At 51.9% G+C, this 253,138-nt stretch overlaps 7 protein-coding genes, 1 long non-coding RNA gene, 1 other non-coding gene and 1 pseudogene across 17 annotated transcripts; 4 read left to right on the top strand and 6 right to left on the bottom strand.

The window, feature by feature from the left end:
• Positions 1 to 17,907: 17,907 nt before the first annotated feature.
• On the bottom strand, positions 17,908 to 39,946 carry LOC113245727 (histo-blood group ABO system transferase 2-like; annotated as a pseudogene).
• PIGG (phosphatidylinositol glycan anchor biosynthesis class G) lies at positions 39,849 to 81,838 on the top strand. Of its 3 annotated transcripts, none has more exons than XM_026485963.4 (13): positions 39,849 to 40,160; positions 41,004 to 41,209; positions 47,255 to 47,464; positions 48,698 to 48,886; positions 49,770 to 49,911; positions 58,790 to 59,002; positions 62,723 to 62,940; positions 63,278 to 63,559; positions 64,961 to 65,418; positions 68,282 to 68,473; positions 71,945 to 72,086; positions 75,943 to 76,106; positions 80,410 to 81,838. In XM_026485963.4, the coding sequence occupies exons 1-13, from the start codon at positions 40,007 to 40,009 to the stop codon at positions 80,621 to 80,623; spliced, it is 2,784 nt and encodes a 927-aa protein (XP_026341748.2). In that variant the 5' UTR covers positions 39,849 to 40,006; the 3' UTR covers positions 80,624 to 81,838. The 3 variants fall into 3 exon arrangements, with proteins under 3 accessions (XP_026341748.2, XP_026341747.2, XP_026341749.1); XM_026485962.4 differs by having other exon boundaries at positions 39,851 to 40,160; positions 71,777 to 72,086; XM_026485964.4 differs by lacking the exons at positions 64,961 to 65,418; positions 68,282 to 68,473; positions 71,945 to 72,086; positions 75,943 to 76,106; positions 80,410 to 81,838 and adding an exon at positions 63,642 to 64,933 and having other exon boundaries at positions 39,851 to 40,160.
• A 15,806-nt stretch (positions 81,839 to 97,644) lies between these two features.
• Positions 97,645 to 98,775, bottom strand: TMEM271 (transmembrane protein 271). The gene has a single exon (XM_048211808.1). The coding sequence runs from the start codon at positions 98,773 to 98,775 to the stop codon at positions 97,645 to 97,647; it is 1,131 nt and encodes a 376-aa protein (XP_048067765.1).
• A 17,525-nt stretch (positions 98,776 to 116,300) lies between these two features.
• Positions 116,301 to 148,421, top strand: PDE6B (phosphodiesterase 6B). 2 transcript variants are annotated; one of them, XM_026485997.4, is made up of 22 exons: positions 116,301 to 116,768; positions 121,032 to 121,184; positions 121,476 to 121,565; positions 133,059 to 133,199; positions 133,291 to 133,365; positions 137,082 to 137,146; positions 137,974 to 138,040; positions 138,226 to 138,273; positions 139,019 to 139,168; positions 139,439 to 139,582; positions 140,024 to 140,089; positions 140,472 to 140,618; positions 142,114 to 142,221; positions 142,502 to 142,611; positions 142,866 to 142,953; positions 143,240 to 143,340; positions 143,566 to 143,673; positions 144,200 to 144,263; positions 144,600 to 144,674; positions 145,828 to 145,911; positions 147,116 to 147,272; positions 148,314 to 148,421. In XM_026485997.4, the coding sequence occupies exons 1-22, from the start codon at positions 116,301 to 116,303 to the stop codon at positions 148,373 to 148,375; spliced, it is 2,571 nt and encodes an 856-aa protein (XP_026341782.3). In that variant the 3' UTR covers positions 148,376 to 148,421. The 2 variants fall into 2 exon arrangements, with proteins under 2 accessions (XP_026341782.3, XP_026341783.3); XM_026485998.4 differs by having other exon boundaries at positions 148,317 to 148,421.
• Positions 148,422 to 150,020: 1,599 nt separating this feature from the next.
• On the bottom strand, positions 150,021 to 153,438 carry ATP5ME (ATP synthase membrane subunit e). Its single transcript, XM_026486007.3, has 4 exons — positions 151,484 to 153,438; positions 151,187 to 151,241; positions 150,526 to 150,624; positions 150,021 to 150,096 (listed from the first exon to the last, which is right to left on the bottom strand). Exons 1-4 carry the CDS (start codon positions 151,733 to 151,735, stop codon positions 150,071 to 150,073), a joined length of 432 nt encoding a protein of 143 aa, XP_026341792.2. The 5' UTR covers positions 151,736 to 153,438; the 3' UTR covers positions 150,021 to 150,070.
• Positions 151,831 to 158,281, top strand: MYL5 (myosin light chain 5). The gene is made up of 7 exons (XM_044379392.2): positions 151,831 to 151,908; positions 155,509 to 155,616; positions 155,804 to 155,879; positions 156,625 to 156,729; positions 157,186 to 157,264; positions 157,866 to 157,914; positions 158,180 to 158,281. The coding sequence occupies exons 1-7, from the start codon at positions 151,870 to 151,872 to the stop codon at positions 158,279 to 158,281; spliced, it is 558 nt and encodes a 185-aa protein (XP_044235327.1). The 5' UTR covers positions 151,831 to 151,869.
• On the bottom strand, positions 158,094 to 167,646 carry SLC49A3 (solute carrier family 49 member 3). 4 transcript variants are annotated; one of them, XM_026485999.4, is made up of 11 exons: positions 167,484 to 167,632; positions 167,169 to 167,271; positions 164,051 to 164,209; positions 163,653 to 163,866; positions 163,399 to 163,492; positions 161,847 to 161,984; positions 161,581 to 161,697; positions 160,717 to 160,869; positions 160,308 to 160,465; positions 159,968 to 160,077; positions 158,094 to 159,422 (listed from the first exon to the last, which is right to left on the bottom strand). In XM_026485999.4, exons 1-11 carry the CDS (start codon positions 167,616 to 167,618, stop codon positions 159,250 to 159,252), a joined length of 1,554 nt encoding a protein of 517 aa, XP_026341784.3. In that variant the 5' UTR covers positions 167,619 to 167,632; the 3' UTR covers positions 158,094 to 159,249. The 4 variants fall into 4 exon arrangements, with proteins under 4 accessions (XP_026341784.3, XP_026341786.2, XP_044235324.2 ...); XM_026486001.4 differs by lacking the exon at positions 167,169 to 167,271 and having other exon boundaries at positions 163,416 to 163,492; positions 167,484 to 167,646; XM_044379389.3 differs by having other exon boundaries at positions 158,094 to 160,077.
• Positions 167,647 to 168,130: 484 nt separating this feature from the next.
• Positions 168,131 to 172,957, bottom strand: LOC125280965 (uncharacterized). The gene is made up of 5 exons (XR_007187866.2): positions 172,763 to 172,957; positions 172,430 to 172,620; positions 172,094 to 172,243; positions 170,188 to 170,379; positions 168,131 to 169,230 (listed from the first exon to the last, which is right to left on the bottom strand). It is a non-coding gene; the product is annotated as an uncharacterized LOC125280965 (long non-coding RNA).
• Positions 172,958 to 178,853: 5,896 nt separating this feature from the next.
• On the top strand, positions 178,854 to 232,698 carry PCGF3 (polycomb group ring finger 3). Of its 3 annotated transcripts, none has more exons than XM_026485865.4 (12): positions 178,854 to 179,049; positions 195,368 to 195,408; positions 195,742 to 195,894; positions 196,522 to 196,623; positions 200,209 to 200,326; positions 201,623 to 201,719; positions 205,094 to 205,149; positions 214,021 to 214,131; positions 215,062 to 215,150; positions 221,822 to 221,959; positions 228,322 to 228,402; positions 228,818 to 232,698. In XM_026485865.4, the coding sequence occupies exons 4-12, from the start codon at positions 196,558 to 196,560 to the stop codon at positions 228,863 to 228,865; spliced, it is 804 nt and encodes a 267-aa protein (XP_026341650.1). In that variant the 5' UTR covers positions 178,854 to 179,049; positions 195,368 to 195,408; positions 195,742 to 195,894; positions 196,522 to 196,557; the 3' UTR covers positions 228,866 to 232,698. The 3 variants fall into 3 exon arrangements, with proteins under 3 accessions (XP_026341650.1, XP_026341651.1, XP_026341652.1); XM_026485866.4 differs by having other exon boundaries at positions 196,525 to 196,623; XM_026485867.4 differs by lacking the exon at positions 196,522 to 196,623.
• Positions 197,272 to 197,376, bottom strand: LOC113245767 (U6 spliceosomal RNA). Its single transcript, XR_003312798.1, has one exon. It is a non-coding gene; the product is annotated as a U6 spliceosomal RNA (small nuclear RNA).
• Positions 232,699 to 253,138: the final 20,440 nt, after the last annotated feature.

Raw genomic sequence — 253,138 nt, forward strand, 5'->3', positions numbered from 1 at the left:
CTCCTGTTTCATATTTCCATAGCACTTATCAAATGTCTCCAGTCCATCTCGGCAAGCTAGAAACTGAGGTAAACACTGTTCACTTAACCACCGACTCCCCCCAATGTCGTGCTCCAAATCCCCAGGGGAAAACGTGCCCCAGGCTCTTGCACAGCCAGGATGCCTGGGACACGGCGGTCCACCTCCTGCACCCTGAACACCATCATGAAAGGGAGCCATACGAGGAATCCACCTGCACAGGAAACCTGAAACCAGACATCTTCCTCAATGACAGGTGAGCACACATGCTTCCTCCCCTTGCCTGAGGTGCTCATCTGAGAAAGCTGAGCAGAGACACATCCCAGGGCCCAAATCTCCCTCTGGCCAAGGTCCTGGGAAACAGACATCTCTCCTCCCTGCACCAACCACCTGGGATTGGTGTCCAGAATCCTTCTGTGCTCAGGCAGAGTGGTGCTCCTGTCCCTCTTTCCTGTGACGTCCTCACAAACCGGTGTTCAGGAAGGAGCCTGCAGCAGCGTCAGCAGGCTGCCCAGCTCAGCCTCAGTCCCGCACGTCAGCCCCACGCGGAACTGGACCTTCACGGAGACTGGTGGCCTGTGTGGCCTCAGAACCTAACGGCAGGAGCAGAGATTTCAGGTCCAAAGGAACACTGACCTCTTCCACACAGCACAGCAACGTGGAGAGAGGATTTCTCAGGGGTGTGGCTCTGGAAGAAGTGCTTCTGCTGGCTGAACTCAGACACCAGGCAGAGGACATCTGCTGTGTGTCCTCCGAGAAAGCGGGTGACACACTGAGCAAGAATCCATAATGCTGCCTGGGGGCTGCTTCCCACTGAGCACCCTGCTGAGCCGAGGGCTTGAGAACCAATCGGGAACCAACTGTCTTATCACATATGCAGCCTGAATGCTGCCGGGGCAGGAGGTGGGGGTGGGGGGAAGAGACACCAGTACCGATGCTTGTAGCAAGCTGGCCTGCCCATCAAGAGCGACAGTCCAAGACCATGACTTCACAACCTCCCAGCTATCTGATCCGACTACCCTGCCAGGCTCGCACCCACTCAGTGAATCCTAAGACCCAGAGACTTCTTTGCACTCCAGCTCAATCCTTCTCACAGAGAAGCAATCTCCAGCCTCAGAAAAGTGCTCATCATTAGCTCTGGAATTCCCTGGGTTGTGTCTACACTGGCCCACACAGGGGTCCCGTGCAGACCACTCCGCAAATGCCCTAGGGTTGCAAGCCACTTTCAAGCTGCCCTTAGAAAGGCAGAAACTGGCCCGATTAGGCAGACCAGCCAAGTGACTCGATGTGCTGCAAACTCGGACAACATCCTCCCTGAACACCAAGGCTTCCGAGTCCAAGCTCCAACCTTCGTTCACTGGGCACTGAGCACCATGTCAGCATGAACACTGCTCTTCGATTCACTGGCCTCCCAGTCCTTCCAATCAGAAACCCAGCTCCAGACACCACTCTATTTTCCCTTCAGAGAGAGACGTCAACTGATAGAATAAAACACTCCCTGTGCACAGCACACTTCTATCCACATCGAATTCCTTGGTCTTTCTCATTCAGGCAGCCCTACAAGACCCACACCAATGAGAGATACCTCAAGTTCAATCATTACGTATATATTTGACCTTGTGTTGTTCCTTTTGCTATGTGTATCTCAAAGTCAATGTCTATAGTGCTTTCTTAAAACATCAATAATAATAATGACACAGTCACCTAAGGGTCAGGATCTCCACAGCCAGAAAACATGACTCTGGTCCAGATAAGGATGAAGACACAACCTCAGCCCATGAATCAAACCCCACACCCTCAGGAATCCCGACACACCTCATGGGTGAAGAGTTCCTTTGATACATGGAGTTGTCTGCGTCCAAAGGATACAGGCAACCCCCAGCATTCATTCTGTTTTCTTCATCAATTCTCCAGCTCAAGTCAAATGTGACTCACCAGGTCAAGCTTCCAGAGCCCAGGAGGAGCCTCCAGGGGAGCAGCAGCTCCCCCCCCCGGAAAGCTAACAGGGGGGGCTCGATTTCCTTTGGGAGCACAATGTGCCACTCCCCGAGCTCCTAAAGAACCCACACTCCTTCTCCATTTCTCCCTCTCACAAAGGCCACCAAACCCTGTGACAGCTCTGAGGCTGTTTTACTTTAACAAATAATTTCTCATATCGGAATGTGGCTCGCAGAAGAGAAAAACATGAACACCCACAAAGGATTCTCTTAATATTTCAGAAGACTGTTTTTCCATTGTTTAATTAAAACAGGAAATAAAAGGTACAGATAGCCCCTTCCACTAGCAGGTCCGGTTCACTTCAGTGATTGAAAGTAGAGCAGGAAATAAAAGAGTAACAGATGTTCTGAGGACCCATCACGTCCGTCACCACAGGCTTGAAACTTCTCACGCATGCAAGGAAAGAAGCACCACCAAACATCTCGGCCTGGCAACTCTGACAGTCTGAACTGGAGTGACAGGGACAGACGATGAGGCTGTGTGTGTTGGGTGAGGCTGGTGGCCCAGAAGAAGGGGCTCGGCCAGCTCTCCACCTGTGCCTCACCTGTCCTCAGACAGGAACTTGCACACAGCCCTCACCTGTCACAACTCTCACACAGGAGACCCACAGCCACCCCTGGAGCCCACCCTGCCCACACCCTGCTGCAGAATGCACTCAGCTCTCTTCTGGGACCCCTGTCAGCTTTACCCAGACCCGGAACTCCCCCGTCTCCTGCAAAGCTCCAGGATTCCCCCTCTTCTTCCAAAATCACACTGGCTCAAGGCTTTCACGAGAAAGCTACAAAGCTAACTAATGAAAGGTTCACACCTACTTTCCCCTTCTGTTGCCTTTCTCTCCACCTTCCTTCCTACCTGTGCAAACTGGTACATATCAGTGGAGCATGAACATGCTCTGAGATCTGGATCTTTCATCGCAGCTTTCCGAGGACTCCTTATGTGATAAGAAACGAGCGTATCCTACAACAGGGTGTTTTACAACTATCATCTACAGAATAGTACAGCCCAAATCACTACATTTTTACGTCACTCTTCATGAAGCAGAACACTGTCTTTTTCTTTTCGTCTTCCACTTAAATTCCAGTTAGTTCACATGCCATGGAATATTCGCTTCAGGGGTAGGATTTAGTGATTCCTCACCTGCATACAGAACCCGGTGCTCATCACAAGTGCCCTCCTTAATACCCCTCACCCATTTAACTCTTCCCCCCACGCCCCTGTCCTGCAGCAACACTCAGTTTGTTCTCCAAGGTTGAGTCTGTTTCCTTGTTTGCCTCTTTCATCACCCCTCAACTCTGTTCATCTGTTTTCTTTCTGAAATTCCACAAGAGTGAGAGCATAGGATATTTGTCTTTCCTCACTGATTTTGCTTAGCTTAATATACTCTAGATCCATCCACATCCTTGCAAATGGTAAGATTTCATTCTTTCTGAAGCTGGGTCATATTCCATTATATGTATGTATCCCACATCTGCTTTATCCATTCATCAGTGCACTGATTCTTGGATTTTCTTTGGCTACTGTGGACATTGCAGCTAAAAACATCATGGTGCATGTACCCCCTTGGAATCTGCATTTTTGTATCCTTTGGGTAAATACCTAGGAGAGCAATTGCTGGATCATATGGTTGTTCAGTTTTTAACTTTTTGAGGAACCCCCACACTGTTTTCCAGAGTGGCCGCACCACTTTGCATTCCCCACCAACAGGATGGGAGGGTTCCCTTTTAAGCAGAACATTATCTGCCAGCAATTTCATAAGAAGAAACAAAAACTCTGTGAGATACACCCAGAGTCAGGCAAGCAGTTGCAGAATTCACCCCAAGGCTCCTGACGCCAAGCCCCTTGAAGCCACCAGCATGCCTCTATCCAAAGAATTCCCAGACTCTCCTTCTGACTCCACCACTGAAGAAACTACAGAGAGAATATGGCACCTCAAAATATCGAGATAATACATTTAGTAAAACTAGAAAGTCAAGCTCAAATTTTACACAGTAAAAGTCTGCTTTGAATAATTTTGAATTTTCCCTCCACCCCAATTTTAACTCTTCTGATGAAAACACTAACCAATGATGAAACATCACCTTTGACAAATGACATCATCCAAGTCTGTATCTGACGACAAAAAGCCACCTAACTCTAGATGCTGGCCACGCATCTATATCCTAGGCCCAAGTGAATAACACTGTTAGATGAAGGAACAAATCAGACATTACAAACACAGAGTGAATCTCACCTTCCCTTTCTAATAAAAGAGGATTTCCTAAGAAACAGATGTTCAAAATACATTCTTAAGCAATAAATGGACAAGAAAATATGATCCCCTGCAAAGTTCAACATGTAGGGAAACTAAGTAACTCTTGCACCAAATCCAGAATGCTGACAGCTACTTACGTTTTAATTCGTGGCTCAGCTAGAGAAAGGAGAAAATCCCAGGAGGTTTTGGGATAAAGAGAGGTTTTACCTCCAATCCTGACATGGATATGACATCATGCCAAACGTATCTGCTGCTTTCTCCGAACGCTGGCGTCCTGTGACAAGCTGCCTCAGATGCTGACGTTCAAAGCCTCGGGTCTCATGGAGCCAGAGCAGAGAAGTGCTATCAGCTGGGGAGAAGAAGGCACCTCCGACCTATAGCCTGCACACCTGCTTCGGGTTCTGGGCGAAGGGGTAACACATACTTGTTTTTTACTAGTAATTACCTTCATTCTAAATAGACCAATGACCTTGCCTTTTCTGGAAAGCGGAATTACTCTTCCAAACCCTCAACTCATCTGTTCCAAATACAACCAGAGTGGGGTCTGCTTTACGCCCGCCTCCAGGCCCCCACCTGGAGGACCTTCCAACAGGATTCTAATAGCCAATTACCACCAACCTGGGGGGCACACAGGGCGTAATGCTGAAGTTGGGGGACTGCTCTGGGGCTTGTTACCACCACACCTGTGCCTGGGGGAATAGGGAACACCCTGCTGAACTCGGGGTACTGCTCAAGGTCCATCACCTGCACTGTGTCAGGGAACCGGAGGACACCCCACTGAAGATGGGGACTGTGTGCGATCCTTGCCCACACTCTTCCCGGGGAACACGGGAAACCCTGAAATTCTGCAACCCATCCCACAAAAGCTCGGGTGAGCGGGCGCCCTGGAGTTCATGGGTCTGGGGAATACGGCCAGTTGACGGACATCAGGCAGAGGAGACTTTAAAGGGAAAAAGAAAACTCACCTGAGTCCCCACGATGAACCCTCTCCACGTGCCCTTTCAGAACCCCGCCTCCCACCCGGGGCGCACCCTACCCCCCGACCCCCACCCCGGCGCACAGCGCTCACTCACCAGCCTGAACTGCGCGGGGCAACTCTCGCCCAGTGCCCCTTCTTCTGCCCCAGGTCTGCAACCCGCTGCAACTCCAGGACCGCCCACAGAGACGTAGCTCCACCCCCACGCAGTGATTGGTCGGGGAAGGTGGTGCCCGAGACCCTTGGATGCCGGGCAACCCGCCCTCCCGCCCAGCAACCCTGCGAGTGCAGGGGGTCCAGGAGGCACCTCCTCGCCCCAACACCTGGCGCAGGCGTGGGTGGGGTCATGGGCCGGGCCCCACACATACACCTGGCCCCTTCTGGGGACCCCTCCAGCTGCAGACCACCCTCAGAGCCCTGCCCCTTCCCTTTCTGCACCAGCCCTCCCTGCTGGGGTGTGCCTGGTTCCTGGCAAGGTCAGCTGCTCTCAGACCCTCCAAGGCTTGGGCTTTAGGAAATGCAATGATTTCATGCATTTCCAAAGCAACTTTAAGACCCAAAAAGTAGTGCTCAGAGCTTCACCTTCTGGTCTCACCCATGGAGTGATAGTGCTTCTCAGACCTTCAAAGCATCCTTCTAGGATGAGCCCATTTGTGCTCAAATCTATATACACATGCTTGGTTCTGCAGGAAAGTGCCCAGGATGGAGAACAGCTGCCCTTCTGTGCTGCTGGAGTTGTGAACCAGGAACATTTATTTTTCACTTAAATAGAAAACACTGTTATTGTCAACACTACATGAACGAACTTTTAAAAACAGTTTAGAGAGAAAGGAAGAGAGTTTTATTCAAACCCGAGTCAGGACAGCTGCCTGGGAGACACAATCTTCACAAAGAAGGGAGTGCTCCGGGGAAGGAACGTTTGGGGCAGAATTATTTATTTGTTCTGTTTTCTGTTATGTACACAGTTACACAGCACGATGAGGAAGAAGATTCCAGAAAGTGACACTTTTTCTTATGTTTTCAGTATGTACATATCAGTATGACTTTAATCTTACAGGAGCCAAAGAGGTTCTTTATTTTTTCTTCATGTTGGCATTTTTGGTTATTGTTTTCTTCTCGAAGCAGATGTACAACATGTGCTTGGGGCAGAAATAGGGCCCATGCTTTGAGGTTTTGCCCAGTCATTTTGAGGCGGGTAAAATGTTAAAGGATAGCTTCCCTGGGAGCCCAGGATCAGGGCCCACAGATGATATAAGATAAAAATTCCTTTTATCATTATAATTACTCCTAAATGGAGGAATTTGAGACAAAAGCACCTTTCACAAGAGTACCAAGAAATCAAAATGATGCCCACAGAAGGCTACCTGCTCCATGGTCAGCACAGGTAACAGAAGTGTTCACAGTCTCTGGACTCCTGCCCTTCTCCTGCCCAAATTGCTGAAGCACACAGACCACTTAAAATCAGAATTTTAGGGGCACCTGGGTGGCTCAGTCATTAACTGTCTGACTTCGGCTCAGAGCGTGATCCCGGCACTCTGGGATCAAGCCCCACATCAGGCTCCTATGCTGGGAGGCTGCTTCTTCCTCTCCCACTCCCCCTGCTTGTGGTCCCTCTCTCACTGGCTGTCTCTCTCTCTGTAAATAAATAAAATCTTTTTTAAAAAATCAGAATTTTAGAACTGCTAGACATCTTAGAGATGTCTGGCACCATTCCCTGGGACTACGGAATAAAACAGAGTAGCTCATTGTCACAACATTAACTGAAACATGAAGTGCCCCCTGGAAGCAGTAAGTTCTTTCTCTGCAAATTTTGACTAATGTAAGTCATAGTCATACCATATAAACACTACGATGGCTGGGAAGTAATTGTAGGTAAGGGAATATTTTAGCCATGTTTATAAGCATTGTCTCACTTTGTAGAAGAGGCTGAGCTGAGTGTTTTTAAATACTATTTCAGACCTGTCTTACAGCACACTCTGAACATACCAGAGCCTGAATCAACTAAAAAAGATAGTTCATTTCAGTAACTTTAATACCAGAAAAATGTTATACTGTCTCTATTTCTAGGGATCTTTGAGAACCTTACCGGATGTCCTCCACTGAGATAATTATCTTAATGATCATGATGGGCAGAGGTGAAAAGGCCAGCTGAATCCGTTCCAGTTGTCCACACAACAAGAAAATCTTGATACTTGATAGGTTTCCAAATCGAGAAGACCAGAGATAAGAGGGAAATAGTACGCTGTATGGAATAACAAGGAATCTGGAGTCAATTTGGGGATCCCACTTAGGTTTCTGACACTAAAATCCTCTGTGACTCGTATCGTCTCTGAGCCCCTGTCTAACCATCCAGAAAATGGGCCTAATAATATCTACATCCTAGTTGAGAAGTTTAAGAGGGAGAACACTACAAAGAGCCAGTATGATGTCTCTCAAGAACAGGTGCCCAGGAAGCCATAATTGCTATTGGGTCTATTTCTTTTCCAGAAGAAAGAACACATGTTGAATCCATATTTCTAACAGATGACTCACCAGATGATTTTCAAACCTTAAGGAAGGTCAAGAAGCTACTCTGTGTCATATTTCTCTGAGAAATCATGTTTTTGCAGTGGTGAGGACAATACAATAGCACCATCATCACTAGGAGTGGGGCGTTTCCCATGTTGTTCCACAACATTCCCATGTTGTCCCCCTTAGCTCAGGGCCACCAGAAAGGGCAGCTGGGGGCGGAGGCACAGGCCAAGGCTGCTAAGTGTGGCTGGGGCAGGCAGAGCTCTGAAGCTGAACTCCCGTCTAGATTAGGATAGTGAGGGCTCTTCACAGATAGAGGGCCATTGTCTGTGAGCCCTGATATGGAAAGGTGGAGAATTTCCATTGCGATTCCCTCTCTGACCCTTAGGATATGCAGCAAAGTTACATTTAATTTTTTAAACATTGAGGGACTTCCTGGTTTTCTTTTCATTATGACTGTGGCTCAATTCCCCTGTGGTCTAAGAATAGAATCTAGTTAATTTCAGGCTCTTAAAATTTGTAGACTTGATTTGTGACCCAGCATACCATCTATTTGGGTAATATTCTGTGACCACTAGAAAAGAATGTATTCTGCACTTATTATGTAATGTTCCATATATGTCAATTAGGTGACATTTGTTACCAATGTTTTGTCTGCTTTTTCTATCAGATACTGAGAAAGGTATATCAAAATCCTCAAACAATGCTGCTCTATTCAACATTGCATTGGAGAATCTACCCAGAGTTATAAGGCAAGAGAAACAAAAGGTATAAGAATTGAGGGGATAATTGTCACTATACACAGATAATATGATGGTGTACACAGAAAATCCAAAATAGTCTATAAATACACTATAGAATTAAAAATGGAATTTAGAAATTTGAGATGGACCATAGCTTAATGTTAGACCATTTCTGGAAGATGTGTAGAAAATGTTGATCTTGGGGTGGGACACAGACTGCACTAACCTTTTGAAAAGATTCAGTGGGACTTCATAAAAATGTGACGTTTCTCCTTATCTCATGACCATTAAGAAAATGAAAAAGCAAGCCATAGCCTGGGAAGTAAAGATTTGCAACACACACACTGACAAAGACTTGTCAATAAAGAATTCCTATGCATCAACCATAAAAGACAGTCTATTTAAAAATGAATACTTCAAATGTTGGAGAAGATGTAGAGAAAAGGGACCCTCTTACACTGTCGGTGGGAATGCAAGCTGGTACACCCACTCTTAAAAACAGTATGGATGCCCCTCAAGACGTTTACAATAGAGCTATCCCATGACCCAACAATTGCACTACTAGGTATTCATCTCTAAGATACAAATGTACTGATCCAAAGGGGCACCTGCACCCCAATGTCCACAATAGCCAAACTGTGGAAGGAGCTGAGATGTCCTTCAACAGATGAATGGATAAAGAAGATGTGGTCCATATACACAATGGAATATACTCAGCCATCAGAAAGGATGAATACCTACCATTTGCATCAACATGGATGGAACTAGAAGGGATTATTCTAAGTGAAATAAGTCAATCAGAGAAAGACAATTATCATATTATTTCACTCATATGTGGAATATAAGGAATAGCGCAGAGGACAATAGGGGTATGGGGGGCACTGAATGGGAAGAAATCAGAGAGGGAGACAAACCATAGAGACTCTTGACTCTGGGAAACAAACTGAGAGTTAGGAAAGGGAGGTGGGGGGAGGGGTAACTGGGTGATGGGCATTGAAGAGGGCACATGATATGACTAACGCTGGGTATTATACTGAAGTAATAAATCACTGAACATTATATCAGAAGCCAATGATGTACTATACCTTGGCTAAAAATAAATTAAATTAAATTAAATTAAATTAAATTAAAATGGATGTTTCTCAAAAGATGGCCAATAAGACAGGAAAGGGTGCTCAACAGTATTATTTTCAGGAACATCCAGGACCTTTCTAAAACAAAAACATACACACAAACCAGTATTCCCTAGATGGATGACATCCTTATTTCTGAGGGCAACTTGGAGAACAGATGAGCATCCAAGTCAAGTGATGGAATTCCTGACACTCAGAGGATGGACAATTGCCCTAAGTTAGGGCTGAGGATCTCAAACTACAGTACAATTTGTGGGCATCATTCGGTCCTCTAAAGGCAGACAACTACCACACCCCATCCTACACCACACAGTTTGTTTCCCAACCCCTACCATAAAGGAAGAAGATCAGAAACAGATCGGACTGGTAGGAAAGAGCAAAAATCACATGTGGGGATTATCCTGAAACACACTGATCACATAACTAGTGTAAGGAAGTGTAGGGAACTAACATGGACGCAGACCCAAGAGGTACTTCTTTGGGAAATGCTGTCTGACATTGTCACATGCTGGTACCACCTAATGAGGGCTCTGAGCATACCCTAGAATGCGTATACTCACAAGGGTTTGCAACATGGTCTCTGAGGACTGAAACTCTTCAAGACCTCAAAGTTTACTGGATTGACTGCTGGACTAAGAGATTCCCATGTTCTGAGAACAGATACCAACTAATTGGAGGCTCACCTGGGCTCTCTCAGAGGCCCTACAAAAGGCTGGACCATTCACTGAAAATCAATAGAAAGAAGGAAGGAAGGAAGGAAAGAAAGAAAGAAAGAAAGAAAGAAAGAAAGAAAGAAAGAAAGAGAGAAAGAAGAAGAGAAGAAAGAAAAGACATCAATGATACAAAAACTCCAAAGGCTATTCTGGAGTGGGAAAAGCAGATTCCGGATGAACAAAGCAGAACCACTCCTTACCTTAAGTCCTACTACAGAAATGATACTTTTCTGAGTAGGACAGAGAGACAGAGAGTCAGTCCTACGCATCCAATGAGGGTCAGCACAATATGCAAAACAAATAGCTAGAAAACTGGTGATTGCTGAATCTGTTCAAGAAAACCAGAATGAGGTGTATCTATTCTCAGACTCATGGCAGTAACTAGTGACACAAAACTGTGGTTGGAAATAGGTCAGAAAAATGACTGCCCAGTAGAAAATAAGAACATAGGAGTTAAGAACATATGGCAAAAATTAGCGCTGGCTGGGGCGCCTGGGTGGCTCAGTCGTTAAGCGTCTGCCTTCAGCTCAGGACATGATCCCAGAGTTCTGGGATTGAGCCCCGCATTGGGCTCCCTCCTCTGCTGGGAGCCTGCTTCTTCCTCTCCCACTCCCCCTGCTTGTGTTTCCTCTCTCGCTGGCTGTCTCTCTTTCTGTCAAATAAATAAAATCTTTTAAAAAAAATTAGCCCTGGCTGACATTTCCATCTTCATCATGCATGTTTCTGTACATCAGAAGAATAACTCTAAATTAACCAAATTAAACACCAGGCAGAGAACCTCATTAGGAAAATTAGTGAGGCCAGAATACCTAAAAACATCATTTAAAAAACCAATGATTTTTGGCAGAAGAGGAAAACAATTCAAAATGGAACCATCCATGAATACGAAGGATAATGGAATATGAAACCGGAACACATAGATATGGCAATCAATACGATCATTGCATGGGCACATCACCAAGGAGGTCATGCTGGCATAACAGAGAACATAGAGGAAGCAAAATGTATACTGTTACCAAATGACTCACTGAGAGAGAGAGAATGCCATGATTGCCAAAGTTAAAACCAAGAGATCTCTAATGAATACCCACATAAAGTCAAAGCTGACAGACTCTTCCAAAATATACAAACTGAATATAACCAACCCTTGTCTGTATCAAAGAATAAACTATACCCATGTACCATTGTAGACACATGGTCAAAAATAGTGTTCTCCTATTCTTGCCAGAAAAAATGCTTTAAACACTATTATCCAAGCATTAGAAATCTGGATTCATTGCTATGGTATCTCAATCATTATCAAATCAGATCACGGCACCCGCTTCACAGGAAAGCAAATACAACAGTAGGCTAAGGAACAAGGGATAATGTGGAACTTCCACTTACTCTACAGCCCAACTACCACTGGGTCAATTGAAAGGTCGAGTAGCTTGAGAAATCAAGGAATCAATCCCATTTAAAACTGCACCCAAAGCCATAGGATACCCAGGAATAAACCTAACCAAAGAGGTAAAAGATCTATACTCAGAAAAGTATAGATCACTTATGAAAGCAATTGAGGAAGACACAAAGAAATGGAAAAACAGTGCATGCTCATGGACTGGAGGGAAAAAAATGTTAAAATGTCTTTGCCACCCAAAACAATCTACACATTCAATGCAATCCCTGTCAAAATAACACCAGTATTTTTCGCAGAACTGGAACAAACAATCCTAAAATTTGTATGGAACCAGAAAAGACCCCGAACAGCCAAAGGAATGTTGAAAAGAAAAAGGAAAGCTGGGGACATCACAATTTCGGACTTCAAGCTCTATTACAAAGCTGTCATCATCAAGACAGCATGGTACTGTCACAAAAACCGACACAATGACCAATGGAACAGAATAGAGAGCACAGAAATGGACCCTCAAGTCAACGAATCTTCAACAAAGCGGAAAAAATATCCAGCAGAAAAAAAGACGGTCTCTCCAACAAATGGTGCTGGGAAAATTGGACAGCCACATGCAGAAGAATGGCACTGGAGCACTTTCTTACACTGTCCACAAAGATAAACTCAAAATGGATGAAAGACCTAAATGGGAGACAGGAATCCATCAAAATCCTAGAGGAGAACGTAAGCAGCAACTTTTTTGACCACAGCTGCAGCGACTTCTAGCTAGACATGTCTCCAGAGGCAAAGGAAACAAAGGCAAAAATGAATTATTGGGACTTAATCAAGATAAAAGGCTTTTGTACAGCGAAGGACATGGTCGACAAAACCGACAGACAACCTATAGGACGGGAGATTTTTACAAATTTCTTAACAGATAAAGGGCTACTATCCAAGATCTATAAAGAACTTACCAAATCAACACCCAAAGAACAAATAATCCAGTCAAGAAATGGGCAGAAGACATGAATAGATATTTCCCCAAAGAAGACATACAAATAGTCAACAGACTCATGAAAAATTTTTCCACATCAGTTGCCATCAGGGAAATACAAATCATAAGATACCACCTCACACCAGTCAGAATGGCTAAAATGAACAAGTCAGGAAATGATAGATGTTGGCGAGGATGTGGGACATCCTCAGGAATGGGACAGATGTAGGAACCCTCCTACACTGTTGGTGGGAATGCAAGCTGGTGAAGCCACTCTGGACAACAGTATGGAGGTTCCTCAAAAAGTTAAAACTAGAGCTACCCTATGACCCAGCAATTGCACTACTAGATATTTACTACCCAAATACAAACATAGTGATCTGAAGGGGCACCTGCACCCCAATGTTTATAGCAGCAATGTCCGCAATAGCCAAACTATGGAAGGAGCCCAGATGTCCATTGACAGTTGAATGGATAAAGAAGATGTGGTGTATATACAAACACTGGAATATTAGTCATCAGAAAGGATGATTACTTACCATTTACAATGCATGGATGGAACTAGAGGGTGTTATGCGAAGCAAAATAAGTCAATCAGAGGAAGATAATTATCATATTATTTCACTCATATGTGGAATTTAAGAAACAAAACAGAGGGGTTGCCTGGGTGGCTCAGACAGTTAAGTGTCTGCCTTCACCTCAGGTCATGATCCCAGGATCCTGAGATCAAGTCCTGCATCAGGCTCCTTGCTCAGCGGGGAGCCTGCTTCTCCCTCTGCCTGACAGTCCCCCTGCTGTGCTCTCTCTCTCTCTTTCTCTCTGACAAATAAATAAATAAAATCTTAAAAGAAAAAAAGAAATGAAACAGAGGATCATAGAGGAAGGGAGGGAAAAATAAAACAAGATGAAATCAGACAGGGAGACAAACCATAAGAGACTGTGAACCATAGGAAATAAACTGAGGGTTGCTGAAGGGTGGGGGGGATGGGGTAACTAGGTGATGGGCATTAAGGATGGCATGGGGTGTAATGAGCACTGGGTGTTATATAAGACTGACGAATCACTGAAACTCTACCTCTAAGACTACTAATATACTATATGTTAATTGAATTTAAATAAAATAAAATATGATTTAACAAAATAAATTGTGTTGGGAAGCTGGATATTCCCATGTCAAAGAACAAAAATGGACTCTTCCATTTCACCTTTTACAGAAATGAACTAAATAATGAATCAAAGACCTCAATGAAAGTCCTAAAACTGTTCATCTCCCATAAGAAAACATAGGGGCAAAGCTTCATGACACTGGATAGGACAATGACTTCTTACATAGGACACCAAAAACATAGCAACAACAAAAATAAAAGGCAAAGAGGACACATGAAAGTAAAAAACTGTTGTGAATCACAGGACACAACAGGTGAAAAGGCAACCTACAGAATGGGAGAAAGTATTTGCAAATCATATATCTGATGATGAGTTAATATCCAGAATAAATAAAGAACTCATGGGGTGCTGCATGGCTCAGTCATTAGGCGTCTGCCTTCAGCTCAGGGTGTGATCCTGGCATTCTGGGATTGAGCCCCACATCGAGCTCCTCCGCTGGGAGCCAGCTCTTCCTCTCCCACTCCCCCTGTTTGTGTTCCCTCTCTTGCTGGCTGTCTCTTGCTCTGTCAAATAAATAAATAAAATCTTAAAAAAAAAAAAAAGAACTCATACAGCACAATAACAAAACAAATGACTTGATTTTAAAATGGGCAAAGGACTTGAATTGACTTCTGCAAAGATGTATGCAAATGACCAACAAGCATATGAAAATACACTCATATGACTAATAATCAGAGGAGATTAAACCAAAACCACAGAGCTATCAGCTCACATTCATTCTGATGGGTACTGGAAAAAAAAAAAAAAAAGACAACCAGAAACAGAAAACTCCAAATGTTGGCAAAAGATTAAGGAACTTTTGTGCACTGTTGGTGTGATTGTAAGATGGTGTACCACTATGGAAAACAGTATCGAAGCATCTCAAAAACTAAAAATGCAGGTACAGTATGATCCAGCGATCCCACCTCTGGGTATATATTGAAAAGAACTAGAAAGCAAGTTCTGGAAGAGATATTTGCACACCCATGTCACAGCAGCACTCTTCACAATAGACAAACGGCCAAATGGTAGAAGCAACTCAAATGTCCACCAACGGATAAATGGATAAACCAAATGTGGTCCATCCATCAATGAAATATCATTGAGTCTTACCGAGGAAGGAAATCCTGACACCTGCTACAACATGCATGAAACTTGAGGACACGATACTCCGTGAAATAAGCCCTCACAAAAAGACAAATACTGTAGGAATCCACAGCTGGGAGCTCTCCAAAGTAGCCATATTTCCAGAAATAGAAGCTAGACTGGTAGTAACCAGGAGATTCAGGGAAGGGGGAAAAGGGGGAAGCTGTGATTTAATGGGTGCGGACATTCAAAGGACCGTCAGAGAAAGACAAATACCATATGATCCCACTCATATGTGGAGTTTAAGAAAGAAAATAGATGAACATGTGGGAACAGGGAAAAGAAAAAAAAGGAGAGAAGGAAACAGACCATAAGAGAATGTTCTTTTTTTTTTAAGATTTTATTTATTTATTAGACAGAGATAGAGACAGCCAGCGAGAGAGGGAACACAAGCAGGGGGAGTGGGAGAGGAAGAAGCAGGCTCATAGCGGAGGAGCCTGATGTGGGGCTCAATCCCATAACGCTGGGATCACACACTGAGCCGAAGGCAGACGTTTAACCGCTATGCCACCCAGGCGCCCCCATAAGAGAATCTTCATGATAAGAGGACAAACTGAGGGTCCCTGGAGAGAGGGGGTGGGGGAGGGGCTAGTCGGTGATGGGGATTAAGGAGGGCACTTGCTGTGTAAGCACTGGGTGTCCTATTAAGTGATGAATCACAGAATTGCACTCCAGAAACCAATATTGCACTGTATGTTAACTAAAATTTAAATTAGAAATTTAATGGCAAAATTAATGTTATGATTTTTTACAATTTTTTAAAGTACATTCTGTAAGATTTCATTTTCTAATAAAGATTTTATTTATTTATTTATTTTAGAGAGAGAGGTCATGGCACGAGAGTGACAAGAGAGGCAGGAGGTGGAAGGAGAATCGTGAGCCCACGCTGCACTGAACACAGACCCTATGTGGGGCTCGATCCCACGACCATGAGATCACACCCAGAGCTGAAATCAAGAGTCAGTGGCTTAACCGACTGAGCCACCATCCACCTCCTTGGGCATTAGTGTTGTTCCGTTCCCTGCTCTCTCCACCACTGCTGTGCGGAACACTCCTGAAAATACAACCGAAACACTGGACCAGAGTTCCCAGAGGGGAGTCCGAGGACGAGCATGCTAGGTGATGGGTGCACCTGCGGCCTGGGATGCGTGCTGCCCACTGTTCTCCCAGACAGGGGTGCCCGACACCCTTCTCTCCAGGGGAGCTGTTGGGGCCACCATGTCCTCAGGCACCTGAGGGCCACCCGGCCCAGGAATTCACCTTCTCCCGCAGAGGACAGATGGTACTTCTTTCTCTCCAGGAATAGGAACCCTGATCCCGGGAAAGGAGAGCTCTCCTGGACTCCTGGCCCAGCCAGGCAGCCGTGGGCACCGTGTATGTGATGGAGCCAGAGCGGCTGGGCCTTGGAGGAATGAGTGTCTTAAACCAGCTTTGCGCAGGGCACGCGGGAGCAGCAGCCCCTGCTTCCTGGGGAGCAGCGATGTGTGCAGAAGGAAGGAGGCAGGGGCGGAGCCTTCCCAGCCACACCACAGTCTCTCCCTCCGTCCTGAAGCCAGCAGGAAGGGAGCCCCGAGGGCGGAGACAAGACTCCAGGAGGATTCCCATCCAGGGAAAGGGGACCTGCGGCCCCTGGAGGGCATTGAAGCCTCCAGCCCCACTAGCCCGCAGGCCATTTGCACAGGACCACCTCCGGCATTTCCTTAGCACGTGGTCCATGTTCGTGTGTGGACAGTGATTGGCCCACTCAGTGCTGGTGCATTTTCAGAGGCAGACTAGAAACCGTCCAGTGCCTGCTAGTGGGACAGAGGACCCCCGCCCACAGAAGCAGAGGATGTCCCTTTTCCTCCAGAGCTGGGGAAGGCAGCCACTATCCTGGGGCAGGACCTGGTCCAGGTGTGTGTCCTTTCTGAAGTCCCCACATTCAGCAGGCATCGTTGTGCCTAAGAAAGGCTCCCTCAGCCCTAGAGTCAGGAGCATTGAGGGACTGTCTCCGGCCCTGGCCCAGGATCACAACCTGAAACCATCCTATCTTTGGGAAGATGGGCCTCCTTCAGGAGCCAGGGAGAGGACTGGCCCCTCTCCCCCCACCCCAGGTCCAGGATGCCCAGGACTCTGTAAGAACTCTTCATTCGAGGAGGAGTCCTGGCGTGTGTGTCTCGTCAGCCCAGCAAGTGAAAGAACCAAACCCCAATGCTCAGGTTCTAACCGAAGCAGAATTTCCATGTACTCTTCAAGTCCAGATTTACTGTGTGCAGCAAGGACACCTGCCCCTCCCCACTAGGTAAGTGGGTGCTGGGGAAGGGCTGTATGGGCATGGGGTCAGCCTCCTCCCCTCTTACATGCCCTTGGGGGACCCCAGGGAAAGTCTTCCTTGCTCTCCTTCCCTCAGAGGGAGGGGCTGGCCTCGTGCTCCCAGGGCTCCCCACTGCGTCCCCACTCCTGAAAAAGAGCCACCCATGGACCTTGTGTCAGAAGTGTGGTCTGCCACTGCTCCTGGGCTCCCAGCCAGGGGCCTGGCGGCTGCATGGAAGGCCTAGATTGCTTTTGGGGGGAGGGGTGCTCACTGGTGACCCTGTTCACTATCCCCCACAGCAGTCTACAATCCAGGCTCTGTGCCCAGCGTAGGTCAATCACCAGCACCCCACATGCTCCTGCCATGGGAATGATCATTCAGCATCACCCCATTGCACACAGGAGGAGAGCGAGGCCCAGAGAGGGGAGGCAAATGGCTCCAGCCACAGGGCTGCTCTGCAGAGAAGCTGGAAGCCCAGCCCTCCCAAGCCCCCGCTAGCCCAACCCAGAGACTCCCTGAGCCCAGAGTGAGCCCTCCCCTGCCTGCCCAGCCACTCACTGGTCCCTGAGTTTGATGACGGCCTGTTCTTCTTGGCTCTGAAGGTGTTGCTGGTCGACTAGGAGGGGGAGTCCAGCTGGCGGGACAGGCGGTAGCTACAGGACAGAGCAACACGTCTGAGCTAGCAGGAGCCACACTCTGGTCTCCCTCCTGGACCTTGCCCGGGAGCTGGAATCTGGGTGCCCTAGGGGCCAGCATGCAACAGAGTCTCTGCTGACCAGGGAGCCATGGTCCTCAAGGAGAATCCACTCTGCCCTCTCCCCACTCCTGCCTGGCCTCACCTCTCCTCACTGTGGGGCTCCAGGACCCGGAACCAGGCCCCATAGGGCTGCTCGGGCTCCAGCTTGTAATGATTTTGCAGCTCCCCGAGCAGCTGGATTTCCTGGGGCTGGAGGGAAGACTGGCTGCTGTCGAGGACTGGGCTGGGGAGGATGCAGGGCCTCGTGGGCTGGGGGTAGGATGGGGCAGGGGCCAAGTCTGGGGCCCCAGCTCATGTCTGAAAATGGCTGAAATCCCTGAATGCCCACGGGTCCCTCATTACGGTAACAACACCCTCACACTCGGGCATCCTGGTGGTGGGCCCCTCCTCCCTGGCCTCCTTCCTGTCCCTCTGACTCTAGCCAGGGCTGCAGCCAGGGGCAGGCTGGACCTCTGTCCCGGGTCCTGCCAGGAAGATGAGGCAGAATGAGGAGAGGAGAAAGGGCGGACTGATCTTCTCCCTGCCCTTAGTCGGCCTCCATTGCTGCCACCAGGTCCCCTGGCCCAGCCACGCACTTAGCTAGACCCTGGGAGGGAGTCTGCATTCCAGGCCAGCTGGGTGGGGGGGTATTCAGTGACCTTTGTGTCCCCAGATATCCAACCCACCTGGCCTTGCACCCTGAGGCTTGCTGCCCAGCGTGGGCATGGTTCTGGGGCTCAGCGGATTTTGGGGCCACAGAGCACTTGGCGGTGGTGAGGGAACATGAGGGACCAGTCAGGTGTGGAGCCATGGGTCTTGTGCACGTCCACAGCAGGACTGGGTCATGATACACATTCTGTGTGCAGGTCCCCTGTGAACACCTAACCCTCTCAGTGGGAAGGCCTGTGTGCCTGGTGCACCTGTCCTCCACCTACCCCAGAAGAGCGGCCACATTCAAGCATTTCCATGCCCAGCCCTCAGGGACAGTTGGGAACCTGGGGTCCAGAGAGGCAGGGACTGGCCCAGGACAAATGAGGGGTGCAGAGTCCAAGGAGCAGGGCTGCTCTCCAGTCCTAGGCCAGCATCAACCCACCCATGAGGTTTGCTTTGGGGATGAGAGCCCCTCAGATCCTTGGGGATAGCTCCCCACCCCGTCCCATGTGGGGACATGACCTTGGGCATCCCCAGGCAGGTAGAAGCATGTGTACCTGTGTGCGCAGACACACACACACACACACACACACACACACACACACACACATATATACTCTGACTGCCCAGCTGGGGGTCAGAAGGGGAGGACACCCTGGGAGCGAGGTGGGTGACAAGGGGGAAAGAAGAAAGAGGTCAGACTCAGCTGGGCCATGGGGCAGGGGCATCAGGACTCCTGGCCATACCCCAGATCCACAGCATGGGGAGGGGATACACGTCAGGCTGATAGTCAGGGGGTCCCCAAGGGGCCCAGGAGGGTTGCCAGGGCACTGGGAGAGGACAGGGTCTGGGGTCCAGTGTCCATCACCTCCCTGGGCACCTGGAAGTAGGAACAGAAACCCCCCGCTAGTGTGGAGGGGGTTACAGCACAAAAGGCCTCAGCTTACTCTATGGTCAATTGGGCTGTAGAGATGGGTGTCTCCAGGATCCCACAGGCTTGTAGAAGAGCCTGCTGGCCTTGGATCTCCATCCCTGACCCACTGTGCTCCCAGTCCTGGGAAAATGCTTTGTACTCCCTCGAGGTCCTTCTGAGCAGAGGGCAGCCTGGGGGCTTGGGGGGCTGAAGACCTGGGTATGCAGAACGTGGCAGAGCACTGACCACTGCTCGGGGGACCAAGGTCAGGACCCTCCTTGGTGCGGCCTCAGGGTCCCCATTTGGAAGAGGTTCCAGAGTCAGTGCTCTGGGCATGGTGAGGGGGCCTTAGGAAGGAACTGAGCACCAGGACAGGAGAGGGAAATAGGGACAAGGGAGACTTCTGAGGGTCTCTCACATCGTCCCCGGAGCCCTCAGATCCTGCTCCTGTGAGACACTCAGAGACAGAGACAGAGACAGAGACTGAACACAGGAGAGAAGGAACCAGGAGAAGTCACAGACTTTCCTCCATCAGCTTGGAAATGACATCCCATCCTTTTGCTCCATTCTCTTCCTTAGAGTGCAGTCACAGAGGCCATCCACCCTGGAGGGGAGGGGACTCCCCAGGGATGTGTGACCAGGATTCGGGAATGCCCGGGAACCACTGTGGAGACTGCCCCGCACATGGGCACAGACAAGGCCCGGGGACCTGAGCCTCAACTTAATGGGAGCCCCTGGAAGTCTGTGTCGTGAGAAGACAAGGTCAGAATCAGTTCATTGCAACCTTCCCACGGGGCCTGGGACAAAGGGGTGGCTTTGCCTGGACCCCAGAGCAGACCCAGCCCCTCTGAGCGTGTTCCATGCCCCGCCCAGCCCCTGGCTCATCCTTGCATTGCCAAGTGTGTGCCCCAGCCTCCTGTGATAGCAGGTACGGAATGTATGTAGAGGTCCTACCCCTGATGGTGTCCCTAGAAGTAGAAGCCAGAACACCCCACTGTGCAGATGGGGAGCCTGGGGAGGCCCTGAGAGGCACAGGGTCTGTCCAGGGTCACCGCCCTGGTCACGAGCAGAAGCCTGGTCTGAACCCAGCTCTGCGTCCTCACAGCGGGGACACTGGCTGCACCCAGGCCCCCTGGGGGCTGTGGGTGGGTGGTGTGGGTGTCACTGTATGGATGAGGCATGGGGTGGAGGGTGAGCATAGAGCAGCTGGGGGAGGGGGGCCCTTGGGGGCTCTTGTGGGAGAAGGAAGTCAGGCAAGGGAGCCCCAGGCAGTGGTGACCTCACTTCCCTGACAACGGAGCCCAACAGAATTTGGAACCCGGGTAACCAGGCACCCACATTCCAGAGCCAGCCCCCTGCCCAGCTCATTTCGTTGGAGATCCTCGAACGAAGAACATGTTTGCGTGTTGCATCCCCAAGTCCGGAGGCTGCAGGCTGAGGAAAGCACGCCCTGCAAACACTTCCCCTCACTGGGGATGTCGTGTCAGGGCTCCCCGACGCCTCTGGCCATTTGGCAGGAAGGACCGAAAGGTGACACCATGAGGCCCAGAGCCGGCCAGCCCAGCCCCACATGCTCTGATCTGACTGTGCAGCCCCAGGTCCCCTCCCTCTGTGTGTGTGTGGGGGGGGGGGGGTGTGTGTGTGTGTAAGAGGGGTCTTGTAGGGTGGGGCCACTCCGAGCAGGAGCAGGCTGATGAGGGGTCACTGTCCAGTGGGTAGGTCATGTTCACAGCCCAGATCAAGCCTGGCTGGGTGGGACAGGGTGTGCGGGGACTGCGCCCTTCTGCCCAAGGTTTATCCCAAGCCCTGCAGGGATGGGTCACTGCATCCCAGGTGCAGGGCTGTGCACACACAGGTCTGTGTCTTATCTGGGAGCAGCAGGGGGCCTGGGCAGGAGGACAGTGAAGACAGCCGGGCAGGGCTGTGATGCCTCTGGGCCGGCTACCGGTCCCTGTCTTTGCAGAAGACCATGGATGAGACTGAGAGGAAGCTGGTGGACACGCCCTCCTCTCCAGGAGCAGGGACAGGGGATCACCTGGGAAGGATTCTGACTCCGCCCAGGCCACTGTGCCCAGTAGTCATTCACTCAGTGAGTGTGATCCAGGAGCCAGAGCCCACGGAGGACGAGCCCGAGGGTGAGAAGTCTGGGGCTGGGTGTTTGTGGTGTGTGGGGATGGGTCAGTGCTGGCTCCACAGGGAGGAGCCCCCAGAGGCTGGTGTGGGTCCAGGAGCAAGGACCGAGCTCAGAGCACCCAGTGGGTGGACTGCAGTCGGGGGGACGTCCCGGGGAAGGTTCCTTCCTGGCTGCAGCTTCTCTGGGACACCCTGGGCTGGGTTCTGTCTCTGCAAAGGCCACGAGAGGCAGGCAGGAGGGCGAGCTTTTCTCCTCTCACAGCTGCTCCACCATCTGAGGAACTAGAGCCGGCTCCAAGTTCATGGGCAGCTCCAGAGGGAGGGGTAGTGCCTGCAGTGACTTCAGCAGGAGACCAGGACCTGGCACCTGCCCACGGAGAGCCTGAAGCTGTGCAGGAAGAGCCTGCTGGAGAACCTGCCCACGGAGAGCCTGCCCCTGAGCCCGGCACTGTTCCTGCCCCCACACCTGCCCCTCTCTGTGTTCCTGTTCTTGCCCCTGCCCCAAATCCTGCCCCTGCTCCTGCCCCTGCCCCTGTCTCTAGTCCAGATCCTGCAAAGGATGAAACTCCTGCCCCTGCCCCTTGCTCTGCCTGTGCTCCTGTTTCTGCCCCAGACCCAGCTCCTGCCCCAACTCCTGCCAGAGCCACTGCCCTTGCCCCTGCCTGTGCTCCTGTTCCTGCCCTCCAGCTCTTGCCCCTGCTCCTGCCCCTTCCTCTACCCCTGCCAGAGCAGCTGCCCCTGCCCCTGCCCCTGCCTGTGCTGCTGTTCCTGCCCCAGAACCAGCTCATGCCCCAACTCTTGCCCCCTCCCCTGCCAGAACTGCTGCCCCTTCCCCTGCACCTGCCTGTGCTGCTGTTCCTGCCCTGGACCCAGCTCCTGCCCCGGCTCCTGCCCCTTCCCCTGCCAGAGCCGCTGACCCTTCCCCTGTCCCTGCCTGTGCTCCAGTTCCTGCCCCAGACCCTGCTCCTGCCCCAACTCCTGCCCCTTCCCCTGCCAGAACTGCTGCCCCTTCCCCTGCCCCTGCCTGTGCTCCTGTTTCTGCCCCAGACCCTGATCCTGCTCCTGCCCCAACTCCTGCCCCTTCCCCTGCCAGAACTGCTGCCCCTTTCCCTGCCCCTGCCTGTGCTCCGGTTCCTGCCCAGGACCCAGCTCCTGCCCCAGACCCAGCTCCTGCCCCCAATCCTGCCCCTTCCCCTGCCAGAACTGCTGCCCCTTTCCCTGCCCCTGCCTGTGCTCTGGTTCCTGCCCTGGACCCAACTCCTGCCCCAGACCCAGCTCCTGCCCCAGCTCCTGCCCCTTCCCCTGCCCCTGCCTGTGTTCCAGTTCCTGCCCTGGACCCAGCTGCTGCTCCAACTCCTGCCCCTTCCCCTGCCAGAACTGCTGCCCCTTTCCCTGTCCCTGCCTGTGCTCCAGTTCCTGCCCAGGACCCAGCTCCTGCCCCAGACCCAGCTCCTGCCCCTTCCCCTGCCCCTGCCTGTGCTCCGGTTCCTGCCCCGGACCCAGCTGCTGCCCCAACACCTGCCCCTTCCCCTGCCAGAACTGCTGCCCCTTTCCCTGCCCCTGTCTGTGCTCCGGTTCCTGCCCAGGACCCAGCTCCTGCCCCAGACCCTGCTCCTGCCCCAACTCCAGCCCCATCCCCTGCCAGAACTGCTGCCCCTTTCCCTGCCCCTGTCTGTGCTCTGGTTCCTGCCCCGGACCCAGCTCCTGCCCCAGCTCCTGCCCCTTCCCCTGCCAGAACTGCTGCCCCTTCCCCTGACCCTGCCTGTGCTCTGGTTGCTGCCCCGGATCCAGCTCCTGCCCCAGCTCCTGCCCCTTCCCCTGCCAGAACTGCTGCCCCTTCCCCTGCCCCTGCCTGTGCTCTGGTTCCTGCCCAGGACCCAGCTCCTGCCCCAGACCCAGCTCCTGCCCCCAATCCTGCCCCTTCCCCTGCCAGAACTGCTGCCCCTTTCCCTGCCCCTGCCAGAGCCACTGACCCTTCCCCTGTCCCTGCCTGTGCTCCTGTTCCTGCCCCAGACCCTACTCCTTCCCCAACTCCTGCCCCTTCCCCTGCCAGAACTGCTGCCCCTTTCCCTGCCCCTGCCTGTGCTCTGGTTCCTGCCCTGGACCCAACTCCTGCCCCAGACCCAGCTCCTGCCCCACCTCCTGCTCCTTCCCCTGCCAGAACTGCTGCCCCTTCCCCTGCCCCTGTCTGCACTCCAGTTCCTGCCCAGGACCCAGCTCCTGCCCCAGACCCAGCTCCTGCCCCCAATCCTGCCCCTTCCCCTGCCAGAACTGCTGCCCCTTTCCCTGCCCCTGCCAGAGCCACTGACCCTTCCCCTGTCCCTGCCTGTGCTCCTGTTACTGCCCCAGACCCTACTCCTTCCCCAACTCCTGCCCCTTCCCCTGCCAGAACTGCTGCCCCTTTCCCTGCCCCTGCCTGTGCTCTGGTTCCTGCCCTGGACCCAACTCCTGCCCCAGACCCAGCTCCTGCCCCAGCTCCTGCCCCTTCCCCTGCCAGAACTGCTGCCCCTTCCCCTGCCCATGTCTGTGCTCCAGTTCCTGCCCAGGACCCAGCTCCTGCCCCAGACCCAGCTCCTGCCCCAAACCCAGCTCCTGCCCCAGCTCCTGCCCCTTCCCCTGCCCCTGCCAGAACCACTGACCTTGCCCCTGCCCATGCTCCTGTTCCTGCCCCAGACCCTGCTCCTGCCCCAACTCCTGCCCCTTCCCCTGCCAGAACCGCTGACCCTTTCCCTGCCCATGCCTGTGCTCCTGTTCCTGCCCCAGACCCAGCTCCTGCCCCAGACCCTGCCCCTTCCCCTGCCAGAACCGCTGACCCTTTCCCTGCCCATGCCTGTGCTCCTGTTCCTGCCCCAGACCCAGCTCCTGCCCCAGACCCTGCCCCTTCCCCTGCCAGAACTGCTGCCCCTTTCCCTGCTCCTGCCTGTGCTCTGGTTCCTGCCCTGGACCCAGCTCCTGCCCCAGACCCATCTCCTGCCCCTGCTCCTGCCCCCTCCCCTGCCCCTGCCTGTACTTCTGTTCCTGCCCCAGACCCTGCTCCTGCCCCAACTCCTGCCCCTTCCCCTGTACCTGCCTGTGTTCCTGTTCCTGCCCCAGGCCCTGCTCCTGCCCCAACTCCTGCCCCTTCCCCTGCCAGAACTGCTGCCCCTGCCTGTGTTCTGGTTCCTGCCCTGGACCCAGCTCCTGCCCCAGACCCAGCTCCTGGCCCAGCTCCTGCCCCTTTCCCTGCCCATGCCTGTGCTCTGGTTCAGGCCCCAGACCCAGCTCCTGCCCCAGATCCTGCCCCCTCCCCTGCCAGAACTGCTGCGCCTTCCCCCTGCCCCTGCCTGTGCTCCTGTCCTTGCCCCTGACCCAGCTCCTGCCCTGGATCCTGCACCTGCCACTGCTGCTGACCCTGTCCCTCCCCTTGCTCCTGCCCCTGTCCCTGCTCTTGCACCTGTCCCTGCTCCTGTCCCTGCCCCTATCCCAACAGCTGCCCCTACTCCTGCTCTTGCAGGGCTCCCAGAGCCACATCCAGAGCCCACAACCCTGCAGGGAGAGCTCTTTGTGCAATTACCCTTAGTTCCTTCACCCGAAACTGACATCCCGCCAGAATGTTTCATCCCCTCCCCCTATGTTCTTTCTCTCTGGTACATATTGACTGTTACTTTATCTTTTCATGTTCTGTATACTGTATATTATTTGTTTTAAGTAAAATTACTTGTTTTCAATTGAACACGTCATGCACATTGAGTATATTCACAATGTTGTGCCACCCCACCAGAGAACATTGCTGCAGAATATCTCCTTCCCCAAAGGAGTCCCTGAACCAGAAGCCCTCCCTGCCCATTTCTCCCCCAGCCCACACCCTCAAAACCCCTAAGCTGCTCTCTCTGTTTCTTTACCTGTTCTGGATGTTTCTGTAAGTGGAATCACAATAGGTACCTTCGTGTCTGCCCACCTATTTTCAAAGGGGACTCTTTTTTTCTGTGTTTATCTGACATAGCATTTCCCTTATTCGATACTGAAATCCCCGATGGATTACAGATCAGACATAATCATAGAGACCACTTTAGGAATTATGGGCACAATCTCAGGGCCGAGACCCCTGTTCCTGCTGGGACACCACGGCCTGACCTCAGACAGGAAACAGCTGGCTCTTCCTGTGACCCACACAGAAACCAGGGAAATGCAGAAAGCTAGTAGACACACCACAAAGGGCAAAAGCATTGCTCACAACCCAAGGCCAGAGAAAGGTTTCCCCTGCCTCTGGTCCAAACCGTGCTCCAAGTCACTGGGTTCCACAGGGACAGAGACCAAACACATGCAAGTCCAAGGGGGAGGACAGGCACACGGGGAGTATGTGTCAGAGATGCGGGAGCTCCTGGGGAAGGACTCCGGCAAAGGAAACCCTACGGAGGCAGCACTGGTCACGTTCAGGTCAGCAGGTTTCTGGTCCGGGGACCAGCAGCCCTGGGGAGAATGTGAGGACACAGAAGTCCCCTGCAGGTCCCCTGGAGAGAAGGGTGACGGGCACCCCTGTCTGGGAGAACAGTGAGCCGCACCCATCCCAGGTCACAGGTGCACCCATGACCTAGCACGCTCGTCCTCGGACTCACCCCTGAAAACTCTCTCGGTTTTTCACAGATGTATTTTCAGGAGTGTTCATCACAGCAGTGGTGGAGAGAGCAGGCTATGCACCAACACTAATGCCCAAGGAGATGGATGGGATCCTCGGTCCCAGGCCTCATGATAGAATGCCCTGTAGCTACTGTCACAGCTTCCTCTGGGGCACAGGATCTGGGAAGCCCTCCTGAGACTCCCCTCCTGCTACCCTGTTCCTGGGAACATTCAGAATGGTCGGAGGAGGAGGTGGAGAGGATCCAGGATCACAGCAGGTCCGAGGAGAGGGACGGTCAGCACTGGGAGGACAGTTGGACGTGCCCTGAGCCACCATCCAGGGCCCGGGCTATGATGCCCTCGGACCTCACCCCAAATAATGGCTCCTGATGTAGGGACCCTACTTCCGTGGTTTCACTCCCTCCCTCCCTACATCATTTATTCACTCCGTCATTCATTCCCCCCGCCTCTTTCCTTCCCCTCCACTCCTTCCATCCTCCCTCCCTCCCTCTTTCCCTCACTCCCATCCTCCCTCAGGCCCTCCCTCATTCAGCAGAGAATCTGGGGTCCCTGTTGTGTACTGAGCACTGGGGCTTCATCAGTGAGCACCCCCCAACCCATGCAGTCATGTCCACTGTGGGTGGTGACAGGGGTCACCTCAGGGTGAGCAGGGGTGATGAGCACCAGGAATCTGCTCCTGAAAACAGAGACCAGTTGCGCAAAGAAAAGAATGGAGAGACCCATGCTTAGCACTTCCTCTAGAAAAATCTAGTCCTGAAAAGTAAGTATATCCTAGACTTAACGCAATGTGAGTTCTCATAGCAGGTATGCACTGATTCCCAGAACCAACGAAGAGTAAATCATCCAGTGTCGATGGGGGTTTGTAACACACCTTTTCTGACCAAATGACAGTGATTCAGCCAACATCTCCAGGACCTCTGAGTCTTCCCAAGGCCTCTGCAATCCTCTGATTCTTCCATCGACCTCCTTGGGAAGCTCTGTCCTGTTGTCTTCCTTGTCGCCTGCCTCTTCTGGAACCCTCTGTGGCCTCCCCACCAGGGCCACCCTCACCGGGATTTCCCGTGACCCGTGGCTAGGTGCCCGCATCCTGTGCTGGGCCCCGCAAGCCCTGTGCTTTGTGCAAGGCCTATGTGCTCACTCTGGGTCACTTGGCATCTCCTCTTGCAGCGGGCTACATCTTCCTGCGCTGGGTCTCCTCTGAGCAGTCTGTGAGGCCGGACTGTGCCCATGTCACGGGCACTGAAGCGTGAGTCTAGAAGGTCCAGATGACCCACTCCCAGTCCCGGCATGTAGAGAATGGGCCGAGGGTGGTTCCCAAGCAGAGGAGGACTTGGGCCCAGGGGGCCTGAGGGAGGGCATGGCATAGTGAGCCCTGGGGAAGGACTCCGGCAAAGGAAACCCTACGGAAGGAGAGCAAGCACCGTGGCGGCCTGGGTGCTCAGGCCTGCTGGGAGACCAGTTCCCACATGCACTGGCTCTGTCCCCAGGACTGGAGGCCATCAGGGTATCCATACTCCCAGGCTGCAGGCTGGCAGTGACTTGCAGGGGGAGGCACCGCTGGTGCAGGAGAGAGCCCTCCACAGGGAGGAGGAGGCAGGCGCTCCCCCAGCAGCTAGAGGAACTGAGGGTGTCCACACTCCCAGGCTGCAGGCTGGCAGTGACTGGCAGGGGAGGAGGCACTGCTGGTGCAGGAGAGAACTCTCCACAGGGAGGAGGGGGCAGGCGCTCCCCCAGCAGCAGGTGCACTGGGGAGGGCTGAGGGGGCATCAGCAGACAGCAGTGGCTACAGCTGGGGTCTCCACACAGGCCCCTGCCTCAGGCCCAGCACGAGATTGGATGGCCTTTGTCCCCAAAACACAAAGTCTGGCCCAGGACCCCTCCCTCAAGCCCCCATTCCCAATCCTTTGTACACAGCTCAAGTGACAAGAAATGGCCAATAGTTTAGGTGGTGTTGGGTGCACAGGGACATTTGCTTTTCTGGCCCATGCTGTAACACTGCTGGCATTTTAAAGATCTCAAGGCTTTGATTCAAAAACTGTAGGAAGGTAGCTTTGTAGCTTTCTGGAAACTCTGTGCCTTGCAGCCCTCCCATCCCACCAGCTCTGCTCAGAATCCCTCCAGGCCACAGACCCACAGTCTTGGGTCCTCAGATGGCCCAGACGATGTGATCCAGGTGGGGCAGCAGGACACACTGCGGATTTCAGCAACCCCCCCCTCCCAGAAAGTGAGGGTATCACGGGGCGAGCTGTCTGAAAACAGCCAGGTCAGGGTTCCAGGAAGACACCAGGGGCACAGGAGGAACTGGGGAGCATCTGAAGGTCAGGTGGGGACAGAGCTTCCAGGCCCTATTCCCTAACGCTCCTCATCACTCAGCCTTTCTTCCAGTGAATCTGCTTGGTTTCTGTTTGCCCGAACTGTTACCCGTTGCCCTGGACAGCAGAGACTCACATATGCCTTTAAATGTTTAGGCCATTGAATGCCCTCCAGTAGCCACCTCACTACAGTTGGTGGTAAGCAAGAAGTCACTGAGGTCTCCAAGGGTCTGGACTTGGTGTTTCCCTCTTCTGAGATGGGGACACCTGTGGAAGGTGCAGATGGCCGGCTGGGGGTGGGGGGCAGGCACCTGACATGGACAGATGGGGTAGGTGAGGCCCGAGGCCCCGGGGGTGTGTGTCCGGCATCTGGACTGAACAGGTCTTCAAAGCTGCAGATTGGTTGGGATCATCTTCAGGCTGAGAAGGAAGATGAGGGGAGCAGAGGGGAGCAGAGGAGGCTCAGCTTAGACAGGAGAGGGCTCAGCCACTCCTTTGGGGGAAAAGTGGGTCAGGTCCAGGCTCATGGGGACAGACCTTAGGCCACTGTGTTACGTGAAATAAGCCAGTCCCTAAAGGACCGATACTGGAGGACCCCACTCGTGAGGGACGGAGAGCACTCTGATTCATAGAGATGGAAGGAGCTGCTGGGTGCCGGGGCTGGGGAGGGGGAATGGGGGTTAGGGTCTCATGGGTAGAGGTTCAGTTTGGGATGATGAAGAAGTTGTGGCGATGGATGGAGGTGGCAGGTGCAGAGCAGTGAATGTACGTATTGCCACTGAATTGTACCCTGAAACGTGCTTAACAGTATCAGTCGTATGTCCACTACACCACAATAGGAAAGTAGTGAGTCAGGAGGACGGGGCCATCGCGAGTCCCAGGAGGGCCCTGGAGCAGGGACCCTGTATCTTGGTTCTCGCTCTCACGCTCTGCCCCTTGTTGGTGACCGAGCTCACAGTAGGCACTCAGTGAATGCTTGCTAACACATTGTGCAGAGAGAGTCCACAAGTGCAAACCCTCCAGTGGGCACTGAGGGATCCCAAGAGGACGCGCATCCAGACAGAGCCAGTGCCCACATCTCACAAACACCAGCACAGAAATAGCCATTTAAAACCAAGGCAGGAACCAGAAATAACCCAGAGGGCTCCATGCTCCTGGAGGCCGTGCTAGCGGTCACAGCCTCTGGCGGTCAGGGGACTGGGGGTCTGAGAGGTGGCTCGGCGCACCCCTGACCCTGAAGGCCCATGGCTGCCGCGAGGTGCAGGGACTGGGAGGAAGACCCAGCCAGGGCCCGTTCTGGCTCCAAGGCTGCTGCAGGGCCGCTCCCAGCCCACCAGGCGATGTCTGTTTAGAACCAGGGAGAAAACCTTTTCCCTCAATTGTTCTTTTTAAAGATGGTTGCTCAGCATTGACACAGAAAAACATCCGACATAAAACTGGAGTCATTCACAGCTGCAAATGACCCAGAAATGATCGAAATGCACTGACCACAAAGAAAGGAACTTGTGCCCCAGGCAGGCCTCCTGTGCATGGGGGCAGCTAGGGGCCCTGGACATGCCCGAGCGGGCAGTGCTGGACTCCACAGTTGAGGGGACAGAAGAAGGAATCTGCTCTTATGGCTCCGCTCAGAGAGGCCACCCTGACGGAGACGGGGCGAGCCCTTCATGCGTTCTGGATGTCCTGGTGATTCTTGGGCACTGCCCGAATCTCAGCATCTTCATGACCTGGGTGGGGGGAGGGCAGCCCAGCAGCCTCAGGTCCCACATGGCCTCCGGGGCTTGGTGGGCTTGTGGTTCAGGTGGCTCTTGTCAGGACACATGGCCTCCATGCCATTGGCCAGGTCGACCCCCATTGCCTGGTGACAGGCCAATGTCAGTCAGTGAACCTCCACCACTGACCCCCCCAAAAAGGCCCCCATATAGTAAAAGTTGCCCTGGCGCCTGGGGTTGTGGGCCTGGGACTGCGGCCGGCGCGCGTAGCTGAAGTTCTCATTGGCCACCCAGTAGAAACTGGGGTACAAAGTGACAAAGGGGGGGGACAGGATCTCCACACCCCCGTGGTCGTGGAACTTCACGTCCACATCCGCGCACACCAGGTCGTCCACCTCACGGAGGAAGCGCTGCTCACAGAAGCGGCTGATCATCGCCATGTGCTGCATGGACACATCGTGCCAGAGCAGGGGCGCCACAGACCTCGAGGACCACCACCCTCCGGCCTTCCCAGAGAGGCACACAGGCCCGGCAGCTGGTGGTTCGTGAAGACGTACTAGGTGACCCTGTGTCCACCATGAGGAGCACCACCCTCCGGCCTTCCCAGAGGGGCACACGGGGCACAGCAGCCAGCTGGTCAGTGAAGACCTAGCAGGTGACCCTGTGTCCCACCATGAAGTCCTTCTTTGCCATCTGCAGGACCAGCTCCAGGAAGACCACATAGCTACAGGGACAGCGTGAGAGGAGGGTCACTGCCAGAGGCTGGCAGCAGGACCCCAAAGCTGGGGACTGTGCACATGTGTACCTTCTTCAAGGGGTCAGGCCCTGGGCTGCTTTAAGCAACAGCCACTCTCCAGGCCTCTCCTGAGTGAGTCTGCCCATGGGGCCTCCCTACCTTCTGCTCCCAGAGATGGGGGCTGTCAGCACCCCATCTTACAAAGGGGTGCCTAAGGCTTAAGAGATTGGAAGCCCATGCAGCCCCACATTGGCTCTAGCATGCTGGAGCCAGGAATACTCGCCCTGTGCTGAGCTCCTGGGCAAACTCCCAGGTCCTGTCCCCACCTGCCAGGAGCGGAGCACCTTGGGGCACAGCCCTTGTTTCTATGCCCTACAGTCTGGGTAGAACCAGCAGGGCTGGCCACCAGCCCCATTTTGTTTTGAGTCGGATGTCACCGGCCCCCACAGAGCTGTCTCCACCTCCTGTAGGGTCCTCCCTTGAAGGCTACTGGGCATCCTGCTGACAAGGTCCTCAGTAAACCCCTGGTATTCCTAGGAGGGGTCACCCTCGAACTCCCCCAGGTCAGGAATCAGGTCCAGCCCATGGTCAGGGAAGGGGAAAGAGGACCTCTGGAAGAAGAAGGAGCTTGCTTAGGCCCCAGCCTTGAATCCAAGGGTGTAAGCTTCCAGGTCCAGGTCTACATCTCCCCAGACAAGAAGTTGGGAGTCTTGCCCAACCACCTCACATGACTGGTCCCCCTTTGAGGGGACTACCTGCTCCCCACCATAGGGACAGCAGCTCCCCCATCATCAGGCAAGTTTGGTGAGCCCTCTGAGACTGATTTTTTATGCAGACACTAAGGCTACGTCCTTACACCTGCCCCATCACAGGCAGGTTAGCAAATTGCCCACATCGGGAAGGTGGGCACTACATTTAAATAGCGGACAGGCACATTCAACCAGCAGACATGAGTCAGGTCATCAGGGGGCAATTCGGGGCCCAGCCAATGGGGAAACAAGCCAAACATGAAGCAGGGGGAGAGGAGTGCTCCTGGCAGAGGGCACAGTGAATGCAAAGGCTTGGACTCAGGCCTGAGGCACACGAGGGACAATCATACCTCTGGGTGGCCCACAGAGGGGCAGGCTGTGATGGGAGAGGTGAGGCTGGAGAGGATGGGCAGGAGGGGAGCAGACCACAGAGAGGCCCAAATGTTATGTGTCGAAAAGATCACTCTGGTTACTGGAGGAGAATGGGCTCTGTGCGGAAGAGGACAGGGAGACCCCTAACCCTAACCCTAACCCAACCATAACCCTAACAACCCGTAACACCAATCCTAACCACTAATACCAACCCAAATGAAATCATCACAAAACCAGCAAACACTTTCCTACACCTGTCTTAAAATAGATGTAAGAAGCCTGATCAGAAAAATTGCAAAACCAAGAGCTCTTAAATATATTGTACATCATAAGTGTCTCTTCACAAATATGTCAAAGTTTGTTCAATATACTGAAAACAAGCAATGTTATACTCCGCAATAAATTTTTAAATAAAAACATGTGGTCATATTAATTGAAAAGGTTCTAACCAAAATCCAATGTCTGTTGCTGATATAAACACTCATGAAAACAGGAATAAGGGGTAATCTTTTTCAATAAATCTATAGCAAGCACCATGCTCAAGTCTGAAGATTGACAGCTCTCCTCCGAAATCGGGAACAAGGACAGGATGCTGGCTTTCACAGAAGGGTAGATACTGTGTGATTCCACCAGTATGAGGTGTCTAGAGACAGAAAGTTGAACGTGGCTGCAGGGCTGAGAGGAAAGGGGAATGGGGAGTTGGTGTTTCATGCATGCAGTCTCCCTCGGGGAGAAAGAAAAAGTTCTAGAGAATGATGTACCACCGTGTGAACTCAGCTAAGGCCAGACAACTGTGAACCTGAAAAGTTTTAAGTGGTAAATGTTACTATGTTTAGTCACAGTGAAAAAATGAAGGACCGATAACGTGTCACCACGTGGATGGACACTGAAAACAGCCCCAGTGACATAAGCCACCCAGAAAAGGCCACCCAGATTGGAGCCATCTGTGCTCCTTAAATCCATCAGGGTTGTGCAAATATGGGAAAGTCTCGGGAGCAGTTGCAGAAGAAGAAAACTGGATCCAAATGGAGCAGGACATTTCAGACAGCGGGGCAGGTGGCGACAGTTCAAGTGGGCCTGTGGTCTGGATTATAATATGGAAACCGCGGTGATTTCCTCGTTCAGGGCTATGTGGTGGTTCCGCGGGATGGTGTCCCTGTTCGGGGTAAAACGCACTGAAGTATCCCGTGTGAAGTGGCAAATGTGGTAAAGAAACGACAGCTGGGGAGTCCGAGTGTGGAGATAAAGCGTATTTGTGCTCTGTGACAGGTTCACTGCACCTTGAAATCAACCCAGAGTCAAGTACTCTTACAAACAACCAGGTCAGCACCAGGTCACAGGAGCAGAGCCCACATCAAGCTTCCTGATGGAGGCCACGTCCTCCCAGACCCAGTTCACCCACCGCAGAGAGGCCACTCGCCAGTGTAGGAGGCCACAGGTTAGCAAGAGACTTGTGGGAGGATGACATCGGTGGCCCCTGTGTCTTGGGTGCAGGAGAAGCAGAGGGATCTGGAATTCGAATTTTCCACAATGCTCCACCAAAAAATGGTTAGAACTGTGAAAATGCATGAAAGGAAACCTCAGTACAGTGGACTGGGGACTCCAGAAGGGGCGCTGGGCGGGGGAGCCGACCACTCAGTGTCAGTTACAGGCCCCACAGCAGAGACTCATCAGTCACAGGCCCCAAAGGGGAAGACGTGGGTTTCACCTCCTCCCAGAAATCACCACCCCTGCAGCTCAGCCAGGGAGAAGCCTCCATCACCCCAAACCCATGCTTTTCTCCAGTGGACTTTCCTTCAGAACAACCCTCCCAACTCCCTCCTCCTCCTCCGTGAAATACTGAACAGGGAACAGCCCTGTCCTCGGACACCCCTGAGACACCGACGACAGACGTCGAGGGAGACGGACAGCCCTGCTCTCCGACACCTGGGAGACACCGCCGACAGACGTGGAGGGAGACGGACAGCCCTGCTCTTGGACACCTGGGAGACACCGACGACAGACATCAAGGGAGACTGACGGCCCTGTCCTCGGACACCCGTGAGACACCGACGACAGACATCGAGGGAGATGGACAGCCCTGCTCTCAGACACCCGGGAGACACCGACGACAGACGTCGAGGCAGATGGACAGCCCTGTCCTCGGACACCCGGGACACACCGACGACAGACGGACACCCGTGAGACACCGACGACAGACGTCGAAGGAGACGGACAGCCCTGCTCTCAGACACCCGGGACACACCGACGACAGACGGACACCCAGAGACACCGACGACAGACGGACACCCGTGAGACACCGCCGACAGACGTCAAGGGAGACGGACAGCCCTGCTCTCAGACACCCGGGAGACACCGACGACAGACATCGAGGGAGACTGACGGCCCTGTCCTCAGACACCCGTGAGACACCAACGACAGACAGACACCCGTGAGACACCGACACCAGGTTTCTCACTGTTGGAGTGGGAAGTTACAAATCAGCAAAGGGAGAAGATCACAATAGTCATGTGGTGGTGGACCAGGTTGGAGGCATCAGTATAAACTCATTTTCAGCTTAATATGGATGCAGACAATTTCACAAAATGAGGTTATCATATGATTTCTCTTATCTATGGAACATGAGAACTAGGAAGATCAGCAGGGGAAGAAAGGGATAAAGAAAGGGGGGGTAGGGGCGCCTGGGTGGCACAGCGGTTAAGCGTCTGCCTTCGGCTCAGGGCGTGATCCCGGTGTTGTGGGATCGAGCCCCACATCAGGCTCCTCCGCTATGAGCCTGCTTCTTCCTCTCCCACTCCCCCTGCTTGTGTTCCCTCTCTCGCTGGCTGTCTGTATCTCTGTCGAATAAATAAATAAAATCTTAAAAAAAAAAAAAGAAAGGGGGGGTAATCAGAAGGGGGAATGAAGCATGAGAGACTATGGACTCTGAGAAACAAACTGAGGGCTTCAGAGGGGAGGGGGGTGGGGGAATGGGATAGGCTGGTGATGGGTAGTAAGGAGGGCACGTATTGCATGGTGCACTGGGTGTTATACGCAACTAATGAATCATCCAACTTTACATCAAAACCAAGGACGTACGGTATGGTGACTAACATAATATAATAAAAAAACATTTAAAAAAATAACACATCAATATTTGTTCATGAATTGTGACAATTCTGTGGAAGACTAGAAAGAAATTAAAGTCAAATAAAAGAAACTTATTGCACCAGACAGGAAACCTAGAGGAAATGGGTGATTTCTTAGTAAAAATACACCTTAACAAAAGGGACCCTAAAATAAGGAAAAAACAAGCAGACCAATTAGCCATCCAAGGCCCCTTCCTCCTGCTGGTTCTCTGCTCACTGTTCAAGGTTTTCCTCTCCCAGGACAGGGAAGGAACAGGGACAGAGGTGTTCTGGAGCTCCCCTGAGACCTGACCCCACTCAGTCTTCCTCTCCCCAGCCGTGCCCTGCCCAGTGAGGACACTGTGCACAGGGAGTCTCAGGGATTGTAGATTCTGATATGCCAGCTGGGACTTTTTGGCTTGAAAGGAACTGGACACACTGACTGAAGTAAAATAAATTAATATTTTTAAACGGTCAGGAAAAAATTATTACTCGTAAGAGGTTTGGACCTGGCAGGCCCAAGGGCTCACATTTTCACAGTGTGACCTGGACCCTCTCTAACCCTCCATCCTGCTAAGTGCTCTGGGGTGGCCCCATTCCCAGGCACACTCTCTCTCACTGCATCTGGGGCCTCCCCACAACTCCAGGCTGACACCCACTCACCATCCATTCTACTGGGAAGGATTTCTCTTTCCCTTGGGTTCCATGAAAAGTCATGGCTTTCAGTGTCTTTGGCCCAGCTTGGGTCACACTCTCATCGTTGAAGCCATTAGAGCACCCAGAGAACAGAGCATGGGGTTGGGTAGACTTGGATCATACGCCCATCTCTGAGGTGGGTGGAGAGTGGGGTCTGCCCTCTGGAACTGTTTGGATGGGAGGCCGGTGAGATGCGGTTCCCAAAGGCAAGCTGAGGTGCTGGACTTGGACGTGAGAATGGATGCCAGGCTGGGAAAGCAGCAGATTCCACATCACTGGTGGCTGACTGCACGGCTGTGGGGTCTGAAGCCCAGGGAAGGAAGGGGTCACTTAGGGTCAGGGCTGCAGCTGCCCATCCAGTGCTCCTGCTGTTCTCCCACGATGACAACACACTCTTCCACTTGCTGAAAAAGCAACTTTGCTGTTGGTGGGAAACAAGACTCCTGCCCTGGGCACTGGGTCCTCATGTCTCAGAGACTGGAAGGCACACAGATCTCACTCATGTCCCTGGGAGGAGGGAGCCCTGGAGTGACACCTGCCCCCACATTAATCACCCATCTCCAAAGAACAAACTGGCTCATTTTCTAGTCTCTTCTCTCTCCTTTACAAAGAGAGAGACCAGATGTGTGGGTGGTGAGGAAATTAGTGCTCAGTGAAGCAGTGGGAGGCTCAAGGATTATCCCACAGCACAGAATCCATACTTGGCAGGCTGTTCAAAGGCCACAGACCCTGGGTCATGCATGCAGTCTCAGTGAGATACTGCCTGCTGGGACACACAGTTGTTCCTATATCCTTGATTCCTAACAAGTATGCATGTCAAATATTTGCATTATAACTGGAGGCCAAAAGACTGCAGGGCCAGTCTGCTGTATGGGTGCTGGGACCAGAGATACATTCTAGGTTTGGAAGGTTATTACCTCTCTTGGCAGGCAGACAGGCAGGCTATGAGGGAGAAGGTGCTTATCTCAACCACACAGATAGTGGCAATGGAAACATCCCAAGGGGCTGTCTACACTGTCCATGGCCCTGTTAAATTGTCAGGAGCACAGTCAGCTTAATAATTGGCCATGGGGGTTGTCAAGACCCAGGCTGGCCTGAGCTGGAAGACCACAGATGCTTACCTGGATGATCAAAGGCCAAGGACTGTTCTGTCTGAGACCTGACTGTCTACTGCTGATCATTCAGATGGGATGAAGGATCCAGCTGGCGCCAGGAGAATGCCTCCAGCCCCCAAAAGGCTGCACATGGGGGCGGGTAGGCCACAGAAACCAAATCCGTATAAATCCACATATGTCTACTGAGTGCCCTTCTGGGTCAGGGCTGTACTAGAATCTGGAGCTTCCCAGGCAGAGTGGGGATAGCAGCACCCTTCCCAGATAGGAGAGTGGAAGGGCTCTGCATGATCTCTGAGACCTTCCAAAATCCTTGACTGGAGTTGAGTTGAAATAGTCAGATATTTCACTCCTCTTTTAGAGCTCAACACTGAGAGGCAAAAAAGCAATGTCCTAGCTCAAACTCTAATCCAAGTGTGACCACAGGTGAGTCCTGTCCATCCTAGAGGTTCACAGACATAGAGGAGACACAAAGTATCTGTGAGTTCAAGACCTGTTGGGCTCCATGCTGGTGGAGTCTACTTTAAAAAATCAATAGATAAAAATAAAAGAGCCTCTTCTATGGTTTTGCTGTACTTTGCTGGTCTTGCATTACAATTCTCTGCCATTTCCTAATAAACCTACTTGGCTGGTAAAATAACTGACAGTTTTATTTTTAAAGTTAATACCTTATTTTGACTTATGTCTTTAAAAGCCTTCTCTTCAGGGGCGCCTGGGTGGCTCAGTCATTAAGTGTCTGCCTTTGGCTCAGGGCGTGATCCCGGCGTTCTGGGATCGAGCCCCACATCAGGATCCTCTGCTGGGAGCCTGCTTCTTCCTCTCCCACTCCCCCTGCTTGTGTTCCCTCTCTCGCTGGCTGTCTCTATCTCTGTCAAATGTATAAATAAAATCTTTAAAAAATAAAAATAAATAAATAAATAAAAGCCCTCTCTTCAAATACAAATAAAAAGAAGTTGTGGTCCATATATACAATGGAATATTACTCAGCTATCAAAAAGAACAATTTCTCAACATTTGCTGCAACATGGACGGCACTGGAGGAGATAACGCTAAGTGAAATAAGTCAAGCAGAGAAAGAATTATCATATGATTTCTCTCATCTATGGAACATGAGAACTAGGAAGATCAGTAGGGGAAGAAAGGGATAAAGAAAGGGGGGGTAATCAGAAGGGGGAATGAAGCATGAGAGACTATGGACTATGAGAAACAAACTGAGGGCTTCAGAGGGGAGGGGGTGGGGGAATGGGATAGGCTGGTGATGGGTAGTAAGGAGGGCACGTATTGCATGGTGCACTGGGTGTTATACGCAACTAATGAATCATCCAACTTTACATCAGAAACCAGGGATGTACCGTATAGTGACTAACATAATAAAAAAAATTTTTTTTAATGATGGAAAAAAAAAGAACGTGAGGGTAAAAACTTATAATCGAATGGTGTGGAGATCGATAATAAAGCCTGATTTGTGTGCAAAATAAATAAATAAAAATATAAACAAATAAATAAATAAATAAATAAATAAATAAATAAATAAATAAAAGCCCTCTCTTCAAATACAATCACATTCTGAAGTACTGAGAGTTAGGATGTCAACATATGACTTTTCGGGAGGACAAAACTCAGCCCCTAACAAGGACCCTTGTAAGGGAGGACGTGCTCTTTGTTTTTCTTACAAGTCAACGAAGTGTGGAGATTCAGAGCACACGCCCTCAGACTGCTAGCTGCAAATCTTTGAGGCTTTTTAGCTGTGTCACTTTAGACACATTACTTCAACATTTCTTGGTCTGCAATAAAGAATAATGACTACTTTAAAGGATTCTTGAGACGATCAAATAAAATAACTTCAAGGGCGTGACCTAGTGCCTGGCAGGTGGTAACTAGATAAACCCCAGCTGTTGTGTAGCGGTTATTATTAAAACACTTATGGTGAGTGAGCACTGGGGAGAAGGTGGTAGAAACCTGCCCTCATCAGAGCTTGAGGTCGCTCAGGGGCACATTTAAGGCCTGTAGACACACCTTCAAGTCGGCCTCGGCCGTGGGAATGGGGCTTGGGTCTGTGCGACTTACGGAGCGAAGGCTCCGGCAAGGAGGGCGTGATCGCAGCTGGAGAGTCCCACAGCTTGATACCAGTGGAGCTGCGAGCAGGCGCCAGAGTCAACCCCCTCTACTTTCTACTGCAAGCTGTCAGCCCAGGGCTGGGGGGGGGGGGGGGCGGCGGCGGGGGGGCGACCTCCACAGCTCAGCCCTTCCCACCAGCCACGCTTGAACTGCCGGTCCCCAGCACACACAGAGCCGGGGGAAGAGGCACCGGCCAGCAAAGGAGTCTGCACGGGGCCTCAGCAATGACCTGGGGTCCAATCTGCACGGGACGCCCTGATCCAGGAAGTCGGCCCGACCTCCTCCAGGTCACTTAGCGACGGAACAGCGGCGCAGGTTGAAGGCGCGCTCGGCACACACCTGCCCATGAGAGGTGAGGGCTCCGGGGGCGACGGCACCTGACTCAGCAGGCCGATATGAGGGGAAAGCTCCTAGCAGGGGGCATGGCACACGGTACGTTTCGCTACCTACGAAACACACCCAACAGGCCCGGCTGGAACGCGGGGGCGGGGCCTCGCAGGCCTGAGGGAATTCGCCAGAGCACGCGCCGGAAGTACTCGCAAGGGGTCCGGGGAGTGTGGACTCCCAGCACCCGCTTGCGCCCTCCCTTTTGCGTATTTCCGGCGCGACGGCGGGCGTGATGACACCCTGAGCCGGCCCCTGTTATGCGGGCCAGTTCACGCTTGTTCAGGGGCAGCTCCCGGAAGCAGCTCATGCCGGGCGAGGCTCCTGCTGGGGTCAGGGAACCGGGATCCTGGCCCAGCGGGTGGGCACGATGCGACTGGGCTCCGGGACCTTTGCCGCCTGCTGCGTGGTGATCGAGGTGCTCGGGGTCGCGCTCTTCCTTCGGGGATTCTTCCCGGCTCCGGTTCGTTCCTCTTCCAGGACGGAGCACCAAGCAGAGCCCCCAGCGCCCGAACCCTCGGCTGGTACGGACCCCTCCCCGGCCGTCTCTGCTCCCCGGGCCCCACTTTCGCCAGAGGACCCTCCTTACGAGCCTCGCCTCTCGGACTTCTCGAGGATCCCGAGTGCTCTCCTCTTCTCTTCAGGTCCCCACACCCAGGAAGCCTCTTTCTGTATCGCACAGCTTTGTGGCCCCCACCACTGCCAGCCACACTTCGCTCTCCTCCCTCGTGGCGGCAAAGAAAGCTCTCCGCACCCAGGCGCCCGCCTCTCCCGACGTCTGCTCATCCAGTCACACCCCCCGCCCCCTTCCCTGAACCGGCCAGCGCGTCACTCCCTTTTCTAGGCACCCTTTTCGCTCAGTAAGACACTACAGATAAGATTCCTGCTGACCGACCCCCGCGTTTTCTTCTATGACATTTTTCCAAGACCCCTTCCCCCCACTCCGCCCAGTAGCCCTCGCCTACCCAGCAGTACACACTAGGTAAAGGCTCTCCCGTTTTTGACCAGGTCCACACGATACCAGCCACTGACTGCGTAGACACAATTTGTAGACGCTTGCCCATCCCCTACCTGCTGCACTGTGTTTTGAATCAAGCTCCCTAAGTGTCAAATATCCAGGAATCTCACGAAGGGACTCGCCTTTCCCAGTACTCACCGTGCAAAGGGCAATTCATGGTTCATACTGGGGCTCCTTCTGCTTCCTTGTCATCCCCACACTACTGATATCAGGTCCTTTTCTTTGGGTTGAGATAGGTAGATATGACAGCATATATGCTGGAGAAGTAGGCCAGAAGTAGATTATAAGGTGCTTGGGTGCTAAATACAGTTTAAAATTCAATTTCCTTTTTCCTTTCAAACATTTTTAGGAGCCAGTTCCAACTGGACCAAGCTCCCACCACCTCTATTCAGAAAAGTTGTTATTATGCTGATAGATGGCTTGAGAGACGATTTTGTGTTTGGGTCAAAGGGTGTGAAATACATGCCCTACACAACTTACCTTGTGGAGAAAGGAGCATCCCACAGTTTTGTGGCTGAAGCAAAGCTGCCTACAGTTACTATGCCTCGAATCAAGGTAAACAGTTTGACTTGATGTGTCGTAAGTCGTGGTTTCGCTCTTCGGGAGGGTCCAAGGGGCTCCGTGCTCTTTCACTTGGAGTCCCAATTTTAACTTGGTGGAAATTAGTTTAGTGCTGTCCACCTGGCTGGGGCAATAAAATGCCGACGAAGCCTGACAAGATAGGATAGAACTGAGACCCATGATTTGTGTCTCTTGTCAAGTAGCCCAAAGTTCACACTTCGTGGAAAGCATAAAGTATTTAGAGCCAGATCATTCAGGTCAGCCTAATCCAAAAGATAGTGCCCTCCTTGCTAACCTGGTCTCTTTTCTAATCATCAGTGGGTCACTTACATTCCAGAAAGGAGCCTTTAGGCTTAATCTAGTTCAGTCTCTTGACTTTGTAGATAAGAAAGCAAACTCAGGGGGCGCCTGGGTGGCACAGTCGTTAAGCGTCTGCCTTCGGCTCAGGGCGTGATCCCGGCGTTACGGGATCGAGCCCCACGTCAGGCTCCTCCACTATGAGCCTGCTTCTTCCTCTCCCACTCCCCCTGCTTGTGTTCCCTCTCTCGCTGGCTGTCTCTATCTCTGTCAAATAAATAAAAATAAAATCTTAAAAAAAAAAAAAAAAAAAGAAAGCAAACTCAGATAAGTTAGATGACTTGTCCTCCACAGCTGTGGTATAAATAATGACCAAACCTGCATGATCTGGCCTCAACAGTTACCACTGTTTCTACTGTATAACTCACTTTGAGGTGTTCAGCCTAGTGAGTGTGGCTTTGGAGTGGATAGTGCTTTACCCGTAAACTATGTTAAAAAAAAAAAAAAAAAGAAGAAGAAGAAGAAGAGGAGGAGGAGTACAGCTATTATTGCTTGGCTTAAGAACTGTTTATTAAGCAACTACTATGTGTCAATACTGTAATGGGTATGCAGTTGGGGTAAAATAGTATCTGCCTTCATGGAGCTTTTAGTCACCTATGAGAAACATAACCATTCAACAAATGAGCAGACGAATTAATTTGCAGTTTTAAAATGTGATTAATGCATGATGAGAAAGAGCAGGATGTGATGCTCATTACCGGGCGGGGTGGGAAGGGGCTCAATTTAGACTGAGGGTCAGAAAAGCCTGCCTGAGGAAGTTACACTCAAGGTTAAACTGGAAGGATGAGTAAAGGGGAGGAGGCAGAAAGGGACAGAGGAGCTTAAAACTTTGTGAATATGTTGCTGGTATGGTAAAATAGTCTATGGCCGATCATGTGACATCTTATTATTTGGTGAGAAGGAGCCACTTTTGATTCAAAGTTTGAGGGCAGTATTTAGTAGGTGCTCAGTAATTGTTTACTGGATGAATAAAACAGTCTGGGATTGAAAGGGTTAATGCCGCACCTTTCATTGACTGACTTTCTGGAGTTTCCCACGCTCTGCAACTTTTGGATGTAGTATGTCCTTCACTCAGCAGCATCTTCTGTGTATCACACACTGTTTTAGATAAGAGGGATTCAGTGAAGACCAAGACAGCAAGTGTCCTATCCTTACGGAGCTTAATTTCTAATTGAGGGGACAGAAAATGTGTAAGTATATATATTAATAATCAAGGTAATTTCAGAAAGTGATAAGTGCTGTGGAAGGAATCAGGAAGGAGAATATGACGGTGATGAGCAGGGGGGAGTGGGGTACCTTTAGTCAAGAAGCTCAGGGATGGCCTCTCAAGAGTGCTCTTTCTGCTGAGACCAGTCATGTGAAAGCTAGAAGAGAGGCATCCAGGCTCCTCACCGCCAGGAGCACTGATTTCTTTAGCTGCTCTATCAAGGGTGTGGAAGGAACCCATTCCTCCTTCATTCTGGTGAGGAATCTAAGTAGGATTATGAGAAAGCATGTAAGTGGGTGTGCAGGCTCCAGGCTGTGTCTAGACCTGCATGTCGACTACTGTGGTTCTTAGGGCCTCCCATTTCCAGTCCATTTGTGTCATTTCATGAAACCAGTGTTGTGCTTCATTTTGTTTATTTTGTTTTCAGGCCTTTGCAGGTTCTTGCTCCTCATTCGCCAGCAGGGAGGAGCTAGAACAGGAAGTAGATACTGGAGTTAGGGTTACACCGCTTTAGAATTTGGTAGGATTGGGTGGTGTTGGCTAAGGAGTGTATCCCCTACCTTGCCTCCTGTTAGGGAAGGGACGTAATTAATCTTGAGGTGTTGATGCAGTTGTCACGAAACACTGATGTTAGCGACTCAAGACTAATGCCCCTCATAGCACTTTCTCGTGTTAAGTAATTTGTGAATGATTTTCCTTTCTTCCGGAGTTTATAGTCACAGTAAGGAGCAGGTACTGACCAACTGACTGCAGTGAGCACCAGAGCACAGGCATTATGTCATGTGCTGTCACAACAGCCCCATAGCCTAGGCTCCATGAGGCAGGCACTGCCGTCTTCTCCACTTGCCAGATGAGGAAACAAGCTTGACCTGGTAAAACCACACAGCTGGCATCAGAAACCGAACCTAAGCCTATGTGTGTCTGGATCGAGAGCTCTGTTGGTCACTGATGAGTAGGGTGACCAGGCCACATCTTCTTCCAGTAGTCTCTGCAGAGCCCTCCTTCATTGTCAGAAGGCAAGAAACTACTGTTCCTAAGGCCACAACCACCACAGGATGACCTCCAAGGTGATGGCAGGCTTGGGCTCTCACTTAGACTTCCTAGGGCTCCCAGCTGCCTGCATGCTTCCTGGGGTGAAGGGACCAAGTGTTCCCTCGAAATGTCAGTGGGAACACAGCCTAGTGGGAGAAGGAGGCAAGTACCTTATAAAAGCCGCTGGGAAAAAGATGGACAGATTAGACCACATGGAAGCCAAAAACCATTATGTGGTGGAAGACACTATAAATCAAGTCGGCTGACAAATGATAAACTGGAAAACTTACTTACAGTTGACATCACAAACAAGATGTTAAGCCCATGATGTGTAAAGAGCATCTGACCGAGGACAACAATCCAGTGGCAAAGGATATAAAGAAATCCACAAAGGAAGACATTGAAATGGCGAGTAAACACAGGAAAAGATTCTGTTCTAGTAATCAGGGCAAGGTGAACTAAAGCAATCTGTAAGCCCAGTTTCTGTCTATCACATTGTAGAAATATAAAGAGTGATGATGACCTCTTCTTCGTATGAAATGAGGTTAGACAGGTACTCTCAACACTGAGCCAGCCCCTGCACTGCTGCCACCCTAGTCCAGTCTGCTGTGGTCTCCAGCCAGGACTGTAAAAGTCTCCCAGCACCTCCTCGTGCCCAAGTCCTGTCCAAACAAACCAGGTCGTGGTGCTCCTCTTCAAACCCTGCCTCGAGGCTGCATGTTACTGTCCCTGTTTACCTCTTCACCCTCATCTGAGCTGCTTTCCCTCTTCCTGTGTCACTCATCCACATAGATCACACATACCCCAAGTGTGCTGCCCTCTTTTAGCCTTGGGGCTTTCACAGTTTGCTGTGTTCCCCCTGGAAAGCCCCACTGTACCTTCCTTCCCCTCCCCTAGACAACATGTCAGCCTTCAGGTCTCAGGTCAAATGGCACTTGCATTGCAAGCTTGTTAAAATACGTGTCCATTAAAATGGTCTCGGTCCAAATACTGGAGTACTTTGTAGCTGCTAAAAAAAAGAAGTGAAGTAGCTGTGTGTTTTCTGGGGAAAGAAGTTCAGGGTGTTATTAATGGAAAAATAAAAGCAAGTTGCAGAATTGTTTATATAGTTCATTACCATTGTATATTTGTGATTGTACACATACAGGAAAAAGTATGAGAGGGTACTTACCCAAAGTAACTGGTTACCTATAAGTAGTAAAATTTGGGGTGAAAGAGAGGCTCACGTTTTAAAAAAATAATTCATTGAGATAGAATTTTCACAGAGTGCAGGGCAGACATTTTTATGTGTACAGTGTGGTGAGATTTAACAAATGTGGTATACCCATGCAACCCCCAACTCAACTCTGATTCTGATCCCCCACCCAGGAGGGGTAGTCGTCGCTATCACTTTGTCGGTTTGTCAGTGAGTTACTTGCCTAAACTCATTCTGCAGAGTCTGTCTCCCCTGGAGTGAACAGTAACTGGTATTTGCTTATTTTCGTTTTAAATTGTTTTTATTTTTGAGCTGGTCTTCTGAAAGGTCAGCCCTGGGTCAACATAGTTCGTGGTTAGCCCGTGACTGGTCAGAGGTTGTGCCTGAACACGGTAGGCCTTCCACCCTCTCCAGGGGTCTGTGTGTGGTTCGTACTCACTGTTCAGGCACCTAATAAACCTGCCGTGTCACTTTGTGTGAGCAGGGTCTCCTGTTCAGCTGGAAGGAATGGGTAACTAGGCACTGTCTGATCTCTCCAGAGTGCACAGTCAGCCCTGTGTGTGCACTCAGCTCTGTTGGATCTTACAGAAATCTGCTGTTACCTGTCTCATTCCACAGACCCCATTTTAATTTTTTTTTTGTATTTTAATTTTTTTTGAGTAGTCTCCATGCCCAGCACAGAGCTCAAGGTGGACCTTGAACTTAGGACCCTGAGATCAAGAGTCAGACGCTTAACCAACTGAGCCACCTGGGCGCCACTAACCCAGATTCCTTTTTTTTTTTTTTAAGATTTTATTCATTTATTTGAGAGAGAGTGAGCGAGAGAGAGAGTACAAGCTGGGGGAGAGGCAGAGAGAGAGAGAGAAGCAGACTCCATGCTGAGCAGGGAGCCCGACGATGCAGGGCTCAATCCCAGGACCCCGAGATCATGACCTGAGCTGAAGGCAGACGCTTAACCAACTGAACCACCCAGGTTTCCCCCAGATCCCATTTTTAAATGTTGGGCTTGTCTCTTACCACAAACAGCATTGGTGCCTTAGGCAGCTGTGATGTTGGCCTTCCTTGTTTTCAACACACCCCTGGCATGGGACTTCTCAGTGCAGCTCCAGGTCAGATGGACCCCTCGAGGACCCCATGGCCACTACATCACATACATCACAAGGGTGGGGGAAGGGGAGCAGCCTATGTGAAAACACCACAGGTGCTTACAGCTCTTAGTGAGATGCAGTAGTTTGTCTTAGATAAGAACTTCTCAATTTGTATATCCTTGGTAAGTTTTCAAAGTCTTGAAATGGTTGTTTTGGGCAGTTCTATCCCATGTTATCATTGCTCTTGGGAGGAGGATTTGCCAAGCTCCTTTGGCATTCCAGAAATCAGGTTAATTCATATTTGCTTTTTTTGCTGTTAAGACCTGGCAAAATTATGCCTAATGGCATTATCCAGATTTCTGTTTATTTTCATTGCACGGGTAGGCTCCTGGGTGCCAGTGTCATGGGTTGTTGGGTAACTCCAGGTCACAGGAGACACATGACCCATTACTCTGGCCTCTTAGACTCTGTGCTAAAGCGAGGGGGTTGTTGACATAATTCTGTGTCAGAAAGGTATGGGGATGTGTCACACCCACTGTTTGCTCCCAGAAATTACAGTGCTGTGTGTGTGTGTGTGTGTGTGTGTGTGTGTGTGTGTGTGTTTGGAGCAGGCGTGTCCCACCAGCATCCCTGGGCCAGTTTTCTATGAGAATTTCGAAGAGTTCTTGCTTAGAGACTGCTTTCCTCCCAGGGTGTGTGAGAGGCTGCTCGTTCACATGGCATGGACATTAGAATTGCTAGGTTGTAAGATGAGTACACGGAGTTTGCTTGTCACGCAGAGCAGCTTTGAAGCTTAGGTGAGGACCTGGTGGGAAGCTGAGTATACAGGTTCATGTTTTCGGTGCATACCGTGCTTTGCCATTGTCTTCAGTTGCTATGACATACAGCTTTTCTGTCCACCACTGTCATCCAGCTGCCCACAGCCTCCTCCTTCATCCTCTCATTGGCTGAAATACAGCCAAGTCTTTGAGATCAGGTTTGCTAGTTTTCCAAGAATGTGTGCAGCTTGCCCCTCTGTCCTACCACTGACCCAGCTTCCAGGATTGGGGATGTCCTAGTTTTATGCTCTCCTCTTTCATCCATAATATGATCTTCGGCACTCCTTCCCATGCTGTGCTTTGGATTCCATAGCCTAATTTCTTGAATGTTTCCTCCTGCAGGCATTGATGACAGGGAGCCTCCCCGGCTTCATTGATGTTGTCAGGAACCTCAATTCCCCCGCACTGTTGGAAGACAACGTGATCACACAGGCAAAAGCAGCTGGGAAAAGAATGATCTTTTATGGAGACGAAACATGGGTGAAATTATTCCCAAAGCATTTTGTGGAGTATGATGGAACAACCTCATTTTTTGTGTCAGATTATACAGAGGTCAGTTTTTAAAATGAGAAGACTTTGTCATACTACACAGAGTCTGATACCCTGTCCGTGAGAGGCAAAATTGTTTTACAGGTGGCTTTTATTAGTAACTGGGAGAGGTATGGAGAGATGGTAGACGTTGTTCATTCACATAATCATTTACAACCCAGGGTCATAAACCCTGATGGAGGTGTGAGGAAAGTTCTCCTGGAACAGGTAAACACCTGTTGATGGGGTATGGAGGATCAGGAAGGGCTTCCCAGCAAGGAGCCATTTAAGCTGTTTTGAGAAGTGAGTGGGGACTTCCCAAGTGGACAGAATGGGGGTGGCAGCATCGGTACAGGGCAGAGCCTGAGGACTCCGTGGCTTCCTTGGGATCCTTGAGGCTACTGGTTCTCCTATTAGTGCAGCAGTGTCCCCAGTGGGGAGGTGGGAGGACAGATGGTCAGCTGGGTGGAGCCTGGTCCTGAAGGGCATTGCCTTGTGCTGGGAGTGCAGTGTCCAGCAAGGAAAAAGGGTGTGATTAGACCTCTAGTTAGAAATTTGACCCTGGAAGCAGAGGGAGGCCCCAGAGAGCAGAGACAAACCCACACCAGCTCAGTTTGCTAGGCCTGGTAGAGCATTTGCAGCCTTGCTTACATTAATACCCTTTGCTAAAGTTGACCTCTGTACATGCAGCAGTTACTGTCCAGGAGTGAGTTTCCCCATCCTCTGTCTCATCACTCAGAGACCCTTCCCTTTGTAGAGACTTTTCAGCAGGAGAGAGGTGGGCCAGCTGAATGGTCAGGGCTGACCAGGCTCAGAGCTGTATCTCTGTCCTCCCCAAACAGCCTTCTCATAGGACACACTTAAATGGTTTCAGCTTCACCCCACCAGTCACCTGAACTCTGGCACCTGTGGGACTTGGTCATCTGCTTAGTGTTAGTTAATTCCCAGTAGGGGTCCCACAGAACATTTTTGTTAGAACAATTCTCATTTAAATTACCTGTATGGTATGTTCTATCTGTACCTTAGAAACATGAGGACGATATTAGTGAAAGCTTCGTCTAATGCTAATATTTGTTTGACTTTTTTATGACAGATTTTTCTGTTTGTGTTTAGCGGTTTTTTTGGTCTTGTCGGACTCTGAGTCCTGTTACCTAAAACAAACACCTAGATTTTAAAAGGACTGTATCACTTTCCCTTGGAGAGTGTAGGTGAAGGGAAATAAGGAAGCCGTTCATACGTACTTTTTCCCCTTTGTAGGTGGATGATAATGTTACGAGACATTTGGATAAAGTATTACAAAGAGGGGATTGGGATGTGTTAATCCTCCACTACCTCGGGCTGGACCACATCGGCCACGTCTCTGGGCCCAGCAGCCCTCTGATCGGGCACAAACTCCGGGAGATGGACAGCATCCTGATGAAGATCCACACCTCGCTGCTGTCCGAGGTAAGGCTCGCTGGTGCGCCATGCAGCATGAGAGTGTCGCCGTGCCAGCGTCTCCTAGGAGATACCAGGTTCCTGAAGTGGGCTTGAGACCTAGGTGAACGCCACGCCCACCATCACTCAGTTCGCCTGTAAGCACAGAGCACAAGCTCAGCCTCCCAGCAGTTCTGACTATGTCCACCATTGACCATTCATCCCACTACTAGTTCCTGAACGCCTGTCCAGGCATCTGTAGAGCTTATACTGTAGACAGGAAGGACAGACGAGGGTAATCAACAAGTACATAAGTACACTAAGAAAACAGAGCAGGAGGTGGGAACGGCATCTGAGAGAGAAGCTGTAATTTGAAGCAGAATGGTGAAAGCAGCCGTCCTTCAGGATGTGTGAGATGGGAGCAGAGCCTTGAAGGGAGGGAGGGGCAGATACGCCCTCTGTGAAGTTGCATTCCAGGTGACGAAGTAGCAAGAGCTAGGCAGAGCCTGCCTGGGAACATCCAGGAGCAGCAGAGTCCCTTGGCTGGTTCCCAGGCTGAGAGCCAATCCCATGTGACACGTAAGGAGACAGGCGTGACAAGGCATGTGCCTAGGCTGTCACAGCTCAGCAGTGGCAAAGACAGAAACCAGGCCCAAATCCTCTGCCTGAGAGGCCCTAAATATAACCCTCCTGTGCCCCATGACCTCCCTACGATTCCGTTTGTTTTATTTATGATATTTGTCTTTCACCCTTTGATCTAGCTGTAAGCTCGTAGGTTAAAAAAAAAGTCTAACTCATTTGTAAAGAGCTACTATTTATAAAGTAAAGGTAAAATCTACAGCTGTTTCCTTAACAAGGTCGTCTATTCTCCTCAGTCTGAATGCAATTGAAATATTTTTCCTTTGCCTTGTAGGAGAGAGAGACTCTTGTACCCAATTTGCTGGTGCTTTGTGGTGATCATGGCATGTCAGAAACAGGAGGTCATGGGGCCTCTTCCGTGGAGGAGCTTAACACCGCTCTGATGTTAATCAGTTCTGCATTTGAAAGAAAACCTGGTGAGGGTTTAGAAATGTATTTTAAACTGTATTTTATGTATCTGTTTTCTGTAGACTGATTTTAATTTTAAAAAATCATTTTTTGGAAGCTGTGCAAGTTTGAAATATCCTGAGCAATGTGAGGATGAAAATTAATAGGGTGAGGGGCAACCAGGATTTGGAATTTACATTTCTTGTCCTGATTCTTAAAATACAAATATTCTTTTTAGGAATTTTGTTGTATGAATGTCACTGCCTGGGTATCTGGAACTGTTAATGAAAATTACCAGTATCTTCAAGACATCTGAAAACATATGAACTGAAAGAAAGAAACATTAATAATTAATTTTTTTAAGATTGTATTTATTTATTTGAGAGAGAGACAGACACTGAAAGAAAGAGAGAGAACACGAGCAGGGGAGAGGGGCAGAGGGAGAGGGACAAGCAGGCTCACACTGAGCAGGGAGCCCCATGCGGGGCTCGATCCCAGGACTCCGGGATCACGACCTGAGCCAAAGGCAGACGCCCAACCAACTGAGCCACCCAGGTGCCCCAATAATTAAAATTTTTATAAACGATCCATCTTTTGAAACTCTTAGGAGTCATAGGATCAGTCGGAGCAGGACTAACCAGGGGCCTGTCAGCATTAAGACAGCCCAACTCTGCACCCCAAACATACACGGGCCGACTTGCCTCACAGCCGTGTGCCCTGTCTCTCCCTCACCGTGCACCGCCTCTGCCTCCTCACTTTACAGCACGCCCGCTTCGCTCACCGGCTGTCTCTGAGTTGGACACTCTCCGGGCTCCTTTCACGTGACCCTTCAGTACCATTGGGCATCTCTGACCCCTAGTTCTAGTAGCTCCCATTTGTCTGATTTTCTTCCCACCTCTTGCTTTGCTGTCTGGTCTTTGCTAGCTTAGCTCCTGGTCCTGGCATTCTTTCTGGACTTTCTCCCTAGTTTCATTCTACATTCACTCCTGAGATGATCTCGTCCACTCCCGTAGTTTTAAATGCCATGAATAGGCTCTACACTTGTCAGGTTGATCCCTGTAGCTGTTTCCTCTTTTCCGATCTCCAGACTGTCTGCTCAGCTACATGTCTGACTCCTCCACTTGGGTCTCCCAAAGGTCGAGCAACTACGACAGCTGCACGTCCCATCTGCCCTCTCGTATTCCCCTGCCAGCAGATGGCACCTTCAAGTGAGTCTTCCAGGTGGAAATGTGGGCGTCTGCCTTCACCCTCCTTCTCCCTTGCTCCCCACATTCTAGACCAACCCCAATCTCCCATACATAAAACCTTTCAGTAGCTGAACTTTGGATCAAGTAACAATCCTATGTGAGGCTTCTTTCCTACCTCGCAGCTTCATCCTGAACCATATTCACCATTAGTCGGTGTGTCCTGGCCTCTGCCGTTCGCACGGGTCCCCCAGGTGACAAGCTCTTCTCCATGTGCCCAACTCCATCATCGTCAGCCCTTTGGCCTGGTTGTCCACTCATCCCTGGTTTCAGCTGTCACTCGCTCATCCATGAAACTAAATTGCCCTCCCTCTGTTCGTCATTCATAGCAGTCCACGTGTGCTGCCCTGCTTCTTGGCTTAGATTGTAGTTACAGACTTGTGTGATCATGTAACAGCCACCTCCTCTCTGCACTTCACGCTACAGTCGGCAGGGCCAGATCTGTTTTGTTCTTTGGTACTTGCCTGCCTTGGGCCCAAACATTGCCTGGTATGTGATGGGTGCCAAAAAGGGTTGTCAAATGAATGAATCTCCCACTCGAGCAAGGATTGGTTGGGGAAGAATCTCCGTTGGTTTCCTTCAATCTTTTTGCAACACTTCCTCCTCTCGGACATCTGATCTCCTAGGATATAAGTCATTAGCTCTTGGGACCTGAGCCTTCCTATTCTAGGTGTCTTGCAGAAACCTGTCTTCCAGGGAGCGCACACACTACCAGTCAGAGCACCAGCCTTCTAGACCTGGCTTTCCCACACTGCATACCGAAGCTGGGTCCCGTGCGGCTCCCCTACTGAACGAGAGCCCCATGCCAGAAATGCCCTGTCCACTCATGCATCCAGCACAGGTGTGCCGCGTACCTGCGGTGGGCCAGGCACTGTGCTGGGCACTGTGGGCAGCCTCCACCCTCGGGGGTCTTGTGGTCTGTGGAGCAAAAGAGACAACTAAGCCGGTGGTTTTTCTTGTAGGGGTGTTAGGGTTGTTGTTGAACTAAAGTGCTAGTGTTCCACCTCCGAGATGGGTATTTAAGAATGTCCTCCGTGGGAGGCCTGACCGCGTCTTCAGTGCCGGGAACAGCCAGGGAGGCTGCGTGTGCAGGGCACTGACAGGGCTGTTCAGGTCACTGACCTCAGTGCGGACAGTGTCATTTGTGTACTTGTATCAGGAATGGTTGTGTTCAGTTGTCTCATTATGCTTATTTTATGAGCCAGGACTGCACTGCAAGTAGCTCGCTCAGAGTCAGCATTAATTTCAGGACAGTGTACCCCCACTTACCCCCCCTACCCCTAGCTGCCAGCAACCGCTAATCTTTTTTTCATCTCTGTAGATTTGCCTCTTCTGGACATTTCCTGTGAATGGACCTTGTAGTACGTGGCCTTGTGTGACTGGCTGCTTTCACTTGGCGTGATGCTGTCAGGGTTCATCCAGGTAGTAGTGGCATCAGGACTTCATCCCTTTCCTTGGCTGGATTATGTTCCACATGATGGATAGACCACATCATGTATCCATCTGTTGATAGACATATGGGTTGTTTCCACTTTTCAGCTGTTACGAATAATGTTGCTGTGAACATTTTGGGAAGTTTTTCTGTGGACAGATTTTTTTTTTTTCCCTAAGATTTATTTATTTATTTTAGAGAGAGAGCAAGAGAGTATGTGCAAGCAGGGGGAGGGGCAGAGGGAGAGGGAGAAGCAGACTCCCCACTGAGCAGGGAGCCTGATGCAGGGCTCGATCCCAGGACCCTGAAGTCATGGCCTGAGCTAAAATCAAGAGTCAGACGCTTAAATGACTGAGCCACACAGGCGCCCCTGGACAGATGTTTTCCTGTGGTGTTGTTTTCTTTCTCCAGTACAGCTTTGCCCCACTTACCTTTTCTATGCTGTTACTGTCACATATGGTACTTTTTTTTTTTAGATTTTATTCATTTATTTGAGAGAGAGAGCATGAGTGAGGGGAAGTGGCAGAGGCAGAGGGAGAAGCAGGCTCCTGCTGAGCAGGGAGCCTGATGTGGAACTCGATCCCAGGACCCTGGGATCATGACCTGAGCCTCGGGCAGACGCTTTAGCGACTGAGCCCCCCAAGCACTCCAAGTGCAGTACATTTCTGTGTTACAAACTGAGGACGTAACTATACGTATGCTTTATATAATGGCTTTTTAAATGTGTGCTTATGCTGCTTTATAATTGTGTAACTACTGATGATCTCTGCTTGTTTTATGGATCGAAATTAACATCTGGAGTCTCTTGTTTTCAGCCTGAAGAACCTCCTTTAGCATTTCTTATAATGCAGGTTTGCTAGCAATAAATAGTTTCTTTTTTGTTGTTTTTTGTTTTTAATCTGGGATGTCTTTAGTATGTCTTCATTTTTAAAAGGTAGTTTTGCTGGGTAGAAGACTCTGAGCTGACCGTCTTCTCTCTCTCAGTACTTTGGGTGTGCTGTCCCACTGCCTTCTGGCCTGCACGGCTTCTGATGAGACATCCTCAGTCTGACCGGGCTTCCCTTGTCTTGTCTGTCAGCACTTTTGTTATATATGTCTGTTTTGTGTTTATTCAACTTGGAGTTCGTTGAGCCTCTCGGATGGGTAGATTAATGGTTCTCATCAAATTTGGGAAAGTTTCTGTTTTTCAGATTGTATAATTTTATCAGTCTGCCTTTAAATTTGGTCATTCTTCTGCCAGTTCAAAATCTGCTGTTGTGCAACTATAGTGAATTTTTCATTTCGGTTATTATATTTCTCATCTTCACAGTTTCCATAGATTCTTTCCTTTATAATTTCTGTCTCTTTGTTGATAATCTCTATTCGATGACACATTGTCATCAGACCTTCCTTTACTTGTCTATGTGTAGTTTCCTGTAGCTCTTTGAACGTGTTTGTGGTGGCTGCTTGAAAGTCTGTCTGTTACCTCTAGCATCTGCGCCCTTTACTGGAAGGTTCTGTTCTTTTTTCTTCTGAGTCGTACTTTCCTATTTCTTTGCATGATTGCTCATAGTTTTCAGCGAAAACTGACCATTTCAAATAATACACTGTAGCAACTCTGGATGCTGACCCCGCCCCCACCCCCACCCTCGGGGCTGTTCCCTTGTTTATTTGCTGAAAGGCATGGCTAGACCACTTCAGTGAATTCTCTCTCCTGCAGCATGGAGTCTGCTGTGGCTCCCGTGCTGGCACAGCCGCCCTGGTGACAGCGGTCCCACTGACGCCCTGTGCCTGTCTCTCTCTGTGGTAGCTGTACTAGGTTATTGCCTCTGTTGCTGTCACACCCAGCTGTCAGGCTCCACTTGTTGCCAGCTGATTGCCTTATTTTTGACAACCTATAATAAATGTGCTCCACGATCTGATCTTGTATTTGAGCCCCTTTGCGGGCTTATTTTCGAGGCTATTCTCTGAGATGGTTCTGACCCTCTCTGTGAGCGCCCAGCTGGCCTGTGGTTTAGCTTGTGGCTATCATGAAGCTACCAGCCTCCTCTCAGCTGCCCACCTCCAAGATCTCCATTGTTTTCAAGAGCATTCCTAGGCTTGAATTCACCACCTTCTGTTTCAGACAAAGTCAGTTCTTTCGTGGGGAGCTTTGCTCTGTTCTGTGGCCTGCCCTGGGCAAAATCTCTGAGCCATGGTTTCTAGTTACGGGCAGTGACAGCAGTCCCTTTCTCTTGGGGGCTCTGTGTAGTAGCCTCTGATCTTTTCCACTAGCCTCTTCTGGGGGCAGCCTCTACCCTGCAAGCAGACTGGGGTAGAAATTCTGTATGGGGCTGGGCAGAAAAAGGGAGCTCCCAGCCACTCAGCTAGGATTGAGCCTCTACCCCACATAGCTGAGGAGGATGGGCAATGCTGGCAGGTTGTTACTCCCCAGGAGAGCTCAGAGACCCCACAGGGACCCAGGGGTGAGGGAGCCCCGTGTTCTTTGCTCTGTCCTCTCAGAGTGGAGTCTGTCCCGTGGAGCTACAGGGGGTAGGGAGTGAGTCATGGTTCCTCAGGTGCCTCACACTCCCCTGCTCTTACCAAGCTTAGGAGATTTTCTTGAACAAAGATTTCTTCATTTGCTGTATGTCCCTAGATGGTTTCCAGAAGCTATAAATTCTTGTGGTGGTTTTTATAATTTTTACCAGCTATGCTTGTTTTCCTGGCAAGCAGATCCACAGAGCTCCTCATGCCACCTTCCTGATAGGTCTTTGAAGGCTTATTTTTATCCTACAGATTCATGTAAATGTTTGTTGCTTATTCTAATAAAAATAAATCTTGAGGTGTTAAAAAATAAGCAGTTCTGAGTTGTGTACCATGTGATTTCATACACCCCCAGCCTGCTACTGCCCACCCCCAGAGTTCTGACCTCATGCCTCTGCTCGACCTCCACACAGGGGAGAGCAGGTATATTTTATTGTCTTCCTCCTGCTAACAGGATGTAAGCTCCGTGAAGGGCAGGGACTTTGCCTGTTCTTTCATATTCTATTCCTCAAGCCCAGACTAGTGGCCTACAGTGGCCGTCTCATCAGTATTTGTTGATTGAATGTGTGAAAGGTGGCTTAGCTGTACAGAGCACATTGCTGGGGCCAGTGGAGAGGAGACAGGTGCAAGAAGGCCTGGGTGCTGGATGGAGAGAATGGTTTTCTGAAATTCTTTTCCTTCTTCTACAGGGTAAAACCCACTGTGTAATGTGGCCTCCCTTGTATTAGTGTTAACAGAATTACAGTTCTCAAAATACTGCTGGCAAGAGCCAGTCACGCTAACCAGTAGAGCAAAGTCAAGAGGCCAAAAATAGACCCCAGTAGATCTGGGCATTTGGTGACAAAAGGTGGCATTTCACATTAATGTAGAAAAGAGAAGGCATTCCAGAAGTGATGGGAAAATCTATCTCATTCTTTGAACCTAGGTAAATCCCAGATCAAAACATTTAAATGCCTCTAAAGACTCCTTATTATGTAAATTTTCAGACATACGAAAGTAGTCAAAACAGTGTATTAAACCCCCAAGCCCACCACCCAGTTTCAGTGGTTATGGGCCAGTTATGGCCAATCTTTTTTTCTTTTTTTTTTTTTTTTAAGATTTTTATGTATTTGAGAGAGAGTGTGTGAGAGAGTGAGCATGATTGGGGTGAGGGGCAGAGGGAGAAGCAGACTCCCCACCGAGCAGGACCAGGCTCGATCCCAATCCCAGAATTCTGGGATCATGACCTGAGCTGAAGGCAGACGCTCAATGGACTGAGCCACCCAGGTGCCCCTGTTATAGCCATTCTCACGTCTTCTCTCCTCTCGCCTGTTTTCCTCTCCTGTTTTACTTGAAAGCAGGTCTCTAGAAGTTATGTGCTTTTCTTACTTTCTTACCATAGTCTCGATACTGTTAGCACATTTAAAATATGGTATTCCTTCCTTTATTCATCAAATGGTCAGTGTTCAAATTTCCAATGTCTGTCTCCCTCTTTAGTTGTTTGAGTTAAGATACCAGTAAGATCCACGCACTGAGGTTGGTGTGTCTCTTTACGTCTCTTCTGTCTGTGGGTCCCCACTCCATCCTATTCTATTTTACAACAATTTGTTTGTTGGGAAAACCTGGTTATTTGTCCTGGGGAGTCTTCCTCTGCACTGTCTGTTGACATGTCCTCTGTTCCTCTGTGAATCCTCTCTGACCAGGAGACACATTCAGATCCCATTGATTTAGTTGGTTTTCGTAAGGCTGTCTCCAGCAGCATCTGACTCTTTGCTGCGTAGTGAAGCTGGTAGCCATTGATGACCAGCTAGGGCCAGTAACTCACCGGAGGTTGGAGACAGTGATATTCAATTGTCTAATTCTTTTTTTCATTAACTAGCCAGAATAATTCTATAAGGAGAATCTTCCCCAATCTACTTTTTGTTACCTAGCAGTACCATTTTTGTAACAGAGATAGGAGTGAAGATGGGTTATTCTTCCCACTTGATTTCCAGTTTCAAATCAATGAATTAGTTCACTGTGAGTTCACTAGCGTGCTTCAACTGTGACCAATTAGGGGTTGTGTTGTTGGTGTTCAGTAGCGTTGTGAACTCATGGGTTTAAGCATAGTTTGTTTCAATTCAGTATAAATATTTTTCTTTTCAATGTTCAGATTGTCCCATCTTTAACTAGTAGGAGCCTCTGATTCAGATTAGCTTCTGAGTCCTTCCAGCCTTAAGGTCTCAGGCAGCAACAGAGCCTTTAGTATCTCTGAGGACTCTGTTGCTGCCTGCTCTGAAAAGTTGTTCCAGCCTCTCGTGCACAGTTCCTCGCCTAGACCTGGAATCAGCTGCTTTTCCAGGATTCCCTCGTTCCTTTCAGTGGAAAGGGATCTTTGAGGACCACCATCTCAGAGCGAGCGGTACTCATGGATACTTGTGTAGTTACCATTTCTGGACAAAGCAAGGAAGTCTTTTTAAGATAAAATTGTCTTGAGTTTGTATTGATACTTGCAATCCACATTCTCTGCTGTGAAATGAAATTCTTAGATCTTACATCTCTTCTCTCTTCCTCCCAAGCTTAGAATCCTGGTTGTCAGCAGCCCCGGATATGAGTATCACATAATGGTCTACAGTAGTCTCAGAGTAACACCAGCACCACCACCTTTATCAGTGCCAAAAAGCAGTTTAAGGGGGCTTTTTGTTTTGGGTTTGGTTTCAGATCAAAGCACTTCATATAGGAAAATACTAGAAGAAAACACATGATAATACCGGAGTAGAAGTTTCTTTCTAAGTATAACCCAGAGCCATCAGTGGAGGGTTAGTCAAGAAAAGATTAATATATTTGACCAAATTAAAAAGAAAAATTCTATACAACCAGAAAGTACCATAGTCAAAGTAAAACCTCTACAAACCCACAGTAGAGTGTCTAAGTTACTCCCAGCAAGCACCAGCTCTCCTGGGTAGACTTCCCTGGTGGCCCCCTCAGTTCCCCTCAGACCTGTATTGTAGTAGTGCAGGGGGGGCGGGGTGCCGGGGTGTGGCTGGGTATTGTCTTTACAGATGAGAAAAGTCTGACAAAGTCAAGTTCTTGTCCAAGGCATCAGCTGGATAGTGGCAAAGCAGGAGTGTGAGCCCAGTGTCCTGCTGTGGTACCCATTCTCCTTGCAAGGGTTAGTAGGAAGGCTAGCCGTTGCTTGGACTTAAAGCCCTTCAATTGCTCAGGCCATCGGTAGGCAGATGTCTTGTTTGTTAGAGCTGGTTATAGGACTCGGCCCAGCTGAATCCAGCCTCATTCTACTCTTCCCAGTTAGAGGTGCCTTCTACTCAGGAGCCGCGGAGATGTCTGTGTCCATTTCTCAGCGCTGTGTAGACCTGTCAGAACCCACGGCGGTAGGACCGCCAGAGATCCCACCGTCACCCTGGTTCAGGAGCTTGACTGTTGACCTCACCAAAGTGACCAACCCTCAGCATCTGCAGAGCTACCTGCTTCCTCCGTGCCCACCCCCAGCTCGGAACCTCGGGCAGTATTGAGGTTCTCGTGCCGGTATCTCTCCCACAGATTGTATGCTACTTCGGGGAAGTCCCCGTGCCCACACAGAATGCGCGTTTAGTAAATTTGTCGACACAAACACCAGTGAGGTGATTTCCCTATGAATGTACATGGAATGCTTTGAAGATACGGGTAATTTGTCATAGCAGGTCGAGGGAATGACTGCCACCGTACATGTTTGAGAGCCTGTCACTTAAACCATTTTCTTTTCTCTAGGTGATATCAGACGTCCAAAGCATGTTCAACAGACTGACTTGGCTGCAACCCTAGCAATAGGGCTTGGTTTGCCAATCCCAGCGAACAGTGTCGGCAGCCTCCTGTTCCCCACCGTGGAAGGGAGACCGGTGAGAGAACAACTGAGGTTTTTACATTTAAATGCAGTGCAGCTCAGCAAATTGTTGCAGGAGAATGCGCCATCATACAAAAAAGGTAACTCAGTTAAGAGACTATGTTTCCACTGCACCTGGTGTTTTCCTGTGTTCATGGTGTGCAGGTCTCAGTCTTTGACTGTACTTCTGTTTTCTTAGAACCCTGATGGTCACCGTTAGCGACACCCACAGATACAATTACCTACATCAAGCTCTTTCATAAATAAATGTATTCGTTCAACAAATATGGAATTTTTTCACTAAGTTTCTGTTTGGCTGAGGAGATGCAAGGGCTCTGCCCTCATGGAGCTTGGCTTCCAGAGGTAGAGAAGTAGCAGCAGCTGTAAGATGGCGACGAATGCCTCAGAAGGAGGGTGTACTGGGGAAGGGACGGGGAACGCGGTGGGGGGAGGGCTGTCAGGGCAGAGGCCTGGCCTCTGAGACTCAGAGGGAGCGTTTGGCAGATGCAGGAGCCTACGGCGGGGACGTGTCTGCACATTCAAAGGATGACCAGGGGACAGAGTGGCTGGAGCAGGGCGAACTGGAGTAAGGCAGAAGGAGACGAGGTCAGAGGGATCGGGAGGCCTTTTAGGCCTTGGAGGGGCTCTTCTGTCACGAGCTAGGTGGGGAGCTCACGCAGCCTTCCGTGCAGTCTGAAATCTTTGAGCTACATTTTCAGAGGCTCTCTCGGGTGCCCGTGTGGAGGGTTCTACCTTGTGTTGTAGGAGAGTTTGAAGGCTGCTGCAGTGCCCTAGTAAGGGGAGGGGAGGGCCCAGGCAGTGGCGGTGCTATATCCAGGACAGACGGCTGTGTTCCAGATATATTTTGAAGGCAGTGCAAGCAGGATTTGCTGATGCACTGGATAGAAGGTGCAGGTGAACCAGAGGCATAAGGAACAACTTGACATGCTCAGCAGAGCAATGGAAGAATGTAGTGACCATTACTGAAGTGGGAGAGTGGGGTGCTTGTGGGGTGAGGGGGTTGGTGTTGAGGAAGCCAGGTAAAGAAAGAATTTTAGGAAGTAAGGAGTGAGCAGCCAAGTCGAATGCTGCTCAAGGTAGGATAAAATGAGAAACTGAGACTTGACCATTCATCTGGCAGGTGATGTTACCAATGACTTTGTCAGGAGTGGTGCACATAGAGGGCCGGGCTGGAGTCGGGCAGGGAAGGAAGTGGGGCGTGGAAATGGCTGTTGTGTGAGGTGGACCGAGGCCAACACAGGGTATGTTGTTTATATTTTTAAGTTGGGAGAAACTCAGGGGTATTTATATGCTGGTAAGAATGATCCAGAACAAGAGAGCACATCTCCCCAGGACTATTTTTTCAAACAATTTATCTGACCATCAAGGTGCATCAAGGACAACATGTTTGGGGCTGGGACTGGGGCTGGTTTGGTTGTTTGGAGTTGACTAGGTCAACGCCTAGTTTGAGGCAGCAATTAATGTGATGTTGGCAACTTTTCCTACTTGAGAAAGTGGAGTACTAGTTAGTAGAGTGAATGCCCGTAAGTTTGCACTGAGATGTAGGCTGGCCTTGACTTGCCTGTGGAAAACCAGCAAGGACTGGGGGGCCGGGTGTCCTAAATGGTGGGAGAACTTCGGGGGCCAGCCCCTTGTCCGTGAGGTGGCCCCAGTGAGCAACAGTGTGAAAAGTGAGGCCAGCCCTGGTGCACATTTCAGTCCAGAGGAGAGACAACAGTTACTTTGCTTGTTTTCAAAAGTAACTTGTGAGTTTGGTAGGTTTTGCAAATTTATTATTGGTAATATGTGTCCCAGAGTGGGGGTTGTTTACTTCTTTCAGGAGGAACAGGTGGGGAGAATTAAGCACTGCAGTGGGTATGGCCAGAAAGAAGCCCATGAGATGAACGTAGGTCAGTCCCTGGCATGAGAAAACATTCATGGGGCCTTATACTCCTAGAATGCCCTTTGTCTATGCCATCAGTGATCCTATTTCCCGAGACAAAACTCGGTACGTGTCTGACAGTGAAGTCGATTTCAAGGCCTCCCCTGACATCCAGCCCAATCTGATACAATTCACCCATCGCTCCCTGACTTTCATTCCAGTGGGACAGACTTTCTCACCTCGGGACCTTTGCATGTGCTACTCCCATAGACTGGATGCTCTTCCCCAGTTATCACCTGGTGGATTTCTGGGCCACCTTCCACTTCAGCTTCAGTGCCAGACCTTATTGTTGCCAACCCTCAATTCCAGATTTTAGTCAGTTCCTTCAGTGTTACCAAAAGTCTCCCATATTCCCCTACTTTCCTCCATAGCATTTGTGAAAAATTGTGACCCCAACTAGATGACAGGCCCAAGCAGGCAGGAACTGTACCTGGTTGCATGTAGCATGTCGTCAATGCTCAGTAAATACTTGTTTGGACACATACACAGGTGCTCACTTCCCTATGATTCTATGTGGTGAGGTATAGACCTGCTGCCCCTATGTCTCTGTGATTCTGGATATAGACATGGGTGCCCCTATGTCTCTAGGACTGCAGGGTGGTGGGGTCTAACAATTAAGCTTTCCATCCTAGATCCAGACTAATTGAGTTTAGATCCCAGCTATCACCTGCCAGCCCATGAGCTCTGGAGTGGGCATGGTCGTCATCCCTATCTCAGGTCATGGGGGAAGAAGAGGCGTTGAGGGGCTTGGAGTCATGCAGGCCACCAGCACTTGGTCACCTGTTATCTGCAGCACCGGCAGGGCTTCGGGCATTTGGGCTGTGCTCAGGGTTATACAGCAACCCTAACCCTAATCCTGGAATAGCTCTGCTGGAGGTCAGGAGAGCACAGGAAATACCATGGAGTCTCGGAAAGGAAGTTCTTGCTTTGCAGACTAGTTGAGTCACCAGTAAGTCTGGTCTTTCTCCAGACCAGTAAGTCTGTTCCAGCTCCCTGATGCTGAGCTGCCTGCCACTGCCATCCCAGAGTGGACGGCAGCATTTGGGGCTGGGCTTCAGTTCAGGAGCTGTTCTGCCAGCCCTGGCTGTGTGTCGGGATAGGTCTTCTAGCTCGGCATCGTGGCAGGAGGGGTCAGGACATGTGAAGAAGGGAAGTAGGTCAAAGATGGGTGCTGTCAGTCAAAAGTGGGAAGTGGATGTGATGGAAGAAGCGTCAGGCCACTGCCTGCCCAGTCCTCACAATGTGTGAGCATTGGAAAGATTTGTAACACCAAGGGCCTGTTAATGTAATGCCTTTCTGGGTTGTTTTTGGTTTTGTTTTTTAAAGGTTTTATTTATTTGTCAGAGAGAGAGAGAGCACAAGCAGAGAGAGGGAGAAGCAGGCTTCCCGCTGAGCAGGGAGCCCGATGTGGGGCTCGATCCCAGGACCCTGGGATCATGACCTGAGTGGAGGCAGACACTTAACTGAGTAAGCCACCCAGGCATCCCTGGGGTGTTTCTGTATTGCACTTTAAAGAAGAAGAAAAGCTTGGAGAGAGACTGAGAGAGAAGGGGGAGGAAGAGGCAAGGCCAGGTGTGGGAGGGAGAGAAAGGGCGCAGAGCAGTGGGCAGACACTTCTTCCATGTTGTGTGCTGCTTTGTGCTTTGGGGTGTAGTGGGCTGGCCAGCAGGCAGGCTATCCAAGGATTCGTGAGCATCATTGGCTGTTAGTTTTACTGAGGGTGCTGCTGGCCACCCCCCAAGGGATAGGTCATCTTCATTAGGTAGCGGGCTTTATGCTCACACCACGTGCTGTGAATAACTGAATACTTTGAAATGATAAATGTGCGTGAATGTCTGTGATCTGTCCTCCTGTCTTGATCTTGTCCTCTTCTTGTTAGAGCCTGGATTTGAGCAGTTTAAAATGTCAGAGAGGTTGCATGGGAACTGGATCAGACTGTACTTGGAGGAAAATAACTCAGAAGTCCTTTTCAACCTGGGAGCCAAGGTTCGCAGGCAGTACTTGGATGCACTGAGGACCCTGAGCCTGTCCCTGAGCAGACAAGTGGCCCAGTACGACATCTACTCGATGCTGGTGGGGACTGTCATGGTTTTGGAGGTACGGTGCTCGTGTGGAGTTATGGCGCAGCTGTTAAACTGATTTGGTAACTCAGCCAGAATATTGTAGTTTAAAGCATATAAAATACTGTTTTTTTCTAAAAATGGGAAAATACCAGTTTCCTTGTTTGTTGAACTCTTTCATCGTGTGTCTTCATGCCCAAAGTACCGTCAGGCGTCAGCTTTCTGTGCTCCACACTGCTGCACGCATACGTTCTTGGCAGCTCATCAGAAATCATGTTTCTCTTCTGTTTCCAACATTTGAACAGCTGGCACGAGGTCAGGAGTTCTCTCTGAGCCCAGCAGTCGTGGACACTGCTGCTCTTTTCCTGTTCCAGGTTCTAGCCCTGCTCCTGCTCAGCATCCCACAAGCTCTGAACAACAAGGCTGAACTGGAGGTTCCTCTGTGGTCGCCTGTGTTTTCTCTACTGTTTTATTTGACGTTCCTGGTTCTTTCTGCTCTTCACGTCATTGTGTGCACCTCGGCCGAGAGTTCCTGCTATTTCTGTGGCCTCTCGTGGCTGACGGCAGGCGGAGTGATGGTGTTGATCTCTGCACTGCTCTGTGCAGTCATGTCTGCTCTGGCCGAGATGTTTGCCGGTGGAAAATTCCTGAGCAAGGTAAGGCTCGTTCCTACACATACGACCCTGGCTTTCTGGGTAGGCCATTTTCTCTTATTTCAGCTGATCTTTCATTCATCAGACACTGGCTGCTAAACCCCAGGTGTGTATCAGGCGGAGTCAAGGAGCCAAGGAGAGGAGCCCACACTTCAGAGGGGCTGACGTCTGAGCATCCTGACTTCAGACACTCAGACCTGTGTTGTCAGGTCATGTGCCTTGTTTCTTTATGGGAAAGACAGGGTCCCTGTGACTGTAATCACGGGACTGTACAGAGCTGTTGGTCACAGATGAATAGGCAGTTGGCTGATGGGGCAGTGTGTGAATAGACATCTCTCCCAAAGTGTTTGAGCTGCAGCCAAGGGAAGAACGTTTCAGAGAGAAGAGTCTACTCGTTGGACCTTCTGGGACGGCAGCAGGAGCCCGGGACCTTGTCCTCACGCGGCCTTCTTTGAGAGTCCATCCTGCCTTTTCTTTTCAAGACTGATGTTTTCCTTTAGATTGCTTAGAATCTTGGGCCTCTGACTCCTTTATTCATAGGTAGGCCAGTGAAGCAGAGATGGACAGTCACAATTGGTCCATGGTGCCTGGAGCCCAAGGGACTCAGGGAAGTAACTCCAGCTCCCCCACCCCCCAGTGCAGCTGCCGCACCTCAGGGCCATCTGATGCCCTTCCCTGCGTGTGTGTGTGTGAGGAACTTACGGGTTGTTGTTTATGGCTCGTTTCTGTTCCCCATGAGAGTATAGGTTTCCCTAGAGCCATTTGATTCCCCAGGGCCTAAACAGATTCATGGTATCTTTCTTTCTTATATAAGCTGCACACGATAAATAGAGTAAATATTATTAAATAATTATCAAATGACAGTCATTAAATTCTCATCTTTAATTTTAAATGCTTTCAGTTAGTATATTTACAGGATAGGACTGTGATGCCAACTTTGTTGTTTCAATACAATTGATCATTTCAAGGAAAACCGTCTGGATTTCTGGAAAATTCATGATGAAATTAGATGTCTGCTTTGGTGGAATATATCCTGGGGTTCTTTGGTTTCAAATAGCAGGAACTGACTGTGGACCACCCCTGCAGACCTCAGGCTCCCAGGGAAGGGGTGAGGATTCAAGGAGGACTGGGTTCAGGAGCTGGTAGGTGAGCTCTCTGAGCTGCAGCCCTGCCCGGATGGTGTGGGTCACTCAGCTTAGGACTTGCAGTCCAGGGTGACAACTGCCAGTGCTGTTTCTGTGCCCCTGGCCGTGCCCCAGGAGAATAGGCAGTCCCATCAGAGCAGGAAATGGGTGTGGGGCGTGAGGGGCTAGCAAGTACCTGTCACAGTAGGTTAAGTGCATGTGGTGGGATTTGTGTAATTTTTATACTTTTCCCCTCACAAAATGCACTTTCCTTTTCCAGAATCCAGCTCATCCAAAGGCACAATGGTCGGAGTTAGATGTTCTTATCTTATTGGGGACCATGGGCCACATGCTGAGTCTGGGTGCAAGCAGCTTCATCGAGGAGGAGCACCAGACCTGGTATTTCCTCGTTAACACCCTGTGTCTGGCTCTGTGTCACGAAATCTACAGAAACTGCTTTCTAAGGGATGACTGTGAGCCCCAGCCGTGCTCACACGTGGAGGAGGGATTCGTCAGCACTGCAGCAGCATTACGGGACAGGAGCACGTGTTGTAACGTGTTAGAGCCCCACAGAGTGTCTAAGAACCCCACTGCCCTTGACACGCTCAGAGGCTATGAGAAGTGGATGGTGTTAGCAAGCCCATGGGTGATACTTACCTGCTGTCGGCTGCTGCGGTCCCTAAACCAGACGGGTGTGCAGTGGGCCCACCGGCCTGACTTGGGGCATTGGCTCGCCAGGTAAGAGCATGAGCTGTGGCCTTAGGCCAGACCTTGCGTGGTTGACTGGCCACACACAGAGTCTTCTTTTTCAAAATGTAGGCCTATTTTTCATATTCAGAATAGAAATGATATTTGGAAATATAGAAATATGGAAAAATAGACCGTAAGCCATGAATTAGTTTTGAAAGATGGATTTATTTGGGTTTTGTTTTTTTAATTGCTGAATCACTGTAATTGTTTATGTTTATGAAAACCTTTGAGTTTTAAAATGCCAACTGCAGGGGTATTTGGGTGCAGAGGTGCCTGGGTGGCTCAGTCGTTAAGCATCTGCTTTCGGCTCAGGTCATGATCCCAGGGTCCTGGGATCAAGCCCCGCATCGGGCTCCCTGCTCAGTGGGAAGCCTGCTTCTCCGTCTCCCACTCCCCCTGTTTGTGTTCCCTCTCTCGCTGCCTCTTTCTGTCAAATAAATAAATAAAATCTTTAAAAATAAATAAGTAGATAAAATGCCAACTGCAGCAAGGATGTAGTTTTGTCACTTGCTGCCTCCTCCCTGACAATGTGGGCTGGGGCAGGGCCACACTCCCTCTGGCCACCCACTCCTCTCTCCCCACCTGAAGCCAAAAGTATAGCAGATGGGGAGGATCAAAGTAAAGAGAGGGAACTGGGACAGAAGAGGTCAAGATTTGGCTGTATCAGGGCACCTGGGTGGTGCAGTCAAGTAAGTGTCTGACTCTTGATCGGCTCAGGTCATGGTCTCAGGGTCGGGAGATTGAGCCTCATGTCTAGCTCCATACCTAGCATGGAGTCTGCTTGAGATTCTTTCTCTCCCTCTGCCTCTACCTGCTCCAACCCCATGCAGTCTCTCTCTCTCTCTCTGTCTCTCTCAAAAAATGTGGCTATATTATATATATATATTTTTTTTTTTTAAGATTATTTATTTATTTGAAAGAGAGAGCGTGTGCACACAAGCAGGGGAGTGGCAGAGGGAGAAGCAGGCTCCCCGCTGAGCAGAGAGCCCGACATGGGGCACCATCCCAGGACCCCAGGATCATGACCTGAGCCAAAGACAGACGCTTAAGCGACTGAGCCACCCACGTGCCCCTATGTTATACATTTTAATTGTCTGTCAATGAAGACTTAGAAAACTAAAGTAGAAGGAAGGAACAGAATGCACATTTGTTTCCTGTTGCTGTGAAGGACTTGCATGAAAATTACCAGGAGGGGGGCTCAGGACAGTACTGGACATGCTCCTAAAGGAGGGAATGTCAACAGAAAGAGAAGGGACATGATTGCCCTCCTGGGGATCAGGGAGCTTCGGGTCAAACAACAAGGTGTGGTTTTACTCATAGTCAGGTAGACACACAGGAGGAATTGATAGAACCTAGTCCTGGTAAGCAGCAGAGGACCCCTGACCACATGCTGCCATGGTCCTTTGGGAAGATACCTGGAACTATCCATCAAAAGCTATAAAAATCATTCCTCTGGTCAGATAATTCTGGTGGGAAACTTCTCCCAGGTGTTAACTCTGTTAGCAAATGCCTGCCAGCCACAGGGACCACAGGCAGCTTTTTTCACATCCCTGCTGTGTGCCTGCTCGTTTCATTTTCACAGCAAGCCTGCAGAGAGCTTGCTGGCCTGTCCTACTCAGGAGAGGAAGCAGAAGGGAGCTGAGGCACCTGTCCAAGCATGTGAGATTGGGGGAGCCCTGGGACAGCCCAGTGGCCTCACTTCTTATTTTTCTGGGGAGTTGAAGCAGTGCAGGAGAAAGTGCTAATTCCCACCCTGGATGCCTCGCCCCCTGCTCCTCAGTCCGGACCCTCCTCCAGCACACTGGGGGGATGGGACTCTTCCCTGCAGGATGCCCCCCTGCATCACGAGTCTTCCCTGTGCTGCTGAGTTAGTCCTGTCAGTTGGTGAGGAGGCAACAGTACGGCCCCATTTCTCCTTCATAGCAGAGCTTCTGGGGAGCCATGTAAACTCACCTTTCTTATTGCTGTTTTTCAGTTGTTACAATTAACAATCCAGGAGAGTGCACAGAACACAGTTTAAAGGGCAACGGTGAATGCACACCCAGGTGACTGCCTCCCAGAGCAAGGACAAGGGCAGGGCCAGGTCCCAGCATGACCCCTGTCACCACCTGCCGTCCCTGGGCCCACGTCTTGACACCGGCCACATGTTTCCTCTGAGTCTTTTCCAAGTAGTTTTTCCACTGATGTGTGCTCGCCTTAGCAAGGTAGTCAGTCACCCACTTAACAGTTCCAAGTGTCTGGGCTTTGTGAGCACGAGCACAGAAGAGCACCCTGCCTTCCAGCGCAGCACTCCCCGATACAGCAGGGTGGGGGGCCAGGGCCAGGGGGGGCCGCTCTGCCGCGACAGCTTCGTGCTCCAAGCGGAGATGCTCAGCCCCTCCGTGAAGTCTCCCCCCCCCCCCCCGGGAACGGGCAGACACTCTCAAGTGAGTCAGTCTGTGCCAATGAGTGAATGAGAGGGGTTCACGCCACAACGTGCTTTGTCTCCCTGAGCGGGTGTACCCTGCTAAATCCGGTGTGCCCAGAGTCTCTTCACCTCTGGGGGGGACAGTGGAGCTGCCATGGGAGCCAGTGGATACAGTGGATAGTGTTTTCTGCAGATCGCTGTGCTGGTCAGTGCAGGCCTGGCGGTGGGGGCCGTCTGTGAATGGAAACCAGAGTTTGGGGTAGCCGTCCTTCATCTGTTACATTTTAAGAACCTTTGAATTTAAATCACCAATGATTTTCTTCTTTTTGCTTTTCAGAAAAATCAGCTATTTTTAATACAGTTCTTAGAAGGCCACTTGATGCAGCTGCGTGACATCAGCAGTTAACTTGTTAGTAATTTGGGGGCTTTTCCATTTCATTGCAGCTCTGATCACAAAGCTGAACTCTCTGTTCTGGCTGCCCTTTCGCTTATCGTGATTTTCGCCCTGGTTCAGAGGAGGTGCTCCCTGACATCCAAAGTAGCCATGGCACTTGGCTTGCTGGGCGTCTATTGCTACCGGGCGGCCATTGGAAATGTCCTGTTCCCATGGCAGCGAGACAGCAAAGACATTTCAAAGTAAGTGCACTGGCAAATCGATTTCATGTTTTATGTACTAAAGCAGGCCATGCAGTCTTGAGAAAGTTGGAGTTGGCTCCTGCAAATTGTGATCTCAGCAGTTCTTAGAGCCTGACAAGGAATGCCTCAGCGAACTGATTCTCTTAGCCTCTTTGCTTTGGTAGGAGAGAGATAGATAATGCAGTAAGGTCACTGAGCTTTCTTTTTTAAAACAAGGGATTCTCGAAAAATAAGAAATTTAAAGGATTCACTTTTGTTCAGTCAGGAAACAGTAACAGGAATCACAAAGAGTGGATGCTTCCTAGCAGTTGGGAAACAAAGCACACCAGAAAAATCAGCTTTCCCATAATTTACGGCGAACTCCGGGGGTGGGGAGGGGCCCCTGGTGCTGACTGAGTCATGAAGGCCACTTTTTGTCACAAACTGGCAGGTTGTCTTTTTTTAATGGTGATGTGGGGTGGGGTGAGAACCTTGAGTGTGTCCAGCCCTCTGAGCCGGGCGCCCTCTTACAGAATGTACCTCGGGAATCCAAGCCAGAGACGAGGCCTGAAGGCAGGACACAGGCAGGCTCTCTGACTACTGATTTATAGGCGCACGTAGTACAGAGGAAGGTAACTGGCCAGCAACAGTGGGACGAGCCTCTGAGTGATGTGAAAGCTCTGTGCTGAACTAGTGTGTTTGCATGCAAGATACGAAGATGGGGACCAGCAGGCTGTAAAACTGTTATGTGATCCCAGCGTATGAAGTATGTACGTATTTTTATGTTTGTATGAAAGACTAAAATAGGTAATTGGTTGCGATTATATTTAGGACATGAAATCACAGGTGGCTTGTGATCTTTTCATGCATTTTTTTATTGCTTTTCTAATCAGAGAAAGAAAAGTAAATGTCATCTTCTCTGAAAAGGTCAAGGTGTAAGCTGAGGGCTGTGGCCAGGCTGTGTGGGTGCCTAGGAGCCATGGGGCACACTGGAAGCAGGACCTGCCAACGGTAGGGGCAGTTGAGGTGATGCCAAGAGCCTGGCTGAGGTGACAGCAGGGTGGCAGGGCTTCTCCTGAGGCAGCAAGGTCAGGTAGGGGGAAGATGGTGAGGAGACCCATCTCAAAGGCTGTCCACTTTGGAGTCTGAGACCCTGGGCAGATATCAAGGCTGGGCGTCATGTTGGAGGGTGTTCAAGTGTGAAACATGAATAAAGTCCTCATTTCCTCTCAGATCAGTGCACCTAATTTCATCATCACTCATCTCCAGACTTGGGCCACTTGCCTTTGAGGGATGCCACAGCGTGTCCTTTGTTGTTGTCCAGAGCATAGGCCAATGCACTGCTTGGCTCACATTCTTCCTGGAAAAGGCTTCCATTCCCCACCCCATCTGTCCTGGTTCTAGACCCCTCTCACTTCTGCATCTGCACTAGTACTAGAGCCATTTGGTTCTAGCTCCCTCTGCTTCTAGCTCTACCCCAATTCTAGAGCCATTCAGGTTCTTTTTTTTTTCTTGGATTATTGGTCTGCTCTTTTTTTTTATAATAATATTTTTATTATATTATGTTAGTCACCATAGAGTACATCCCTAGTTTTTGATGTAGAGTTCCATGATGCGTCCATATATACAATGGAATATTACTCAGCTATCAAAAAGAACGATTTCTCAACATTTGCTGCAATAGAGCCATCCAGGTTCTAGATGGCCCTAACAACTGCTTCTCCCTGTTCCGTCTGTAGCTCTCCAGCAATATTCTGAAATCTTCCTTTAACTTCCGACTTTCTTCGCCACTCTGATGCCCAGGCTTGGCTGGAGTAGAAGCCCAGATTGCCATGGTCCTAGATGTGTGGGAATGGCACTGAATGGTTTAGAGCAAGGAGGTGGACCCCTTGAAGGCATCCACTGGTGCTCTCTTTCCTGTTCACCACCCAGACTACCCCAGCATTCTCCCACTCTGATGACTCGGGGCCTTGGCTGACTTCTTCTTTAACCCTTGTGGGTCAGTCATCAGCTCTCCGTTTAACACATGCCTTGGCAACGGGGTTGCACCTGACCCCAGCTCCTTGACCAGTGCATGACCCTGTGGCAAGTGTCTACACAAGATGGAGGCACACAGCAGACAGTGGTCTGTTTGAATTAAACTATGCTTTAAAAAAAGGAATTTTTTTTAACTGCATTAACGTTCCTAAGAAAATCTGAGATAGGAAAATTCAGTTTTTCAGAACAGATACATTATTATGGTAATGATTTCACTTAAAAATTTTATCTACTTAGCATTACTTTAAATGATCAGCTTTTCTTGTATATATAAAATGTTTGATTTATGAAATTTATTTAAAATATGTTTTAGGGATACGTGTGTTTCATAAGATCAAATTTTTTGGTAGAGCGTCATAAATTATACCCTTTACAAATAATTGGAAACGAAGTGCTAAAATAATTCTCTCTTTTTTTTAAGATTTTATTTATTTGAGAGAGTTAGGGGGAGAGAGCAAAGGCAGGGGTAGGGGCAGAGGGAGAGGGAGAGGGAGAAGCAGGAAGCCCGACGATGCAGGACTTGATCCCAGGACCCTGAGATCATGACCTGAGCTAAAGGCAGACGCTTCACTGACTGAGCCCCCCAGCCGCCCCTAAAATATTTCTTAATAATCCTTAATACTTGTTGTGTGCCACACACCTCACCTGTGTTCTCTTGTTTAACTCCCAGGGCACTTTATGAAGTGTAGGTACCATTTCTCTTCATTCTCGGAATGACAAAGTGAGTGTCAGAATCCTTAACTAACTTCCCCCAACAGCAGAGCTAGTAAGCGGAAGAGCCCAGACTAACCTGTGGCCCGCCCTTCACCAGGCCCCACAGTGTGCACTGCACTGTTGTGTCTGTGTGAGTGCTTGGTTGCAAACATGTCCAAATGTATCTTAACATTATGAACTTAGGGACATTTCTGACAGAGCTGGACCTTCTCTCATTGCAGCGGTCTTTTAGATTCCCCGTGACACAGGTGGACAGGTTTTCTGGCATCCTGCAGGTGATGGCTCTGGTCTTGTACCAGGCCATCCTTGGGCCAAATGAGCGAGATCTCCCAGAAGCCAGTTCCATCAGAGAAGTGCACAGGGGGAGGACAGGCCTGCCAGCCTCTGTGCAAGGGGGGTTCTGGGGAGGCTGATATGCAGAAGCAGACACCCCCACTTCCACAGAGTTACCCAGGTAGGCGGACGCTGTGGCTGGTTTAGTCCGCTAAGGAGACACGTGGTTTTCATGGGAAGAATATGTATGAGTTTTTTGAGCTGGTGCTAACCAATGAAACTTGTTTTGCTTTTTTTTAGGGGTGTTATTGAAGCTCGTTTTGTTCATGTCTTTGTCCTTGGCATTCTGTTCACGGGCACCAAAGACTTGCTTAAATCTCAAGTCATTGCTGCAGACTTCACAATCAAGACTGTGGGTTTATGGGAGATATATAGTGGATTAGTTCTTCTGGCTGCTTTGCTTTTTAGACCACATAATCTGCCAGTCTTGGTGTTCAGCCTCCTGATTCAGACTATAATGACTAAATTCATCTGGAAGCCTCTGAGGCATGATGCAGCTGAGATCACTATAATGCATTACTGGTTCGGTCAAGCATTCTTCTATTTCCAGGTAGGTTTTCATCGTTATCGTGGGTAGAAGTCTATTAACTTTTTATATGTCATTTATCTTTTTTCTTTGAGAAAAGTTTACCATAAGTTGGGAAGTTAAAAAGGTTATTCAGTAAAGGAACCTTCGCTGTGGTGTGGGGAATGATGCTTAAATCCTGTGCATATTTGACAGGATAAAATACACTTAGTTATTGAAGACTGACACCCTCGGTATGGATCCAGGAGTGCTTAAAGCCCGCGTATGGTTGCGTACCAGATCTGTTCACCATGACCCGTTAGGGACGCACATCACAGTTCCGTTGCTTTACCTGACGAGGTGATGACTGAACTCTCTCTGCCCGTTCCCCTGGCCATCAGTGCCAGGTGCTGTTGGGTGTCCTCACTTGGTCCTCAGTCCCCTGGGGCCCCGTGGTCATCATGTCTTCTCTCCAGTGTTAAAGGGCCCACCAGAGGCAAGTCTAAGCCGCCTCCAGGATGGATCTCAGTATTTGCCTACACGCTTGGAGCGGCACCTGGACAGGTGGACAGAGGGACCAGCCCCTGGTCTCGGAGGGACTCAGTTCCATCCCAGCCTTCCCGCATCTCTGCCCTGGTTCAAGGAGCCCCACCCTCAATCTAGTGGCTGCCTCTAGTACCCTCGAGGGTGGGCACAGCTCCCCACACTCCGCTGCCGGCTCCATACCCTCTGGCGGAGGATCTGTCCACAAGCCCCTGAGCATCTCTGTCGTGTTTTCCCATCTTTGCAGTGAGGATCTCTACTGTCTCTGTGCACCGGGTCCCCCCTCCTCATTCAGTCCCTGGGGACTCTGTGTGTCCCAGCAGGTGGGCCTGGGGCTTCTTCCCTGCCCTTCCTACTTCTCCCCTGCTTTGCTGGCACTCCTGGCCTCACCCAAGAGCAGCCCCCCTCATCACTCTCTGTCTGTTCCCGGAAGCCCAGAGAGGGGTAGGGAGGAAAGTTCTAGAAATCCAAAGTCCTGGAGGATGTGACCTGACCCTCAGACCCTCCTTACCGTCCATCTCCCTTGGAGGTCCCCCGTACTTCTCTGTCCAGCCCTGCATGTGGGTGGCTGTAGCCCCGACACCGGTGTCCAGCATCTCTAAGCCAGATGGCCTCTTGCAGGCACCCGCTGTGCCCTAGTCTCATCTATGAAATGGGTTACTCAACAGCTGATCTCCTCCTCGGCTGCTGTGAGGGTCAAGTCGTGACGAACAGGAGGTAGGTACCCTGTGTAGTAGCTCTCTGTGCGTGCTCAGGACCTGGCGGGAAGGCATGACTGGGGTCTGTAGGACCTGGAGAGTGACGCTCCTCCCTGGAGTCGCTGCCCATTCCAGGAGGTGTAGGTGACTAAGGACCACACTGATGACGACCAGCACGCAGCACCTGGAGAAGTGCCGGTCAGCTATGCCCCATGCAGGCTGGCCTCTGCTGAGCCTCACGGTCTTTCAGCTGTGTGTGTCTCCATGGTGTCCAGCAGCCCCATTTCAAAGGCCACAGCTTTTCTCACCTATCAGAAGAAATATAAAAGGTCGCCAACCTTGTGGACGTGAGGGAAAGCAGTTTGCCCAGGAATTCCAGAATGCCAGCTGGAAGGAATAGAGGACGAAGGGGGCAGTTGTAAACACTGCACCGTGAGCCGCAGAAGAGAGAGGTGTGGGCCTGGAGTTGGCCTCTGCGTGAGATTTGCTCTGCCTTGTTGGTAGGACACATCTGTGTTAGGGTTCTTTCACGCTTGGCCATTCAATGTAACTGATGTATTGCTGTAGAAGGACTTTAAGCTTTGCTGAGCATTCCAGAAATTTCTTGACGGCCTGCCTGTCTCACAGTCCTCTCTTTGAAAGTCATGCACAGGCCTCTTCCTGGTGGTGGCCTCTGTCCAGGAGTTCTATGTCTCTGACCACGAGTGCCTTGGTGGGGAATGGAACACCATCACCATGGAAAATCGCCACACCCCTCTCCCTTGTCCAGGCTCCCGTGCACCGTGCCGGACAGCAAGCATGTCCAATGAGCACAGAACGCTCCTGCCACAGGGGTACATGGATAGCCAGGGCTGTGTGTGGGAGTGATCCTGGCATATCTGCAGATATGGCCTGGTGCTTGTGGACTGGTCGGATGGCACAGGTGGCAAGAGTCTGGCGGGCTCCCTCTTAGCCCAGAAGGAGAAGGTGGCTGCTGGTTAGGCACCCTGGCCTGCACTGAGGTCTTGGTGTCAGGAAGACTGATGGAGCCACGGTCATGCCGTGAGTGAGGAGACCGCCTCACGTTCCGTCTGCTCCTCTGTGCGCATAGCCACATTCCACGGGGAGGTGACAAGGCATCCGCGATGGCGCACGGTGCTGGTACTTGGCTGTGGGATGCACAGGTCCAGTAGCACTGGTGCCCCTGCAGCACTGTGGTCTGTGCTGGGGGTCCGTCGGCATGCAAAATCAGCACAGACCCTGGTGCATCAGGCAGTCACCAACAGCAGTGCTGGCCTCCCTCGTCTCAACCCTCCACATAGCCCTTCCCTCCTGGTCAGGTGTCCTGGGAAAAGCCCTGCGGGCTTGCTGCCCCTCCTTCCTGCCCTCAGCTCAGGGACTTCTGATAGCACAGGGGTCGGGAGTGTGGTGCCCAGCTGGCCTCCTCTGGGGGTCTCTGCCTCAGTTTCCCACCAGTTCCCTGAGAGTCACAGTGGCACTTCCTCGGGACCCTTGAGGGTTAAATGAGTTAGTGCAGGTAAAGCCCCAGAGCAGGCAGTCTGTGCCTCGGCTGCCCTAACAGCATCGCACCTGACCCTCTCTGTACACGACTGAGGCAGCTTCAGTGGGATCTCCAGTGACTTCTCAGTGTCCGAACCGTGTGTCTGTCATCGTCATGCCTCCCCTTGCTGCGGCACTTGGGACCCTTGTTCTTCCTCCTCTCAGCAGCTCCGGGGTCTCCTCAGTCTGTAGCGAGGGGCTTCTAGGTAGGAATTACGTCATCGGGAGAGAGGCCGCCACGGGCAGAGTGGGTGAAGGGGAAGCTGCACACTGGAGGTTGCTGTCAGGGGAGGGGCCCGCTGTAAGAGCGTGGTGAGGACAGGAGTAAATGCATGTTGAGATCTATGGGAGGTCTGCCAGCGTGACCCGGCGGCCACCTGGAATGACGCAGCAAAGGAGGAGGCGGTGGGGATCCACCGTTAGAGTCCTGAAGCCATAAACACCCAGCTGGAGTTGTGTCCTGGGCCATTGATAAGTGGTTCTAGGAGGGGCCTTAGCTGGACTGGGACAGACCAATGTCAAACTTACAAATGTCCTCAAGTGGCTGAGGAAAGGACACCAGCAGTGATAAAGACTGAAAGTGGAGAGAGGAGCTGAATCTTAGGCGTTGTTTCCCTTGGATGCAAACCCCACCCTCCTGTGCAGGATGGTCCATGCATTACCCTCAGGGCTGGGCGGTGACCCACTAGGTCTCGGGTCGGACGCGTCAGCCAGACACCTAGCAGCCAAGCCCTCCCAGTGACCAGCGTGCCCTGTTCTGCCTAACAGCAGTGTCCGCGCATTGAAGGAGCCATGTGGCAACACCACCCCCAGCCTCCCCTGGGCCACTTTGCCTCCCAAGGCCAGGTGCAGCCCTCAGTCAGGTCCCTGCACAGGGAGGTCGGTGTGTTCGTCTCAGGTAGAGAGAGCTGAGAAGAGTTTGGAATTTGCATAGTTGATCAGATATTTGTTGAGTTTCTCAAAGGTAGAAGGTGGTTCACTTGCTCCTCTCCATCTGGAAGCGAGGTGGGAAAGGAGTGGGCAGACATCTGGGGCTCCCGTGTGTCCATGTCGCCGTGACCGCACGCGGCTTTTTGCGGTTGCTGGTGGCCGTGTCAGCGCTGCTTCTCCCTGTGTTCCAGGGAAACTCCAACAACATAGCCACAGTGGACATCTCAGCGGGCTTCGTGGGCCTGGACACCTACATGGAGGTCCCAGCTGTGTTCCTGACAGCGTTCGCCACGTTCGCGGGGCCTGTGCTGTGGGCCAGCCACTTAGTGAGCTTCCTGAGCTCAGAAACCAGCAGGTGAAGCCCCTTTTTTGTCTTTCAGCACAAACTCTGATGGCAGGGTGACAGTTTGAAGAGAGCGCCTTGCTCCAGATGCAGGGTTCCAGACCCCAAGGACTAAAGGTCTTCCTCAGTTTTCTGTTCCCTAAATAAGAGTGGAGAGTCCACAGCATGTGGGCCAGAGGCCGATGCAACTGCAGGTCTGTGGCCACCCTGTGTCAGGATGGCTGGGGGGGCTGGGGGTTATCCAGCTGCAGCTGCTATCTTCCAGCTCATACCAGGATGTGGTGTCCAGGGGCACAGGAAGGAAAATCCCTTCTTGGTTTTTCTGCTTGCTGGTGGGGCGGGCAGGGAGGGGCCCTCCTTTTGGGGCATGAAGACAAGACATGCTGGCTCTCACCTCCAGGGTCCCTGCTGCAGAGAGGAGCCTGCGCAGGCCTGAAGGGCTTCACACTCGGTGGCCGTGCCCTCCTCTGCCGCTGAGAGGCCCCCTCAGGCTGCACATGGTCCCCCAGACCAATGGGGCAGCCCACCCCACCCCCCTGCCCATCGTGCTCCTTGGTGCTTTCTTATTTGTTTATGCATTGGTCCTCCCAGAAAGGGGGCTTCCTAATGCGGGGACTCATGGTCTCTGTGCACCACAGTAACCCCAGTGCCTGGGTCCAGCCTGGCAGAGTGTGGCTTGAGTGGTATGTGGTCACTTTCCTTCTGTAAAATGGGGCGATGCTGTTGCCTCCTGGGTTGTGGGGCCTGCATGAGGAGTCCCACAGGGGCTGCAGGTCGTGTGAGCAGCCATGCAGTGTCTGTCAGGGCTCCCCCAGTGCCCCGCTCCCAGAAGCACCTTTGCATTTCTTAAGCTACTCAGTTGACATAATCCACAGGCATGCCCCCCCCCCGCCAGATGCCAGCATCTTGCTCGGGTGCTGGACCAGCCTCCACATGCTGAGTGGGCCATGGCACATGCAGGGCACAGCCAGTTAGGGAGACCCCAGAAGGACACTGTTCCTGCCAGATGTCCCACTGTGTCTCCAGTCTTCCAGGGGGGTGTCATCTAGGGGAGGTCAAGGCTTCCTGTCCCTGTCACTCCTCTGGCCCCCACTTCTCTGCCCCCTATTAAAAATGCAGCCCTTGTTGTGGTGACTGTTGACCCCATGTTTGAACCTCCCTGGACATGTTCAGGCCCCACCTCTCAGGATAGCACTTGGGGGGCCCCACATAGTTCATGGGATTCCTCTCATCCTCGCCCCAGACCAGCTCCTGGGACCCAAGCCTCAGTGACCCTTGACTTGTGCCCCCAAGTTCCTGTCCACAAGCCACCATCTTCTGCCATTCCACAGTTACATAAGGGGTGAAGGGGAGTGTAGGTGTGAGTGGGGTGACACTCTCAAGTCAAAGTTTGGAGCAAGAAAGCTAGTAAAGGCTTCAGCTGTAGAGCACAGGCTTCCTGCTTTAGTCTTCTGGCCTTCCCTCTGAACTGCCATGGCTGACACTCGGCTTCTGAAACGTGGGCGTCTCTCTTCTCCAGCTGGTATTCCTGAGGACAAGGGAGATGCCTACAAGTCACCGTGTCTTCCTCAGGCACACACTTTGGGACCGTCTAGGATAGACTCCTCTTAGAGTCACTGCTGGTCTGGTGGTCAGCACTTGCAAGCCAAGGTGCTGCTGGCTGGAGCAGAGGGATGTTCAGGCTCTCATTCTGTCTGTGAACCCACGTGGGCTACAAGACCACCACTGAGCTCTTGGTCCTCTCTCCAGTAGGCTCCTTGATGTCTCTGTGACTGGGGTTAGGTCGGGTTGGGAGGCCTCAGTCCTCATCCGTGCCATGATGTGCTGGGTTGGCCTTGGAGAGCTTATCTGCCGCAGCGCTTGTGGCTCTGCTAAGCGCACCGTATCTGGCTCTGCTAAGCGCGCCGTATCTGCAGCCTACAGATCAGCTGAATGGGTTAGAGCCGGGGAGGCTGAGGCCAGACGGTGAGAGCCTGGGCTTCTACGAAGAACAGCGTCCTTGGTGCTGAAATCACAATTTGATTTTCCTGGCACTTTTCATCTGTGTCTATTGGGGAGGGGAAAAAAGACAAAGCATTTTTTAATAAGCTAAAAGCATTTTAACTGGCTGGGAAGTATTATATGATGTTTTCCCTAATTAAGGAATGTTTCTCTTTTATTTTAGAAAAGGGTTTTCTTTTTCAAAAGCTTAAAACATCAAGTTTTACTCGTTGGTTTTGGGCGGGGGGTTTCAAAGTCAGGACAGCTACAGCCAGATAAAAATGGTAGAAAAAGAAAATATTTCTAATGGCTCAAAAATTGGGCCCTGGGTGGTCCATGTCCCTTGGCTTCAGGACCTGGCTTCGGGTCTGGAGCCTGGTGGCATGGACAGCCATGGTGAGCCAGGCTGCAAGGCCTTCATCCATTCCCCTACAGTGCACCTTGTTCTGTGCTGAGGCTGTGGGAATGGTGACCCTACTGGGTGTTGCTATGGAAGGAAGAAACCAGAGTCTTCTAAATAGGTAATGTTTACTTTGTGTGAAATTGAAATGCCAGGAGGGGCAGGGTCCTGGGAGCTCCATCTCCCTCACTGTCTGGTTAGCAGGCTCTTGGCTGAGCACAGACTCCATGACAACCCTCAGGAGAAGGGTAGCAGAGCCATGAAGCTTTTCCCAAGAGTTTCCCTCACCAGGTATTGGTGCAGTGGCCCTTGAGGGAGTTAATGAAGTAATGTCCCAGCCCAGCTCCCTTGAGGTCCTCTGCCTGATGGACTGGATCTTGAGTGGGATCCAAGGTACAGGTGCAAGGGTCTCCCAGAGGAGCTCATGGTCTGGTGGCGGTAGAAGAGAGGTGAGTTCCATGCTGAGCATGTCACAGAGATGAGGTCAGAATGCTAAGCCCCTGAGTCTGCTGGTGTTGGTCAGGATGGCCTCCTAGAGAAGAGCATGTGGGTAGAAGTAATCACAACCTGTCAAGGGAGCAGGAGAGGAGCACATGCACAGGGACGAGGCCACAGGATGGTGTGCAAGTGGAAGCAAGCGGAGTATGTACCCTGCCGGGGGGCGATGCAACAGCCAAAGAACCCACAGGAAGAAAGGATGGGCACCAAAGCCCAAGATGGGGAGCCAGTTAGGGCAAGGTGAGGGCACAGTGGGGAGCAAGAGCTGTGAGCATGAGGGGCCAGGCATCCTTTGGCCCAAGTGGCTCTTGGCACCTTTTCCTTGACATTGAGCACACCGAGGGGATCTGAGTGGAACCAGGTAGTGGCGCTGAGTCACTAGGCCTAAGGAGCCCCTTTTTGGAGCACACGTGTGCACACACCCATGCACACACACTCCTTCGCCTCAGGGTCTTTGCTCCCCCTACACAGAAGTCCTCATTGCTCACCCTTCATGTCCAGACCCTTCCCGGTGTGAGCATGGTGCCCTAGGCCCCCCTGAGCACACAGACCATCTACTCTGGTGGGTGTGCTCGCTCCCCAGCTGGGACTCCAGTAACTCCAGGTCCACGTGCCCATAGGCAGGTGTGCTGATGTGAGTCCTGCACGGTAAGGATGGCTGCGTGTGTAATGGGGTCGTGCTTCAGGAGAGGTGGGCAGCAGTGACGTGTGGCGTGTGCCAGCCCCGGAAAGGCCACCCACACTCCTCTCCGTGTCTGACTGGAGGCATCAGAACTGGAGCTTGGCTTTAACCAGAGCCTGGAAAGCCTGGCCTCTGAGGATTGGTGAGGTGAGGTGAGTGAATGATGGAACTTGTCATTTTGGAATAAGCACAGTCTCCGGAAGTTGTCTTCAAGAATAGGTTAGATTTAGGTGACGATCGTGTTGATGGTTTGAAAAGAAGGGGAGGACACGCGCGTGCATTGAGGGCTTGCGTGTGTTTGAGAACGCTCTTCATTGCTGGTACTTTGCTCAGCACTCTCAGCCAGTGTCCCCAGACCAGACCCACCAGATGCTCCGCAGGGCAGCACGAAGCAGAGGTCAAAACGTGCATCTCCTGCTGTGTGATTTCCTTTTCACTCTATTTCATAACACGTGTGCTGTATTACATGGTAGTACGTGCACATGATTTTTAAACATAACTGTGGAAAATTGGGGGATGCACTTTTCACAAATATTTTGCAGGTTGAGGCACTGGAGAGTGACAAGGCAGCCACCTGCAGGTGTTGTCCCTCCGGTGGGCTCCTGCCCACCAGACTGACCAGATCGGGTGGGGGTGTCCCAGGAACAAGAGCTACCATGGTCATTTTCAAAATGAAAATATTGATTACATGTATGTTCATGCCTTGTACGATGCAAAAGTGGTGTATACTGATACACGTCCCTCTTTGTTAACAGCGGCTCTGCGCTGAGTCATGCTTGCTTCTGCTACGCACTGATATGTTCTTTCCCCGTCTCTGCATATATCGTTTTGGTGACATCGCTGCGCTACCATTTATTTATATGGAGTGTGTTTTCTCCGAAACTGCTTTATGAGGGAATGCACATCCTCATCACGGCCGCCATCTGTGTGTTCTTCACAGCCATGGATCAAACCAACACGCAGTCGTAGACACGGGGAAGACCATGTATTTGTAAAGTCCACTATTCACTTCATGCATTTGGGTAATGAAAAAAATCTGTCTAAATGCAAGAACATTCTAGAGAAAATTGTGAATGCTACCAAGTTGATGAATAGCTTCAGTGTCTCTCACTGCTGTACTTGAATGTAGATTAAATAGTTGTTTAAAAGTCACTTTAAAATATTTAGTTTGAATATGAATCATACTCCCCTGTTGACAATCACTCCGTAAAGTTCTGAACTTTTAATTTCCTCTGGATAAGAGTTCAGTCAAGTATGTGTGTTCAAACTGATGAACAAAAAGGTCTCGGGTTTATCGTGGTGTTTGTGGACTTCAGAGAGCCCGGGAACTCTGGGAGAAGAGTTACCTGCTACCGGGGTTTACCTTGCAGAGTCCAGACCCCTTAATGACCCTAGAAACCACTGGAGGTCCCAACGAAAGTTAGCGTGTGTTACGTCTTCAACGTTAAGATGTTTCAAAAACTATTCATTGAAAGTAAAGATAGAAACTCATTCCATCTTAACACAGAATATTTTTAAGAAACATAACTTTCCAAAACAAGAGTACGTGCTGAGGAGAGTTGCATTGTTTCACGTTTTGCACGTCTCTTTGGCTGGGTTAGATTCTGCGTTCCGTCTGCTGTCATGTGTGTTTGAAGTAGTCACACAGATACATAGTTGGGAAAGGGAAGGATATTTTTTTATTTAAATTCAATTAATTAGCAGTGTGTTATTAGTTTCAGAGGTGAGTGATTAATCAGTCTCACATAACACCCAGAGCTCATTACATCACGTGCCCTCCTTCATGCCCACCACCCAGTTACCCATCCCCCCCTCCCCTCCAGCAGCCCTCCGTTTGTTTCCTATGGTTAGGAGTCTCTTATGTTTGTCTCCGTCTCTGATGAAAGGGAAGAGTATTTTAAAATCCTTCTTCTAATCACCATGGGTGTTCTTTTTGAGACGACACTAAAGCAGGACAAACGATGTTTCCTTAATGGTTAATTGGAGAAAAAACAAGTGTGTGCAAAGTAGGTGAAGCCCTGTCTGTACCTGAGGGTGACAGGATCACCTGGTTGACAAGTTCCCTGTCTGTGTAAGATGTCGCTGGGGGGAGCTGGGTGCACTGTACGTGGATCTTTCTGTATGATTTTTGCAACTTGTTAGATATAAACTATTTGAAAATAAAAGTTATTTTAAAAAGGAAAAGATGAGTTGCAACGTGGAATCTGAAACCGTGTCAGTGCACTCGGTGTGCTGCCTGATTAGGCTTCACCGCTCTGTACTGCTTCCCAAATGGGTCTGTTCCCCAGGCTGGGTTCTGTAGTATCACGTGAAAATAACACTTCCCTGAGTCACGTAAGTCTTCCGGACGGTGACACCGTACAATGTTCAGTACCAGAAACCACTTGTTACGTTGCCAGCAGTCTCCTCAGAAAAGTCTTCCAGCCTTGGAAGTTCACAGTGGCAGACGCCAGGTTTTCCAAAACTCTTTAACTTATATAATGATCTGATATTTGTATATATTGCAGAATGGTCACCACTATCAATCTCGTTAACATCCATCACCACACACAGTTACAATTTTTTCTTGTGATAAGAACTGCTGTCTTTGAGATGTATAATACAGCACCTTAAACTGGAGTCACCGTGCTGCACATTATATCCCCAGGACTTATTTTGTAACGGCAAGTTTATACCTTTTCACTCCCATCACCCATTTCACCCACCCTCCACCCCTGCCTCTGGCAGCCACCCATCCGTTTTCTTTCTTTTTTTTAAGGGAAATATTTTGGTTTTATTTTAAAATAATTTTTTAGTAATAATTTTTTATTATGTTAGTCACCATACAGTACATCCCCGGTTTCCGATGTAAAGTTCGATGATTCATTAGCTGCGTATAACACCCAGTGCACCATGCAATACGTGCCCTCCTTACTACCCATCACCGGTCTATCCCATTCCCCCACCCCCCCTCCCCTCTGAGGCCCTCAGTTTGTTTCTCAGAGTCCATAGTCTCTCATGTTTCATTCCCCCTTCTGATTACCCCCCCTTTCTTTATCCCTTTCTTCTCCTACCGATCTTCCTACTTCTTATGTTCCATAGATGAGAGAACCCGTATGATAATTGTCTTCCTCACCCATCTGTTTTCTGTATCGATGAGTTTGGTTTTTTGTTTGTCTAGATTCCACATGTAAGTGCAATCCTACAGTATTTGTCTTTCTCTGACTTATTTCACTTCACATAATGCCCTCAGGATCCATCTGTGTTGTCACAAGTGGCAAGAGTTTCTTCTTTTGTGTGTCTGAGTAATTGTGTGTGTGTGTGTGTGTGTGTGTGTGATGTTTTCTTTATCCATTCATCCATCAGTGGACACTTAGTTTGTCTTCATATCTTGGCTATTGTAAATAAGGCTATGAAAGCAGGGGTGCAGATATCTTTTTGAATTAGTGTTTTTGTTTTCCTCAGGTAAATACCCAGAAGTGCAATTGGTGTATTATATGGTAGTTCTATTTAACTTTTTGGGGAACCTCCATATCATTTCCACAGTGGCCACACCAATTTACATTCCCACCAACAGAGTTCCCTTTCTCCACATCCTCACCAACACCATTGTTATTTCTTGTCATTTCGACGAGAGAGTGTTTCTTAATGTACAGATATTTAATATTTACATATACTTAAGATTTTTTATCACTTTCTAAAATTGTTTTTTCTAGTATAGGACATCTCCCACTTAATCCATTCTGAAAATCCATTGTTTCATGCTAAAGCACTAACTGGGGATCTGTTTTCCATTATTTTAAATCGAAAACTATGAAAATGCAATTCATGTCATACCCAAGCCCCCAACTAGTTCCCTAAAATGTAACTACATATAGGAAAATGTCTACATGTAAGTACCGTGCTATCATGTTAGGGAGCAAAATGCTTAAAACTGGCTCCTAGCTACCAAATAGTTAATACGGTTATTAACTGGTGTCTTTTTTCCTAGCTTTTTAAAATAGAAATTTAGAATCATTTTAAGTCATTTTTCCTCTCCCATATAAGCATTTAAAGCTATAAATTTCCCTCTTATTTTCACTATATTTACAAATTTTCATATGCTGCATTTTTATTATCATTCAGTTTGAAATATTTCCTGCTTCACTTTTATGGCCTAGCAGTTGGCTCATCTTCATGAACAGTCCATGTGCAATAGGGGGGAAAAAAAAGTAAATTCAGCAATTGTTCGATGTGATGTCCTAGAACTATTAGGTCAAAGTACTTGTCAATCAGACCTTCTGCATCCTTACTGATTTGTTTTCTACTTATTCTTTCAATTGCCAAGAGGATAGCTAAAATTTCTAACTATAATTGTGGATTTATGTGCTTCTCTCTTATATCTGTTAGTTTGTGCTTCATGTATTTTGCATTTCTATACACCAATAATGAAGTAGCAAAAAGCAAATTAAGAAAAAAATTCCATTTCCGATTGCACCAAAAGAGGATAAAATACCTACAAGTAAATTTAACCAGGGAGGTGAAAAACCTATACCCTAAGAACTATAAGACATTGAAAAGGCAACACAAACAAACAGAAAGATATACCATACTCATGGATCAAAGTAATATTGTTTAAAATGTCCATATTACCCCCCCAATTCTACAGATTTAGTGCAGTTCCTAACAAAATACCAATTGTATTTTTCACAGAACTAGAACAAATATTCCTCAGATTTGTATAGGACCACAAAAGACCTTAAATCACGAAAGCAATTTTAAGAAAGAACAAAGCTGGAGATATCACAATCCCAGATTTCCAGATATATTATGAAGCTATAATAATCAGAAGAGTATGGTACTGGCACAAAAATAGACATATAGACCAATGGAACAGGATGGAGAGGCCAGAAATAAACTCAAGTTTATATGATCAATTAATCTATCACAAAGGAGGCAAGAATATACAATGGTGAAAAGACATCTATTGTCTCTTCAATAGATGGTGTTGGGAAAACCAGACAGCTACATACAAAAGAATGAAACAGGACCACTTTCTTACACCATACACAAAAATAAATCCCAAAAGGATTAAAAACCTAAATGTGAGACCTAAAACCATAAAACTCCCAGAGGAGAACATAGGCAGTAATTTCTTTATCGGCTGTAGCAGCATTTCTCTGGATATATCTTCTCAGGCAAAAGAAACTAAAGCAAAAATAAACTATGGGGACTGCACCAAACTAAAAAGCTTTTGCAGAGTGAAGGAAACCATCAACAAACAAAAAGGCAAGCTACTGAATGGGAGAAGATATTTGCAAATGATGTATCTGTTAAGGGATTAATATCCAAAATATATAAAGAACTCTTACAACTCAATACCCAAAAAAAAAACATTTTATTTTATTATTTTTAAAGATTTGTTTATTTGAGAGAGTGTGTGTGTGTGTGCACGGGGTGGGGGAGGGGACAGAGTGCAGAGCCTGACACAGGCTCAATCTCATGACCCTGAGATCACAACCAGAACTGAAATTAAGAGTCAGACGCCTAACCAACTGTGCCACACAAGTGCCCCCCCCCCCAAAAAAAATATTTAAAAATGAGCAATGGTCCTGAACAAACATTTTTGCAAAGCAGAAATACAGATGGCCAACAAACACATGAAAAGATGCTCAACATCGCTAATCACGGGGAAATGCAAATCAAAACTACAATGAGATGTCACCTCACACCAGTCAGAATGGTTAAAATAAAGGCAAGAGAGGTGCCTGGGTGGCTCAGTCATTAAGCGTCTGCCTTTGGCTCAGGGCATGATCCCAGGGTCCTGGGATCAAGCCCCGCATCAGGCTCCCTCCTCTGCTGGGAGCCTGCTTCTTCCTCTCCCACTCCCCCTGCTTGTGTACCCTCTCTCACTGGCTGTCTCTCTCTCTCTGTCAAATAAATAAATAAAATCTTTTTTTAAAAAAAATAAAGGCAAGAAATAGCACGTGTTGGTGAGAATGTGGAGAAAAGAGAAAACTCTCATGCACTATTGCTGGAATTGATAACTGATGCAACCACTATGGAAAATATGGAGTTCCCTCAAAAAATTAAAAACAGAAATACCATACAATCCAATAATTCCATTCCTGGGAATTTACCCAAAGAAAATGAGAAACTAATCCAAAAAAGTTATATGCACCCCTATGTTTATTGCAGCATTATTTGCAATAGCCAAGATATGGAAGCAACCTAAATGTTCATTGAGAGGTGAATGGATAAAGAAGATGCGGTATATATATATATAGATATAGATAGATATAGATAGATAGATAGATAGATATACATTAAAATATTACTCAGCCATAAAAAGAATAAAATTCTGTTACTTATGACCTAGAGGGTACTAAGTGAAATGTGCTAGCAGAGAAAGACAAATACCATATGATTTCACTTACATGTGGAATCTAAAAAATAAAACAACAACAACAAAAACAGAAACGGACTCATAAATACAGAGAACAAACTGGTTGCCAGGGTGGGGTGTGTAGAGACAGGCTAAACACGTGAAGGAGATTAAGAGTACAATCTCCCAGTTATAAAATAAATGAGTCAAGGGGGTGAAAAATACAGCATAGGGAATATAGTCAATAATATTATAATAACATTGTCTGGTGACAGATGGTGACTACGCTTACCGTGGTGACCACTGTGTAATGTAGAGAAGTGTTGAATCAGTATGTTGTACATCTGAAGCTGATACAACATTGTATGTCAACTATGCCTCAAAATAAACTTTTTAAAAATAATTTTTAAACCTGTTATTAGACACATGTACATTGATATTTGTTATGTCTTCCTGGTATATTTACTTTATATCATTATGAAATCTACTTTTTTACCTCTGGTAATGCTAAAGTCTATTTTATCTCATTAATACTGCCACTTCAACTTTTTTTGATTGGTGTTTGCATATAACTTCTCCACCCTTTTGATTGCAACCTACTGTGTCTGTATTTAAAGTGTATTAAGACTCCTGTAAACTCAAAACTTAGGTCCTGTTCTTTTATCCAGTCTAACAGTCTCTGCCTTTTAATTGGAATATTTAGTCCATTTACACTTAATGTAATTATTTGTAGTGTTGGATTTAGAGCTGTGACTTCTCTATTTCACTTTTTGTCACTGTCATTTATTTATTTCTTGCCTTTAGATTAATTTAATACCTTTTAGTATTATATTTTATTTTCACCATTGTCTTTTATTTTAAAAAAAATGACTGACATTATCTTTTAGAATAATTTTAGATATACAGAAAAATTCATTGGGAAGTTCAGAGAGTTCTCATATTACAGTTCCCCCACACATAGTTTCTTCTAATAACATCTTGATTTAGTGAGGTACACTTGTTAAAATTGGTGAGCCAATGTTGATACATTATTATTAGCTAAAGTCTATAGTTTACATTAGGGTTCATTCTTTGTCTTGAATATTTTATTAATTCTGATAAAGTGTAATGACATGTATCCACCATTATATTATTATATAGAATAATTTTACTGCCCTAAAAAATCCCCCGTGCTCCATAGATTCATCCCTCCCTCCCCCAAAACCCTTGGAAACCACTGATCTTTGTTCTTTTCCAGAATGTCATACAGTTGGAATCGTACTGTATATATGTAGCCTTTTTTTAAACATTTTATTTACCTATTAGATAGAGAGCACGAGCAGAGGGGAGGGGCAGAGAGAAGAAGGAGAAGAAGGCTGTCCACTGAGCAGGGAACCCCATGCAGGAATCAATTCCAGGACCCTGGGATCATGACCTGAGCTGGAGGCAGACACTTAACCGACTGAGCCACGCAGGTGCCCTGTAATGTAGCGTTTTCAGACAGACTGCCTTCTTCACTTAGCAATATGCATTTAGTTTCTCTGTATCTTCTCATGGTTTAGCTCATTTCTTTTTTTTTAATAAAGATGATCCATGTGCCAGGAGGATAAGATGACTGCCCGTCTGTTTGCCTGGCCCTGTCTTGGTTTGTCTTATTCATTCATTCATTCATTCATTCATTTTTTAGAGAGAGGGACAGAGGAGAGGCAGAGGGAGAGGGAGAATCTTAAGCAGACTCCACACCCAGCGCAGAGCCCAATGTGGGGACTCCATCTCACAACCCTGAGATCATGACCTGAGCTGAAATCAAGAGTCAGATGCTTAACTGACTGAGCCACGCAGAAGCCCCTAGTTCATTTCTTTTCAGTACTAATGAATATTCCATTGCCTGGAAGTATGACAGTTTATTTATCCGTTCACCTATTGAAAGAGCTCGTGGTTGCTTCCAGGTTTTGGCAATTATGAATAAAGCTGCTATAAACATCTGTGATTGACCAGTGTCACTTAACAAGAATTCAGCCCCACTTCCTGCCCATGAAGATCTTGGGACATGGTGTGCAGCTACATGCGGGAATCTAAGAGGAGCAAGGGGAGATCCCCAATATTGACTTACAGAGACCCACAGAGTCCACGTCAGGAGGGGAGAGGGACTTGGGAAGGGGGGCCTATATGAAAAGAAAGCCTGGATTACTTGCCATGTTTGAACACATGGAGATAATGCTTTCACTTTTGTCAAAAGTTGGGGATGGCTTGGCCACAGGTTCATGGAAAACATCAGTCAGTTGTTAATTTCAAGGAAAACAAGAAAGACTGCCGTCATGGAACACTGTACACTTCCCCTGGGGACAACGTCTCTGAGCTTAATAAAGTAGAATACTAACTTGGCAAAAGAAGAAAAAAAAAAAGCCTAAACTCTACTGGCGGTGTGGGGAGAAAATGTTGTGTGCCGAGTTGGGGTGTAAGTTCAGTAGTAAGAAATCAGTAATCATGCCCAAAATTGAAATAATTAGTAAAATTTTAGTGTAAATCATTGTTTTCTATAAATACAGAGGCATGTTACCAAAGAGAGTGGTTGCTCATGGGGCCACGTGGAAATATCGAGTAGGAGGGCAAAAAAACAGTACAGCTGACTGAAACTAGATGCGCTATTAGCTTGATCTAAAATTGAAATATATATATGAGTGTAATTGACCACAATAACAGATTAATCCAGAAAAAAAAATGACCGTGATGATGAGAAAGACTGTGATGGAAGTCAGTACCCTTTATACAAAAACAAAACAATGACAGCAACAAAAAACCTCTTAGCAAGCTACAAATAGAAGAAAACAACCTTAATGTACTTAAAAGTATCTGCCAAGATCCCAGGTGAGGCCCATCCTTAGTGACTTCAGTCCTGTCATCCCCACTGCTACTCAAGTTTGTGTGGGAGATCTCAGAAAGAACACTTGGGCCAGAAAACATGGAGAGGGCTTGGAGAGCAAGAAGCAAAACCATCGGTAGTCACAGATGATATTGGAAATAGACAAGTTTTGGAACTGAGAAGAGATGTTCGCAGTGTTGCTGGGAGCAAGATCGGCACGCCAGGTCAGCAATTGTCTTTAAGCCAAACAAGTAGAAAATGTAGTTTTCAAACAGACAGCATTGGCAATAACCACAAAACTTGAAATGCATCTCATGGAAACTCTGACAAAAGTCATGCAAGGTATTTACAGAGAAAAATACCAAACTTTAGTAACAGATGCAAAGGAAGAGTCAAATAAGCGAAGAGATCTAGTCAAAGGTGGGATGACAGGTTCACAATTGTCAGGGTGGCGTTGCACCCAAATTAACATCCAGACCCAACACAGTTTTGGTCCACACCCTGGCAAGGCTCTGCATGCCTCCTGACCGTCTCCTCTGTGGAAAAGTCCCAGAACAACACAGAAGACACTGAACAAGCAGATACAGACACCTCCCCAGCAATAGTGGAAATGCAAGTGAGAACAGTGAGATACCATTTCCCAACGAACAGGAAGGCAAAGTGAGGGGGTGCTGAGGGAGGGGGCCAGTGCGTTTACCGCTGGGGCCCCTGTAACCCTAGGAGCCCCTGTCTCCACAGTGCACGGTGCAGAGCACCCACATGTCCCACCGTCACACCCGGGTGTGGGACCCACAGAAACAACAGGACAGGGAAAGGGTTCTTGTTGCTGCGTGGATTATGAAAGTGAAAAGGGAAGTAATCCAAGAGTGTCTCGGTAGGAGACCGCTAAGGAACCTGTGGTTTACCTACACAACGGAGCACAACACGTCAGAGGAAACACGCCAGAGGTACAGGGAGCACCACGAATCAGTTTCAAAAACGTAACGCAGAATGAAAACAGCGTATTGCATGAAGATTAAATATAATACAATACCATTATGTCGAGTGTAAAAACATGCAAAACCAGGGCTGTATAATGGTGCATGGACACACACTTCTGTGGTGGAAGCACAAAAATATCCCCGGGAACGATCCGTAACCAAGCTGAGATGAAGGGCAGCCCGAAGTTACGAGGAGGAAGCTCTGGCTGCCCCGGTAATACTTCATAGATTGAAAAATAAAAGAGAGGGGCGCCTGGGTGGCTCCGTGGGTGAAGTGTCTGCCTTGGGCTCAGGTCATGATCCCAGGGTTCTGGGATCGAGTCCCACATCGGGCTCCCTGCTCAACGAGGAGCCTGCTTCTCCCTCCGCCTGCCGCTCTCCCCCTGCTCGCTCACTCTGTCTTTGACAAATAAAGAAAATCTTAGAATAAATAAATAAATAAAAGAGAAATGTGGGAAATAACATTTTAACCTATTAAAAAAATTCTAAGATTTTATTTATTTATTTGACAGAGAAAGAGAGACCACCAGTGAGAGAGGGAACACAAGCAGGGGGAGTGGGAGAGGGAGAAGCAGGCTCATAGCGGAGGAGCCTGATGTGGGGCTCGATCCCAGAACGCCGGGATCACGCCCTGAGCCAAAGGCAGACGCTTAACGACTGCGCCACCCAGGCGCCCCTAAACTATTAAAATCTTAAAATTTGGGGGTTTTGTTTTGATGGCAATGCAAAGTGAATCCAAATGGTGGATATGTGTGTGTTATTTCTATGCAATACTTCATGTTTAACATTTTCCCTAATCAAAATAAAAGAAGCGCGTAAGAGAAGAGGCTATTCTAAGACCAGCGGGCAGTCACTCTCCACATGCAGCTGTTGAGCATTCGAAATGCAGCTGGTCCAAACTAAGATGTGCTCTATGTGTAAAATACAACGAGATTTCTGGACTTAGTGTGGAAAAAAAAAAAAAAGAATGTAAAATCTCTTTACCCTCTAGTTCTCCCAAGACTGAGCACACGCACTTCAATCAGGGCGAGTGGCAGGTTAGGGAGTGTGGGGTGCCCTCTGGAATTCGGCATCTGGCCCAGTTGACGGTTGTTTAATGAAACACCGAATAAGCTGAGTTAGGAGAATGCTGGGTTGGAGAGCTTGGAGATGGGTGTGTGCAGGGCATGTGGACAGGGTTCCGCAGAAGGTGAGGGCGGCTGGAACAGGGCAGGGGTCCCAGGCACCAGGAAAGACTGAGTTCAGAAGGCAGCTCCCACACTGGCTCCATCCTGGGCAGAAGTGAGTTCCCGAAGTCTCAGTTTTCCCACCTGTAAAGTCATTGTTTCCAGGATTAAAGGGGCAGAGAACCTAAAGCACCTGGCCCATGCCACGTGCTCCAGACAAGTTAGCCATTAATCAGGTGATGCCGTGCCACTGACAAAGATGACGGTGTGTACTCCAGCTTCCCTCAGAATCCCAGGGGCTGGCCTGCAGGCTTCAGAAACCCTTGTTGGATGGGCAAGTGAGGATGAGGCCTCTGGCAGCTGATAGGGCCTTCTTTCCCCAGCCTCAGGAATGGATGGGGTTGGGGGAGAGGTGAGGGAGGCCAGTGAGCTCATGGCTGGGGATGGCTTCACAGTGCAGAACTGAAGTAATGCATTTAGGGAAAATAACCCAAGTTACACAGAAAATGCAAGAGGGACTCTCATGGACATGCCCACTGGGACAAGTGTAGGAATGCAGAGCAGACACTGTCCTGCAGGTGAATTCAAGGGAGGTCCCAGAAAATGTGATGTCCCAGCTGAGCCAGGACAAGGGGTCACAGGGTCAGGGGGACGGGGAAGGGCGTTCTCACAGAACGAGAACCCGTGAACCAAGGCTGGAGGTGAGAGAGTAGGCAGAAAGGAAGCTCATAAGATAAATAGAACAGAGGCTGACCCAAGGTCCTGCAAGTTCCCTGCGGTAGAGAGGCCTAGAGGAATCCCTGTCAAAGAGAGAAAGTCACTTTCTGTATAGCCTGGGCCCTCAAGCCTTTATCTCCCAGCTGGACTGGTAGCCGCCCCCACCTCCCCGGCACTGAGGCCACTCCTGCCCCAACCCTGCATGGAGAGCAGAATGACATATGCCTGTCTGGATTTGCAAAATAATGCAGTTATTGTGGCTGTTATCTCAAAATATTTGCAAATAGACCACATATAACTTATTTTCAGAAAGCTTTTCTCTTGGGCAATTAATTTAATATTTCAGCTTTTTTAGACTATTCATCAGGATGATCTGTTCAGGTCCTTAAATACCCATGGTCTGATGAGGGCTCCAACAGCTTCATTCTCGCACAGCGTGTCCTGGGCAAGGAGTGCTGGTCCTCTGAGGTCCTCAGCAGATAGCCCCGCACAGAAAGGCTTAAATGTTTCCTGCAGGAGAAAATGAGCAAACCATAAACCCCAACTGAGCTCTGCACTGAGTTCAGTGTTGTCCCCCAAAAAATTTGGTCCACCCAGAGCATGGCCTTCTTTGCAGATCACACTGGATTAGAGTGGGACCTAAATCCAGTGAGAATGTCCTTGTAAGACACAGAGGAGGGCACACAGGGACAGACGAGAAGGCCGCATGAAGATGGAGGCAGAGATTAGAAAACCAAGGGTCACTAGCAACCCCCAGAATTCGGGAGAAAATCTGAAGTCGATTCTTCCTCGGAGCTCCCAGGAGGAACCAACCCCGCCAACACCCTGATCTCAGGCCGCAGACTGTGAGACAAACCACCCAGTTTGTGGGGCTTTGTGACGGAAGCCATGAGCCACGACTTCACGCTCCAGGGGCTTGTGGTGGTCCAGGCCCACCGCATCAGGCCCGCACCTCACTCTAGACACACACCCCCTTCCTTTCCCAATCAGCACCACAGCTCGTTCTGCCTTTCCACTGCACACCCAGGGTCCGACGTTGCCACACTGTTTATTCATAGAGCCCAACAGATAGGAGCCCCTGGTCAGGTTGTTGCCAGCCCCTGGCAGCTCACAGAGAGAGCCAAAGGGTCAGGCTGGGCCGGGTCCACACACTTTTGCTTTCCTTCAGCAAAAGGGTAGTTCTTGAAGAGTAGTTTCTGAGTAGGAGAGCATGATCTGACCCATGTTCTAGGGAAATGTTGCACCGGGAGTGGAGAAGAAGAGAAGGATCAAGCTGGTGGTTTAGGAAAAGGGTAAGGGCCACAGCAAGTACTCAAGGCCAAATCTGGGGCCTGGGTGTTGGGGAGAAAGGCAGGTGAGGTGGGTACCCCTCCAAGTGCCCTCAGCAGAACCGGGGCAGAGGTGGTGTGGGCCCGAGCAGTCTCTGTCCACCCATCTGCCTGTTCTGCACAACCCAGGTAGGTCTGGCCACACTCGGCCACGGTCTTCAGGGCCAGGACAAGACCCATGCGGAGACAAGGAGGAAAGGGTTGTTTGTGTGTTTAAAGGAATATGTTGTGCTTTACCACAGGTTTTATCGATCCCAAAGTAACAAGCCATTTTATTGACATTCTGTTGATAAATGGCAGATAAAAAGGCAAAACAGAGATCAGGGCTTCTCTAATTGAAACGCCCACGTACAAATAGATCCCCTCTAAACACGGAGATTTTAAGACAACTGTTATAAACACAGCTCTGGGAACCACCAGGCTTTCTCCTGCCACCCCAGGAAGTCCTTAGAGAATTCAGATTGGGGACACAATGATTCATGAAGACTCTTTTCCGAAGTTAATTCTTTCCTTTTTTTTTTTTTTTTTTTTTTTGGTGTTTTGTTTCTGTCAGTCACTGTATTAAAGAAATCAAGCAAATATTGGATCACGTGGAAAGTCAACCAGTTGGCGTTAGACTGCTGCCTCTGTCTCCTGTAAGAAATTGGTAAATAGGTATATAAAGTTTATACATAATTATATGCCAGGATTCACTTTTCTTAAGGTCTCTGTCATTTATTAATTTTCTTTCTTGATGAGAAAGCAGCGCTTTGGGGCAATAATAACCTTGAGGGCACCACAGGACAGAGTGGCGGGCAGGCAGCCCTTGCTCAGCGTGGGAGCTGAGCTGAAGGTGACACCAAAGAGGTCAGCACCAACAAGCCGTGATAGGTGTCTGTGCAACACAGACCCACGTAAGCACCGAGGAGCTCAGCCTGCCCCACGCCACTGGCACCGGTGCCAGCGCAGCTCGCATGTGTCTTGCTGTGCTGTGCCAGCATCCAGGTGAGGGTCCACCTCCACTCTCCTCCCCCAGCATGCAACAGAGTGTGCAGGACTCCATGCAGCTCAGCACCCACCAGGAACCCTCCAAGCCATGCTCCCCATGTACAGATCCTACAACACGGCCAGGGGATGTGCCAGTCTGCAGCCAGGCCTCTCCAACTCAGACAGGTTCTACCTGGAGCCCTGGACACCCCGGACACCCCTGCTGGCCTGGCCTTCAGACACTTCTCATGAGGCAGCGTGTGTCTGTTTGCATGTATGTGTGTTCATGTGTGTGCACACACGTGTGGCCATACGCACACATGTAATGTGTGTGCACATGCATTTGTGTTTATGTGCACTGGTCTGTGCGCTCGTGTGTACGTGTGTGTGTGTGTGTGCATGTTCAAGGCCTCGGGACTGTGCCATGACACCGGCCAGGAGTAAAATCCGTAATCGCTGCACGAACTTCATCACAAACGCTGTCTGGCTGGTTTTTAAAATTAAATGATTGTTTAATTGAATTTCAGTCAAAAATTCAATTGTGTGGTTCAGATTTGTGTTGCCAAGGGCAGAGCACCCCTTCTGACAAAGGAAAGATACCTGAGACCCTGGGAGGGCCTGCTGACCAATCTAGGTGAACGTGCCTTGTTTGGTGGCTCGTGTGTTATCTTAAAGTATTCCCTTAAAGACAAACCACCTTCGTGTTGAAAATAATAACTTACAAACTCAGCATTAAGCCACGGAACAACACTAAATGTGTTTTGTTTCATTCTCGGACGTTGTCATCATTGTGAATTCTTTCTGGCCGCCGCTAGGCCAGCCAGGAGTTCCTTATTATTCTGAGAAGCAGAGAAGTACCCATTTTAAGAAAGTTCCAGGGACTGGCATTATTTTGTAGGGAGCATAAGGAATCAATTCTAGAAAACTAAAATTTACAAGAAGTAGAATGGACGTGCATGAGAAGTGAGTTCTGCGAGGCAGGTGCCCATCAAGGCGTGGGAGTGGTCCCAAGGAAGTCAGTCCTAATTCAAAATTCCCCACTCATTTCCCTGAGTAGTGATCTTTGGAGCAATGTAAGTTTAGGGAGACTTGATTTTATTTCCTGTAATAAACTCTAAAAAATAAAACCCTGGTATCCCACAGCATTATATCAGCTTCTATAAAGTGGAGTTAACAATATTTGTGGAGTTAGAAACACTCCCACCTTGAAAACTCTCATCTAGTCTGTTGGTCACACAGAAGTTCACCAGGGGAGAAGCAGCTGTCGGCACACCCCAGATGCTCCCTGCTGGCCTGGCCAGATGACCGCACAGATGGCCCGATGCTCTGGCTGGCTCCTGTGCTGGCCCCACCCACCTCACCCCCCTTCTGCCTTCTGGTGTATCCCAAGAAATGTCTGAAACTTTAGAGAGGTCACTGATTTTGACTGCAAATTTGAAAGATTCATAAGGCATATAAATTTTAAGCTGTACAAATTATGTTAAGATGGAACACTTCGAAGAACAAGAAGGATGCTGGGAGGTGTGACATCTTGTGTCCATGCTGTTTGCTCTGTTGGGATGGTCCCTGCCCAGTGGCCTTCCCACCATGTGCCCACCCATCCGAGGTACACTGGCCTAGCTACCTCCACTGTGTAAGTTCTGGGGGGTCAGCCTGGCAGCTGTCTATGAGAGCTCTGCTCCAGCAGTGGGGAGCGTCCCTGCTCAGTGGGTAGGAAACACCTGGCAATTCCGTCCTGATCTGACACAGGTAGATGGAAAAAGTATCTTAAAAGCCACTTTTGCTGCCATGTATCATATTTTCTGCATAAGCTTGATGGCCAGTGGGCTGGTGATACAAGGGCATGAGAGGGGCCACTCTGTGAGGACCAGCAGTGGGACTAGCTGGGCCATGCCCTCAACCTGCTAAATCCAGAGGCTGAATATGGGCCAATATCTGAAGAGAACTGTGGATGAGAATCGACTAAATTGGCTGTGAATCATCCTCTTTCCTCAGGTGGCATCAACATAACAAGGAGGAAGCATTGGCCTGTTGCCTCTGATCAGACCCCCACGTTACACAGTAATTGCCCAAGCATCAACATGATGGGTTTGCCACCTCCGTGGGTCAGGTGCCGAATGGGGACAGGTCTCCACTCCTCTGCATGGACGTGAGACCTCCTCTCTCCAGTAGCCTCCACTTGCAGATGGGCAGCCTGGCCAGGTCCCAGCTGGAATGCGGGCCTTGGTTGTCTAGGTATAGGGAACTCTGGCTTTGTGCAAGATACCTGGGAGCTGAGAAGTCTCATCCCAGAGCCTGGACCTGGAAACTCCACCTCCATCCCTAAATCTAGCTACATTCCCACAATTAGAAGTGAGCCCCTATACACTATAAAGATATCACACATGATTTATTTTGCTTTTCTCACCTGAAGTGTTTTGTGTGGTGCCCACCCCTGGCAGAGCACTGGGTGTGTCCCCACCTCCGTTCGCAGGAGACACACACTAGTCAGGCCAGGGTGGGGCTCTGCTCCAAGCACATTGAAAATTATCGGCATTCCTGTCTGGCACCACAATTCCAGCACATGCAGTTGAACAACCTTTTCCCCAAGACTCCAAGCCAGCCTGGCTCCCAGCCAGCCCACCAGACTGGATGGAAACACATTCTGCTGTCACCTAGAACGCATTTCATATCGTGTGTGTAAGTATGCACACACATGTATACCCTAAGGGTATAAAAGTATGACCTCCACATCAATTAAGGCTATTTAAGGGGTGTATTTTAAATGAAATGCTATAATATGCAAAATTACCAGATTAATGAATTAATTAACAGGAAAATAATCTTTGCCAGAAAAACTATGACTGTGATTTTCCAAAATAGGATCGGATTGTTCATATATATTAACCAAAAATAAGCTCAGCTTTGCAGTAGAAACCCCACGGCCAGTTTCCAAAAAAAGAAATGTCTGAAAGTTAGCTTTAGAAAGAGGTTGGATGGAGTCAACCACCTAGCAGAATACAACTGTTCAAATTCAACATTTGACCAAATTCAACCATTTGCCCCAAACTGATTTGTGTGTCCACACCCCCTAACTCCAACTTGATGAATATCTCCAATAACATAGCAATTAATTTAATAAAGGAACTAACCAATTTTAAATTGCAATAAGTTTACCAAACATTGTCACTGTTTATGGAGAGCTTTACAGTAAGAAAGTATCAACAAAAGCAGGCACATCCGTGTACAAAGTGTTGCTGTTGGGTGCGTTTTCACTTCTGCCATCCCTAAAGTACCAGCTGCTCTTTCTGTCCTCTCAGCAAGGGTTCTTCCTCCCGCGAAATCACCCTCGCTCTCTGAGCTCTCTCACCCTGGACCGGACTTGCCAAAGAGAAGTGCGATGGGGGCGAGGCAACCCCAAAACATTTATTGTAAACTTTAAAATGGAATCCGGATACGAACAGACACAGAAAAGAAGAGAAACCTCCCAGACACAGAAATGATAATAGTGAAGGACCAGTCTCGCGGCGAGGAGCCCTCAGCGACGCGAGGCCAGTCCGCCCCTGAAGGTGCAACGCCACGCCAGCCCTGGTCCTCCCTCGCTGCGGTGGCCAGGCGGGGAGGCGCGCGCAGGTTCGAGCGCGGTCCGTCTGGGGTGGGCCCGGGGACTCAGCAGGCCCGGCTTGGCTCCCACGGGCTCCCCGCCTCGCAGGGCGGCCGGCAGCAGTAGGGGTAGGAGGCGTTGAGGTCGGGGTCCGAGGGCGCGTACCCCGGCAGCTCCACCGACGGGTGCCCCCCGCAGCACACCTCCACACCCGCCTCGTCGAAAGCGTGGAAGACGCCCACGTTGATGTAGGAGACTGCGTGGTGCGCCGCGAAGCCCGCGCAGTCCCCCGGGGCGGCGAAGTCCGACTCCTCCGGGGACAGGATGGAAGCCTCGCTCGGCCGCGGCTGCAGCCGCCGCCCCCGCCGGCCCCGCCGGCCCCGCCGCGCCCGGGAGGCTGGCGGCTGCGCGCGGAGCCCGGGGCCGCCGCGGGGCCGCGCCAGGGCCCGGCCTCCCCTCCGCCGGCCGCGCCGGCCGCGCCGAGCCTGCGACGACCTGTAGTTCTTGACCAGCAGGAGGCTGAGCAGGCCCAGGAGGCACTCGAGCGAGTTGAAGACGGTGGAAAGCACCAGGCCACGCTGGTAGTCCTTCAGCTGGCGGCACTTGGCGGACGTGGCGCTGTCCAGGGTGCTGCGGGCGCGCGGGGCGCCGGGGGCCGGGCCGGGGGCGGCCGCCGCGGGGCCGGGGGCCGGGCCGGGGGCCGCGGCCGGCGCGCGGGGAGGCAGACAGTAGTGGGAGTACTTGCGTTCCACCAGGGACACGGTGTCGCCGTCGATCACGGCGCCCGCGAAGGCGCTGAGGACCCCGAGCATGAAGACGAGGACGCCGAGCAAGAGCAGGTTCTGGCTGTTCACTGGCCCTGAGGGCCCGGCTGCGGCCCCGGGCTCTCCCGGCGCGGCCTCTGGAGCCCCTGCCGGGGCCGCGGGGACCCCAAGCCCCGGGCCCGGCCCCGGCCCCGCGAGGGGCGCGTCCCGGGGCCCGCAGCAGAGCAGGGCGGCGCCGAGCAGCGAGAGGCCGGCGGCCAGCAGCAGCCCCGAGTAGAAGGCGCCGGCGGCCGCCCCCAGCCGGAACGGCTCCCCGCGCAGCTCCGAGCCCAGCGAGAAGCACTTGAGGCCGACGGCGGCGGCGCTGAGCGCGCAGGCGAGCAGGAGGCAGGAGGAGAGCGCGGCGCAGGCCCCGCGGACGCTCCACTTCATCCTCCGCGCCCGAGCCGGCCCGCACCCCGCGCGCCCGCCGCCGCCCGCCGCCGCCCCCGCCGCCTGCGCCTCCTCCCGGCGCCGCGCGGCCGGACCGCCGGCCTCCTCCTCATCCTCCCGCGTCCTCCCTGGCCCGCGCCGCCGCCGCCGGAGTCCGCATCCTCCGCCTCCCGCCGCCGCCGCGGCCCCGCGCCGGGAACCGATGCGGCGCGGAGGACCGCAGGGCGCGCGCGCCCCCTCCCCAGCCCGCGGCGCCCCTCCCTGGACGCTCCACTCCCCCCACCCCACCCGCGGCCCCGTGAGCCTGGCCCAGGCGCCGCCCTCCTCCGCCCCCCCAGCCCCCGCAGCCCCTAGGACGCCCCTCTGCCGCCTCCCCAAGGAGACGTGCCCCCCCTCTCGTCTCTCCGCCTTCCTCCCACTATCCTGGCCGCTTTGGGAACACCACCCCCCACCCCAGGGATCTCTGCCCTCCCCCCAGACCCCCCCAGGGGTCCACCACCCCCAGTACCTCCCACCTCTTGTGCCCCTAAGTCTGCACTTCCCCTGCGACCAGGTTCCACGCCCACCGGCCTGCCAGCGGCCTGGAAGCCTGAGGAAGTTAGCTTGGGGTTCAGGGAGGAGGGGAAGAGGGGAGCCCGGGTGCTGTCGGGGTATGAGGGAGAGCCTGGGTGCAGGAGAAGGGGAGGGGGCCAATCTGCAAGACAGGGGAGGGAGGAGGACTCAGGAAGGGAGAGCCCAGATGGGGAGGAGGTTTGGGTGGGGGGCGGCGGGAGATGGGAGCCCAGGGAAGGGGTGAGCCTGGGTGCTGGGGGGGGAGGTGCGGGAGTCTGGATGCCAGGGAGGGGAGGGTGAAGGAGATTGGGTGCTGGGACCCTCCAGCGTAGCCTGGGAATCGCCGGCTCGTGTGCGTGGGGGTGGTGGGGAAGTGGGTGGAGGTGCTGCCCAGCTGGAGGTGAAGCCTCAGGGAGAACCTTGGATGGATGTCTTTTGGACTTTAGTCTAAAAAGCCCTTCTCCGGGATCATGCAGGAATTTTCCTCAGGCTCGGGTGCGTGTGAGTTAATTCATCAGAAGGCGGTTCACGGCCTGAGTGCAACGGTAGGGGGTGGGGGGCAATAAAGCGCCTCTTTCTGACCACACGAACTCAAGGTGGGTGAAGGAAGGCGTGCGTGCTGTCTGGGGCGAGGGAGATGGCCTTCCCCCAGGTCTCTCTGGGCCCTCCATCCTCTTCCTGAAAGGAGCCCTGGAATGGGACGTCTCTGGAAGGCCCTCTGAGGTCCCACGGGCCGAGTGGCTGGGCCTGCGCCGGCGGTTCCTTCCACACCATGTCCGCTGCTGCGGCAGCGAGGCCTGGGGAGCCCATGACTCACTCTGCCGGCTAACTGCAGCGTTAAATAACTTTGCGTTGCATCCAGGAGAGGCAGGCGTGGCTACAGCTAGGGAAAGAGCTGGGGGAGCTGGGCGAGCTCTGGAACACACCTCCTTTCCCACCACCTCCTTAGCGGTTCCGGCCTACGCAGACATCCCCCGAGCTCACAGCCTCATGCCCCTTCCTGCTCAGAGTGCATGTCCATTGGCGCCCAGTAAGTACGGCACAAGCCCCCAGAGGTTCCTTGTGTCAGGAGAAAGCCGCACCCACATTCGCAAGGCAGCCTGTGTGCAGGAGCCCCTCGCCCACATTACACAGAAACCATCTGCGCAGTAAATGTGATATGAAGGCCCCTCGCGCGGCTCTCTGGACATTTGCGTGGGATTGACTCGAACCGCGATAGCTGTGAGGAGAAGGAGCAGGTTTCGCTGTATTTTTAGCAGGGAGGGCAGATTTTAGAACATCAGCTGAACCTCCTCATTCTGTCCCGCCCCTCATGCAGGATGACTTGCCAGAAAAGTGGGAATAGTGACCCTTCTTTCACATTTATGGTGTATAGGTTTTAAAAGGACAGTGTGTAAATCAGCTTGTATAATAATCGTGGCACCCACGCGCGTGAGCGGAGTTGCCATGAGCTTACTTCCAATGATTATTCCTGTTTCCAGGGAGACGAGGTTTGCAGCCACCTCCGTGGAGAAGGATGGAGCAGTCTCTCCATTCCCCATGCGTGCCGCTGCAGCCGGATTGATTAGGATTTGGGGGCGGAAGTGAACTGACGTTGCCTCTTCCTCCGACAGCCCTAATCCTCAGAAGGAGGCCTGCGTAGTGGGGGGCGGGCGGTGTTGCTGTGCTGGAAGGGGCTATGAACCTCAGAGGCTTAGGATTTTTTTTTTGAGATCTGGCATCCTCTCTCCTTCAGTGCCCCCCCCACCCATCAACCCTTGGCTAGACACTTCCATCCCCCTGACCACCTCCCTGTTCCTTAAACTCATCATGCCTCTTCCTGCCACAGGGCCTTTTCATATGCTGTTCCCACTTTCTGCTGTATGTTTCCCTTGCCACATCCTTACCTGGCTTCTGCCTTCTCATTTCTTAGATCTTAGCTTCACCTCACTAACTTTTGTTGAGTGCCTGCTGTCCTCCAAACACCGCAGAGTGCTTTGCATGGGTTTTCTTACTCAGTCCTCGCCACGAACCCTGAGTCAGGTGGCCCTGTTATTCTCACAGAGGGTTTCCATGAATAAGTCAGTGACTTGTGGAGTCAGAGCTCAAACCCAGGCTCTGCGCACAGCCTCCCTACTCCTTCACCTCCCTCTGCCCTACTAACCTCCCTCTGTGCTTCCCCTCCTTCCTGTGCCCCCCACCCCCCTGCCCCCAGACCCTGGCAGAGAGTCCCCCATAACAGGTAGAAACTCCTGCTGTCTGTCTTTCCCATCAAGTTAGTTGTTCAATGCAGGCAGGGTCCATGTCCAACTCATCCCCCCGCTCCTACCCATCAGGATTCAGTCCTGTCCTGGCTGTGTGGAAGGAGTGAATGAGCAAATGAATGAGCAGTGGTCAGCCTCTAACCTTGGGTCACTCTGCTGTGTGACAGAATGTAAACAGGTTTGGTTCTGCACACTACGAGAACAGGCCAAGCCAGCAGGCTGAAGAGGCACCCACCTCTGTGTTGAGGTAAGGGAGGGCTCTCTAGGAGGCAGCCACAAGGGAGGTGGGAGCAGGCAGCAGGGGAAGGGCAAAGAAAGACCTGAGGAGGGAGCTTGGAATTCCTGGACCTCCAGAAAAGTTGGGGGCAGAGAGCAGGTGACCTGTCATGAAGGGTCTTGAGCTGTGACAGTTTGGAATTCGTCTTGAGGACAGGGAGACCCTGGAAGGGCAGTGGATGCTGTGGTGCATGTTTTGGAGGAATGCTGCCCAGGGTTCAGCCCAAGACTGGGTTGAGGAGATGAAGGCATGTGGGGGTGGTGGGAGCATTTGGGGCACAGTTGGAAGAGTCCTACCCCATCATGGTGCTCACTGCAAGTATTATAATATCCCCGACTTGCTGCCTGGCACTCAGTAGACAGTCACCTGTCTTCTCCTCTGTCTGCAGGAAGGAGGGGCAGCAGTCTGTGGTCACTGTTATTTATTTTTTTAAGGTTTTATTTATTTATTTATTTATTTATTTATTTATTTGAGAGAAGGAGCACAGGCAGGGGAAGGGGCAGAGGGAGAGTGAGACGCAGACTCCCCACTGAGCAGGGCCCTAACATGACCTGAGCTGAAGGCAGACACTTAACCGACTGAGCCACCCAGGTGCCCCTGTGGTCCCAGAGCTTCCTTTTAGGGTGACCCCGTAACCATCCCTCTCTCACAGGAAGCGCCTCTCTGCCCCTGAAGTGGCTTCTGCCACCTATAACCAGGGGTGTGAATTGAAATGACCCACACACATTTTGAAAGCTGATTCTGTTGCTTTCCTCCAACCCCTGCCAGACTCAACTGTGAAGCCCCTTCCCTCCCAGCCGTGCCGCATAGCCAGAGAGGCCCCCTGGGAGGGAGTAGCTGTGGTCCACAGTGGGGTATTTGGGGCACTCAGAGATCAGGCAGGGGACCCACTCTGGAAAGAAGCAGCACCCCAGTGAGCGATGACTTCAGACAGGGTGTTGGGGAAGGAGGAGTGATTTTAAACATCACAGAGCCCACCAGGTGCTACATACTTTCACAGGACCAGCGTAGGGTTAGGGTTATAGAACATGATTGCACCGTGTCTGCTTTCTTTCATCCAACTGGATTATCTGTTGAATTTATTCCTGTTGATTTGTGTGTCTGTAGCTCGTTCCCTTTCATTGCTGGATACTAAGCCATTATAAGAATATGCCATGATTTATTTATCCGTTTTACTGATGATTTGGTTTGATTGTTTACAGTCGGGGGTATTACGAATAAAGCTGTCGTGGACTTTCTTGTGTGTACTGACGTGCTTGGCCTGCGTTTTCTTGGATCAGGGGGAATATGTCTGCTCAGATTTTTGTGCCCTTTTTTACTGAGACACAATTTATGTGCAATTAGCAATCAGTAATATTTAAGTGTACGATTGCATGAATTTAGACAACTGTACCCAGTGCCGTCTGTCATCAGCACAGTCGTGACGCAGGCTGACCCAGCACAAAGCACCCCTGTCAGTCTGCCTCTCACTCCCACACACCTGCTCGTCTGCTCTCTGTGCTATAGTTGTAGTATAAAATTTCATATACTTAGAATCATAAAATATATATTCTCTTATGCCTGGCTTCTTGCAATGCTTTGTTTTTGTCCATTCATTCATACTGCTGAACCGAATCCCACCAAAATTTGTTTATCCATTCACAAAATGGAGGATATTACAGTTTTTTCCACTTGGAGTTATTATGAATAAAGCTGCTATTAACATTCACATACAAGTCTTTTGTAAACATGCTTTCATTTCTCTTGGGTATACACCTAGGCGTAGGACTGCTACGTTGTAAGTTTGTATTCAACGTTATAAAAACCTGACAGACTTTTCCGGAGTGGCTCTGCCGCTCCACACCCGCCACGGCCGTGCATGAGCTCTTCTTCAATATCATTTGACCACTCTAGATCCTTTGATTTTCCATATAAATTTTAGAATCAGGTTGTCAATTTCTACCCCAAAATGTCTATCAAACTTTTGACCGGGGTCATAGTGAACCTACAGATCACTTTGGGCAGAACTGATTTGTCAGCAATATTAGATTTTCCGATCCACGGACGTGATTTGTCTCTACATTTGTGTCTTTAATGATTTCTCTCACTATTTTATAGTTTTTCAGTATACGGGCCTTGTACACATTTTGCTAAATTTACCTGTGTTTCATATATTTAATGCTTTTGCAAATGCTACTTTACATAATATTTTATTCTCCAATTGTCTGTTAGTAGCATATGGAAATACAATTGATTTTTTTTAATTGCCTTTTTATCCTATAAACTTGCTAAGTCCATTTATGAGTTCTAACAGCTATTTTTTTTTTTTCCTTTTTCCTTCACGACAGAGTGCGAGGCGGGGGACGGGTAGAGGGAGAAGAGAGAGAATCTCAAGTAGGCTCCACGCTTAGTGCAGAGCCTGACATGGGGCTCAACACAGGGCTTGATTCCAAGACCCTGAGATCATGACCCCAGCCGAAATCAAGAATTGGTCATTTAACCAACTGAACCACCCAGGTGCCCCTCTAACAGCTATTTTTGAGGGTTCCTTAAGATTTTCTGCATAGACAACATATCACAAGCAGGTAGAAACAGCTTTACTGCTTCCCTTCCAGTTCACGCCTTTATCTCTTTTTCTTGCTAGGGTGCACCTGCTTGGCCCTCATACAGAACAGAGGTGGTGAGAGTAACATCCTTGCCTTGCCCCGGATCTCATGGGAAATCACTGGTCCTTCATCCTTCAGTCTGATGTAAGCTGTAGGCTTTTGTAGATATCTTTTCCGTGGTTAAAATCTAGTTCTGTGTTCTGGGAGTTTTTATCATGAATAGGTGATGAATTTTGTCAAATGCCTTTTTTGTTGTCATAATCTATTATCCTTTTTACACATAGTTGGATACACGTATCCTTTTTACGTATTATTTTGCTGAAGATTTTGGGATCTGTGTTAATTAGGGATATTATTTATAGTTTTCATTCTTGTGATGTTTTTGACTTGTTCAAGTGTCATAGTGATGCTGACTTCATAAAATAAGTTGGTAAATGCTCCTTCATTTCCTCTTTTCTGTAAAAGTTTGTATAAAATTGGTATTATTTCTTTATTAAGAAATACTTCAGAAAACACTTCCTTAAGTGTTTGGTAGAATTCACTTGTGAAGCCATCTGGAATTAAAGTTTTCTTTCTGGGATGATTCTACGTATAAATTCAAATACATTCAAAAAATTTAAAAACAGTTTTAGGGATATTCAGTTTAAATTTTTTTTAATGAATGCTAGTAGTTTTATGTGGGTTTTTTTTTATGGTTTTAGATTTGTTGGCATGAAGTTGTCCACAACATAAGTGGTTAACTTAGAAGTTGGTTTTTCTTTTTCAGTCTATTAATACGGCAAATGACATTTCGTGAGTTTCAATATTAAACGAACCTTGCATTCCTGATATAAATCCCATTTGGTCATTGTCAAGCAAGTAGCATCTGTTGCCTGTTATCAGGAGGAGAAGTACAAATACTTCTGCCCTCTATATCTTGGTGTTAGAACCACCAAAAAAACCACAACACAGTCAAACACTGAAGGGAGCAAGCTTTGACACTAGAAGTCACAGACCAAGATCTGCTCTAGTGGTGAGTGTTGGTCCCCATGGCCAACGGGTCCCTCCCAGTGGCTGATGCATGGCCATGAGCCTGCATGTATCCCTCTTCTGCTGCAGCAGAAAACTCCAGCCCTCACTGCATGGACAGGAAGAGCAGTGGGCTTGGTCAGGTGCCACGAGGTGTACACACTTAAGCAGAACAAAGGGCGCACAGTGAGTCTGAAAAAGAAAGATATTCCCACACAAGGTGATAAGCCCAGCTAGGCTGTGAGGTGTTTTTGGTTTTGGTTTTGGTTTTCACCGCGATTTAGTGGCTTAAAATAACAATGCATGAATCAAATCTCTTTTTTTTTTTTAAAGATTTTATTTATTTATTTGACAGAGATAGAGACAGCCAGCGAGAGAGGGAACACAAGCAGGGGGAGTGGGAGAGGAAGAAGCAGGCCCATAGCAGAGGAGCCTGATGTGGGACTCGATCCCAGAACGCCGGGATCATGCCCTGAGCCGAAGGCAGACGCTTAACCGCTGTGCCACCCAGGCGCCCCATGAATCAAATCTCTTAGTTTGAACTTGAATTTATAAAAGAAAATTTCAGTAAAGCTGAAAGAATAAAATGTTGAAAAAGATTTTAATCCCTTACTGTCTGTAGGGTCTATAGTGGGATTCTTTCCTTCACTCCTGATATTGGTAATTTGTGTGCTTTTTCGTGATCTGCTTGACTAGAGGGTTATCGATATTTTTGATCATTTAAAAAAACTAGTGTTGAGCTTCATTATTTTCGTTTTGTTTGTTTTCTAGCTCATTGATCTCTGCTCTTTTATTAGCCCCTTTGTTCCCGCTTACTTTGGCTTTAGTTTGCTCTTCTTTTTCTAGTTCTGATTTGAGACCTTTCTTCTTTTCTTATATAATCATTAAATGCTATGAATTTTCCTTTAAACGTTGCTTAGTAGCTTAAAATAACAAGTGAATTGAACTTGAATTCATAAAAGAAATGTTCACTTTTTCTTTATACTCCCCCACAACTTTTTTAAGGTGCTACCTGATGGAAGATACTAGATGGGAGTACTCAAACTAGAAGACAAGAGCTGGGAGGACAGATGGATGGTGGATGGAGAGAGAGAGAGAGAGAGAGAGAGAGAGAGAGAGAGAGAGGATGAGGCATGGTAGAGGGATGGTGGATGGATAAATAGGATGGATGGATAAAGTAAGATACAAGAGAGGCCTTGCATGGCCCAATGATGATAATGGCTCATGAACCACGGAACAGGATTAACTCAATTCTGCATCTGTGGTTTAAAAAAAAAAAAGTTAACTTCTTGCATTATGCTGATGTAGTAAACAGTCTCAGATGAGCATGACTTACAACAACTGAAGTACCCTCACTCACCTCACATGGTTGCAGGACAGATGTAGTATGTCCTCTTCATTATGGGACCAAGTGGGGAAACATCCCCTTTGGGGATGTGCTGTTTCTGTGGAAAAGGGATAAAAGGCAGTGGCGGACCGACCTTATGGCTGTTTAGAAGTAACATTCCCACCTCCTCCCACATTAGTCAAAGCCACAGGTCAGTTGCTTGAGGTCAATTGCAGGGATGGAGGCGGTGGACCTCAATCCTGTTACTAGGGTGTTGGCCACTGCTCTACAACCCCAGCTGGACAGTAGTGTTTTATCCCAACTCCAGGCCCTGAAACCACCTGACCTACAGCTGCAGTTCCTTCCGGGCAGACTGACCCTTTGAGCCAGACTATTCTATCACGGGCTTTCAAGTCTCCCTCTTGACCCTTGGCACCATGATCATTACTTGAGTTGTTCTGCCTCAGTCCACTATAATCACACATCTCCTCTGAACTGAGGACCCCGTCCCTTATTACTTGTTTTCTAATGCATTCCATCTGTCTCTGCAGTCTCACTTCCTGTGGTGAGTCCCACTCTGAGATTCCAGGCTTGGGACACGCCAACCTTCTTGGATGAAGCGGGAAACCAAACCCCAATGGTCCCCATTGGTACCAGCAGTGCTTTGCCCAAAGCCTGCCCCAGCAGGTGCCATTGCATGTTTATAGGACCTGATTTTTTTTCAGACATCCATCCTCCTCCAAGTAGCCCAGGTAGCTCAGGGACAATGACTCTCCTTGGGAGTTTCCCAGGTGAAATCTGAAACAGGTCTCCAGACGGAAAGGGCAGGGAAAGATGGAAGAAAGAAGCAGTCTACTTCACGTTGGCAAATGGCAGGTTTAAGAAGCAGGGAAATTTACCCATGAGGCTTGTCTGGGGCAGCCACAAGACAAGGAGATCTTCACATCTGCCTTCCAGAGTCTTAAACATCTGCATAGCGGTCTTAGTTTGGTCACATATACCGTCCAGATGATCTCAACACATTACTTTCTCAAGTCTATTCTTTGGAACAGCTTCTGGGAGTGGGGAGGTCAAGCAGAATGAACATGGACAGGGGAGGGAATGAAAAGCCTCTAATTACTCGGGTCCAACTCACAGGTCGGCCAGCTGTCAAGTCCTCTCAGTGTCTTCCTCCAACACCTCCACCAGCTCTAGGGGTCGGCTGTGATCAACCTAAGCCAGAAGGTACCAAACATTTTCTGTCAAGGGCCAGATGGTAAATATTTTAGGCTTTAAAGGCCATATGGTCTCTGTTGCATGGGCTCAGCTACAAGCAGCCCATTGTGTGAAGCCCACTGTGGGCCACCTCTCCCTAGAGGCCATGCCCCTCAGGGGTCCTTCCCCTCTCCCTGTGGGCTCTGCTGGACTCCGTGACTTCCTGGGGGCCCAAGATAAGCCAGTCAGCCCTGACTGCCACTGCCACCAGGTGGGGACCCCCTGGTAAATGCTGAGGGGTGCAGAGCTGGCAGGAGGAGAGAAGCCAGCCCTTGAGCTATAAGGTTCACACTACACAGCTGCAGGAATGCCCAGTCACCCAACCTCCTGAACTTGGTTTTTGTGAGATGACACGTTTCCTTACTGTTTAAGGCAGTTCAAGCTAGTCTCTGCTACTGTCCTGGCTGCTCTGAGCAGGACCTCACAGCAGCATTGAGCACCCCGGTGGCTGGGCTCCAACTTACCACTGCTCACTCACCCCAGGACAGCTCCCAGGGCACTTCCATCTTCATCCCTGAGGCTGCCGCACGTAACGTTCATGTCCTGTATGTGTGGTGCTGGCAATGGTCTCTGGGTGGGGAAACCTCCTTTCAGTGCTTGGAGGGCAGGATGGAACTGAGAGGGTTCCATGTCTAAGCTGAGAAGTTCATGGGACAGAAGCAGAAGGGGAGGTAATGCACATCTAAGGTCCAAGCTGGCTCAGCTCCAGCTGCTGTCCTCAAGGGCAAGCATTGGCTCGGGGCGTCTGGTGTTGCTGCCCACTAGGGAGGCCGTGGTCTCAGAGGGCCAAATTCTACTTGGCAGGGCCTGGTTATCAGAGCTGGCTTTATAGGGTACAACAGCTGATCTTTACGTAACTGCGGTGGTGAACTTGGTGTGTCACCTTGGCTGGGCCACCAGGAGCTAGACATTTCTGGGTGGGTCTGTGAGTGTTTCCAGATGAGATCAGCATTTGAATTGGTGGACTCAGTAAAGCAGCCTCATCCAGCCCCTTGAGGGTGTGCGTAGAACACACAGTGGGCGAAAGGAGAATTCCTTCTGCTGGACCACGGAGCTGGGGCAGGAGCACACACCATTGCTTCTCTGGGTCTTCAACGTGTGGACAGCAGACCGTGGGACTTCTTAGTCTCCATAACTGCCCGAGCCAATTCCTTGAAATAAATCTCCTTCTTTTCCCCTCTCTATATCCTATTGGTTCTGTTTCTCTGCGGGTCCCTGACTAGTACAATAACTGAATTTCGATGCACAGATAAATGTCTCGCAACCCTTTCTCTACAGTTACAGAAAAGCTGCTCAAATGGCTGGAACGACAAACTGCAGGGGAGGATAGGTTCCAGCTGTGTCCCTGCAAGTTCTTGGGCTCGTCCCTCCTCTGGTCTTGGCTTCCCCAAGACAGCTGCAACTTCTTTCCGGAAGGAAAGAACCATGATTGCTCGATATGGGCCAGGAGCTTTCCCCTCCCCACCTGTAGCAGTTGTCAGGAAACACTCAGTGTGGCTCAGATCTGGTCCCCAACCAGTCTGGCCAGAAGGCTGAGGCTGGCTTAGACCAGGCAAACTGTGGCCCATGGGTCAATCCTGGCCCACCCCACCTTGTGAGTCACCTAGGGCTGTCCTAACCAAATACACAAAGTGGGGGCTTACATCAACAGAGATTTATTGTCTCTAGGTTCTGATCCAAGACCGGAAGTCCAAGATCAAGAGTGGGTTCCCTCTGGGGGTTGTGAGGGGAATCAGCTCCAGACCTCTCTCCAGCCTCTGGTGTTGCTGGCAATCCATGGTGTCCCTCGGCTTTTAGACCAGCCCTCCAATCTCTGCCTCCATCTTCACATGGCCTTCTCCTCTGTGCCTCTTCTTATAAAGACACCAGTGGTTGGATTTAGGGCCCACGCTAACCCAGTATGCCCCCATTTTAAATTGGTTACATCTGCAAAGACTTTATTTCCAGATAAGATCACATTCAGAAATTTCAAGTTAAAGAACAAAAGGCACCACCTTCTTTATTACAGTTTTGAAAAGAAAAGACAAGGCAAACCCCAGCGGTGCTGAGGGATGCCTGCTACCACTTCCCTGCTCCCTGAGCACCCACCCCATGCAAGTGGAATGCTGCCTGGCTAGCGATCACAGCTGCTCGTCCTTTTTTTGATTGGGTGAAGTGAAACCATTAAAGTTCTGTAAACTGAAGAGATTCCATCTCTTCTGCTCTCTTTCCCCAGATGCGTGTCTGGTAATAGCCTGGGCAAATGTGGGCTGCCGTGGCTCTGGCCGCGCGGCCAGCACACAGAACCACTCCTCCCGTGGGGTGCTATCAGCAACAAAGGTGGAACTCCTCCATCCACTCTCCCACCTGTTCCAGAACTGGGCAGAGAACGGGGCATCATTTATTTTCCCTCAAAACCCAAGCAGAAACATCTTAAATGTCCGTGAAGAGGAAATTGAATAAACTATGGAAACTCCACATAATAGAATTCTGTGGAGCCACTAAAAATGTTGATGGGCAGGTTGTGAAATGTCCTGTGTCCTGTGGTTTCATTATACGATGGTTCACATCAATGTGCATGTGAAGAGGAGGCAGTCTGGAGAGATCTAATACCGTCCATACGCATGAAGCTCTTGGGACGGACATAGCGTTGTGGGTGAGGACTGCATCTGCTCCCATGACCACTTTACCTCTTCGTGGCAGGTGCAGGCGTACTCTCTCTGCATCTCCGGCTCTCCAACAATACATGTTTTCCCATGAGGCTTCTACATGTTCTACGTCAATGGAAAACCTGCATCCTGTTTGGTGGTGACACGCTGGCCCTGGAATTGTCTTGGTGTCCCAGGTCCTTGCCTCTGGTCCACCTCAGCCACTTCCGACTGGCCCATCTGGCCCACCTGGTGCTGACCAGTCTCTTGCCTGGGGCCTGGTGGGCTTCTCCTGCCACTTCTGGCTGTGGATGAAATGCCACTCCATGGGGCAGCATCTGGGTTTCTGAATGGCTGCCCAAGGAGGTGGGAGTACCCTGCAGATGTGAAGAGCTCATTTCACGTGAGCGAACTGACCAGTGGGAAGCAGGACACTGAAGGAGTAGAGAAAGATCCCCCTCCATCGTCCTTCTGTGGCTGTTCTGAGGTGTGGTTTCTCGGTGCAAGCCTGAGGGGCAACCAGAGGCCCTTGAGAGCCGAGGCTCAGGGTCCTAGCTTGGCTTTGCTCCATCCCTCCCCAACTCACTTTCTGCCCACCCCCACTGCTGCCTGGGATCGAATTTCCCTTATGAAGTATTCCCACTTAAGCCAAGCCCCAGGCTCTGTTTTCTAGAGAATCCAGGAGTATAAGTTACATTTGCTGCATGAAAAAATGCCCCAGAACTAGTGGCTTAAACAATTTCATTTGATCATGGTTCTGTGGGTCAGTCACCTGGGTTGGGCTCAGCTGGGAAGTTCTTCTGCCAGTCTCACCTGAGGTCACAGTGAAGCTGTGGTCAACTGGCAGCTGACCTAAGGTGACCTCCCTTCTAAGTCAAGCAGCTGGGGCCATCCCTGGGCTTGTTGGAGTAGGAGAGACTTCAGTCGCTGCTACAGCTCCTGCTGTCCCCCTCCCGACCTGCTGCCCCTGGAGGTGGGCTTACCAGGGACAACCAGTCACAAACCCCCCAGATTGCCCTTGGAGATACCCAAGATCCTGTTGGGGTGGGGCCAGGGAGGCCCAGAGCATCAGAAGGGTGTGTGTTCTCTCTCCTGCTCCTGCATCTGCCCTTTACGCTCCAGGTGTCAGTCCCTAGGACCACAAGGTGCTGGCCCTCCCACCACAGCCCCAGCAGAGGCATGTGGTCTTGGGGTTTGCAGTTCCCCACCCCATGACAGGGGCTCCGGCACATCAAACCTGAGTCTGCCCTATCAGAAGATAACCACAAAATGAGTGAGAAAGTGATGATTCCCCCTGGACACCATTCCCCAAACACTGATAACGGGCCTTGCTTTCTCTTCTTGGTCCAACATAATTCTTTACCCACGACTTGGTAATCTTGGGTAAATCCCCCCCACCCCACTGACCCACCCAGGTCAGCACAGAGTCCAGACAGGTGGCTGTATCAGCCCCTCATCCCACTACCCCCAGCTCTGCACTCCTCCTTCTATACCCCCTTCACTTAGGTCTCCGTCCTCTCCCACACCCCCCAGATCCCCCTCCCTTCTCCTGGTCATGCAGGGATGGGGTCCTCAGTGGCCCGTTGTCAGTAGGACCTCACAGTGTGCTAGTGCCCATGCCACACACTTTATATCACCATTTCTCACCCCCCCCAAAAAAAACCCACAGCAAGATCTTGTTAGCCAGAAGCCAAGTGGGGGCCAGGAGAAGCTGAGAGAGTTCCCTGAGGTCAGGCAGCTGGTGGGAGCAGAGGATGGAGCCAGGGTTGTGGGTGCACACCCATCCCCAGCCCACATGATGTCCAAGGCCCCGTCCTGGGGTCAGAGTCTGAGGCATCTCCCCACTCATCCCACCCCTTTCCCAACGGGGACATGTCCAGTTAGCACCTCTCCTGTCATCCCTCTGGTGAAACTCACCCTGTGGAAGTACAGACACCTGACAGATGTGTCATTTCTCTGCACTGGAAATGCAATGAGATTTCTGAGTGTGAACTCTGATTTTTCTCATTCCTGCCATCCTCTGCCATTCCTCTTGACTGGTTAATTTTAATTTCAGGCATAATGCTCCTTGTGAGATTGCATCCTCTCCACAGTTTGGGATAAGAAACTGGAGTTCTCTTCATGTAATAGCTATTTAAGACATATTTCTTGTTATAAATGGCTCCCAGGGTGTACTTGCTAATTTTGAAATTCCACATTATGATGAGGTAAAATTAATAGGAACCTAGCAAAGGAGAAATCCCATTTCTCCTCAAACATCTCCCACATTCATTTGTGGAGAGGTTACCTGTTGTATCTGATGGGCCTTTGCACACAGGTGTACATCAGAGGTGTATCCACAGGCCACCTCACCGGTGCACCTCTCAGGTGTACTCTGCTGGTGGACCTCACAGGTGTTCCTCACAGGTGTTCCTCAAGGGTGTTCCTCACGGGTGTTCCTCACAGGTGTTCCTCATGGATGTTCCTCACAGGTGTTCCTCACAGGTGTTCCTCACAGGTGCTCCTCATGGATGTTCCTCACAGGTGTTCCTCACAGGTGTTCCTCACGTATGTTCCTCACAGGTGTTCCTCACAGGTGTCCCTCACAGGTGCTCTTCATGGATGTTCCTCACAGGTGCTCCTCATGGATGTTCCTCACAGGTGTTCCTCACAGGTGCTCCTCATGGATGTTCCTCACAGGTGTTCCTCATGGATGTTTCTCACAGGTGTTCCTCACAGGTGCTCCTCACAGATGTTCCTCACGGATGTTCCTCACACACATTCATCACAAGAACATCTCAAACTTGTACTCATAGGTGTAGCTCAGGCACACATCACAGGCACATCCTGCAAGTATGCCTTACGAATGTACCTCGAAAGTGTATTTCACAGGCTTATCTCATAGGTGTATCCCTAACTGCATCAAGGGTCCACCCCTTCAGGGCTGCTCAGGGGCCCCAGGTATTATCAGTGGGTATGTCAGGAAATGAGATGAGGGAGTGCAGGAGCCAATCCAGCCAATGTGTTGTTCAGCAGTTATCCTGGGGCCCCACAGGGAAGGGAGCTGGGGTATTTACACATGACCCCATGGGTCACAGGTCAAGGACTCCTCCAGGGAGTCCTGACACCTCTGGGCTCCCACACCTGCAAACACTGCAGGCTCAGGGGCAAAGAAATGCACAGGTAAAGTGACACAGGTACCACAGTGTAGGTCTGGTGGACACACTCTGTAATGGCGGGGCGGGGGGAAGACACACTCATGCTCTGAGCTCCCTTCTGCTCCAGCCCATCACCCCAAGTGTCTGGCTGTGGCACGATAGTGCCCCGAGCTCCTCAGCCAGCACCCTCCTCTGCTCCCCACCCACTCTGCCAGGAGCCCCCTCCATCTCACCAACCTTGAGTACATTGTGCCTCCGAACCCAGGGCCATGTCATTCCCACTGCTGTGACCTAGCCCTACGGCACCCAGACATAGGTGCGCCCTTCACCAGCAGGCCTCCCCTGCCCCAGCAGGCCTGCCCCACCCAGTGTTTCACAGGCAGGTGACCTGCACACCTATGCCCCCTGCCCTCAGCCCTGCAGGCAAGGATCCAGCTGGCAGGAGTGGGGGAACAGAAGCAGGGAGGGTGGTTGCAGCCGAGTGTGCCTCGGGGTGGAGTGAGCCAAGGGAAGTGTCCCCCCAAAGACCCTGCTGCCCTGGGCTGCTCAGCCAGATGGCTGCCTCATTGGCATGTCCCTCACATCAGGCATAATTTGGACTGCAGCTCTGAGCGTCTGGAGACAATACGCTGGAAGGCTCTGGAAGCTGTCTGGGGACTGAATTCAGAGCAAGGTGACCCCCAACCCTGGCCCCAAATCGCAGCACCTGCCTCCCTGTTCTCCCCCAGTCCCCAGGCAGAACTCACTATTTTTAGGAAAAGTGGGATGCTTAGAGCAGATCCCTGAAAGGAGTCTGCTGCGTGACTAAGCAGAGACAAGAATGTCACAGCACAAGGGCCTGTGCCCGGCGCTCAGCCAGCTGGGCCCATTGTGGCCAGCACAGCTGCAAGATGCCAGCCCAGAGCCCACGTGGAAAGACCCCCAGAACCAAGGCTTGTGCTGAGGAAACATGTCTGGGCACAAGAAGTCCCCTGGCCCTGCAATCACACATGTGCACACTCACACGTGTGTGCATATATGCATGCTCATACGGGCACAAACCACAGCTTTACCAGCTGAATGCAGCAAACTTCAGAACCACACACAAACCCTGCATCCTGGTTGAAAGGCAACGTGAGGAAGCCTTAAGCCTTTCCCTCAGTCGAGGCCCCTGGTTTGTGATGCCTGGTCCTTGGCTTGGAGGGGCCCAAAGTCCTTCCAGCTACACTCTTCTGCTTCCGCCTGTGTGGGCAGGGTTATGGCTGCTGCCGCCAAAGGTGAGCCCAGAATGCCAGGTGCCCACCTGGTCTCTGCTGAGTGACGTGCACAGCTGGCTTACACCACGGACGTTAAGTCCTACCCCCAGCCTTCCAGCGGCCCGTGGGCATGCACATGCGTGCATTTGTACACTCGACGCACACACATATATGCATATGCAGTGTGCACACACACGTGCACACAGTCTCTTAAGAGAAGTAAAGGGCACTCAGGAGCTGGAGAGTCACACACACATGGAGCCCGTCCTCCAGTTTTAATGCAACCTTTTGGTCACACATGGCCCATAGAGAAGCGAGCATCCATGTAACACCCAGGCAGGTGGACAGGAGAGAGGCACCAGCTGCTGTCTAGGACGCCAGTCCCTGTTTGAAGCACAGAAGCTCAGGGACAACCTTGTCTACACAACACGGCAGTGCCCACAGCGTGGCTGTGGATTCTGTGTGAGGAGAGGGTCCAGCAGTGTGAATAAAAGTGCCCAACAAGTAAGGATTGGGCCAAGGAGAGAGATGTGTGGTGGGGACTCACTAAGACAACCTCTAACTAAGGATGGTGGCTCTTAACAGAGACTCTCTCTTGTGCCCTCAGGTGACCTACTGTCACTTGCAAACCCCCCCCCAGGCCACCCCCTCACCATCAAAGAGAAGGGAAAATCTCTGCAAAACCCCACCTCTGGTCCCACCTTCACAATGGATGCTGGGCCACCTTCCTCCCCTCTCGTCACTTCCCTCCATGAGGGTGGAGCCACGGAGCTGCACTCGCTGACCTCTGGCACTGGACAGGGGTCTCCCCTCCCTGCCTAGGGCTGGGTTGCCTCTCCCCGAGGCGGGGCTGGGGCCCCACCTTCCCAGCACACTGGAGTCCAGGTCTGAGTGCCAGGAGACGTGGGGCTGCCTGTTGGACCATCTGGATTCTCAGGCAATCCCCCAGGCAGAGAGGGCCGTGGTGTCTGTGGGATTACCCTCTCCGGGGGATTAGGTGGAAGGGCCTGCTCCACTGGCTGCCCAGGACCCCTGCCACAGGCAGCAGCCCCCGGGGCTGTGACCCAGCTGCCCCCATTCCAGGAGGTCTGATTTTCCCAGGGGCGGGTAGTGGAAAGTCCAAGATCTAAGCCGACGGGGGCAGGCATGGGTGAGTCAGCTGGTGTCCTCCCAGGGCTCAGTAATCGTCCCTAAGAAAGGCTTTGCTGATGACAGTGTTTGCTGGGAGTCTGCATGTGCCTGGGGACCGGCCGCGTCTCGCAGACAGGCGGTGGGACACCATGAGCCTCAGTGAGGACGAGGTGCAGCAGTTCCTCGACCAGAACCCCGGCTTCACGGACGAGTACTTTGGGAGGAGGCTGAGCCCCGAGCATGTGGCCGGCGCCTGCGAGGAGGGACAGCCGGTGGACTGCACCAGCTTCCGCGAGCTGTGCCAGGTGGAGGAGAGCGCAGCCTTGTTCGAGCTGGTGCAGGACATGCAGGAGAGCGTGAACATGGAGCGCGTGGTCTTCAAGATCCTGAGACGCCTCTGTGCCCTCCTGCACGCCGACCGCTGCAGCCTCTTCATGTACCGCCAGCGCAACGGCGTGGCCGAGGTGGCCACGCGCCTCTTCAGTGTGCAGCCCTCCAGCGTCCTGGAGGACTGCCTGGTGCCCCCAGACTCTGAGATCGTCTTCCCGCTGGACATTGGGGTTGTGGGCCACGTGGCTCAGACCAAGAAGATGGTGAACATCAAGGACGTGGCAGAGGTGGGTCCTGGCCCACAACCGACCGGGTCGGCAAGGGGTCCCTACGGGCCCCATGCAGCGGGTCAGCCTGCAGGCCGTGTGGGGACCTCTGGTCCAGGAAGGCGGCCCCGGGGAAGAGGGCTGGCTGGGCCAGAGCTTGCAGAGAGGAAGGAAGCCAGCCTTGAGGTGGCTGGGAGGGTGGTCTGGGCAGGCCCCACTACCCCGTTGACCCACAGGTCCCTGAATGGAGGACTGGGGAGGAAGGGGTCAGAGCAGGGGTTGGTGCAAAGGCCCAGAAAGGAAGGGCCAGTGGACTCCAGAGTCCAAAACTCACAACCCCATAGGAGACCATGCTGCTTCCTGGCCCAGGCAAGTTTGGGGGTTTGGCAGAAGCAGCGGGGAGACCAGGGCTGGTCCAGGCTGGGCAGGAAAGATAGACAGCAGTGCTTGGAGCTGAGATTCAGGAGGCCAGGGTCTTGCTGGGGGTGGGGAGCTAGTGCACTAGGACTTCAGGAATCCTGGGGTGGAAGCCAGGGTGGGTGGGGCTAGGGGGATGGAGGTGCCTGTTGGATGCATGTGTGAGGGACAGAGGCCCCCAAAGCAAGCATGGGGATGAGGGGCTCCAAGAAGAAGGAGCAGGAAGAGGCTGCTGGGGGAGAACAAGAGCCACCGGCTCCTCCCCTGCTCTCCCTTCCCCACCTCTGAGAGGGGGAAGCAGGAGCCCTGAGCTGGGTCAGCCTCTTCCGTGTTCTGTGAAGGAATCCAGAGGGGCTTGCCACCAGGACAGGTTTCTCCTGAAACAGCCAGTGTCCCCGAGTCCCTGGAGACAAACGGACGTACACCACACCCCCCGGCCCTCTGGGGCCTGGGAAGGAAGTGACTGCAATCCTCTTAAATTTATCTGTTCTAAACAACCCTGGGTCCAGCGACCTGAATATAGTAATCTCTGGGATTAGCTGCCTCTTCACTCCATTTTAAGAAATAGGTCACCCCATGCATCAGAATATCAGGTGCCTGAACTCCCAGGAGGAGAAGGAATCCGGCAGCTGGGAGAGGTGCAGGGGTTGTGCTGGGGACTTCTGCTGCCCCTTCTCTCCCTGTATCTTGTCCTCTCCCTTCTCAGAGTCCGGGGTGGACCTCTCAGCCCCCAGGGCTCTGTCCTCAGGCTGCCCATCCCCCAGCCTGCGCTGAGGGTCCGCTTCAGGCGGCATGGCTGCTCTAGGTCCTGTGCCCTTCCCCTCCCTGGGGCTTTGGCTTCTCGAGACCCTCCCACCTCCATCAGGACAGCCTACTCTGATCTCTCCCCAGGGGGCGAGGGGCCCCGTGTTGGCCTCAACCCTCAGGGCTGTGCCGGGTCCTGTTGGTCCAGATGCATTGGAACTGAGGGCAGAGGCAAAATCACCCAAAAAGTCAGTTTCCATTAAGTGGGTCTTGAAGACCTAAGCTCTGCAAGTGTCAGGGTCCTGGACTCAAGCTGTCTTCAGGGGGGAGACTGAGGCAGAAAGCCTCGCTCCATCTGAGACTCCAGCACCTTCCTCGCTTGAAGAGAAAAGCGTGGGGGGCTGTCTTTGGAGAGTGGTGCGTGGCTTGAGGACAGGGACTCCTTGCAGGCAGCAAGGACGAGGACACCTCGGGGCTGCAACATCACCCCACCACCACTTTGCAGCTCTTAAGACCCCCGAGGGCTCATGGCCAGGCAGCTAGGCAGAAGGCCCTGGGAGGCTGTGGAGGGGACACGGCTCAGCCATTGCCCTCAAGCAGCTGAGTGGGACCACACCCAGGTCCTGGCTCTGTGGTGGTGTCTGACCCCCCTTAAGAAGCTGTGGGCCCAGAAACAGCCCGTGATGAGGGTCCCGTGTGTTGCCAAGGCGTCCAGACCCCAGCTGTGGCAGCCAGCTATTGTGGGGTCAAAGGAGGCTGGACTGGCATTAGGGACACAGCTTTGTGGGGAAGCTCTGGGAGCCAGGCCAGCTCAGAAGAGGGAGGAGGGCAGCAGCACCAGGCTGGCCCTCCAGTGCACAGATGGGCCAGGTGGTGTGGGTGCTGCAGGTGACAAGGATGAGGGTCTAGGCAGTGGGGGCAGCATTGGGGCACTTCAGAGCAATCACAGGACCCCTAGACCTACGGAAGCTGAGGGAGAGGGAGGTGCCTAGGTGACACCAGGGTGCTTTCCATGGGTGATGGGTGGGTTCCAACCCCTGGAATGGGGGGCACGAGAGCATGGATGTTTTGGGAATGAGGCTTAGGATGCAACGCCTGGGGCTGGTCCTACTGTAACACTGCGGTTATGGGGCTTCTGGGAGCCTAAGCGTCACCTGTTGTCCTCAAGGTGGTTGGGGCTCTGAGCGAGGCTCCGGGACTGCCACGTCTGACTCGGTAGAGAAGCCGGGTGGGAGCCTTGATACAGAGGCAGTGGAGCAGAAGATGCAGGCGGGGAACCAAACAGGCACAGGGTACAAAGATGTGGAATGCAGGCGACCCCAGCCCTTGGGCGTCTCTGCTCAGAGAGCACAGCTCCTGGCCAGAGCCTGCTCTTAACCTTCCTGAGGCTCCCTGTGCCTTGCACCTAGGGTGTGGGAGCTGATGAGCTGCTGACCGCTGCAGCCACAACCATGGGGTGAAGGCCCCAGTGTGGCAGGAGCAAGAGGGGGTGTCTGGTGGGTGCCGTGGAGCACCTGGGAGCAGGGGACACTGTGCAGGACTGCAGGTGGGAGCAGGGGAGTGCAGCTGAAGGGCAGGAGGAAAGTCTGGGGCAGAGCCGAGGGCGGTGTGGCCAGCACTGCAGGACCCCAGAGCAGCAGCAGGTGCCAGGAAGGTGACCAGAGAGAGCACAGACATGGAACGGGGGGATGTGAAAACAGCCCTGAGTTCATGCCTGTGCTCAGCCCTGGGGTGAGGTGGCGAGACAGGAGTCCGCAAATGCTCTCCCTTCGGGTCACAGAACCTGGTGGTGCTGCCGCCTCCAGGAAGCCCATCTTGATTTCGCTTTGATGCCAGGTGCCCTGTGGCTGCGGGTGACAGCTGCCTCCCTGCAATCGGGCAGGAGAAGAGCGGGGGACAAGTTGGCACCAGACACACACACCTCTTCACTAGAACACGGACTGTTCTCGTCCCCAGCAGGCCTCCTCTCACCTCCCGCTGGCCTGAATTGTGGCCCAGCTGCCCATGCCCGGGAGGCTGGAGAGTGGACGCGGCATCCTGGGGCTGCAAGGAGCCCGAGCCATGGAGAGGGCACAGCAAGTCCCGTGGGGTCAGTCACCCCTCTTCTGCCACAGGACCAACAGTCCTTGAGTAAACCCAAAAGAGCTCCTTTAACAACAAATAATAATAACAAAATGTAGGGAGAATTTACAGGGATTTCCTCACTCAACCCAAGCTGACCAGTGAGGAGAGGGGCCTGGGGCCATCCCATCACACGGTGGCAGGTCCAGACCCCAACCCGGGCAGTCCAACTCTGAGCTGTCCCCTGCAGCTCTGCAGAGGGTCACGTTGGCCTCGTTTAAATAAATCATCAGCACCCAGGAACTAGGAGCTGGAGCTGGAGTCACACCCACCCTGCAGGGCAGGGTCCTAGTCACCTGGAGGGTCCTCGTCCTGGTAACACCCCAACACCTGGGCCAAAACTCAGCTGCTCTGTTGCCTGTAGATACAGAACTTAAGAGCCGCTCAACCAGCCCCTAGTCAAGGAGAGGCCCCGGGGAGCAACTGTAGGGCGAGTGGGACCTGCCCTGGGGGCCACGAGTGGACGAATGCCTTATCAGATGGGCGACAGGTCCCATGAAGCAGACGCTGGCTGGAGCAGGGCCTCAGAAGACCCGTAGGGGACCCTCCACCCAACTCACACTCACCCTTTATTCAGCCAACACACTTTTGGGGAGGAGCCTGCGGGGCTGGCCTCAGGGCAGGTGAAGGCAGGAGAGGGCAGCCTGAGCTCGGAGGGGCTTATAGTCAGGCAGCTGGGCAGCTCAGAGGTTCCCAAGAAGCTGGCTTGGCCAGAGGACAGCAGGTGTGGGAGGACCCAGGCCGTGGGAGGACGCGGCAGAGTCTGTGATGGAGGGCTGGGGTTACTGGCTCCGGCGGGTGGGGTGGGGGGGATAAGGCTGGAGCCACAAGGATAGGCCATGGGCCGTGTGCTCTTACACTGCCTGGGCTCCTGATGCCCGGCGCAGGGCCACGAGGGCTCAGCACCAGCCTGCACAGTGGTCTCTGAGCAGCTTAGCCCTGTCCCCGCCGGGGTCACAGACCGACGTGACGGCCTCTCTTCTCTCTTCTCTTGCTGCCCAGTGTCCCCACTTCAGCTCCTTCGCCGATGAGCTGACCGACTACGTGACAAAGAACATTCTGGCCACGCCCATCATGAACGGCAAAGATGTGGTGGCCGTCATCATGGCTGTGAACAAGCTGGACGGCCCGTGCTTCACGAGTGAAGACGAAGACGTGAGTGCTGGGCGTGCGCGTCTGTGTCCCCGGGTCTGTCCCGTGCCTGGCGGGCGCGTGCCCGTTCCCTTGGTGTCCGCATGCGCTCCCCTCTGCTGCTTGGCTCCGTGAGGTCATCCCTGTCTCTTTCACACCTCTGAGTGTGTCTTCACACGCACAGGCCTGCGTGTGCCGAGATCGGTGCCATGTATGGGCCCTGCTCCGGGCAGCTGGGCGCCTCCCCACCCTTGCACGCCTGAGTACCTTCCGAAAACGGGCTTTCTAATGACTGTTGTTGTGACTCCGTCTCAGGTTTTCTTGAAGTACCTGAATTTTGGCGCCTTAAACCTGAAGATCTACCACCTGAGCTACCTGCACAACTGCGAGACGCGCCGGGGCCAGGTACCTGCGCGGGCACCCAGCCGAGGCTGTCCGCCCCCTCCCCGCCCTCCGAACGGTCTGCGCGCGTCCAGGTCCCCGTGCGGCCTCTGGGCAGAGACGATGCTGGGCCTGGGAGGTGCAGGGCCCGCAGCGGCAGGTCCCCGCGGCCGTCCGTGGCTGCAGTGTGATGCTGCGAGGGTGTCAGCTGGGACCTCACGAGAGGTAGGGTGTCTCACCCCGTCTGCCCACCCTGACTCACCCCAGCCCAGGTGCGTGTGAGGCCGGCAAACGCCGCAGGCACCACCCGTCCTCAGAAGCCGCATCAAACCCTCCTCGGGAGGAGCTGGGGTGAATGACGAACGGACAATGGGGACAGAGTTTCTCCCACGGGGTGGCTGAGTCCCCTGGTGGGTTTGGCCCCTAGGTGCACAGGATAACCATTGCTTCCAGGGCTGGAATCTGCCTCCTGCACAACCTCTCCCCCAGAGAGGAGGGTGTGGGGCCTGATGGGAGCAAGGTGGGGACTTGTGTTTCGGGAATGGGTACAGAGCTGGCGGGCATGTGAGGGGGGTCCCCTCTGTCCTCCTGCCTCAGTCCCTGGCCCACCGGAGCCCTGGAAGACAGTGAGTGGGCCCTGGGAGAGGACAAAGAAGCAGCTCTCGTTCCTCTGGGCCTGGGGCTTGGAAAGCTGTATAAGATGTGGCCTTCGGGCTGAGCCTTAGAAGATGTGGAGGGTGACCTGGTCACTCCACGCCCTCCCCGCTTTCTGTTCCGTCTGCAAATGCTGTGTGCGTCCTGGTCACCTGCTGTCAACTTGCTTAAAATGATGAGACATTCCTCTGCTTATCTCAGCATCTAGAAGGGCTATCTGGGTGCCTCCTCCTGACCCATGGGCTACGGAAGGAGCAGGCTGAGCAGGGGGTCTGGGATCCCTTGAGGGTATCTTTTGACCCTAGGCCAGCCCCACTGACTGGGAAAGAAAGAAAAAGCCTCTGAGAGAGACACCTCCCACAGTCCATGGCTGTGCGGCAGGGCCGTGGAGGACCCTTGGGGGAGGACAAGAAGTTACCCTGGGCAGAGGGAAGAACATGGCCCGAGGCCTTGGAGGAAGTGATGGCACAACTGGGGGTAGGTCAGGGCTCAGAGCCAACTGGGGAGCAGTGAAGGGCTGTGAGGCTGGCCTGACACATGAGACTGGTTTCTAGAAAGGTTTCTAGAAAGGTCCTTTTTTGGTGGAAGTCGCCGTGAGCCCCACACTGCAGGAGCAGGGTTCTCCACTGGAGATATGTCTCCTTTCACCCTTCCATTGATTTATATTACAATTTGTCTACATCCGTCTGGAGTCATGGGTGTTTCGGTTATAACCCTGGTCAACTTGACTGATTTTGTTGTTCGGTCTGTTCTGACTGTGGCCACTGGGAGCCTCTCAGCGGGCTCTCGAGCCGGACATAACCCATCAAGCCCGTCACTCTGGGTGTTTTCAGTGTTTTGGGTTGGTGGGTGGGTAGGGTTATCGGTTTGGGGGGGGGGGGGTGCACGCTCCGCACGTCCTGGGACAACCAGACGCTCCAGACTCATTTGTATATTTCCTGTGTGGTCCTGGAATCAGCAGCCCCTCCAGGAGTGCACTGCTTTAATCGGGGAATGGTCTTAGAGATCCGGGCACTGGCTGTGCCCTTGGCTACTGGGGTGTCGGAGCAAGGAAGTACATGTGCCCGTGCCGGCCTGGGCATGGACACAGCTGCAGACAGTTCTGCGCGTAGGCACGAATCGACAGGAAGTCAAAGCTGCGTTCTTGCTCGTGCCTCCCACGCGCTCTGTCAGCACACGAGCACTCTGGCTTCCCCGCTTTTGCTGGGATGCAAGTTTCCACTCCCGCAGTGAGATACCTGGCTCCCATCACCCACCACGCGTTTACTCACCTGCTCACTTCCCGCGTATGTGCACGGCAAGAACAGAACGGCTAACCCTTTCCCCAAGGGCGACAGTTTTATCAAGCAGAGGACAGGGTTGACGGGCAGCTTCTTTTGTCTTTAGTCTTACAGACTCTGCTCATTTCCAAAAGTACTTCACTCAGCACCTTTTCTCCTCCTCCTTCAGTGAGGTGGTTCAAGCGCTAGGGTTTGATTCTCTTGTCAGAGTCTGCGTTCGTTCCTTCGTGGGATCCCCCGACCCGCTAAACGGCTGCTTTACGGGCACACGCTCAACGCTTGTGCTGCAGATCTCTGCAGGCCTAACACAGGCATCATGACAGGCAGGCACTGGTAGATGCCATACGGAATAACCCACTGCCCTAAAGACCCGCTGTGTTCCACCTGCCCCTCTCTCCCCGCGGCCCCCACCCGGCCCCGGCAACCGCTGATCTCTTCGCTGTGTCCACGGCTTTGCCTTTTCCAGATTGTCATCAAGTTAGAGCCATGCAGCGTGTAGCTGTTTCAGACTGGCTTCTTCCCCTTAGCAAATGCACTTAAGATTCCTCCGTGTCTTTTTATGGCTTGACGGCTCATTTCTTTTTAGTGCTGAATAATATTCCACTGTCTGGATGGGTCACGTCCCCCCGCGGAAGCTGCTTCCTCCAGCTTGGGGACAATCATGAATAAAATTGCTGTAAACACTTGTGTGCAGCTTTGCGTGTACGTGTAAGCTCTCAGTTCAGTTGGGTCCAAGGAGTGCGATTGCTGGTAGTGTGGCATGACTGTATTTTACCGTCTGAGAAACTGCCGGAAAGCAACTGTGCCATTTCGCGTTCCCATCAACGACGAAGGAGAAGTCCTACGGCTCCGCAGCCTCGGCAGCCTTTGGTGTCGTCAGTTACTTGCATTTTAATCTTTCTAACGCACGTGTCTCATTTTTGTTCTAACCTACAATTCCCTGTAATACAAATACTGTTGAACAACTTTTCATGCACTGGTCTGCCATCTGTATACCTTATTCTTTGGCGAGGTGTCTGTTCAGATCTTTGCCCATTTTTAAATTAGTTTTCTGTTTTCTTATTATTTAAAATTTTTGTAAATTTTGGATACAAGTCCTTTATCAGATGTGTGTTTTGCAAATATTTTCTCCAAGGGTATAATTTGTTTCTTCATTCCCTTCACAGTGCATTTGGAAAAACACTTTTAAATTTTAAGAAAGTCCAACTTAATAATTTTTCCTTCATGAAGTGTAGTTAGTTGTTGTATCTTAAAACTCATTACCATGTCCATCAATAGATGGTTGAATGGGTAAAGTATATGGGAGATATATATATATATATATATATATATATATATATATATATGCAATGGAATATTATTCAGCCATAAAAAAGAATGAAATCTTGCCACTTGCAACAACATGGATGGAGCTAGAGAGAATAATGCTAAGCAAAATAAGTCAGAGAACGACGAATACCCTGTGATCTCACTCATATGTGAAATTTGAGAAACAAAACAAACACGCAAAGGGGAAAAACCAAGAAGCAGACCCTTAACTATAGAGAACACACTGACGGTTACCAGAAGGGAGGTGGGGGTAGGAGAGATAGGGGATGGGGACTAAGGAGGGCGCGTGTCGTGATGAGCTCGGGTGATGTACCAAGTGTTGAATCCCTGAAACCAGCGTAGCACTGTATGTTCATTAACTGGAATGAAGATAAACACTTGTTTTAAAACCCTCATCACCAAACTCAAGGTCGCCCATATTTTCTTCTATGCCATCTTCCAGGAGTTCCATAGCTTTGTGTTTTATAGTTAGGTCTACGAGTTAGTATTTATGAAAGCTGCAGGGTCTGAACCTAGATACCCCTGTTTGCACATGGATACCAAACTGTGCAAAACTACCCTTTCCCCATTGAATTGCCGTGGTGCTTTCATCACACTGCAGTTGTGTGGTTCTCTAGTTGTGTGGTTCCTGGGTTCTCTGTTCTGCTTTATTTATCTCTGCATCTATTTTTTCACTAATACCATAGCGTCTTGATCATTATAGCTGTATAGGCTTGAAATCAGAAATACAAATTCTCCAACTTTTTTTCTGCAGTATTATGCTGGCTATTCCAGGGTCGGGAGGAGGTGACTTTCCATATAAACTTTAAAATCAGTTTGTCCATACCCACAAAATATCTTGCTGGTATTTTAATTGGGACTGTGTTTGTTAATTTGTACCTAAGTATTTCATTTTTATGCTAATATAAGTGGTTTTGTGTTCTTAATTTCAAGTTCCAGGTATGTATTGCTGATATAAAGAAAAATGACTGGATTTTGTATATTAACCTTGTATGCTGTGACCTTAAAACAATCACTTACTAGTTCCGGGAAGGTTTTTTAAATTGATTCCTTGATATTTTCACAGAGACAGTCATGTCATCTGCAAGAAAAGACAGTTTTACTCCTCCCTTCCCAATCTACATACATAGTATTTCTTTTTCTTACCTCATTGCACTTGCTAGGACTTCCAGTACAACGTCGAATATGAGTGGTGAGAGGGGGACACCCTTGCCGTATTCCCAATATCAGGAGGGAAACACCTAGTTTCTCACCATTAAGTTTGATGCTTGCTAAAGGGTTTTGTAGAATTTCCATCTAGCTAAGGAAGCTTTTTTCTATTTGGCATAGTTTTTATTCTGAATGAGTGTTGGTTTTTGTCAAATACTTTTTCTCCATCAATTGAAATGAATGTGTTACTTTTTCTTCTTTAGCCTGTTAATGTGGTAGATTATATTAATTGATTTTCAAATGTTGCGCCAGCCTTGTATACCTGGGTTAAAATCCACTCACTCATGGAGTATACTTATTTTTATACCTTATTGGATTTGTTTTGTTAATATTTTATTAAGAATTTTTGCTTCTATGTTCATAAGAGATTTTGGTCTATAGGTTTTCTTTCTCGTGATGTCTTTATCTGGTTTTGGTATTAGGTAATGCTGGCCTTATAGAATGGGTTAAGAAGTGTTCCCTCTGCTTCTATTTTTTGAAAGAGATTGTAGTGAATTTGACATAATTTCTCCCCTAGGTTTGTTAGAATTCATCAATGAATTCACCAAGGACTGGTGTTTTCTTTTTGGAAGATTATTAATTATTATTCCAATATCTTTAATACACACAGTTCTGTTCAGATTACTCTATTTCATCCTATATGGGTGTTGGTAGTTTGTGTCTTTCAAGGCATTGAAAACTTCATTTTATCTAAGTTGTCACATTTTGGGGCTCAGTGTTGTTCTTGATGTTTATTTTTTTTCTTCTGCTTGCTTTAGGCTTAAATCGATTTTCCTTTTCTAGTTTCCTAAAATTAGATTATTGATTTTGGATCTTGCTTCTCCTCTCTTATGTCCATTTAATGTTGTAAACATCCCTCTAAGCACCACTTTCACTGTATCCCACAAATTTTAATAAGCTGTATTTTTGTTTTCATTGAGTTCAAACTCTTTATAAATTTCTTTGGAGACTTCTTCTTTGACCCATGTGTTATTTAGAGGAGTTCTGTTTCATATATTTTGGGATTTTCCAGCTACTTTCTGTTTAATTTCTGATCCCTGGCTTAATTCTGCTGTAGTATGATCATACATTCCTTATGCTTTTTATTCTTTATTTGTTAAGATGTGTGTCACGGTCCAGAATATGGTCTCTTCTGGTGAGTGCTCCATGTGGCCTTGAAAGGACATATGTTCTGCTGTTGTTGGACGGAGTGGTCTGCTGACGTCCACTATGTGCAGTGCTGTTTAGTTCCAGTCTTCTTACTGATTTCTGCCTGCCGATTTATCAATTACTGAAAGAAGAGCCCTGAAGTTAGCCAACTAGTGGGTTTATCTATTGATCTCTCGAGTTCTATCAGTTTTTGCTTCATGTAATTTGACGCTCTGTACTTAGGTCCATACACGTTAAGGATGTTATCTCCTTGGAGAAATGACCCCCTGTGTCGTTGCATAACGTCCCTTTTTACCCCGGATAATTTTCCTTCTTCCGAACTCTGCTTTGTCTACCACTGATACAGCCACTCAGCTTTCTTTTGATTGGTGTTAGCATGGTATATATTTCTCCATCTCTTTACTTTCTTCCTAATTATTTTTATTTTGGTAAAAGATGCGTAACATAAAATTTACGATCTTAACCATTTTTAAGCCTGCAGTTCTTTCTGTTGTCCTGTTATCCCAGATCTAAACCAGGTAATAAGTATCATTCCAGCAAATGAATTGCCAATGCTTGGGAAATATGGCTTTCTGAAAATGCTTGTTTCCGGCTCCTCAGACCACACACATGTACAGATGTACTTCAAGTCCGAGCTCTAGCGTGGACTTCCAATGATGGACATCCTTTTCTCAGTTGTGTGCTTTGATTTCCTCCTCAGACATCACCTAGTCCTAGTAGAAAGCTGTTTCTGACACCTCATACTATGAACAACATTTTTAAGAACCCTAATTAATTTGCACAAAGCACAGGGCCCTACCTCACAGCCCTTTTTGGAGAAAGGTAGAAAGGTCTACCTTTCTCTCCAAAGAGACCAAACGTCGCCCAGTGACTGCAGACTGACAGCAGACTGCCACCCACACTGCTTGCAGTCATGCCTGGTATCTGCTCCTCTCTTGCTCTCCTTGAGCTGCAAGAGAGCAAGTACCCGGGAATTAAAGCAGTTCCTGCAGAGCTTGTCCCTGCCCTCCTCAAACCTTAGCAGCTCTCCAGGGTCCTAACCACCCCTCGGCAGGGCTATGGCCCCTCAGACCTGCCCTCTATTCTCCAGTCAAGAACTACTGACCACCCTTCTTGCAGACTCCACTCAGGGGCTCGTGTCAATCCCTTCCTGAAAGCAGCCAAGTCACTTTGGTCAGAGGGAACAGAAGCAACAAGGGAAACATTAGGTTTAGCCGAGGGTGCTGGGATTTCTCCCTGATCTCCTGCATCAAACTGACTGATCAGTTTTAGCTGAATGATTCCCACTGCCCAACAGTCCAGACTGCTCCAAGAGCTAGATGGAGGGCCCCATTGGTGAGGACTCTGGCCTCTCCAACCTTCTAGGCTGCCCATGTGCCCACAGCCTGCTGGCTCACTGTGAAGACCAGAGGACATGCACTGCCCCTCCCAGGACAGGACAGTTTCAGAAGGCCATATAGACAGCATGAGTGCCCCACTGCTGGCCTCATATTCTTGTTATGTGAACAAGTGGAAACACTCAGAAATCAGGATATGTGAGTCAGGAAGCAACAAGGAGGGGCTGGCATGCCTCTCCACCCTGGGCACGGCCAGCCAACATTGTCGGTGAAGCCCCCACCGTGATGTCGCTGGACACAGAGTTGGGAAGAGACGCGCCATAGTGCAGACCATCTCTCCACCATAAATAACATCAGGAGCATGGAAAATAGTGAACTATAGTGAAATAACAAAGAAACAATGAGGTTGTGTACTTATACCTTTGTCTTAATATAATTTTCTTAATTTTTCAGTTCACATCATTTAATTTTAATAATGGCTGGGTTTAATAACTGACCCTCAAAATTCCTAACAATCGAACAACCAGCTCTCAGGAGCTTACCACTCAGTAAGAGCCCTGAGAGCCGAGGCTGACCGGAGTTCACTGGGTCACCTTTTCTGTCTGCCCCCACCCTCCAGGCATCCTGATATCCCCCTCCTGCAGTGGGAGTGTCAGGTTGGGCCTCACAGGCCAGCCTTCCCCTTCCAGAGGCTTTGCGGGCCTCGTGTTGTCCGTCCCCAAATGCAATTGGATGTCCCTTATTTCCAAAGTCACCAGGAGGCCCCTCACCGTTGCCCCCAGGTTTCTGTTTTGGAGCACGAATCCATGAAGGCAACACCTCAGCACCCAGCTGACCACGGCTCCTGGTCATGAAGTCACCTAGTGTTTGGTTCACTTAACAAGTGGTGGCACTGGTATGCTATGTGCTGATGACAGCAGACACAGGCTTAAGGTCAAGAGGGGGTGACCACTCCCCAGGAAGGGGTCGAGGTCCAGAAGATGAGGCGTGAGTTGCACCCTGAAAGAGGGGACAGGGGAAAGGCAGGGGCCCTTGCTGAGCCACACAAGGCCCTAGTCTGACTCAACAAGTTTCCTATATTTTGAAGACGAGATTTCACTTAAGAATGTGAGTTTCTAACTTCTCTTGAAAGTCTGCAGCCTAGGGTGCCTGGGTGGCACACTCTTGATTTCAGCTCAGGTCTTGATCTCAAGGTTGTGAGTTCAAGCCCCGCATTGGGCTCCACACTGGGTGTGGAGTCTGCTTAAAAAATCAAGCAAGCAAGAAAGAAAGCAGGAGAGAGAGAAAAAGAAGAAAGAAAGAAAGAGAGAGAGAGAGAGAGAGAGAGAGAAAGAGAAAGAAAGAGAAAGAAAGAAAGAAAGAGAAAGAAAGAAAGAAAGAAAGAGAGAGAGAGAAACAGAAAGAAAGAAAGAGAAAGAAAGAAGAAAGAAAGAAAGAAAGAAAGAAAGAAAGAGAAAGGAAAGAAAGAAAGAAAGAAAGAAAGAAAGAAAGAAAGAAAGAAAGAAAAGAAAGAAAGAGAAGGAGAGAGAAAGGAAGGGAGGGAGGGAGGGAGGAAGAAAAAGTCTGAGACCCTTCCACTGACCCTTAAGGCTGCTCCCTGAGGGTCCTGGCCTGCTCATCTCTAGCAGGCAACATGGAAGGGGTCAGCCAGGGTCAGGGGCCTCCTTGGTCTGGAGCCCAGGGCAGGAGGAGGCTTTCCCGGGAACACGATGAGTAGAAACAGGCTCCAAAGGTCCCAGGTTGGGGTCAAGGCAGTGGCTGAGAGGGTGTCCAGGAGGCCCAAACCACTGGACATTCAGGAAGAACCACCCCAGAGTAGCAGGGGACAGGCACTGCATGAAGACACCTAGATGAAGTTCCAGAACACTCCAGGGCTGGAGCTCCGAAGAGCTGTGGCAGGGATGGGGAGGGTGCTGTGCTGACGGGGGACTAAAATGCTCTCAATTCTGGCTATGCAGGTGCGTGCTGACATGAAAATCCACCCAGCTGTATTCCACCTCACTCACTTACTGTGTGTGCCAGACTCAACTCAGAAAGCTAAGAGGGAAACAGGAGGAGAGAGGAAGGGCAGAGGCCCTCGGTGAGCCACGAGCCCCTAGTTCCTCAGGGCCATACAAAAACTTGCTTCCGAACAGAGACCAGCACGTGGTGACTAGTCCCTGGTCTGATGGGAGCAGGGGAGGGGCAGGGTGTGACGGGAGGCGCTCTGCCCGGAGGGAGGGATGGGAGGAGATAGGGAGTCAGGGAGGGTCTCCCTTAGGAACTGTGCTGTGACGCACAAGGCCTTCTCCTCCCCATGTCTTCCTCCTGGCGGTCGTGCTTTGGGGACCAAAGTCTTCAGGTAGCTCAAAAATTAGATGTGCTGCCCAGACACACACCCTCCCCGTACCCCAGCAGGACCACGACATCTCCAGCTGTCCCAGACACCTCTGAGCACCTGCCTCCCCCCATTCTTACCCCTCTGGTGTGTGTTCTGGTCCCAACCAGGGCTTTGCACACCGGGGGAGCTCAGGGAGTATTTGTGGGTTAGACGCACGCTGACTAACACATTCACATGCACCTTCGTACACAGGCTCACACTCACACATGGGATTCCTAAAAGCCAAGCACTCTTCTGAGAGCCTGACTCCTGTTCCACCAGTCTTCTTCCCAGTATCGGGGGGGGGGGAGTGAAACATCATTATCCCCATGTTACAAGTGGGGAGAGTGAGGTCTGGAAGTTAGCCAACCTTCCTAAGATCAGAGCTGAGGAGAAGCAGATCAGCACCCTTGCTTGCTAGGTGTGGAGGAAAAGGGTAAAGAGTTCAGTATCCAAGCCATTAGCCATGGAGGACTGGGGTGCTCAGCCAGCAGCTCAAAGATGAAGGAGACACAGTGCAGTGCATGAGTGACCACAAGGCCCTGCCCTCCCCTGCTGTGCACGTGCAGATGCCCAGGTGGCATCTGGCTCCAGGACCTTGGAATTCAGACAGTCTGACTTAGACTTTCAAACCTCACAGCTTTCCATGCAAGCAACAAACACAGAGGTACGAGGGGCTCAGGTGCAAGGTACTGTGCTAGCCATGGAACAGCTGCACCTTCTGGCCTCATGGAGCTGATGGTGGAGTGAGGAGACAATGAGATTGCACCTCCATGAGGTCAGAATGAAATAGGGTGTTGTAAGGGTCAGGGTTGGCAGGTGTTTAGGACAGGCCTTCCAAAGATGACTTTAGGCTGAGACTCAAAGATGAGGAAGCCCTGGAATGAGTGCTGTAAAGAGGACGGACCTTGTACAAAGGCCCTGTGGTCAATCAGAGTGAGTGCTAAGGGCACGTAGGAGTGCCTTGGAGAGCGATGGGCAGAGAGGGGGCAGGGCCAGTCCACCAGGAAAGCCTCCTCCACCAATGGAGAGTGGTGGCTGGAAAGAGGTCTCCATGAGCCTTGTACAGTAATGGAGAACATTAGGGTTAAGCTGCCTTCTGGTGAGAACACTCCAGGGCAAGTGGGGTCTCCAGAGCCCATTCCTGACTGTGACAGCAAAGGGTGGGGAGCTACAGAGGGCCTGAGAGGGGCTGACAGGAGGGGAACCATGCAAGGAAGAATCATGGTGGCACCAGGCAACCCAGGGAGGGTTTGGCACCAGCCAACACTTAGTAGAGGCCAGAAGATACACGAGGTGGTAAGTGGTGCAGTCTGGAGGCACCTGTCTTTGGGCACAGCTGAGGAAACCGAGAAGCTCAACCCAGGCAGGTGAGGGGTCAGAGTTCGTCTGCGCCTGGCCAGTGACCCTGGACAGGAGCCTGGGCTTCCGTTGTGGGTCAATGTCCTGGGGAGTTCTGGCCAGCGCCTCATGGAGCATGTCAATGAACTATCACTCTCACCTCATTGTGTGGCTTCCAAAACGCAATGAACCCTGCTCTCAAAGCCCAGCTTCTCAGGACTGGTTAGGGAAGGCAGGTTGGTCAGGGTTTTGCCTTTAAATTTTCATGCATTCACTTTCCACTCATTGACCCAGCCTGAGGTCAGCACCAGACCATGAGTGGCAATGACATGGCCAAAGCTTGGAGGCTTTACCTTCCAGTAGGTTTCAGGGTACCTGGGTCAAGGAGCAGGTAGTCATGTGCCGGGATGAAACCCTGGGTGATGGTACTCTGTGGAGATGCTGTTGGGAAAGGCACCATCAACCAGTGTCCCTCTGGAGCTCTGTGGTCAGATGCATGTGTACATGTGTTTTGGGTGTCACAAAGGTGTGGGGGGGGTCTGGCCACAGGCTCACAGGTGTGCCTCCCACATGCTACTGTGGTCACATTGGTGTGTGTATTGTGGGGGTGGCCCAAGGCTCACAGGTGCCCCCCAGGCGCTGCTGCGGTCAAGATGGTGTGTAATGGGCGACCACAGGCTCACAGGTGTTCCCCCTCAAGTGCTGCTGTGGTCACATAGGTGCGGGGGGGTGAGGGGTCTCCACAGGCTCACAGGTGTGCCTCCCCAGCTGCTACCGTGATCACCCAGGTGTGTGTGTGTGTGTGTGTGTGTGTGTGTGTGTAGCCACAGGCTCACAGCTGCTGCCCCCCATCCCCCAGGTGCTGCTGTGGTCGGCTAACAAGGTGTTTGAGGAACTGACAGACATCGAGAGGCAGTTCCACAAGGCCTTCTACACCGTGCGGGCCTATCTGAACTGCGACCGGTACTCGGTGGGCCTCCTGGACATGACCAAGGAGAAGGTGAGGCCTCAGTGCTCCACAGGCCTCCTGGCCAGGCTTGTCCTGCTCCTGTGCTGACTCACTGACTCTGTCCCTTCTCTTCTCTGCTCAGGAATTCTTTGACGTGTGGCCTGTGCTAATGGGAGAAGCCCAGCCTTACTCAGGCCCACGTACACCGGACGGCCGTGTGAGTCATGGTGGAGGGGGGACAGGCCCAGCCTGCGTACCTCGGTTTCCCTGGCTCCAACTCCAACTCCAGGGTGGGAAGGGGCCTGTCCCAGCCTGACTGAGGGTGGGAGAGGGAGGGCTACAGGAAGGGTGTGGGGCGGTGGGGACAGATGCTGTGTGCTGGCTGGCTACCTGACTGCTCTGGAGGGCAGGCTCTGAGTGCGCGCCTGCTGTCTCCCCTGACTCCAGCCCATGCTCTGGGGCCACATGGGGGTGTAGATCTCGTGACGAGGGTCATCAGCCCAATTGGAATGACCAGCATCTGTCCTCCTGCTGCCCCACACTTAAATCACTGTAGTATCTCCCATGTGGGACCATATATGTGTGTGTGCACACATGTGTGCGTGTGCATGAGAAGGGCAGGGTGACAAGGGTAAGAGAGCGTGGGCGGATACCTCTGCCGTTTACTGCACATCCGATCTGGTACACACTACCCAGCCCGGCCAGGCTTCAGTCTCCCCCCCAGTCACATGGGAGTGATAACCGGGCCTTCCTCACAGGGCTGTGTACCAAGTGTGTACAAGAGTCCCTGCTCATGGTTTGGCCGTGACCATGACTTGCCAGAGTTGTGTGCGTGTGTCTGTCTGTCTGTCTGTCTGCCTGTGTGTGTGCTTGCCTGAGTGGGCTGTGTGCATACTTATGAAGGAATATGGGACCCAGTTTGTGTGTGGGCTTGAGTGGGACAGAGACAGAATGAGGACAAATGTAAACCAAATATGTAATGTGTGTCCCACAAGTGTCAGTGATGGTCTGCATATGTGTACATAAAATTCATGTGAGGTTGTGTGTGACGATGTGGGTGTGGGCGTACGTGTGCACTTCCATGTGTGCGTGTGAGGTTGTGTGTGACGATGTGGGTGTGGGCGTACGTGTGCACTTCCATGTGCGCGTGTGAGGTTGTGTGTGACGATGTGGGTGTGGGCGTACGTGTGCACTTCCATGTGTGCGTGTGAGGGTGTGTGTGACGATGTGGGTGTGGGCGTACATGTGCACTTCCATGTGTGCGTGTGAGGTTGTGTGTGACGATGTGGGTGTGGGCGTACGTGTGCACTTCCATGTGTGCGTGTGAGGGTGTGTGTGACGATGTGGGTGTGGGCGTACGTGTGCACTTCCATGTGCGCGTGTGAGGTTGTGTGTGACGATGTGGGTGTGGGCGTACGTGTGCACTTCCATGTGCGCGTGTGAGGTTGTGTGTGACGATGTGGGTGTGGGCGTACGTGTGCACTTCCATGTGTGCATGTGAGGGTGTGTGTAACTATGTGGGTGTGGGTGTACGTGTGCACTTCCATGTGTGCATGTGAGGGTGTGTGTTACTATGTGGGTGTGGGTGTACGTGTGCACATCCATGTGTGCGTGTGAGGGTGTGTGTTACTATGTGGGTGTGGGTGTACGTGTGCACTTCCATGTGCGCGTGTGAGGTTGTGTGTAACTATGTGGGTGTGGGCGTACGTGTGCACTTCCATGTGCGCGTGTGAGGGTGTGTGTAACTATGTGGGTGTGGGCGTACATGTGCACTTCCATGTGTGCGTGTGAGGGTGTGTGTAACTATGTGGGTGTGGGCGTACGTGTGCACTTCCATGTGTGCGTGTGAGGTTGTGTGTAACTATGTGGGTGTGGGCGTACGTGTGCACTTCCATGTGTGCATGTGAGGGTGTGTGTGACAATGTGGGTGTGGGCGTACGTGTGCACTTCCATGTGCGCGTGTGAGGTTGTGTGTGACGATGTGGGTGTGGGCGTACATGTGCACTTCTATGTGTGCGTGTGAGGTTGTGTGTAACTATGTGGGTGTGGGCGTACATGTGCACTTCCATGTGTGCATGTGAGGTGTGTGACGATGTGGGTGTGGGCATACGTGTGCACTTCCATGTGTGCATGTGAGGTTGTGTGTGACGATGTGGGTGTGGGCGTACGTGTGCACATCCATGTGTGCATGTGAGGTTGTGTGTAACTATGTGGGTGTGGGCGTACGTGTGCACTTCCATGTGCGCGTGTGAGGTTGTGTGTAACTATGTGGGTGTGGGCGTACGTGTGCACTTCCCTGTGTGCGTGTGAGGTTGTGTGTAACTATGTGGGTGTGGGCGTACGTGTGCACTTCCATGTGTGCATGTGAGGGTGTGTGTGACAATGTGGGTGTGGGCGTACGTGTGCACTTCCATGTGTGCGTGTGAGGGTGTGTGTGTAACTATGTGGGTGTGGGCGTACGTGTGCACTTCCATGTGTGCATGTGAGGTTGTATGTTACTATGTGGGTGTGGGCGTACGTGTGCACTTCCATGTGTGCATGTGAGGGTGTGTGTAAATATGTGGGTGTGTGTACGTGTGCACATCCATGTGTGCATGTGAGGGTGTGTGTTACTATGTGGGTGTGGGCGTACGTGTGCACTTCCATGTGTGCATGTGAGGTTGTGTGTGTAACTATGTGGGTGTGGGCGTACGTGTGCACTTCCATATGTGCATGTGAGGGTGTGTGTAACTATGTGGGTGTGGGCGTACGTGTGCACATCCATGTGTGCATGTGAGGTTGTGTGTTACTATGTGGGTGTGGGCGTATGTGTGCACTTCCATGTGTGCGTGTGAGGTTGTGTGTAACTATGTGGGTGTGGGCGTACGTGTGCACTTCCATGTGTGCGTGTGAGGTTGTGTGTGACGATGTGGGTGTGGGCGTACGTGTGCACTTCCATGTGTGCGTGTGAGGTTGTGTGTGACGATGTGGGTGTGGGCGTACGTGTGCACTTCCATGTGTGCATGTGAGGTTGTGTGTTACTATGTGGGTGTGGGCGTACGTGTGCACTTCCATGTGTGCGTGTGAGGTTGTGTGTGACTATGTGGGTGTGGGCGTACGTGTGCACTTCCATGTGTGCATGTGAGGTTGTGTGTAACTATGTGGGTGTGGGCGTACGTGTGCACTTCCATGTGCGCGTGTGAGGTTGTGTGTAACTATGTGGGTGTGGGCGTATGTGTGCACTTCCATGTGTGCATGTGAGGTTGTATGTTACTATGTGGGTGTGGGTGTACGTGTGCACTTCCATGTGTGCGTGTGAGGGTATGTGTAACTATGTGGGTGTGGGCGTACGTGTGCACTTCCATGTGTGCGTGTGAGGTTGTGTGTAACTATGTGGGTGTGGGCGTACGTGTGCACTTCCATGTGCGCGTGTGAGGTTGTGTGTGACGATGTGGGTGTGGGCGTATGTGTGCACTTCCATGTGTGCGTGTGAGGTTGTGTGTGACGATGTGGGTGTGGGCGTACGTGTGCACTTCCATGTGTGCATGTGAGGTTGTGTGTAACTATGTGGGTGTGGGCGTACATGTGCACTTCCATGTGTGCATGTGAGGGTGTGTGTGACAATGTGGGTGTGGGTGTACGTGTGCACATCCATGTGTGCATGTGAGGGTGTGTGTTACTATGTGGGTGTGGGCGTACGTGTGCACTTCCATGTGTGCGTGTGTGTGTAACAATATGGGTGTGGGTGTATGTGTGCTATGTGGGTGTGCACCATACATGTGCACACCCATGTGTGCATGTGAGGGTGTGTGTAACTATGTGGTGTGGTCTATGCTCTGTGTGCACATGCATGTCTGGGTGGGACTCCTGCGTAGCTCCTCTCACCCTCAAGGAGGTTCCCGCTGGGGAGCTGGCCCAGCGATCCCCTCGTGACCACTGCGGTCCATTTTGCAGGAAATCGTCTTCTACAAAGTCATCGACTATATCCTCCATGGCAAGGAAGACATCAAGGTCATCCCGTAAGTGCCCGGGTTTTAGGAGAAGCATCACCTGAGGGCCGAGCACCCTCAGACCCAAGCTGGGCTGGCTTTGGCAATTTATCACAACAGATCAGTAGCCTCTAGCATGGCCCCTCGCACGACGGTGCACCCATACTGTAGGGCGAGGCAGAATGGGATGGGGAGGGGGCACCAAGGACATCCAGAGTGGACTTCCAGAGCCCCAGGTGAGCTGTATAGGTGGCCCTGTCAGCAGTACCTGCATTGGAGTCCCTCAGAGTCTCATCTTAGCTCAGCCATCCACCCAGGCACGTGGAGCCCCCAAAAGGCACACCCTATAGGGCAGGTAAGAGGGGATGTCCACCCCAGTGGAAGAACAGCTGGGCTGAGGGCAGGGCAGTGCTCCAAACTAGAGAGACTGGGGTCAGGTGTTGGCCATTCCTTGCTCTATAGCTGCATGGCCATGTGACCCCAAGACCCCATAAGCCTGTCAGGACCCCACCCTGCAAGTTCTACCAAGGGACCAGGATCCAGGTGGTAAGCCTGCAGGACAGGTGACTGACACCGAGCTCCAGGGACTAGACTGAAGAGTGGGGCCCCCAGTGGGGAAGGGGGCTCCTACAGGGTGAGGGGCCTCGGCATAGGCAGAGGAAGGGTAAAACAGCACAGACACCCCCAAACCTCACCCCTGGCCTCCTCCTACTCTCCCTGAGTCCACAACCCGCTAGCCTTCCTGCCCCAACCAGGGCTCAGAGAAGGGAATAAACATTAACACGCACACTGAGCCAGAATCTACACACATACATCTAAGAACCCAACCACCATCTAACCCTCTGTTCTCTCCCCAGCACACCCCCAGCTGATCACTGGGCCCTGGCCAGTGGCCTTCCAACCTACGTGGCAGAAAGTGGCTTTGTGAGTCTGCTGAGCCCCCGCCCTCCCCTGGTGCCCCAGCCCTTCCTGCCAGCTTGTGCACCACTGCCCCCTCCCAGCTGCCCTGCTTCACCTGCTTCGAGCTCATCGGGCTAGATAGTCTTTTTTAGAATCATATCACACATTGGGCTGCTTCAGGTGAAATTGTTTTCCTGATTCTCTTTCAGATCTGTAACATTATGAATGCCCCCGCCGATGAAACGTTCAAATTTCAGGTATCTATCCATTCATTACAGAAAGTATGTTGTATTTGGGGAAAAAGATACTGTGGTTCAGAAATGGTGGACTGAATTAGTTTTCGCTTCTTAAGAAACCACCTCAAAATCTCAGGGGCTAACAACAGCAAACACACGCTTCCCAGGCCCAGGTACGTTGGTTGGTGGGGTGGAGCCAGGCCACAATGAGCTTTTTAAGTCCGCTCCTTGGGTCCTCCTCTGGGGACACATGACCAGAGCAGGCTGTTTTCTGGAAGAAGCCAAGAGTCAAGTGGGCCAGTGGAACTGGCCCTGATCTCTAAGGCTCTTCCAGAAACTGGCCAGTGTCCACATTTCACTGGCCAGGTGTCAGTGGACTGTGAGATGGGAATAGCTGCATAATTTGTGGGGCGCAGCAGAGTGGAATGCAATAATCCAACAATTATTAAGAACATTAAGAGCATGGTGGCAAAGATTCAATCAAGCATGGTAGCCTTCTAAGAGAGGGATCCTGTGTGACCACTGGCCTCACACCATAAAGCCACCCTGGTGGGCACAGAGCCTCAGCTTCGGCTAGCGGGAGAAGTCACAACACGAACCCATGGACATAGAGCTCTCATGCATGGGGGCAGTGAGCAGACAGGAAGAGTGACCCAGTCACCACAGTTCGAGGGCAGAAGAAATGAGATTCTTGCTTGCTTGGTGACAAGCCTGGGCCAGGGCCAGACCCAGAGTAGCGGGCATCTCTGGACGCCTCTCCCTGCAGGAAGGGCCTCTGGACGACTCAGGCTGGGTCATCAAGAATGTCCTCTCCATGCCCATCGTCAACAAAAAGGAGGAGATTGTGGGGGTTGCAACGTTCTACAACAGGAAAGACGGGAAGCCTTTTGATGAGCAGGATGAAGTCCTCATGGAGGTAAACACCTGTCAGGGGTGCAGCTCTTGGAGGCAACACCTGTATGATGGCATGGGACACAGCCACGTGGGGTCCCTTCCTATCTTCTGCTTTAGCACTCGACCCAGCATGAGGCCCGAGGAGAGTGGGACAAGGGGGGCTGTGAGGGTCCATTCCTGGAGACCCTCTAAAGCGGTCAGTGCACTGGAGCAGCGCTCCACAGGCCAGGACAGGGGGCCTGGCGCACCACAGGTGCCCGTCGGGGTGGTGACGCTGCTGCTCCGTCGGCAGTCCCTCACTCAGTTCCTGGGCTGGTCGGTGCTGAACACGGACACCTACGACAAGATGAACAAGCTGGAGAACCGCAAGGACATCGCCCAGGACATGGTTCTGTACCACGTGAGATGTGACAAGGACGAAATCCAGCTGATCCTGGTACCACTCCTGTCATGCCCTGGTCCCCTTCCTGCCCGGGGGGAGGCAGGGTGTCCCTGCAGTCAGGACATATCCTGTGGTCGGTGGGCCAAGCCAATCCTGGAGTCCCACATGCTCTGCACGGCCAGGGGCAGTCCCTCCCTGTGTCCTCAGCTGCGAGCAGGGAGTCATCAGAGCCCTCCTGGTCAGGCTGTGTGAGGACTCCATCAGCTGTCCACGTGGACAGCTTAGAACAGTGCCAGAGGGGCAGGGAGGGACACACGGGAGATGGAAGCTACTCTCACTTCTCTCTGAAGCTGGAAGCGCCAGCTGTTGTTGTGTGCCAGATGTCACCGTGTTCCACACTCACAAGGGGTGTAGGTAATGCTGTCACCCTGTCCCGTACTTAGGAGGGGTGAAGCAGTCACTCACTCTGTCTCAACCCTCTGTTTTCTCTCCTAGCCAACAAGGGAACGTCTGGGGAAGGAGCCTGCTGACTGTGAGGAGGAAGAGCTGGGGACAATCTTGGTCAGAATCTGACGCCCACCCCTCGGGTGGGGACTGGAGGGGTCTGAGGGTCAGGGGAACTTCCTCATTCCTAGGAGACCTGAGCATGTCATCTCCTGATGTTTGCTGCTGTCCGCGTATCCCTATGCCTGGGTGTGTGTGTGTGTGTGTGTGATCTTTTTATGTGCGTGTCTTTGCACCTGTTTCCCTGATGGCACCTCTGTTCTCATGGTGGGGCCATGGGTGGGGGCTGAACCACTGGGCATGTGAGTGGCCAGCCACAGTTCAGAGCAACTGGAAGGGCAGATGTCACCACACACCTGGGACATCTGAGGCTGGACAAAGGATCCTGGGAGGGGAAGAGAAAAGCCTGCTTCCCTCAACCCCACAATCCCTCCCACAGAAGGAAGTGTTGCCGGGGCCCACCAAGTTCGACATCTATGAGTTCCACTTCTCTGATCTGGAGTGCACAGAGCTGGAGCTGGTCAAATGCGGCATCCAGATGTACTATGAGCTGGGCGTGGTCCGAAAGTTCCAGATCCCTCAGGAGGTAGGGGTGGGAGGCCGTGGTGAAGGGTCCCAGATCCACTGGGAGGTAGGAGGCCATGGTGAAGGGTCTCAGATCCACCAGGAGGTGGGAGACCATGGCGAAGGGTCCCAGATCCACTGGGAGGTGGGAGACCATGGTGAAGGGTCCCAGATCCACTGGGAGGTGGGAGACCATGGTGAAGGGTCTCAGATCCACCAGGAGGTGGGAGACCATGGCGAAGGGTCCCAGATCCACTAGGGGGTGGGAGGCCATGGTGAAGGGTCCCAGATCCACTGGGAGGTGGGAGACCGTGGTGAAGGGTCCCAGATCCACCAGGAAGTGGGGGTTGTGGCGAAGGGTCCCAGATCCACCGGGAGGTAGAATTTAGACGTGGTTGGGAGGTCCCAAATCCCCCAAGAGGTGGGAGAGATGTGGTCAGAGGTCCTAGGTCCTACAGAAAGTTTGGGGACAGCCATGTTCATTACAGCATTCACACAACCGTGCCTAGAATAAATGGATGGATGGATGTATCAATGGATAGATAGATGGATGGAACTTTGGTAAATGGTTGCTCCAGACCATTTGATCATTAAGTGCATCACTGGGCAATAGTGCAGTTTGGTGTGGGGTGGAAAGGAAACAGGAGCCCATCAGCTGTGCAGAAAGCAAAGGGCATCCTCTCAGTTTGAATGCAGAGAGCCCCTCAGAGGTCATCCCAGGGAGGAGGGGTGCCCCTTCCAGCTCTGCCCTGAGCCCTGCTGCTTTCCGATAGATTTCTGGCTGCTGTTCTGCCTCCACCTTCACACCTCAGGGAGACTCTGCTTCCCCACCATGCAAGTGAGGGAACCACCCTTCTTCATGCCCCCCTGAGAACAGGCACAGCATGCTGGCATTTAAAAAAAATTTTTTTTTTACTAAATACTAAAGGAAAACACAAAAGAAAAAAGTATAGAAATGATTAATAGAATTTTTTTAAATTTCAGAATCATATTCTGGCACTAAAAATCACAGTGGACGCAGTAAGAGGCTCCTTTGCCCACACCCTGTTGTCCAGAGATAACTGCTGTGCAGGAAAAGGCTCACTTCCCTGCTGCTGCCCCTTGATCTCTGCACCTGTAGCCACCATTTTATTTCTCCATCGTCCATGCCAAGTGCCCATACATTTTGCCCATTCAAACACCCACGCCTAAAACAGACCTTTTCTTCTAAAACATCCCATACCCCTTGCCTGGGGTCCCTCTCCCAATTTTGGGCTGGGCAATAGGTTGGAGGTGCCATGAATGCCGGAGCTGTTCCTAGCTTTGACCCTGGCCCCGCAGGCCACCTGCCGCCCCTCATCCACCCCGCGGGGGTGAAGCCAGTCACCTCCCACCCAGGAGGGTGGTCAGGGGCCAGCTCTGAATCACTGGGACAGGAAGGGTCATGGAGGCCTCCAGTACGGGAGTGAGCAGGGCTTTCACACCAAGCTATTCGCCTGCGAATGCTCAGAGCCCACGTTTGTCCTGACGCCCCTCAGGTCCTGGTGCGGTTTCTGTTTTCTGTGAGCAAAGGGTACCGGAGAATCACCTACCACAATTGGCGTCACGGCTTCAACGTGGCCCAGACCATGTTCACGCTGCTCACGGTGCGTGTCCCAGTGTGGCCTCTGATCTGCCGGTGAAGACCCTCCTGGTTCCTGGGGCAGCGTCCCCGGTGCTTGGAGGCGGGGGCCTTCAAGGGCAGAGGGATGGAGGAGGTGCACTCCCCTCCGCGGGCGCACCCCCAGCCCCGGCAGTAGACGCACAGACCTGGACGCCCCGCTCCCTCCCCCGCCCTGCCCGCCCTGCCCGCCGGCCCCCGGAGCATGTGGGAGGATGGGGGAGGGGCTGGCAGAGCTGCAGAACTTTAGGGGCTTGTACCCTCAGACGGGAAAGCTGAAGAGCTACTACACAGACCTGGAGGCCTTCGCCATGGTGACCGCTGGCCTGTGCCATGACATCGACCACCGTGGCACCAACAACCTCTACCAGATGAAGTAAGCAGCCCGGCTGGGCGCCTGGGCCTCTCTGCGGGAGGATTTGGGGGGCCTGCCTCGAGATCGCTGGGCGGGGGGCGGGGGCTGCCCCTTCCCTGGTGAGGAGAGAAGTGCAGGGTCCCAGGAGCAGCAACCAGCCTCTCTGGGGGCTTCTGGCCAAACTTTTATTTTAATAAACCCCCTGCAACAGATCCCAGAGCCCCTTAGCCAAGCTCCACGGTCAAACTTTTATTTTAATAAACCCCCTGCAACAGATCCCAGAACCCCTTAGCCAAGCTGCACGGCTCCTCAATTTTGGAGCGGCATCACCTGGAGTTCGGGAAGTTCCTGCTCTCCCAGGAGGTTCGTGTCCCATTCCTCACTCAGGGTATTTCTCCGAATTTCTGACTGACCCCAGCCCGGGGTCGACAACACCACAGGGCATTCTGACCAGCGAGCGAGGCCCCACGATGGGCTGGATTGGAACTTGGAAATGCACCCACCGCGGGGTGGGGTGGGCTCAGGTCTCAGGCAGTGGTGGGGAGGGCGAGCAAGACCAGCGGGTCTGGTGCCCACAACCTGTGGGAAGGAGCAGCCCAGCGGGGTGTCAGGGGAGGGGACAGACTGGGGACCCTACCCCTTCCCGCAGTCCCTGAACATCTACCAGAACTTGAACCGGCGGCAGCACGAGCACGTGATCCATCTCATGGACATCGCCATCATCGCCACGGACCTGGCGCTCTACTTCAAGTGGGTGGTCGCCGGCGGGGAGGCGGGGCGGGGCCTGCCTGGGGGCTGGGGTAGGGAGCTGGGGCTCCCAGAAGACCCTTGCCAGCCCAGTGGCCCGCAGGGCCTGAGCTCTCTGCCTCGGTTTCTCTCCTAGAAGGGTGGGTGGGGTTAGGATCGAGGAGGAGGGTGTCCTGCATGGGGTGAAGGGGTGGGGGTTAACTCGCTCTCTTTGTTCTTGGGGTTCAGGAAGAGGACGATGTTCCAGAAGATTGTGGACGAGTCTAAGAACTATGAGGACAGGAAGAGCTGGGTGGAGTACCTGTCCCTGGAGACGACACGGAAGGAGATAGTCATGTGAGCAAAGGGGGCGGCAGGAGCCGTCTCAGTGCTGGTTAACTTCAAACCTCCCCCCACAAAACGAGAAGACCCCAGGTCCCCTAGTGATCCACAACGAGAACAGCTCACCTCTAAAGGGCTTTGATAATGTGTCAAAATAAATGCCCCATCTGACTTGCTCCTCATTCTCAGGGGAGACAGTAAAGGATTTGGGGTTAGACAGTGTGTTTCCTTGGTTTGTGGATTTGGCGATCATTTCCTTATTCGTAACGTCCACGGATACACAGAGCTACGGTCCTCCTCCAGGCCTGCCCCAGAGATCCAACAAGGAAGAACGTGTGAATCAGGGGCACCTGAAGCTGCCTGATGGAGACGCGTTGGTTTCAGTTTGTGGTTGCGAGGGGCAGGGGAGGTGAAGTATGAGGGGTGCTGGCGTGGGTGCGCACGGTAAGACGTCTCCTACTGGAAGGGGTGCCCAGAGGCGGAGGTGGAGGTGAGGGAGGGAGGCCAGCTTGGGCACGCCTGGAGCTTCATCTGCCTGCAGGGCCATGATGATGACGGCATGTGACCTGTCAGCCATCACCAAGCCCTGGGAAGTCCAGAGCAAGGTCAGAAGTCACGCAGGGCCCCAACCTCTTATCGTTGAGATTGCCTCCAGGGGAAGCCTGAGACAGGGGACAAAACCTTCATTTGCAAGTAGCACCGAGGGCTGCCCCCCTGCTCTGGGGCTGGGCTCGTGGCTGCCACACTGGAAAGAGCCAATGTGCTCACTGTGCATTAGGCCCAGCCTGAAGAGTGGGGATCCCAGAGGGTCGGGGGCAGAGAAGACGGAGGGCGCAGAGGCTCCTTTGTCAATTTCTGACCAAGCACTGAACTCCGCGGGATGAGACCAAGCACTGAACTCCGCGGGATGACTGCCTTGTATTACCGTCCCCCCTTCCCAGGTTGCTCTGCTAGTGGCGGCTGAGTTCTGGGAACAAGGTGACTTGGAAAGGACCGTTCTGGATCAGCAGCCCATTGTGAGTGTTACTTCCAGAATCTTCTACCCCCTGTAAATTTAGGATACTCAGGCCCCGTTTGGTGCAAACAGGGGACCCCTGGGGATTTGGGATTCTGGGACCTCAGTCTCACTTTGTGGAGTCTGTCATGTGACATGAGCTGAGTGTAAATTTTGGTGGCTCGGGAGCTGGGTGAAGTGGTAGAAAAATAGGGTTTGGATAAAGCTGTGATGCCCATGCAGAAATGGAAAGTCATTGTCAAAAGTGGCCGAGGCAGGCCGTGCCCACCACCCGGGGCCTGCATGGCCCAGGCAGCTCCACAGTGAGCCTCAGCCAGGCTGTGAGCTGCTCCAGGAAGGCCTTCAAGCGGGGAGAGTACAGTGTCAGCGAAGGCCGGTGGCTGGGGTCCAGGAGCCCACACCGTGATAGATGGAAGATGCTGCGATCTTCAGGTCAGCTATTTGGGGCCAGGACTATGCTGCTAGACCACAAGGGTACCCACCTAGGATCCAAGGGGACCGGCACAGCACAGCGTTGTCCAACAGCAGGTGGAAGAGATGGAAAGAGGGTTTGTCTTACAAGTCAACTCCAGTCAGTGGATAGCTGCCTGATCACAAGGTGAAGAAGGCTTTGGGACCAGGGACAGACTGCAGGAAAGGGTATCCTGACCAATCAGCTAAGTCCCTTGGGGACCAGGCCGACCTCTAGTTCCTGCATGGCTCACCCTTGCTACATGGAGCCCCAGACAGTAGGTAACTATGAAGGACAGACTAGCAGGGGACAGCTCAGGGGGTCTGGAGTATGTGGACGCCAAGGATAACCCCTCCAAGGGCATCTGGAGTTTGCCCCAGAGGGCTCTCGAGCCGGGTCTTAAGTCAGCACCATGGATACCTCCCAAGGAAGTGGGAGGAAGGGGCTCAGGGGACCTGAAACTGGGGAGTATCATGGCGGACTCAGCCCTGGAACTACCAGATGGCTCAGAGTGGGGAGGGGCACCCTGGCTGCCCCCTTTCAAGGGCCAGCATCTATCAAGGCAGGCTGAGCCCCGGGACCAGAGGCTCCACCTTCATCCCACGGACACCGCTTCATCGGTGCCTCTGTGGACATGTTCATAGGAGCTGGGTGGGGCTGAGTGAGTCCTGCAGGCTCAGACAGGTGTCTCTGCTCCCCCAAGCCGATGATGGACCGGAACAAGGCGGCCGAGCTCCCCAAACTACAGGTCGGCTTCATCGACTTCGTGTGCTCATTTGTGTACAAGGTGAGCAGGGCCGTGTGGGGCCCAGCTAGGGCCACAAGAGGAGGGGGAGGGGCTGGCGCGGGTTCACCCAATGGCCTGGCCTGCCGTAGCCCCCATCTCCTCATCCTCGCACTTAAACTCTGAAATCCTTGATGTCGCCCCAAGAAGTCCCTTCCCAACCTCCCCTAACCAGTTCTTCAGAAGCTCTGAGTGCTTCCCAAAAGTCTCCACCCTCTGGGACGGTTTCCTGCTCACCATGAGGTCTCACCTCACATGCCCCTTCCCCAAACCCCATCTAGGACACCCCCACTCGTGGCCTGCAGTTTATCTGTGGGTGCATTTGTTCAGTGCCTGTGAACCCAGGAGGACAGGGATGGGTCCACCCGTCGCAGCTGGGAATGCCTCACCCACAAACACGTGTGGCACGTGAGCGACCGGGGAACGCTGTGACATCACAGCCCAGAGGACTGGTCAGGGAGTGTGTCGGGGGTCTGACTGCAGAGCCCCTCCGACGTGATACCCAACATGCCCATGGGCTCCACGCCATCTGGTCCTGGGCCTGTGAGGAGGAGGTTGTCTGCTTCTGAGTGAAGTCACCCCAGACGACCAGTCCCACTCCCCACCTCGACCACCACGGCAACTGGGCTTCCCCTTACTGAAACCCCAGCTCCCTCTGCTGCCCCCTCAGTGGGGCCGTAAGTGCTGGGAAGGAAGGCAGGACCAATGGACATCCCAGTCCTGAAGGTCACAGGTCACAGGTCACAGCCCCACCCCAGCACTCCCCTCCCATTGCCTCCCCCAAGTCCTCTACACAGTCCATGGCTCATGTGCATGCCTGTGTGATGTGTGTAGAAGAGACCAGAGAAAGGGCTACAAGACCGGCATGTCTGCCCGAGTCTTCCCACCCCCTCTGCCAAGGGATTCCCTTTCTGCCATTGATATTTTCTACTCTAAGGGTCCTCACCCCACTAAGACTGTCTGTGCCCTCCCCACCCTCTCTTCTCCGTTTTCCAGGGCTTTGCTCGGAAACCAACATGTCAGTGGCCTTCCCTTCTCCCTCAGACAGGCCCCCTCCCAGGTCCTCCTCTTGGGTGAGCGGGGCAGGGTGGTGGGGGACAGGCTGGTGCCAGCAAGGGCCAAGATGTGGGGAGGCCACCTGCCCCAGCTGCCTAGAAGAGTCAGGAGGTGTGGCCCAACTTCTTGATTCCCTGTCTTCCCTCTCCAGGAGTTTTCCCGTTTCCATGAAGAGATCCTGCCCATGTTCGACAGACTACAGAACAACAGGAAGGAGTGGAAGGCCCTGGCTGATGAGTATGAGGCCAAAGTCAAGGCCCTGGGGGAGCAGAAGCAGCAGCAGGAGGACAAGACGACAGCCAGGAAAGGTCTGGGCTGCGGGCACACACCTGGCTCGTCCCCACATGGAAGCGTGTGAAGGGACCGAGGTTAGGCAAGAGTTGACCTTGGAGGAAAGGCAGGCGGCCCACGGCGCTTGGGCTGGCGTGCTCGGGATCTCCCCTGCAGAGGCAGCCGTCCCTTGGAATCGAGCCTGCTGGCGGAGTGTAGTCAAAACCCAGACTGCAGGCTCTCCTTGTTCCTCCCCAGGGACTCTCATTTCCTCTAACAAAGTAACTATTTGAATGTTACTTCCTTTATAAAGGGAGGAAAGCCCCGGTGAAACCTCGGGAACTCTCAACAGCTTTCTTCCATCACCAGGCATTCCCCTCCCAATTAACTTAGGAAAATCTACCTCCACTTCCGTCTACCCTCAGAAATCAGACCTAAGGGCGCCCATCTGACCCCGGCTCAGGTCATGGTCTCGGGGTCCTGGGTGGAGCCCCACACTGGGCTCCTCGCTCAGCAGGAAGCCTGCTTGTTCCTCTGCCCCTCCCCCTGCTCCTGCGCACACCCGCGCGCTCTCTGAAATAAAGGAGTAAAATCTTAAAAAAACAGAAGACCTAAAAAAAGAAAATAAGTGAGCTAAAAGAGTCAAGCATACACCTTTCCCTGTACTGTGTCAGAGCATTTCTTTACCTGCTCACCCCCCACCCCTGCCTCCCGTTGTGGGAATGTGGCTCAGGTGGCTTCATCATAAGGAGTCGCCACACCTCACCCCCAAGATGGAATCCCTGATGTTCTTGCCTTGGTATCTGCCTGTGCGTGGCCACCTCAGCCCTGGGACTTTTGTTGCTATTTCCTGCCGTGGGGAGGAAGCCGATGTCAAGACGGTTTGGGAGTTGTGGGGGGCCAGAACTAAAAGTGTCACAAGACCTAAGATAAGAAAGGCTGAGCCCAGGCTAGGCTAATCGGCTTAGGCTGACCACAGGTCCCACACTCTGCCCTTCCTCCCGCGGGGCTGGTAGAGGACACCGGGCAGAAGGGGTGGGGCCAGCACACAGTCCTCTCACATCTTGTCTCTCTTGCAGCAGGCACAGAGATTTGCAACGGCGGCCCCACACCCAAGTCTTCGACCTGCTGCATCCTGTGAGCTGGTCCGTGTTCTGACGGCGCCCCAATCCGTTCCCCCACTGGGACTCCCCTGACCATTTGCTACAGGTTAGGAAGCCCAAGAAAATGACTGAAGACAATTTTGGATATTTTGAATTTTTTTTAAGACTTATGTTTTTATAAACTGAAGTCAACTACAAATACACAGTTTAGCTTACTTTACATTCATCCATCTTTTGGGTACACAGCAATACGCCGGCGAGATCTTTGGAAAGGGTCTGTGAACTGCGTGTCTGAAAGCACTGGGTGAGAGTGCCGCAAGTGCACATGTATGTGTGTGTATACAGCTAGATAAGATACATAGACGCTGTTGCCTATCTGGTTTAGGAGCAAATATGGCCAGAAATTCCGAATAAAATAAGAAAACAAGTTCCCCTTTTCTTTAATATGGCAGAAGTTATGGTGGAGGGCACATCATGTATGACCCATCAGAAAATTCTGCCACAAAGGTCAAGGCCATGAGTGACCTGAGCAGGTCAGGGGTCACGCTGCCACGGCTGGGGTCTGCCCAAGTCCTGTACAAGTGAGAAGTCCCTTAGTGTTTGTGCACCAGCACAGCCAGACCCAACACACAACTCACATGTGAAACGGACACATTATCTGGTAAGAGTTAAGGACTTTTAAAGTCCTGATAACATGAACTCCCAATCAGTTGTTGCCGACACTGGACACTTAACCCCATAGCAAAGTCCTCTCAGTTGCCTGATTAGACTGGTTGTGGAAAGGCCAGTTCAGATGCCACTCAAGCCCACCTCCAGAGCTCCTGAGCTCCTGGGTAGGTGGTGAGGGGAGAATGGTGGGGGGAGACACCCACCCACCCCCAGTCACAGGTAGGAGGCAGCTTCCATCTCAGCAGGGACACCTGGTGATAGTCCATGATTAGGGTCAGGCCATCCTCCCGAGGGACTCGGCACCAGCCAACCACTCCAGAAGGAACTGAGCTGCACTCACTCAACCTTAACTGAAACCAAGGCTTTAAAGTGCTTATCCACTGCTTCTCACCTTCCCCCCTCACATGTGCAAATGAAGTCATTTTACCAACGAAATTTGGGTTCAGGGACATTTGCTCCAGGCCTGTGGTTGGGAAACAGCACCATCATTCCAACACCAGGCCCCTGAGGCTGGGAAGAGCACAGCCAGGAGGGGCAGAGCCTGGCTGGCAGCTCAGAAGGAGCCCAAGCCCACTACAGAGCTTTATGCACCTCCCCAGCCTGGTCCTCCAAAGGCCACAGGCCTTCCTGAGGGTCGACGGGAGGGTTCCTGACAGGGGGACAGAGATCCAGGTCCCATCAGTAAGGGCCTCAGGCCACCTCCCACCCCAGCATTTGTACTGCCCATTCAAGGGTCCCAGCTCAGTGAAGACCGAGCGCCACCCACAGTACCCAAGCTGGGTGTGTCTGGTAAAAACCGCTCCCTTTGGGGCTCCCCTGGTCGGGTACCCCAGAGAACAGGGGACGGAATTTCTGTGTTCCCTGCCCGTTTGTGCACTGCATCCTGGGTCTGTGATGGGTCATCAGTTCTGAAACCCACTCCCCATCCCCACCCCACATAACTGGAGGATAGAGCACAACTGCTAAGCTTGAGTCCGGAAATCGGACAACTGGAGACAGTACAGGACACCATCAGACAACACAGAAAGCTTTATTCATCCACACCGTTCCAGAGAAAGGCGGGCTCACTTTAGTATGCTGTCGTCCTGGGCTGAAAGTTCAAAGGAGAACACTCGTGTTATTACACGCCCAGGCAATCCAAAAGGACCACTTCACACATTCAGGGCTGAACACCCAGGATCTAGCTACCGTGGAGAGCCCGACCACGCTCTGCTTCAACTCCAGAGCCCGCCACAGCAGTCAGTGGGAGATGCGGGCCTGGTTCCGGTCCTGTGGGCCTCTCTGAGGGTGGCACATTCCCAGACAACTACCCTCCAAGGCCTAGGGACCTGGGCCTCGCCCGAGGCAAGGTGTCACCGTGTCCCCCAGCAACCTCAGCTCCCTCCCCCAGAGGACCCACTGGCCAGTGCTGGAAGAAAGGAGGCAGCCCCTACCCTGCACTGGGGGGCCACCTGAAGCATCACCTCTTTTCTAAAGTCTGGGCAGAGGACAAAGCTGTAAGACGCACTAACTCCAGTACCTTCTGCCAGTTCTCTCTCAATCCGTTTCCGTTCATCCTGCTTCTTTTTCTCCTCAGCGGCTATCCTCCTCTCCTCTTCTGCCCGGGGTTTCAGGTAACCTGTGTAGGGAAAGGGGGAAGATGGGGGAGTACTTCAGTGTCTTCACCAAAACGCCGCATCAAAGGAATTTAGTGCACCCTGGATGCCTGGCGCATGTGCTTTCCACTCCCTTCCTTCCACATGAGTCAAGGCCTGACTTTCCCCACTCAGCAGAGAGCCCAACCCCGAGGGCAGCTGCCGGCCCGCAGCCATCTCTCTGGGCCACCAGCGGCTGCTGGCGTCTGACCGCAGCATTCCTCCAACACCCGCTTGGCACCCCAGTTTTCAACAAGAACTAGCCGTCTTCCAGCTCCCCGGGGGTGCCCAGCATCAGAATCCACTTTGGGTCCTGACCACCTGGGCTAATCCCAAAGCAACCTACACATCTGCCCACCTGCCGGGGCCGTGCTCAGGGGTCAAGGTCGCTGGGGATTCTGGGGCTGGCGCCTCCCAACCCTGCCCCCTTTCTTGCCCGTGCGGGGGTTTGGCAGACGGCTCTGGGGAGTACCCCTGGCTGTGAGAGGCCCCAGCGCTTTCCCTGCCGCGGCCAAGACAGCGGCGCGGCCACCCGCGGTCACTCACTGTAGCGCTTGGCTCCGTACGCCATGCCGAGGAACAGGGCGGAGTAGCGGCCGAGCTGCGGGGAGAAGACGGTTAGAGGCGGGGCCAGGGTCCCCAGCCCGCGGGGTCGAGGGCGCACAGGGCGGGGGTCCCGGGAAGGGATTCCCAGCCCGCGGGGTCGGGGGCGCAGGGCAGAAGTTTCGGGAGCGCAGGGTGTGTGGGGGGGGGGGTCGCACCCGCGAGGGCGCAGGTCTCGGGCACCCTGGGGTCGCGCACGCGGAGCCGAGCACCCGGCGACGGCCGCAAAGCCAGGTTCACCTTGATGAGCGGGGAGACCTGCACCGGCGGCACCATCTTGTCCGTCACCTTCGCGCCGGAAGCACAACCGGAGCAGGACGCTGCAAGGGCCCGGAAAGCTACGGAGTCGTAAAAGCGCACAAGGGCGAACGCATGCGCCGTCGGCGGCGAACAGGAGCAAGACTGCGTCCCCTGGTGGACGGAGGTGGAACAGCGTGCGCCCTCTCGGGGCGGGGACCACACCAGGCGCGCGGTTGGCGACCAGCTGCGCATGCGCAATTGCGGGCGCCTCAGGTGTGGGCTGGGCGGTGCGGGCAGGTTTTGCCTGGGGTGTGGAACCCCGGCCTACCCCCATGTTTCCTGTGTTTCCCGCAGCCACTGACGTTGTCAGGCCAGGCTGAGCACCAATGGAGCCCACCCGTTATAGGTCCAACTATTTGAAAAATGTAAGTCAGGCTCACGACGTGTAAATAGATGGCTCTCTATCTTCCCGCAGTGCCTGGGCTCTCCAGTCAGGGCCGGTGAGTTGGGGAGGGAGCCCCCACTCCCGCCCCGCGGCTGGAGTGCGTCCTCCAGCCAGGTCCAGGCCCATGGCCACCCCAGGTCAGCCGCGAAGACCGCCCAGGACGGGCCCATGGTCTGGAAAGGGGTTCGAGGTTTGGCGCTGGGAATCCGGGGTCCAGGGACTAAGTGTGACCTGAGTGCAGGCCCAGTTGAAGGGGGGAGCGGGGGCTGTGGCCAACCCCTCTGGACTCAGGCCAGGCTGATCATGGTGGCCTCAGGATCCCTTCCTGGGACGGCGCTGCCTCGTTGCCCATTACGGCTACCCCCGCCCCCAGTCCCAGTCTCCCAGCAGAGCAGAGCGTCCTGACTGCAGGAGCCTCTCCAGCACAGGGGTCTGGGCTCTTCCTGGGAAGAGCACCCGATAGAGCCTGCTCCCTGACCCCTGCCCTGGGGACCACTGAGCCCCCAGATGGGCCCTCATTCTCTCACTTATGCTACTCACGATGGGCCAGGGTAGGAGGCCACACCTGCCAGTTACTCCGTCCCACTCAGAGTAGCTACTGGTCTCCCCCAGGTCTGTGGTTAGCCCTGGAGAAGACATGACCAGGTCAGCCGCAAGTGTGCAGAGGGTTTACCCAAAGATGGAGCAGTGGTGGCCAGACAGCTTCCCAGCTGTGCTGGCTGTGCTGACGAGTGGTTCCCAAAGCAACCAGGTGTGTGTTGGGGGGGGGGGGGGTCTGGCAGGAGGATTACTCATCCCCTGGGCCCTGCGCTGCTCCAGAAAGAAGCTCCCTGAGAACCAGAGCTTGGGGCTCACTAGGGCCCCTGGTATGCCAGAGGGGAGCCCACTTTTCCCTAGTCTTCCAAACCCTCCTGTTTCCAAAGAGAACTTAACTATAAATCTAAAGAGAATGGAATGCAGAGATGAAAACTGCAGGGCCCAAAGCAGTTGCTCAGTAAATCTGCATGGAGGGGAGGCCCTTTCAGTGGCCTGCAGGGTCCTGGGCAGAGCCTGCTTGCTCTGCAGCTTGCTCTGGAGTCCTGGCTGTAGGCTTCCAGCTGAGAAACCGTGGTGGGAACAGAGAGGCCCATCCTATAGGGCCACCAGGCCCTTCTCTGAGCTCTCCGAGGAACCCCGCCTGATGCCTTCCACTAGTGCCTCTGCCAGGCCTGGGGTTGGGGGAGTCCTTCCCAAGCCCCCTCATTGCTCCCTGAAGAAGTTGTAAGTACACCTTGACCCCACAAGGCACAAAATAAACCTCTTCGACCGACGTGCCATGTGGCAATGCTGAGTGCACACCCCCCCACCCCCACCCCACCCCCATTCTTGCCCTTGAGCATCTAGGCAGATGACCTTGGGTGACAAATATGTTTTCCCTTCCCTGGATATTAAAATAAACAAGACTCCTCAGCAACTCCTGCTTCCAGAATCAAAAATAAGTGTGTCTTGGGCTGAAGGTAAGGCCAGGGTGCTGGTAGGGGACCACCCAGCAGTAGCTTCCAGTGGGGTGGGGTGGGGGGCCAGTAGGGGACACACGGGCACACATGCCCATATACACATGGGGAGACCCCTGAAGCTGAGGGAGACTTACTTTGGCCCTGGGCCCTTCCTGAGGGCTGAGGGGGTTCCCACCTGGCTCGGGACAGTGGGACTGCCTACTGACGCCTCTGCACCTGTCGGGGCCAGCTGTCCACGTTGAATCCTGATAGTCCCCCAGGAGCCAGGCTCTGTGGCTATCTTTAGTGCTGCCAGCCCAGGAAACCTCCCCAGGGGCTCTGCCGGTGTCCTCTGGCCTTCCCCATATCAGGGGCCTTCAGAGCACAGAGCCTGCATTTCTCCTGCCTTCGCTTCTCAGTGTGGTGGTCCCAGTCCTACAGCCCTGCTAGGGTCTCTCCAAGCATCACAGTCAGACCCTGCCCAACTGGGAGTGCAGCCAGCCCAGGTCTCCCATGTCACTCACATGTTCTCCCTCTGGGAGTCCTCCAAGCTGAGCCCCAGGGAGCCCCTAGGTCCCCCCAGTGGGTCATGCCTCCCCAGCTTCCTCAGGGTGTCTGTTGTCCCATACTCAGTGCAGGCAAACGGGGGGCTGCCCCTGGGACCACATGTGGCAGCACCTCAGAGGTGTCATGTGACTGAAGGGCTGTGCCCCTGGGGGCAGGACCCCTGCCAGGATGGCACTCCCATGTGATGTGGTTCCCAGATGTGCCTTAGGGGACACCTGCTGCTGATGCCTCCCCCCCAGGTGCAGAAAAAAGGGGCTCTGAGGGCTGGTTCTCCAGGTGTGAAACTGCAGTCCTAACTGCCCACTTCATCCTACCCCCAGGCCTTCTCCTCCTTCTCAGCCTCCAGACCCCTGCCCTTGCCTGCACCTAACCCACACTCCATGCCACCCAGGACTAGGGCACCCAGCCCCTGGCTCTGTGGTGACTCTAATCTCTGGCACCACCCCACAGGCACCTAGGCCAGGTCCCCTCCCCAGACTCTACCTGCTGGCCATCATGTAGTGGGGAAACCTGGCTGAGTGGTGGCCCAGGGCCCAGCCCATCTGGATGGCCCTCCATCCCAGAAACGTTATCCCCACTCTGTGCCAGGCAAGGGGCTCCCTGCCATGGGGATACATGGGCCCTGTGACTTTTCTGCCACTGAAGCAGAGAGCTGAGGGCACACACATGCTCAGAGCATGCTTGGTCACCAGCCCCCACAGCCACTCACAGTGACTACAAATCTAGGAGAGGTACCCCTTCCTCTGGCTCTGTCGGCCACCCCGGTCTTCATGCAGGTGACCCTGGAGACGCACAGGAAGCAGAACTACGGCTTCTCAGTGAGGTGCCTGGGAAGCTGGGGGCCCTGCTGAGCAGGGCAAGCTGGGGGTATCTGAGTCACCCGCCAGGTGCCAAAGCTCACTCTGCAGTTGTCCAGTCCCCAGGGTGGCCCCGGGCCTGTCCTTGTAGGGAGTGGCAGCCGGATTCCGAGCTGTCCTGGGGGACTGGGTAGGAGCTTAAGACGGGCGACCCGGGCAGGGAGGGCACAGACCATCGCATCAGGCAGACCCAGGCATGGTGAGTGTGGCCAGCAGGCCACTGGGGCAGGAACGTGAGTGTCCATGTGCTTGTGCACCGTGTGTCCACATGTGTCACCTACATGAGTGTGTTTCGTGGGAGTGTGTGTGCACACAAGTTTGTTCACATGTGTAAAGGTGTTGGGTGGGGAAGATCTGTGCCCCATGGCTGCATCAGTGACTTCTGGGGCTGGAAGATGGAGGGTCCTGGCCTTCACACTGGAGGGATCCCTAGAACAGGCCACCCACTTGCTGGCCGCCTGCACAGTCCATTTGTTCCTTGGACATTCAGGCCCAGCTGGCTCCTGGCTGGATGGCACACGAAGCAGGGCAAAGCTCAGAACGAGCCCTGGGCACAGTGCTGTCAGGGCCTTGTCGGGGCCGCCCCAGCCCAGGGACCCAGGCTTGGGGTCCACCTGTCCTCTATGTTGTCTTCCGAAACACCAGCCTGGAGACCCCTCAGCCTTGGTGTTCTCACACTAGGCCAGCAGGAAGACTAAGAAGAAGGAGGGGGGCGGCCTACGGGCCCAGAGGGCATCATCCAACGTCTTCTCCAACTTTGAGCAGACCCAGATCCAGGAGTTCAAGGAGGTGAGGCTTTGCTTTTGTTCCAGAACCCTCCACCCAGTAACTCTTACCCAAGGGGTCCCCTCTGAGTCATAATGCAGGTCACCAAAAGACCCTCTGTGAACCTCACTCGAAAGCCAGTGAGAGTGGACGCCTGTCCTAACATGGTGTGGCCAGCCTGGCAACCCAGTGACCCTGGCCTCGGTTTCAGGCATTCACACTAATGGATCAGAACCGAGATGGCTTCATTGACAAGGAGGACCTGAAGGACACCTATGCCTCACTGGGTAGGTGCCGTGAGACAGAACTCTGCCACAACCCACCCCGCAATGTCTTCCAGCCCTGGAGAGCCTTGCTCTGTACCTGGGCCTTAAAGCCTGACCTGACATCCCATATCCCATGGGCTGCAAGGAGGTAGGCTGAGCCTCCCCTAGGGGAGAAATCCCTCTGGTTTGATCAGGGCATCACAGGGTGGGTGGCACAGCCCAAGAATGGGCATCCTGGATGGGGAGGTTGGGACCAAAGCTTCAGGGAGGGGATAACACCCCAGAGGGACACCACTGCATGGGGAGGCTTGTCCTCCTTCCTCCAAGCATGGTAAGGAAGCCCAGAAACAGACCTAGGAGAGGTTGTGAGGGCCGGCTCAGCTCCTCTGAAGAGCCCAAGGCTGGCCCTTTCTCTCTCAACTTCCTATCTGAGGGCATGTTCTCAGCCTGAGGCAATCCTAAGGGAGAATAGGTAGGTTTCTTTCCTCTGGGCCCCCTTACACCCAGGTAAGCAGATCACAGGTCTTCCTGGACTCCATGCATGGCCGCTTCCTCCTCCTCAGCTGCCCAGCTCTCCAGGTCTCAGGGTTTGGGGTTCCACTGACATGCAGACCTGGGCCAAGAGTCCCCCCATTGGCTCACCTCCCTCCTTCTGGCTTCCCCAACTTTGAATGATGGAGGTGGGCAACCAGTGGGGACAGCGGACACACCAACAGGACAGCCAGGGATGTGTAACATTCCTGCTCCTGTCTTGTGTCGGTGACAGGCAAAACCAACATCAAGGATGATGAGCTGGACGCCATGCTCAAGGAGGCCTCAGGGCCCATCAACTTCACCATGTTCCTGAACATGTTTGGGGCGAAGCTGACAGGTGAGAGCCAAGGGGAGGTGAGCACCACGGGTCCAGGCTCCTCCCTGGCCAGGGGCAGCCCTCGGGCCAGTCTGCCAAGGCACTGGGTGTTTTGTTAGCTCCGAACACTTAGAAATCCAGACCTTCACATAAAAATCCAGATTTTCCGATTTGTTGAGAAGTCCTAGGACGTGACATTCTGGTACCCACATCTGTGGGTCACACACCCAGGGGGCATGTGAGCTCACCCTTCCTCCTGTCTGCCTAGTGGTGTAGTCTGTCCACTGATTGAGCACTCACTCCACCTTTGGGCCTGGGCAGGGTTCTGGGGACTCCCAGAGTAGTCCCCTCAGAGTGGGAGCTGCAGGGTCTCCCAGGTGCTCAGGGGCTGGAGGGTCATTCAGGCCAAGCCCTGGGATGGCCCAGAGCAGGACTGGAGCCCTAAACAGCCCACGGATCAAGGCCTTTTGTGGGCAGGTACGGATGCTGAGGAGACCATCCTAAATGCCTTCAAGATGCTGGATCCCGATGGCAAAGGCAGCATCAACAAGGACTAGTGAGTGTGCCTACGAGCACCTAGGCATCTCCCCTGAGGGATGCCATGCCCACCTCCCCTCACCCCACCCCAGTCTCCAGGCCTTGGGCTGCCTGCCCCAAGGTCCTAAGTCCCTCAGAGTAACTGAGGGCAAAACCAGTCTTGCCCACACAGGGCTGGGCACCCAGTAACCCAGCTGGTCACCACCACTTGGACCATCACTGAGTCGTTAAGCCCTTTGGGGGGCTACCTCAGCCACACACTAGGACTAGGAATATTTGGTGTACCAGGCACTTGCCTCTAATCCCCCACAGTCTCCTCCCCGCAGATGGAGCCCCCCCAAGGGGTGGTGGCCCCTGAGCGTGTGGGTCAGGGGTCTGATGACCCCTCTCTGGTGCCCAGGACGCATCCTTTAGCCACACTTCTGAGAGGCACCTGTGCTGTGAGTGGGTGGGATTGAAGGGTGAGCAGATCCCCGCCTTGGGGTATCCCACTGTGGAAGAGCCAATGGTGTGAACTGACCCAAGTCATTGGGCTTCCCTGGGGCCACCCCTCCAGTACTTCCCATGCCAATCCCTTCCTTCAGTGCAACCTAATTTGCCTCCTCCCTCGTGGCCCTCAGCATCAGGCGGCTGTTGATGTCCCAGGCAGACAAGATGACTGCTGAAGAGGTTTGGCCCACTCTGCCCTCACCCCCCTTGCTTCCCCCATGCCCCTTGGTGAAGCTGAAGGATAGCCCTCTGGGCTCCGGGGGGTGGGCAGGATACCCCGGCCCCACCCCTGGCTCTGCAGTGTGCCCCCCCATCTCCCTTCCCCCACACCCACAAGCAAAAACAGCACTGGAGCTGGCTGGAGTTCAGCGCCTGTAATTTGCCAGATCATTTTGCCCCTTCCCCTCCTCCCTGGTCCTGACTCCCCAACCATACCGGCCTGCAGGTTAACCAGATGTTCCAGTTTGCCACCATTGATGCTGCAGGCAACCTGGACTATAAGGCACTGAGCTACGTGCTCACCCACGGGGAGGAGAAGGAAGAGTGAGGGGCATCTCCCCCATCCCCACCTGGGCTGCAGCCAGTTCAATAAACATGACCCCACAAACCTGCCTGCCAGTGTCTGCAGAGGGAGAAGGGGAGCTGTCCACCCGTGGGTGGGAGGGTCTGCAGGTGGGGAACTTCTGCCTGGGGGTGGGGGAAGTGAATGCCTTGGCGGAGAGTTTGGGGGAGGGTCCACTGGGGGTAGAAGTGTTCGCTTGGAACTGGGAGAGTCTGGAGGGGAAGGGTCTGGTGGCAGTGGGAGCATCTTCCTGGAATGGGAGGATTTGCAAGGGGATAATCTGCCTGTAGGGCCCTCCCTCTGCTTCCCCCTCCCAGCCCAGCCTGACCCCACCTCCCGTCCTAGCACTCGTGCTGGGAGTCAGGTCACTCAGTGGTCAGCAGAGGTTGAGAAAAGCTATGGGTTGGGACCCCTCAAGGAAGGCGTTTCTCACAACTGTCCACTCAGACTCAATCATGCTGGGGGCCCTCAGGACTCCCAATCCATCCAGCTCCCCCTCAGACCTTGTCCCTCATGCCAGGGCTCCTGCACCAGCCACCCTGGGTCTGGCCTGGCCACTGGGGCACCTGCCTGGCCAGTGGCTGCTTGTCCACACAGCGCCAGCAGTTGTTGCTGTAGCCATGGGGTCTCCCCTAGGCCATCCTGCTGCGCTCTGGGTGTGCCAAGGGCTCCAACTCCCTCTGGCATCTGCTGGATGCTGTCACCCTGTGATGAGAGCCTACCCCTCCTGGCCTCCCCTTCACCCTGACCACTTCTTGATGCACCGACTGCTCCTCGGACTTCCAGAACTCTGCAGGGTCCCCCGTGACTTCTCCGTAAGGCCTGGGGGCTCCAGTGGCTCAGGGCTCCCCCAGACAAGCAGGCAGGGCCAGGAGAACGGCTCCAGGAATGAGTTGTGCCTGCGCTTCCTGCAGTCCATGCTGGAGGTCATGGGGGTGTGCCCAAGCGGAGCTTCAGGGGGTGGGTCCCGGGTGGGGCACGTGATCTGCAGGGGCCGGGGACACGTCCTCCTGGATGGAGTGGCTCACGCCGGCCTCAGCCTGTAGGCGCCGGTACCGGGTATGGAAGAAGAACACCAGGAAGCAGCTGAAGAGGGTGCACAGGCCAGCCATCAGCAGCATGGACACTGGGGAGACACAGCCCGGCTCTGTTCTGAGGCTCGCCCAAGCAGCCAGAGCTTCCCGCCCCCCAACCCAGAGTAGCCACAGAGCTGGCAGAGCCCCGGATGACCCCACTCACCATGACCAGAGAGTGACCTGGAAAAAGACCTGTCCCAGCCCCCAACAGGCCCTGAGGGCAGTTCACAGACCCAGGTGTGGTGAGCTCCAAGGTCACCAGGACAGGGTCTCCTGACGTGGCCACCCTCACCCCTGTCTCTCTTTGCCTGTCTCTTTCCCTGATCTCATTTTACGACTTACATGGGGTTTAAACGTTGGGCTTTCACCAGGGCCTCAGGGCTGCTCCGACCATAGTGAGCCTTGGAGGGGAAAGGTCAGCCTTGTTGCCCTACGACCCCAGCCCCACCGCCCCGTGGGTGCCCTGCCATGCAAAGGAGAGTGAAAGGTGCCAAGAAAGGGGCCCATGGAGGGGAGGTTCCTGGGCTGGGGGGGGGGCAGGCACTGACCTCCTCGCTTGTGCTCTTGGGGGCTCTCTGCAGGCGGGGGCACTCACCCTTCCAGTCCAATGGGCCCTGACCATCCTGGCAGGTGGAGATGGACGGCTCCGCACGACGCACGGTCAGGGCAGTCAGCAGTACCATGACAAGCACGCCCTCGGCCTGCCTAGATAGCCACAAGGCCTTCAGCCCTGCCCTGGGCACTGCTCAGTACTCACAGTGCCATGGGTCATTCTGAGGGCAGTGTGGAGCACAGCAGCCAGCCCAGGACTGCACACAGCTCAGAACACGGTGGCCTCTGCCAGAGCAGGCAGGTTACCCCCTGTGTAGACTGGGGTGGCGTGAGGACAAGGTCTCTGGGGTCCCCAGGGAAGTGGTGGAGGGACAGACACTCACCCCAGCACGATGACCAGGCCTGCAGCTGCACCCTCCCCCACAGGGAAGGAGCACTCAACCGCCAGCTCCATGGCAATGGGTGCCACCGAGAAGCCGAAGAGCCCCAGCAGTGAGCAGATGGCGGCCAGCGCCAAGGTCTGTCCTTGCAGCTGAGACACCTGGGGGGCAGTGAGCCACACAGGGACAGGGGCGGCAGTCAGAGTCCACAGCCCTGAACACCAGCACCCTCTCTCAGCTGAGCAGGGAGCAGGGACAAGGGCAGTGCCCAGGGTCAGGGAACCACCCCAGTGGGCAGTGCCTAAGCCTGAGAAGGTCTGAATTTCTGCTTTGACCCATTTGTCAGCTGCCCTGCCCCAGAGCATCCCACTCATACCCCCGTAGGGTGGTCTTGGCTCAAGGGGACTCTCACCAGGGCAAAGGCCACGCAGACCATGGAGGTCAGACAGAAGCCAATCTTGACAGCTTCAGTGAAGTGTTTGGTCCGGTCCACATACAGGCTGAGAACCAGTGCCCCCAGGACTCCAAACACAATGAAGAGAGCCCCGCAAAGGCCTGCAAATTCCTGGAGGACAGGAGGTCAGCGGCACTCCATCATTGGGGCATGGTGATACCAGGGTCCCAGGAGAAGGAGCCCATCCTCAGGGCGTATGCCATCACCGAGAAGCCCATGGCAGTGTGACATGGAAGGGTCAGGGGCACAGTTAGCCATGAGTGAGGGATGGTACATCCTCCCCGGAGGTACCTCTTTCCTGTGGCACCCCACCCCAGGAACTCAACAATTGCTAAAGGAAAGGGCCTGGTTGCTGCAGACAGCCCTCGGTGCCTGTGTCCTCATGAGCTGGAAACATACCAGGCCTGAATCCCACACCCAGGGCTGATGCCAGACAACAGAGGGCATGGTCAGAGATGCTATGAGCAGAGCAAGGCCCTCCCAATCTCCAAATATCAGAAGAGGACCCTTCCCTGGAGACCCGCAGGGTTGGGGCCATCCTGGGTGGGGCATTGGGAAAGATAGTGAAAAGCACCGCACACAATCCCAGCACCTCTTTGGGCACCGCCACCACCCCTCCCCAGGGCCACCTCCCCACCATCAGACTGCATTTGGCACCTGACACAATGTTTCACACACAACATCTCAATACCACCCAGAAGAGGAGGTTACCCTGTCCAGGCATGGAAACCCAGTGTTTGGGGCAGACAGCCTTCAGGGTAACAGTAATGACCTCCAAACCCCATCCTTGCACAGAAGGGGGATGGGTGGGCCAGCACTCACGTTGGAGTAGCCCTTCACACAAAGGACCTGCTCCAGGAGGACCGAGAAGCTGGAGAAGATGCCGATGCCGCCCCCGAAACACACAGCCAGGGTGACATAGGCTCTGTTCCGCACGAGCTGGAGGAGAAGGCGCCGTTCAGCACAGGAGCCAGCGGGATACTCGGGCTACCCCAGCAGGGCCTGTGCAACCCCCTTCCCTCCTCAGCCTTCTCCCTGCACCGGATCACAGTGCCGGGTCACCAAGCCCTGGATCCCACAGCACTAACCAGCTTCAGCCCATCCAGGAACTTCTCTGAGGTGGAGTGGGCCGCCCCTGCAGAGGGTGGGCTGGGAGGCACACTCTCCCAGAGGCAGGCAGTGGCCAGGAGACAGGCGAGGCCGGCAGGGATGATATAGATACCCAGCTGGGGAGAGGGCAGACATGAGTGCGTGTGAGTGTGCGCAAACACACACATGTACGTGAGGGCTTCACACCCACTGTTCTGGGCACACTGCCTCCCTTGCCAGCCACCCCCATCTGCCATCCCTACACAGACAAAGGTGAGACCCTCGGCCGGCTTTGCTTTGCTTCCTCTAGAACACTGGCTTTCAAAATATTACCCAAAGATGACTCCCACAGTGACACCCTTAGCCCGACCCTCTCCCAGAGCCCCAGACTCATCCGTCCAACTGCCAACTGAACCTTCCTGCCTGCCTTCATGCATGACCCCAACATGTACCCAGCTGCAGAGCTGGAACCCCCTGCCCCTCCAAACCCGGACTGAGCCTGCCCCCGTTCCCCAACCCAACCAAAATCCCAGCTCCCTACCCGGACACTGCAACCACATCTTGGCTCCCTGAGTCTCTGGACCAGGTCAAATCACTCTCGCCTTAGACACTCCTAGGGTTTCCATTGCTCCAATGCCAACCGCCTGCCACCTGGGTTGACCCTTCCGTCCACCCTTCCCTTGCTCAACAGACACACTGGCCTCTGGCTGCAGCCCCTACCCCTCAACTTCACGTCCACCTCAGGCATGTGGAAAAATCCTGTGTGCACCAAGTGCACTTGCCGGTGTGGTCATAGGGAGGGGCAGGTGCACACTCACAGACAGGCGTGGACACACTTGTACATGCACAGACCACATGAACACACACGTGTGCACATGCAAGCATACAGACGCACCACCCCCACACACGTGTGCACATGCAAGCATACAGATGCACCCCCCCACACACACATGTGCACATGCAAGCCCACCATGCATACAGACGCACCCCCCCACACGTGTGCACATGCAAGCCCACCATGCATACAGACGCACCCCCCACACACGTGTGCACATGCAAGCCCACCATGCATACAGACGCACCACCCCCACACACGTGTGCACATGCAAGCCCACCATGCATACAGATGCACCCCCCCACACACACATGTGCACATGCAAGCCCACCATGCATACAGACGCACCACCCCCACACACGTGTGCACATGCAAGCATACAGATGCACCACCCCCACACACGTGTGCACATGCAAGCCCACCATGCATACAGACGCACCCCCCCACACGTGTGCACATGCAAGCCCACCATGCATACAGACGCACCCCCCCACACACGTGTGCACATGCAAGCCCACCATGCATACAGATGCACCCCCCCACACACACATGTGCACATGCAAGCCCACCATGCATACAGACGCACCCCCCCACACGTGTGCACATGCAAGCCCACCATGCATACAGACGCACCACACACACACACACACGTGCACATGCAAGCCCACCATGCATACAGACGCACCCCACAAATGCACACACATGTGTGCATGTACCTCATGAGCTCCCTCACCATCATGGGGATGTCCTTCTCCTTCTTCACTAGGGCAGGTGACAGCAGGTTGGCCACCAGGATGCCCAAGGGGTTTGCTGGGTGGACAGATGGAGACATGTGTCTGCTCAGCCATGGCCAGGCTTGGTCCCCAGCCCACAGCCAGAGCCCTTTGCCCTCTGAGAGCTGGCAGTGCAGAGGTGCCAGGACCCGCTCACTAAGCCACAGAAGACCATCAGCCTCACCCCTGCCACTCACACATAGTGCCGATCATGTTGGCTGTGGCTCGCTGGTGCTCTGGGAACCACAAGGCAGCCAGTTTGGCTGGAGAGAAGATGACCAGGGTCTGTGCCAAGGCACAGAGGGTCTGCCCACCCATGAGGAAGGCAAATGGGTCCTGGATCTCGAGGAACAGGAAGGGCAGGGTTCTGAACACACTCCCAGCAAAGTTCAGCCATGCGCACACGATGGTCTGCAGGGATGGGGTCAGATTACTGCCTGGCCAGACCAGATTTCCCCCCCCGCCAGCACCCTGACCTCTGCCCTGCCACCCGAACAGCTCTGCCTGGAGATCCCTGGGGAGGAAGCAATGGCTCTTGAGCCCTCACTCAAGGACGCTGCCCCATCTAAGAGACAGCCCTGGCTTGGGGACTCACTGCCCAGCGAAGCCCAACAGAGTCCAGAACCCAGATGGCCACCACGCCGGACGGAATGGACGCCACAAGGTAGATCAGTGAAAGCCAGTTGATCTGCTTGGTGGAGAGGAGGAAGCGGTGGGCAATCGTGTCGGCCACGGGCGCGAAGCTGAGCCACAGCTGCGGATACACAATGGTGTCAGTCCAGGGGGCAGGTACCACAGACACCACAGCCACCTGCTGCCCCAGGCTTGGCCAGCCAGCCTGAGGGAGACAGTGTGTAGCAGTCCCACAAGGGCCAGGGTCTTCGCCTGGTCCCCTCCAAGGGAGTGCACCAGGTGGGGGGTCAGACAGTGTGCCTGGGATGGACCGTCCTGCAGACATGGTCCGGGGTGGGGGGAGGAAGAGGCTGAAGAACTGGCCAGAGCCTGCAGGACCGTGAGCCCCAAGACTGACCCTCTAAGCAGAAGGCCCAGAGGGCTGTCTGTGAGAGGCATGACTGCAGGGGGAAGGGAAGCTCCACGTGGTGAGTGGGCATCAGGGGTCTAGACCAGGTGCTGGATGGCACTGGGGCCTTGGAGGGTAGAAAAGGGGGTCCTGATGAAGGGAGCCGGTGGCCCTGCCACCCCAGTCGCACAGATGCACAGACTGCCCGATGGCTGGGCAGAGGAGCACGTCTGGGGGACACTCAGTGTCTGTGGTGAACACCCAGGTAGGTAAGGGTAGGAAGCAGGGTGGGCCTGCAGCCATTGAAGGGATAGGGGAAGGGATGTTTCCATGGCGGGGAGGGAGGACAGAAAGCGGCCCAAAAGGTATCTCCAGCTTGTCTAGAAACTCAGTGATTGAGTCCCAGGTGGAAACACCTGGATTGTGCGCTGGCCCTGCCCAAGGCCAGCCCACCTGTCCTACAGGAGACCCAAGTGTTTGGGAGGTAAAATCCTCCCTGACAGCCTGACAGGTGACATTTCCCAGCCTTACGTGTAGTCAAGCCCTGGGACTCTCAACCCCAAAACCCTTCAGCAAGCAGTACGTTTGAGTCGATCAGCTGGGAAGACTTCCTGGAGGTGCCACACCGTCTCCCCCCGAAGGATGAGTGAGAGGAGGGGCTCTCCAAGGCTTATTGCAGGAGAGAGACGGGGAAGCAGGCCAGGGATGGACCAAAGACAAGGGTACCACAACTCGAAGTTCACAACCACTGCAACTCTGCGAGACCCAGGCATGCAGGAGCTAGCCGCAGACCGACCCTCTGTGGAGAGGCGGGTGGGATCCAGACGTGCTGACCCAGCAGACGGACTGCAGAGACTCACATGACACAGAACTTGAGCAACAGCTGCCTTTCCTTCCTTTTTTTTTTTTTTTTTTTTTAAGGGGCAAAACAGAGGACAGATCTTCCAGGCGCAGAAAGAGACCCCATGCAGGTCCAGCTGCTTCCTGCCCAGCCTGATCCAGCAGAGAAAGCATGGTATCTGTTCTCCAAAGCCACCCTGCTGAGCCAAGCCCATCCCTCGCTCCTCCCCAGGTTTGTGGCCAGCGGAGCAGAGACAGGTCTAAACTGTGCCAGGCAAAATGGTGACAGCAGTGTGTCCCCAGTGCACAAGAATTCCCAGCCCTGCCACGTACCCCTCCCCTCCCTTTGAGCGTGCTGATAGCTGCCCCACATGCCAGCTCCTGCCCAGATCACGGGGCTCTCCTCACACCACTTTGGGGCCACCCAGACCTCACTCCCAGCACTGTTCCACCTGCCTCCGACAGTGCCCTCTCAGAACCTGGGACCTACTTATGGTCACCCAGCTGCAGACGAGGTACACAAGTGGATGGCTGGGGTAAGCCTGATCAGGTCAGTGCTCACTGCGGTGAGCAGAGCAGGGATCACAATTCCTGGTGAGAATCTCGTTCGCTCCGTAATAACTTGTGGACCAAAGGGGAGCGCAGCAGGGCGCAGCCTCAGTGCCAAGGAAGGTCTAGAGGCCACTTATGATACCCATCCACTCTCAGACTCATCAAAGCAGTTTTAGGGGCTGAAGGAGACCCCTGCTTTGTGTCCTTAGACCACTGCACCAAAATCCAATTCTGGCTTCCTAGCCAGCCAGCCAGGGACCTGGTGGACAAGCCACAGTGCGGAGTCCCACAGAAAAAAGAGGTTTCCAGAGTCACAGCAGACCAGCCCACGCCATGGGTGCCACGTCCCAGCACAGGGCTGGCTTTCCATCCCCAGTCCAGCAAGGGAAGGAGGAAAAGCGCCCTTATCAGTTTGGAGTAACATCCAAGAGCAGTTGCTGCTCAAACCCTCCCTGAGGCAGTGTCTGTCCAGAATGTCCACACCTGCTGCCCATCCCTGCTCATGGGTCTGCAGTTCCGGGTGGTCCCTGGGCCACTCACAGCCTCCCGAGCTGTGGACCCCGCAGCCATTACATGATGACCTGGTGGCCAGTGCTGCCTGACCAGTGCCTGGGGTCCGGTGGCAAGCTGAGCAGTCATGGGCAGGTTCCTTCAGGCACACGTAGGACGCAAAGGCGGCAGCACCAGGGAAGTGACATGCAGGGTGGCCCAACGGAGCCTAGTGTGGGACAGCACTGCAGCCTGACCCCATGAACAGGTGGCCATGTGAGGGTCAGGTATGGGAAGGCTGGCTCCAAGCCCTGTCTGCCCAAGGGGCAAGGGGCTGGGGGGCAGCAAAAAGTTCACCCCACCGAGCCCGCTGTATGTGGTGGGCTGGGGAAAGAGGGGCCCAAGCCCCTGGGCAGAACAACCGGGTGCGCAGGGGTGAGTTGGGGAGAAGCAGGTTGGGGAGCTGGGCCCCAGTAACTGGTAGATCCTGTTCTCAGTGGTTGATCAACTGGTCTCAGGGGCTGAGTCCCTGCCAGCCGTGGGAACCATTCTAGAACAGGTAACCAGTCACTGGAGACCCCAGCTGGGGAGTTACAGAGAGACTGGCGTGCAGATAAGGAAGCCCGCCTGTGAGGGGCCTCCATACTGAGTCAGAGATCAGTGAGGGCGTCCAGGGCACAGGTAAGCAAAGGCGGCTGGGCCCTGCCCTGCCTTGTGGGAGTGGGGTGGGAAGAGGGAGGGCCAGAGCCAGATCCTGAGGGCTGTTGCCCGGTGTTGGGTCTTCCAGAAGGGAGTGGGGCTACGGGCAGACCCCTTTCCAGCTGTGACAGTGACTCCCACGTCGTCCTGACGCGGGAACTGCTATCGGTCACAGGAACGAGGCTCCGCCACCGCGAGAACAGCCCCTTTTCTCCCTGTGCAGCCAGGAGAAGGGCCTCCGGTCCGTGCCCCCGCACCCGCTGAGGTCGCTGCCTCCCCCACTCCCGGCGGTGCCACTGTCCGGTCAGGGTCCTTACAGACCGAGCCCCCTGGGCGCACGGGGACACGGGAAGGTGCGAGGAGCGCGATGACTCGGACTGGGTCCCAGCCCCGCCCCCGCCGAGAGGCAGCCCCCAGACCCCCGTACCGTGGCGTTGGAGAAGTTGAGCAGGCTGAGGACAAGCAAGAAGACCCAGCGGCGCGCGTAGGCGCGGTAGCCCAGCAGCGCTCCCAGGGCCGAGGTCGTGTCGGCCACCAGCGGGTCCCCCTCCGCTCCGGCCATCGCCCGCTGCTTCCGCGGCCGGGTTGAGCAATTCGGGGCCGGGGCGGGACCGCCCTTGGAGGTGGTGCCAGGCGTGCGGGCGGGGCGCTCGGGGTCAGTCCCAGCCCCAAGGACGGTAGTCATTGAAGCGCCAGGAGGGAAAGGCACCAGTTAAGAAGTTGGACCCTCCTCCAGTAGCCAGGATGGAAGTCTCTGCGCCAGAAACAGGGCAAAGTCCCCTCACAGGGGCCTAACAGGTCACGACCTCTGTGTGGTCTGCGAGGTGGACGTGCCCACGTGGGTGGGTACAGGAGCAGGCATCAGTGAAGTCACTCAGCCCCACAGAAGGTCCGCATTTCCTGGAAGGGGCAGCAGGAGGCCAGCGTGGAAGAGGAGGCTGGGGTCAGTTCGCAAAGGGCCTGGAATCCAGACTAGTCGTTAGCCTGGGCCTGTTGATGTGGTTTTGGAATATAGGTGAGGTTCAGTGGGGTGGAGTCCGGAGCTGACGACCAAGAAAGAATTCTTGAGGCATCTTTGGTGCAAAATGGTGGTTTATTAAAGCACAGGGACAGGACCCGTGGGCAGAAAGAGCTGCTGCCCGGGTTGTAAGGGGTGGCTGACTATATACTATGGGGTTGGGGCAGGTAAGGGAAAGGGAGGATGAGAAAGTACTTTCATATGTTAAAGAGACTCACGGGATCCCCAGGCCTTGCCACTGTCAAGTTAAGGTGGTTTTTCCCTCCGGCAAGGCATTAGCATGAAGGTAGCCGGGAACTTCCTGCAGGAGCTTTACTCTGCTTGCTCTGCCTGCTTCGAGTGTCTGTCAATGGGCTGCAGGTTATAAGGACATTTAATAATTTTATCTTACATTTCCTTCTGGAAGCTAGGTTATTGATGGAAATGCTTTGTTCTTGTAGATTGCTAAGACGTTTGTAAACTGAGGGAGACTCCTGTCTTGCAGGATTGTGGTCTCTGTAAGTGAACTACTTGTTTTTCCTCTCCTTAGCTTCAGGGCAGCCGGGAGCACCTGAGGAAGGTCAGTCACGTTAATCCCATCTTGGGGGTGGTGGTGTCAGCTTCTGCTTTGTCCTCAGCTGGCCCTCTGTTCCCTCATCACTGTTATGGGCAGAGGTGGTGTGGGCTGAGGAGGAAGACGGAGTCCAAGGCCAGCCTGTCCTGCCCAGGGAAAGGGCAGTGTCCCAAGGGTGAACCTGGGGGTTGTCAGCCTCCTCCACTGGGTTATTATCTGCAGTCGACAACTGAAGAAACAGCTGGGGCAGAGTGGCGAGAGAACTGAGAGCTGGAAGGCAGAGAGGAGGGAATGCCAGCTGTCTCTCTTCCCCCAAGAACTCCCCTGTGGGTGGGTGGCCTCATCTCCAGCTTCCCCACCCACCCAGAAGTCCACCACAGACATCTCTTCTACTCTCCAAGTAATACTCTCCCCAAGGTCATCTGTGATCTGGATGCAGCTGGCATAAGTGGACACCATACAAGCCTGGCGTCTGGTCCCTCTCCACCTCTGACTCTCCGGCTCAGCTGGGGGTGGGGGCCTCTTCCCCATCCCTAGCGCTCTTCTGCAGACTAGGCAGCTCAGCAAGGTCACAGTCGCACGCCAACAACGAACATGCAGAAACTAAAATGAAAGACACAAAACCATTTACAATTACTTTGGAAAATTAAATACTTGGGTCTGTAACAATCAATGAAAGGAAACCTCAACAGAAATGGAGTCAGGATTCCAGAAGGGGGAGCTCTCGTGCTGTACCATTCAACATCCGATATTGCCAGTACACAGCCTAACAGAAGAACCCTCACTAGGAAAGAATCTTCAGTTACAAGCCGCAAGAGGAAGAGATGCCATTGCATCTCCTACAAGAAGTGAACGACCCTGCAACTCAGCCAGTGAGAAACTGCCATCACTGCAGTGGGCTCCTGCTTTTCTCCCGTGGACTTTCATTCACAGCAACACCTCCCAACTTCCTCCTTCTTCTCCTTCAAATAACATCCCTCTCCTTTGTTTGTTGGACGGGGCTATGATTTTGGCTGCAGCCTGCTTGTCCTGCATTGCAATTCTTTGTTATTCCTGAGTAAAGTCTTTTTTTTTTTTTTTTTTTTGGCTGGTAAAAAAACTTTTATTTTTAAGGTCAACAGGTATAAACTTAGCAAACTGTACACAGGACTTGTATGATAAAATTAATGCAACACAAATGAAAGAAATCAATGGAGACCTTAAAAAAAGGGAGAGATATACCATGTTCATGGATTAGAAGGCTCAACGCAATAAAAATGTCCGTTCTCCCCAGATTGACCTATAGACCTAATATAACTCTTATCAAAAGGGTTTTGTAAACATAGACTGGGAAAAAAATATTTGCAAACCACATAGCCAACAAAGCACTGGTATCTAGAATATAAAAGAGCCCTCAAAACCCAACAGTGAAAAGAAAAAAAAAAATAGTCCAATTAGCAAAAGACATGAAAAGACATCTCACTGAAGAGAATATACAAATGGCAAATGATGATGAATGGCTAACATCACTAGCTATTAGGAAAATACAAATTAAAACCACATTGAGATACCACTACACACCTTTCGGAATGGCCGAAAGAAAAACCAACGAGGGGCGCCTGGGTGGTGCAGTCGTTAGGCGTCTGCCTTCGGCTCAGGGCGTGATCCCAGAGTCCTGGGATCGAGTCCCACATCAGGCTCCTCCGCTGGGAGCCTCCTTCTTCCTCTCCCACTCCCCCTGCCTGTGTTCCCGCTCTCGCTGGCTGTCTCTCTCTGTAAAATTAATAAATAAATTATTAAAAAAAAAAACCAACGGCGTCCAGCGCTGGTGAGGTTATGGGTAACTCAGTTACTCATCCGTTGCTGTGAAGAATGTAAATGGTGCAGCCACTGCAGAAAACAGGTCGACAGTTTCTTATAAAACTAACGTGTGATTATCATTCAACCCAGCACTCTGAGGCATTTATCCCAGAAAACTAAACACTTATTTTCAACAAAAATCCATAACAAATGTTTGCAACAGCCTTATTTGTGATACCTAAAAACTCAAAACAACCCATTTGCCTTTTAGTGAGCAAATGGTTAAGCCAACCCCAGGGCATCCACACCACGGAATGGGGCTCAGGGGGAATGGACTGTTCATACACGAAGCAGCTGGAGGGATCTCAGGGTAATTATGCTGAGTGGGGGAAAAATCCAAGTTCAGAAGGTGATGTACTATATAATCTATTAACCTTGAAGTGAAACTGCCAGTTATTTTACCCGCAAAAATGGGTTTATTTGGGAATAGCAGAGAATTGCAGTCCTCGGCAAACAACCTACAGCAAAACCATAGACTAGTCTGGAAAACAAAGAAGAGGCTCTTTTATAGAGGAAAGAGGGAGTTGGGAGGACTGTTGTAAACAGAAAGTCCATTGGGGTAAAACTGGCAGCTGGAAGTGTAATGGCTTCTCATTGGCTGGGCTGTTGCTGGGGGAGAAGGAAACTTTCCTCCTTCTGGGATAGAGCAGTAGCTACAGGGGAATTGACTTACTTTCAAGGTCCCTCACTTCTTGTTGGGTCTGCAAGTAAGAGCTCCACCTGTGGAACCTCCCTATTCCATTTTAGTGAGGTTTCCTTTATTAATAGTCACAACTACCATTTGTTTACATTTTTCAAAAGATAAAAATTCAGAAGTGGAGAGCAGATTAGTAGTTTTAAGAGGGAGCAGGTGGGAGATGGGGTCTCCCGGTGATAGAAATACTCTGTCCTGACTGTGGCAGTGGGTACAGGAGTCCGCGTGTGACACAGCTGTGTGATGGGAGTGTAAGCAAAACCGGAGAAATCTCAGACCGTGATTCACCAGTGTTGGTACCATGTCTGTGACACAACACGCTGTGTTTTGAAGACGTTATCTTTGGGGGAAACTGAGCAAAGCACAGAAGGAATCTCTATATTATACCTTACAACTGCATTTGAATCTATAATTATCTGAAAATAAGTTTAATTTTAAAAACTCACATAACATGGAAAGCACACTCATTTGGAAACAACTTTTTCCACTCTCACATTTATTTAAAGTTGGGCAAGTATCTTCAACATAAGCAGCTAAGCTGTTCAAGTTTTGAATCCAGGTGAAGCACCCTCCCCAAAGGGTCATTTTGCACCCAGAATCCATCTGCACACCGTTGGGACCACCACATCTGAAGAAACCCCTCAGTGATCTCCACCTAGTGTCTTCCTTTAAACGTGATCTTTAAAGCTTTGTTTAAAATAACACTGACACACAATTATGACTAAATCTTTGTTCCAATTTTTTATCTCCTTTCTTAACCAAATACAGACGCCCATCAGCATCCCAAACTAGCATTAATCAAGGCTTTTTCAGGCCACTGTCTTCCCTAAATAGTATCTTGTTCAAAATTAAGTAATTGAGAGCAGTCCCTTTGCCAAGAATGGAGCAAAGGCAATACCTTCCTCGCTGAGGATACTGGGGAAGAAATCTCACCTTAGATGATGACATGGCCACAGCCCATCCTGTTGGATTGGTTTTTACTTGGCTTTTATCTGCTCCTCTCAAGGGAATGTCAGCCATTTGAGGGCAGGAGCCGGTCTGTGCACACCCGAATCTCTGGAACAGGCTGGGGCCAGCACACAGCTGTGGAAGAAGATACAAGTGTGTGGGGTGGGGGACCTGTCTGCCTTGCCCCGGCCTGTCCAGCAGGTTCTCCACAGGGCGGCCCACTCCCCCCACCCCGCCCTGCAATGCACGCCCTGGACAGGAGCCTCTGAGCCTGTCTGATTCCAGGTGCACAGCCTCCCTTCCCAGCACCCCCGTCTTTACTCATGTCCACTCCATGCTGCTTTCCCCGAGTCACGGCTGCAGAAAGCTCACGCGCACCAGCGCTGCGTCACAGCAGGGAACGGCGCAAGCAGATCAGAATCTGGATTCTCGGGCTGCCTCAAAAAGGACGGTGTGACTTCATCCTTATCCATCTGGGAGGCCGATCGGGGAATCTGCACTGGAATGTGAACCTGTTTAGTTAGAGGAAGAAAGTCTTTGGTCACTGTGGTCTGTGCTCCAGTCGGTCCCCACCAGAGAGAAGCCCTTGGGGTTGCCTCCCCCTAACCCATCTGTCCCTCCCACAGTCTAGGGAAGCCAGCCTCGGAGGCTCACCGTGCCTCAAAGTCATGACGAGTATCTGCGACTGCAGCGGGCTGGCCCGGCTCATGGAGGACTGGGGCCCAGTCTTGTTCTTGTCGCTCAGACCTGTTCAGCCTGCTAAAAAAGAGGAAGGGTCTGAGTGCTCACTTTTCTGTAAGCGCGTGGCGAGGTGGGCAGGTTTTTGTACGAGTGTGGTCTGATGTTCACCTGCTTGGTGTGTGTCGAATAGGAGATGGTATCTAGTGTGTGTTCGCGTGTGTTGTGTAAGGCGGTGTGGTTTTTGGTGTGTGTGGTGCAAGGTGGTCTCTGTGTCCTGTGTGTGTGTCATGGGGTGAAATGGGAGAACAGGTGTCTAATTCCTTGGTGTGCAGCGTGTACAAGTGCGTCTACTTGCGTGTGTGTGTGTGTGTGTGTGTGTAAAGTGAGCGTGTGTTAAATCAGAAACTGTGCTAGGTCTGAGATTGTGCTCCACGTGTGAGCTCACAAGCCAGCCTACCACAGGGCACACATATGTGTATGCGGAAACCACGGGACCCGGGTCAGAGGGGAAGAGCACCTGTCCCTTGCAGCCACAGCAGAGCCTTGTGTTGGTTCCCCCGGTTCTCGTCTCCATGGGCAGGTGGGTGGCGTGCACGGCTGTGGGGTGTGCTTCAGAAGAACCCCAAAACAGGAAACTCTTACCTCACACAGGACTGCTGTGAGCCTCCCCACCCTGCCTTCCAGAGAGAGAACCCTTCTCTTCATGCTGGAATGTGAGCAACCCTCCTCCAGGGAGGGGAAGGGCTGGGCACTTCTGACCATCCCGGATGTCTCTGAGACATTCTGAACGAGGCTGTAAACGATTTTGCTCTGAGGACCCGGACCAGGCAGAACCAGAAACCTGAGAAATTCATGGAGAACGGCCTCCCAACAGGATCTACTTTCACAAATACCTCCACAGGGGCCCTGAGATTGAGTCCGGTGTTGGGCTCTCTGTGCACGGTGCAGAGTGGGCTTGAGGTTCTCTCTCTCCCTCTCCCTCGGCCCCTCCCCCATGCATTCTCTCTCTCTCTCTCTCTCTCTCAAATAAATCAACCTTAAAAAAAACAAACAAACCTCGATAGGTACCTGATTTTTTTGTTTGTGGATATGACATGATGAATCTTTAAGCAAGGCATTCTGAGGTGGAAAATAGGTGTTGTGTGTGTGCATGTGTGAGAGAGAGAGAAAGAGAGAGGGACATGAGAGTCTAGTTTATTTGTGTAAAATACGAGAGATGGGTGTCTGACTTTTCTCTCTGTATGGCTGAAATTAGCACCTAATTTTTCTGTGTGTTGTATGGCATGACATTTTGTGTATGGTGTGAGATACTTACCAAATTTTTCTGGTGTACGTTGGAAATGGGTGTCCATCTGTTTGTGTAGAGAGAGGTGTATTTATTCGTGTGTGTGCTTTGAGGTCAGTGCGGCCCACCTGACCGTCGTTTTGCTCTTTCGACCCTCTCTGTTTTATGACACAGTTGTCCTGCTACTGCCACCGGCCTGCCGCAACCCACAAGGGTTTTAACACAGGCAAGCACACAGAACACACATCAGTCCTCATTTACTGGGCGAGTGGTAACTCTCTGCACACCGTGCTCTCCACCCTGCTTATCCTTTTTTCTTTTTTAAAGATTTTATTCGTTTATTTGAGACTGAGCAAGCGAGAGAGAGCAGGAGCAGGGGAGAGCGGTAGAGGCGGCGGGAGAAGCAGACCCTCACTGAAGCAGGTCCACCCCAGGACCCCGAGATCACAACCCCAGCTGAAGGCAGACGCCCCACTGACTGAGCCACCCAGGAGCCCCTGCACCCTGCATATCTTAGTGGTAGGTCTAGCTCTCACCCCCGGCGGTGGCCCCATGACGGTGTGCACAGGTGTCGGCCACTCTTGCTGCAGCTACCAGGACCTGGAGTGTGGAGACGCACACCTGAGGCCTTGCGGCCTGGATCCAGTTTTTTTGGTTACAAATTATGCTTCAATTAGCAGCCTTGTACATGGTTGTTTTGTTTTGTTTTGTTTTTGCCAGTGTTTTGCCAGTTTTACCAATTTATCTTTGGGATAAATCCCTACTTCGGGATAGCTGGGCCAAAGGATAGATATCCGTGTAGTTTCACCGGATGTTATCAATCTCCATTAGATTATACGAGGCTCTTGCCAACAAAATAAGTTATCAAATGGCGGGTTTTGTCGCCAGACTGGTCAGGAGAGGCCTCAGTGGATGTCTGACCATAGACCTGAGAGAGGGAAGAGCCACATGGGCAGCAAGGACGGGCCACCCAGGTCCAGGAGCGGCTCTGCCAAGCCTTGAGATGCGAGAGCCGGCCTGTCCAAGAGAGCCATGCGGTCGGAAGAATTGAGTTGGGGAGAGCAACCAGGGCCAGGCCAGAGCCAAGGCAGGGCTGGACCCCAAGGCAGGACCTTGGAGACTCAGAGCAACCACTGGGCTGCTAAGCAGAAGCTTGGCACCCTCCAACTCAGGTACTGAAGGGTCTGCTCATTGGCTGCTCTATTCAGCATAGCCTGAGGGCGGGGCAGAGGCTGTGGAAACAACCCAGACAGAACAGGTGGGCTCAGGCCAGGGCAGCAGCTGCGGAGTCCAAGAGCCATGGCTGGGTTAAGACATATTTGAAGATAAAGCCCCAGGACTTCCCCAGGAATTGGATGTGAGAAAACAGAGAAAGACAGGAATCAGGAATGAGTCCAAATATGTGTGCCCCAGTAACAGAAAAAATGGAGTGGCTATCGGTTGAGAAGAGGAAGATGGAAGGGAGCAGATCACCTGTGTAGCCTTGAGTTGTGTCCTGAGCCTGGTGGGAATGATGACTGTTGTGCACTGGAGGAACACATCATGCGTAAACATTGGAGCATAGCCATCATCTGCACTGGGCTTGAAACCATGGGCGGAATGAGCACTGGCCAGGAGAGGAGCCTCAGGACAAGGAGAGGGGGCCTGGCAGGAAGAGACCAGGAGGAGAGAGGGTGGCAGAGGGGCCAAGAAGGTGCCAGTCATGGGGCAGAGCACAAGTGGAGAATGGGCCAGGGGGAAAGTATTTGAGGAGAGAGCAGCACAGGGGGTCATGGAGATGACAATGGCCACTGGAGAGAGCCCACAATGTCTTGGGTGCCTGGACCAGAGCATTTTGTTGCAGTGGGGGCACGGCAGAAACCTGAGGGTTTAAAAGAGAACATGGAAGGGGAAATCAGAGAGGCGGAGTGTAGACAGCTCTCTGGAGGAGTCGTGCTATGAAGACAAGCACAGAAGTACACCATCAGGAGAGAACAAGTCCTGTTCTGTTCTGTTAAGACAGGCGGCCTCACCCTGAGTTTGTGAGTGAATGGAGTGATCCAACACAGACACTGGCCTGGGAGAGGTGAGGAGGAGCAGCTGGGTGGGTGCCAAGGACAGGCCAGTGCCCCAGGATGGCTGGGTGGCACAGGAGTGAGGGGCAGTGGGCTGAGGGGGGGGGGGCTGTGTCCTCTCACTGCTTGTGTTATGGTTTCTAGTTTCTTCTTTCTTTCCTGCTCTGTTGAGGTATAAACCACACATATGTAACCGGTAAACTTCAGTGAGTTTTGCCCCATGTATACACCCATGAATGTACCACCACCACCCACACAGCACGCAGTTCCATCATCTCAGGTTTCCTTGGGACCCTGTGATCACCCTGCTCTTGGGCCTTTGCTCTGAGTGAAACTCCTAGAGGCTTTTGAGCAGAGGAGAAACATGGCTTGACTAATGTGTTATGAAAGTTACTACTCTGCGTTGAGAATAGATGTTGGAGGAGGGAGCGTCAAGGAAAGAAGCAGAGAGACCGGTCTGGAGGCTATGCACTAATCCAGGGCCAATCAATGACCTCGGGCCAGAGTGGGGATGGAAAGCTATAGCCATATTCTGAGGGGTCTGCCGACAGCAGGTATGGGAAGAAAGGATCCCAGTGTTTTGGCTTAGCAGGCAGGATGGAGCCCTCTCCTCTGCAATGGGGGTTGGGGTGAGTAGCAGGCTTGGGGGGAGATCAGGAGTTGATATACTGATATCAGAGCCTGAGCTCCCTAAAGATATCCCAGCGGGGATATGTCCAGACAGTTGGCTATGGGAGCCCAGGGTTCAGGGTCAAGGTCTGGGGTGTTGTTGCTGACGACGTCCCCAGGGAGAGCAGGCAGATCAGATGTCCTGTCTGCACTCTTTGAGAGAGACCTATGGTCATGCGTCATGCACACACTCTGGCTCTCCCCCATTTGCAGACAGAGAGCTACAGGGTCAGAGGGCCATCACATGACTTCCTGGGGTCACTGCCCTGTGCCCAGGGCTGTTCCTGGCCTGTTATCCCCACTTCTGACACCCAGGCCTCCACTCCAGCCTGGTTCAACTTAGCTGCCATTTCACTGCATCAGGGCCTTCCTCTCCCAGTGTGAAGGGCTGCCACAGCCCCCCTCCCCAAATCCGGTCTCCGGGTGAGGACTTGGGCTCAGGCAGCCTTCCCTTTCTCCAGTGTGGTCATCTCTCCCTGTACCCCATCAACACCACTGAGGCTCTGACCCAAACAGAAAACAGCCCTCTAGTCCCAGAAGCCCCCTCCAAAGCAAAACATCTGAAATGTTGTCTGTACTTACCCACCTCCCTTGAGCCTACCACAATTCGGTTTTTACCCTACCAATGCATCCACACTGCACTGGCCAAGGTCCCAGAAGGGTCCCACTCCCCAGACCCCTCTCAGCAGCCGATCAGACATCACTCACTCCTAGGGACCCTCCTCCCCAGTCTGCTCAATCTGGGTCTTTCTTACTGGACCCTCCTGGACTCGCTGGTTTCTCCATGTGGGCAGGGAGCTCAGTCCCCCCATCCCTCACTCACTCCTTTGACTTGCTCATCCATCCCCAAACACTGCAAACTCATACTACACTCCTGAAGCCCACAGCCTCACAGCAGCGCCACTGGGAGTCTAACAGCTATTACAACTGGACTCCTGACTCCACTCTCCTGCACTCCATCACCATCCCCAGATTGTCGGAGACTGTCCACCCTTCCAGTTGTTCCCCATCCATCCCTGCCTGTTCTCAAGCTGAGTCCCAGCAGTCCACACTTCCTCCCCTCCCGGGTACCACCCAGTGCAGCTCCACGGCTTCTCCCCTGCACTGCCTCCTGCATTGGTCCTGCCAGACAAACACAAGACAGTCAGAGGGAGGCTTTACCAGGCCACCACCGTGCCATCACCTCTCTGTTCAGAATGCCCAGGGACCTCTTCATCTGACCTCATGTCCTCCCTCTCCCTGCCCCATGCCCTCTGGCTTCCTTGCTGGCCCCTGGCAAGCATCCTTCAATCTCCCCACTTTGCAGCTTGGTGCTGGCAGGACAGCTTGCCTGTGAACCCCACCTCCAGATATTTGCAGGGCTCGTTCCCTCTGTGTCCCTACTCTGTGCCTCTACGGCTGGCTCCTTCCGTGTCCCTTACATGCCCACCCACCCCACTGTAACTAACACTGCAGACAGCCACTGCCTCCCCCACCCAGTTTATCTGGCTCCCACATGACACCAGATTTATTTTTTCCTCTGTTATTGCCCCCCCCCCGCCAAGGTGTGGACCCCACGAAGGGGTGGACGTCACGGTCACTACTTACAGCTCCAGGGCAGAGTCTGTGCACGGGTGGATGCACAGAGTTGCCGGGGTCAGCCCTGCTGCCCACTCCTGCTCTCCTGCCTGGTGCACGGAGAGCGCTCGGTGCTAGGTCCCAGAAAGGACTGGATCGCAAGAACGAGACCGACTCCGCCACAGGAATGCCCCGGTCCGGAGCCGGGCTCAGCGCCAGCTGCCTACTGCGTCCTGGGTCCAGTAGGACTCACCCCCAAGCCCGGCGAGCACCCGCCGACCACTCCCCCTCGGCCCACGCCCCCTCCGGCCACGCCCCCGCAATCCTCCGCCTCCTCTGAGGGCCCCGCCCCCGGCACCCTCCGGCTCCAGATCCCTGGCCTAACCCTGCCCGAATGCGCCTGCGCCTTCTGACCACGCCCCGGCCCCGGCCCCGCCCTTCAGTCCCCGCCCCCCTCCGGGCCCCGCCCCCTCGCCGGCTGCGGGGTGGGAGCCGGGCCGCGTAACGCGCATGCTCCATGAGCGGCGCCCCCGACTCGCTGCTCGGCTCCGTTCGGGCATTTCCGCCTCTTTGTTTTAAACTCCGGACGGGTTTTTTTCTCCTGCTCTTGGGGGGGACCCGGAGGGAGCGGCGCCCCCCCCAACTCCCGTCGCTGCCCCCGCGTGCGCCCCGCTCGCCCGCAGCCGAGACGGCAGGTCAGTGAGTCCGCGCCCCGCCTGGCCTGGCCCGCGGCTCCCGCTCCTCAGGCCGCGGCCTCGGCCCGTGTGCGGGCCCGGAAGGCTCGGAACCCCGGCCCGCGCCCCTGCGCCCCTCGTCGGCCCAGGCCAGCGGAGCCCCGAAACGGCTCGGCAGGCTCCCGGCGCGGGCCGGGCCCACGGGGCCGGGCCCCCGGGACAGGTCACGGGGAAGGGCCGGACGCCGGGACGGGTCATCGGGGAGGGACCAGGGAGGACCGGACCCCGGGACGGGCCAGCGGGGAAGGCCAGACCCTGAAACGGTTCACGGAGGAGGGCTAGACGCCAGACCCACCAGACAGGGACCAGGAAGCGCCGGACCCGGGGATAGGTCACCGAGGAGAGTCCAACCCTGGATAGGTCATCCAGGAGGGTCCAGCCCCAGCACGGGTCACCAAGGAGGATTGGGACCCTGAGACCGGACAGGAGCCAGAGAGGGCTGGACTCTGAGACAGGTCACGGAGGAGGGCCAGACCCTGAGCTGGCAGGACCCAGGGAGGGCTGGAACACTGGGCTGGGTCATTAAGGAGGGCCAGCACACCAAGACTGGCCCCAAAGGGGGCTGGGATCCTGGAACAGCCCTGTGAGCACTTCTGAGACCCTGAGACAGCCCCTTCTGAGTGGGAGGCCAGGACCTTGGGACCGTGCCATGAGGAGGGTTCATCCCATGCGACAGGCTCCGGGGATGACCAGGGCCCCAGGTAGGTCATTTGGGAGCATCTGGATGCTGGGGCAGGACCACGAAGAAGCTAGGCTCTCAGGAAGGAGAGCTGGAACTTGGAGACAAGTCCCTCAGAAGGCCAGAACTCCTGAACAAGTGGATGGGAATCACCCAGACCACAAGTGTGGACTATAAGGAATGCTGGAACCCCAAGCCAGCCCTCCAGGGGGTTGGACCCCTCAGGCAGGATCCAGAGGTGCCCTTAATGTGTCCAGTTTACTCAGCTGGATCCACCTGCTGTGAAGGCTTGGGCGCATCAGGGACCCTGGTCACCTGAGCCCCACAGTGCAAATCCCGCTGAGGCCCCTGAGCACCCTGATGTTATGAGCACCTGGGCCAGCCCTCCAGACCTTCTGACCTTCAGCAGATGCTGCCTGGCTGGGCCCCAGGGGCACATGCGAGGCAGGGCTGGGACCCATCCTCACGCCTCTAGGTAGATTCAAGAGGAGCTCCTAGTCCACACTAGCTCCATGCCTCAAGTCAACACTGTGTTCACTCCCCACACCCAGAAAGCTATCCCCTACCCTGTTCTTCCAGCCCCCACTCCAGGGCTACTGTGTTTGCCTTGGCTTGTGGTTGGTGTTCATCACCTTCAACCACTTGTGCTCTCCTCTCCCTCCATTGGTGGAGGTCATATGGTTGTGCGGGTGTACCCTCCAGCCTGAGACTGGAGGTGTTTTCAGTGTCTAGGACGTTCCAGGAGGGGTGGGGTCCAATCAGGAGTGTTGGAAGCCTAGGGAAGTGTTTTGGGGGTGCTGGCCCAGTGCAGGAAAGTTGGAGCAATGGGGTTTTTGCTCCTCTGAAACCTTCGAATGAGACTTTCATCTAAAACTGGCCTGTGTTCTCCTTTAATTTGAAAGTGCTGATGAAAAAGTAAGGTGTGGTATGTGCTGCTCTCTGACTGGGGGATGGCTCCAGAGTGTGTCCAGTAAGATAATGCTGGAAGAGTTTGAGAGAATGAAAAGCCCAGGAGGGCAAGGGCCTTGTCCAGCTCAGCTCCCAGAACTGGCCGCCTGGCATGGGGTCAGCAGGCAGCACACAACTATTAAACGAAGCGAGTACGTGAGTGAGTGAGTGAGTGAAAGGTAGGAGTACTTTCAGAAAGATCAACGTGTGTTAGGCTCGCACACTTATGCAGAGATCGGGCGGTAGGGTGAGATACAAATCTAAAACTCCGAGCTCTGTGGACTCCCGAGAAAGACACTTGAACTGGTCAGTTCAGTATTTCACTTTGTGCCACAGCTTCACTGCTTGGTTACTTAGGAGAAAACCCTTTAGATTTTCAGATCAACATTTCATAGGACCGAATCTTAACCAAACGGAGTCACCAAATCGTCCAGCTTAGGAACTTTTATTTGCCAAATGGAACCACACCTGGGACCTTCTTACTCAACACTTACTTCTGATTTTTTTTTTTTTTTTGTACTTTTGCACCTTTCTTAAAATTATTTTGTTTTGTGAAGTTTTGGAAGACTTGCCAAATGGGGCATTCAGGTTTGGTTGGGCTCTTTATTTTCCTATTTTTGGATTTTTAAAGGTGTGATAGTGCTGCATGGTTGCATTATTTATATATTGCTGTCCAACAAATTACCCCAAAACTTGGTGCCTTAAAACATCAGTTATTATTTTACAGTTTCTGTGGGTCAGGAATCCAGGCACAGCTTGGCTGAGTCGTCTGGCTCAGAGTCTCACAAGGCTGCCTCAGCTGGAGGTTTGACTGTGTGTTCGACTGTGTGTCCAGGCCAGCTCACTCAGCCACTGGGGCTCTTCACAGGGCAAGTCAGAGGGAGCCAGTGATGGAACAGGAGAGCACGCAAGAAGGCCACAGTCTTCATGACCTGATCTTGGCAGGGACATCCCATCCCTTTTGCCATATTCTCTTTGTTAGAACCTAGTCACTGGGCCCAGCCCTCACTTGAGAGGAGGCGTGTGTGTACTGGGAGTGGGGGTAATGGTCACTGTGCCCATCTAAACACCTGTCGTTTATCAGGTTTCAGCTAATGTCGGGCCTATACCTGAGAAATACCCTGTAAGTAAATTAGCAGAATTGTGTTTACAACAGTTTGTTAAATATAGGGTTGCAACAACTCAGCTGTCTCTTTAATTGTGTAGGTTCCTCTGATGTCACCATAATGACTGAAACCACTGGAAGTTACACATGGGGGAAGATATTATAAATAGGGACGATCCTTGGGAATTACACCTGTAGCAAGCCATAAGCAACTCCCCCCCAACCCTGCAAATTAAACTGAGTGCTGTAGAATTCTTTGATAGCTTCAAATTCAATGATTTCAGTGTTTACAGAGCATCAGTTTATCCCTGCCCAAGATTTTGCTCCAGGAATTATAAACCGACCTTTGTAAGAAGTTTTCCAGAAGTAAGATCCTGAGACATTTTGGGTATTTGACCCTTGTAAGGAAGTCATGCTCCAGGAACCTGAATGTAAGAGCCTCAGTGCTTAGGGCCTGTGGCTCCCTGGAGTGCCTGGACTCCAGTGCCATGCCTCTCTCTGGTACTCTGGGCTGGAGCTGGGGCTGTAGCATGGGGCTGTCAAGCACACCCATCCAGGGGAACTTGTCCCAGGAGCCCTCTGTGGAAGGAAGTGTCCCCTCCCGCTGCCTAATTCTCTCTGGACCTGCCAGGGTTCCACCCGGCTAGTGGGAGGCAGGGCCCTTTGCCATGGATTAGAATTACTTATTTGAGTTGTTAGATTTGAATTATAAAGCAAGGTTTGTTTTGGTTTATACTGTTACCCTTTATTAAATGCCAGGCTTTATTATTTCATTTGAAGTTCTTTGTTTAGTGGTCAGAATCGAATTTGAAATCGAAAATGTAATTTTACTATTGAAATATATTGAAGTTTGGGGACAGTTCTACCCTTCTGATATTTGGCGTTAATAGTGCAGAAATGCTGCCCAATTCATTGTGCTTCAAAAAATGGAACTATGCTGTTGTGCAAGTTGATGGTTTTATCGTTAAATTTTAAGGAGTAAGACCTTTAAAAATAATAAGACTATCTTTTCTGACCTGCCATGTTCCTTCCTACAGAACTGAGTTCTCTGAAGGTCAAATGACAACAATAATGAAACACTTAACACATGATGAGAGAGTTAAGATGTGAGCCTTGCTTAGATGCATTTTCAGAATTGTCTGTGGAATTAAGCCAAACTCATCGATAAGAAATAAAACTCGCTAGAAAGTATAGTCCTTAGAAACTGATTGTTGGGTTGATTGCTTTTTTGAAGAGAACTTCTGATATTTAGGTGAATTTGGAGAGCAGAAGTTAATTGGATTATTTTCCAAATGAATCAGTATTCGCTGGACTTGGCTACATTAACAGCAAATTCCAGATGTTTAGCAAGAAATGTGCAAACAGTAGAAAGCTGTCTGCATTCTTCTTTGCAGCCCCTGCTAACTGGGGTTTTATGGAGCCAGAAAGTGTGGTGCTCAGCAGCCCCCCCCCCCCCCCCCCCCCGTGTCAGATGCTCCACAAAGAGCTCGGAGCTGACCTTCTTCCACACCTTGTGTGGCCCTGTCCTGGAGGTACTGTGTGTACCAACTTGTCTGGTTCTTAACGCCACCCCACATCTGCTGTCTGATCGCCCACGTGTGCCTGGGAGGGAATAGACGCAGGCCACAGCTGGAACGGGAGGAGCAGAAAAGGGTCAGCCTTTCCCGTTTTTATTTCAGAAGAAAACACAATGGAGAAAAACTGAAAGAATTCCACACCCCCACCCTGATCTAGGATTATTTATGCTTTGCCATATTTGCTTCATCTCTTTTTTCTAAATGCGTACTTATTGGCATTGAATCATCTGAAAGTAGCTACAGACAACCTACCACGTTCCTTAAGTAATTCAGGGCACACAGGTGACAGGATTAGGATGGTCTCCACACAGCCACAGTGTCATTATCACACCTGAGAAGGGGCACTGGGTTCACATACTAGTTAATAGTCAACTGTTCATTTTCAAATCTCCCCACTTGTCTCAAGAATGTCTTCTTCTTCTTTTTTTTTTTTTTAAAGATTTTATTTATTTATGACAGAGACAGCCAGTGAGAGAGAGAACACAAGCAGGGGGAGCGGGAGAGGAAGAAGCAGGCTCCCAGCAGAGCAGGGAGCCCGATGTGGGGCTCAATCTCAAGAATGTCTTTTATGGCATTTTTCCCTTAACCAGATCCAGGCAGGTTCCTGGCATGGCATAGGGGTCATGCATCTCCTGAACCAGACACACCTGGGTTCCCAGAGTAGCACTGGGGGTGATGTCCTTTCTGAACCAGACACAGGTGCGTTCCCAGAGTAGCACTGGGGGTCGTGGCCCCTTAGCGCCTTTTCAGGCTCCCCCTTGCCCTCCGCAGGGTTAACTTTTTTAAGCTACATATCACACCTGGATTTTTCTGATTCTTACGGTGTCGTCCACCTTTGTCTGTTGTCCCTGTGTACTCTATAAACTGAAGGAATGAGGGCGAGCCGGAGTCAGGCTTGAGATTTGGGAGATCCCTCCACAGGAGCCAGTGAGTGCTTCATATCGCGCCTTCGGGGACACGCGGTCAAGTTGCAGTGTTACTCGGGTCAGTCCTGTTGGCCGAGCTTCCGGTAGCGCAGTTCCCAGTGTCCTGCCAAGGGGCAGGTCAGTCCAGCCCTCCCTGTTCCGTTTCTGGTGGGGAGGCATCCTCGGGCCATTTCATCCTTCCTCACAGGCACATGGGTGAGCCCTACTCATCAGTTTCGAGGCTTTTAGCAGACTTTATAGAAGGTTCAGTAGGTGGAAAGGGTTTGAAATTGTTAATGGAAATAGGACTTTTGCTGACAAATAACATTTCTTTTCATAAAGTAAGTGCCTTTCTTACTGTAGAGACAGGAATGGCTAGAGGCAGTTGGTTTTCCCCAGCCTTTCGTTAAAGGCAGCCTGGTGAAGAAGACGGACATCAGAGATCACAAGAGGGGTGTCTTAGCCACCACAACAGAATGTTGTAGATGGAGTGGTTTAAACAGGCATTTATTTCTCACCGTCCTGGGGGCTGAAGTCCAAGATCAAGGTGCCAGTTGACGTGGTTCGTGGTGCAGACCGGCTGCCTCCTGGCTGTGGAAGCCCTCTGCTGTCTCTTCTTGCCAGGACACTAATCTCATCTGGGCCCAGCCTTACACATCTAACCCTGTCACCCCCAGAGGCTCCATCTTTGGAGATGGGTTAGGGCTCCAGCACAGGAATTTGAGGGAGGCGCAGTTCCGTCAGGGCCAAGCAAGGGTCTGTGGCTTCTGCTGCTTGTTTACTAACCTGTTCCTTGTCTCCAGAATTGGGAGAAGAGTTTCCTAATGAAAATGTTCCTGGGGCTGGTGGTCACTCCATTTTACATGCTTGGGAAACTGGCCCTTTCTTCTTCTATTAACTCCATTTCTTTAAATACCATTACATTAATTTTCTAATGCTGCGTAACAAGTTGCCACAAAATTAGTGTCTTAAAAGGACACCGACTTATTAGCCCCAGTTCCATGGGTTGGAAATCTAGCGCAGTGTCGCCCCTCTTCTGCTCAGGGCCTCGAAGCTGAAATCCACGTGCTGGGCTGAGGCTCTCATCTGGGATGAGAGGGTCATCTTCGGAGCTCACTAGCCCATCTCTTGTGGTTGTTGCACTGGGGTCCTGCTTTCTTGCTGGCTGACTGTTGGAGGCTGCCCTCAGCTCCTAGAAGTCCCACAGTTACTTGTCCCAGGACCATGGGTAGTTGGCAGCAAGTTGCTTTCTGCCAGGCCAGTAGGACTCACCCCTCTGACCTGCTCTTCTGGCACCAGCTGGAGAAAACTCTGCTTTGAAAGACCATGCTATTTGGCTTGCCCTACTTTAGGGTCAGCTGATTTGGGACCGTAATTACATCCTCAAAAATCCCTTTGCAGCAGCACCTAGGCTAATAAGGTGGGAGATATGTGTATGCCAGGGTGCAGAATCTCATGGCCATCTCAGGATTCTGCCTGCCACAGTCCTGGCACCCCAAAATTCATATCCTCCCAAATGCCAAATACAGCTGTCCCTCTTCTGAGGTTCCCCAGGGTCTCGTCCCACTGTGGCACCAGCTCAAAGTCCCAGACCTTGCCTGAACCACAGAGCTCTGGAGTCTGATCCCCTGGATCATCTGCTTAGTGCAATCCACTGGGGGCTGCTCCTGGACACTCGTGAACCAAGTGAGACAGATCGCCTTCCCAGCACCCCCCACAGCAGGACAGGTATAGGTTTACCAGTTGAGAATGGGGAAGTGGACATAGCAGGAGTCACAGGCCCAATGCAGTTCTGAAACCCAGTGGGGATCCCCAGTTGGGATTCTTGATTGGGTTTTAAGCTCAGGATGACCCCGCTGGTTCTCTGCTTCGCCCTCTGGGCTCTTGTTTCTACCCTGAGTCAGCCTTTTTCATGAAGGGGGTGCATGTCTGTAGCTGAGTAGCCTCATCAGCCGGAAGAATCCTGGGGTCCAACAGCCCCTTTTCACAGCATGTTTTTCGTCTTCTCCAGGGGTTGGATCTGGGAGTTAAAATGGGTGTGATTATATAATGATCTGTTATACGGTTGAGTTCTAATCTCACCTTCCCTTTTTCCTGACATTGTTTGACGTTACTGTCTCCTGTTCCAAATTCTCAAGGATCGTGTCTCAGCCCGTGCCCTCCTTGGCCCTCTGTCCTCGTCCCCCTGTCCCGTGTGGAAGCCTCGTCCTCCAGGCCAGCCGGCCGCACAGTGGTCCTCTTGCGCTTCGGGGGTCCCTTGCCCCATCGGTGGGGTGCCTGCTGCTCTGGCCCCTCCCTCCAGGTCCGAGGTCAGACGTCCCTCCGCACCGGCTCTCCTCTGGTCACTGTCTAAAGCAGCCCCTCCACCTGTTTCCTCTGCTTCGCTGCCTTCATCTGCTTTCTTCATGGTGCTCATCACTCTCTGCTGATGAGTTTGTCATGTCTCGTCACCAGCTGGAACAGGAGCTCCCTGAGCACAAGGCCTGTGGTAACATGTGAGCACTTGTTGTCTCCATAGGCATGCCTTGGATGAGTATTTGAGCACCTTTCCTGAGACGTCTGCAAACGCCATGGCTTCCATCCATACTTGGCTAATAGTTTGGCTGGATGTAGAGTTCCACATTAAAGTCTCTTTTCCTCAGAACTTTGAAAGAATTGCTTCTTTTACTGGTAGGATTCACGTTGCTGATGAAAAGTCTGGTGCTATCTGATTCTCACTCCATTGTGAACTCCTTTCCTCCCAGAACCGGTAGGACCCATTCTTGTACCCTTGACGTCTTCAGATTCCAGGACTTGGTTAGATGGGGGCATTTTCACTCGCTGTGCCAGGCACTCGGGCCTTTGTGGTCTGATGGTTCGTCCAGCTGGGGAAATACTTGAATAATTTTTTCCAAATCATGAAATACTGCCTATAAATGAGCATAGAGAAAGATATAATGAACATCTGTGTACTCATTACCCAGCTTAAGAAATAAAATATTAAAGTATATTTGAAAGCTCCTTATCTCAGTTTTCTGTTTTTTCTGAAACACCTATTGGTTGGATGTTGGATCTTTTCTATGTCCTATTTTTATCTATTCTTTGAGAAGATTTTCTCAACTTTATCATATAACTCTTTTATTGAATTTTTAATACCTCCAGTCACATGGCTGGCATTGCAGTATAGGGAGGTGGGTAGTAACAAAATAAATAGGTAAATTGTAAGTTCGAGGGTAATGTCTTGGATTCGTGGTGTGTGTGCATGTTGGTGCACACAGGACATGTAATTGTCAACAAGATGGTCCCTGAAGATGTTGCTGGGGAAATGACATTTGAGAAAAGGCTTGATGGAGGTGAGGTAGGCCCCATGTATCCACATGAGAGAGAATGTTCCAGCCACAGTAGTTGCAAGGGCCATGGGGTGGGAGTACACCTAGAATGTTCTAGAACTAGCAGGGAGTCCACCATGGCCAGAGGGGAGTGAGTGAGGTGGCTTGGGGCCTCAGTGGCCGCTGGAAGGCTTTGGCTTTTCCTGAGCCCTTGGAGAGTTTCATGCCACAGGGATTCCTCGGAGCTGTGTCGGGGGTGAGTGTGGCATAACAGCACATCAGGTGGGTTAAGTGTGAGGGGCAGAGTTGCTCCCATCTCTTGTACATGGGTGCAAGGTAAGTGAGAAGCCGCAGATGGGCGGGAAATCGAGATTACACTTGGAGATGCCAGTCTTCCAAGTGGAGCACAGGTAGCTGACATCTGAATTTGGGGTCAGGGAGTGTTGAGCGGCATAAACGTGAAGGGGGGAGGCCAGTGGGATGTGACTGGAAGTGAGTGGGCTGGGCCGCAGGGACGGGTGCCTGGGAGCCTTTCAGTCTGGTGATGGTGGACGTTGCTGATGTGGGTGGACCTCAGTGCTGCTCAAGACATGTGCCTGGGATCCCCCCCTGGGGACTGTATCTCAGGTCACTAAGTTACACCCAGATGTACATAAACCCTTAATTTAAGAAGTAAAAATAGGGAGTAAACTCAGCAATGGACGTGGTCCTCAGTCTGCCGTATCAGTGAGTTGGTAGTCACTCATTTAACACATGTTGGGTGTCCTGTGTGCTCTTCAGAACCCCCAGTAATGCAGGAAGAATAGCTGTGGGTGGTGGCCTGTGGCATCCCTGAGTGGGGAAGCAAGGGCAAGGCCTGGGGAGGCAGTCCTTTGCAGCTTTCTGCAGGGCTGAGACCATGGTGACCTGGGGGTGCGGGTGGGAGCAGCAGGGGTGCAGCCAGGCCCATGGGCTGGGGGTGGAGGTGGGGTGTCATGTCCAAGTTAGGGGAAAAGGTGGAGCAGGGACTTCATTGTTCTTTGAGTCATGATCCCTTTTGAGAGTCTAAATTCAAAGCACCTTTATGTTATTTCATTATTTTTTAAAAAAGCTTTCATGGCAGTGTGTAGCCACATACAAAATACACTTAAAGTTTCCCCTTTTCTCATAATCTTGACCGGATTTCAGTGTCCCAGCAAGGAACATTCATCATACGGTTCTGTTCATCTTGAGATGGCAATAAATTGTTGGTGTTCGGCCCATTCTTCCAGGCCTTGCCTGAGGACTTAGTGATGCCGTCATAGAGGGCACGAGCCCAGCTGTCTGTCGAGCCCGCATGTACCAGGCACTGTTGTGGGTGCCAGGGCCCCACTGGGGAGCAGGACCACACAGGGAACAGGTTAGTTGGGTGCCACGGGGAGATGAGTGAGGAGCCGGGGTCTGGGAGGCAGGGTCGTGGGGTCAGATAGGCCATAGAGAAGAGGCTACAGTGGACCAGTAGGGCTCTCTCTTAAGCACCTGTTGCGTGCCGGCACAGGTCCTCTGGTTTGGGGGAAGAGAGAGGCCCATCAGATGGAGCAGCAGGTGTGGGGTACGTAAGAGTCCAAGATCATAGCAGAGCGCTTTGGAAGGAGAGGGCATTGGGCACAGGGCAGAGTTCAGCAGTTTGCTGATTTTCGTGTGGAAGTATGAGTAGGTCTTCTTGAGTACTTGGATGAAGACAGAAATATCTCTGGTTGATTGGGCAGCCCTGGGGTGGGTGCTCTGGCGGACATGATGTCCAACAGTGAGGATGCAGCCTCAGCCCTGCAGTGGGGGTTCACGGCGCTGTTGGAGAACAGGCTGGGCACAGCACCCTGAAGATGCTGACCGTGTAGGGGACGGGACAGCGGCCAGCGTTAGACCTGGGGCCACGGTAGCCTGACCAGGAGGCTCAGGGAGCCAGCCTGCTGCCGTGAGGACGGAGGTCCAGGCTGGTGGGGAGTGATGCACACAGCTCAGAGGTAGGCGAGGCCAGGGGGCGCGGAGCTGGCAGGGACGCGCCCTGACGTGGAGAGACACTGATCATGGGTAGAGCCCTGATGTGGATGGGGCTCATGGGGCTGCAGCATGGCAGGAGGGCACGGCTCATCAGAAGCCTGGATCCTTTCAGGGGTTTCATGCAGGAAGGACATGTCCAATTTGCTTTTCTACGTGTTGCTCAGACTTGTGCGCGAGATTGAATTAGTGGTGAGAGTGGGCAGAGGGAGGCCTGTCCTGGGTGCATCTGCCATCCAGATGGAAGCCATGGTGTGTCCAGTGGGCACGGAAGGCCGGCAGAGGGCATGGCGTTCAGGGAAGAACGAGTGGGACTGGGGTGAGGGAGCAGGGGGAAGCATGACCCCCCACAGGGCAGCTGGTGCTTGGACATGGTGGGGGGAGGGCAGCAGTGGGGAGCAGGTTGGCAGTTTCTTAAAAAGTTGTCAAGCAGCTACATTGGCCCCTGGTCGGCATTCACTCCAGAGCATCTGTCCCCACGAAGATGTGGCCATGAGCTCCTACCAGCCCCATAGGAAGCAGCCCAGATGTCCACCTGCTGGTGAGCGGGCCAACAACAGTGCCGTGGACGCTGCTCGGAACGAGAATGGGCCGTTTGTGCCACCACGTGAGCGAGCCTCCCACAGGATGAGTGAGAGGAGCCGTGCCACGTGCCGCCGCAAACACGGCTCCCGGACACGCCCCCTCAGTGCAGTCACCGGGCAGATCGGGGGTCTCCGGGGTGAGGGCCGCGTCTCCACTGTGGTGGTCCTTTCCCAGGCGAATGTCAAAACTTAACCGAGTTGTCTCTTTAAAAGACGCACAGTGTACGTTTTGTCAAATATTTCTCAGTAAAGCTGTTTGATAAAGGTTATGGGATAATATCAACTTGTGCTGGTGTTGTAGACGAAGGTGTTCCTAGAAACACATCACTGAGCAAAACTAGTTAAAAGGTAAGTGGAAAACTTGAAAGTTCTTGTAAGATGTGGTTAAGGAGAGGAGGCTCAGCCCCCGGGTGTGGATTTGCCTGCGGGGACGGGTGCAGGTTCTTTCTGCTGGGGGTCCCCGAGCAGGCGGGCCTAAGGAGGATGGCCCTGGAACTGAGGCGAGGGCAGATGGGTCTGGCCCTGAGCAGGCTGCGTCCAGGAGGGGCCCACTGGAGGTGGGACCGCCCTCACGCGCTGCGTCTCTGGGTCAGGGAGCACAGTGGCGGCCGTGACGGCTTTGCCCGGGGGGCATGAGCGCTGTGTGCCGACGTGGGAAGACACCCGGGGCAGCTGATTAGTTATAGAAGCCCCGTCATATCACATCACAGTTAGTCTGAGGGTGGCTTTCTAGTAAGCGTGAGGGTGTGTGCGTACATGTTCCCAGTATTTCAGGTTTACCCACAGAGGGAAATACCCATCACCCTAAGGACAGCAATTAGTCTGGGGGGACTGGGGTTGTAGGGTTTTTTTCCTTAGTGTTATTCTTTACTTTCCAACTCATGTTTAATAAAGGTGCTTTTTACGTCCACACTGCAAAACAAGCCCGGTGTATTTACCTGAAGGACAGTCAGGGATGATGGACGTGCAACACGGGAATGGAGGGGTGGGGAAGCATCCACTGAAGGGCGCTCACCGGAGTCGGAGGGAGGGCGTGACCCAGACGGTGCGGTGTGCGGCAGAGGGGCCAGGGTAGAGGCGTGGGCGCACACCTGTTGGTGGTGGAGGAGGCCGGGTGGAGGGGGGTCCACGGTGAGTGGACAGGGAGGCTGGACCTCTTCACACAGGATGACTGCCTGTGGGCCTGGGACAGGCCTGAAGATTGTGCTGGAAAGACACGCCACCCATGCCCTTCTGGAAGGCTCCAGCGCCTGTGCGGGGTGCGTGATAGCGCCAGGCTCTGTGAACCACGGCAGGGAGCCACGTGGGAGAGATTCAGGAGTCAGATGTGGAGGGGTCGGGGCGGTGACCAGGAATCTTGGAGATAGGTTGTGTTGGTAATATCCCCATCACCGGGATCTCGTCAAGAGCAGCCTGACGGGATTGGGGGCCAGCAGACACCGGGGAGAAGGTGTTCACCAGCATGGCGACCTGTAGCAGACCCACGTGGGGATGCATTCCCGGGGTTGCTAATGAAGCTGAATGTTTGAAAAGATGCTTATTTGTATTTTCTCTTTTGTGAAGTGCCCATGGTCCCTCTTATTGTCTGGAGCAGGGGTTGGCAAGTGTTTTTTTAGCAAATAACTTAGCTTTTGGGGCCATATGGTGTCGAAAGTCCTCCCTCCCAGAGCAGGGACTGACAGGACACAGTGGGTGTGGTGGGTCCCCCTCAAGCTTTGTTTATGGAGCAGCCCTGCGGAGCCCTGTCTGGACTGTAGTCTTAGGTGTGGGGGTTCTTGGCTGCTCTGGCTGTTCCCACTAGTGTTTTTTGATTACCTGATATACTTTTCTTTTTTTAAATTATTTATTTATTTGACAGAGAGAGACAGCCAGCGAGAGAGGGAACCCAAGCAGGGGGAGTGGGAGAGGAAGAAGCAGGCTCCTGGCAGAGAAGCCTGATGTGGGGCTCGATCCCATAACACTGGGGTCACACCCTGAGCTGAAGGCAGACGCTTAACGACTGCGCCACCCAGGCGCCCCTGATATACTTATTTTTAAGTATTTTTAAGTTGATTTTATTAGTCATTCCCTTTGTGGTTAGTGCTTTTTGATTCTGTTTTGTAATCTTTTCCTCACCTGAGGTCAGGAGGATGTTCTCCCTAGTATCTTCCAAAGGATTAAAATTGTGTTTTCACATTTGGTCTTCATCCACCTGGAACTGATTATTTGGGGATGAGGGTGGGGGAGACGCCTGGTATAAAGTAGGAGTTTGTTTTTGTTTTGTTTTTCCAATTTCACCACCAGGATGATGTTTGTTGTAGTTTTTTAAAATTTTAGAATGCGCTCTTAATGGAGGTACAGTTTACATATGCCAAAGTTCACCACAGCTTTCTGGTGTGATTGGTGCTTTGGGCGCATCTGTGACCACACCCCAGTCCTGACCCAGAACCCTGCCATCTCCTCAGACTTCCAGCTGCCAGTCCCTGCCACTGGCCGACCCACAGGCACCCAGATCTGCCTTTTCTAGAACCGTGTGTCTGGTGGGACATGCACTGCGAGGTCCTTGTGTCTGGCTTCTTTCCTGCAGTACAGGGTTCTGTCTTTTGTTCATTTCGGCTGCTGAGCAGTACCCGCCATGTGGATGGACCACTTTCTGTTCCCCACCACCCGTCGACGAGCACTGTGGCTCTTTCCATTGTGGGACTACTATGAAGAAGGCTGCCTTGAACGTTCAGGCGTAAACCTTTGAGTGGATATTTGTGTTTGTGTCTCTTTTGTTTATTTATTTTTAGTGTGGGGGAAGGGCAGAAGCAGAGGGAGAGAGAGAATCTTAAGCACGCTCCATGCCCAGCATGGAGCCTGATGTGGGGCTGGATCTCACGACCCTGAGATCACGACCTGAGCCAATATCAAGAGTCAGACGCATAATCAACGGAGCCACCCAGGCACTTCGTGTCTCTTTAAACAGAGAACTTTTATTACCTTCTAAATTTGCTAAGAGTTTTTTAAAAATCATGAATGGATAATGAATTTAATCAAATGATTTCTGTGCATCTTTGGGAAGATCTTACCATTTTTCTCCTTTTGTCTTTTGTCGGATTACTTTTTCCCTCATAGCAAGGCCCCTGTATTATAGGGATAGACCTGGTTTGTCAAGCATACCCCTCCTGCTCAGACACTCCTGGGTCAGTGACTCCGTGTGCTGACAGTTTTGGCACTGATGGCCACCAGTGAGTTCAGTCTGTGATTTTCCTCCAGTTCTGGTCTGATGTGTGTGTGTTACCTTCATAAAACGAGTTGGACAGTACCATCGTTTTGCTTCTCTGAGTGGCTTTGTTTGAGTAGGTTGTATGGCTCCTTGAACACTTGGTAGGACCATCCTTGAGGTGGTAGGGCCTGGGGTTTTCCTGACACCTAAGTCCAGTTCCTTAATAGTTACAGAACTTCTGCGTTTTCTCTTTCTACTTGCCTCAATTCTGGGGAGTTATTTTTCTGGGAATTTATCAATTTCACATAAATTTTCAATTTTATCAGCATAAAGTTGTTCATAATTCATACTAATAGCATAATTCTATTATTGCTCGAACGTAACTTTCTCAATGAGAGACTCACTGACCCCCTGTCCCCCACCAGTGCCCTGACTCCCCTTCCCTGTTCTTATTGGTAGCATTTATCACCTTTTAACATACTAAGTAATTTACCCATGTACTGCATTTGTTACTTATTGTCTGTCTTCCTCCAGTGGGATGTGGGCGCTAGGGAGCTGTTTTTTGTCTTTTTCGTTCACTGAGGTCTAAGACCTGTCAAGAGTCGGTAACCGTGTTTCTAGCCACAATACAACCTCAATAAAATCAAACACACTGAAAGGTTCCTCACTCACACAAGCACATTTCAGTGGCTCAGCAGCCACCCTGTTGGGCAGAGGGCTTTCGTACGAGTCCCATCATCCCAGAGCGTCTGGTCAGCCCTGGTCTAGAGTCAGGCCCCGTGTTTCCTCGTCTTTGTTCTCTTGTCAGTGCCTTAGACACACCTGTTAATCTTCCTAGCCAACCAACTAACTCTCTTCCTCCTTCCCCTGCCTCCCTCTCTTCCTTTTTCTGCAAAAGTTAATTGAGCTTCAAAGATTAATTAATAAAAAACGCAGTGTGGGAAGCTTGAAGAGGGAAAATAACATAAACTGGATATAATGTGAATGGCATTTAAGTATTTATTAGGCCCACCGTTCCAAGGTTATATTTAACCACTACCGTTAAACCGCCAGAGCCCTGGTGCTTTCTCAGGTGTGTCCCTACTTCAGAAGGGAGCAGGCACAGCACCTCCAGCCCTGTCTGTCCACCTTCCCGCCTGGAGGGTGGGGAGACCTCAGGGCTTCCCACAAAGGAGGGAGAGCATGGGCAGGCAGGAGGGAAAGTTCCACGGAGGTTCTGGAGGAGTCTCAGACTGAGCCCCCACATGGCACCGTGGCCACCAGCCTGACCACCCCAGGGCCTGCAGGCTGGGGTGCAGACCCCCCTGCAGCTTTGAGAGCGACCTGTTGGCTCCCTGTCACCCAGAGTGGGAGCCCGGGTCTTCCCAGAGGCCTCACGCTTGCCCTCTCCCCTCACCTGGCTCACCCAGCTCCAGGCAGTGAGGCCCCTCACACTGCTCTCCCTGGGCCCCGATCTCAGCCCTGTGCTGTTTGGTGTCTGTGCCTGTCTCCCCCCGGAACTCCGTGACCCCTACTTTGGCCCAGAACCCAGCTTGGAGCCTGCACGCTCACCTTAGGGGATGTGAGGAGGGGTGTGAGGATGCAGAACACACAGAAATCACAGAAGTTAAATACCACTGCGCTATTCCCTGTCCCTCCCAGAGGCCCTAGCCTCCCGTCGGGTCACCCCTGAGATCTACCCCCTCTTCTGGAGCTGTCCCCTTGGCCTCACGGCATGTGACGGAGCCCCCTGCCTGCCCACACACCGCCCATATGCCCTCCCAGCCCAACATCCCCTGGGCTTTGGTGACACCAGTCTGCCACTGAGATCTGCCCATGTCTCTGCGGGCAGTTCTGGTTTCACTGTCATTAATTCTCGTTTTCCTCTCGGTGGTTTTAAGCAAGTAAATGGGCAAAGCCAAGGCTGCTGGTTTGGCAGGGAACGTGGACAGCGTGTGTGGTTGATGCCCCTATGTTGTGTGTCTCCACAGGCTTCAACATGTAGCAGAGGGTTCCAGGCTGCCATGTACAGGTAAATGTGGTTTGAACTTTGGTTTTTCTCTTCTTTCAACGCATGTAAATCGCCTCAGTTTACCTTGGGTTATACTGTGTGAGTGTACTTTAGCCATAGAAAAAGTCAATTGCTTATAACTGCTTTAAAATGTAGTTTCTGATAGCTCCAGGGGAGATTAGGGTACAACCACTTACATATATCCAAGTTTTCTCTTAATTAACACTTGTGGTTGACTCAGTTCTGTTGTTTACGACGTGGGACTCACCTAAGAATTCTAGAAAGAACTTCATTACAGGACCATGTGCATCCTACATGAGCTGACATGAAGTAACAGAGCTGTTTCTGTGCCAGAAAATGGACAGAGAGCAAGGGACAGAAGGGAGGCGCAGACGTGAAGACCGACAGGGCAGAGTGAAGCCGCTGGCGAGGACTCACAGCATCAGAGCAGCAGCCTGAGCGCCCAATGCAAAGGCAGGAGGAGGGGACCGAAGACATCTAGAAGAGGTGAGACAGTCTCCTCCGGCCTCCAGGCCGGCCTTCCAGCAGCCTGCATGGGGAGGGATCAACAGCTGTGAAAAGCCCACTGTCCACGTTCACTGCTGACCTTTCCTGACATCTGTGGGGTCTGCCTCCCTCCCTCCTGCGAGAGGCTCTAAGACACACCAGGCAAGGCGTCTCGGGGTCTGCTGACAGGTGCGGTGTGCACAGGGTACAGGACTGAAGGCCTTATACCATTTTCCTCCTCTGGCTCATGCCCCCCTGGTGTCCAGTGTCTAGTGCTGCACAGGGGCCACCAAGCGGGGAAGCCCAGGGGCGGGACTTCTGCATGATGGTGACAGTGGACATTTCCCCTCTGAGTGCAGCTCTTCATGGGCCTGGGGAGAGGAGGGTGGTGGGCCTTGGGGCCCAGCTTGGGCAGAGCCGGCAGTCTGGGCCAGGGGACTCTCAGGGCGACTCTTGTCTCCTAATGTGGGTGGTCAGCGGGTAGAGGGTCCCTTTTCCAGGCTGTTAGGGCCATCCGCTCAGCCGGGCGCTGTGCTCGGGCAGCCTGCCCCCGCCATGTTCCCTTGCCTCTTGCGACCTCCCTCCTTTGGGGTTTCCTATAGGTGAGACTCGTGTGTGCTCTTTTAGCAGGAGTCTCGAGAGGGGTGCCACGTCCTTCGTGGCATGACTCCGGGAGGCATAGCTGTCTGTCACCCATCTGGTGCCCACCTGGTGTCACCTGGTCACTCAGTAAGTGATGGCTACATGGTGTTTCTACCTGGAGGCCCCGCTCTCACTCTGTGCCTGAGAAGTGTTTGGTGGGAGGGGTCTCTGAGACTTTTTGAATCTTCTCTTCCTCAACAAAGCCTCCATTGGTGATTCCTGAGGAAACCGTCGCTGCGGTTTCTGTGGTGGCTGGTGACCCCTACGTCCACATGATCGGCTCACCTTCTTCTGGAAGGAAGCACGTCCCTTGCTTATTCGTCTGTCTCAGTGTGGACATGTGAACTTCTGTGTTATCCTGTTGGTTCTAATCTGGCTCATTCTGTTCGCCTGATGATAGTCACGCCTTATCTTGAAGCTCCCGTTGTCCCCAGTGTGGCCAGTAGAGCCCTTGGAGCTGGGCCCAGGTCCTCTCTGCCTTGTGTGAGCCGTGTGCTTGTGCACCCATGGACCTTGTGGCGGACAGTGGTGTGTCCGCCCTGGGACCTGGGCCGCCGAGGAGCGCTTTCTCTCAGGCCCTCCCAGTGGACAGAGCTGGAAAGTAGGTGTGGGAGTCCACACTCACATGTAGACACTGGTCTTCATCTATTTACCCACCTGCTCACTAAGCATGAACTCACACTGACCCTGGTCCCACAAAGGGACCAAAGGCCCCGTCTGTGCCAGCATGACCCGGGACTTGGTTTTGGCTTTACGAATTTCTGTGTTATCCTTGAGCTGCGGCCATGCTCATCTTCTCTGTATCGTTCTGATTTTAGTACATGTGGGGCCAAAGCAAGCCCTGTTCTGTCTTTAGTTTGGCGGCTGGGTTACTTGGTGGTTGGAAAGATACTTTGTTGCTGAGCATATATACTACTGGGTGATAGGAATATTTGCATGTCCTCCTGTCCTTAGTGGCTGCCATATAAACAGCTGCGGAATAGAAGAGGTGAGAACAGTACTCAGCTGGGGGCAGCATGGGGCCTTATGCGAGATTTCCATGTCGGCAGGCCCGTTTTCTGCTCTGGTTTCCCTTCCCTCCTTTTATTTCCTGCTCCTTGAGGTGGTGCTAGGTTCCCCGAAGGCCAGCCACCTGGCTGGGCTCCGTGCACACACTTGCTGAGAACAGAGTGCAAACCCACACTGGCTCGGAGCAGGACCATTCTCACCAGATGCAGCTGGTTGGCCCATAGGAACCCCTGTGAGAATGTTCCACCAAGCTTTGTTTCATCTGTCCTAGATTCCTAGTAATGTCACCGAACCCCGACCCACAGACACACCTGGCTGCAAGGGAGGTGGGAAGGGCCCTCTCCAGTGGGGACCGCGTGTCTGCTGCAGCCTGATGTTGAAGGGAGGAGAGATGTGGGTGAACAGCCAGAAGCGTCTGCTTTCATCTCACATTCCACACAAGCCCTAGAGCAGGACCGCAGTGTAGAGACATGCTCCGTTCTGTAAGTGGTGCTAGTCTGGCAGTCCTCCCGATGGCATTCACTCACTCTGATAGTTTGTTGATTCTGACAGTTCGCCTCCAGATTGCGGCTCCCTCCAGGCCCTTCGCCTCCTCATCCAGCCACAAACCCTGGCCAGGCCCTCGGGCCGCACTATACCAAGGCAAACACAGCCAGCACTTGGCCTCGGACCTCACACAGATGGAAGTGGGTCTCAAGTCCTCCAAGTGGTTTGCTTTCTTTTCCCTTTTTCTGAAACAGCATTGAGCAGTGAGTGTCCTCGCCCGGTGGCCTGGGAACCATATGCACTGTGCGGCCAGCCGCCCTCAGTGATGCCCTTGACACTGACGTGTCTGTTTCTGGTCATTGTGCAGAATTCTGTTAGTAACGCTTACTTGGAGAACATTCATCCTGTAAGTATTCATTGGAGCAGCATTTTGTATTGGTTTTGGCTTCCCACTGCCGCTGTAACAAAGGACCCGCAGCACAGATGTGTCATCTGACAGTTCCAAAGGTCAGAAGTTAAGGTGCCCACAGGGCTCTCTCCTTGTGTCTCCGGGGGAGAATCCGTCTTTGTCTTTTCCAGCTTCTGGGGCAACCGCACCCTTGGCTCATGGCCCACCTTCAAGCCAGCAGCCTTTATCTCCCGGTCTCTCTGACTCTGACCCTCCCACCTCCCCTTTGAAGGGCCCCGTGATGACATGGGGTCTGTGGGGTCATCTGGGACCATCTCCCATGTGAGATGACGTACAGGTTTTGGGGTAGGGCGTGGCCATCCCCAAGAGCTGCTGTAACTCCTGGTACACCCCCACCCCCAAGACAGAGACAGCATGTCAGCACTTCAGCACACAGATGTTTGGACTTTGATGATGCCATGGTGTGTGCAACCCTGATGTCCTGTGGGATAGTGATGGGGATCGGCAGGTAGCCTTGGGAACCCCCAGTTCTGGGACTGCGCTGTGCTGGGCCAAGAGGCTACCGAGGCCCAGGAAGGGTGAGGTCCTGGGGGGCTGGTTGGATTTCCCTTGGACAGGGCAGAGACTAGGGGAGAAGGGTCTGGAGCCCCTGCTGGCTAAATGAAATTGCTTTCTTAGCCAGTCCTCAGTGGCAGTTTTCTGTGATTTGCCATTTTAAACAATTGCAGTAAACATCTTTTGAACTTGTCCCATTATTGAGATAAATTTCTAGAAATGGAACAGGCCCTGTTCTATTTGGGTACATCTGGATGGCAGCCCCTTTGACTCTCCGCTTCCCTGGGACTTGTCAGGACTGCACGTCGACTGTCCTGAGCGTTCTGATATTGGAATACCATGTGGTGTGACCTGTGTGTGTGGACGTATCCGTGGGCTGAGCACCTTTGCATGTGCTTACCGGCAGTGTCTGTGCGTCCACACAGAGGCCTCATCGAGGGGCTTTGCCTCTCGTTCAGGGTGGGCCAGCATCACCCTCACCAGTGTCCCTCAGGGTCATTCGTCCCCTAGCTTTCTAGAGGAGCCAGTAGCTCCAGCACTGACCCCCGCAGCCCCCCATCCCAGACCTGGCACAGCCTGCCTGCTCCCTAGCCTCTCTTCCTGCAGCTGCACGAACTTCCTTACTCGCCCACCCACCTCACCAGCTGGCCTCAGCGCAGTCCTGAGCAGGAAAGGGTTGGGAGATCCCAGAGGGGCTAGTGTCGTGGGTGGTTAAGGAGAAGCAGTAGCTGCCCGTTGGGTGTTTGGCGGGACGATCCTGGTCCTCTGTGAGAAGACCTACAGTACTCTGTTGTACAGACAGAAATCAAGCCACAGCATTTTTGCAGCTTGGACCTGGCCCTGGGAGATGGCAGCCTCCATCACACCGAGCCCTTCTGGGGGGAGGTGCTGTAACCTGGTTTACGTTGAGCCTGAACCTTTGGTGGGACACATGGGAGTATTTCAGGGGTGTCCAACTCTTGGTTTCGGCCCAGGTTGTGATCTCAGGGTCATGAGACTGAGCCCTGCATCAGGCTCCACGGGGAGTGGGCTGAAGATTTTCTCTCTCCCTCTGCCACTCTCCCTGCTCATGCTCTCTCCCTCTCTCTCTAAAAATAAATAAGTCTTAAAAAAAAGAAAGAAAGAAAGAAAGAAACAAACAAACAAACAAACAAACAAACAAACAAACATGGGAGTATTTCAGATATTAGTTAATAAGTGGTTTTCTCTTGCAGAAGCCAAAGATGTTGACCAGAAAGATTAAACTCTGGGACATAAACGCCCACATCACCTGCCGCCTGTGCAGCGGATATCTCATCGACGCGACCACCGTGACCGAGTGTCTGCACACGTGTATGTGGGGAGTATTCTAGAACGTGATCTTTGACAGCCGTGGGAGGGATGTGACCGAGTGTCTGCACACGTGTATGTGGGGAGTATTCTAGAACGTGATCTTTGACAGCCGTGGGAGGGATGTGACCGAGTGTCTGCGTATGTGTATGGTGGAATGTCCCAGAATAGGGCCTTGGACGGCTACTAGCCTTGTGGTTTCTTGATACTTGGGCCTTCTCTTCTCTTCTCTTTTCTTTTCTTTCTTCCTTTCTTCCGTCCTTTCTTCCTTCCTTCCTTCCTTCCAAAAGCTTTTAGCTCAAACACAAAGCAAGACACAGAAGCAGGAATAAAGAAGATCTTAAATCAGAAAAATTATTTCAAATTAAAAATATGGGTAATTTTGATAGAGATATCATTTAAGAAAGCTAAATATAGGAAAAATTTATTTATTTCTATGTAACGGCAAAACCAGTATAACTGTGTTATGACAGAATATTCATTTCTAGTGGACAGAAATGCTTACTTTGAGAATTTCCAGATGAATTCCTTAAACTTTTTAGACAGGGAGACGTGTTTCGGCTCTTTAAGGCTAATGAGCCTGTGTTTTGGTGTTTAGAAGACTCTTAGCGTGTGCTGAACTTGGGTGTTTTAAGCCCCGTCTTGGGTGAATGGAAGGTGATGCTCACCCAAAGCTTGCCATGGTGACGGTGGCCGAGGGTGCCGGGCAGGGGCCCTCCGTGGGGACAGGGTCTTTGCAGTAAAACCAGTGCCTGGAACGAAGATGACTTCTGATCCCGTATTTTCCACTTTAGAAATAAAATGTGTGCCAATTTTGATAGAACTTTTATTTTAAAGGTAATTATAGCTTTAAATGGTTATTCTCTTTGAATTTTCTCGAATTTTGTTGTACCCAGAAAATCCTGTGTTTTTTTTTTTTTGTTTGTTTGTTTTTTTTTTTTTTTTTTTTACAAACATGAACATTTTAACTGTTAGCCCCTGTGGTGAGAATATTCGGATGAGGCCCTGCTGCAGCGCATTCTTGCGCATTTCCCAGCTCTTGACCTCTGGGCACCTCCTCCTCACTTAGGTTCCTCGTCCCTCTTATCCCTACACCTCAGACCTGTTGAGTGAGGTGGCTGATTGCGCACTTGGGGCTTCTCCGTTGTTGGTGAGACCTGAGAGACGGGTGTCCCCTCGAAGCAGCCGCGTGTGGGCCGGTCTGTCTGCACGGTGGCCGGAGCGTGAGCCGAGCCCGAGGAGGTGTCGGCATCTGCATTCTGGTTTCACTGTCTGACGTGCCTGTGTTTTTGCAAACAGTCTGTCGGAGTTGCCTGGTCAAGTACTTGGAAGAGAACAACACCTGCCCCACGTGTCGGATTGTGATCCACCAGAGTCACCCGCTGCAGTACATCGGGTAAGCGCCTCCGGGACCCCCCGGTCACAGCTTCCGGCATCGTTCCGTGTCAGGGACTCACCCTGCGCCGGGCGCCCGTGACCACACGTGGCGGCAAGCCTCCTGCTCCGCACGCCTGGCCTCCCTGCCGGCCAAGTCAGACCGGTGAGCGCTGGGGCCGTTCCCGCCAGTTTCCAGGAGTATTTGCTCAAATCGAAGAATTTGGGGAACCTCAGGACCCACGTGGATTTCACTGGTTTTACACTAAGCTGGCTGACGTTTACTCTGAAGCAGGTGGCAGCCCTTGGTCCACCTTCTGTTTGGAATGAGTGGTCCTAGGCCCTTGGGTGTGGCCTGCATCTCGCTTCTTGCGGCTGGCGGCCCTCCTGGCCACGGCCACCTCCTTGGGTTTCGGGGAGATTGGGCCATTTGTGAGGGAGGCGTCAGGGGGTCAGCTTATGTATTTTATGCAGAGTTTTAAGTGGCTTCCAGATTTGGGGGGCTGCTCTAAAGGAGCATAGCGCCCCCACACCACATGGGAGCAGCAGAGGTAGGTCTGTAGGTCTGTTCTGAACCACTCCCAAGGATGTGAAGTATCTAGTGTGCACAGAAGACTTTAAAAACGTGAACAGCTGGTGTCAGCACAGCGAGAAACCACTGTCAGATCAAGAGGTAGAAATCGTCAGGCCCAGAAGCCCCCGCCCAACAGCCCACCGTCCCCAGGCAACAGAGCTTAGTCCCCTTTGTCTAGCTCACTACAAGGGGGACCGGCAGTGTGTTTGCGCGCTTTGCCCTTGACCTGAACTGTTCTCCAGACTCGTCTCTGTTAGTGTGGAGCTCTGTGGCCAGGGGACATCGGGGTGTCCGTGGTGGGCACTCAGTGCTGCTCTGGGCATTGCCGTGCAGTTGTCTCCTCTCTGCCATCCCTCAGAGCAGGGTGTTGGGGTGTAGTGCTCTTGTGCCTTCCCGTGGTCTCCTGGACTGTTGTGCAGTGCACGACCTTACCAGTGTGTCCTGTGGGTACCCATGGACTGTATTCTTGCCACATGGTGGCTCTGTAGGGTATCTCTTGCCCTGATTATCAGGGAGCACCGGCCTCTTCCCAAATGTTACCTGGCCATTCAGGCTTCTGGGAGATGTCTGTTCACATCCCATGTCATTTTTCTGTTGGGTTCTTTGTTTTTGTTCTGCTTAAAAGAAATGCTTGATATTCTCTGGGCACTAACTGTTGGCAGTGTATACACATGTCTCCCGTCTTTGGGTGTGGTTTTGTAGAGCACAGGGGGGCTTTCCTTATGTGGACTGTAGAAGGCAGGAGGTGGTAGCTGCTTCATGCTCTTGGGAAGCTGTGGAGACTCTGGCCCTCCCTCTCAGAGCGCCGGGGCCCCTCTCCTGTGCTCTGGGTTAGGCAGGGCTTTCTGGAGAGCTGAAACCCTTTAGCAATCTGGGACGCTGGTGTTCCAAGCATAGCCTAACCTGCTAACACACAGAAGGGGGCCAGTGGAGTGGAGCTAGCCAGGTGCATTGGCCAGGCCCTGTCTCTTCCCTGTGCAGTGACCGTGTGGTGACCAGAGCCGGGGAGGTCGAGTTGCAGAGCTGGGGGGAGATGCTCAGCCCTGAGGCCTGCTGTGGGCTCTGGGCTCCAGAGTGGCTCTTCCCTGCTAATCCTGTGCCTTACTCCTTGCCCTCTGTGCTCCGCCTGGAACTGCAGTGTTTTCCCCATCCTGATGCCGGCTCTGCAGTTGGCTCAGAGCCTTGTCCCTGACACAGCTTCCCCCTCCACACTTGGCCCAGCCTTCTGCTCTGATTCTGCTATACCCTGCCGTGAGGTTGCCCCAAAAGAAGGGCCTTTAGGCTTGAGCTGGGGCAGGGTGGGGAGAAGACACTTAGGGTGGGACCTGGTGGCACCATCCAGGGTCCTGGGCAGTGGCTCGGGCCTTAGGAGGTAAGAGGATGCTATGAGGCGCTGGCCGCAGGCAGGTGCTAAGCCTGAGCTCCTAGGGTCTGGTGGATCTGTGAGGCAGCTCTGCCCTTCCAGGCTTCATCTTCCAGCCAAGGACTTTGGCCGTGTGGGCCATGTGAAGAGAAGAGCTAAGAAAGGGTGTGTAGCCCATAGCATGGAGTGTAAACATGAACACTGCAGGGAAGTGGCCTGTGTTTCAAGGGGCTGCCACACCAAGAGCCTGGATGTGGCCAACACCGAGAAAAATCCTCTGTGCTGTTCTGTCCTGCTGCCTGGCACCCTCCCTGAGGAGAGCCCCCCAAGCCCTCCTCTCAGCCCTGTGGGTCCTCGGCCAGGCAGGCGGGGCCTAGCACGGTCATTCGGAGGACCCAGGGTCAAGCTCTGGGGCAGGATTCGGTCCTGCGTGCTTCCCTTGTGGATGGGGTGAGCTTTCCATGAAGCTGGTGGGGGTAGAGTCAGAGATACCAAGGAAGTCATGTGCTGCAGGCCAGCTTACCTGTGTGCGTGTGTCCATCACCCATACACACACGTAAATGTGAGCGTTGGGACGAGAAATGTATTTCGTAGTGTGGATCGAGGGTCAGAACGTTTGAGAAACCCTGCTTCAGTCTGCCACACCACAGGCTGAGCTGTCAGCCCAATGTCTATTAGAGCTTCAGAGTTCTTGGAAATGGTGAGTGATGGTCTCTGCAGGACCTGGTCCCCCACGCTTGTGGCAGAACTGCGAGCCTGGTGAGTGGCTGCTGTGTGCCCGGTCCTGGACTGGCTGTCACGCCTAAATGTCTACATGTTTTGTGGAGCATAATTGTTGTCAGTTACAAGTTACCTATCTGGGTTCTTAAGGTTTTCATTTTAATGGATGATGTTTGGAAATTAACACTGATTTAAAAACAGTTACTTAAATGTATTAATAATTTATGTTTATTTTAAAAATAGCAGACTGGAGTGAGAATTTTATTTCAAATACTGTGCTTATGTAACCTTTTCAGAAAACCTTCGTAGGTAGATCATAAAGACCGAAGGGCCTGATCTTAGGGCCTTTCCTCTACATTTTTCAGAAGGTTAAAGCAAAGCTTCCTGTCTAGTGGAGACCCCGGGACGCACCAGTGGAAGAGGAGGGGGTGGCGGAGTGCGGCTGGACAGGCCGCTCTGGGCCGCGGCTCTGTGTTGGCACCGCGTTCAGCAGGCAGAGGGCACTCATCACCAGAGGGTCTTTGTGCCACTGCTACTTGAGATGTTCTTAAGTTTCTAGAGCCTGAATAAATGATGCATTAATTCAGGTCATATATGACTTCGCTAGCCCATTTTTAAGTGCAAACTGGAAGCAAAGTTCAACGAAGATTTCGAATTTGTGATTGTGGAGTTTGATATTATTAATGGAAAACGTGCCCGGGTTTTTGGCTAACCTTACCTGTTGTGTTCTTTTTGCCAGTCATGACAGAACCATGCAGGACATTGTTTACAAACTGGTTCCAGGCCTTCAGGAAGGTGAGTGTCAGAATGTCGCTCTGGAGCCTGCAGCACGGCTCTGGGGGGCTTTCTTTGCGGGGGTCCTGGCCCAGGAGGGAGCCCTCCTCTGTCCTCCAGGACAGCACCTGTCCTGTCCCTGCGCTGAACTCACAAGTACTGAGGTGCTGGCTGCTTCCACCATGTCTGCCTCGCTGCTCCTGCGTTCTGAAGGCACGTGCCGAGCAGCGAGTGCACAGCCTTGCTGGGGCGGCGTCCCTGATCACACCTGCGCATATGCGCATATGCACGACCAGTAGCCAGGGCGTTGGTAAAGTTTAACTGTATTTAAAGTCAAATCTCATGAGAATTAAAAAAACATTATGTAGTATGAATATCCTGAAAGTGGAAATGGCCGTTCTTTTTAAAACTTTTCTGCAGTTCTGAACCCAGAGGCTGTGGCTGCCCCTCTTTGGGGAGAAGAGGAGGGACGCTGGTCTCGGGATCCCACTCAGCGTCCGAGGGTGGGCTGGCAGGGCAGTGCCTGCTGAGAAAACTCAGATAAAATATGTTAGGAATTCCTTTGGGCTGTGTTTTCTCATTGTCATGTTTCAGAAGAGGGTGATGATTTGAAATAGAGCTTACTCTGTTAGAAGATATTCATCTGGCTTTTCCTACATAACTGAACGATGATATTAGTCTTTTCTTTACCATTCACAAGTTCATTTATATAAGAATTTAAGTTTTCTGAGTAAAATATAAATGGGGACAATCATCTTTCAATACCGAAAAGTTTTTCAATCCTAAGGCAAAGAATACCTCAAAGTAAAGTGCCAGTACCTTAAAAAATTATTATAGAGTATTTTAAGCACAAAAGCAGGCAGAACCACATACAGAATCACATGCGTTTATTACCCAGAGTCCACAGTTTCCAAGTCAGGTGAAATCGCCCATCTTCCTATCCCAGAAGATAAGGTTCTTCTTAACACACATAACCACAACACCTTTATAAATCTAAGAAAATAATAGCAATTCCTCGGTATCAAATACCCAGTCAGTGCCAACATTTCTAACTGCCTCAAGAACACCACGTTTTTCGAGTTTGTTTTCCAGGTCAGGTCAGCCCCTGGGCTGACTGCTCTGCCCCCTCCAGGCCTCTCCTGTCTCCAAGTCTGGACTTGCTGAGGGCGCCCCGGTCCCGTGAACTGCTGGCATGTGCATGCCTGACTGGATTCTGGCTCGTGTTTTTGGCGAGCCCACCTCTGGTGGTTATTCCGTCTGAGCAGGTGCCATCAGCCTGTCTGTCGTGTTGCCCCAGCCACCCGGCACCAGCACAGCAGCAGTCTGTTGTTCCTTAGAAGCGCTAGAATCTGCCTCTTCGGTGCCCGGCCCGGCCTGTGTACTGCGTATGCCACGTCCACAGAGCCGTGCCTCACTGCTGGGTTCCTGAGGCGCACTTTGCATCGATAGGCAGAACTGTGCTTGTCTCCTTTGTGCACGGCGTGCTGAGTTGGCTTTCTGGCCCCTCCGGCCACAGTCGGTGGATGGCAGCGCGTGCGTGTTCACAGCGTGTGGGGTCCTTGTCCTCTCTGCAGCTCACGCGCTCCGGTTGGTGGCCCCCGACACCACCCTGGGAGTCTGGGATGGCCCTACTTCCCGGGCAGGTGGGTTCTGGGCTCCTCTTGCTGACTTCCTACCCCAGGCAGCACCGGTCTCCTCCCCCACAGAGTCCAGGTGCCGTCCGTGGGTGAGATGCCCCCTGACACGGCTGTAATGGAAGTTGTGTTTGTGAAGAACATGGTGCAAGTACGATGGCCCTGCTGACTGAGCAAGTTGTGCTGTGGCGGGCGTGCCCCCATTTCTCCCTTAGGCCGGGGTCTCTCTCCTCGCAGACCTGTCCCTCAGCTTCTCTGTTTCTCAGACTCTTGGCCAAGTGCTGCTCTTCACAAGGACATCACAGCTTTGAAGCCCTTCACAGCACAACTGCTTTCTTGGTACAGGCTGTCTGCAGTTCCTTTGTGGTTTTGGTCGCGCCCACAGTTGCAGACCTGATTTTGCAGGTGGAGGCCATTCTGGCAGGCCGGCTTCACCTGACGTGGGGCTGCACGCCGGCTGCACCTGCTGCCATCCGGGCCCTCTGAGCTGCACCCCCTCAGGCTCCACTCCCTGCTGCTGTCCTCACGCCAGCCATTTCTCTGTTCCCTGTAGAAGAGGCCTTCTTGGTGGAGAATTAGTTTTTCAGTGGTCTTTTGTTTCCTTTTTTAATAATTTTTAAAAATCTGCCTTTATAGAGGCTACATTTTATAAAATTTATCAAATAGTCTATGTTTTATGTTTTGCACGGCTGCTTTGCACGGCTCACAGCTTGCTTCTTCCGCAAGCGTGGTGGAGAGGTGCTCACCAGGACATCGGGCTCTGTCCGTCTTGACGATGGCTGCGTGGAATTCGTTCTGCTCCTGGACTCCTCCTGACGGGTACTTAGGATGTTCCCGTCTTTGGCTTTAACAGAAGGGTAGGGGGTACGCTGAACACCCTTTTGCATACTTTCGTGGGTGTGGGTGAATATATTTGGCTTTATTCTGGAAGTAGAGTCACTAGGCCAAGGGTTCTGCATTTGTTTCTTTCTCTTGCCTCTTTGCCCTGGCTGGAGTAGGAGTCGGCAGACTGCAAGCCGGATCTGCCTTGCCGCCAACTTTACGTGACTCATGAGCCAAGAATGTTTTTTACACTTTTAAATGGTTAGGAAAAAGTCAAAAGAATCACATTTGTGATGTGAAAGTTACATTAATTGAAATTCCATCATCCATAAGTAGTGTTATTGGAACAGAGCATGCTTCCTCTTTCCTGTGTCATTTGTCTTCACGTCACAACACCGAGCAGGTATTGGTGGCAGACTGGATGGGGCCCTCTCGCCGTTCCACACACAACAGATCTCAGAAACGCAGTTGCCCTTTTAAGCCACAGTGAAAGGTAGATGGCTTTGTTACGGAGCCGTCCTTGTGAGCTGATTGCGCTGTGACGTGCCGCCGTGCTGGGATGAAGGCGTGGAACGTGTGCTTTCATCACCAGACTGAACGCACAGGACTCCCAGTGCACAAGAAAGCAACATTTGGACAGAACTGAAAATCTGAAGTGGAATATCTCATCACAGCAGAATTTCTTCACAGAAATCAGAAATGAAGATAAGGCTGCAAAGTAAGTTTCTGATTGGCTCGTGTGTTAGCCAAAGAAGGAAAGCGATTCACTGAAGGTAAGTTAATTAGATCCTGTTCGTAGCAGCACAGGCAACGCACCCTGAGAGAACGAGCTTGTTTCCGGGAGCGAGCTTCCGGAAGCAACGTCAGTAGTCACTGAGGAAGCAAGGCAGGCGGTGCTGAGTGCCTTTCCTTGGCCTTGATGTCTCCAGTCTGCTCAGCTGTTCGTTCGGTGAGCTTGGAGTGACTAAAGAAGTCATCTCTCCGAGCAGTCTGCACGGAGCACCTGCAGCCGGGAGTATTTCCACGGGGACTGAGGAACCTGTAACCCGGTCCAGCCTGGAGTGGAAGCGGCTAAGCTGTGGTGGTAGGAACGTGTGTGGGTCAGGAAGATGCTCCGTGGACGAACAGACCACGCCTGTGAGAATGGAAGGTGTCTGGAGGACGTCGTGTTCATTCAGCCGCACACTGTTAAAATGAATCTTCCCTGTGTCATCGAACAGTGGAGTCCGCAGTAGACGTCATCACTCTTTCAGATGTCACTGTCCCGGGGCAGAGGAGCTCCTGTCCGAAGTGGAGGCTGAACGCCCTGACTTTCCCTCCCACACAGCCCTTTCATGGCTCAGTAGCGGCGAGCTGTGCGCGTGTGTGGTGTTTGGGGCCAAGGGCAGAGGGGATGTTCAGAATGGGAAGAAGCACCTTTAACATTGAATGACTTCAGAAACTACCTTTTGCCAAGGACTTGATAATGTTTCGTCATGGATTCAGGCTGACGTCATAAGGCGAGGCCGTCGGACTTCGATGCGGCCCCCGCAGCCGTGACCCCTGCGGGTGCCACAAGCAGTGTCGCACTGCTCGGCAGACCTGGTGCCGTCACAAGGGAAAGGAGGAGGGTGATCTCTGAGCGCGTGCAGATTTGCAGCGGGCTTGTTTTCTGAGCTCTAGCTGCAGGCCCAGGACCTCGACACAAGTGCGAGGGCAGTTCCCACCTTTCGGAGCCCACTGACTGTGCTGCTGTAGGGAACGACTGGCCCTCGGTGTGACGGCGTCGCCAGGGCCAGCGCCAGGAGGAGAGGCTCACGGAGTTCTGTGAACACCTCCTCACCGACGCGTGAGCCACACAAAGTCGTGTGCTTGTGGACTGATGTCAGCATTTCTGTGTGAGAAGACATTTTCAGAAATGAAAATATGTAAAATCTCGTTCGAGATGGGATCAGTTTTGATGATAAGGAACACTAACTTTTAACCCCAATTAAATATCATCCCCCCAAAAGGAGTCCATTTTTCTTGTTAGTAGCCTGTAGTACAAAAAATTGTACTCAATTATAATTATCATATTTTAAAATTTCATGACTTCTGGTTTCTGGTTCCTCATATAAGGAGCTTGGAAGTCGCCACTCTGTCCTAACGAATAAGAAGCTGAGCAGACTGAGAAATCAGCCACTTTTCTTAGATTGTAAGAGGGGTGGACACAGGGCAAAGCGCTGCCCCAAGATTGGAGAGACTGGATATGGGGTTCCCCGGCCTTCCAGGGCAGAGGCTCCGAGCAGAAGCCTCCGTGTGAACGGGCACAGGGCCAAAAACCTGTACTGTGGTTGTGGAATTGCTGGAGGCTCCATGTGGACAAGTCAGAGAGAAAAACCCGCAGGGAGATCCAGTACTGTGAGTTTCACCCCCAGGAGCTCAGCCACGGTCTCTCAGTGCTTCCAGCAGGGGAAGAAGAGGGGCCATTCTGAAATACTTCTAACAAGGCCTGCCCTCCAGGGACTAGCTGAGCAAGGGAAGCCAGTCAGCTTCAGCCACCCCTTCCCACCGAAAGGGGAAGAACACAGCTGGGAAGCACTGGTGAAGTTCAGTGTGGAGGCCCTGGCTCCCTGAGACCAAGACCTAATCAGAGGAGCACTGAGCCCTTCTCCTTCCCCAGCCCTCACCACATCACTGAAGTCCTGTTCCAGTAATTCCTCTTCCCCGGGACATCACAGCTGGCTCACAAGAAAACACAGAAACAGAGTTTCAAGAGACAGAACAAACATCGGAACCGGACACGGCAGGCATGTTGGAATCATCAGCCTGGAATTTAAAACAACTGTGGTCATTATGCTGAGGGCTCTACTGGATAAAGTGGACAGCATGCCGGGACAGGTGGGCAGTGTAAGCAGAGGGATGGAAACCCTTAGAAAGAAGCAAAAAGAAATGCTGGAGGTAAAACCACAGTAGCAGAAATGAAGAAAGCCTCAGGTGGGCAGATCAGTAACAGGACTTGTGTGGGGAAGAACCTTGAGGTTGGGGATCTATCAAGAGAAACTCCAAGTCTGAAAATAAAAGAAGGTATACATTAAACAAAATCAGTCTCCAAGGATGTGGGACAGCCGCAAAGGTGTACCGTACACGTCACAGGAACATGAGACGCGGAGGAGACAGAGAAGGAACAGCAGAAATACGTGAGCCGATAATGAGTGAGAATTTCCTCAAACTAATGTCAGACACCAAAGCCCGGATCCAGGACGCTCAGAGAACACCACGCAGGATCAGTGCCAGGAACACGAGACCTGTGCATATCATTTTCAAGCTACGAGTAATCAAAACTATGAGCCAGAGGGAGAAAGCACCTTATTACAGAGGAGCGAAGGTACGAATTCACCTGGCTTCTCCTCGAAAACCACACGAGCAAGGACACTGGAGAGTGCAGTGTTTAGTGTTGAGAGAAGAAACCACTGACCCGGAGTTTTGTGTCCTGCAGAGGGGAGGAGAAATAGAGACCTTCTCAGTGAGACAGAGGGCGAGGGAACTTGTCAGTAGGCTTGTTTTGCAAGACCATACAAGAAGTTCTTCAGAGAGAAAGAGGTGCTGTAGGTTGGAAACTTGGCCCCACGTGAAGGAAGGAAGGAAGAGCACCAGAGAAGGGATAGTGATGGTAAAGTGAAAACTTGTGTCTTTCTTCGTCTGACAGATGACAGTTTGTCAAAATAATAAAAACAAGAATGTACTCAGTTATTACGCTAATGTATGTATCGTATGTATATTTCAATAGAACATTTGCCTTCTCCCCTCTTCCAAACCTACCTGCGTCATATCTCAGCTTTGCCACTTAGCTCACACATCCCCAGTGTCTGCTCCATGTCTGCTCCATTCGTTGACGGGATGCTTGCCAGCCCGCAGGCTGGCGATCTCAATGGGGTGTTGGTCTGAGTGGTGCACGTGCCTGATGGGGGAGGGGCGGGGGGGGCCGTCTTTCACCCTGAGTGTGGAGTGGGCCGTGGGACCCGTACATGCCCATGTCACTGAGGAGGAGCCGAGAGCACAGGGAAGGACACTGGCTGGTGCCCAGGGTAGCATCGCGCTTCTCACTCCCCTGGACTCTCCTAGCACCCTAATTACACCAGGGTTATAACTTGTAATTTCTGTAAAAATGGGATCATGCTACACGGTCTGTCTTTTTCATGACGACATGTTGTGGTGCTTGCTCCACATCAAAAATACGACCTTGGGGCACCTGGGTCGCTTATTTGGTTGCGTGTCGGACTCTTGATTTTGGCTCAGGTCGTGATCTCAGGGTTGTAGGATCAAGCCCTGAGTCAGGCTCCACACTCAGTGGGGAGTCTGCTAGAGATTCTTTCCCTTTCCCTCTCTCTGTCCCTCCCCCAACTTACGCGTGCACTCGCTCTCTCACTCTCTCTCTAAAATAAATAAATAAATAAATAAATAAATAAATCTTTAAAAAAATATGTGACCTGTATTTTTTTTTTAAAGTAGGCTCCACACCCAGCATGAAGCCGAATGTGGGGTTTTGAACTCACGACCCCGAGATCAAGACCTGAGCTGAGATCAAGAGTCAGACGCTTAACCGACTGAGCCCCCCAGGCGCCCCTGATCTGTATCATTTTTAGTGGCTGCATGGTATTGCACTGAACAAATGGCCTTATCCCAGGGTAGCAAATAAATCAGATTCATGTCACACGTTGGCTCTGCCAGTAGTGGATGGGACATTGGATGAGGTGTTGAGAAGGGTTCTGAGGTGTCTTGGCCTCGCCCTTCTGGCAGGCCCGGCCCCGTATCTAAGCTGTTTCTGGCCCTTCGGTACTGTGAATAAGGCTTCCGTGCCTGTGTGCATCCCTCTCTCCTTATGTACTTGGTGTGGTTATTGCTTTAGGGTAGATTACCAGCAGCATTTTGGGGCCAGTGGTTAAGTTTTTAAATAGTTTTAAATAGCAAGTTACCTTGCTGAAAATTTACCCCAAGTAACATTTGTATGCTGGTATATTCCTGACATGGAGTATTGTTATTTTCAATCTTCTTTTCATTCTGATAGGTGAAAATTTTTTAATGAGAATTAAAACAAGGTATTTGAATCTGCCTCATGTCCACATTAGGTGAGAATTCTCTCTCGCACTGACCAGCGGGACTGCACTGTCCTTCTTGGAGAAGTGGTGGGAATGGCCTCACACCATCAAGCCGTGCATTTCACACCTTTGCTCCTGAGCTGGCTTGTATATGATCGTTTATTCTCTTTCCAAGCTAATCCCAAATTTTCCACACCAGTCTTCTGCGCTGGCACTTTGCCGTATTCGGTTCCAGCACCCCACCCCGCTCCAGGCCAGCACTGCCGTCCCTTCCGTTCTGAGGGGCTCCCACTTTCTGCCTGAGCCTGCTGCCCCTGCACCCACATGCTCCTGCAGGATTGGGCGTGCACAGCGTCAGTGCAGGTCCGGGATGTGACCGAGACGTATTCCTGGCCATGGAGCGCATGGTGGATAGGGGAAGACAAACGTGCGGGTAGACAGTGCGACACGGTGTCACGGGGTTAAGTATACGGAAGTATTTTTCACAGAGTGATTCGTAGGGATGAGTGTGAGCAACGTGGGTGTAAGTGCACTTTGCTGCCGTGTGCGTGTGGCCCTGAGCAGCAACCGGCTGCTTCGTTGTCGGGTATACACTTCAGAGTCTTCTTTGCTCAAAGTCGGTCAATAGCTGCCTTGTTCACCATCGGCCTTTCAGCCTGCTGCTCCTGCCTTCTCATGGCCCAGCCCCACTCTGCGTGGGGAGCCCCTCGGGAGCAGCCAGCAGTGACTGGCCTGCCGACCGCGGGGAGCAGGGGCGCTGACCGACACTGCTTCTGAGGAGGAGACCAGAGGGCAGTGTGCTGGCATGGCCTCTGTTCCTAGGGAACCTTCCTGGGGTAGAGGGGTGGCTCTGCTGCCTCTCCAGGATTCAGCGAGCTGTGATGGCTTGCCACAGACACCGGGGGGCACCCCAGGGTGGCCATCTGTAGCTGTGACAGGACAGTGCGCATCAGCCACACTCTGGTCTCTAAGCCGTGACCAGGCGGGCAGTGCGGGAAAGCCGGAGTCCGTCAGTGGGTCATGTTTGCTGTGCCACTAGGGAGTCCCGGAACGTTGACCAGATGCCACATGCTGAGGATGGCAGTCTTGGGTCGGGGGGAGGCGGGGGGCCTGCAGCTTGCGGCCGGGGGTCTGTGCGTCTGCACGTGCCGGTGCTGCTGGTTTCAGCCTCGTGCCCTGCGCTTGCGCGGGCCGGGGCAGCAGCTGCTCTGAGGTTCTGAGGGTGGCAATGCAGAGTTACTGTCTCGTCTTCTCACGAGGGGCAGCCGTCGAAGCCCCCGACCCAGGTGTGCTGTTTTCTCCACGTGATATTTGTGAACAGAGTTTTAATGTGACTTGCTGCCTTCTTAAGATTAAGAGTATATCTTCATTTTTAATAGCGGAAATGAGAAAACAGAGGGAATTCTACCACAAGTTAGGCATGGAAGTGCCTGGAGATATCAAGGGGGAGACCTGTTCTGCAAAACAGCACCTAGATCCCCATCGGAACGGTGAGTGGGCTCCGGTGTGCCTGTGGCCGAGGCAGCGCTATGTTGTGAGCTCCGTACTCAGGACGCCCTGTGCCCCCTCCAGCAGTTTCTAGTACAGTCTGGGAACGGACGTTCTCCATCGCTTCTGGTGCCGATGGGAACATGGGGCAGAGCTGAGAAATGGGTCAGAGACAGAGGGGGCCCTGAAAGTACCTGGAGGTGGGGTGCATGCAGATGGGCCTCCTGAGACTTCCCTTCAGTTTTGTCTGTCCTGCTTCAGTGCAAAATTAGTGTTATTTTAAAGTTTGTACATACTATAACAAATTATTCAAACATTTGATGCCATGGTGTTTTTCTAGTAACCACAGGGGTTCCTGAGAAGTTTCTAGACTGCCCTGTATATTTCTAACAATGTTAAAAGGAAGGAGAGTTCCTACCTGGCCCCTAGGAAAGGCAGGGTCTGCGTGCTACACCCCCGTGGAGGCAGAGGGAGGCATTTGGGGCTGTTGGGGAAGCCAGGGATTTTGTCCCAACCATTTACTTATGACGGGGTCTTCATTTTAAAAGTAGTGTTGGAACGATTAAGATTGTAGGAGCCCTGCATTACCTAGTTGGTAGTTGGTATATTAAGCATTGAATAGTTTTGGGTGCGGGGGGCTTCTCTGCCCCTTTCGCCGTCCCCTTCAGCCTTGTCTGCTGTGCCGTTGTACACACACTTGCAGACCCATGTACAGCTGACACCAGCTTCCTGGGGCCCTTGCACTTTAAGGAACACAGTGTTTTAGCAGGTGCTCTGTAAACCAGCTCTCCCCGATTTCATATCCTTTTGAAGGTACAACTGTCTTATTTGAATGAATTTTTGTAGCATTTTGGGTATACCGTCTGGTTAACAAAGATAATGGTTTAACATTCTGGATTTTGTAATACAGTATCTTCTGTTTTTGCTGAAAGGTGAAACCAAAGCAGATGACAGTTCGAACAAAGAAGCAGCGGAGGAGAAGCAGGAAGAGGACAACGACTACCACAGAAGTGACGAACAGGTAGATCCCGCTTCCGCGCTGCAGAAAACCCGAACTCTCCCGCGGGTGTTCCCCCACCTGAAACGGGAAGGCCAAGCAGCCAAGGAAGTAGACACGTTGAAATGTAACACATCTCCCTAGTTTTTCCTTCTTTATCTTTTCTTTTTAATTGCCAGAGTAATATATGCTCACTACAAAACATTTTAAATATGAAAAAATGAAGTCCCTCCCCCCTCCGCACGCTCCTCCCCAAGTGGGTAATTCAGTGCCAGGCGTCCCTGTCTCACACCCCAGGAGGTACGGGCCGGTTGTGTATTGGAGAGACAGTGCAGCACTGAGCGGTCTGCATACGCCACTTACTGCTTTACCGTGCTCAAAAGGGAGAAGTGAACTGTCCCAGGGATGCCATAAAAGCATTTGATCCAATCCCATACCCATGGCTACCGAACTTTCTCATAGAGTACCCTAGCTTGGAAGCTCACAGTCATCGTAGCGAAATTAGAATCATCATCTCATTAATATGAGAGACAAGAAAGTGCAGATTATCAGCTGTTACTCAGCGTGGTTCTGAAGAGCCCGGCGCACCGAGGAGACAGACCGAGAAGAGACGTGTGTGTGTGTGTGTGTGTGTGTGTGCACGCGCGCGTACATGCGACAGCAGAATGCCGTCCCTCTCACATCACACCGTTGTCTGATATAACCTAAGACCATCAACGGGGACACCGGTAGGACTTGTGGTTGCTCGTTGGGGGATGAGGTCAAGCTGCAACCTCAGTAGGCGTGGGGGGGCCTTATTCACATAACTTACAAAGACTTAAAAATATTCTAACAAGAAAACGTGAGGCTCCATGAAACCACTGAAACCTTATGGAAGAACATAAGAGAAAAACCTGAATAATCAGGTGTGAAGATGTCCGTTCTCACCCAGTGAATCTCCGTGGTTATGATTTTAACTGTCCTGGTAGAATTCAGTCCGCTGCTTCTGAAGCTCATCTGGGAGACAGAGCTCAGAAACAGCCATGAAGACGAGGGTGTCGGCGGAGCCTGGATGTGTGCGCACATGCACACTTCATACACTCTGGTGTGGGCGTGTTTAACATATGTGCTGCTGTGTACACATACGTGTGTACGTGTGCTTATTAAATACATCATCGGAGTAGTGTGGTTCGAGTACAAGAAGAGAATAACAATCTTGATTTTCAGATGATACGGTTCTGTATTGTTAAAAAAATTACCACGAGCATTCCAGAAATAGAGGTGTGTCTGTGTGGAAATACAGGATGTGATCAGCTGTGTCTCAGGTCAGTGGAGAACAGAAGGAACAGTCGGAAACGGGCACCCCTTGCTGGACACTCCTGGATTCTGGGCCCCTCCACGGTGCCCCGTGTCAGTGTGCGAGCCGGCTGCAGGCCCGGCCTCCAGCACACGGGCCCAGGACTGCTGAAGGTGTGCATACAGGGGCCGCCCCCTCATACTTCATTTCTCGTTCATTGGTTTTTAAATTTCCATTGTTTAATGTCACTAATTTTTGCCTCTTTTATCCTCCCCGTGCCAAGGATTCATCTGTTTGATCGGTTGTTTTCCAAGGAGTCAGTTTTTGGTTTTCATGACTCGGGTGTTCTCTCTGGTCTCTTGAGTTGAAGCCTGTGTCTCTGTGCCCTTCGCCTCCTGCGTGTTCTAATGGGTTGTCAGGCGCGTGCTTTCCTGTGCTTTCGGCCGCGCTGCACAGGGTGTCCTCGTTCCTCTCCTTCCCTCCCCTCTCTGCATCCTCTCCCCAGAGGCGTCTCTCTGTTGTCCCCTCCCGCAGTTCAGAGATGTAGCTCTCCCTCCCTATTTCTCTAGTAGCAGCGCTCTTAAATTTTCACGCGTTTAACTGTGTCTTCTGTGTCCGTTTGTAGAGTCAGCCTCTGTAACTTCTGTTACCTTGGTCTTTTCTGGCTCCCCTCCCCCGGTGTGGGGGCTACCCACCCCCTTCCAACAAGCCCGCTAAAGCTTTGTTCCGGATCATTGTTGGTAGTTTTTAATCTGATGTGATGCTGCTTTTATTCTAAGAATTTTTGCCTGATAATTTTACTAGAGTTTTCACACTGTGTTAATATTTATTCATTTATTTTTTAAAAGATTTATTTATTTGAGAGAGAGCACGTGCGGGAGTGAAGGGAGGGTCAGAGGGACAGGGAGAATCTCAAGCAGACCCCCCTCTGGGTATCTCACAACCCACGAGGTCATGACCTGAGCCGAAACTAAGAGTCGGATGCTCAAGTGACTGAGCCCCCAGGCGCCCCAATAATTACTTAGATTTAACAAAAGGTGGTACGGGTCTTTGTGGGCTTTTTCTCATACTGCTGGGTTTATCCCGTCTTCCTCTTTTGTGGAGTCTGTGTTTCTTCCGGGGCGGGGTGGGGGGGCATCCCTCCTCATTTCTTTTCAGAGAAGGTGAGTGCGTCGCGGACTTCGAGTCCCTCCATGTTTCCCATGTATGTCTGCATGATAATGTGGCTGGGTATCGAATTCTAAATTTGGAATAACTTTGAAGACAAACCCTTCCTTCTCCTGTCACTCAGATGACTTGACTGAATTGTGCACTTTTCACACTAAGCATCAGCAAAGGAAAAACAGCGAAGAGAAGTATGAGCCCAAGTCCGAGTCCGCCTGCAGGCCGGAGTCCTCGGGCCCAGATGCTGACACTCGATGCTTGCCAGGGTTTACTGCTCTCGAACCACGGCTGGGCTGCAGCTCTAGGTCTTTTGTTCAGCAGAGAATTCGAATGCCTGGCACTGTCCTGAATTTATTCGTCATAGAGCACTGGGGACGTTTCGGTCAGCTGGAAGTGTTACTCAGACACCTTGGTGGCTCAGCACCCTGCTCTCTCGCTGCTCCCACTGCCCTCTGCCCTTGTCCCTGTTCCCATCCTTGTCCTGAGCGTGTTTCTCTCTGACGTGTGGCATGAGAGCGCCCACCCTGGACTGCTGCCAGACGGGCCTGGAGCACTGGTGAGTCACTAAAGCAAACGTAAGAAAATAAGCATATACACCTACTTTTAAGAAGAATTTGGCCCTCCTGTATGGCCCACATTCTGCCTGCTTTTTTTTTTTTTTTTAAAGATTTTATTTATTTATTCGACAGAGATAGAGACAGCCAGCGAGAGAGGGAACACAAGCAGGGGGAGTGGGAGAGGAAGAAGCAAGCTCGTAGCGGAGGAGCCTGATGTGGGGCTCGATCCCATAACGCCGGGATCACGCCCTGAGCCGAAGGCAGACGCTTAACCGCTGTGCCACCCAGGCGCCCCTCTGCCTGCTTTTGAGCAAATGGCTGTCCAGTGTTCTCAGAGGTGCCCTTGACCTGTGGGGGTCCCTGCACGAATTGCTGCAGGAGGGCTGTGAGAACTTTGAACTGTCGGAAAGTATGTGCTGAGCCCAACACAGCTGGGCGTGGTGTCCAGGCACCAGAAAGGAGGGGCCGGGGCCAGGGCCAGTCTTTAGATGCCTGCCCTCCCAGGTCTGTGGGATGCAGGATGCAGCATGCTCCTGGGCTATGCTGGTGGCTGGGGGGCAGCCTCAGCCCTGTGGGACAGTGCGGTGGGGGGGTTGGCACCATCCCACAAACCCCAAAGCACCTCCCCTGTCGGGGCCCCTCCCCCCTCCATCCTGGTGAGCAGGGGGAGGCAGGCAGCCATCTGCAAGGGACGATGTGCTGGTCAGGGAGCTCCAGGTGTGTCGGGGCAGGGGATGGAGCAGGGCCTTGCAGCAGGGCAGGTGTGGCCTGCCCATGGGGCACAAGGCTCAGGGAAGCCAGAGCTCCCCATATGGGAAGGCGACCAGGCAGCATCTGTGGCTTGGGCAGTGGGGTGGTACGGGGTGGCCAGAGTTTGGCTTGGGACATGTGTGAAAGTGAGCCTGTGGGACACACTGGTGAACTGGGGAGGAGGACACAGGCCTTGGGGCTCTTACAGCCAGTGAACAGAGAACTGTGTGCTAGGCTGGCTTGCTGGGTTTATAGTTACATCTATGTGTGTAGCCAGAAACCATAGGAAACAGAGAACATGTGTCTTTTCTACAGCTGCCTTTTTTTCAGTCGCAATTCTATTTCTGAGAATTTGGGGATGCATCACGAAACCATGCTGTGTGCTGTGCACACAGGCTACCGGGTGCAGGACCACACTTGTCATTGCTCACTGGCCTATCTGTCCAGTGTCCTACTCACTCTGGTGCTCAGATACTTGAGGTGCTGACCAGCATGGCTGTCCAGGTCTCCTGTACACGTCCCTGACAGGACTCGCTATTCCAAGACGTGATGCCCGGTTGTCGTCCTCATTCCCGTCTTCGTGTGTGTACCAGTGGTGTGGACGTCTTTTCAAATGTTTCCTGGTTCTCTTGGTGCCTCCACTTTTTATCAGATTACTTATTCTGTCATGGACTTTGTGTACTGGGTAATCCGACATTTCCCTCATGTATTTTGTGGGGCCTGATTGTCCCGGGTCACCGTGCGCGGCCTCGAGACTCTGGCGTGGACTCATCATTATTCAGAACTTTGCAGTCTCAAAGTAATGAAATTCATCAGTGTTTCCTTTAGTATCTCAGGAAATTTCCCCACCCCAAGGTCATAAATATGTTCTACATTTTCTTATAAAATATTTTAAAGTTTTACTTTTATAGTGAGATTATAAGCCAGCAGCAGGTGATCTGTGTGCAGCTGGACGGGAGGTCAAGTGTCTTTTCCTCCCGGGTTGACCAGTTGCCTTCTCAGCATTGGCTAATAGGCCCTCCCCACCTGGCTCATAAGAGCTTTACCCCGTGCTGGTTTCCATCCGTGCTTGGGTCGGTTCTGTTCTGTTCTACTGCTGCTGTCTCCCCTGGTGCCAAAACCACAGGGAATTTACTGAGTGGCAATGATGTAATCATTTTACCTGTTAAGTTGTGGTTTCTGATGGGCATATGCCCCCTTATTTTTCTTCTTCAAAGTTATCTTGACTAATCATGCCCCTTTGCTCTTCCAAATAAAAGTTAGAAACCGACCTGCCACACTCCCTGAGCAACCTCGATGGCCTAGACGTCCCACCCCCAGCTCACCTGCCTGCAGCCCCTCACATCTGCCTCCCTGACGAGGGTCCCCTCTGCTCCTCCGTTTCTGTTTTGCTTACAGATGGTTCATTTCGTCTTCGTTCTTGAGCGGTAACGTCCCTGCTTCTTTTCTGCCGCGCTTTCCAGGCACAGCGGCCACGTCGGCAGGATCGCCTGCGGCTCCTTCCTGCTGCCTTCCCCGTGCCTTTACTTCTTCTGTTTCGGATTCTTTGGCTCCTAAATTAGGGTTTGTGTCTTCCATCATTTTGATCCTTCGTCGTTATTTCTTAAATCCTGCCTTTCCCTTGTTCTCCCTTCTTCCTTCAGAACTTGTTACGTATGTGTTAGACCCTCTGTCTGCTGCCCCCTTACTTTTTCCTTGTTTTGTTACTTTAATTGCTACCTTGGTCTCTGCTTCTTTTAGGTAATTTCCCGAAGTTGGTCTTTCACGAAACGGGTGTGTCTTCTGCTGAGACGGACCTGCGGTTCAGCCGCCCACTGGGTTTTTACAAGTTGTGTTTGGTTATCTTTTATACCTGCCTGGTTTTTATTCATAGTGTATTATGTTTTAAACTCCTTCTTTTTATCTCTAGTAATTTTAGACCTACATATTTCAGTTAACTCCTCTATGCTTTTTTTTTTTTTTTTTTTTGAGGGAGAGAGAACATGCAGGTGGGGGGCGGAGGGAGAGGGAGAATCTCAAGCAGGCTCCACAGCCAACGCAGACCCTGACAGGGCTCAGTCTCACGACCCTGAGATCATGCCCTGAGCTGAAATCAAGAGTCGGCCGCTCAACCAACTAGGCCACCCAGGCACCGCTCCTTTGTTAATTCTTTTATCAGAATGTTGGGGGGTCTGGTTGTGCCATTTTTTGTGGCTGCTGCTAGAGAATTCTTCGTTCGTGAGTGCTGTGTTGACTGGGGCCTTCTCGACAATCCTGCATGGCCTGGAGGTCCTTTGTTTTGCAACTGCCAGGCACTCCCTGGTCCCAGAATCCCTTTTGCTTAGTTACGTTCTAGTTCCTTGTCACACACCATGCACTGTGACCCCACTGAGTTGTTGATTGTCCAAGAGGTAACTGTGAACTTTCAAACTTTGTGCCTTTGCTTATGGTTTTTTCCTGAGTCCGGAGTCCGTCCTTCCCTAGTGACTTTGCCATCCTGTTTGAAGGCCAGGTGTCCTACTGCTTCCTTTGTAAAGGCTTCCTCGGTGTATTCATGCAGAGTCAGGGGTGCCCACCACTGCTGGCTGTGTGTCCTTCCTCATCATGCCAGCAGAGTGTTCGGCACAGCCAGTGGGATGGGGCTTGGGGAGAAGCTCGGGACGGAGCTGTGGTCTGTCCGTTTACCTCCGAGACCAGTGCCGTGTGTACAACGAATAAATAATTCTCAGACTGACTTTGAAGTACTGTGTTGGTAAGACAGAATTAACAGTGTTAGATTATATTTCACAAAATGGTAAACGGATTTTAAGGTAATGTGTATAAAACGATTAAAGTAAAACCCTTGTCCACAGTGTTGAGGTCAAACAGATCTCTGATCTCACAGTCGGCTTTGTCACGCTGAACGCAGAGGCCTGCCGCGCAGCGGGCCCCTCCCAGCGAGGCCTGCCAGCCGTGTCTGTCTCTCGCAGGTGAGCATCTGTCTGGAGTGTAACAGCAGCAAGCTGCGCGGATTGAAGCGGAAGTGGATCCGCTGCTCGGCCCAAGCGACAGTCCTGCACCTGAAGAAGTTCATCGCCAAAAAACTTAACCTTTCGTCTTTCAACGAGGTAATAGTTGTACCGCAGATAGAAACTATAGCAAATCATTTCTCGTTTGTGAAGGTGATACTTCCAAAGTTCTTTGGGGGTTTTTTTGTTTTTACATTTTCTTTGGAGATTTTAAATCAGGGGGGATAAAGATCTCTGTTTTGCATGCTCCCAGATAGTGATGGGACGTGATGGTAAAGAGAGTGGCGGGAAGGCCACATGTGAGCATGGGGAGCCCCTTAACAGGAGAGAAAGCTTGCGGGGGTGGCGGGGAGACGGTGACATGTATAAAGGGCTTTCTTCTTAAATTTCACAATGGATGGACGATTGGCTGGGTTGGGGGTGAAACAGGTGGCAGGTAGATAGGTAAGATACTTTCAGGTGTTTTGTGGTAAACGATGGGAATTCAATGAAAGCCAGCTGCCATGGTATGCACAGGGTTGGTGGACAGAAGCCCAGGTGAGTATCGTGGTTCAGACATCACCGGGGAGCCCTCCTGGGGTGGCAGCACTTATGCTAAGTTGTTGGGGTGGGGTGAATATATTTTGCATGTGGGACAGATGTGGATTTTGAGGAACCAGAAGGCAGACCACAGTGGGTTAAATGGTGACCCCCACCAAAAGATGTGTCCATTTCCTAACCCCCCGAACATGTGAATATGACTTTATTAGAAAAAAAGGTCTTTGTCAATGTGTCAAGAATCTTGAGATGAAGAGATCACCCTAGCTCATCCACCTGGGCCCTAAACTCAGTGACAGAGCCCTTGGGAGAGGAGGGCAGACACAAATTGCCTCAGTAGGTTTTAAAAGATAGTGTGTTCTCCAACTACAGCAGCATGAAGCTAGAAATCAATAACAGAAGGAAGACTGGAAAGTTCACAAACCTCTGGAAATTAAACAGCACACTTTTTAAGAAAGGTTTTGTTTATTTATTTGAGAGAGAGAGAGAGCACGAGCAGGGGGAGCAGCAGAGGGAGAGAGAGAAGCAAACTCCCCGCTGAGCAGGGAGCCCAATGCGGGACTCCATCCCAGGGCCCCGAGATCATGACCTGAGCTGAAGGCAGACACTTAACCGACTGAGCCACCCAGGAGCCCCTAAACAACACACTCAAACAACTAATGGATCTAAGAGAACTTGGAAAATACTTAGAGACAAATAAAAATGAAAACACACCCTACCGAAACCTGTGGGATACAGCAAAAGCAGTGCGAAGGGGGAAATTTATGCTGTAAATACTTACATTAAAAACAAGAAAGATCTCATCAACACCCTAAATTTGCAACTTGAAAAACAGGAAAAAAAAACAAACTAAACGCAAAGCTGGCAGAAAGAAGTAAATAATAAAGATTAAAGCAGAGATAAATGGAATAGAAAATAGAAAAACAATAGAGAAATTCAGCAGTTATTTGAAAAGGTCAATAAAATTGACGGGGGCACCCGGGTTCCCTAGTTGGTTAAGGCTCTGACTCTTGATTTCGGCTTAGGGTGTGATCTCAGGGTCGTGGAACCGAGCCACAGGTCAGGCTCTGCGCTCAGCATGGAGTCTGCTAGTCCCTCGCCCCTGCCCCCGCCCATGCATGTTCTTATTCTCTCTCTCTCAAATAAATAAAATCGTTAAAAACCATATTTTTAAAATACCATAAAAATGACAAATTTTGGACTAATGGATTAAGAAAAAAAAAACAAATTACTAAAATCTAAAATGAAAGCAGAGGCATTGTTACTGATTCTACGAAATTAAAAGGATTGCCAGAGAGTACTGTGAACAGTTGTACAACACAAATCGGATAACTTAGATAAGCGGACAAATTCCTGCAAACAGAACCTACCAAGACTACATCACGGAGACATAGAAAGTCTGAATAGACCTACGACTGGTAAGGACACTGAAGCAGTAATCAAAAATCTCCCCACAGAGCAAAGCCCAGGACCTGACGGCTTCACAGGTGAATTCTCCCAAACATTTAAAGAAGAATTAACACCAATCCTTCCCAGACTTTTCCCAAAAATTGAAGGGGAGAGAAGCTTCCCAGCTCATTCTGTGAGGCCAGCGTTACCCTGATACCAAAGCCAGACAGAGATACTGTAAGACCAGCACGCATGATGAACACGGATGCAAAAATCCTCAACGCAATACTAGCAAACAGAATTCAGCAGCACATTACGAGGACTATATACACCACGACCAAGTGGGATTTATACCAGGAACGCAGGTATGGGTCAGTACCCGAAAACTGATCAGTGTGATATGCCACACCAGCAGAACGGAGGGGGAAACCACACGATCATTTCAACAGATGTAGGTCTGCAAAGCATTTGACAAAATTCAATACCCTTTCATGATTAAAAAAAAAAAAAAAAAAAAAACCTCAACAAACTAGGAATAGAATACACTTGAAAATAAAAGCCATATATGAAAACTCACTACGAGCATCAGACTCATTGGTGAAAGACTTGAAAGCGTTTCCTCTAAGATCAGGAACAAGGTAGGAATGCTACTTTCACCACTTCTATCCAACATGGTACTGGATGTTCTAGCCAGAGCAATTGGGGGAGAAAAATAAACAAAACATCCAAATTGGAAAGGAAGAATTGAAATTATCTGTTTGCAGATGATACAGTCTTACATGTAGAGAATCCCAGAGATCGTGCGCACACACACTCACACACACACGTTAGTGTAAATGAATTCAGCAAGGTAGCAGGACACAAAATTAACACAAAAATCAGCTGCGTTTCTGTACATTAGCAATGAATAACCTGAAAAGGAAATTACAAAAAAAAAAAAGTTCAATTTACAATTGCATCAAAAAGAATAAAGTACTTAGGAATTAACTTAATCAAGGAAGTGAAAGACTTGTACAATGAAAACTACAAAAATTGCTGAAAGGAATTAAAGAAGGCATAAATAAATGGAAACACATCCCAAGTTGATGAAGACTTAATGTTGTTAAATGTTAATACTACCTAAGCAGTCTATAGTCAAAGCAATCCCTGTCAAAGTCCCAATGATGTTTTTTGCAGAAGTGTAAAAACCCATCCTAAATTTTATGAAATCTCAGGGGACCCTGAATGGCCAAAACAGTCTTGGAAAAGAATGTAAATGGAGGACCCACACTTTCTGATTTCAAAACTTTTACTATAAAGCCACACTAATAAAAAAGTGTCATATTGGCGTAAAGACAGACGTCTAGATCAATGGAGTTAGACAGCCCAGAAGTGAACTCTCATGTGGGCGCTCAAGTGATGTCCCACGAAGGTGCCAAGACCACTTACGGGGAAAGGATAGTCTTTTCAACCAATGATGCTGGGAAAACTGCACGTTGCCGTGCAAAAGAATGACATTGGACCCTTACCTCACACCATATGCAAAAATTAACTTAAAGTAGATCAAGGACCTAAATGTCAGACCTAAAACAGTAAAGCTCTTAGAAGAAAACTTAAGACAAAAGTTTCATGACGCTGGGTTTGGCAATGATTTCTTGGAGAGGGCAGCAAAGGCACAGTCAACAAAATTTTAAAATTCGACAAATTGGACTTTCTGAAAATGAAAAAATTTTGTACAGAATGTGAGAAATTATTTGCAAGCCATACATCTGATAAGGGACTACTATCCAGAAGATATAGAGAACTCCTAAAACAGTATAAAAGAAACCAAACAACCTGATTTAAAAATGGGCAAAGGGCTTAGATATTTCTCCAAAGAAGACGCATACAGCCAATAGCCATGACAGGGTGCTCAGGGTCACCGTTGTTAGGGAAATGCAAATCAAAACCACCGTGGGAACCACTTCATACCTAGTAGGATGGCTACTGTAAAAAATGAGTAAACAACAGAAGATGGCGAGGATGTGGGGAAACTGGAACACTGCGCCATCAGGGGGAGGGCGATGGTGTGTAAAATGGTGCGGCCGCTATGGAAAACAACGTGGAGAGTCCTCAAAAAATTAAACAGAATCACTATATGATCCAGCAATTCCACATCTGGGTAGGTTCCCCGAAGAACAGAGAGCAGGGTCTCGAGGAGACGCCGGCACCCCCGTGTTCACGGCCGCGTTACGCACGGCCGCTAAGACAGGGAAGCACCCGAGTGTCCGTGGACGGGTGGACAGACGGACAGATAGAAGGATGGATGGATGGACAGTCGGACGGATAGAAGGACGGATGGATGGACAGAAAGATGGACGGATGGATGGACGGTCGGACGGATAAACAAAACGGACACATTCCACACGATGGAGTGTTATTCAGCCTTAACCAGGAACGACATTCTGACACCTGCCACCACCCGGATGAACCCTGAGGACCTTGTGCTCAGTGACATGAGCCAGCCACAAAGGGACAACACTGTATGAGCCCACCTCTGAGAGTCCCTAGAGGGGTCAGATCATAGAGACAGAAAGTGGGTGGTGGGTGTCGGGGGCTGGGGGACGGGGGAGAGATGGGGAGCTAGTGTTTCTTGGGGGCAGTTTGGGAAGATGAGAAAGTTCTGGAGGTGGACGGGGGGCTGTTCACAACACTGTGAATGTGCCTGATGCCACGGAACTGCCCACTTAAAAATGGTTACGATGGCATATTTTATGTGCATTTTATCACATTTAAAAAAACAATAAAAAGGAATAAACTGTCCTGATACACAAAAAGAGAGGCAGAAGGAGATCTGGGGCACAGAGCTAGCAGAAAGCTGTGGAGACAGAGCAGAGGCTGGAGGGGGTGGCCTCCTGGCTTTCAGGCAGGACGCTGAGGTTAAGTCTGCCGTTTTCAGCCCTCCGGCGGTAGGGTTTCAGGGCAGCCGCGGAGCCTGACCCGGAGAGCGCCGAAATGATTTGCTGGTGTGTTTGGCGGAGCTGTAGGGGAAGCAGGGTTAGGGGCTGTGCACCTGGGTGGACAGCGTCTGGGGACAGGCTGCTGTGGTCACTGCTCACACGGTGGAAGGTGAACTAAGGTGAGTGTCGGGGCCCCAAGTCAAGGTTGGGGTCCTTGGTGTGTGGTGCCATTTGGAGCCCAGAGTCATGGTGAGGTCCCCCAGAGGGTCGACGTGAGTAAGGGTCCTGCCTGGGGGAGGTGGGGTTTGGCATCAGGGCAGTCTTCTCAGAGCCAGCCCCAGGCAGCCCCGTGTGTGCCCCCTGTCCAGCCCCTCCCCGAGGATGCAGGGGCCCTTTGCCCTGAGGGAGTTTAAAAGACCATCTGAGTCAACATCATTTGTCGTCAGGGAAACATTAAAACAAGATACCACTCCACACCTGTCAGAACCACCAAAATCCAGAACTCTGACCACATGTCAGCGAGGGTGTGGAGCAACAGGGACTCCTGTCCACGGCTGGTGGAAGGCCATTTGGCAGTTTCTTACAAAACTAAATATGCTCTCGCCGTGCGGTCCAGCAGTCGTGGTCCGCGGTGCTCACCCGAATTACCCAAAACCTCACGTCCACACCAAAACCTGCCCACGGATGCTGATAGCAGCTTTATTCATAATCGCCGAAACCTGAAAGCACCCGAGACGTCCTTCAGTGTGTGCGTGGAGAGATGACCTGTCTTCCACCCGGACAACAGACGATCACTCGTGCTGACGGGAAAGGACGCCCAAGCCATGAGGAGACACGGAGGAGCCTTAAATGACACGACGAAGGGAAAGACGCAGTAGGGTTCCAGCAGTGGGACGTTCCGGAAAAGGCAGAACCGCCAGACAGTAACAAGATCAGCAGTTGTCAGGGGTTGGGGCGGGGGGGGGATGAACAGGTGGAGCACGGGGATTCGGGGGCCGGGGGTGGGCACCTGTCCTGATGCCCTCGTCCAGACCCACAGAATGTGCGCCACCAGGCGTGGCCCTGACGTCGTCTGTGGACTCTGGGTGATGATGGCGTGTCCGTGGAGGCTCGTCCACCGTAACAGACGCCCCACTCCGGTGTGGATGTGGCTGGTGGGGGGACGGGGGCTCATGAGAGATCTCTCTCTGAACCTCCCTCTCAGCGCTGCTCTCACCCCCAAACTGCTCTAAAAATAGTCTTTTTAAAAAAGAAAGGAAAAAGACCATCTGAAGAGCCCATTTCCTTTTTCCACTGAGGTAAAAGGGACCGACTTGGCCAAGAGTGGACTGAGGTGGGGAGACAGACGAGCACAGTGTGGTGACCTCAGCCGAGGGCCCTCGGGGAGGGGAGACATGGGTGCGTGTGGACCCCTCAGGCCCCAGGTGCTCCTGGCCCTCAGGTGAGTTGGGGCGGGGCCTTCCAAGCACTGCCCACCTGTGCCACCTGGAAACGACATGTCACCCTCGGGCGACTGACATTGTGTGGTCCGACTGGCATAGCTGGTGCAGCCTGGAGGCCAGGTGTGCCGAGCGCCATGCCCTTGGGGCCCTGACTGAAGCCTTCTTCTCCCGCCAGCTGGACATTTTATGCAATGAGGAAATCCTGGGCAAGGACCACACGCTCAAATTTGTGGTTGTCACAAGGTGGAGATTCAAGGTAAGACCTTGTAAAGGTTGGATTGTTTGATTGTCAGAGTCTGCTACAAATGGCAAACTTCTTTTCTGTGCATATTTTCAACTAAGAGCTTAGAAATAACTGTCACAGGGTTGTTCTGAAAGCAGTCATTCTGAAATCATCAGTGCCCCAGCCACATAGGGTCCTTGGGCAAGCACCATCTCTCCTGGCCAAGGCCACCCCACCCCACCGCAGCAGGCTGCTGTATTCAGAGGGTGCCCCCCCGCCCCAGTGCAGGAAGCAGATGGCAGGACCCCGACTCGAGGGGCAGCCCGGAGAAGGGGGTGATAGCCGCCGGGAGTGGGTGGGGCAGCGAGTGTGCGCAGGCCCCGGGGAGGGGGCCCCGTCAGCGCGGCTGGCGGCTGTGACGGCACCGTGCTCTGACTTTGTCTTGCAGAAGGCGCCACTCCTGCTGCACTACAGACCCAAGATGGACCTGCTCTGAGCTTGGCCGCGGCCGGGTCCCGCCGACCGCGCTGTCGCCCGCGGGTGCCGTGGGGACCAGATTTCTGAATAGAGTATTTATAACTTTTGTATGAGAGAATTCACACTCAACAAGACACTACCAGCACCACGGTTACAAGACGACGAAACACTTCACAGTCTCAGCGGCCGAACGGGCGCCTCTCACAGACTAGATGGTAAACATAGTGGCCACACGACCTGTGCTTGCTTTCCAGGCCTTGAAATCTGGTCATTTCCGTTCTGTTTATGAATTAGGTTCACGGTAAGCCTCAAAAATACTTGTACGTTTACCGAACCCTTCCTAAGTTATTGAAAACAACCTCTCTTCATGGTGAATGACAATATTTATGTTGCCTTTAGCTTCCTGAAGACTTAGAAGGGTTAGATAAAGGGTTAATTTAAGAGCATTCCATTGATACTATGAGTTAGCCACGGTATTTGATTTTCCACTTTGCGAACCACGAAAAGTCGACAGCTCCCCTGCCTCGGGGGCGCTCTGGGCTCCGAGGATGCACTGGGGCCACGCGCCCTGGGGCGGGGGAGGGGCTCCACCCGCGCTGCTGGCCCGTCGCGGGCCGGGCGCTGCACAGGGTAGGGCGGAGCTGGCCGGGCCGGCCCAGTGCTGGCCTGCGGAGCCGCCCTAGTTCTTCAGCATCACCGGTCGCAGATAGGGCTCTGATCTCTCAGGGCTGCCACTTACTTCCCTCCATTCTTTCCCGTGGTCATCGTGCTGAAGAGAGAGGCGGGGGCGTGGTGTGGGGGTTTTCCGTGGGTCGGAGGAGGACGGGTGCCCCAGGCGTGCAGACCACCCCTCGCCCTCCTGGACGGCTTTCGCCTGAGGCTGTCGTCGGGGAGATGCGCCCTCCAGCCAGCTTGCGCTTCGGAGGAGCCTGCCGGTGGTTCTTTCGGTACCTTGATGGCCTGAAATGCCAGTCGCAGGCAGCACACACTTTGTTAACCCCTTTCTCCTCCCAAATGTTAATATTTTTGTGGAATTAGTGAATAAGCTCTGCCAGCACACAGGCGTTTGTCCCTTTAAAACAGTAACTTGGAAAGTGTAAAGGCAGGAGGAGAACGCAGCCGTTTTCCGGGGCCATGGAAGTGTTGTCCTGGGGTTCTGTGTCCGTCCTTGTCCTCTCCGTCCGCACCGTCCGTTTGTCTGTGAGCTCTGAGTTCCTCCCGGTCCTCCGCAGTCACCCCCCGGGCGGCCGCCAGCGCCGGTGTCCACGACCGCCCACCTCCTTTCTTCGTGGGGTATGTCACCGCCCTGACTAGAGTTTCTTCTCACATTTGCTTTGAAAGTTAGCGTTGGGTTTCTTCTGCTTCCTCTTCCATATACGTGAGACCTAATCTTGGTGACAAGAAAACCATTCAGATTAATTCAATCCAAGGGACCCTAATGTAAGACCTCTTAGAAACCTAAAAACAGGTTCTGTTAGGAGTTGGTCAGCGTTCGCCTCTCATTAAAGCCCGTTAACGCCCAGTAGTGAGTGTCTGACGCGTTCGGTTGGCCAGCTTGCTGTCCGTCCCAGGCGTGCGTTCGAGTCGCTCCACGAGGGTTAGCGAGTAGGTGTGTATGAGTCAACATTACCTGTCTACCTCAGCATACACACTACTACTGACGCGCCGCACAGCCACGCGTGACCACAGTGCGGTTTTAGGTGGAGCGTTCCAACTGGCTATTTCCCTGGGTGGCGGAGGAGGGGAGGGCTCAACAGTGTAAGCACCCAAATTCAGACAAAATCAACTCACAGTTCAGATTCGACTGAGTGTCGCTGTAATAATCTCCTAGTACATATTTGTAACTTTGTAGCTATCTTTGAAATCACTTGAATTTGCTATGGTGCTAAGTGGACGTGTTCCGATGCACAAGGAGGTGGAGACCGAGCCAGCGCTAACACCGCCGGCTGGCTGCTGACCCTCCTGTGACCCCCTTTTGTAATCGTGTTAACCTGACAAAACCTCAGCAGCAGACGTACCTATTTTTCTAAGATTCCTCATGCAGACTGTCTTCACTGCACGACGGCCCCGGGGACCCCTGCCCCTCGGCTGACAGGAGCCCAGAGCCTGTGTCCCAGGGCAGCTTCCGTGGTCCCTTCCCCACTGGCACACTTTCATTTCACCTCAAAAGGCTGAGTTTTGTTTTTTCGAGCATGAAAGCCAGGATCAGTTTCTTTTTTTAGCAGACGGAGTTCCTGTGAAGTGGTTTTCACGACTGTTTACGCTGGTAACACAAGTGCTGTTCAGTTACCTTCCTGCGTCACCGTCACCGGCAGTGGGACGCGCCTCCCAGCACGCGGTCTCACTACATGCAGTTTTCATGAAGATAGAAAATTCAGATAGAATATATAATATTGAATTTAAGATTTGGGGGGTTAAAAAAAAGAAAACTTAACTTTATAAAATTATTTATTCTATTTTAAGCCTTCTATCATATTTTCCCATCCAATTGTTTGGTTTCCGTGGTCCAGCTTTATTTACAGGCATATAAAATGAAATTGTGACATGTTTTGCAAGCTTCTTCTTTTTACTTTGAGTAGCTTTTACTTTGTACGTTTTTGTTTTATAGAGATGATGAAGAGCATTGTTGATGCTTTTGTGCAATAGGTTCCAAGACGCATTTATTAGACACCTGTTCAAATTGTAATGTCGCATCTCTTCTGCTAAATCGAAAGGGAACGTCGGTGGAATTTCAAAACATGTACATTCGGCTGTTTGGTTTTTCCTTTTCACTGTCGTTACAAGAATGCTGTTTGGGGATGGTTTGTGTGTGTGCCCCGTACGTGACCGGGCAGGCTGCCGGGAAGTGGTGTGTGGCCGCCCTGGGTCTCCTGCTTTCAGACCCTGCGCGCTCACAGCCCTGGATGCCCACACTCTGGACGGAGCTACTGTCCCTCCAGGGCGTGCGGCCTCTGATGCCTCCTTGTGGTGAAGTCTTTAGAAAGTCATTTCCTTTTTTCCTCAAAGCGCACAGGAGGGCATTTTACAGCAACTTAAAATGTGTCATTGGATTGATTGTTCTAGGAACACGCCAGCTGATCTCTACTTTATACGTGAATATTAGATATGCTCTCGAGACATTGAAGGTAAGCGGCGCAGATAGCTAAGTCAGAAACAGTCCGGTTTCTCTGTTTCCTCAGGAAATCATTTTACACTCCACCACATCACGTGTGACCTTAGCATGATAAGCCAATGTGTTTCTCTGCCCTGGCATTTGAACAGACTCGTGAGGTGGGATGAGTAGATTAGAAGACCATTATTCAACCTAGCCGTAATCTTTACAAAGATCCCGTCCCTGCCAGGCAGGGACAGGTGTGATGCGGCCAGCCGCCAGCCCACCAAGGAGGCTCTGCCCTCACCCCCCGCCCCCCGCTCTCCACCAGCATCGCGTGTGGTTCACCACGTCCATGAGCACATCTGAAGGATGGACTGAAGTTTGAGTGTCCCCTAAAATGTGTGTAGCATTAGTGTAAACGTCTATTCTGACAACTTAATTGGGTCTAAGGAAACCATTTTTCCCCAAATGATGTGGGTCCAGGGCGTGAGCCACCGTTAGCCTGATTGCCACGTGTCGCGGTTTATTGAGATGACAATGCAGATACATATTTTTGACTGTTTAATTTGAAAGTTTACATTTTTTATGCTTTGTGTTGGTGTGTAATTTTTGTACTATTGGTGGCTAGTTTTTGTCTAAAATCTTTTTTGGAATATTGCTTAAATGTTTTGATTTTATGATAGTGAAGCTTGTACTCAGTGTTTTGCCAATTAATATTATATGCTTGTAATAAAAGCAAAAGAAAAACTTACCTAAAATTCTTTCAAGTTGGAAATTTATAATCTAAAACACTTGGTTTTTTGGAGTTTTGGGGTTTTTTACAGATAATGTGAAGTACCTCTAAGAGCCTAAGATAGATGATCTGTTACGTACTGTGTGTAATGGACAGTACCAGCCCCCGCACGCCGTTGTCTGCCTCACAGATGAACTGCCTCCGTACTCTGCTTTGCGCGGCCCTTGTAGCCGCACACTTCAGTGAGGCTGGTCCAGTGGTTGGCGGGGTGTGAGTGACGTCCACGCCGCTCGTCTGTTTGCTGGGAGTGAGGACTCCCTTTGGTTTGAGCTCCATGTGCCAATGAAAACACTGTTAAAAAGAGAACCTGCTAGTCCCTGTGGCGGGTGGACTGACGGTATCTTACTCCCTGTCAGGGTGTTAGTCGGGGTCCTCCAGAGGAGCAGAGCCGGCGAAGGCTACGCGCTCGCGGCTCTCGGCGTGCACTGTCAGGAGCGCTGAGGCGGGCACACGGTCGTGTTCTCCCAAAGCTTCAGCTTTCCTCAGCTGTAAGCAAGGCTTAGGTTCCAAACTCAGTGACATTTCACTACACATACACCTCACACAAACCAAAGCACATTAAAAAATCACAGCAAACAAGATACAAGGGAACAAGATGTTAACAAACCAAACGCAAAGTCAGCCTGTGAGCGAGCAGTTGGGAGGAAAACTTGGTCCCGTCCAGGTCAGCTGTCTGCATGAAGTGCTTGTTATGTCCGGGCCGTGGCGGGGTCGGGGGGCTCTGCCCTGTTCAGAGAGCAGTTGGACAGAGATTGGGGTGGCAGTCGCCTCTCGGATACAGTCAGACATGAAAGGGTCATCCTCTGGAGAGTCGACACTCGCTGCAAAACACCTCCCTTTTTAAAGGAGTTTAATCGGTCTTGGGCCTTTGCCGGCCTCTTCTGGTTCTGGTTACCGTTGCTGGTGTCGTCAGCCTGTGCTGGTCTTGGCGATCCCCGGTCTTGGCTGGTCAGGTCACTGCCTGACAGGAGTGACTCCATTTGCTGTCTGCATACATGTAAAGGGAGTTTGCTCACAGGACTATGGAGGCCGTCTGTCAGCTGTAGACTGGGGAGGGCATGTGCAGTGCCGTGGAGGGCAGGAGAGGACCATGTCCCAGCTCAGGTGTCAGGCAGGAGGTGCTCCCTCTTCCCCCACCTTTCTGTTCTACTCAGGCCCTCCAGGGCTTGAGTGATGCCCACCGACACTGGGAGGCTCAGCCCACCAGACCGGATGCTCCTCTCATCCAGAAACACCCTCACGGGCACACCCAGAGTAATTTGTGTCTGGGCATCCCAGGGCCCAGTCAAGCACACATGAAATTACCCATGAGAGACCACTGGGGGGGAGGCACTGTGCCCAAAACTTTATTTTTTAAAGGTTACATAATTGACAGAATCTTGAAAATCTGAGAAAACTGGAGCTGAAAAGACAGAATACGATAACCAAAATTGTATTCTCTCATGGGTTTCAGATCAGTAAACTTGAAAGAAAAGTTTACTGTTAAGAAACAGATTTTGCAGGGGCGCCTGGGTGGCTCAGTCGGTTAGGCGTCTGCCTTCAGCTCAGGTCATGATTCCAGGGTCCTGGGATCAAGTTCCACGTCAGGCTCTGTGCTCAGCAGGGAGTCTGCTTCTCCCTCTCCTCCCCACTCATGCTCTCTCTTGCTCTCTCTGTCTCTCTCTCTCAAATAAATAAGTAAAATCTTAATTAAAAAAAAAAGAAAGAAACGGACTTTGCCTATTTTATTTGCTTTCTTTCGGTAAGGTGAAGTTTACTTCATCTCACAAATGTCAAGTTAGCAGACGTTCCCCTGGATACTGGAGTCGGCGGCAGGGAGCCGCAGGCGGGGGCGTCTTCGGGGTTAGGCCCCTCTTGCTGGTCCGAGTCTGCGCTGGGGCTAGGTGAGGCTGGTGGGCACCAGGGGCCTGCGATGCTCCTTGCTCCACCAGAGACCAGGGAACGCCCCAGAGAAGGCGGCTGTACCCCTCCCTGCAGGCCTGGAAGGCCTGTGTGTGCTCGTGTGCTCCTCTGACCTGAGGTCCTACTGGTGGTTGCACTCCAGTGCGAATCCATGTGCCTGAAAACGTGTGAGTCCCATTGTAACTGTAAGAACTATTACAGACGTGGTTGTGCATCCCCTAAAATGTAACACATGTTTGCCAAAGAAACCGTGTTAGCTCTGCCCTGGCCCGCACAGAAAGGCCTCAGTATCTCAGGAGCACGAGGCACAGCGCTGCTGGAGGCTGAGCGTACATGTCTCCCTTGGACTATTGGTTCTTAAGGATAAGACCCGCAGTGGGTACAGCGAGACCCCCATAAGGGCAGCTGTGGCCAGACCCGTGGGCTGTTGGGGGGCTGCCTGCTTCACTGTCCTGACTGCACCCTTTCACTGGGACAATGAAAGTATCTCCATCTCCTAGTTACTCTGAAATACACCTGCGCTTACCCGGTAAATCACCTGTAGGACATACCACTCCCTCCATCAAAGACCAAAGAGGGGGGGCACCTGGCTGGCTCAGTAGGTAGAGCCTGTGACTCTCAACCTTAGGGTCGTGAGTTCAAGCCCCACGTTGGGCCTGAAGCCTACTTTCAAGAAAAAGACCATTGGTTCCATTGTTGTACCTTCTCGTATTTACATGGCAGTGAGATGCTTTCCCAGGTCCTAGAGAGAGGCGCAGGTCCGTCTCAACCATGTGCGGGCTCTACAGTAGGACTCTTGTCAGCTTCATTTTTATTAAGCTGGATTTTATTTTGGTATGAAAAGTAAATAATTTAACTTACATTTATTCCTGCTGTTTTTTAAGTGCATTGGGGTACTATGAAAACAAATTTGCTGCTTTAAGAATATTTTTTAAAAGATTTTATTTATTCATTTGAAAAAGAGCATGAGCAAGGGGAATGGCAGAGGGAGAAGCAGACCCCCCACTGAGCAGGGAGCCTGATGTGGGACTCGATCCCAGGACCCTGAGATCACGACCTGAGCCAAAGGCAGACGCTCAACTGACTGAGCCACCCAGGCGCCCTAAGAACGTTTTTAGTCAAGGGGTGCCTGGGTGGCTCAGTCAGTTAAGTGTCCGACTCTTGGTTTCGGGTCAGGTCATGGTCCCAGGGTCATGGGCTCAAGCCTGCATCAGACTCCCTGCTCACCACAAGGTTTGCTTCTCCCTCTCCCTCTGCTCCTCCCCTCGTCTCGCGCTCTCTTGCTCGCTCTCTCTCAAATAAATAAATAAAATCTTAAAAAAAAAAAAAAGAATATACTCTTGGTGGTGGGAAATCACTTCTTTAAGATCTTGGGGAGCACAAGACAGACATAAATTCTAGCTAAGAGTTCTAGGAGGTATTCTGGTGTTTGTACTGTTTATCGTTCTGTTGTTTGTGGGACCCCAGGGCTCAGGAAGGTGGTCCCAGGACCTCAGAGCTGCGGAGGGTTGGGGGCAGTGGTCCCAGAAGCCCAGGGCTCTGGAGAGATGGAGGGAGACAGAGGTCCGCACCATTAATCGTGCACGGTGCCATGGCTGTGTAGGTGTTGCACTGGGACGTTGCTGAGTCACCTTCTCCCCTTCCCCTGTCTGCCACACTGCACCCCAGAGCAGCTGGAGGGGCCACTGGAGATGACCGGGCCTACCTCCGGGAGCGTGGCTGGGGTGGGCAGATGTGCTCCCTGATGGAGGCGTGTCTGGTCTCAGATCCCCCTGCCTCTGGCCAGAGCACTGTCCCTCAGCGCCCCCAGGAGCACCTGCAAGGGTTCTAGCTACCAGGACCGGCTTGGTCACACTCGTGGCTCGCGCAGGTCACGTAAGGCCACCCTGGGGCACACCAGAGTTGCAGGGCGCTCGTTTTGTTTGCTACAGAAAGTTTCTCATCGGTACGTTGTGGGTTGGCTTTCAACACCCACAATACGGCGTGTTTGTGTGTCTTCCCAGGGGCGTCCGCGTTTTCTTCAGAGTTCTCACGTTTCTTGTGTGGTTGGTTGTTTCCTGTCTCCACTCAGGAAGGGGGGGCCTGGCCCGTGTGCTAACTGGTGATGAGAGGACGTGCTGCTTTGTGCGGAGTCGGTTCCGAGGCTCCAGGGGGATTCCGGGGAGGTCCACGCGGTGGGGTCACAACAGACCACGAGCCTGTTGCCGACGTTTCTTCCACGCACACTGCTCCTTTGTGGTTCACGCTCCCTGTGGAAGACGACAGCAAGCGTGCTGTGGTCTGAGACTTTGGTGGGGACTCTTCTTGAGAGAGAGAGAGAGGGAGCTTGAGTGGGGGGTGGGGGCAGAGGGAGAGACAGTCTCCTGCAGACTCCCCACTGAACGCGGAGCCCGCCGCGGGGCTCGATGCCACAGCCCGGAGATCACGACCTGAGCCGAAACGAAGAGTCGGGTGGTTCCCGGGCCGCGCCACCCCGGCCCCTGATGGGGGTGTTCTTGAAGTCTGCTTTTAAGCACGATGGTTGTGGGCGTTTCACAAATGCCTCCTACTACGTGGAGAAATTGCCTCGCGTTACAGCTTACTTAGTATTTTAATCAGGAGTATGTGTTAATTATTTTGTTTTTTAAATGAGAAATTTTAAATTAGCCTATTTCTGTTGGTTTTGGAGTTCCTCCACATACATGGATTTGTGCAACCACTGGTCAGGGCACAGAGCAGCACATCAGCCGGAGACTCCTTGCTCCCGCCAGCCCTTTCTTGCTACACACCCTCCCCGCCTGTGGCTCCTGGCAACCACTGACCTCAGCACCGCAGCTGCCGTCTCAGGAGCGTGGTCAGCACAGACCTCTGAGCACCCCCCGCACATGTCCATGCCCCCCTTTCCTGCGGCGTGGGCAGGCCACAGTTTACCAGCTCACGCAAAGCTTCTGTGTTTCAGTTCGACGGTTGTGCCTGGAGCAGCTGTGAACACTCCGGCACAGGTCTGCACGTGGACGTAAGGGTTTGTGTCCCTTGTTGGCCCTTCTGATGGCAACGCAGAGTCTCGCTCTCACTTACTGTGCGTTTCCCTGGGGCTGCTGACGTGGGACCCCTTGTGCTTGTCTGCCATTATTTCGTCTGTGGTGCATCTTTTGCCCACTTTTTAATTGAGGGGTTTTATTTTCTCATTGTTGAGTTTTGACAGTTCTTTCTATATCCTGGCTACAAGTCCTCAGTTGGCTATGTGGTTTGTAAGTATTTCTCCCAGTCTCTAGCTTGTGTTTTCATTCTCTCAGCACTGTGTCAGCAGGCCAAATGTTTTTAATTTTGATGAGGTCCAATTTATCAATGCCTTTCTTTCATGGATTATTTCATGGATTATGCTTTTGGTGTCATTTCTAAAACTGTGCTAGATGCCAGGTCATGAATATATTTTTCCGTTTTCTTGCAAATATTTTATACTTTTATGCTTATTTATATGTGATCCAGTTTGAGTTAGTTGTAAGGCATAAGGTGTACGTCACAGTTCAATTTTTTGCATATGGGTGACTAATTGTTCCATTACCATTTGTTGAAAAGACTGTCCTTTCTCCCCTGGATTGCTTTTGCACGTTGTCAAAGATCAGTCGACCATATGTATTTGCGTCTATTCCTGGACTCTATTCTGACCTTTGCTCCTGTGTGTCTTGTCCCCTTGCCAACAACACACTGTCTAGATTGTTGTTGCTTTAGGGAAAGCATTAAAATTGGGTAGTCTGATTCGTCCACCTTTGTTCTTCTTTATAAAAAATTACTTGAGCTATCCTAGCTCCATAACCATTTCATATAAATTTTAGAATCATCTGTATCTATGAAAATGTCCTACTAGGATTTTTGGAATTATGCTAATTCTATAGATCATTTTGGGGGAGATTGACTTCCCATTCATGAGTATGTTATATCACTGTATTTATGTAGGTCTTTTTAAATTGTTATCAGCATTTTATGGTTTTCAGCATACGGACCCTATACATGTTTGGTTAGATTTATACCTAAGTCTTTCGGTCTGCCTTTTTATCGATCACTCATTCTTTCCTTCGTCCTTCCTTTCTTCTTTCTTTCCTTCTTCATTCTCTCCTTCCTTCCTTCCTTCCTTCCTTCCTTCCTTCCTTCCTTCCTAACATTTTTTATTTTAATTCAAATAAGTATATATAATGTATTATTGGTTTCAGAGATATAGGTCTGTGATTCATCAGTCTTATATAACACCCAGTGGTCATTACATCATGTGCCCTCCTTAATGCCCATCACCTAATTACCCCATCCCCCACCCTCCTCCCCTCCAGCAGCCCTCAGTTTGTTTCCTATGATTAAGAGTCTTTTGGTTTGTCTCCCTCTCTGGTTTCCTCTTGTTTCATTTTTTCCTCTCTTCCCCTATGGTCCTCTGTTTTGTTTCTGAAATTCCACGTATGGAGTGAGATCATATGATAATTGTCTTTCTGTGGTTAACTTATTTTGCTTAGCATAATACCCTCTAGTTCCATCCACGTCATTGCAAATGGCAATATTTCATTTTTATGGCTGCATAATATTCCACTGTGTGTGTGTGTGTGTGTGTGTGTGTGTGTGTGTGTGTGTGTGTATACCACATCTTCTTTATCCATTCATCCGTCGTTGGACATCTGGGCTCTTTCCATAGTTTGGCTATTGTGGACATTGCTGCTATAAACATTGGGGTGCAGGTGTCCCTTCGGATCATTACATTTGTAAGTTTGGGGTAAATACCCAGTACTGTAATTGCTGGGTTGTAGGGTAGCTCTGTTTTTAACTTTTAGAGGAAGCTCCACACTGTTTTCCAGAGTGGCTGCACCAGCTTGCATTCCCACCAGCAGTGCACGAGGATTTCCCTTTCTCAGCATCCTCGCCAACATCTGTCATTTCCCGACTTGCTAATTTTAGCCATTCTGACTGGTGTGAGGTGGTATCTCATTGTAGTTTTGATCTGAATTTCCCTGATGCCAAGTGAGGTTGAGCGTTCTTTCATGTGTCTGTTGGCCATTTGAATATCTTCTTTGAAGAAATATCTATTCTTGTTTTCTGCCCATTTCTTGACTGGATTATTTGGTCTTTGGATGTTAAGTTTGATAAGTTCTTTACAGGTCTTGGATACCAACCTTTTATCTGTCATGGCCTTTGCAAATACCTTCTCCCATCCTGCTGGTTGTCTTTTAGTTCTGTTGACTGTTTCCTTTTCTGAGCTAAAGCTTTTTATCTTGATGAAGTCCCAGTAGTTCATTTTTGGCTTTGTTTCCCTTGCCTTTGGAGACAGGTTTAGCAAGAATTTGCTGCGGTCAAAAAGGTTGCTGCCCACAGGCAGGATTTTGATGGATTCCTGTCTCACATTGAGGTCTTTCATCCATTTTGAGTGTATTTTTGTGTATGGGGTAAGGTAATGGTCCATTTCATTCTTCTGCATGAGACTGTCCAATTTTCCCAGCACCATTTGTTGAAGAGACTGTCTTTTTTCCATTGGATATTCTCTCCTGCTTTGTCGAAGATTAGTTGACCATAGAGTTGAGGGTCCATTTCTGGGGTCTCTATTCTGCTCCATTGGTCTATGTGTCTGTTTTTGAGCCAGTACCATGCTGTCTTTGTGATCACAGCTTTGTAACAGAGCTTGAAATCCGGCAATGTGATGCCCCCAGCTTTGGTTTTCTTTTTCAACATTCCTTTGGCTATTCAGTCTTTTCTGGTTCCATACAAATTTTAGGATTATTTGTTCCAGTTCTTTGAAAATTGTTGATGGGTTTTTTTTTTTTAAAGATTTTATCTATTTACTTGACAGAGAGAGAGACAGCCAGTGAGAAAGGAAACAGAAGCAGGGGGAGTGGGAGAGGAAGAAGCAGGCTCCCAGCGAAGCAGGGAGCCCGATTCAGGGCTTGATCCCAGGATTCTGGGATCATGCCCTGGGCCGAAGGCAGACGCTTAACGACTGAGCCACCGAGGCGCCTCGTCGATGGTATTTTGATCAGAATTGCATTGAAGGTGTAGATTGCTCGGTATCATAGACATTTTAACAATATTTGTTCTTCCAATCCATGAACATGAAACATTTTTCCATTTCTTTGTGTCTTCCTCAATTTCTTTCATGAGTGTTCCATAGTTTTCTGAGTACAGATCCTTTGCCTCTTTGGTTAGGTTTATTCCTAGGTATCTTATGGTTTTGGGTGTAATTGTAAATGGGGTCGACTCCTTAATTTCTCTTTCTTCTGTCTCATTGTTAGTGTATAGAAATGCAACTGATTTCTGTGCATTGATTTTATATCCTGCCCCTTTGCTGAATTCCTGTATGAGTTCTAGCAATTTGCAGGTGGAGTCTTTTGGGTTTTCCACATAGAGTATCATGTCATCTGTGAAGAGGGAGAGTTTGACTTCTTTGCCAATTCAGATGCGTTTTCTTTCTTTTTGTTGTCTGAGCACTGAGGCTAGGACTCCTAGTACTATGTTGAACAGCAGTGGTGAGAGTGTCCCTGCCGTGTTCCTGACCTTAGGGGGAAAGCTCTCAGTTTTTCCCCTTTGAGAATGATATTCTCATTCTCATGTGGGTTTTTTATAGATGGCTTGTATGATATTGAGGTATGTTCCCTCTATCCCACACCATGAAGAGTTTTAATCCAGAAAGGATGCTGTACTTTGTCAAATGCTTTTTCTGCATCTATTGAGAGGACCACATGGCTCTTGTCCTTTCTTTTATTAATGTGGGTATCACGTTGATTGGTTTGCGAATGTTGAACTACCTTTGCAGCCCAGGAATAAATCCCACGTGGTTGTGGTGAATAATCCTTTTAATGTACTATTGGATCCTGTTGGCTAGTATCTTGGTGAGAATTTTTGTATCCAGGTTCATCAGGGATATTGGTCTGTAATTCTCGTTTTGGTGGGGTCTTTGGTTTTGGGATCAAGGTAATGCTGGCCTCATAGAAGGAGTTTGGATGTTTTCTTTCATTTCTATTTTTGAAACAGCTTCAGAAGAATAGGTATTAATTCTTCTCTAAATGTTTGGTAGAATTTCCTTGGGAGGCCAACTGATCCTGGGCTCTTGTTTGTTGGGAGATTTTTGATTACTGCTTCAATGTCCTTGCTGGTTATGGGTCTGTTCAGGTTTTCTCCTTCTTCCTGTTTCAGTTTAGGTAGTTTATACGCCTCTAGGAATGCATCCATTTCTTTCAGATTGCCTAATTTATTGGCATATAATTGCTTATATTATGTTCTTATCATTGTTTGTACTTCTTCGATGTTGGTCGTGATCTCTCCTCTTTCCTTCATGATTTATTAATTTGGGTCCTTTCTCTTTTCTTTTGGATAAGTCTGGCCAGGGGTTTATCAATCTTATTAATTCTTTCAAAGAACCAGCTCCCAGTTTCGTTGATCTGTTCTACTCTTCTTTTGGTTTCTATTTCATTGATTTCTGCTCTGATCTTTATTATTTCCCTTCTCCTGCTGGATTTAAGCTGTATTTGCTGTTCTTTCTCCAGCTCCGTTAGGTGTAGGGTTAGGTCATGTATGTGAGACCTTTCTCATTTCTTGAGAAAGGCTGGTATTGCTATGTACTTCCCTCTCCGGACCGCCTTTGCTGCATCCCAAAGGTTTTGAACAGTAGTGTTTTCATTTTCATTTGTTTCCATGAATTTTTTAAGTTCTTTAATTTCCTGATTGACCTATTCATTCTTTAGTAGCGTGCTCTTTAACCTCCATGTATTTGAGTTCTTTCCAACTTTCCTCTTGTGATTGAGTTCCAGTTTCAAAGCTTGCTTTCTTTCTTCCTTTCTTTCAAGGAAGCAATTGTGTTCAATTGCAGTTTCTAATTTTGTATTGCTTTTTATTGCTTGTATATAGTAATAAGGTTGATTTTTGTGTGTTACCCTGTGACCTAGGTCATTTAACTGTTAACATGGGGTAAAATATGTTGTGGTTGTTTTAGAATAGTCTCCAATTTTCTGCATAAATAATCATGTAGTCTGTGTGTCTCCCTTTCCAGTCTATATTATTTTTACTCCTTTTTCTTGTCCTTTGCACTGGCTAGGCCTTCCAACATTGAGTAAGTGTGGTGAGAGAGGATGTCTTTACCTTGTTTCTGATCTTAGGGGAAAAGCAGTCAGCATTTCACCATTAAGTATTATGCAATTACATAATTCTATACACTAAAACTCATAGAACTGTAAACTAAAAGAAAAAAGTCTTGGTGTATAATAATTTTTTTACCAAAAAAAATTTTAAATACCAATACCAGCAGTGAATAATTGGACTTTGAAGTAAAAGACACAATACTACATACAGTCATACCGAAAAGAAATGAAATACATAGTATAAATCTAACAAAACATGTAGAGGGCCTATACGAGGAAACTATAAAACTCTGATGAAATAAATCAAAGGAGCTCTAAATAAATGGAGAGATATTCCATGTTCGTGAACAGGAAGACTCAGGGCACCTGGATGGCTCAGTTGGTGAAGCGTCTGCCTTCAGCTCAGGTCATGATCCCAGGGTCCTGGGATCGAGCCCTGCATCGGGCTCCCTGCTCAGCGGTGAGTCTGCTTCTCCCTCTCCCTCTGTCCCTTGCCCCTGCCTGTGTGCATGCTCTCTGTCTGTCAAATAAATAAATAAAATCTTTTTAGAAAAATGAATGGGAAGACTCGATATTATCAGGATGTCAGTTCTTCCCAACTAGATGTATAGATTCCGTGTAATCCCAGTTAAAATCCCAGCAAGTTCTCTTTTGGATATTGACAAATTGATTCTGAGGTTTATATGGAGAGGCAAAAGACCCAGAATAGCCAATACAATATTGAAGAAGAACAAAGTTGGAGGACCAACACTATCCAGCTTCAAGACTCACTATAAAGGTATGGTAATCAACACAGTGCAGTATTGGTGAAAGAACACTCACCGCTGCCATGGACTAGTGTGGCGTGGAGCCACGGAACACTCACCACTGCTGTGGGCTGGCCTGAGCGTGGAGCCACGCTGATGATATTAGGAGGTGGGGCTTGGGGTGGTTGGATCATGAGTGCAATTATAAACGGGGACCCCTGAGAGCCCCCCACCTCCTCCGCCACTGAGGACACAGTGAGAAGATGCCATCTGTAGATGAGGAAGAGCCTTTCAGCAGACACTGAATCGGCCGACACCCTGATCTCAGACTTCAGCCTGCAGGGCTGCTAGAAAGAAATGCTGTTTGAGCCACAGCCTGTCGTGTTTTTATTAAAGTAGCCTAAATGCCGTGAGACAGCAACTCACAGCCAACGTTGACGAGAATATGCTGCTCGTTCTACATATATCACTGGCACAACCACTTTAGAAAACGGTTTTGCAGTTTCTTCTAAACTTAGGCATACACCTACCCGTGACCCAGAATGCCACCCATAGGTATTCACCTAAGAGAAATGTCCGTAAAAAGACTTCGTAGTAGCTTATTTTATGATGAAACAGATACAGCCCAATGTTCATCAGCGAGAGGACAATTAAGGGTGGTGCACTGGTGAAATGCTGCGCTGCTCAGCCATTCGAGGGCACACACCACCCTGGCTGTTACGGCCTTAGGGCTGGGTGCATCAGCAGGCGGCAGGCGTGGTAACTGGATGCTGCAATCTCCCCACTCACCGGATCCTTTCCAATCCCATCCAGGGGAACTACTTCCTCGGTCCACTTCCGTCTTCATTTGTGTTCCCCTGGAAGCCACCCCAAAGACAAGTGCTGGTGTCCAAGTCTGTCACTTGGAGGTGCAGGGACCACCAAATGGGAAGTGGGGCCATGGTACAGGGATGGAAGGCAGACAGTGAGAAAGAAAAATGCAGCTGTGACTTCCAGGGGCTGGCCCAGCGCTCCCAGGAAGGCCCTGGGGTCCCCACTGAACAGACAGAGTTTCACAGGACAATACAACCAGGCAAAGACAGACATGAGAGCACTTTGTGACCATGCTGAACACAGACAAATACAAACATTGTCTGAGCCACAGAAATGCCCCAGCATCCCCTCTGCTGGCTAGCTGGAGTGGTGGCTGTGCTTGGCCATCAGTGTCCGTCTGGCTTCAGACGTCCAGCCACTGCCTGGATGAGGTGTATCCAGAAGCCCAGTCACGGAGAGCATCCCAATTCCTGACCGGCATCTGACCCAGAGCAGAGCCCTCTTCCTCGAGCCCTCCCCCCAAACCACCCAACGCACCCAAATCCTAGAAGTCCTTTCTCATGAGATGCCCGTGGTTCCCATCCTGTGTGTCTCCTTTCCCTGTGACAAGTGACACACCCAACTTCTTCAGCTACAGGGTGTTTCTAGTGGATTTTGGTGAGAGGATATTGACACAGAAGAGGTGGTTTCTTGAGAGCTTCATGAGGGTCATTCCAGTGGGGCACACGGTAAATGCACATCTTGGAATTTTTCCTCTTACTTGTTCCAGGATGAAAACAATTGCGGTGGCTCAACCCTCTGGTCAGTCCTGGGGGTGGTTGCTCCCTGGGACTTCTGGCTGTGCTACTGGCAGAGCTGCCTTGTGGGAAAAGGCAGCAGAAACCAGCAGCTGGGAGGTGACCGGAGCAGCCAACAACCTGGGTCCCGGGACACAGACAGCCAGCTTGGCACCTGCTCTGATTGCTTAGATGACTAGATTTATTGGAACCTAGGATTGCCACCTTTTTTGTACCTTCTCTTTGCTTCCTTTCCCCTCCATTTCTGTCCCTGGTAGATTAACCACAGTTCTCCACTTCTTTATTCTTCTACCAGTTTGTGAATTCTATATGCGTATTTATATCTTATTCTTTCAGTGGTCACCACAAGTCTTTTAACCAATTTATAAGGACATACTGAAAACACAACAGTACATTTCAATGTGTACTCTGTCCTACAGTTAAAACAAGTTTAATTTCCAAACATATGGGGGTTTCTAATTACCCTTGTTGTTGGTCTCTAGACTGGTTGCCCTGAGGCTAGACTACATGTTCTGTCTTCTGTCAAGCCCATTAATCATGTTGGGATGAGCTTTCTGGCCTAATCAGCAGTTAATTTTTGTAAATATTTACGTGAACTTTAGAAGAATTTGCATTTTTTTCAGTTGAGTATGGGGTTCTATATATGTTCAATTGGCCGAGTTAGCTAATGGCATTGTTTAAATCCTCTGTTTCTTTTCCTGATTTTCAGCTGCTTCCTTACTGAGGAGATGTGTTAAGTGCTTTATCCTTGAATCAGATCTTCTTGGGTTACATGTTTTTTCCCTCAGAACTTTGAATTTTATTGAATTCATGCTCTTACTATGTTGTTTCTTGAGTTATTTTTCTGCTAGATTGGGCTCTTGGTCCATGTTTGCACTCAGTATTTACTTGTTTGCTTGTTTTTCTGTAGTGTGTCTGTCTGGTTGCTTTACTGGTTCTTTCCATTTTGCTTGCACGAGGACAGCCCCATCCTGAATAAATTTCCAGCTTTGATATAGCATGGTGAGGTTTTACACTCTTCCCACCATTTCTTTCATTTTTTTTCTTTTGTAAGATTTTATTTATTTATTTGACAGAGAGAGACAGCAAGAAAGGAACACAAGCAAGGGGAGTGTGAGAGGGAGAAGCAGGCTTCCTGCTGAGCAGGGAGCCTGATGCAGGGCTCGATCCCAGGGCCCTGGGATCATGACCTGAGCTGAACGCAGACATTTAATTGCTGAGCCACCCAGGTGCCCCTCTTCCCACCATTTCTGAGAATGACTTGCTTTTTCTTCCGCATTGGACTGCTATGGGGCTTTTGATGACCCCAAATGCCTCTGTGGCCTGAGAGTTTGGTAGGGGCTGGGCAGAGTTCAGGTGGGCCAGGTCAGTCTTACCTGTGCATGGCTGAGATGGTGGCAGGCAACCTGGCCAGGTTTACTCCACCCGTCAGAGCTGGGGCAGCAAGGCAGGAACTTCACATCATCCCCAGGAGGACGGAGCTCTGGACCCCTCCTTCCCATTAGGAATCTGCCTGCTCTTCCCTGTTTCCCTGCATCCTGCTTCCATGCAGCAGCTCCCACGTTGCCTGTGGGGAAGCAGTGAGAACATTCGGGAGGAAGCCCGGGACTGTCCATCCCCCATGTGGCTTTTCTGCTCTGCGGACAGGTGGGCTGGTTAGGGGTTGAACCTGCACTTCCTTCTCGTCTGTGTCCTTCATTAGCTGCTGGTTTTAATGGTGTTTGAATTGGATTCTGCCTTTTCCAGATTAAGTTTTTAAGTAAACTTATAATTTTAGAACAGTTTTAAATTTTTTTTAAAAAGTTATGAAGATAGTGCACAGTGTTCCCATATTCCCGCACTTGATTTCCCCTAGTATTAACATCTTTCATGAGTATGGTACATTTGCTATGCAATGTTGGATGAACCAACATTGAAACATGCTTGTTAACTAAAGTCCATTCTTTATTCCGATTTCCTTAGGTTTTACTTGGTGTCCTTTTTCTGTTCCAAGATCTCATTGTGGATATCACAGTTTTTAGGTGTCATGTCTCCTTAGGCTCCTCTTGGCTGTGATATTTTTCTCAGACATTTCCTGTGTTTTATGGCCTTGACACTTAAGGAGTGCTGGTGTCAGTTAATTTGTAGAACACCCTTCAACTGGGTTAGTCTGACGTTTGTCTTGTGGTGAGATTGGGGAAATGGGTTTGGGAGAAGAAAACCACAGAGCCGAAGTGCCCTTCTCATCCCATCTTATCAAGGGCACACGCTGTCAACATGGTGGATCACTGTGCTGTTGACCTGCTCCGGAGGTGGTGGTTTCGTCAGCTTCTCCACTATCAGCTGCTGTTTTTACCCCTTTTTCGTACTGTGTTCTTTGGAGGGAAGTCACTATGTGCAGCCCACACTCAGAGTGAGGGACCTGTTCCATCCCCTTGAAGGCAGTGTTTGTACCTAAAGTATTTGGAATCCCACATGCCAGATTTCTCTCTTCTCCCCACTGTTTCTTCATTCACTGATGTCTGTGTGGACTAATGGGTATTTCTTCTGCACCCGACACTCTCTTACTTTGTCGTTCAAAGTGTCCCCCTTTGGTCACTGGGAACTCAGTCAGTTGCTGCTGTGACCCTTTGACATGCCCCATCGTTGTGGGTTTGTGTCTGCTAATTAGCATTTCCTTGCTTCCAGGCTTATTTTGTGTATTTCCTGCCCCAGTCATAGGTGATTTTCTCCTAGTTAGTGAATTCTGATTATCTACTTAACTTTATTTCTGATCCATGTGTGAAGAATTAACAGCAGGGGAGAGAACGCATACAAAGTGTCAGTCGTCCATCTTGGCCTGAAGTTGCACCCAGGCCCAGTCCTGGGTGGGTGAGTGGGGGAGCCAGACAGGTGTAATGGGCTGTGCCCCCCTCCTTGAGTCCCATGGTCAGGGCCTAGTGGACATGTGTGGACAGAAGTTCTGACTGATGGACTTCTTTGAGAGGATCAAGGTTTTTGGCCAACCGGACACAGAGCACAAGGCCCTCCTCTCTTTGCTGCTGCACTAAAGGCTTGTTCTTAAAGCAAATCAAAGGTCAGTGCTCGGGTTGGCCTTGAAGGTTGGTTAGTAACATGTTAATGTTTGCCTTTCCAAGAACTGTCTTTGCACAGGGAACTTCAGAGAGAGCTGGGGATGTGACCCTGGGATTGCCCTCTCTGCCCACCAGCTCCCCAGTTCCTGGGTCTCCTGCTGTGAGAGGGCAGCAGCCAGAGCTCCTGCTACACCCTCCCCAGTCCCATCCCACCCTCCAGGCCTTTCCCTAGCCGGGCCAGACCACTTCCCTCTCTCCTGGCAAAGCCCTTTTCTGGCCCTGGGCTGCATAAATCCCAATGGACTCACTCAACTGAGGGTGAAAGAAATAGTGTTTTGTTTTGTAAAAATCCACTAAACCTCAACTCTCATGCCTTGTCCAAGGCTCAGAGAAATCACCCTGGGCACGGCTGGGCATGGACCCGCAGCCCTGGGCAGGGCCCTGAGTGGGGGATGTGGGGCGCCAGCAGCAGGGAGGCGCTGCCAGCTTCATCCTCCAGGAGAAGCAGCGTGAACAGTGCAGGACTGCGGGCTGAGCCCACCCTCCCAGCTAAGGATCTTCTCTGAGCCTCAGGCTGCAGAGTGAAGCCTGCCAGCCAGCACTGACCACTGGAGTCTGCGCCCCTTACTCCCGGGCTCTGCCGGCAGACCGGTATGGGCCTCTGCTTGGCCAGCGAGGGCCACCTAGGCCTCACCCCCACGGGCCACAGCCCTGGCCACTGGTCTGGGGGCCGAGCAGAGGCAGCAGGAAGGACGACCCCACAGCGGCTGGCTTCGGCTCCCTGGGTGAGGGGCAGAGACTGATGTCGCGGCCGAGGATAAGCGACACGTGGCAGCCCGGACGTGTCCCTTATCCGGTGCCCGGCCTCCTTGCTGCCGGTCAGCGCCCAGCTCAGAACCAGCTGCCGCCTTCGGCTCACAGGACCCAGGCCGTCCACTCCTTGCTCCAACTCAGCCTGCGGGGGACACCGGGACGATTCCGGAAGGAACCGGGAGGACCCAGGTAGGACCGTGGGGGCACTAAGCCCGAGGCCTGTCCGCGGACTCGCCGCGTGCCGTGCATTGGCGTCTCCCCGGTTCTGATTGGCCAGGCTTCTGCCACGTGACCCTCTCGGAGCCAATTGTGGAGGCCCGATCTGGCACACGTTTATTGGCTCAGGCCGGCGAGGTGGGCGGGGACAGAGCCCCGAGGGGCTGCGGGCCACCCCGCAGGTAGGGCTTTGCCTACCGCGCCTCTTGTCTTGGAGCCCACCTGGAGTGTCCCTGAGCCGGGGTCCTGCCCTGAGGCCCTTCCATGCGTAAGGCCACGCAGATGTGTGGCCGACACTGGCATTGAGACAGCCCGGGCGCCCCCTACCAACCCAACCCCCGAGCTCCGCTGCAATCCCGCCCCCAGCCCAGCTCTACCCCCACCCCCGCCCCAGCCCCTCAGTCCCGCCCGCAGCCCAGCCCCACCCCCGTCCCAGCCCCCCAATCCCGCCCCCCGCCCGGCCCCACCCCCGCCCCAGCCCCTCAATTCCTCCCCCAGCCCAGCCCCACCCCCGCCCCAGCCCCCCAATCCCGCCCCCAGCCCAGCCCTACCCCCGCCCCAGCCCCTCAATACCGCCCCCAGCACCAGCCCACCCCCGCCGCAGTCCCCGGTCCCGCCCCTGCGACCAGCTCAAGCCAGGCTCTCTGCGACCCACCACTCCTCTGCGACAGGACCCCTCCTTTCCCTAGACCTGAGGGGACCTGCTGAGACAGGAGTGGAGACGGTTCCAAATTGTGTGGACAGGTGGCCGGGACTCAGGGTTCGCTGAGCCCAGCTGGCTGCGACTGTGGACAGGACTTGTCTCGCTGCGGATTAGCGGGACTAGACAAAACGGTCCTTAATTGCCAGACCTTTACCATTGTGTCCTGACAGGCTTAATAGTTAAGTGGTCACAGAGTGCAGGTCCCTGAGAGGAGAGGAAGCAGGAAATTGCTGGCTGCTGGCAGGGAGCAGGGAGAGGAGGTCATCAGAGCCAGAGCTGGCAGGACCTGCCTGCCTGCAGAGTGGGAGGGCATCTCTGCAGGGCGCAGCCTAGCCAAGTGTGCTCTGCTTTGTCAAGAGTTAAACATTCAGAAAAGAGATTCTGCAGAGGTCAGTGTGGATAGAGAGCAAGCATCCGGGGCAAGGCCATGGTCAGCTGGAGTCATGGTCACTGCTCTGAAGGGCCCAGAGCAGCTCCTGCCTCAGGGCCCCGGGCATGGCTGTTCCTCTGTCTGCAGTGCTCTCCCATGGGAGGCCCACGGGGCTCCCTCTCCCTCTCCTTGGGGCTTCTCCGCACCTCCTCAGGGGTGAAATATGGGTCCTCACCATCCTCTCTGCCCTTAATCCACTCAGCTTCCTCCAAGAAGAAATCACCACTTGATTTATGCTTTTATCATCTGTCTCCTGCCACTGGAAAAATCAGTTCCAGGAAGAAGGGACCTCAGTTATCCCTGGCACATGAAACTGAGCTTGGCACCTCATAGGGATTCAGGAAACATCAAATAAGCAAACACCTTTACCTGGAGTCCTCAGACACCATCACCTGAGGTCGCCGAGGAAGGGCTGGCCAGAGGGAAGGTGTGCCAGGTCACTTAGCATATCCAGGCTGCTGCTCGGGACTGAGCCTAGGCCACGCCAGGCTGGGGTGGGGGGGGGGGAGTGGAGGCTGAATGGTGGGTGCCATTTTCAGTGCCCTTCGAAGAGTGGACATCCCGGGGTGGGGTGGGTGGTGTGCAAACCCGAAAGACAGAGTGGGCTACAAAGACTTCCGTCGGTGTTTCGGATCCGGGCGGGAGGGTGGAGCTGTTCCTTCCTCAGGAGGCAAAAGGCCCCCGGGTTGGTACTTGGGGCCAAACTCTCCCCAGAGGCAGGTCCTCCCACAGCCGCCCTTCCTGACACCACCCAGCCTCTGAGGCAGAGGCAAAGGAGTGATGGCTCTGGAGCGGCCTTCAGGACTCAGCTCTGTGCGGAGGGGTGCAGGGGGCCGGGGTGGGGGATGAGTGCAGCCTTTCTACTTGCCAAGACTGGGCAGGTTTTGCTGGAAGCATTTCTGGCCAGCAGTGTGAGGAAAAATCACAGGTGACCCAGACTTGCTCCCTGGAGAGAGGCCCCCAGAAGTGGAGGCCACACACGTCCTTTCTGGGGATACAAGTAACCATGCGCCTTGGGGTGGGCTTTGGGTATGGGAAGGACACGGGAGGGAGCCCAGAAGGGAGAGAGCAAGGCTGTTCTCTGGGCCGGGTCAGGGTGCCCAGGGTTCCACGGACACCTCCTCCAGCCCCAGCCCAGATGGGCAGGCTTCCCTGGTGGGGTGTGGGACCCAGAGGCCTCCCTAAGGACACAGGGAAGAGACGGCCACCATGGCACAAACTAGAGGCAGGATCCCCTAGGGCTGTGAAGGAGTTTAGGGTGGTGGGTTTGGCCGAACGTGTGGCCAGCACAGTGGGACCTGGGCCCTCAAGAGCCTGGCATATCTGTGGGGAAGGCAAGGCCAGGCCAGTTGGGGTCTGTGCAGGTGGGAGACTCGTGGAAGGAGGGGCGAGGGGAGAGGAAGGAAGGGAGCCCCAAAGGGGCTGGTCTGCCTTTTAGATGATTACCCTGGGGCTGCCTTAGAGAGAACCGGGTGAATCTGGGTCAGACGGGTGGGGAGACCCTGCAGTTGTCCCAGCGACAGGGGAAGGTGCTTCCGATCTGGCAGGACGTGGACGTAACTGAGACCTGTCCCACAGGGTGCGGCCCCTCCCGCCAGGACCCCGGTCTGCCCTCTGGCTGCCCAGGACTCTGGAGAGACTGGCCACACGGTGTGAAATCACGGTGGTGTTTTATTGGCTGTGATTCCATCCAGAGACTACACACGGACGGCCCCCGACATGCAGGAGGGGCGCAGGCGCAAAGACAGAACGACGGACGACATCCACAGTCTACGCTAAGCTCGGCTGCTCCGGGCGCCCCATGCGCTGGGAACGGGATGCGGGGTTTCTACGAGACGACGCCCTGTCTGCTCAGAGCTGGCTTTTCAAAGTGTGAAAACAGGCATTTAAAAAAGACGTGGGACCAGGAGGAGTCGGAGGACGCAGGACGCGCGGGGCGCACCGAGGCGGCGCGGGGGCGCCAGGACACGCTCTCACGTCTTGGAGCAGGGGGCGTGCGCGGTGCGTATTGCGGTCTATTGTATGGCTTCTCTAAGGAGCGACGGAGGGCCACGCCCCTGGCCCGCAACACGGGACACAATGAATTTCTGGTGTGGACAGAAAGGGGCCCGGGCACCGAGGCGGCGGGCTTCCTGTCACGATAAAACTCCCCAAACACGTAAGACCTCATTTACCTGAGATTCAACGTATCGTGATGCAAAGGAAAACAAGGATGAAGGAGACGAAGGGTCCGGGAGGCCCGCGGCGGTTCCCGTCAAACTCCGCCCCCGCTGAGCGCAAGGCCACCTGACAGCGGCCACCTCGAGGGGCCTGCACCCTGCGGAGGCGGGCAGGGCCGGCCTTTCTGTCTCCACACTCATCTCCAGACGCACAGCTCTCCTCCCAGCTCTCCTTGAGGGTGTGCGGGTGCAGAGGGCGAGGGCAGGGGATCCCCCCAATCCGGAGCGGCCTTCGATGGTGAGACCGGAGGTGCGAACCGGGGAGGGGAGTGGGCTGGGCCCAGGGACTCAAGGGGCGCAGCGAGTTATAGGGGTGTGTGAGGGTCTGTGTGTATTCCACACTGGGGCGGGGGGCCGGGGGGCGGGGGAGGTCTGAGAAATTTCCCCCTAGGCCTATTGCTTTATTTGCCTTAGTTTCGAGGAGAACCGGGTCCTGGTATTTCTAAGCAAAACCTTCCAGAGGAGTGGGCCGAGACGGGAGAGTGAAGGACAGGGAGACACAGATGGACGATGAATGTGAGGGGTGCAGGTGGAGGTGGGCAACCTTCAGACAGGAAGATTCGGAGATCCTGCAAGCCACGTGTCGCTGCAGGGATGGGGAGGGTTCCCACCCCTGCCCCAAGGGTGAG

This window comes from Ursus arctos, unplaced genomic scaffold, assembly GCF_023065955.2.
Source record: "Ursus arctos isolate Adak ecotype North America unplaced genomic scaffold, UrsArc2.0 scaffold_9, whole genome shotgun sequence".
Classification (NCBI taxonomy): Eukaryota; Metazoa; Chordata; class Mammalia; order Carnivora; family Ursidae; genus Ursus; species Ursus arctos.

Excerpts from the sequence above, each read along its gene's own strand:
- MYL5 (XM_044379392.2), top strand. The coding sequence starts at position 151,870 with ATGGAGCCCACCCGTTATAGGTCCAACTATTTGAAAAAT. Across the intron at positions 155,880-156,624 it reads GGACACCTATGCCTCACTGG|GCAAAACCAACATCAAGGAT; the intron begins GTAGGTGCCGTG and ends TGTCGGTGACAG. Across the intron at positions 157,265-157,865 it reads GGCAGCATCAACAAGGACTA|CATCAGGCGGCTGTTGATGT; the intron begins GTGAGTGTGCCT and ends CGTGGCCCTCAG.
- PDE6B (XM_026485997.4), top strand. The coding sequence starts at position 116,301 with ATGAGCCTCAGTGAGGACGAGGTGCAGCAGTTCCTCGACCAGAACCCC. Across the intron at positions 138,274-139,018 it reads ATGAAACGTTCAAATTTCAG|GAAGGGCCTCTGGACGACTC; the intron begins GTATCTATCCAT and ends CTCTCCCTGCAG. Across the intron at positions 143,674-144,199 it reads ACACGGAAGGAGATAGTCAT|GGCCATGATGATGACGGCAT; the intron begins GTGAGCAAAGGG and ends ATCTGCCTGCAG.
- SLC49A3 (XM_044379389.3), bottom strand. The coding sequence starts at position 167,618 with ATGGCCGGAGCGGAGGGGGACCCGCTGGTGGCCGACACGACCTCGGCC. Across the intron at positions 163,867-164,050 it reads CTGTTGGGCTTCGCTGGGCA|ACCATCGTGTGCGCATGGCT; the intron begins GTGAGTCCCCAA and ends CCATCCCTGCAG. Across the intron at positions 161,698-161,846 it reads TCCTGGATGGGCTGAAGCTG|CTCGTGCGGAACAGAGCCTA; the intron begins GTTAGTGCTGTG and ends CTTCTCCTCCAG.
- PCGF3 (XM_026485865.4), top strand. The coding sequence starts at position 196,558 with ATGACTCCGGGAGGCATAGCTGTCTGTCACCCATCTGGTGCCCACCTG. Across the intron at positions 200,327-201,622 it reads GACCGAGTGTCTGCACACGT|TCTGTCGGAGTTGCCTGGTC; the intron begins GTATGTGGGGAG and ends TTTTGCAAACAG. Across the intron at positions 201,720-205,093 it reads CACCCGCTGCAGTACATCGG|TCATGACAGAACCATGCAGG; the intron begins GTAAGCGCCTCC and ends TCTTTTTGCCAG.
- PIGG (XM_026485962.4), top strand. The coding sequence starts at position 40,007 with ATGCGACTGGGCTCCGGGACCTTTGCCGCCTGCTGCGTGGTGATCGAG. Across the intron at positions 40,161-41,003 it reads AGCGCCCGAACCCTCGGCTG|GAGCCAGTTCCAACTGGACC; the intron begins GTACGGACCCCT and ends AAACATTTTTAG. Across the intron at positions 47,465-48,697 it reads TTGTGTCAGATTATACAGAG|GTGGATGATAATGTTACGAG; the intron begins GTCAGTTTTTAA and ends TCCCCTTTGTAG.
- TMEM271 (XM_048211808.1), bottom strand. The coding sequence starts at position 98,775 with ATGAAGTGGAGCGTCCGCGGGGCCTGCGCCGCGCTCTCCTCCTGCCTC.
- ATP5ME (XM_026486007.3), bottom strand. The coding sequence starts at position 151,735 with ATGCGCAGCTGGTCGCCAACCGCGCGCCTGGTGTGGTCCCCGCCCCGA. Across the intron at positions 151,242-151,483 it reads AGGTCTCCCCGCTCATCAAG|CTCGGCCGCTACTCCGCCCT; the intron begins GTGAACCTGGCT and ends TTCTCCCCGCAG. Across the intron at positions 150,097-150,525 it reads TGAGAGAGAACTGGCAGAAG|CCCAGGACGACAGCATACTA; the intron begins GTACTGGAGTTA and ends TTGAACTTTCAG.